The sequence below is a fragment of the Apium graveolens genome, chromosome 8 (genome assembly GCF_009905375.1).
Source record: "Apium graveolens cultivar Ventura chromosome 8, ASM990537v1, whole genome shotgun sequence".
NCBI classification, from domain to species: domain Eukaryota; kingdom Viridiplantae; phylum Streptophyta; class Magnoliopsida; order Apiales; family Apiaceae; genus Apium; species Apium graveolens.
In genome coordinates this window covers 27,551,490-27,839,847 of record NC_133654.1, presented here as the reverse complement: position 1 = coordinate 27,839,847, position 288,358 = coordinate 27,551,490, and the positions used below count along the sequence as shown (strand labels likewise).

Below are 288,358 nucleotides of genomic sequence, written 5' to 3'. Positions count from 1 at the left end.
GATAAGGAATCAGCTTCCTACTTCCTAGGACTCCTAAGTCTATCCTAATTCAGAGGCTTATCCACCAAGTCTCCTATACCAAGTCCAATTCAAGGACTCCCACATCTATATAAGGGGTCTCACCCCACAAATCAGAACTACGTTTTTTGACTTGATCCTTGGCAATCAGCAAGGTACGTAGGCATCTTGTTAAGGCAGATTGAGTCGCGAAACACAAGAGCAGTCAAATCGAGCCTCGAAGCTCACGTTCCTTAGTATTAAATACAGCAATTATATATAGTAGTTTTAATCCATAACACTTATGATACCTAGCAGAGTAAGCAAGGCATAAGAAAGGGAAGCAGGTGATCAGAAAATGGAATCGACATGTAGAAAATACAGCAAGTGATCAGAAAATAGAATCGAGGCATAGGAAAAGTAGACGAGTGGTTGTTGAAGATAATCATTTGACGAATACAAGTGAAATTGGAATCGATCGTGATAAGGCAAGTACTTTTAAACCTCTTCCAGGATATAATGCAAATGTTTCTAAATTCTCTCGTAAAATATTGTTAAGTATTCAAAATAGCCATGTCTTATATTGTAAGTACTTTGAATCCTTCAGCCTTAAACATGAGCCACAACATTTGATCTTTGAGCCGTAAGCCTTATTTTTTGTGAACCATTTCTTGTTGATTTACCAGATACTAAACCACACAAACATGATATTGCTCCACAAATATATATCCATCATATACCAAACACTGGAACAAAATTGTTTAGACATACAGACACTTTTATACTCAACTATATCTCGTGATATCAAAGTACTAAAACCTTGTAAAACATTATTCATCTAGATTATCCTACAGGCTGGAGGCCACTTCTTTTATATACTCTGACACCCTTTTTGGTACCCATGAATTTTCACCATGCTTTTATACAAATGTTTTATTGCTATTGATTATGATCCGGTTTTATTGAATTACATTGTTTATCATATTGAACTGCTTTAGAATTGGATAGTTTTCTTTATGTGGACCAGATTCGTGGTCAGACCATATCGATGGTCAAGTTAGGCCAATGTGTGCCTTGGATCCAGTAGCTAGAGCAGTGCTGTGTGCTTTGCTCGGGGTTAGTACGTGACTGATCAGCAACCTAACCTTGGTTTTAGAAACTTAAAAATGAATATCCAATTCTATTGGTTGTTTAACAAGAAACTTGATTCCTTTGAATCATCTCGTTTGATCACTGTTTAACCTCAGTTATTGTTATTGTGACTTGCTGAGCTAGTTGGCTCACTCTTGCGAATCTTTTTATGTATTCTATAGTTAAGAGGGATACGGTTGATAGCGAGGTTTCCCAGTTCAAAGTACGAGCTAGGATCCCAGAATGAGTTGGATCGAGCTAGCAGGAGCTTTCTACGGTAGCTAGATAGTAAGATTGTAAGAATAATTTCATTTTATCAGTTGTAAGTTAAACTAGTTGGGATTTGGTACGTTGTAATAAAAGTTAAGGTTATGGCTTGTTCTCATACTTTAACCTGTTACGATCAGTGGTTATATGAAGCAGGGTCATTGCAAATAATATTTCATATACAGGTTTATATATAGTGTATGTGTTGTGGATCCCAAACTTCTGACCCGGGTTTGGAGGGCGCCACATTTTTTCTATGTAAACATGGTGATATATAAACCAAGTGAAGCAAGTAGAACAACAACTAACTAGACTAAGAAAATACATTCTCAGAGAAACATTTGTAAGCTGTATCCTTTAGCATTTCTCTGCAAGTTTTAGTTGTTCATACTTGTAAGCATATGTGAGCTTATTTGAGCTACACAGAGTTCTCTCGATATATATATATATATATATATATATATATATATATATATATATATATATATCTGGTGGATACATTCAAATCCACCTGGAAGTTTTAAAGACTTGTGTTTTTATTACTTGTGTTTTGATTTACATAATCCTTTCATTCCGCACTTTGCAAATCAAACACATATATATTATTGAGTTAGAACCTGTTGGATTTTTAACGCAGGGGGGGCATGGAAAAACACTTTTACATATACAAAATCCAAATAAAAGCATACAGATCATGAATAAAAATTCGAGGGATCGAATCTAACCTTTTAAAATAATTCGGAGACAACGATCAGAGATCCTTAGCAGTTGCTCCTCAAGTGTGAAGCACTCCACCGGTATCCACCAAGAAAACGATGTTAAGGAGGAGGAAGGAGGTGGAGAGAATTGGGTTTTCCAAACTTTTTGGGTTTTTCGGGTTCGATGTGGGTTGGAATAAAATAGGGTCTATAATAGTGTATTTATAGGCAAAATTTTCAGCTGAAATTTTCCCATAAATAATATTATTATTATCCCATTTATTATTCTCATTAATAATTAAAACACCTTTTAATTATTAATCCTTTTTCTAAACACTTTAGAAATAATTCTCTATCTTGATTTAATTTCCAAAAAATTAAATCCTTTAATTAATAATATTAAGAACTTTTCTTAATTAATTTATAATCAATTAAATCTCATTTAATCAATTATTAAATTTGCCAATTAATTATTTATTTCACAAATAAATAATTATTTAGCCATTATTAATTAATTCCTCCACCATTAAATCATTCTCTTTTTATGGTGTGACCCTGTAGGTTCAATATTAAGCCGGTAGTAGAAATAAATAATAATAAAACTATTTTATCATTATTTATATAAATTCTCTAATTTATTAAATATGATTAATTAATTAATCACATTTATTCTACATCGTGAGGGATACTTCTCAGCATATCGCGACTATCCGGATAATATGAATTCACTGCTTAGAATACCAAGAACCTATTCAATGAATAGTTACCGTACAATAAACTCCTTCTACCCTATAATGTCCCGATTAAATACAAGGCATGGATCTCGTGTCAAGCCTATCTAATTCAATCACTTGCTTACCATTTACTATGCATAGTTCTATGCAAATTAGAAACTCCTTTCTAATTTCATTCACTCTGCCCAGAGATTCCTGAACTAGCATAAGTGGATCAGCCTTGAACATTCGCTTCCTTCACTGGAAGGGGTAGATCCTTTATTGATCATACACTATCTTCGTGTACAAATTCCTATACCCAGAAGAGCCCTAATAATTGTTCCTGGAGACTAAGAACTAAACCAAAGCATAATTCAGTGTACACAAGATGACTATGATGACCTCAAGTCTAAGGATACTTGTACAACTATCACTATGTGAACAACTGCTGACACGTGAGTGAACTCCATCAGTTGTTCAGCTGTGCGAGTCATGTTCAGTGAACATATTCTATAATAAGCACCTACATACTAGCTATAGTGTCACCACACAAATGTCTATGAGAATAGACATCCTTCATAATGATGCAAGCATAGTATGTACCGATCTTTGTGGATTATTAATTACCAGTTAGTAATCCTATGACTAGGAACTATTTAAGTTTAGAGTTATCATCTTTTTAGGTCTCACTATTATGATCTCATCATAATCCATAAAAAGCTTTACTCTAAACTATGGTATATCTTATTTAAACACTTAAATAGATAAAGCCCGTAATAAAAACAAAACAAGTCTTTTATTAATATCAATGAAATCAAAACAAATTATTGAAAAGTTATTCCTAAATCCTCATACATGATTGGACTTAGGACATATTCCTTTCAATCTCCCACTTGTACTAAAGCCAATCACTCTGGTATCTAATACCCATCTTGTCTTTATGACGATCAAAGTGACTTTCATAAAGTAGCTTTGTGAGTGGGTCTGCTATGTTGTTATGTGTGTCAACTCTAATTCAATACAATATAAGAAATGTTACCGCGCTCCCACTACCCTTTTGTAGACGCATGGTTCATCTACGTTTTTGATAAAATCAAACTCTTTGATTGTCTCATCAAAACGAATGTTCCATCTACGAGAAGCTTGCTTTAAACCACATATGGTTCGCAGTAGCTTACACACTAGGCTTTCATTTCCCTTGGAAAGAAAACCATCTGGCTATATGCCATATCTTATAGTCGTAGTAAGCAGCAATCACAAGCAAAATCCGAACTGATTTTAACAGGGCTACAGGTAAAAGGTTTCATCAAAGTCAATCCATTGCCTTTGTTTGAATCCTTTTGCCACAAGCCTGGCCTTATAGGTCTCCACCTGGCCATCTGCTATAATCTATCTTTTGTATACCGTATACATAGATTTCATTCTGGATTTCATGGCACTATGCCATTTCTCTGAGTCAACACTACTCATAGCCTCATTATAGGTCACAGGGTCGTCATCATCAATGATAGACAACTCATTGTCATTCTCAATGACAAGGCCATATTACCTCTCAGGTTGGCGAGACACTCTCCCTGATCTATGAATGGGCTGTTCCACAAAAGGTTGTTCAGTCAGAACAGGTGTTTCCACTCGATCTGTAGTAGTTTGTGCTTCTTGAACTTCATCAAGTTCAATTTTGCTCCCACTATTTCCTTCAAGGATAAACTCCTTTTCCAAGAAGGTAGCATGTCTGGTGACAAACACCCGATGATCGGTGTAAAAGTAATACCCTAAAGTCTCTTTAGGATATCCCACAAAACTACATTTTACGGATCGATATTCCAGCTTATCTGGGTCAACTTTCTTGACATAAGCTGGACATCCCCAAATCTTAACGTGTTTAAGACTCGGTTTCCTTTCTTTCCATATCTCATACGGAGTTTGAGGAACAGATTTTGGAAGGCACCATATTCAGTAAATATGCTGAGGTTCCAATGCATAACCCCATAGGAATACTGGAAGATTTGCATAGCTCATCATGGACCGAACTATGTCTAACAAAGTTCGATTTCTCCTTTCAGATACCAATCTGGAGGAGTCCATTGGGAGACTATACCATTTACTTTGAGATAATCTAGAAACACTCCATTAAAGTATTCACCACCTCGATCTAATCGAAGAATTATAATACTATGTTTGGTTTGTTTCTCCGCTTCATACTTATATTCTTTGAACTTTTCAAAGGCCTCAGACTTGTGTTTCATCAAACACATATCCGAATCCAGATCTATCATCTATGAAAGTAATGAAGTATGAAAATCCACCCATGGCTTGCGTAGACATTGGTCCACATACATCTGTGTGTACCATTCCTAGCAAATTTGCAGCCCTCTCTCCATGTCTACTAAATAGAGACTGCAGTGCCACTATAAAGTGAGATTTTCATCATCCCTTTTCTTTTATTAGTTTGTTCAATCTGAAGTAAATTATGTCACATTTATACAGACCATTATTTAAAGCACCACGTCCATAAAGAATATTATCTCTAAGAATAGAACATTCATTATTCTCAATAATAAATGAAAATCCAGCCAAGTCTAACATGGGAATAATATTCCTCACAATCGAGGGAACAAAATAACAATTATTTCAAACAATAGTCTTGCCCGTAGGCCTATGTAAATGAAATGATTCTACATCTACAGCAGCAACTCTTGCTCCATTTCCCATCAGTAGAACCACCTCCACTTCCTCAAGAGTCCTACTTCTCCTTGGTCCCTGCAACAATTGCAGATATGAGAACCACAGGCGGTATCGAATACCCAAGTAGAAATTTGATTTAATGACATATTCACTTCTATCATGAACATACCTGAGTCAGAAGCGGTAGTCTCACTACCCTTCTTCTTCTTCAATTCTGCAAAGTAAACCTTGCAGTTCCACTTCCAGTGCCCCACCTTGTTACAGTGAAAGCAAACAACTTTGCTCTTTGGGTCTTCAGCTTTTGGTGGAACCGGAATTTTCTCACCTACTTTCTTCTTCTTGGAAGAGTTACTCTTCCTTTTCTTAGGATTGGAACCTTCACCAATTAGAAGAACAGAACTCTTCTTAGGGGAAAAATTCGATTCCGCAGTCTTCAACATGTTGTGGAGTTCAGGCAGGCTGACATCCAACTTATTCATGTGAAAGTTCACAACAAACTGCGAGAACGAACTCGGAAGCGATTGAAAGACCAAGTCTTGGCTCAGCTCCCCATCCATGGCAAAACCAAGTTGTCCAAGACGTTCAATCAAATTGATCATCTTAAGTACATGGTCATTCACAGATGATCCCTCAGACATCCTACAACCGAATAACTCCTTCGATATCTCATATCGAGCTTTCCTCCCCGCCACTTCATACAACTCTTGTAGATGCATGAGGATAGTGTGAGCATCCATATGCTCATGTTGCTTCTGTAGCTCAATGTTCATGGAAGCTAGCATGATGCATTGAGCAACATTTGCATCATCTATCCACTTACGATACACAACATGTTCATCATTATGTGCATCACTAGCAGGTTCAGTAGGCTTAGGTGAGTCAATCACGTATTCCAGCTTCTCAATCCTGAGAACAATTCTCAAGTTTTGAAGCCAGTCTGCATAATTAGGACCAGTCAATTTGTGAGCATCCAGTATGCTCCTGAGCGATAGTGCAGAAGACATAACGTACAAAGTAAAATTGTAAATGATAAACACATAACAACACTTAGCAAATATTCGATTTCATTTTAAAACACTATATGAATCGGGTCTTTATTCATAAGTGGCTCCCACCAGTTTACCTAATTTATTCAACCCCCTAAGTGAAAAATTAAGCATTCATAATGCTAGTGGGAATAGGGATCCTACATTCCATTACACGACCCCGGCTGTAGCACGAACCGCCATGTAATGTTCAATAGGCAGACAACTCTTGTCAATTACATCTCATGTTATTCCCTAATCAAACTTTAGCCTCTTGAATAATTGAGTCTCGGCTGCAGCACGACAAACTCAATATTCTAAGTCAAGTCTAACCCAACATTCCGTACAGTTGAATCAGTCCCCAAAGGCCCACGGCTGTAGCACGTACCGACCTTTAGATTCTTATTCAATGTACACATCTCTATGTAATAGACACGTATTTCTTATTTCGAAATCAAAGCCCTCGGCTGTAGCACGAACCGATAATGATTCAAAAATAAGAACTACTTTTCTATCATGTTGGAAGGCTATGACCGACACAAGCCCGTTGTATCATTGGCCAATTACTACTTAATATTATTTAATTTTAGAGGGATTATATTACGTTACAATCATAATCATATTATAAAGAGATTCTTCCTTTTAAATTAAATATTCCAAATCAATAATCAATAATCAGATGATTCCCAGATCGGGTGGAGCATTATCAAGAGGCGTCACTTAATAACCCTTTCTTACAGATAGAAATCTGTTGTTGACAGAATCATCCTTTCTCTCATATCGAAAATTCATATTCAATTACGTGTTTCATAAACACAAGAATCTCATGATTGTATTCATAATATTATTCTTAAGGTTATGAAACAATTTCACTATACTAGGTTGTCTAACAAACGCCTTATGTTTCTTTAAGTTCACCTAAATCTATCATCGCATGATAAACTAAGCATATATCACATATATAAACATGAATAAACATCAAGGTAGGCATGTTACATTATCTAGCACATAGAACTAAGCATTATACATCTCTATGTATCATATGAAGCATTTAAAATCAATTCAAACGATCAAAAACAGCTTTAAAACACTTCATGGAATATAAACAGTTCAAAACTTTTATATAAACTAAAATTGATCACTCCATTAGATCCGTCTCAGAAAAATGAATCCAACGGTATATTGCACGCCCAAAACGGAGTTACGAAACTCCCAGAAAATCAATTTTAAAATCAACAGACGGGCTGTAACGCATTACAGGAACGCGTTACAAGCCCTGTAACGCATTCCGGTGATGCGTTACACCCCTTTTAAGCCATTAAAGTGTGTAACACATTCCGTGAATACGCCACAGGTGTGTAACGCATTCCCGGAATGCGTGACACCCCTATATTGTTTTTTATTTTCTGCAGCCGCCGCCGCCTACCTCGGAAAACGAGCCTGACAGTCCTGTTCCCTGTCTGCTTTTCTTTCCTTCCCGTGCCATCACACAGACGAGACATCAGCAGTACAAATAGATAACAGATATATACATACAAACAATTCATATAAATATATATATAAGATTTATTTAATTACGAATTTAATTGTAAGAACTTCAAAAATTCATAATAAAAAAATCTCTACATCCTAAAATTATGAAAAAAATACCCAAACGATCTACAACACTTGTAGAACCCAGATCAACATTCAAAATTATTCTGAGAAACGATTTCTCATCAGACAAAATTAATCCATGATATAACTTGTAAAAATCATAATTAATTCATACAAGTACATAAAATTCTGAAATTTTTATCACAGATCTATATGCATACAACCTATGCTCTGATACCATTGTTGGATTTTTAACGCAGCGGGGGCATGGAAAAACACTTTTACACATACAAAATCCAAATAAAAGCATACAGATCATGAATAAAAATTCGAGGGATCGAATCTAACCTTTTAAAATAATTCGGAGACAACGATCAGAGATCCTTAGCAGTTGCTCCTCAAGTGTGAAGCACTCCACCGGTATCCACCAAGAAAATGATGTTAAGGAGGAGGAAGGAGGTGGAGAGAATTGGGTTTTCCAAACTTTTTGGGTTTTTCGGGTTCGATGTGGGTTGGAATAAAATAGGGTCTATAATAGTGTATTTATAGGCAAACTTTTCAGCTGAAATTTACCATAAATAATATTATTATTATCCCATTTATTATTCTCATTAATAATTAAAACACCTTTTAATTATTAATCCTTTTTCTAAACACTTTAGAAATAATTCTCTCTCTTGATTTAATTTCCAAAAAATTAAATCCTTTAATTAATAATATTAAGAACTTTTTTTAATTAATTTATAATCAATTAAATATCATTTAATCAATTATTAAATTTGCCAATTAATTATTTATTTCACAAATAAATAATTATTTAGCCATTATTAATTAATTCCTCCACCATTAAATCATTCTCTTTTTATGGTGTGACCCTGTAGGTTCAATATTAAGCCGGTAGTAGAAATAAATAATAATAAAACTATTTTATCATTATTTATATAAATTCTCTAATTTATTAAATATGATTAATTAATTAATCACATTTATTCTACATCGTGAGGGATACTTCTCAGCATATCGCGACTATCCGGATAATATGAATTCACTGCTTAAAATACCAAGAACCTATTCAGTGAATAGTTACCGTACAATAAACTCCTTCTACTCTACAATGTCCCGATTAAATACAAGGCATGGATCTCGTGTCAAGCCTATCTAATTCAATCACTTGCTTACCATTTACTATGCGTAGTTCTATGCAAATTAGAAACTCCTTTCTAATTTCATTCACTCTGGCCAGAGATTCCTGAACTAGCATAAGTGGATCAGCCTTGCACATTTGCTTCCTTCACTGGAAAGGGTAGATCCTTTATTGATCATACACTATCTTCGTGTACAAATTCCTATACCCAGAAGAGCCCTAATAATTGTCCCTGGAGACTAAGAACTAAACCAAAGCATAGTTCAGTGTACACAAGATGACTATGATGACCTCAAGTCTAAGGATACTTGTACAACTATCACTATATGAACAACTGCTGACACGTGAGTGAACTCCATCAGTTGTTCAGCTGTGCGAGTCATGTTCAGTGAACTTATTCTATAATAAGCACCTACATACTAGCTATAGTGTCACCACACAAATGTCTATAAGAACAGACATCCTTCATAATGAAGCAAGCATAGTATGTACCGATCTTTGCGGATTATTAATTACCAGTTAGTAATCCTATGACCAGGAACTATTTAAGTTTAGAGTTATCATCTTTTTAGGCCTCACTATTATGATCTCATCATAATCCATAAAAAGCTTTACTCTAAACTATGTTATATCTTATTTAAACACTTAAATAGATAAAGCCCGTAATAAAAACAAAACAAGTCTTTTATTAATATCAATGAAATCAAAATAGATTATTGAAAAGTTATTCCTAAATCCTCATACATGATTGGACTTGGGACATATTCCTTTCAGAACCAATTTTTGAAAATCTTAAAAAGAAGCCAGAATTACATTCAACCCCCCTTCTGTAATTGTTGTTGTATTGTTAGGGAATAACAATTGGTATCAGAGCAAGCTCTTGAAGTACAAAGAGTTTAAAGATCATAACAAAATAGCAAGATGAACAAGAAAGATGTTGGAGTGAAGATTCAATTTCTGGACAAAGACAATTATCACCACTGGAAGGTGAAAATGCACCTACATCTTCTTTCTCAAGATGAGGCCTATGTGGATTGCATAGAAAGAGGTCCTCATGTACCAATGAGAGCTACAATAGGGAATGAGCCATCTGTTCCCAAGCCTAGGCATGAATTGTCAGATCCTGATATTTAGCAAGTCAGGAAAGATAAGAAGGTCATGAATATGTTGTTCAATGGAGTTGACGGTGATATGTTTGATAATATCATTAACTGCAAAACTGCCAAGGAGGTTTGGTATACATTTCAGAATATCTGTGATGGTACTGAGCAAGTAAGGGAAAATAAGATGCAACTACTAATTCAGCAATATGAGCACTTTTATTGTGAAGATAGTGAGTCTCTCAATGACATTTTTAGTAGGTTTCAGAATCTACTAAATGCTCTGAAGTTGCATGGAAGAGTCTATCAGACAAAAGACTCCAATCTCAAGTTCCTTAGTTCTCTTCCAAAGGAATGGAAACCAATGACAGTCTCACTGAGAAACTCAAAGGATTACAATGAGTTTACCTTGGAGAGACTGTATGGCATCCTGAAAACTTATAAGCTTGAAATAGAGCAAGATGAGAGGATGAAGAAAGGAAAGAAGAAAGGAGGGTCCATAGCACTGGTTGCTGAGTTGGAGAAAGAGAAAGAGGTGAAGGTAGAAACTATTGAGTCTACTTCAAAGGTCTGTGAAAACAAAGGCAAGGGGCTGGTAGCAGAAAATGAAGATTATTTGAGCCAAGATGATAGGGATGATATTGATGAACATATTGCATTCCTTTCCACAAGATTTTCCAAGCTCAAGTTCAAGAAGAACTTTGGAGCAGCCAAGTTAAATAGAAACATGGTGGATAAATCAAAATTCAAATGTTTCAAATGTGGCTTGGCAGGGCACTTTGCCAGTGAGTGTAGAAAGTCAGATTCCAGCAAGAAGAAGTTTGAGCCTGTGGACTATAAATAGAAGTATTTTGAGTTGCTCAAACAAAAGGAAATGGCTTTTATTACACAGGAAAATGATTGGGCAGCAGATGGTTTGGATGAGGATGAAGATGTCAGCTATGTCAATCTAGCCCTAATGGCCAAGTCTGATGAAACAGAGACACGTTCTTCAAGTAATTAGGTAATCACCACTAACCTTGCACATTTATCTAAAGCTGAGTGTAATGATGCAATTAATGACATGCCTACAGAATTATATCATTTGCGTGTTACACTTAAGTCTCTCACAAAGGAAAATGCTAAAATCAAAAGAAAACAATTTATTTTTGAGTGAGAGGAATAATGTGCTAGAGTCTCAGTTTATTGAATTTGAAAAATTGAGAATTGAATGTAAGATTGCTAAGGATGAATTAACCGAGTCCTTAAAAAAAGAAGAGATTTTTAAGAAGCATCTTGAATGAGAGCAGAAGGTGATTAAGGCATGGAAATCATCTAGAGATGTCCATGCTCAAATCACCAAAGTTCAAGAAATTGAGTCCTTCTGTGATGCAGCCTGGAAAAAGGGTAAAGAGAAGCTAGAATCCAATTTGGTTGAAGGATTGCTAACAGATGTAGACTCGACGGATGATGAGAGTCATCCATCGGATAATCAAAAAGATTATCCGTCGAATGACATAAATTCTCATCCGTCGGCTATGAGCAAACCTGTGAGTAAAGCCAAACTTGCCAAGTTAAATGAAAAATATGGATCAGTTTCCAAAAACTTTATTTCAGGAGAATCTAGTCAAGTGAAGAAGGAGAAGAAAGTGAATGTTGGTCATCTGTCCATCAAGCAATTGAATGACAGACTGAAAAGATTGAGGTTAAAACAGAGGCTAAAAAGAAAAACAATAGAATGGAAAGTAGGAATTAACAAACATAACCACTACACACCTGATAAGTATGCTCCAAGAAAAATCTGTGTTAAGTGTGGTAGTGCTAATCATTTATCTGTTAATTGCAAACTTGCCATGCCTATTCCCATATCTGTACCACCTTCTTTTCCCAACATGAGTGATATGCCTTCTATGCCTATAAATGCTATGTCTGCACAGAATATGAATGCATAATTTGCTAATATGTCATTTGCACATAATCCTTATTATGCTGCATTTAGTATGCCTCAAATTCCATTTAGCATGCCCTACTGGAATAACATGTTTGCAAATAGCATGCCATTTCCTGTTAACCAAAATGTGCATGATAATTCTGCTTTAATGACTGGTTTCAAAGGTCCAACTCAGATGACTAAGGATGAATCTGATATCCCCAAGTCAAATGAGATAAAACCTAAGAAACAAAAGAAGAAAGCTAACAAGGCCGGACCCAAGGAAACTTGGGTACCAAAATCAACTTGATTTGGTTTTGATGTATGCAGGGAAACAGAAAAAATCTGTGGTACTTGGATAGTGGTTGTTCAAAACACATGACTGGAGATTCTACCCTGCTCACAGAGTTCAAGGAGAGAGCTGGCCCAAGTATTACTTTTGGAGATGACAGCAAGGGTTATACTGTGGGATATGGATTGATTTCTAAAGACAATGTCATCATTGAGGAGGTTGCCCTAGTGGATGGTCTCAAGCATAATTTGCTGAGTATCTGCCAGCTTTGTGACAAGGGAAATTCAGTAACCTTCAATTCAGAAGCCTGTGTTGTGACAAACAAGAGGAGCAACAAAGTGGTTCTCACTGGAGTGAGAAAATGAAATGTGTACCTAGCTGACTTCAACTCATCAAATGCAGAATCTGTTACATGTCTTCTCAGTAAAGCAAGTCAAGATGAAAGTTGTCTATGGCACAAGAAGCTGTCCCATCTAAACTTCAAGACCATGAATGAGCTTGTCAAGAAAGAACTGGTTAGAGGTATTCCTCAAGTGAAGTTTTCTAAGGATGGACCGTGTGATGCTTGTGAGAAAGGGAAGCAGATCAAAGCATCATTCAGAAAGAAGCTTGATTCAACAACTGAAGAACCTCTGCAATTGCTACACATGGATTTTTTTGGAACAGTCAATGTGTTGTCCATCTCAAGGAAAAGATTTTGCCTAGTCATTGTAGATGATTTCTCAAAGTTCTCTTGGACATATTTCCTAAAGTCTAAAGATGAGGCTAGTGAAATCATCATCAATCACATAAGGAAAGTCAACAATCATCCTGATTTCAAAGTTAAAAGAATCAGGACTGACAATGGAACTGAGTTCAAGAATTTTATTATGAGAGCATTTTGTGAAGAGAATGGGATTATGCATGAGTTTTCAGCAGCAAGAACTCCACAATAAAATGGAGTAGTGGAAAGAAAGAATAGATCACTTATTGAAGCTGCAATGACAGTGCTTGAAGAATCAAAATTACCAACATACTTCTGGGCTGAAGCTATAAATACTGCATGCTACACTCAAAATATATCTTTGGTTAATCAAGCAAAATGTATGACACCCTACCAATTGTTCAAGAACAAGAAGCCAACCCTAAATTTTCTTCATGTCTTTGGCTGCGACTGTTATATCTTGAGAAATCAAACTGATCAAAATGGAAAGTTTGATGCTAAAGCAGATGAAGGGATTTTTGTTGGATATGTTATTAGTAAAGCATATAGAGTCTACAATCTAAGAACCAACATTGTTATGGAATCAATACATGTTGTGTTTGATGATAAGAAGATTGAAGGACTGCAAGATGGAGATTACCATGAGAGCCTCAAATTTGATAATATGGAGATGGTTAGTGATGATAGTGATGATGAAAGTGATCAGGAAACAATGACAAAGGATATTGCAGAAAAATCTACTACTAATGAAACACAAAATTCAACATCTGTTGAGTTACAAAATGCTTCATCCGTCGGAAGAAAATCTGCTTTATCCGTCGGGAGACAATCAGCTTCATCCGTCAGAACTTAAAATACACCATCCGTCGGGTCATCAAAAGAAGCTGAAAGTTAGAATAGATTACTCACATAAAGTTCCCCTTTCTCAAATCAAAGATCCATAAACTCAGGGGGAGTTTCTAATAATCAAAACTCAATCACACATCAAGATGACAATGAGGCCTCTTCATCTAGAGCTAATCTACCTCAACAAAGAAAATGGACAAAGGATCACCCCTTTGAGCTCATCATTGGTGATGTATCTTCTAGAGGTCAAACAAGGAGAGCAACTCAAGAAGAATGTCTATATAGTAGCTTCCTATCTAAGGAAGAACCAAAGAAGGTAGAAGAAGCTCTGTTGGATCCTGATTGGATTTTAGCTATGCAGGAGGAGCTAAACCAATTTGAAAGGAATAAAGTTTGGAAGCTGGTACCCAAGCCTAAAGGAAAGAATCCAATAAACACCAAATGGGTATTCAGAAACAAGATGGCTGAAAATGGCATAGTGGTCAGGAACAAAGCTAGATTGGTTGCTAAGGGCTATTGTCAGCAAGAAGGAATATATTTTGATGAAACCTTTGCTCCTGTTGCAAGACTTGAAGCCATCAGAATTTTCTTAGCCTATGCAGCCCATGCCAATTTCAAGGTCTATCAAATGGATGTCAAGAGTGCTTTTCTAAATGGAGATTTAAAGAAGGAAGTCTATGTCATTCAACCTCCTGGTTTTGAAGATCCAAATTTCCCAAATCATGTTTACTATCTTTTGAAAGCACTCTATGGACTGAAGCAGGCACCTAGAGCCTGGTATGATACTTTATCAAAGTTCCTTTTGGAAAATCACTTCACAAGAGGTACTGTGGATAAAACTTTATTCTTTAGAAATGTTAATGGCTCTAGTATACTTGTTCAAATTTATGTAGATGATATTATATTTGGCTTTAAAGATGAAAAACTTTACAAAACGTTTGCCAAATTGATGCAAAGTAAGTATAAAATGAGCATGATGGGAGAACTAACTTACTTTCTTGGTTTACAAGTTAAGCAAGTTAGTGATGGAATATTCATTAGTCAAACTAAATATATTCATGATCTTTTATAGAAGTTTGATCTAATGGATTGCACATATGCAAAAACTCCCATGACCACTACAACTAAGCTTGAATTAAACACTACTGAAAAGTCTGTGGATATTTCAAGTTATAGGGGCATGGTTGGTTCACTTCTGTACTTAACAACTAGTAGGCCATATATAATGTTTGCTACTTGTCTTTGTGCTAGATTTCAGGCTGATCCTAGAGAATCTCATTTAGTAGCTATTAAGAGAATTTTCAGATATCTCAAGGGAACACCAAAACTTGGCATTTGGTACCCTAGTGATTCTGGTTTTGATCTAACTGGTTATTCAGATGTAGATTATACAGGTTATAAAATAGACAGAAAAAGCACAACAGTAACCTGTCAGTTTCTTGGAAACAAGCTTGTGTCCTGGTTCAGTAAAAAGCAAAATTCAGTTTCTACTTTTACAGCTGAAGCTGAATATATTGCTGCTGGTAGTTGCCGTGCACAGATTCTATGAATGAAAAACCAATTGTTGGACTATGGTCTACAAGTGGATATGATTCTTATTTTCTGTGACAACACAAGTGTAATTGCCATCACTGAAAATCCAGTACAACATTCAAGAACAAAGTACATAGACATCAAGTACCACTTCATAAGAGAATATGTGATGATTGGTACTATGGAATTGCAGTTTTGTTCCAAGTGAAAAACAACTTACAGATATATTTACCAAGCCACTGGATGAATCCACCTTCTCAAGGTTGGTAAGTGAGTTAGGTATGCTTAATTATTCTTGAATCATTTCAGTTATTTTGCAAGTTGTAATGCAGCCAAAAATTGAATTGATTTTTCAGTTTTGGATGAAATTTTGGCTAAGTCAAAATTTACATCCTGACGGATGATCATTATCCATCGAGTTCGATCATCCGTCGGAATATAATTTATTAATAAAATCAATTATTTTTCTGGAATATTTTATAACTCGACGGATAACTTATTTATCCTCATCCGTCGAATTGTCTCAATTCTAGCCTTTAATTCTCTGAACATTATCCATCGAGTATAATTACAGTTTGTAAGCATAACACGACGAATAAGTAACTGATTTTTTATAGTTTATTATTTTTAAACGGCTATTTTGGGCAAATTTTATTGGTCACTTTATTTTACTTTAATATTTTTGACAGTTATTTTCTGAGATAGTATAAAATCAATTTCACTTTTATTCATTTCTTTTATCATTCTCAAGAATCAATTGCTCTAATTTCTTTCTTCTCAAAAGCAAACTCTCTCTCTGCAAATTCCAAATCTCTAACAATGACACCTGTAGTGAAAATCAGGTCCCAAACTGGTTACATCTATGAGAAAAACAACTTCTCAGCTTTGGTGAACAAGGAGATTCAACATTCTGGTGACTATCATAAAATGATGGATTTTGTGAAGAACTGCAAACTCAAATATGCCATGCTGGAATCACCCACCATTTACTGTGAGGTTGTTGAAGAGATGTGGATAACTGTAATGTACAACTCAACAGATAAAACCATCACATTCACTTTGAAAGGTAAGCAGTTTTGCATAAATAGTGATGTTATTAACGCATGCTTCAAGATTCCTGATAACACTGTAACTGCCTCACAAACAGACTCTGATATTGTTGATATTCTTAATTCTATGGGCTATGCACTCACTACTTCTAAATTAAGTGAAATTAGGAGGTTGGGTCTTAGGAAATAATGTAGTTATATGTGTGATGTAGTAACTAAGGTGTTTTCTGGTAAAGTGAGTAACTTTGATTCTATAAACATTTCTATGCTTAACATGCTTTACATGCTAGTTAATGATAAATACTTCAATTTAAGTGATTTAATTTTGTTTGAGTTAGGCTTGAAGTTAGGAGAGGTCAATAAGAGAGGTAGAAGTGTCTATTATGCTAGATTTTTCATGATGCTTGCTAACCATCTTGTTGAGGAAATTGTAATTAAGAACCCAACCAACAAGCTGAATTGTTGGGTTCAAGAAAGAAGGATAATTGTAGATTTAAATAGAGCAAACCATCACAAGGAGGTTCCCTTGTTTTACTTTCCAGTAATGGAGGGACCTCAGGTAAGTGAGGTAATTTCTTCTGTCTCCACTCTTCCAACCTCACAATTTTTTTTGCCTTCTAGTGTAGCTATGGAAACTGTGTCAATGACCCAACAGTTTCCTACCCAAGCTACCAAACCAACAAACGTTTCAAAATCCAAATCTAAGAAAGCCCGTTCTGATTTCTTTCAAAAGAAATCAGTTGTAAAAACCACCAAACCTAAAGAGGGGAGTGTGAAGGTGGGTAAGAAAGGTGAGGGACAGGGTGGAAATCAAAGAAGCCCTAAGAATAAGGATGGAGAGGTGAGAGATTCCCAGCCTAGCCCCACTGCAGTTTCTCAACAAACTGCAGTGCTAAATAAGGATTCTAGCTCATTACTGGTTTCATCCTCCCAAAAGGATGTTACCATTGAAACAAGCTCTCAACCAAGAGCACATGCCAAAAGGGTAAGGGACACAAGCTCACCCCAAACTTATACTAGAAAGAAGAAATCAAAAACCCCTTGGGATGCACAGGGTTCACACACAGTGCAAACTGGTGCTAAAGACACAGTCACTGCACATTCTCAAAGTCAGGTTGATGTGGCTCCAATAAATGTGGAGTCACAGCCAAAATCTCCAACAATTGAAGCACCTGATACACCAAACTCTCCCACACACTCTTTGGATGTTGACATGATAAACACATCACTTCCAAATTCTCCATCTTTAACTCTTTTGGAGAAGCCAAAAATCCATGCAAGTGAGCATCATCTTCTAGATGATTTGTTGGCTCACTTGCCATTTCTTTCTGAGACTTTTGAGACATCTGTGCCAAAATTTTCATCAATCTGCACAGAGTCCACAATAGTCTCCACTCCAAACTCAATTATTTCTTCTATCCCGATGGATATCTTTCATCCATCGAGTAGTGATTGTATCCTGACGGATAAGCTTAACAGTAGTCATCCGTCGGATAGTCAAACTGCTAACCCGATGGATATTCCTCATCTGTCGGGTGTCTCTGCACAACTTTAAATTTTATCAATTATTACAAGTATAGAAGAATTCGTAGTAGTGCAATCACTCCTAGGACTGAGGGAAGGGAGTGATATGAGTGAGAGTCTGGGTTGCTCCCAGGAAAAAGGAGAGGAAAAGAGTGAACCAATGTAGTCCATTTCTTCAGGACTGGCAAAAGCGAGTGAGAGGAGTCCCACCTTAGATGGTGAAGGTGAGGGTGTGAGGGTGGGGAGCCAAGGTGAGACCTTGATGTAGGGAATGAGAGATAATGAGAGAAATGCAGGTACAGGAGATATAAGGATGAATATCATTGCAAGTGAGTTAATGAATGTCCAGGATGCTAACAGGGAGGAACTATTTCAGCAAAGTCAAGCTGTTATAGATTCAACCTCCTTGGATGCTGAGGCATTTACTCACCCTGTTCCAGCATACCAACTTCTAGCTGGACAGAGCAATACTAATGCAGAAAGGATGCTAAATTTGGTGCACACCACACAATCTATGCAAAGAGCAAAGGATGCAATCACAGCTCTGCCCTCTACAGCTGGTGATATTGACTATGAGACTGGTGGTTTAGAAGATTTCTTCGGTGGTGAGGATGCATAAAGTGAAGAAGGGCCATTGGACATAGGGGGAGAAGTAGGCCCTAGTTCCAGATCAGGTATGCCATCTTGGGCATTTTCAAAGCAGTGTGATGAACACTATATCAAGACAACCCTGATTCAACTTATAAATCAGACATATTCTGCTCTTCAAACCACAACAAATGATAGCACCGATAAGCTCCTTCAAGCACACCTTGCTTCTCTGTAATTACAATAAATCCAAGGTTTTCAACATACTTAGGATGTCACTACTATCAAAGGTGAAATTGATAAAATAAAAAGGGACATTTTTGAAAGGTTGGATCATAAACTTGCAGAAGCTACAATGCTTGACATTAAGAGACAACTCAGGAAGAATTCTGATCTTGTCACAAAGATAGATGCCTTGGATACAAGAATGACAGCAATGGAAGCCTCTCTAACAATAATTCATCTCCACCAAGCACAACAAACAGACTTGCTTCAAAGGCTAGTGGTAGCACAAACCTCCTCTTCTACTCAACTTGCCGATAACAAAAAGAGGGAGAAAGAAATCTCTTCTAAGGGAGAAAGCTCAATTATTTTATTCAGTCAAGGGGAATCAAGAAGTGAGGGGGAGCAAAAAGTGCTCAATGTTTAAGTAAGTAAAGCAATTGTGCCCACAATTATTTTCACAAAGCCATCTGCTAAAGATAGCATAGATCTAATCAAAGAAGCAGCAGCCAGTTTGAGAGCAGCTGAAAAGAAGCAATTAAGTCCAATCAATTGGAAGAAAATTGATGAGAACATCTAGAAGATATTTGGCCCAACACAGAAGCCAAACAAAGTTTTCAATCATCACTCTAAAGTCATGAAAATTTCTGTGAATGATATCATTATGAACTATCTGGAAATGGGTCAAACTTCCTGTGTCAAGTCTCCAAATAAAGATCTTATCATGAAGGCCAAATGGAACTATCCTAAGGTTTCAGATAAGAATCCTATGGATACAGTGTTTAAGACACCAAATCCAGATGAAAAGAAACTGTTGTCAAGATCTATTACATTCTACAAGGATCCACCTGATTCAGCATTGAAAAGAAAAGTTGCCAAAATTTACAGAAATGGTAAGGAGATTTGTGTGGTGGTTGGACACCCACTATTTGTGGAAGCTAGGAAGGAAGAGAAAGAAAGAATCAGGCTAGAGAAGAAGCAAGCTACTTTGGATGCTAAGAAGTAAAAGCAAAAGAAAGAACAAGCTGCTATCTTGGCCAAGCTTCAAGCTGTATAAACCACAACAGAATCTCATGTACAACCAACTGTAATCACTGAACCTAAGGATCTGAAAATGCAAGAAAAATCACAGCAGAAAAGAAGGTTTAGATATAAACTTCATTCTAAGAGGAAATTGAACTTTGATGAAGAGGAATTGGAAAATCAGTGTTAGTCCCAAAGTATCGTAGAAGGGGGGGGGGTTGAATACGATACCTACAATCTTTTCGATTCGTTTTAAGTTCTTCGTTAAAAGTACAAAATCAAAAACAATACAAAACAATTCGAGGAATATATTATTTTATTAATATAAACCTTGAGGTTGCTACAATCTAATCAAAGTATTGATTAGCTACAATAAATTCAGCAACATAACATTGTGTTTACAAGGATAATAAATTGAAGCTTTAATGGAGCTCTCGTAAACTGTCTGTGTTTGCTGAAGAAGATAACTAACTGAATTGAATTACATTCACTTCAGTTTTGTAGTCTTACAAAATTAAATGAACAGCTGGACAATTCATGTCCACACAAATCATTTAACTTTGCTGCATTTAACTCAGTGAACAACACCTTCCGTGGAGACAAAGTTCCTCTGTATAGCCTCTATGGCGACAGCTCTGTGGCGACACAATCACCCTGTATGGCCTCTGTGGCAACAGATCTGTGGCGACAGTTTGTCTTATAACACTCCGTGGTGACAAGCTCTGTGGCGACACCTTCTCCTGTATAGCCTCTGTGGTGACACACTCTCCCTGTATTGCCTTAAGTAATTTGTTCTAACACCTTCTGTGGCGACAGGGGCTTCTGTGGCGACAGAGGTGCCTTAGAGCAAATCCTCCGTGGTTACTTCTCCTATGGAGACAGGGGTTCCTTAGTGTCTTTACTTAGAATATTTTTGGTTCTTTGTAAAGTCACTCTTCAGTGTATCAATCATTTTTCTTCTATTAATTGAATCAAAATACTTCCTTGAAATGCTGATATTTGGTGCACTGGTCTGGTTCACAAACAACTAGCCTTGAGAGGATCCTGACTCAATTTGTCTTATGATTCTGAGTTGATACATACTGATGTTTATCCACTGCTTCTTTCACTGAACCCTTGATTTGTAACACTTGAAGTCAATACATGCAGCTGATACTTAAAGCCTCTTGATGTCTTATTCTTCATGGCTGCTTGAACATAGTAATGAACTTCTTCCCATGATCTAGGAGAGCTTAATGAACCAATCACATCATTTGGTTCTTTGTGTTTATCCTGTCTTCATCTGAAGGGTTTCTGTGCTTCACATTTTAATAATGTTTATCTGTTTCTATTTTCATGTTGAGTTATAAATCCTCGATTACATGTTACATTACATTATGCTTTACAATCTCCCCCTATTTGATTGTTAGAGTTCGACATGCAAATCCTTAAGGATAACTCAACTGATAATAAGAAAAAGTACGAACTATAAAAACAGATAAAGATATTAAATACATTCTGGATTACATATTCATTTCTAGATTTCTTATAATACAAATTACAAAGAAGTGTTCCTCTAGCCTGAACATATACTCTATGTCTTCTTTGTCTTCTTCTGCTTCCTACTTTCTTCTTCTTCTTGAGGCTGAACGGATTTTCTCCTAGAGACTTTCTTCTGAGGACCTGAAGGTTTTGGATGAGACTCTTTTAGCTCATTCAATCTAGCTTGTACACAATCACGAGCTTCTGTTTCAAGTGCATTGACTGGAGGTGGATTGTTTAGCTCATGAAGCATTATCTCAAGATACTTGACTTTAGAGCATTTAGGAACCAGATCAAACAGTAGAGATGATTTTCTGGACATTACGAAGACTGTTATCCTTTTTGGATGTCCTCTTACTCTGCTGGTGTCATTGATCGATTCTTCTTCCATTACTTCGTCAAGAATCTTTATGATAGGGATCAAAGCAACCTTGTCATCTTTACAGGTAGATAGTTTGACATCCGTCAAGTCTTGCTGAATTAAGCTTGATTTACTTGTTCTGAAGTCTTTGATTCTGATTCTGCACTTGTTGATTCTAAAGACTAACTCTCCTTCACTGTCAATGCTGATTATGGGTTCAGTGTCTTTGAGAGGACCAATTTCTGCTTCTCCATTAATGAACACCATCTCATGATATTCTCTTCTGATTGCCCTCATATCCTTCTCTGTGTCTCTGATCATCTTGTCATTGAGCCTATAAGCGTATAGAACTTCAGCGGCTTTGACATCTGCTTCAGATCTCTAACACCTGGAGCTGTCAGTTTAGCTCTTTTGCTCCTTAGTTGACTTTCCAGAAAGGTAAGCTGTAGATAACGGATGGTTCTTATGTGTTGGCCAGACATGGTGATATTCTGCAATCTACCACCCGTAACAAGTTTGATCACAAATGGATACATAAATGCTTGAGGAGATACATCCATCATCATTCTCCAAAGTCTGTCTCTGAAGTATTCATTTTCATTCGATTTCAACCATGGGATCTTTGAGGCTAAGACAAACAGTTCAACAATATTCAACTTCTTCAGTACACTTATAGACACTTTCATCTGTAGACCATCTCTGTGATTGATAGTGATCTTCCATCCATTCTTCATAATGTTCACAGTAGTTCCAGTAATTACTTTGCTGAACTGATCATAGAACTCATGGATGTTTATATATGTCTCTCTGTAGTGCTCCACATTTCTCAACAGATTAGAGTTTCCAGGGTCTGAATAGTGATATATTTCTGGTTTGTCCATTTTCTTCTTTGTTTCTTCCCATTTACTTCCTTTCCTGTTAGCTTGAAGATATGCTTCTCTCTCCTCTCTGTTCCTTTTCCTTTGAATAGCTCTTTGAATTCTTGCTCTGGATCTTTCTATTTCTTCTTGAATTTCCAAATAAGAGCAATTTATTTTCTCTGTGATTCCATAAGATAGATAGTCATCCGAGAAAGCATCTTCATCTTCAAATTCTTCATCCTCTGTGATGATCATTCTTTCTTCCGTAGCCACTTTTTCAAATTTTGGCTCACACCCTATTAGAACATCACTTTCATCTATCTCACCTTCTTCTAATTCTTCTTCAGAAAATAAGGGTGTCAGAGCATATATCTGAGATAAAAGATTTCTCTGAGTTGTAATGATTCTGCTCAGATGCCCTGATTGCTCCCCCTGAGATGTTGCGCTTTCTTTAGAGAATCTTTCCTTTAGGAGCACCCTTTTATCAATTCTCTCCTCTAACTCTTCCTTCATCTCTTCTTCAAATACATCATACGTACCAGTGGTCTGAAAGGCATCTTGAAGTAGATTAATAGCAGTGTCCACTTTTTCTTGTTCTACTACCCTTTTCTCCCCCTCAGTTGGGTTATCCTTCAAAGCTGGTGTTGATTGAGCATGTAAGGTCGAGATAGGGATCTCAAGAGAAGCAGGCAGTTGCTTACTGACTGAGGTCTTTGGCCCAGTACTGGCAATAGCTGCTTCAGATGAGACCGGGATAGGCGCTTGCTTGCTAACTGAGATCTTTGGCTCAGTGTTGGCAGGTGCTTTTCCTTTCCCTGTATGAGATAGAGATCGCTCAATGAATTCTCGCAAAATAATGAATGCTGCTTGTTGATGTTCAAGTTGATTGGAAATACTGGCAATTTGATGATCTCGGAGAGATAGTTCTGTATGAAGGTGTTGATCTTTAAGAGCCAGCTGTTCCTTAAGATAGCTGTCTTTGAATGCTAGCTGCTCTTTGAGATAATCTTTAGTGATATAGTTGGATAGATCTATAGGTGTAGTTTGGATGGTAGGTGTCTCACAGGCTTCTCGCAGTGTATCGCTCAACACTCTATCACTCGGTTTTGGGTCATGTGTGTCACTCATTCTCATAAGTTTACTCCTCTCAAAGCTCCGAGTTCCAGGTGTACCTGCAGAAGACACTGGAGCCATCCTTAAGGAGGTCAGCAGTGGTGCAATGGGAGTTCGTAATTCCCCATCCTTGTCTGAGACAAGTTGCCTATCATCAGGAGATGATTCGTCCAGAGTTTGAATCTCCGGAGGGAGCACTGGGGCCTTCATATCTAGCATCTGATCCCCAGCTTCCCTTTGTATCTGTGAAGATATATTCCCCTTAGGCTCACCAGGTATATCTGGTTCATCGCCAATGGGTTTCCGATCCGCACCTACGTCGGATCCACTATCCGCAGATGCATCTAGGTTTATTAGTCCTGGGGAGGTAGGTGTTGTGCTAGATTTGGCAGCGATTACAGCACTTTCTCCTAACACCTGTAAAGGCAGTTGATCCATTGAAGGACCTTAAACATGATATTCTAACCGTAAAATGGTCGAGTTCCCTGTTACCGTCAATACATCCTCACCAAATAGTACTCTTCTAATTGACTCATTTAAAACTTCAAGAGCTTGGATATTGGATAAGGTGTTTGACTCATTACAGGATGCCGTGGCTGACGGGCGAATTTCAATAGATCTACCTTGTTGAGAAGATAGATCTAATAACTGTGTATGTGCCTTTTTAGCCAGAGAATCCTTTTGGGAAGATACTTGGAGGTTTGCAGATGTCTCAGGATGTTCACTACTTTGCTTCATAGGAGAAAGAGCTGCGGGTTCACTCACAGTACCTTCCTTATTTGCTGCATCTAGTGCAGTTTCTCCCTCTATTTACATAGGATCCTTATACTCCAGGGTTTGAGCTAGGAGAGATGATGGTGTTTGGTTTGGCTCTAGAGGGTGGCTATGAATTTGTGGCATACCAAATTCACTCCCTAACCTATCTACTTGTTCAACAAGTATTTGTGTGTGCTGAGAATCAAGGTGTAATTGATCTATGCTAATAAAATCAGAGCATGCTTCAAAAGTACGACTCATAGCAGAAGTACCCATACCTGAGAAGACTGGTCTATAGACAGAGGTATTAGAATGAGTAGATTCAGTAGCTTGATGTGGTGGACTAGCAGCTTCAGGTTGAGGTTGAGAGGATTCTTCAGATTCAGCTTCTTGTTCTTGCTCAACTTCAGCCTCTGCTTGGTCATCATGTTCAGAAATAGGTTGATCTGCTTCTACATCCTCATCTCCAACAGGCTCATTAGCAATGTTGTCCTCTGGGTCATTTTCAGCTAGGGGGACATCTTCAGCTTCAGGTGCTTCTTCAGCTTCCTATTCTGCTTCATATTGAGCATTGATAGTGGCAAAAACATCCATCATGTGATCTGTTAGGACAACAACCTCTGAGTTTGGATAGTTCCCTTTCTTGTGTAGCTTGGTTACTAACAGTTGAGACAACACAGGAGGATCTTGCATTAAGTCACTGTGAGTGGTTGTCTTTTGGGCTTCTGACAGTTTCCTATTGAGCACTATCTGAAGAAACCTAGCATATAGGATAAAGTTCTGACAATTGGATTGGTTCTCCAAGATGTGCTTCATGAATAACTTCCCAAAGTTGATGCGAAGATTATTCGCGACAGCAACCCCAACAACTTGATTGAAGATAGTGAGTCCATGAAATCCAGCTGTCTTGGGAGACAAGCAATGAGACAGTATACTGAAGAATAAATTCCATTCTTTCGGAAGATGACTTTTGTTGAAGTGCCTTGGTAAGTCATTATTTGCTGTCATTGTACTCTTAATTGCCCTGAAGAAGCTGAGTAGTTCCCAGTCCTCTGGAGTGTCATCAAAGTTATCACGAGGTAACTGGAGATATTCATTGAGATCATCCTCTGTAATTCTGATGGTATCATTTTCAATGTCAAAAGAGAAAGCTAATTTGTCATCTGCAAAAGAGTTGATAGCTGTTGTGTGTACATGCCTGAGAAGCTCAATATTCAATTTCACATTAGTCGTTAATGCGAAGCGCACAATTGAATGTTCGTTTAAAAAACGGATCCAAGTTTCAAAGTGTACCATTTTCACGGGATCACGTTCAATAACCGAAACAAAATTTGTTTTTGGAATCTGAATATTATTCGCCATTTGAATAAAATGAGAATAAAATTTAGATTTAAACAAATTAAATTGAGCACTTCGAATTAGTTAAAAGAAATAAATAGACTCTTAATTAAACACACTTTTAAATTTTAAGAAATCTCCAAACAAACCCTTGATTAATAAGTTTTAATTGATATTGAGACCCTTACTGGATTAACCAAACACAGCCTTAAATAGTCAAAGATAGGGTAATTCGATCTGCAAATTTAACCGATGAAACTGATTGATTTTGATATCAAATTACTCCTTGTGAACTGGGCAATCCAATACTGTAAAAATTAGAAATTTTGACAGTATTTTGTTAGGGTTTTAATCAATCAATTTTTTTTCCTCTCCTGCGATGGTGAAGCTGTGTGTATAACAAATCGACTGTGTATATATATATCACAAAAATAGTCAATTTTTGTTCAAGGGGCTGTGTTGCGACCCTCTCCGTGGCGACCACTCTCTGTGGCGACACAGAGTATAGGACTTAGAAATAATTCTAAGTTCATTCTCTGTGGCGACCACTCTCTGTGGCGACACAAAGTATAGGACTTAGAAAAATTTCTAAGTTCATTCTCTGTGGCGACACAGTTCTGTGGCGACACAGAGTACAGGACTTAGAAAAGTTTCTAAGTCACAACCCTTTGCTACTGATTTATTTCAAACATCAAAAATAATTTTGTGAAAAAGATGTTTTAAACAAATAAATATTCACAATTATATTTCACTATTTTTACAGATGTTATTATTTTATTAATAACACTATAATTTTGTGATGAATAATTATACTGCAATATATTTAATTTTACTTTCAATGAACCCTTTTAGATATTGATTATTTAAAGTCCACTGAGATCAAATTAAATAGTTTTATCACTATTAATGTGCTTAACCATATATATAATTTATATGTAAGCACAAAAATAATTGAATTGTGAAAAATAATAAATGGCATGTAAATTCAGATGTCCTTAAGATATAGAATTTAAACGATAAGTGAATTTAACCAGACCAAATTGCAAGTATTGTCTTCTAAAATTAATTAGAAATATTTAACATCCCAAGTTCACTAACTAACTTAGAGAAAGTGTTTTCATCAAGTGGTTTGGTAAAGATGTCTGCAATTTGATCCTCTGTGGGTACAAAGTATAACTCCACAGTGCCATTTGTGACATGCTCTCTGATAAAGTGATACCTGATATCAATGTGCTTTGTCCTTGAGTGCTGAACTGGATTGTTTGAGATTGCTATTGCACTTGTATTCTCACAGAATATTGGAATCTTTGATACCAATAAACCATAATCCCGGAGTTGGTTCCTCATCCACAAGATTTGAGCACAACAGCTTCCAGCAGCTATGTATTCAGCTTCAGCAGTTGATGTGGATACTGAGTGCTGCTTCTTGCTATGCCATGATACCAATCTTCTTCCAAGAAACTGACAGCTTCCTGATGTACTTTTACGGTCAATCTTACAACCTGCAAAATCTGAATGTGTATAGCCAACTAGGTCAAAAGCTGTACCTTTAGGGTACCAAATTCCAAGATTTGGAGTTCCCTTAAGGTACCTAAATATTCTTTTAACAGCTATTAAATGAGATTCTTTTGGTTCAGCTTGAAATCTAAGCACATAAGCATGTTGCAAACATAATGTCTGGTCTACTTGCTGTGAGATAGAGTAATGAGCCTATCATACCTCTATAGCTTGTGATGTCAACTTTCTTACCAGTTTTGTCCAGATCAAGCTTGGAGGCTGTTGGCATGGGAGTCTTTGCTGGAGCTGAATCTTCCAGATTATACTTCTTAAGAAGTTCTCTGATGTACTTAGATTGACAAATGAATATCCCATCTTTTCTTTGACTCACTTGTAATCCAAGAAAGTAGTTCAACTCTCCCATCATACTCATCTCGTACTTACTCTGCATTAGCTTAGAGAATCTCTTTCAAAGATCATCATTAGTGGAACTAAATATAATATCATCAACTAATATCATATCAGATTTATGCACTTTATGAAACAGAGTTTTATCTATGACACCTCTAGTAAAACCATTTTCATGTAAAAACTCAGAGAGAGTGTCATACCATGTCCTCGGAGCTTGCTTAAGACCGTAGAGAGCTTTGAATAGAAAGTATACAAAATCAGCCAAATTTGGATCTTCAAAACCAGGTGGTTGTTCCATATACACCTCTTCTTCTAGCTCTCCATTCAGGAATGCACTCTTCACGTCCATTTGATAAACTTTGAATTCTGAATGTGTTGCGAATGCCAGAAACATCCTGATTGCCTCAAGTCTAGCCACTGGTGCATAGGTTTCATCATAATCAATACCCTCTTCTTGAGAATAACCTTTAGCTACCATTCTGGCTTTGTTCCTCGTTACAATACCATCTTCATCTAGCTTGTTCCTGAATACCCATTTAGTGCCTATCACTGACTTGTTCTTTGGTCGGGGTACCAGCTTCTACACTTTCTGCCTCTCAAACTGATTGAGTTCTTCTTGCATCGCAATAACCCAATCTGGATCTTCTAGTGCCTCATCCACTTTCTTAGGTTCCATTTCTGAAAGAAATCCTGAGAAGTGGCATTCATTCTGAGTGGCATTTCTAGATCTTACTCCTGTGTCAGGATCACCAATGATCAATTCAAAGGGATGGTCTCTGTTCCAAACTCTTTGATGAGGTAGATAAGATCTTGATGTTTCCCCTCGTTTAGCCTGATGTTGAGTGTGAACTGTAGATCCTCTTCCTGCTCCCCCTGAGTTGCTGTCACCATGACTGGATGATTCTGATCTGTTTGTAATGGTTCTTGATGGAGTTTCTGTATGATTATCATGATCATTATTTCCACCATTATCATCACTTGATCCTGAATCAGCATTGCCCTGAACTACAGGCCCAGTTCTAGCAATCTCAGGTTTTATTATATCCAAAGGATCATCTGATAGATTCTCAAATTCCAGAGATTCAAAATCCTTTTCTCTCTGCAGGCTTGCCAACTTGGTGTTGTCAAATGTTACGTTAAGGCTTTCAATCACCTTCTGATCAGAAATCATATAAACCCTGTTAGCTTTAGATTCCAGAGAGTAGCTAAAAAATATACCTTCTTCTGCTTTAGCATCAAACTTCCCTAGATATTCATTTCCTTCCTTTAGCACAAAACATTTGGCACCAAATACGTGAAAGTATTTCAGAGTTGGTTTCTTGTCAGCCATAATCTCATAAGGAGTCTTGTCATGATCTTTGTTGATCAGGGTACGATTTTGAGTGTAACACGCTGTGTTGACAGCTTCAGCCCAGAAGTAGGTGGGAAGTCTTGATTCACTTAGCATAGTCCTTGCTGCTTCAACCAAGGTACGATTCTTCCTTTCTACTACCCCGTTTTGTTGAGGAGTCCTTGGGGCTGAATACTGTCTCGAAATACCTTTCTCCGTACAAAATTCATTTAGAAATGCATTCTTGAATTCTGTCCCATTATCTGATCTGATCTTTCTAAAAGGTAATTTCGCTTCCATCTCAATCTTCTTTATATGATCCACTATTAGCTGAGGTGCTTCATCCTTGGATTGTTAAAACAACACCCATGTGTACTTGGAGAAATCATCGACCGTTACTAAGACATATCTTTTCCTTGATAGTGACAATACGTTCACTGGACCAAATAAGTCCATATGAATCAACTGAAGAGGTTCAGTATACTTGTCATTTCATTGCTTCTGTGCGATGCTTTCTTTGATTTCCCTTTTTTACATGCTTCACAGAGTCCTTCTTGACAAAATTCCATCTATGGTAGTCCTCTCACTAGTTCTCTCTTGATTAGAGAGTTCATTGTCTTGAAGTTCAAGTGCGAGAGCTTCTTGTGCCATAATCAACTTAGATCTGGTGAAGCTTTGCTGTAGAAACATCTGCTTACTCCATCACAGGTAGACTTCAAGTCAGCTATATACAGATTACCTTTCCTTACTCCCTGTAAAGCAAGCTTCTCATCTTTCCTGTGGGATATCAAACATCTTTCTGTTCTGAAATCAATATTGTATCCCCTGCCACAGAATTGACTTATACTCAGGAGATTATGCTTTAATCCTTCCACAAGAGAGATATTCTCAATAATGACATTGCCAATTTTCAAATTGTCATATCCCTTAGTAAATCCTTTGTTGTCATCTCCAAAGGTAACTATAAGGCCAGCTTTCTCAACCACACCTGTAAGCTGGGACTTTTCTCCTGTCATGTGCCTAGAACACCCACTATCCAGAATCCACATGATCTTTTATTTTCTTACCTTACCCTGCAAACACAGATTGATTAAGAAGACTTTGGTACCCAAGCTTTCTTGGGTCCTGAAGGTTTAGGGGTAGAAACAAAATCAATAATTGAACCTTTAACATGCTTAGCTTTCACTTTGGCTGGCTCCTTCTCAGTGTCAGTCTCAACAGAGTTGTCAGACTTAGAGTTAGAAGTAACAGTCTTGTCTTGTGTGTGGTTATTACTCATGCTTGTCTTAGTGTCGATGCAAGTGCTAGCATTTGCATAAAAAGCTTTAAAATAATCAGACATGGTAACAAATACACATGGCATATATCCAACTATACCACAAGGTTCATGAAAACTAGGCATGTTAGGCATGGCAGGCATACTGGAAGTTGCAATAGATTCTACTTTACCTTTAGTGCATGTATGTGTAAGATGTACAGCAGAATTGTAATTATTACAAAGCTTCCTAGATGCAGATGAGGAAGATACAAAATCAGATTTCTTGTTAAAACCTACCTTGCCATTCCTGTTCTTTTTAGTCTTAACCTTAGCACTCTCACCAGTCTTAGGATTAACTATAGGTTCTGGTTTCTTAAGAGTTTCAGGTTCTTTTCTATCCACCTTAGTACCTAGGTCAGCTATGGATTTAGCTTTCGTAGCTGGAGCCTTAGGAGTCTTAGGGGATTCCTCTATCTTCTCTCTATCTTCAACAATCAATTCCTCATTAATCAGCAAACTTACTTCATCCAAAGGTTCTGAAACAGACTCAGTGAATAATGGAGATACAGCATCCTTAATAACATATGGAACCTTTTCTGAGACAAACATGTTAATCTCTGATGTGCCACTATGTTTCTTATTGTTCAGCTTAGAATAGTCAAGTCTTATTGAAGTCTTAGATTTAAATCTTTGACTATCTATTATCTCCTTCTGAGTCAGAGCTGCATTCTTAAACGCCTGTAATTTCTTTTCTAAGTCAGCAATTTGGGTTCTAAGAATTGCCTCTATGTCTGCATTGCACTTATCCTTATTCTCTAGATATTCATTCTTTTGCTTAAGGTCTTCTAGTCCAACTACAAGCAATTCTAGTTCTTCATTCCTAGAGGTTAAACTCTCAGATTTAAGAACAAACTTATCATTTTCCATTTTATATGCGAGCATGCTAGTATGAACATTATATAATTCTAAAGTAAGTTCATGCACAATAGATTTGTATTCAGATACAGACATTTCTATAGTGGTAAGTTCAGGAACCTGAGATGATCGTGGTGATTCCTCTGCAGAGTCTTCCATGAGAGCCAGATTTACATGCTCTTCCTCTTCATCCGAATCAGTATCATCCCAGCTTTTTCCTTCAGCGATGTAGGCTCTTCCTTTTTCCTTTACCACATAAGCATTCAACTTCTGTTTCAGCTTTTCATTCTTCCTTTTCAGATCTTCATAAGTTTCCTTCTTTTCATAGGAATCATTAGATTTTGCTGCCTTGGGCTTTCTACAATCAGATGCAAAGTGCCCTAACTCATTGCAGTTGTAGCATCTGGTTTTGCTCTTGTCAACCCAGCTTGACTTGTAGCCTCCTCTGGAGTTTGACCCTGACGAGTAACTTCCTTTCTGAAATCTCCCTGATGAACCCCTTGGTTTGTAGTTGGGCTTTCTGAATCTAACATGACTAAACTTTGTAGCCATGTAAGCCATAGATTTGTCCTCCAACTGTTCAAGTTCCTCTTGAGTATAGAACTCACTTTCATCTTTTGGTTCACCATGAGTAATTTCAGTTACAACAATTTATTTAATTGTTGAGGAGGGTGTAACCTTGTTTTCTTGAGATTCTAGTTCACGAACTACAAGTGTAGTGGTTTTTGCAAGTGCCGTACTCTTACTGTCAACATAACTAGGTCCATAGATAATGGCTCTTTGCTCTTGCTCCAGCTCATGTGTTCTTAACTTACCATAGATCACATCCAGAGACATAGTGATAAAATCTGATCTTTTCCTGATTGAAGTGTTCTTTTATTCCAGGTGAACTGGGAGCGTCAGCATAAACTTTCTGTTAGACTCTCGTATGGAATAGACTTTCCCTTGCAGCTTTAATTCAATTAACAGTCTTGTATATCTCTCAAAGAGTGAAGACAATGCTTCTCTGGGTTGAAGTTTGAATGCCTCATACTGAGTCATTAGAATATCCATCCTGTTTTCTTTGACTTCCTCTGTTCCTTCCATCAAAAGCTCAATGGTCTCCCACATATCTTTTGCACTGTTACTTCCTAGAAGCTGATGGCTCATATCATTATCGGACGATTCCACAATTATGAGTTGAAGACCTGTGTCCAGATTTATCAACTCCTTATCGGTTTCCGTGAATTTAGACGGATCCCTGGGAGAAGATGTGGAAGGAATTCTTATACCAGTTGCAGTTGTGGATTCAAAAATTTCTTTCATCGGAACATAAGGTCCATTCAGTAGTATCCCAATGTAAAGTGGATTCGAAGCTTTCATAAACAACATCATCTTTTTCTTCCATAGGTTGTAATTATCTCTGTCAAATGGAGGAACCTTTATGCTTCCAATTTTTTGGTTATTCATTTTCTTGGCGGAATTAAATTATTTAAAATTCAAAAAATTTCAAGAAATGAGAATTTTTGAAAATTAAAAAATTCAAGAATTTTTCAAAAACTTGTTTCTTTTTCCGGATCTTGATTTGTATGTCAATCAACAAGCTCTGATACCAATTGTTAGTCCCAAAGTATCGTAGAAGTGGGGGTTGAATACGATACCTACAATCTTTTTGATTCATTTTAAGTTCTTCGTTAAAAGTACGGAATAAAAAACAATACAAAATAATTCGAGGAATATATTGTTTTATTAATATAAACCTTGAGGTTGCTACAATCTAATCAAAGTATTGATTAGCTACAATAAATTCAGCAGCATAACATTCTGTTTACAAGGATAATAAATTGAAGCTTTAATGGAGCTCTCATAAACTGTCTGTGTTTGCTGAAGAAGATAACTAACTGAATTGAATTACATTCACTTCAGTTTTGTAGTCTTTCAAAATTAAATGAACAGCTGGCCAATTCATGTCCACACAAATCATTTAACTTTGCTGCATTTAACTCAGTGAACAACACCTTCTGTGGCGACAAAGTTCCTCTATATAGCCTCTGTGGTGACACAATCACCCTGTATGGCCTCTGTGGCGACAGATCTGTGGCGAAAATTTGTCTTATAACACTCTGTGGTGACAAGCTCTGTGGCGACACCTTCTCCTGTATAGCCTCTGTGGCGACACACTCTCCCTGTATTGCCTTAAGCAATTTGTTCTAACACCTTCTGTGGCGACAAGGGCTTCTGTGGCGACAGAGGTGCCTTAGAGCAAATTCTCTGTGGTTACTTCTCCTATGGCGATAGGGGTTCCTTAGTGTCTTTACTTAGAATATTTTTGGTTCTTTGTCAAGTCACTCTTCAGTGTATCAATCATTTTTCTTCTGTTAATTGAATCAAAATACTTTCTTAAAATGCTGATGTTTGGTGCACTGGTCTGGTTCACAAACAACTAGCCTTGAGAGGATCCTGACTCAATTTGTCTTATGATTCTGAGTTGATACATACTGATGTTTATCCACTGCTTCTTTCACTGAACCCTTGATTTGTAACACTTGAAGTCAATACATGCAACTGATACTTAAAGCCTCTTGATGTCTTATTCTTCATGGCTGCTTGAACATAGTAATGAACTTCTTCCCATGATCTGTAGGAGAGCTTAATGAACCAATCACATCATTTGGTTCTTTGTGTTTATCCTTTCTTCATCTGAAGGGTTCCTGTGCTTCACAGTTTAATAATGTTTATCTGTTACTGTTTTCGTGTTGAGTTATAAATCCTCGATTACATGTTACATTACATTATGCTTTACAATCAGCTTCCCAAAAAGCCTATAACTATAACTCAGACATCAAAACCCTCAGTGGTATTTGAAGAATTCAAAGTGGTTAATCCAACAAGAAATATTCATGGTGAACCAATTGTTCCCAAGGATGAGCCAGTAGACTGGGATAGTTTACCAATTCCTGAGCTAAATTTGCCCATTTTCAAGACAAAGAAGACAAAGACTAGAGCCAGCAAGAAAGTGAAGCCCGTATCTCTCAGATCTAAAGCTCTAACCAAATCCCAACCCACATTCAACAAGAGACTTCTCTTGTACATTTGTGATATCAAGGAATTTTCAGACTTGAATCTCTACATGAATGAATTGGAAGAAGTGAGAGGAATTGATGCTTACAGACATCTTCCTGAAAGACTGGTATTCAAATACAAGGGAGGGAAAGAGATGACATGGCCTCTTCACAGGATTCTCCAAGAAAGCCAATCTATTCTGATTAAAGTTTACTCATCCTTCAAGAAGAACTTTGGATACAATGTGTAACACCCCCAGATCCGGGGTCGGGGATCCGGGTTGTCACGAGTTCCATTTCCCCTAATAACACCCAATCTTAATAATAAATCAACTATTCTGTACTGTGACCCCACAATAAACACACACACCACACATTATAGTCTCAGAGATGAACATCCAAAAATAATCACAAGCCATTTTATTCCACAATTATCTGCCAACACACCTTAAAATGTTTTCTGAATAAATTTACATTTTCTTTGCCATTATTACAATTCATAAATATACATAAGTCTGGTACATCATAAGTTGAAAACCTAGCCTATTGGTAGTTCCTACCTCAGCTACAGCGACATCCACGCCTACAGGAAACTGCGGAATGTTTCCTATCCGCCTGCGAATTGGGAGCTTAGTCCTGTTCATCTTTTCTATCTGTTGTTGTGTGATGAAAGAAGAAATCAAGGGTGAGTAGCAAGCCCGCCAAAATAATATGTATAATGATTAATAGTATATGAGCCTTCTCATAGTACTCATGAAAGTCTTGGTCAAAAGAAATGAACCAAGTTGATATCTTAATGCGATGAAGTCGCAAAATATTTAGTATATATACATATATACTTTTCAAAATCTTGGAAGTCCTCTTCCATGCATAATACACACAGAGTTCCAGTGTATAACTGTATAAAAAATATCGTTGCAAGGTGATCTCATATATCTAACCTTGTCTCAACGTTTTTCTGAAAATCTTTGTCATTCATAAGACAATTATTAACTAGATATAAGTTTAAAAGATGAAGTTACCAAATACTTCACTACACTTATATCATTTATAAAGCTACTTGAACTACCATTGTTCAAAGTATAATGAGCTTTCAACAGTTCATCACATAGATGAGACTACAAGACAAGATTTGAATAGATTAAATCTTTAAAATATTATTAAAGGAAATGAAGTTATGATATACTTCATTAAGTTCTGATATATATATATCTATATATATATCCACATATACATCTTCCTTTATACATTTCCTGAAAACCTCTGTCATGTGAAGTATGAACAGAATTGCAATATCCAATAAATTTGGAAAGGAAAGAATTTTGGCATAAACCTGATATCTTGCTGATCAGGCAAAGATACCAATAAGTAACCTTTTCTACTAGTAGATGGACGAATTCCCCACTGGTCATCACCCTGGTCGCAATAGGACCTTATGCTGGACTGCCACTCAGCCATTTATGCATTTGATGGACTCCCACTGAGCCACTTACACTATCATGGATGCCCACTGAGCCCATGTTGCTTATGCCGACTCAATAGATGGACTTACTTCCCGAACCTTGGGTAAGTAATCAATTCATTAACCAAAACTGCAATCTTGTTGCGAATATAAAATACACCATAGAGCCGGATCCCTTAGATTTTTGAGCGAGTATTCAAGTCCCCTTAAAATGGAAGATCTTGAATTTGAAAACAAGTTTTGGGATCCGCTCTACCCTTTTTAAATTCATTTTGAAGACTCGAAAACATTTTTAAGAATGTTTGGAGTAATGCTGATTTATGAAATAAATCAGTCCCAATATGAAAGAAATATCTGAATATTATTATTTAAATAATATTCCCATAAAGAATAATGGAGGTAGAAGTTGGAAAACTTATACTCGAATGAATAGCAAATAATCAAAGATATACTTATACGAAAGTAATATCTTTATTTGAATAATCAAAAATAAGTTTGATTATCGACACCTTATTCTTTAATACAATAAAGAATATTATTAAGTAATAAGCGGAGTCATAATACCTCGAATGAATACTATAAATAATATTCATAAAATAAAGGAGTCATACATCCTCAAATGAATATCCAAGTAATATTAAATAATAATATAAACTGAGTCATAAGCCCTCGAATGAATATTCAAATAATATTCAAATAATAAAATGAACTGAGTCATAAGCCCTCGAATGAATACTCGAATTAATATACAATTAAGTAAAATAAAGGTATCGAATAAACCTTATTCGATCAATAGTTTTAAAAACTATAACCATATATATATATAAATATATGTATATATATATAATATACTCGGGAACATCGACTCCCGGTTTAGAAATATGTTCACCTTTTATCCCCTATACTAAGGGTATACGCAACTACTTGCTTATTTCTAGCATAGGTATAATGCAACTATAAGCATTGAAATCAACAGATAGATAACCAGATTACGAAACAGACATGCATATATACCATATCAGCATGCTCCAATATATCGCAAAATTTGCTAATAACAATCATGCACTATCACAAGATAATGCATATACACATATACATCACCACAACAGTATAACGGGTAGAAAACTTGTCTGAGCGACTGGGGGTTACGAATGGCTCGGGACGAGTCTGGTAACCTATAAACAACAAGTAATTTGGAATTAAACCAAAGTCACTTGTAAATCTATACTTTAACTAACTTAGACTCTAACGCTTGTTTTGCGCTTATTGATTCTATTAAGTCACTCGGGTACCCTCGGCTCCACCATTTTTAATAATTTAACCTTTACGAGTTTTAAGGCGATTCCTTCGCGAGTGTCTTACCAACTGCCTAAAACTCTTACCATAATTGTTTCATACATTAATTAACCCTTTTTGGTCTTTAACCTATGTTTCAAAGTAAGGCGAGGGGAAAAGTTTCGTTCGCGAAACGCCGTTACTTAAAACGGTCATTTCTCCTAAACCGTGCATCGGAATCGAACGAACCACATATCAAAACGAAGCTCGTAACACGAGCTATCTAGACATGGCAATGGTCATAATCTAGCAGGGGGTTCTCGGGTCCTAATGTTATGCACAAAAACAGTCTAAAGAAAATCGGACGTTACGACGGCTATGCTTACGTGATTTCCCAAATTTAAACCATTCAAAACCAACCACAATTCAACCCCAAATCAATCATACCACCAACATCCATCCAAAACACACTCCAACAGCCCCATCAAATCAATGTTACCAATTCATACTTATTTCTCAATTATGAACTAAGAGTTTTACTTAAGTTCATTGACTAATTAACCAAGATTTCCAACTCCAAAAATATCACAAAATCAACCAATCTCTAAACACACAATAATCATGCCTCTCACCAACTAAAATACTCATAACAAGCTTTAACATGATTACACACCCATTACCCTAACCCTTCATCTAAACATTAGGAAATCTAAATAACAAAACTTAAAGCTAAGATCATGAAGAGTTATACCTTCCTTGAAGCTTTTAATCCATGAAAGATCCTTGGAATGCCCATGAAAGCCTTAATCTAACCTCCTACAAGCTTGTTCTTTCAAAGAAATCAAGAACACACAAATTAATTTTAAGAAAGTACTATTCACCATCTTCTTTCTTGATTTATAGAAAAAGATTGGCTTGGAATTAGAAGCTTAAACTTATAGGAAGTATGTAACTTAACTAGGAGAAGCTAGGATAATTACCTTGCTAAATAGTAAGTGGAGGAGCTTGGACTTTCATTTTTTAAGAAAAGAGGCCGAGAGCTTGAAGAAGAAAATGGGGGTTTTGTGTTTTTTGATGAAAATGAAATGTTTTGGCTTGGTTGGTTGCTTTTTGTCTTGTTTTTGGTTAATTACTTTTCTAGCCTTGACTTTGTGTGGTTTTAAATCAACCACATCTCCTTCCCCTTATGTCATGCTTATGTCACATTGCTATGTCATCATCCCTTCTAATCTCTTTGATTAGCTTCTAATTGTTTGCCTAATGACCGCTGATCTGTTATACGGTTCGCTTAACTTTCGTTTTCGTTTATCGTTTGAGGGATCATACCCGGGATCTTATTACTTAGGTTCCCTTAACCTTTCTCAATACATTATATTCCTTTTTATGATCCTCTATTATAATCCTTTAATTTAAATCCTTTTTATCCTGTTACCTTATACTCAATTCTCTCCGTATCTAGTGTATTTCCGGGAAAAATCAAAGTTTTCGGAATTGGATTCTGACGATCTTTGCATACATTTATATACCATATAGAGTACTAATAAAACCTCAGAATATCCATATCAGAACCCCTACATAGTGTGGCATGAAAAATTTTCTCAATCAGCAAAAACACTATTAATAAGGGTTTCAAAAAAAAAATTCCCAAAAATTGGGGTTATTACACAATATGACTGCAAGAAGAATAGTTCTAAAGAGGATTGAGGAACTAAGGAGTAGTAGAGCCAAAGATGCACTTCCAAAAACTCTATCATTTCCCTTTACAGGAAAGACAGTGCATCTAAGGTTCTATTGGCTGATGGAGTTCATGGATGATAAAGGTGTCAGAATATTCTTCAGATTGGAGGACCAATTGAGTATCTCTAGCAATGAGACTCTTTTGGAAATGTAGGAAATGCTAAATCTCTCAGAAGCTGATGAACTAGAATTCCACAGACAACTTCGGAATCAAATTTAAGAAAACAACAGAAGGCTTGGGAAGAAATCCATACAATCAAGGAAATAGATCTATCTGCTCAGACTAGAGGAGCATCTTGATAACAATTATGAGCAATTTCTTTGTGTAGTTTGCATTGTTCAACTTTCAGCAATATTGTAGCACTTATCAGTTCTATCTACTATTTTTCAAACTGTATCTTTAGGATGTTTTTTTATCCTCAAGTTTCTCTTAATTTATGGCTACAATACCAATACACATAAATTGGGGGAGATTGTTAGGAATATGTTGTGTACTTGATGATAAGCTAAACAAAACACCTTAGTAGATTTAACTTAGTGAATTTTGTAGCACCCGACGGATGATCAATTATAGTCCCGACGAATGATTCAATATAGTCCCGACGGATGAGTAATTGATATCCATCAGGTAAGTATCTTATGTAACAATAAGTCATGTAGCACATTTCTGCAAACAACTTTGTATAGTTTTTGTAGTAGCTTGTGAGTCATGTAGAGAATAGGTTGATTAAATGTAAATATAAGATGTCTTATAATTCTGCACAAATGAAATGGAGTCAAGTGATAAATGGCTACCCGACGGATGATTAACAAAGCTACCCGACGGATGATCAACAAAGCAACCCGACAGATGATCAACAAGGCAACCCGACGGATGATCAACAAGGCAACCCGACGGATGACAAGCATGAATCGGACGAATGATCAATTCAAACATCCGTTGACAGTGACAACACAGTCACATGCGTCGATTGTTTGCAAAAGGAATGTGGCAACCTGTTTAGCAGGAAAATGAGAACAAAGAAGCATTACCATTTTCATGCAATCTATGAAGGTTTTCAAAGATGCTGGAATAGAGTAATGAAGTAGCATAGAGTTTGACTTGATAGTTTTGTTTTATTATCTTGTCTTTTTGCTATGTAAACTTGGTGATATATAAACCAAGTGAAGCAAGTAGAACAACTAACTAGACTAAGAAAATACATTCTCAGAGAAATATTTGTAAGCTGTATCCTTTAGCATTTCTCTGCAAGTTTTAGTTGTTCATACTTGTAAGCAGCTGTGAGATTATTTGAGCTACACATAGTTCTCTCGATATATATATATATATATATACATATACATTCAAATCCACCAGAAAGTTTTAAAGACTTGAGTTTTTATATTACTTGTGTTTTGATTTACATAATCCTTCCATTCCGCACTTTGCAAATCAAACACATATATATTATTGAGTTAGAACCAGTTTTCGAAAATCTTAAAAAGAAGCTAGAATTATATTCAACCCCCTTCTGTAATTCTTGTTGTATTGTTTGGGAATAACAATAACCCATATTTTAGTTACTGATTTTATAACATGACTAATCTGGTGATGCTTGTTTATTGATATAATTATAAATTGTTATTATAGTTCAAAACTTAAAAAATGTTTGTATATGAATAATAAGTTTTTTTTGGAAATTTATTTAATATTTGTCCCTTTTGTTAATTTTTGTATAAAATATTAAAAAATTAAGATATATATGTTTTCTAAATGTAAATTTACAATTTGTTAATGATATAATTACATTGTTTTTTTAATTATATGATCACATATCTTTGAATTTTATAGATTTTATTATTTTTATATACATTTTGAGCAAATTTTAACGAATTTTGTTGTGATACTTGGTTATCATATATTAATGGATATGTAAATGTGATATTTTTCACTATGATACTTTATATTTCTAACTAATGTACGTGTGACCGTAATTTGCTAATAATGATACAAAATAAATCGATAAAAAAAATAATGATACAATATAAAGTACGTGAATAAATAAACTGAAAAAAACAATTTACTTTCAAATATTAATTACAACTACACATTCAAAGTTAATCATAAATAAATAATTGACCTAACATTGAAATTTGTTTTGAGAGTACTGCTTTATACTATAGTAATATATATTCAATTAAAATATAATCTTATTAAACTATACAGTATATTTGTCCTAACACTAAAATAATAAAGTTACATACCCCGTTATATTGCCCCGTTTGGTTGTAACCCCGTTTTATCCCCAAATCCTTGCTTTCACACTACAAGCCAGATACCAAGAGCCTGTCACTGGTCATACTGATTCCATGGAAATGGAGGTAAGTCATGTACATGCATTACTAATCTCTATTATTTCCATACTTATATGGACATATCTGCGTTGTTATATTCGATCCAGTATTATATTGATGTTCTTAGATGACATCCAACTGTTAATTGCAAATTGATTATTATAGTTTTTTCTTAATCTATTGAGATATAACATCAATTGTTATATAGCAGTACGCACAATGTAAAAGAAATCAAAGTATTAGTAATCAATTTGAACATCATTTGTTATTATTGAATACATGTAATGTAGTTTAAAAGAAATCAATGTGTACCATTGTAGAATCAAGTACAGTGCAATCATAAGTGTTTGGTTGTTTTTGGTATTTATACAAAGATGTAGCTATAGATCATGTTACATATTTGACTTTAGGTTATAATTTAGTTATGTTATTTCGGAAGATTTTAAGCTGATATAAGTGAGTGGACCAATGCATAAAGTTGTCATTATAAGCTTTTCCAATTTTTAATTTTTTGTACATGGTCTTGCTGGATTGAGTATAAGTTATTGTTGAAACCCATTGCAATCTAACAAAAGGACTGTATTAAATTACAATGTACTTGATTGATTAACAAATATTGGCTTAAATCTCCAAAGATGGGTACCTTTGATTAAGTTACCTTTGTCATTGTTAACATATACTTTGTTAATTTGATAATTTAAATATCAACCGTCGTACTCTGTTTTCAGTTATTCCTGCTAAACTCATATATTGATAAGCTATGTTTTGCTTTTGTGTGACACTTAACATGTTCAGTTGTAAACTCTGAATATCAGGCACAAGCTCACCCTTCATTCTTCATTCGTTTATGTGGCAAAGATTTCGTAAAGACACACATGGTTAGTTTCTTTTAACATTTGTCAAAATTCTGTAATTATACAATTATTTTACTCTTTTAATTTTAGTAAGATATTTTTGTTTGTGCTTATTAAATACCTTAACAAAATTTTTTATGTAGAAATTACCCTCGCGTTTTGTGAAACGTTGTGGAGATCATGTGCCCGAATACATTACTGTGCAACTGTCAAATGGATACCACTACTACTGCCGTTTCAACAAGGAAGGAAAGAAGTTTGAAAATGTTGGTTTTTTTCCAAGATTTCAAAACAAATGAAGGAGTTTATGCACTGGTGTACTGTAGGGGTTCTGGGATATTCACCAATTTTATATTTGACCATAATGGTATGGAGATTGATTATCCATCCCAAAAAAAATTGCTTCTCCTGTTTATTTGGAAGGTATATTTCTAGGCTATATGCAATGTACCTATTACATTATCTTATAATGTTAAGATAATAAATATATGATCTAACATCTTACATTACAAAAACAGACAATAATGATGGAATCGGGAAGAAGTTTATGATTCATACTGATGAGAGAGTTTAACTTGCTGCTGAAATCGTAAGACTCAGGTTTTAGTTAATTAAATTCAATAATATGATAGATTATAAACTAAAGTTTCACTGGATAATTATATAACTTATTTTTTTATGTGCAACAGGAAGTTCCTTCAGAGTTTATTCATCAGTTTCGACATATGTTGAAAATGAAGAATTTTCTCACACTTCCTAACGGAAATAAGTATGAGTTTATTTTCTCAGCAACGAGAAAAAAATTTATAAATCTCAGAGCAGTCTTCAAGAAGAAATATTGGAAAGATGGTGATACTCTTCTCTTCCAACTGACTACCAAAAATGAGTTTGATGTTTCCATTTTCTCCAGAAAAAAGAGTCGAAAGGACCTTACCTATATCAACAGGAACTGATGGTTTTTTCACCACCTTTTTTCTAATTTGTTTTTTTCATATCAAGCATTCCAATTTGATATTTACATTGTATTAATATATTATGCAGACCCTGTCATTCGAACAATTCATCAGAATTATAACAATCAGGTATTCGGTGTTGTGCTCATACGATCAAATCTAGATCAGAATTCTCATGGAGTGGTACGAAATTACTTTACATTTTTTCACATATTGTTTGTTCAAACTATATCAGTTCAATTGATATGTTACTTTTCATGTTAAATAGTATATTCCACCATGGATAATTCCGGAGGATCAAGAATGTGTGAATGTGAACAACGTTAGTATGATAATGAATAGACGCAGTTGGAAGGTCAGAGTGGTTTGTATACATTCCAAGCCTCAATTTTCTGGTGGATGGGATAAGTTTGTGAACGAAAGAAAACTCTTAGTGCATGATAAACTCAGATTTGAAATGATCGAAGAAGATGACGTTGTTTCGTTCAACGTTTCTGTTATTTGAATGTAATATGTTTGTTTGACGATATTTCTCCTCATGAACTACTGTATTTTAATGTTTAAACATTATAACATCAACTTTGTTTAACATGAAAGATTCGTCTGTATGATCCTCTTTTGTTTGAATACTCCTTTATCATTGTTAAAAATAGTTATTGAAACATGTGATATGTGAGAACTACCGAACACAAAATGCTCTGTAATTCTCATATAATTTAGACTATTTATTATCTACGTTTCTAAAAGCCATTTAATGGATAGTATAATACTTATATTCCCTTTTAACAATATTTTAATTTCTGGAAAATTTGTTTTATAGACTATACAACAAATTTTGGACACCTTAGTAAACAACATTGTAATCTAAACTGTTCTAACAGTTTTAGTTATTTAAAACTCTACAGATATTTGCAATAGACACATCTCCTCAACTCTCTAATTTTATGTTTTAGTTCTTTAAAACTCTATAACTATTTGCAACAGACACATCTCTTGAATTATTTTCTTTATATACTACTTGCAAGAATCAGTTTATAATATCTGATATAATCAATTTACAATCACAAATAATTATCTGTTATTTTACACATTTAAGAAGAATGGAACATGTTGAGCGTGTATGACAATTTCCCCTAATGGTTGGGTGAAGATCAATGTGCATAATGAGTTTATTCAGAATGCTCTTGAAGGCGACAATAGAAATGGTATTGGTGTTATAGTATGAGACGCAGGAGGTCATCTTCTCAGACTGACTTATGGCACAATTCCAGGCCTTACAAACCTGAATAGTGCATTATGGGCTATTCTATTAGGCATCGTCATGCATTCCAGGCTTCTTACGAACATGTTATCATTGAAACCGATAATATACAAGCATATTGTGAATGCAAATATTACAAAGAAGAAGAAATTACACCACATACTAGACAGACTTGCAGGCTTATTCTTTCAAGGCTTAATGATAATAATATCCGTTATGAACTTAATTTAGTTCACCCTCATAGGAATGTAGTTGCACGTCGTTTGAAAATACTTGGTAGATTTGAATGACCTTCGCACATTTGATAGGCCTGTTGCAGATATACATAATTTCCTAAACATGGATTTAGGTACTGGGCCAGAGCAAGCAATATTTTAAGACGTTGAAATTAATGATCCCGAACCAGTAAATGATGGTCAGGTTATGCAAGTATAGAAATCTTTCAATCCATGTAATTCGATGTATACAGTTCATGTAAGGATAATATATGTGTAAATAGAATAAACTAGGAGATAGCACGGTTCGGTTCGGTTTTTGGATAAAACCGGAACCGAAACCGAAGATCTTCGGTTTTAAAAAACAAAAACCGCAACCGCATCCGTATTATCGGTTTTGGTTTCGGTTTTAAAAGTCTCGGTTCAGTTATAATTTTTTGGTTTCGGTTTTAAAAATCGGCAAAAAAATAATTACAACTTAAATATAAAAAAAGTTCGCTTAATTGAAAAAGCCAACCACATCATCTAATTTTTACACGAATTAAAATAGAGAGTGATATATTATGAAATGAACATCTAAAATCCAAAAAAGTGCAATTAAAATTTATTATCCATAGTCTATTTTCTGCATGTTCTTCCCTTCCCTCTCCGTCCTCTGCGTTCACTGTGAAGCACACAACTCGACAATATATCAGTTATTCAGTTGGATGCATAAGGTTAATTGGCGAATATTTACATTACAAGTTACCAAGTACTGAACCTGAGACTAAAGCTGCTCACAACAATTTCTAAATGAAATGACCAAAGATTAAAAATACTAAATGTGAGCATACTGCCATAACATTTGTGTACTCCCTGACCAAACAAATCAATTGCAAAAAAAACATTACAGAAGCTTGGCTACACTACAGAAGCATACTAAATTTTCATAAGCAACTACATGGTGAATATTTAAATTATATTTTTATATTTTTATATGATAAACACACACACACACATATATATATTTAATGTAATTTATATTTTTATTTATTAATATGATATAACAATCCGTTCGGTTCCGGTTTTTTGGGTTCGGTTTAACTCTAAAATCGGAACCGAATTATTAGTAACGGCTCGGTTTTTCGGTTTCTCGGTTTTAATTCGATTTGGTTTAAATCGGTCCAGTTTTAATCGGTTTTTACCGGTTTCGGTTCGGGTTCGGTTTCATTTTGGTTTTTATGCTCAGCCCTAGAATAAACTGCATAAATGGTTGTGTAATGTATATATATTATTTTATGTATCTACAGTAAACATAACACGATAGTAATCCAACATAAACAATCATTCATATTTAAATTTTTTGCATAAAAGCGTTTATTACACTTCTCCAACTTGAACTATTACAATATATCATCACAGAAAATCGACTGCAACATAATTTATATATTTCGAGCATAATCATTTAATAGTATGTGAAGCTTTCCACTTTCTTCAATCAACATATCAGCACGATCATTCAAATTATTAAAATGTTCTTTCCACCCATCTCCAAACTTTTGGAATGCACTTATCATTTCTTCTGTGTTCTGTTTGAAGTTCTTCTCATGACCAAGTAGAGACGTAGATGTATCACCTAGGAATCTGAGTAATTCCCCGTATAAGAATGTGGAATTTCAGTACTACTTTGTGAAGACTTTCCATATTTTTTCCTTGATCCATTCTTCAAAGTATCTTCTAATTCGCTGTAAAACATTGAAACTAATATTATAGGATTCGTATCATAAAGCAATGTAAATCATTAAATCAGATACACATTTACATCTTACTTGAATTGTTCCTCAAGGCCAACAGAACGAGCAAACAATTTAGACTGCCTATTTTCCATTGTAGCATACATCTCTGAATAGAAAACTTTTTCTTCTTCCATATCATTATTGGATTCTGCGCACTTTATAGCCAGATTATGCAAGTCTTGCTCCGCTACATTATTTATGCCTGACCATCTCTTCCTCTTTTCTCTTCATGAAGTCATTTTATAAGATTTAGAATATATCAAAATGTAAATAAACATCCAAAGATATATATATATATATATATTTATGAGTATGTCCAGCAGTTTTGGGGCAGTTTCCTTTAGTTTATAATAACTGTTTGACAGTTATTAAACAGTAACCAAAATTTGGAATAACTGATTGATAGTTATTAATTTCTTTTAATTTATCTGATTTCAACAATCATGTTACTCGAAGTTGTTGATCATCTCATCATGTTGAGAAGTTGTTTTAAAAAATGCTTACCAAACACAATGTTTAGAGTTGTAAAATATTCTGTTTTTATTCAATCAAATTACCCACATTAGGCCAAACTTAATATTTCTGTCAATTTAAAATCTTAAGGATATTTATGTCTACAATATTTTGTTCACCTTATTGTATTGCGTTAGTATAACTATATAAACATTAAACCAAATCGTGTCTCATTTGTACATAGAAATTATATAATGTTTATATTATTTTAGATTTTCTGGATTTTTTTAGTATATACTCATCTTGACATCACTGTACATGTTAACGAACTGGACTGAAATGCATACTTCTAAAATTGATTTTATATGATACATCTTGAATAGTATGAGCACACAATTGCGTACGAAGTTTTTTGTTTTTAATATTATATATTTCCATTTTTGGCAACAACATATTTCATTATTTTCGATGAACGTTTACTCCTCAAATTGGCGATCAAACAATTAAAGATATTACTCTTCAAGTGAGATTGTTGTATTAATGATTTATATTTAAAAATAGATATAAATATAAATTTTATATTTAATTTAAAAATACTATCTGCATCATGGTGTAAATATAAGGTTCAATTTAATATATATACTAATTTGAATAAACGTAAACCCTTAAACTTAAAACTTATTATGTTCATCTAAGTACGTCTAAATAACTAATAATTCAGTATTCATCTGATTGAATCTTCTTTTTTTTTTTACAAAATCCATGATTTATACGTAGAAATCTCAATGGACATAATATGGTAAGAAATATTAAAACGATATCACTCACACATATGACTGATATATTTGTAAGATAATGCATCTTAATTTTGTGGATCTCAAGATGAATAATTTGTGAAAAATAAGAAATGGTATAATCCCGAACACATAGTTAGCGGTTTTATCATAAGTTACCAATATCATGCATATTTGTCTAACTATCTATCATTAATATTTGAACAATTATTTAAGTTTCTGTTTTTTGGAATTTTTTAAGAATCGATGCATTAACATTTATCCGCAGAAATGCATGATCATACCACACAAATTACAGATTTGTAAAGCATTAATCTTGGTATAAATTAGAAATAACTAAATCAATGATTGTTGCACAATATCAATCCATATATCTGTTAGTTGTGATTGTGCATATCTTAACAAATAGAGAATATTAAGGAGTTTGATTGAACCTGTTCGCATTCTTCATTAGACTCAATATATATCGCTCCGTGTTGTAAAAAATTTCATCCTGTCAATACACAACACTACTGCTAATGGGTCAGTAATTTTGTTAAAGCACCATATCCATTTGTTTAATATAGGCATATTTTGATCACTTAAAATTCTTCATCTTTGTAAACAAATATCTTTCATTCATTGCGTACGGTCGATAATTCACCGACGGCTTGGAGAATTAGAGTTCGTGTCACTCGGATGTGGGCGTCAATGAGAGATGAAGGAAATAATTTTATGGGAATGAATCTGATTTTCCTAGATGATGATGTAAGTAACAATATACAACCTTTATATGATGCTATCGTTGAGTTTTAGTAGAGACCTTTTTCAAACTAATTCACGCTTGATTTTTTCTATACAGGATTATCATGTTCATGCCTTTGTTAACAGTTCTATTTGGCATTTGTGGAATGATGTCATTCATGAGGGAAGTGTTTATGATTTTACTGATATTATGACATTAGATGCTGCTGGAAAGATGAGGCCTGTTTCTTCTTCTATCCGAATTTTCTTCACACATGTAACAACAGACCATCAAATTATCAATCCTCATGTGAACATACCTATGCATAATTTTGAACTCAAAACAATTGAAAGTCTGTATAGTTCTTCCCTTTTTGACGTACAGGACGAAGTACCTACATTTTCAAGCGGTCAGTTAAATGTATTTTTTCAACAACATGCCCTATGTTTTAAAAAAATTGTGTAATGCCATAGTTAAATATTTTGCTAGATGTCGTTGATGTTGTGTCTAATATTCAGCCAGTAAGGAATATAGCCATAAAGTATGGTGAGAAAACATTGTTTCATTTTGACCTTGAAGACCAATAGTAAAATCTCTAATTTGTACCTTAACAAGTAATATATAAAATTCCAGTTTGTCTCATAGAATTGTAAGTGACGTTGAACAAGATTAATAATTTATATGTATTTCTAGGCATTCTGTCAAAGTGAATTTGTGGGATTCAATAAATGGCGATGTTCCACAGAAATTACAAAGTATTGTAAACGAGTCTGCTATCATCATTATTGCAAGTTACAAATCTGTGTTATCTCGCGGTTAGTATCTTACTACTATATTGTAAGAGTTATCAGTGATGGATACACTGACATGTAATTTGTTTAATCGTGTACACTTTAACAACAACATGCAATTTTAATTTCATGTTATATTTCAGGTAATATTGTGTTGTCATCTATCCCTTCCACCAAAATTTATATTAATCTTGCACATGACGCTGTTAACAATATGAGAGAGAGGTATAATTCATTTAAGAAATCATGAAGCATAATACACTGATATTTAAACGATACCAACTGACTTATTTTTACATGTCACTGTATTGCAGATTTGTCAATGAAGATGAAGTACCACCATAGCATATGGGTACATTAGAGCTAAAGCATGTATTGTTAAACACATCATATCATGTGAGTAGATTAGAGCTAAAGCATTTTATATATTGCATCTCCCAAGAAAAATACTATCTTGCAAAAGACTAATGTACTAAAGTGTAATTATTATGGCACATCTTACACACTAAGGTATGATAAGAATTCTTACATCATCAACTAGAAAATCTAAATGTGGGATCTTTTACTTAAAAACATAAATATAGAAGATGAAAAGTCTATTTGGCCTCATTGTTACACATGCATGGATTCAATTTGATGATAATTGCATTAACTATAATTATAACTATTAACACAACCTTTTTATTATCTCATCTACATACCTGTTCACACTATTCTTACTCTATCATATTTTCAATTTCATAGAACTCTAATTTCCGATAAGATTAATAACCAGAACAATGGAAAATCTTCAATCAGACATTATCAGTTTGATATTTTCTTACATTATCATCCAGAAAGATGATTTCAGCAGTTTTACAAGACTGTTAATGGCTTGGCTAAATAGGCAAACCTCTCTGAGAATCAAAGAAGTGTTGGACAAGATGGATTGGGAGGCACTGTATCAGTTTCATCAGAATACGTTCGAGGTTACACGTGATCGTTTTCATAGCTTTTGCAGTTCGTAACAATGTTGATCAAGTGATGTTCTATAACTCAGTTCAGAATCTATTTCTGAGGCAAAATGTTGATCACCATCTCGTAGTCTTGGCTCATATATCAGGTAATCATTTCCCATCTTTGTTTGGCTACGTTATCTTTAAAGCTATATTTAGAGGCCTTGAAAGAAGTCAGACATGCCAGGAGATGTTTGAATTGCTAAATAGAACTGACATGAGGTCGAAGCTGATAGAAATTTTTAGGTTGTTTGAAGAGATGTATGCTTACATTACAGACAAAGACTATCTTTTGCCTGTATATAAGTTTTGCCCAAATGCACGAAATTTAGGCCCAATGTACCAGCTAGATGGTCATCCTTATGGAGAAGAATTATGGCTATCCCTCTGCGATAGGACTGTTGAGCCTGACTTTCATGTTAATGGTGAATTATACATCAAAAGTTTGAACATGTCTCATCTTTGGAACACTAAGTGTGAGCATTATGCTACTCAACTCATCCTGTACAGGATTCTCCTAAGTAATTTCACTGATTAAGCTTTTTAAATATTCTCCTACATTGCATGTGTTTTAAAGTACAATGCAAGGACATGTTATGGTTTTTTGTCATTTTGAACTACTGTTGTGAATTTTCAAGGCCTATTGTAGGAGTATTGAACAACTGACTTATTGCATTTCAATTTACATGTTCTATTAGTTTTATTATTAATCATATCCTATAAGAGAAGTAGTTAACAAACAAGTATACCAATGTTAAAAGCACCTTATTCTTTCTTAGTAGCACCATATGATTAGAATTCATGAGGTAAACAATTTAATACCATCCCACTCTTCCTTCAATCTGCAAATGTCAAATATTTCCAAGACTAACTACATATTTTAGTACAACATATGGTTTGTAAAATTGTAATCATGTAACCTGCTTCAATTCTCCTCATATATCTTTGCATGATTGTCTTTATAGCAATCATTCATTTAGTTTATAGTTATTAATCTTAGGTCTCATGTTCCACATAATTTTTATTCCAAGCTGCTCAGAGTAATCATCAAGAACTTCCACCATCTCATACAATCATACTTATGTTTTACCTCCTCCGGAGTTGTGTTGTCCAATGTTGTTGAAAAGTTCCAATATACTGCAAATAGGTCTCCTTTTTTTGATAAATCCTAACATATCCCCCGTTGCCAGCCTTCTCCAGTCTCAAATGATTTGAAAAAATATTAACTTGATCAAGAATGCATGTGTTCATTACTCTGAAATGTCCACAAGGTGTAGTAAACCCTGAATCCAACCAATTCTTTAGTCCAAATTCATTATCAGTTTTGGAGCTCAAGTAGCTGAAATGGACCTTGAATGGTTGCATCGATATCACTTTTTGTATCAACATTACAACTGAGGCATGCCATCTTTTCATCATACAATTCCCATACATGCTTTGGTTGTATGCACTCTTATGATATATTCTTAGCAAAATCATGAGAGTCTGAGTTTAGGACTAATATTGGTACTGACTAAACTTTCTTGAACGTTTGCTGTTGAAGCGGCCTTTATTTGATTATATCGACCATTCCTTTAAGCAATAACTCATGATAGTTAATCATTCATTTTGTATATTTTGATTACTACACTTCATGTAGCACTTTATTAATCCTAAACTTGACCATCAATATCATGTTTTTGTCATTACGGTACAATTTTGGCATTGACATTATGCACTATTGGAGTTCTTATAATCGTCATTTGCTTAAGGCATAAATTCTATAAACGAAGCTAAGACTCGCATTGATTTCATGTTTTAATGAAAATAATATGTTCCTGTAGTTTTCTTTTAAAATGCCGATTAATCGTCACATTGATTTGAGATTTTCAATCCATCAATAGGTTCCTATAGGTTTCTTTGAAATGGACGATTTATGTTTTTTATTCCATTTTTAATATTATTTATATGTTCGTTAATATAATTAAGAGTACACTATATTTGAATCCGATATACCAATTAGTTTAATTTACATAACATTTGACGTTTAAAAAATTGTCGGATTACAAGTTTGCGTAGCGCGGGTAAAAATCCCTAATTCTTATAATATATTGAAAAAATGGTACAAACCATACGACCTAATTTTTTCTTTTTTTGTTAAATTACCATATGACCTAATTAATCAAGTTCGAATTTAAAAACTCCGTATTTGTTTTTATATATAAGTTATTCGCTAGCATTTTTGTTTTAGAAAAGTTTTCACTCGGATGATGGATATCTTACACTCAGGATCCGCACGGAAGTCAATCGTCCCATGAATGAACAGATCGAGTTGAATTACCTCATACCAAAAACACATGAACGGATCGCTACTATTCAGTGGTCTATAATATGTAAACGTGAAGTATTAAAGAAAAAGCCCCTTTTATTTAAAGACTGTGACGCGTTTGTTTCGCACCCACCATATGTTTTATATTTGCAACACACCATTACCTAATTAAAACTTCAACTGCCTTGCTCTCCATCTACTCCTCTCACAAAAACACATAAATCAACATATCTTTTCTCCACACACAAGCTAAATATCGAAAGCATGGAGAAAGTGATGAAAGGATCACAAAAAGCAACGGTTTGGGATTGCGGAAGTTCACTCTACGACTCATTCGAGCTCAAATCATTCGAACGTCAACTCGACTCGGCTATTTCTTCTGCACGAAGTTTGTCCATGCCTCATTTAACCGACACTCGTCGATTTCCAACATCACGGCCTCATCAAACTCATGATGATCCACCGCAAATCTTGTCCAAGAAAACGTCGAAAATCTCGCGGTCATTTAACAAACTTATGCGGACATTGTTTAGGACTAAACAAAGTCCGAGTACCTTGTTTCGTGTCCAAAGTCAACGTGGTCATGATCGAGTTTACGACAGATACGGTGCGCTGACTACCATTCCAGAGGTGTCGGAGAATGCGAATCCAGGGGATTATGAAGGCGGGTTTTCTCCGGAAATGAGAAGTACTGCGTCGTCTCTGGCGGAAAGATCAACTTCTGAGCGATTTGCCGCAACTTCCGTAGGTATTTCATGTGCATGACAATTATTATATGTGTTATTTAAGAATGTTCAACATTCGTATATAGTATGACAGATCATTATGTAATATATAATATTATTTTCTTAATTTCGTAGGAGTTATATGACATGCTTATCTTAATTAAGAACATAATTTCACATTATTGAGGACTAGTTAAGGAGTCTGCTATTTGTATACATGTAGAGTCTCTCTTGCAACTAATAGTTTACCAGCCTGATTGTATTAATCTTGCAAATAAATGATAGCAACAAACTAATTAATGGATATCCCATGTTCATTTTGTAACTGGTCTAAAGTACTCATGGCCTAGTGCATACATCTTTTCGCAGCCAGTGTTTAGAATCTCAACTGTCAAATGTGTACGGGTATTTAAATTTTTGTAATCAACCGGTATCAAAGAATACAATTCGGATTCATACCGACGGATCATTAAAAATCCGGGTCTTGTAAACTGTTGTATATCTTTGTTGCTTGTTTTTTCACCAAGTTGGCAATTTCTTATTAAGTTTTGAGTCGGTACAAATTCCCGGAAACAATTGATACTACTAAATAAATACAAGTCAAAAGTTTACATGCTACTATCTGCATGTTCCTGGTTCATACACACAACTCAAGCCTTAAGAACTAGTCATCACAGATAGAAATTAATGATAATAGATCTTATTATTATTATTATCTTATATGATCGAAACAAATTTTATAGAAATCGTTGTACGTATAAAATAATCTTGATTGAGAGAGACGGTTAGCCAGCAAATCAGAACAGCTATCTCACTAAGTCGGGAACGGCAGCGAGTTGACCCTACACCTATGCCGTGTCTTTCCATTATCTAATTAAAGATATAAATGCGATAATACGTGAGCCTCCTCTGGAGTCTGGTATATGACAAACCACACACAACCTTATTTATTGTCGTGGATAATAAACGCGATAAAATATGTTATCAATGGAAATCAGACGCATATACAAAATGATGCATGTGTATAAAGGGTATAAGCTGCACGCAAGTACAATGGATTTCAGTAAAGGTAGGCATCAACTATGGTTAAAATTAATGAAGAGAAGACTCGGTTTATCTACTGAAAAAAGTAGTTAAAGTATTTATTTACTGGTTGCTCAGTACTGGAGCCTGGAGGGTAACCCTTTGCCACTTTCTAATTCTGTTAGCTAGAGATTTCAGCCTTTTGTATCTGTCTTTCATCAATTCTTCAACAATATTACCAACATGTATGAGGTAGTTGGCATATTAATCCTCTCTCATTTTGAGTAACCTGTCCTCGAGGAAATCTGGTGGTTGCAGTATTAATAGTTACTTACAGCATCATTAATATATTACAAAGAAATATCAGTATTAACAAAAATGTATGTAACAAAAAATGTATATAAAGTGTCAGCTGTTAATACTTAATACGGCTAACCGGATTTGTTGCATCGGGCAAAAAAACAAATAATACTACTAGCGTGGTTAAAACAACTATACACTACAAGAAAATAGAGTAAAACCGACCGAACATAACCGACCGACGTCGATTTGGTCACCTTAAAACCGACCGACATCAGTGGTCGGTTATATGCCAATTAAACGACACCGTATCGATGACGTGGCACACCGTATCCGGTGGTCGGTTTTACTAAAAAAAACGACACCGTTTTGCTGATGTGTCACTTTAAAAACCGACCACCTACATGTGGTCGGTTATATGCACAAATTCTGCAGGTTAAAACCGACCATATCGGGTGGTCGGTTTTGTAGAATAATAAAAAATAAATTTAAAGTACAAAAAAAGTACCTGTTACAGAGAAAACAATGTCGTTTTATTTTTCTGCCTAAAACCGACGGTTTTGACCTATTTTTTTTTATTTTTTTTGTTATATCCCTCATTTCTTGATTTTGGACGAAAAATTAAAAAGACACAAGTGATTGAGGATTGAAGTGGAGGAGTTTTAGAAAATTGTAAGTTCTTTCCATATTTTGTAATTAGTGTGTGTGTTTATGTTGGTGTATGTATTAAATGTTGTTGTATGTATTTAATGTTTTTATTTTTTTATATAATGTTTATTGTGAGAATTGAAGTTTGGTAGTAGATAATTTGTAAGTTAGTTTCATTTATTGTAATTATAGTGTGTGTGTGTGTTTTATGAAATACATGAATAATTATGAGATTAATGATAAATTATTTGTTAAATATGTTTTTTTTAATTTTAAAAAATGTTATTGTAGATGGAAACCATTGATCGAAGTTGGATTGGTAATCAATTGCAAAGCGATAAAATTTCATTGACTCCGGAATATAGAATTGGTGTAGAAATTTTTTTAAAATTTGCTAGCGAAAATGGAATGGAAGATGGTACAATGAAGTGTCCGTGTAAACGTTGTAAAAATTTGAATTGGTTAAAGATTGATGATGTTAAAGGGGTGGTCGGTTTTAAGGTGGTCAGTTATAAGAATTAAATTTGCTTCTGAAATAAAACCGACCACTTTGCACATTTGATCTCGGTCGGCTTTAGCAGTCTTGGTCAAAGTACATTTTTAATACTTATTTTCAACGATCGAACTGTACGAATGTTAACTTCATGTCAAAATATGCTTATGCACAAAAAATTAGCACTTTTGAACGAGTATCATTACGTTTTTATAAGTAAATTAGCAAATTTAAGTAAAAACTAAAAAAATGAAAAATATAAAATACACATGATCGAACCGTATGGATGGACTGACGCGGTAAAAATGAACAAATGTACAAAAAATTAGGCTATTTAATAAATATTATAATCAAAATCATATGGAATATAATTATTTCAGTAAGTATGTCGGCATTCTGTAGACAGAATAAGTCGAACTTACCATTTGATACTATAAGTATAATTTAAAAATTTATTTTTAAAGATCGAACCGTACGGATGTTAACTTCATGTCAAAATATGTTAATGCACAAAAAATTAGCACATTTGAACGATTACAAATACGTTTTTATAAGAAAATTAGTAATTTTGATTAAAAAAGTGAAATAATTAATAAAAAATAAAAATTAAAAAAATACACATGATCGAACCGTATGGATGGACCGATGCGGTAAAAACGAGTAAATGTACCAAAAATTAGGCTATTTAAATAATAATAATCATGTTTTTATAAGATTTTTTTTAAAATTTAGGGGTTTTTAACCCCTAAACCCTAAACCCTAAAATTAAAAAATTTATTAGCATAAAACCGACCACTCTGTATTAAAACCGACCGACTGGGTGGTCGGTTTTAATCTATTACAAAAATGCGGTTTTTTGTGGTGAAAAATTAAAAACCCCGTCTTTTACAAAACGACGTCGTTTTGCATATTGCACAGGGTCCAAGGACAAAACCGACCGACTAGGCGGTCAATTTTAAGTCTGTTATAAATAAAAAAAATCCGTTCATTCTTTCTTCTTTCTTTATCTCTCTATTCTCTCTCTCTCTCTCTCTCTCTCAAATATACACTAAAATCATCCTCCAAACTCAAATCAATGGCGTTTAATCCACGAAATACCCGCAAATCATCTCTCTTTGCTTTCGGTTTCGCTCTCGATGTAAGATTTTCACTCGATTATGTACTTTTTTTTACTCAATTATATAAGTGTGTATGTGTATGTATTTTATGTGTGTGTATATATGATTCGAAGTTAGTAATTTGTTTTTTGTGTTTGTTAATGTATGATTCTCACTTAAATTGAATTTTTTCACTTCCAATTGAAGTTCATATGATTTTTCAGTTTTCATGTAAAATTTTGCATGTAAAAGATTCGTCGGTTTTGTCAATTTATTGAATATATGTACAAGTATAAATTTTAGGTTTTTTGTCGGTTAGTTTACGTTTAACTAGAAGTATAAATGTATTTTTAGGGTTAATTTGTAGGGGTTTGCTCTTGTAAACATGATCCGTACACGAAAATGGATAAATATTGCAATTTATATGTGAGTTTGGAAATTTAATTTGTTGTATATATAGATTAAGTTGATTTAATGATTTAATTTACGTAATTAAACAATGCTCTAATTAGTTGTGTTTATTTTTATCGTTAATTTGTGAAATGGATACGTTTATATGCATTTTATATGCAATTTATGTGATTATAAATGCTTTTTTATGTGATTTTAAAATCATTTTCATGTAATGTGATTTACTAGCATATGTTTTGTATGTAATGTGATTTAATATGCATTTTATGTGATTTTATATGCATTTTTTATGTGATTTTAAATGTATCGTTAATATGTAAATTTATATGTATTTTTAAGTGATTTTAAATGCATTTTTATGTAATGTGATTTACTAATGCAAGTCGTTTCATCGATTTGTTTGTTTTCATATTGGCTAATATATTTTTATTGCTTAGTTTAGGATCTTTTTTCTTGGATGTTGACATTGGTTATAATAAGTCTTGTGGTGTTGGCGATGGCGAAAAAAGGGAAGGGGAAAGACAAGGAGCAGAAAAAGATAAGGGGAAGGCAAAGGCCAAGGGAAAGGCCAAAGTCGCGAGTAAGAAGGGTGCAAAGGGAAAAGGAGGGAATTTGCATTTGTGGGATGAGCCGACGGATTCGGACCCGAATGATCCGACTCGGCACATGATTGTTGTGTATATGTTGTGTACTTAATGATTTCATGAACAAAACACCTTAGTAGATCTTATTTAGTGAAATAATGTAGCACTCGACGGATAAGATTTATAGTCCCGACGGATGACTCATTATAGTCCCGACGGATGATGACTTATTATCCATCTAGTGAGTAGCTTATGTAACAATAAGTCTGTAGCACATTTCTGCATTCACCATTGTATAGATTCTGTAAGTAGTATTCAAGTCATGTTGACTTTAACTAGATATGCAGAATATGTTGATTAATTGTACATAAATGATGTCTTGTAATTCTGCATAAATGAAATGAAGTCAAGTGTCAGTTTGCTACCCGACGGATAACCTACAATGAAGTCGACGGATGATCAAATAGACAACCCGACAGATGATCAATAACTCGACGGATGATCATGAACCCGACGGATAAAGAATTCAAATATCTGTTGACAGTGACAACACAGTCACATGCGTCGAGTGGATGCAAATGGAGTGTGGTAGCCTATTCAACTGGGTTTTCGAGAACAAAGAAGCATTGCCATTTCCATGCTATTATGAAGATATTCAAAGATGTTGGAATAGAGTAATGAAGTAGCATTGTAATAGACTAGATAGTTTTTGTTTTATTATCTTGTCTTATTACTTTGTAATCTTGGTGATATATATAAACCAAGTAGTAGCAACTAAGAAACTATCGATCTAAGCAAAAAAGCAGAGAAACATTTGTAAGCAGGATTCTTAGCATTTTTCTGTAGTCTTAGAAGTTCAATTGTTGTAAGCAGCTGTGAGCATTTTTGCACACAGGATTCTCTCGATATATAATATATATCTCTGGTGGAATCATTCAAATCCACAGAAAGTTTTTAAAGACTCTTGTTTTTAATTACTTGTGTTTTGATTCACTTAAGTTTTTATTTCGCATTGTGTTAATCAATACACTTATATTTATATTTGAGTTAGAACATTTTATTTCAAGAAAAAGTTTCAAGAATTCCATTCAACCCCCCTTCTGTAATTCTTGTCATATTGTTAAGGGACTAACAATTGGTATCAGAGCAAGCTCTTAACTTACAAAGAGTTTAAAGATCAAAACAAAATAGCAAGATGAACAAGAAGGATGTTGGAGTCAAGATCCCTTTTCTGGATAAACATAATTACCATCATTGGAAGGTAAAGATACATCTTCATTTGCTTTCTCAAGATGAGGCCTATGTTGACTGCATAGAAAGAGGCCCTCATGTTCCAATGAGAGCAGTAACAGGAAACGAGCCATCAGTCCCCAAGCCAAGGCATGAATGGTCTGATCCTGACATTGAACAAGTCAGGAAGGATAAAAAGGCCATGAACATCCTGTTTAATGGAGTTGATGGAGATATGTTTGACAACATTATCAACTGCAAAACTGCAAAGGATGTTTGGGATACAATACAGATAATCTGTGATGGCACTGAGCAAGTTAGAGAAAATAAGATGCGGCTCTTGATTCATCAATATGAGCATTTTCACAATGAAGAAAGTGAGTCTCTCACTGACATTTTTAGTAGGTTTCAAAAACTACTTAATGCTCTAAAGTTGCATGGAAGGGTCTATCAGACAAAAGACTCCAATCTGAAATTCCTTAGATCTCTTCCAAAAGAATGGAAACCAATGACAGTCTCATTAAGAAACTCACAAGATTATAAGGAGTTTACTTTGGAGAGACTGTATGGCATCCTGAAAACCTATGAGCTTGAAATAGAGCAGGATGAAAGGATGGAGAGAGGAAAGAAGAAAGGAGGATCCATTGCACTAGTTGCTGAGTTGGAAAAGGAGAAGGAAGTGAAGATGGAAGCTGTTGAATCAACTTCAAGGGTTTGTGAGAAAAGGGCGAGGGGCTTGCAGTAGAAAGTGAAGATTCTTTGAGCCAAGATGACATGGAGGACATTGATGAACACCTAGCATTTCTTTCCAGGAGATTTGCCAAGCTCAAGTTCAAGAAGAACTTTGGAGCAGCCAAGCCGAATAGAAACATGGTGGATAAATCCAAATTCAAATGTTTCAAATGTGGCTTGGCAGGGCATTTTGCCAATGAGTGTAGGAAGTCAGATTCCAGTAAGAAAAAGTTTGAGCCAGTGGATTATAAGCAAAAATACTTTGAGCTGCTCAAATAAAAGGAAAGGGATTTCATAACACAAGAAAATGACTGGGCAGCAGATGGTCTGGATGAAGATGAAGATGTCAGCTATGTCAATCTAGCCCTAATGGCCAAGTCTGATGAGACAGAAACAAGTTCTTCAAGTAATCAGGTAATTACTATAAACCTTGCACATTTATCTAAAGCTGAGTGTAATGATGCCATAAATGACATGTCTACAGAGTTATATCATTTGCGTGTTACACTTAAGTCTCTTACTAAAGAAAATGCTAAAATCAAAAAAAACAATTTGTTTTTGAGTGAGAGAAATAATGTGCTTGAGTCTCAGTTCATTGATTTTGAAAAATTAAAAATTGAGTGTAAAATTGCTAAGGAGGAATTAACTGAGTCCTTGAAGAAAGAGGAAATTCTAAAGAAGCAACGAGCGTGAACAAGAGGTGATTAAAGCTTGGAAAACATCTAGGGATGTCCATGCTCAAATCACCAAAGTTCAAGGAATTGAGTCTTTCTGTGATGAAGCCTGGAAAAAGAACAAAGAGAAACTAGAACCTAATTTGGTAGATGGAGTGCTAACAGATGTAGACTCGACGGATGATGAAGATCATCTGTCAGATAACAAAAAGTGTTATCCGTCGAATGATGAAAATCCTCATCCGTCGGCTGTGAGCAAGCCTATCAGTAAAGCCAAACTTGTTAAGCTGAATGAGAAGTATGGGTCTGTTTCCAAGAACTTTGTTTCAGGAGAATCGAGTCAGGTTAAGAAAGGGAAAAAGGCTAATGTTGGTCACATGACTATCAAACAGTTAAGTGACAGACTTGAAAAGATTGAGGTAAAAACATAGACTAAAAAGAAAAACAACAGGAGTAAAGTAGGGATTAACAAACACAATAACTACACACCTGATAAATATGCTCCTAGAAAAATCTGTATCAAGTGTGGTAGTGTAAATCATTTGTCTGTTAATTGCAAATCAGCCATGCCTACTTCCATGTCTGTGCAACCTCAATTTCCTAACATGAATGCCATGCCTCCCATGCCTATGAATGCTATGTCAGCACAGAATATGAATGCTCAGTTTGCTAACATGCCATTTGCACCTAATCCTTATTATGCTGCATTTAGTATGCCATAAATGCCATTTAGCATGCCATACTGGAATAATATGTTTACTAATAGCATGCCATTCCCTGTTAATAATAATATGCATGATAATTCTGTTGTAATGAATGGTTTCAAAGGCCAAACTCAAATGACCAAGGATGAATCTGATATCCCTAAGTCAAATGAGATAAAGCCTAAGAAACAGAAAAAGAAAGCTAACAAGGCAGGACCCAAGGAAACTTGGGTACCAAAATTAACTTGATTTTATTTTAATGTGTGCAGGGAAACAGAAAGAATCTTTGGTACTTGGATAGTGGTTGTTCAAGACACATGACTGGTGATTCTACCCTGCTCACAGAGTTTAAGGAGAGATTTGGCCCCAAATATTACTTTTGGAGATGACAACAAGGGTTATACTGTGGGATATGGCTTGATTTCAAAGGACAATGTCATCATTGAGGAGGTTGCCTTAGTGGATGGTCTCAAACACAACTTGTTGAGTATCAGCCAGCTTTGTGATAAAGGCAACTCAGTAACCTTCAATTCAGAAGCCTGTGTTGTGACTAATAAAAGAAGCAACAAAGTGGTTCTCACTGGTGTGAGAAAAGGAAATGTGTACCTAGCTGATTTCAACTCATCTAATGCAGAATCTATAACTTGTCTTCTCAGTAAAGCAAGTCAGGATGAAAGTTGGCTATGGCACAAGAAGCTATCCCATTTAAACTTCAAGACCATGAATGAGCTAGTAAAGAAAGATCTGGTTAGAGGCATTCCTCTAGTGGAGTTTTCTAGGGATGGACTGTGTGATGCCTGCCAAAAAGGGAAGCAGATTAAAGCATCATTCAGGAAGAAACTTGATTCAATAATTGAAGAGCCTTTGTAACTGCTTCACATGGATTTGTTTGGACCAGTCAATGTGTTGTCCATCTCAAGGAAAAGATTTTGCCTAGTAATTGTAGATGATTTCTCAAAGTTCTCTTGGACATATTTCCTAAAATCTAAAGATGAGGCTAGTGAAATCATCATCAATCACATAAGGCAAGTCAATAATTATCCTGATTTCAAGGTTAGAAGAATCAGGAGTGACAATGGAACTGAGTTCAAGAATTCTGTCATGAGAGCATTTTGGGAGGAAAAGGGATTCTGCATGAGTTTTCAGCAGCAAGGACTCCACAACAGAATGGAGTAGTGGAAAGGAAGAACATATCACTTATTGAAGCTGCAAGGACAATGCTTGAAGAATCTAAACTGCCAACCTATTTCTGGGCTGAAGCTATAAATACTGCATGCTACACTCAGAATATTTCTCTGATTAATCAAGTTAGATGCATGACTCCCTATCAATTGTTCAAGAACAAGAAACCAACTCTAAATTTTCTTCATGTCTTTGGCTGCAAGTGCTATATTCTGAGAAATCAAACTGATCAAAATGGGAAGTTTGATGCTAAAGCAGATGAAAGAATTTTTGTTGGGTATGCTGTTGGGAAAGCATATAGAGTCTACAATCTAAGAACCAACATTGTTGTGGAATCAATACATGTTGTGTTTGATGATAAAAAGATTGAAGGACTGAAAGATGGAGATTACCATGAGAGCCTCAAATTCGACAATGTGGAGATGGTTAGTGATGACAGTGATGATGAAAGTGATTAAGAAATAGTGTCTAAGGATAATGCAGATAAATCTACTACCAATGAAGCACAAAACTCAACATCTATCGAGTTACATAATATTTCATCCGCCGGGAGGCAATCTGCGTTATCCGTCGGGAGACAACCAGCTTCATCCGTCGGTACTCAAAATTCACCATCCGTCGGGTTATCAAAAGGAGCAGGAAGTCAAGATAGATCACCTATAAAAAGTTCCCCTTTCTCAAATCAAAGATCCACAAACTCTGGGGGAGTTTCTAATAATCAAAACTCAATCACACATCAAGACAACAATGAGGTTTCTTCATCTAGAGCTAATCTACCTCAAAAAAGGAAATGGACAAAAGATCACCCCTTTGAGCTTATCATTGGTGATGTTTCTTCTAGAGTTCAAACAAGGAGAGTAACTCAGGAAGAATGTCTATACAACAGCTTTCTTTCCAAGGAAGAACCAAAGAAGGTAGAAGAAGTTTTGTTGGATCCTGATTGGATTTTAGCTATGCAGGAGGAGCTAAACCAATTTGAAAGGAATAATGTATGGAAGCTGGTGCCCAAGCCTAAAGGAAAGAATCCAATAGATACCAAATGGGTATTCAGAAACAAGATGGATGAAAATGGCATAGTAGTTAGGAACAAAGCTAGATTGGTTGCTAAGGGCTATTGTTAGCAAGAAGGAATAAATTTTGATGAAACATTTGCTCCTGTTGCAAGACTTGGAGCCATCAGAATCTTCTTAGCCTATGCAGCCCATGCCAATTTCAAGGTCTATCAAATGGATGTCAAAAGTGCCTTTCTGAATGGAGAGTTGGAGGAAGAAGTCTATGTCAGTCAACCTCCTGGCTTTGAAGTTCCAAATTTTCCAGAACATGTCTATTATCTTTTGAAAGCACTTTATGGATTGAAGCAAGCACCTAGAGCCTGGTATGACAATTTATCAAAGTTCCTTTTGAAAATCACTTCACAAGAGGTACTGTAGATAAAACTTTATTTTTCAGAAATGTTAATGGCTCTAGTATACTTGTTCAAATTTATGTAGATGATATTATATTTGGCTCTACAGATGAAAAACTTTGCAAAAAGTTTGCCAAATTGATGCAAAGTAAGTATGAAATGAGTATGATGGGAGAACTAACTTACTTTCTTGGGTTACAAGTTAAGAAAATTAGTGATGGAATATTCATTAGTCAAACTAAATATATTTTTGATCTTTTAAAGAAGTTTGATCTAATGGATTGCACATCTGCAAAAACTCCCATGGCCACTGCAACTAAGCTTAAATTAAACACTACTGAAAAGTCTGTGGATATTTCAAGTTATAGAGACATGGTTGGCTTACTTCTGTACTTAACAGCTAGTAGGCCAGATATAATGTTTGCTACATGTTTATGTGCTAGATTTCAGGCTGATCCTAGAGAATCTTACTTAATAGCTATTAAGAGAATTTTTAGATATCTCAAGGGAACACCAAATCTTGGCATTTGGTACCCTAGAGATTCTGGTTTTGATCTAACTGGTTATTCAGATACAGATTATGCAGGTTGTAGAATTGATAGAAAAAGTACAACAGGAACCTGTCAATTTCTAGGAAACAAGCTTGTGTCCTGGTTCAGTAAAAAGCAAAATTCAGTTTCTACTTCTACAGCTAAAGCTGAATATATTGCTGCTGGTAGTTGCTGTGCACATATATTATGGATGAAAAATCAATTGCTAGACTATGGTTTGCAAGTTGAAAGGATTCCTATTTTCTGTGATAACACAAGTGCAATTTCCATCACTGAAAATCCAGTACAACATTCAAGGACAAAGCACATAGATATCAAGTACCATTTCATAAGGGAACATGTAATGAATGGTACTGTGGAACTACATTTTGTTCCAAGTGAGAAGCAACTTGCAGATATCTTTACCAAGCCACTGGATGAATCCACCTTCTCAAGGTTGGTAAGTGAGTTAGGTATGCTTAATTACTCTTAAATCTATCTGAGTTAATTTGCAAGTTGAAATGCAGCCAGAAACTTAATTGATTTTTCAGTCTTGGATGAAATTTTGGCTAAGTCAAAATTTACATCTCGACGGATGATCTTTATCCATCGAGTTTGATCATTCGTCGATATATTATTTGCTAACAATAATCAATTATGTTTTTGGAATATTTTATGTCTCGACGGATAACAACTTATCCTCATCCGTCGAATTGTCTTAATCTCAGCCGTCAATTCCCTGTACATTATCCATCGAGTATACTTACAGTTTGTAAGCATAACACGACGGATAATGGGTGAAATTTTTACAGTTTATTTTTAAACGGCCATTTTAGGCAATTTCTATTGGTTACTTTATTTTACTTTATTATTTTTATCAGTTATTTTTGAGATAGTATAAAAGCTTACAATTGCATTTCTTTTATCATTCTCAATTCAACTGCTTTAATTTCATTCTCTCTCAAAGCACTTACTCTCTTTCTCTTCAAGCTCTTATTCTCTAATAATGGCACCTGTTGTAAAGATTATGTCTCAAACTGGGTTCATTTATGAGAAGAACAATTTCACCGCACTAGTGAACAAGGGTATTCAACAATCTGGAGACTATCACAAGATGATGGACTTTGTGAAGAGTTGCAAGCTCAACTATGCCATGCTGGAATCACCCACAATCTTCTGTGAAGTTATTGAAGAGATGTGGACCACTGCTACCTACAACTCTACAGATAAGACCATCACTCTAACCATTAAAGGTAAAGAATTCTGTATCAATAGTGATGTGATAAAAGCATGTTTCAAAATTCCTGATAACAATGTGACTTCACCACACACTGACACTGATATAATCAATATGCTTAATTCCATGCACTATGCACTTCCTACTTCTAAACTGAGTGTTGTTAGGAGAATGGGTCTTAGGAAAGAGTGGAGTTTCTTGTGTGATGTAGTTACAAAGGTTTTCTCAGGAAAGATGAGTAATTTTGATTCAGTGAATATTTCCATTTTTAACATGCTCTACATGCTAGTTACAGATAAATTCTACAATTTCAGTGACCTTGTCTTGTTTGAATTAGGTTTTAAAGTAGGAGAGTTAAATAAAAGAGGTAAGAATGTGTATTATGCTAGATTTCTTATGTTATTAGCTAACCACCTCTGTGAAGAGATTGTGCTTGAGAACCCTAACAACAAACTAGATTGTTGGGTTCAAGAGAGAAGGCTCATTACAGATTTGAACAGGGCCAATCATCACAAGGATGTGCCAATGTTCTATTTTCCTGTAATGCAAGCACCTCAGGTGAGTGAGGTAAGTTCACCTATCCCTACAACTATTCCAACCTCCACAATTTCTTTGAGTTCAAGTGTGGTTATGGCAACTGTGTCAATGACCAAACAGTTGCCTACCAAAGCTGCCAAACCTACAATTATTTCAAAATCTAAATCAAAGAAAGCCCCCTCTGGTATCTCCCAAAGATGCCAGTTGAAAAATCCACTAAAGCCAAAGAGGGGAGTGTGAAGGAGGGTAAGTTAGGTGAGGGAAGGGGTGAACATAAAAGAAACCCCAAGAATAAGGTTGGAGAGTTGAGTGCGTCCCAGCCTAGCCACACTGCAGTTTCCCAACAAACTGCAGTGCTTAAAAAGGATAAAAGCTCATTTCTAGCTGCATCCTCCCAAAAGGATGTAGTTATTGAACAAAGCTCTCAACCAAGAGAACAGGCCAAGAGGGTTAGGGACACAAGTTCACCCCAAACTTATGCCAGAAAGAAGAAATCTAAAACCTTTGGGGATGCACAGGGTACACACACTGTGCAAACTGGTGCTAAAGACACAGTCACTACACCTTCACAAATTCAGTTTGATGTGGCTCCAATAAATATGGAGTCACAGCCAAAATCTCTAGTTATAGAAACACCTCAAACACCAAACTCACCAACAAATTCTCTGGATGTGGATATAATAAACACATCAATTCCTGATTCCCCTTCTTTAACTCTGTTGGGGAAGCCAAAATCTAGTGCAAGTGAGCATCATCTTTTAGATGATTTGTTGGCTCACTTGCCAATTCTTTCAGGAACTGTTGTATCATCTGTGCCTAAAATATCTTCAATCAGCACAGAGTCAACAATAGTTTCAATTCTCAGCTCATTCATTTCTACTCTCTCGATGGATATTGCTCATCCGTCGAGTAGTGATTGTATCCCGACGGATAAGCCTAACAGCAGTTATCCGTCGGATAGCAAAACCACTCACTCGATGGATATCACTCATCCGTTGAGTATCTCTGCACAACTTCAAACTTCAATTATTACCAGTACAGAAGATTTAGTGGTTGTACAGTCACTCTTAGAATTGAGAGAGAAAAGTGTTTTGAGTGAGAGTCTGGGTTGCTCCCAGAAAAAAGGAGAAAAAATGAGTGAAAATCTGCAATCCATTACTTCAGGATTGGCAAAAGAGAGTGAGAGGAGTCCCACCTTAGTAGGTGAAGGTAAGGATGTGAGGGTGGGGAGCCAGGGTGAGACCCTGATGCAACAAAAGAGAAAAAATGAGAGAAATGCAGGTACTGGAGCAATAAGGATGAATGTCATTTCTAGTGAGTCAATTAATGTCCAGGATGTAGACAGGGAATGACTATCTCAGCATCCTAAAGCTGTTATAGATTCCACTTCCCTTGATGCTGAGGCATTTACTCACCCTGTTCCAGCTTATCAACTTCTAGCTGAACAGGGAAATGACAATGTAGAAAGGATGCTGAATTTGGTGCATACCATACAGTCTATAATGAGAGCTAAAGATGCCATCACAGCTTTGCCTTCTATAGCTGGTGATGTGGACTATGAGACTGGTGGTTCAGCTGATTTCTTTGGAGATGAGAGTGGGGATAGTGAAGATGAAGTAATGGACATAGGGGGAAAAGTAGGCTCAAGTTCAAGGTCAGGTATGCCATCATGGGCATTCTCAAAGCACTGTGATGAGCATTACTTCAAAACAACCCTGATCCAGTTAATCAATTAGACAAATATTGCTCTTCAAACCACTACCAATGCTAGCACCAAGAAGCTCCTTCAGGCACATCTAGCCTCCCTGCAACTTTAACAAATCCAGGGCTTCCAGCATGCTAGGGATGTGAACACCATGAAGGGTGATATTGAGGAGATGAAGAAGGCCCTTTCAGACATGATAGATTCTAAACTTTCAGAAGCTACAATGCTTGACATCAAGAGGTAATTAAGGAAAAATTCTGATCTGTCAACCAAGATAGATGCCTTGGACACAAGAATGTCAGCCATGGAAGCATCTTTAACTGCCATTCATCTCCATCAAGCCCAACAGACTGATCTACTTTAAAAACTGGTGGCTGCTCAAGCCCCCTCCTCTACTCAACTTGATGATAACAAAAAGGGGGATAAATGATCAAGTGAGGGGGAGAGGCTTCAAATTCAAATCAGTAAAGTAATTGTACCTCTAATTACTATCTCAAAGCCATCAGTCACAGATAGTATAGATCTAATCAATGCAGCAGCAGCCAACTTAAGAGCAGCTGATAAGGAAAAGTTGAGTTTAGTCAACTGGGAGAAGATTGATGAGGAAATACAGAAGAAGTTTGAACTTTTCAAGTAGCCAGTTAAGTCAGCTGTAACGCCCTCCAAACTCGGGGTATAAGTCTGGGGGTTACGAGCTAATCATCAAACTTGTACAAGCTTATTAATAAATAATAAAGAAATGAAATTAAACCCCTTTAACACTAACCAGGACCTTTTTAGGTTGAAGTATGAAAACAAGAACCACTAACTACTTTTATTACAAACCAACATTTAAAATCTCACAACTCTATTTATTACAAACCATTGTCTAATTTATTTTTAAACTAAGTTCTGCGCGATTTACTGCAATTAAATCACTTTCGTCTATCCCCTACTTGACCTGCCTTGCTGGCTTAGCCTCTGTTAGCAAAATAGACTGATTAAGTCATCTTGTACCTCAATTTGCATCTCGAATCGACTTCATTTTGTTCCTATTATCTACCCATGCGCTTATGACTGACTCTTATATTACATATAAGCAAGTAAGACTCGATTAACCACATAATACACATAAGCACATAAGCACATAATCATTTCTATAGTTAAAATAATTTTTAGAATCAAAATCGACTCGCTGATTACTCCGTTGATCACCTTTTGCTTTATTTCCCATTTTTTCGGAATTTTTCGGACTCGTCTCAGCACGTATTTCGACTGATAATCAAGAAATTAATAAAGTCAACTAATTTCGAGAAGAAATTAAGTCTTTATATTATTTTTAATGAAAAGAATTCATTTTTTTGAGTCAACAGGCTTTCGTTTCACTCGAATCGGACTAACGGTTGAATTATTATCAATTAAATACTGATAATTAAATTTATTATTCAATATAAATAATTATTACAACCTTTTAAATCCTAAAATAATTTTTAAATAATTATTTAAGAAAAATCAAAGTCAAAAATAATTTTTTTATAATTTTTGGAGTTAAAATGAAGAAGTTATGAATTATTGAAAATTATGTGACTAATTATCGAAATAATTAATTACTTTTTAAATATTTAATAAATAAGTAACTAATAAATAATTAATAAATAATTAATTAATAATTTAAAATAATTAATCCCTAATTATTAGGATTAATCACAATTTATTACAAATATTTGCAACTTATCGTTATTTATTCGAATAGATCGATTATTTATAAATAAATAATCGATGTCATTAACTGGTACGTTAATTATTGAATAAATGAGTCTTTATTTGAATCATATTTCAACTCAACGATCCACTGCTCGTATTTCTACGAGTTATTCGCGTTTCTCGCATAATTATCGAAACATTACTGTTATTATTACAAGTATACGCTTTAAATTAATTATCTGTATTTAATTATTTATTACGAATAATTATTACGATATTATACGAATAATTCACTATCGTCTGAATAATAATAATAATAATAGCATTAATAAAACTTATCGTTCAATTACTCGTATAATTACGAGTTAATCGTTTTATTTCCCTAATTATCCAATAGTTTCTCGTAATATTCGATTAATATAACCCTTTATTATTAATTATTAACTATTAAATAATAAATAAGTAAATAGATAAATGATTAAATAAATAATTAAATACTTAATTAAATCACTAAATTCGAATTTATAATTTAAGAAAATAGTTTAGGAATTATTTACAAAATATTTCAGATTTTTAATCTGATTTTTATTTGATTTTTATAATTTACAAAAATTAAATTATGTATTATCAAAATAAAAGTAAATAAATAAATTTTAATTCCAGAAACAAAAATCAGATAAATGAATTGGGGGATTTTGGATCGAAACCGGGTCGAACACCGGGTTGAAACCGGGTCACCCGGGTCGTTCCAAGAACAGCCCCACCGGCGTCGTTACCGGTGGGTTTTCCGGTGAACGAAACCGGCGATTCGAACAACGAAACTACGAGTCCTGGCTTCGGTTTTTCTTCTGCAGCTTCACTCGACAACACGCCCAACATCATCCTCCTCCTCCTCCTTCGTTGACAACGATGTCGGAGAGTTCACGAACACGGCGGCGGCGACGTAACAATCCGGCGACGCGAAAATCAGAACCAAACTCGACGAAACCGGTGCCAAACAACTCAGAAATCGACGATCTTTAAGCTCGTAATCATCAAATCAACAAACAACAATCCAAAATAAAAACCCGAATTCAAAACGGGTTGAAACTCAAAAATACAATTCACTAATCCGGGAATAGAAAAATTAATTAAAAATATGTATCATCATCTACTCAACCTGGGCAATCGATTCATATCACTTTCATCAACCAAAACACAACGATTTGCAAATACCCAATTCGGCTATAAACCCTAAAAATACGAATTGAAAATCGAAGCAATAAAACTCAAAATTGATAACAGAATTAGAAAGTAGAGATCAAGAGCTTTGTAACGACTACTTACATGTCTGATTTGGAGGTCGGAATCACGATGAAATTGTTGGTTGAATCTCAAGAACACCAAACCCTAATTTCTGGAATTTGGGGATTTTTGCTAAATTTTTATGATTTTAATTAATTAAATTAATAATAATTAGGGTATTTATAGCTGAAAAATTAATACTCCTAAATAAAATTAAGGGGCTAATTATACATTTAATAAAAATATTTGGCCCTAATTTTCATAATCTTTGGGTATTAAAATTTAATTTATAAATATTTTATATATGCAATATATATACCAAAAATTCCCAAAAATTGTGAATAATTCAAAAATACAAAGAAATGGTATAAATAAAAGTCCTATAATTTTATAAAAATAAAAATGTGATTTTTGTGGGGGTTTTAACACCCAATGGGGCCCGGAAAAGTCATTTTTCGTAAAACGAGAAAATTTATAAAATATCTAGATGTTCAGAATAATGCGATTGTAAAAGCCGTTTGATGAAAAATAAGGCCCATTATTTTATTTGAAATACTGGCTTTAAAATCATTGTTTGAGTCGTAAAACGTTTGAAATGAAACCTATGAATATGAAATAAAACATCTGAAAAATACCGTAAAAATACAAAAATGGCACGGAATACACGTAACACATAGCAACTAGGGTTTAACAGATAATCACACATAATTGACATATTAATACACATAATTTATTATAATTATGATATAAAATAAACGTAAACTTCCCAGTCGTTACATCCTTCCCCCCTTAAAAGGATTCTGTCCTCAGAATCTTCTATGAAAACAAATGAGGGTATTTGTCTAACATTTCACTTTCAAGTTCCCAGGTTGATTCTTCAACCATAGGATTTCTCCACAACACTCGCACTAAATATACAGACTTATTTCTCAACACTTTCTCTCGACGATCTAAATTCTTACCGGCTGTTCTACAAAAGACAAATCAGGTTGGATTTCTATCGGCTCATACTCTATTACATGCCTAGAGTCAGGATTATATCGCTTACGCATGGACACGTGAAACACATTGTGAATATGCTGCATATGAGGCGGTAAAGCTAATTCATATGCAACTTTTCCCACTTTCTTCAAAATTTCAAACGGTCCAACGTATCGTGCTTTCAATTTACCCTTATTTCCAAATTTGGTCAATCCTTTCCATGGCAATATTTTGAGTAGTACATTTTCTCCTTCTTGATAGTCCATATCCTTCCTAGCTTGATCTGCATATTTGCGTTGCCTGTTTTGCGCTACATCGAGTCATTTTTGAATGAGTTCAATCTTTTCTTTCGTCTGTTGAATTAATTCTGGACCCAAAATTTTGCGTTCTCCAACTTCATCCCAATGTACTGGTGATCTGCATTTCCTCCCGTATAATGCTTCGTACGGTGGCATTCCAATGCTGGCATGACAGCTGTTATTATAAGAAAATTCCACCAGAGGTAGATGTTCATCCCAGCTGCCTTCAAAATCGATCGCGCAAACTCGTAACATGTCTTCAATCGTTTGGATAGTTCTTTCACTTTGCCCATCAGTTTGCGGATGATAAGCGGTACTCATGTTCAATTTAGTTCCAAGGCATTCTTGAAATTGTCTCCAAAATCTTGAGTTAAAACGAGGATCTCGATCGGACACGATAGATATTGGAACTCCATGTCGCATTACAATCTCTTTGAGATATAAGTGCACTAGTTTGTCGAGTGAAAATCTTTCGTTGATTGGTAGAAAATGTGCTGACTTGGTGAGTCTGTCAATGATTACCCATATCGCATCATGATTTGCCTTTGTCCTTGGTAGTCCTACTACAAAATCCATCGCTAAATGTTCCCATTTCCATTCTGGAATGTCTAACGGTTGTAATAATCCGCTCGGACGTTGATGTTCCGCTTTAACTCGCTGGCATGTGTAGCATTTACTCACCCATTCAGCTATTTCCTTCTTCATGTTCGGCCACCAAAAGTTCTCCTTTAGATCGCGATACATTTTTGTGCTTCCTGGATGAATGGAATACTTTGAATTGTGCGCATCTCGCATTATTTCTTCTTTTAATTCTACCACGTTAGGGATCCAGATTCTCGACGCAAAGCATAAAATTCCTTCATTATCTTTCTGAGTTGTGATCTCTTCTCCCGTTAAGTCGTCATCTTGACTCATTACTTCTTCCTGACAGCGGCGAATCTTCTCGAGCAATTCTGGTTGAAAAGTCATATCGTAGATAGTTTCTACAGATTCATTGGAAATGCGAATCTCAATTTCCAATTTGTCAAATTCCCTAGCTAATTCTTCATATGAAGTTAACCGATTCAATCTTTCTTTCCTACTCAACGCATCCGCTGCAACTTTTCTTTTCCTGGATGATAACTGATTGTGAAATCGTAATCTTTAATCAATTTCAGCCATTGACGTTGTCGCATGTTCAGTTCTTTTTGCGTAAAGATATACTTTAGACTTTTATGATCCGTATAGATTTCACATTTTTCACCGTAGAGATAATGTCTCCAAAGCTTCAATGCAAATACGATCGCTGCTAATTCCAGATCATGCGTAGGATATTTCTGCTCATGGGGTTTAAGTTGTCTCGAAGCATATGCGATAACGTTACCATGTTGCATCAATACACATCCTAGCCCGCGATACGAAGCGTCACTGTAAATGACGAAATTTCCTTGCTCATCTGATAATACAAGTACTGGTGCGGTCACTAACCGATTCTTCAACTCTTGGAAACTTTCTTCACATTTCTCATTCCATTCAAACTTTTCACTTTTTCGAGTTAACTTAGTCAGCGGCGTTGCTATTTTTGCAAAATCTTTGATAAATCTTCGATAATACCCTGTCAATCCCAAGAAACTTCGAACTTCTGTGGGTTTCTGGATTAACTTGGATGCCTTCTCTACTGATGATATGCCCTAGAAATTGTACTTCCCTTAACCAAAATTCACATTTCAAAAATTTTGCGTATAGCTGCTCTTTCCTCAGAATTTCCAAAGCTATCCTCAAGTGTTCTGCATGCGCTTCTTCCGTCTTGGAGTAAATCAAGATGTCATCAATGAATACAATCACGAATTTATCCAAATATTCTTGAATTCCCTGTTCATCAAATCCATGAATGCTGCTGGTGCGTTTGTCAAACCGAATGCCATTAGAAGGAATTCGTAATGTCCATATCTCGTACGAAACGCAGTCTTGGGAATATCTTCAGCTTTAATCTTTAATTGATGATAGCCTGATCGCAAATCTATCTTTGAAAACCATGCAGCTCCTTTTAGCTGATCGAACAAATCGTCGATTCTCGGTAAAGGATACTTGTTCTTAATAGTGAGCTTATTCAATTCCTGATAGTCAATGCACAATCGCATGCTGCCATCCTTCTTCTTCACAAATAACACTGGTGCACCCCATGGGGATATACTAGGTCGTATGATGCCTCGGTCTAGAAGATCTTGTAGTTGCGTTGACAATTCCTTCATCTCGACTGGAGCCATGCGATACGGAGCCTTAGAAACTGGTTCTGTGCCTGGTACTAGATCAACCGTGAACTCGATTTCTCGATCTGGCGGTAATCCTAGAAGCTCTTCTGGAAAGACGTCCGGAAATTCACAAACAACTGGAATGTCTTCTATTTTAGGACTTCCCTTTTCAGTATCTAACATGTAAGCTATATACGCTTCACACCCTTGGCGTAGTAATCGTTTAGTCTGCATCATGGTGAGAAATTTATTTCACTGTTTTTCGCCCTTGAATATTACCATTGCATTTTCTGCAGTTCGTAATTTAACTTTCTTATTCGCGCAATCTATCTGAGCCTTATGACATGCTAACCAATCCATTCCCAAAATAATATCGAATTCTCCTAGCTTAAAAGGAATTAAATCTATCGAAAAATGATGTGCAGTTATTTCTACATCACACACAGAACATACACGATCTACTGGAACTTGGTCGTCATTCGCTAATTTTATAATTAACGTCTCGCCCAACCATTCGATTTCATAATGTAACTAATCAAGAAATTCTTCAGAAATAAATGAACGGGTAGCTCCAGAATCAATTAATACTTTTGAATCTACGGAATTCACCAAAAGCGTACCTGTAATTACACTTGGACTCTGCACTGCTTCTTTCATGGTCATGTTAAAAGTCCTTGCTTTGGGTTGATTCGGCGGCGGTAGCGGAGGTAATGCCAATACTTTCGGAATACTGGCTGCCATTGCTGGTCCTTTACAATTCCTAGCGATATGCCCTTTCCTTCCGCATTGATAGCAAGTGATTTCTGCTGTTTTTCCTGTTAGACATTCGTTATAGTAGTGCCTTTTCTGCTTGCATTTGAAACATGTCACATCTGCTTTAATACATACGCCGGTATGCTTGCGTCCACAAGTTTTATAATATGGCACTGGAACCTTAACAATTCCCTGCTGTTTGGAGGCTTGGAAATGATTACCTGTTTTTTGTGTACCCTGCCCTATCCTTTTGAAATTCAAATTTTCCCGGGCTTGAAATCCCGGCTTTCTGCTGGCACGGTTTTGGAAACTTCCCTGTCCTCTATCTCGTTGAGATCTTTCACTTTCCCCTTCGATGATCAAAGCTTTCTGGACTACAACGGTATATGTTGTTGATTCAAAAACTGCAACCTGTCCGCGTATCCATGGTCGTAATCCCTCTTGAAATCTCTGAACTCGCTTCTCTTCAGTGTCTACCTGTTCCGGAACAAACCTAGCCAACTCATTAAATTTGGCTTCATACTCTGTTACAGACATACTTCCCTGCTTCAGCTCTAAAAACTTCATTTGCATCTGATTCTTCACATAGCGAGGAAAATGCTTTTCTAAAAATAATTCTTTAAACCTATCCCAAGCAATAACATCTTCACCCTCTAATGCCTTTTTAGATTCCCACCAATAATTTGCCTCTCCCTTCAATAAATAACTAGCAAAATCAGTCTTCTGGTCCTCACCTATCTTTACTAGTGTAAATGCTTTCTCTATTTCTTTTAACCAGGTGGTAGCTTTAATAGGATCAGTAGACCCATCAAATTCTGGAGGTTTAACTGACTGAAACTGCTTAAAAGTAACAACAGGTAATGCTGGTGGTAATTGAGGCTCAGGACGAGGTGGTTGTTGTAACATTTGTTGTTGTATCTGTTGTTGCTGATGCTGCATCTGCTGCTGCATCATTACCATCTGTTGTTGCATCAGATGGAACATTTGGTTCATGGTCTCATTAGTCTGACCTTCGGAATTGCTGTTAGAGGTCTCAGCCCTAGTCTTTCTTTTTGGTGCCATCATCTCTGATAATAAAACTAGTGATATTTATTTAACAGTTTAATAAACAATTGACAATATATAAGGAAAACAATTTATCCTGTATTAATAACATGGTTTATTTAAACAAAACAATTACTGAATGTAAAAACTGGAAATGTAAACAGTTAAATAAAATGTTTATTATTTTCTTTTCTGTTTCTTTCTTTCCCCTTTTTTTCAACAGGAATTATAATATAGAAAGCTATAAAACAATAAAATGAAAATAAATGCTGTAAACTGCAAAGACTGAAATTTAAATAAAAGAAATTTGAAAAGTTCAGTTTATATATATGACACCAGCCTCAGGTGTAAATGCTTGATACAAAAAGTCTCGATTTGCTGGTAATCACCGCTGCTACAAGTCATACTACCACTACAGGTCAAAAACCTACTATAGGTTAAACTACTAGTACACACATACATACTACTCACTAGGTTATACTATGCTGCCTCTATATACATCTATACTCTGAAGTCACTGTCTCAACTGTCCCTATCTCAGAACCCAGGCGGGATACGCCTAAGCTCCTCTCTAAGTGCCTGGACCAAAGTCTGTGCCAAGCGGAATATCCGATAGAACTCTGCAAAAGAAGGAGGTCCATCATGGGTCAAATCATCAAGCTCCCAAGTAGCGCTCATCAAAACTGACTGCAGTCGCTGCCTCATATAGTAATCTGGCTGTAGGGCCGCTAACGGTCCTCTGTCCCTCTGATCAAACAGAAGTATAATCTCTCGACACTGTGCCCACCAATACTCCATATCATCCCTCATAACTCTATACTCATGGTATGGTACCATATGCGGCTGAGCAACCTGACCTACTGACTCCTGGGAAGGAACCCTCGGAATACCTGCACCCTGCTGTGGTAAACCTAGCTGTAGATCCACATCATGCTCTCCCATTCCCTTGACTAGAATCATCTGAACTATGTCCGGCTCTGGGGCATGCACTGGTATAGGAGGTAACAATGGTGGTGGTAACTCCTGCTCAATACCCGGTATAAACTGATGCTCAATAGGTAAAGGAAATATCGGCTCGAAGAACTCAAAAGGATCAAAAATCTCTATGGGGTCATGAACTATCCCCGGAACTGGTGGTACCGGCTCCTGTGGCAATGGTGGTGGAGGTGGTAGAGGAGGAAACATATGCTCAGATACTGGAGGTATGACTGGTGCTGCTGGTCCAGTGACTGTACTCTCGGAAGACGCATAATAACCAGAAGATGCCATCTGGTAATATATCAAAGAAAAGAAAAGGTCACTAGACAATCCTAAGATTTTTATTTCCCGATTCTAACCTGACCTAAATCCTAATACTATTCTTCCTAATTTGACTATCCCTATCTTATGTGATCTCCCTATCCTATCTTAATCCTAATGTTCTTGTTTTCAGGGACCAAACCTACAGCTCTGATACCAAACTGTAACACCCTCCATGTTGGATTTTAGTCGCAGCGGGGCATGGCAAACCACTTTTTACACATATAAAATCCAAATAAAAGCATACAGATCATGAATAAAAATTCGAGGGATCGAATCTAACCTTTAAAATAATTCGGAGACAACGATCAGAGATCCTTAGCAGTTGCTCCTCAAGTGTGAAGCACTCCACCGGTATCCACCAAGAAAACGATGTTAAGGAGGAGGAAGGAGGTGGAGAGAATTGGGTTTTCCAAACTTTTTGGGTTTTTGGGGTTCTTTGGTTCGAATAAAAATAGGGTCTATAATAGTGTATTTATAGGCAAAATTTTCAGCTGAAATTTTCCCATAAATATTATTATTATTATCCCATTTATTATTCTCATTAATAATTAAAACACCTTTTAATTATTAATCCTTTTTCTAAATACTTTAGAAATAATTCTCTCTCTTGATTTAATTTCCAAAAATTAAATCCTTAATTAATAATATTAAGAACTTTTCTTAATTAATTTATAATCAATTAAATCTCATTTAATCAATTATTAAATTTTCCAATTAATTATTTATTTCGCAAATAAATAATTATTAGCCATTATTAATTAATTCCTCCACCATTAAATCATTCTCTTTTTATGGTTTGACCCTGTAGGTTCAATATTAAGCCGGTAGTAGAAATAAATAATAATAAAACTATTTTATCATTATTTATATAAATTCTCTAATTTATTAAATATGATTAATTAATTAATCACATTTATTCTACATCGTGAGGGATACTTCTCAGCATATCGCGACTATCCGGATAATATGAATTCACTGCTTAGAATACCAAGACCCTATTCAGTGAATAGTTACCGTACAAGGCATGGATCTTGTGTCAAGCCTATCTAATTCAATCACTTGCTTACCATTATCTATGCTTAGTTCTATGCAAATTAGAAACTCCTTTCTAATTTCATTTACTCTGGCCAGAGATTCCTGAACTAGCATAAGTGGATCAGCCTTGAACATTCGCTTCCTTCACTAGAAGGGGTAGATCCTTTATTGATCATACACTATCTTCGTGTACAAATTCCTATACCCAGTAGAGCCCTAATAATTGTCCCTGGAGACTAAGAACTAAACCAAAGCATAGTTCAGTGTACACAAGATGACTATGATGACCTCAAGTCTAAGGATACTTGTACAACTATCACTATGTGAAGAACTGCTGACACGTGAGTGAACTCCATCAGTTGTTCAGCTGGGCGAGTCATGTTCAATGAACTTATTCCATAATAAGCACCTACATACTAGCTATAGTGTCACCACACAAATGTCTATGAGAACAGACATCCTTCATAATGAAGCAATCATAGTATGTACCGATCTTTGCGGATTATTAATTACCAGTTAGTAATCCTATGACCAGGAACTATTTAAGTTTAGAGTTATCATCTTTTTAGGTCTCACTATTATGATCACATCATAATCCATAAAAAGCTTTACTCTAAACTATGGTATATCTTATTTAAACACTTAAATAGATAGAGCCCGTAATAAAAACAAAACAAGTCTTTTATTAAAATCAATGAAATCAAAACAGATTACATAAAGAGTTATTCCTAAATCCTAATACATGATTGGACTTAGGACATATTCCTTTCAATCTCCCACTTGTACTAAAGCCAATCACTCTGGTATCTAATACTCATCTTGTCTTTATGACGATCAAAGTGACTTTCATAAAGTAGCTTTGTGAGTGGGTCTGCTATGTTGTTATGTGTGTCAACTCTAATTCAATACAATACAAGAAATGTTACCGCGCTCCCACTAACCCTTTTGTAGACGCATGGTTCATCTGCGTTTTTGATAAAATCAAACTCTTTGATTGTCTCATCAAAACGGATATTCCATCTACGAGAAGCTTGATTTAAATCACATACGGTTCGCAGCAGCTTACACACTAGGTTTTCATTTCTCTTGGAAAGAAAACCATCTGGCTATTTGCCAGATCTCATAGTCGTAGTAAGCAGCAATCGCAAGCAAAATCCGAACTGATTATAACAGGGCTACAGGTAAAAGGTTTCATCAAAGTCAATCCATTGCCTTTGTTTGAATCCTTTTGCCACAAGCCTGGCCTTAAAGGTCTCCACCTGGCCATCTGCTATAATCTATCTTTTGTATACCGTATACATAGATTCCATTCTGGATTTCATGGCACTATGCCATTTCTCTGAGTCAACACTACTCATAGCCTCATTATAGGTCACAGGGTCGTCATCATCAATGATAGACAACTCATTGTCATTCTCAATGACAAGGCCATATTACCTCTCAGGTTGGCGAGACATTCTCCCTGATCTATGAATGGGCTGTTCCACAAAAGGTTGTTTAGTCAGAACAGGTGTTTCCACTTGATCCGTAGTAGTTTGTGCTTCTTGAACTTCATCAAGTTCAATTTTTCTCCCACTGTTTCCTTCAAGGATAAACTCCTTTTCCAAGAAGGTAGCATGTCTGGAGACAAACACCCGATGATCGGTGTAAAAGTAATACCCTAAAGTCTCTTTAGGATATGCCACAAAACTACATTTTATGGATCGATATTCCAGCTTATCTGGGTCAACTTTCTTGACATAAGCTGGACATCCCCAAATCTTAACGTGTTTAAGACTCGGTTTCCTTTCTTTCCATATCTCATACGGAGTTTGAGGAACAGATTTGGAAGGCACCATATTCAGTAAATATGCTGAGGTTTCCAATGCATAACCCCATAGGAATACTGGAAGATTTGCATAGCTCATCATGGACCGAACTATGTTTAACAAAGTTCGATTTCTCCTTTCAGATACCAATCCGGAGGAGTCCACTGGAAGACTATACCATTTACTTTGAAATAATCTAGAAACACTCCATTAAAGTATTCACCACCTCGATCTGATCGAAGAGTTATAATACTATGTTTGGTTGTTTCTCCACTTCATACTTATATTCTTTGAACTTTTCAAAGGCCTCAGACTTGTGTTTCATCAAACACATATCCAAATCTAGATCTATCATCTATGAAAGTAATGAAGTATGAAAATCCACCCATGGCTTGCTTAGACATTGGTCCACATACATCTGTGTGTACCATTCCTAGCAAATTTGCAGCCCTCTCTCCATGTCTACTAAATGGAGACTGCAGTGCCACAATGAAGTGAGATTTTCATCATCCCTTTTCTTTTATTAGTTTGTTCAATCTGAAGTAAATTATGTCACATTTATACAGACCATTATTTAAAGTACCACGTCCATAAAGAATATTATCTCTAAGAATAGAACATTCATTATTCTCAATAATAAATGAAAATCCATCCAAGTCTAACATGGGAATAATATTCCTCACAATCGAGGGAACAAAATAACAATTATTTAAAATAATAGTCTTGCCCGTAGGCATATGTAAATGAAATGATTCTACATCTTCAGCAGCAACTCTTGCTCCATTTCCCATCAGTAGAATCACCTCCTCTTCCTCAAGAGTCCTACTTCTCCTAGGTCCCTGCAACAAATTGCAAATTTGAGAACCACAGGCGGTATCTAATACCCAAGTAGAAATTTGATTTAATGACATATTCATTTCTATCATAAACATACCTGAATCAGAAGCGGTAGTCTCACTACCCTTCTTCTTCTTCAATTCTGCAAGGTAAACCTTGTAGTTCCTCTTCCAGTGCCCCACCTTGTTACAGTAAAAGCAAACAACTTTGCTCTTGGGGTCTTCAGCTTTTGGTGGAACCGGCGTTTTCTCACCTACTTTCTTCTTCTTGGAAGAGTTCCTCTCCCTTTTCTTAGGATTGGAACCTTCACCAATTAGAAGAACAGAACTCTTCTGAGGGGGAAAATTCGATTCCGCAGTCTTCAACATGTTATGGAGTTCAGGCAGGATGACATCCAACTTATTCATGTGAAAGTTCACAACAAACTGCGAGAACGAACTCGGAAGCGATTGCAAGACCAAGTCTTGGCTCAGCTCCCCATCCATGGCGAAACCAAGTTGTCCAAGACGTTCAATCAAATTGATCATCTTAAGTACATGGTCATTCACAGATGATCTCTCAGACATCCTACAACCGAACAGCTCCTTCGATATCTCATATCGAGCTGTCCTCCCTGCCACATCATACAACTCTTGTAGATGCATGAGGATAGTGTGAGCATCCATATGCTCATGTTGCTTCTGTAGCTCAATGTTCATGGAAGCTAGCATGATGCATTGAGCAACATTTGCATCATCTATCCACTTACGATACACAACATGTTCATCATTATGTGCATCACTAGCAGGTTCAGTAGGCTTAGGTGAGTCAATCACGTATTCCAACTTCTCAATCCTGAGAACAATTCTCAAGTTTCGAAGCCAGTCAGCATAATTAGGACCAGCCAATTTGTGAGCATCCAGTATGCTCCTTAGTGATAGTGCAGAAGACATAATGTATATTGTAAATATGTAAATGATAAACACATAACAACACTTAGCAAATATTCGATTTCATTTTAAAACACTATATGAATCGGGTCTTTATTCATAAGTGGCTCCCACTAGTTTACCTAATTTATTCAACCCCCTACGTGAAAAATTAAGCATTCATAATGCTAGTGGGAATAGGGATCCTACATTCCATTACACAACCCCGACTGTAGCACGAACCGCCTTGTAATGTTCAATAGGCAGACAACTCTTATCAATTACATCTTATGTTATTTCCTAATCAAACTTTAGCCTCTTGAATAATTGAGTCTCGGCTGTGGCACGACAAACTCAATATTCTAAGTCAAGTCTAACCCAACATTCCGTACAGTTGAATCAGTCCCCAAAGGCCCACGGCTGTAGCACGTACCGACCTTTAGATTCTTATTCAATGTACACATCTCTATGTAATAGACAAGTATTTCTTATTTCGAAATCAAAGCCCTCGGCTGTAGCACGAACCGACAATGATTCAAAAATAAGAACTACTTTTCTATCATGTTGGAAGGCTATGACCGACACAAGCCCGTTGTATCATTGGCCAATTACTACTTGATATTATTTAATTTTAGAGGGATTATATTACGTTACAATCATAATTATATTATAAAGAAATTCTTCCTTTTAAATTAAATATTTCAAATCAATAATCAATAATCAGATGATTCCCAGATCGGGTGGAGCATTGTCAAGAGGCGTCACTTAATAACCCTTTCTTACAGATAGAAATCTGTTGTTAACAGAATCATCCTTTCTCTCATATCGAAAATTCACATTCAATTACGTGTTTCATAAACACAAGAATCTCATGATTGTATTCATAATATTATTCTTAAGGTTATGAAACAATTTCACTATACTAGGTTGTCTAACAAACGCCTTATGTTCATTTAAGTTCACCTAAATCTATCATCGCATGATAAACTAAGCATCTATCACATATATCAACATGAATAAACATCAAGGTAGGCATGTTATATCATCTAGCACATTAGTCTAAGCATTATACATCTCTATGTATCACATGAAGCATTTAAAAGCAATTAAAAATAGTTAAAAACAACTTTAAAACACTTCCGGAAATATAAACAGTTCAAAACTTTTATATAAACTAAAATTGATCACTCCATTAGATCCGTCTCGGAAAAACGAATCCAACGGTATATTGCACGCCTAAAACGGAGTTACGAAACTCCCAGAAAATCAATTTTAATATGGACAGTCGGGCTGTAACGCATTACAAGAACGCGTTACAAGCCCTGTAACGCATTCCGGTGATGCGTTAAAATCCAACAATGGCATACAGATCATGAATAAAAATTCGAGGGATCAAATCTAACCTTTAAAATAATTCGGAGACAACGATCAGAGATCCTTAGCAGTTGCTCCTCAAGTGTGAAGCACTCCACCGGTATCCACCAAGAAAACGATGTTAAGGAGGAGGAAGGAGGTGGAGAGAATTGGGTTTTCCAAACTTTTTGGGTTTTTGGGGTTCTTTGGTTCGAATAAAAATAGGGTCTATAATAGTGTATTTATAGGCAAAATTTTCAGCTGAAATTTTCCCATAAATATTATTATTATTATCCCATTTATTATTCTCATTAATAATTAAAACACCTTTTAATTATTAATCCTTTTTCTAAATACTTTAGAAATAATTCTCTCTCTTGATTTAATTTCCAAAAATTAAATCCTTAATTAATAATATTAAGAACTTTTCTTAATTAATTTATAATCAATTAAATCTCATTTAATCAATTATTAAATTTGCCAATTAATTATTTATTTCGCAAATAAATAATTATTAGCCATTATTAATTAATTCCTCCACCATTAAATCATTCTCTTTTTATGGTTTGACCCTGTAGGTTCAATATTAAGCCGGTAGTAGAAATAAATAATAATAAAACTATTTTATCATTATTTATATAAATTCTCTAATTTATTAAATATGATTAATTAATTAATCACATTTATTCTACATCGTGAGGGATACTTCTCAGCATATCGCGACTATCCGGATAATATGAATTCACTGCTTAGAATACCAAGACCCTATTCAGTGAATAGTTACCGTACAATAAACTCCTTCTACCCTTCAATGTCCCGATTAAATACAAGGCATGGATCTTGTGTCAAGCCTATCTAATTCAATCACTTGATTACCATTTACTATGCTTAGTTCTATGCAAATTAGAAACTCCTTTCTAATTTCATTTACTCTGGCCAGAGATTCCTGAACTAGCATAAGTGGATCAGCCTTGAACATTCGCTTCCTTCACTGGAAGGGGTAGATCCTTTATTGATCATACACTATCTTCGTGTACAAACTCCTATACCCAGTAGAGCCCTAATAATTGTCCCTGGAGACTAAGAACTAAAGCAAAGCATAGTTCAGTGTACACAAGATGACTATGATGACCTCAAGTCTAAGGATACTTGTACAACTATCATTATGTGAACAACTGCTGACACGTGAGTGAACTCCATCAGTTGTTTAGCTGGGCGAGTCATGTTCAGTGAACTTATTCCATAATAAGCACCTACATACTAGCTATAGTGTCACCACACAAATGTCTATGAGAACAAACATCCTTCATAATGAAGCAAGCATAGTATGTACCGATCTTTGCGGATTATTAATTACCAGTTAGTAATCCTATGACCAGGAACTATTTAAGTTTAGAGTTATCATCTTTTTAGGTCTCACTATTATGATCTCATCATAATCCATAAAAAGCTTTACTCTAAACTATGGTATATCTTATTTAAACACTTAAATAGATAGAGCCCGTAATAAAAACAAAACAAGTCTTTTATTAAAATCAATGAAATCAAAACAGATTACATAAAGAGTTATTCCTAAATCCTAATACATGATTGGACTTAGGACATATTCCTTTCACTCCAAACCCGGGGTATTAGTCTGGGGGTTACGAGCTAATCATCAAACTTGTACAAGCTTATTAATAAATAATAAAGAAATGAAATTAAACCCCTTTAACACTAATCAGGACCTCTTTAGGTTGAAGTATGAAAACAAGAACCACTAACTACTTTTATTACAAACCAATATTTAAAATATCACAACTCTCTTTATTACAAACCATTGTCTAATTTATTTTTAAACTAAGTTCAGCTTTTATTCAAACACATATACTATCTATCAACACTCCACCTGCTCGGGCAACTCAAAGCTTTCTTCCTGAATTGGGATCAACACCTTGGGTATGAGAGGATCCCGAGGCTTGACCCGCTTCTTTACCACTCGTGTCCTGATGGGTCTCATATTCCTTCTTAACTGAAAACAATAAGGTGAATAACAACAAAAAGGGGTGAGCCAAAAATTGCTCAACAAGTCCACAAAATATAAAGAGTGTTAAAGTATTATAATTGAATCTGTAACCCAGGTGTATCTGCAAAGATATAACCTCATAAGAATAGAAAGAAGGCCATTACTGGCGAATACAAATGAACTAAACTGGACTCAAGTTCGCAGCTATACCCTGCTGATCAGCCAGGATATAATGCAGATCTATATCTCACTATATAGATCCCGTCGGGCACCCAGGCACTACGGCCCGTTTCAAGGATCCGGTTATGTCCCGGTCCTTAGGATTAAGTAGACTTAATCCCAAAAGTAGTATTATCCAGTCCCTGGAATAGCAACCGGAACAAATCGGTATGCTTTGATATATTGTAATCACCAGAATATATCAATAATTGTGAGTAACAATTGGAATATGAATAATAAATTCAAATGACTTACTACTTGACCTTCTCCGCGACTTACTGCAATTAAATCACTTCCGTCTATCCCCTACTTGACCTGCCTTGCTGGCTTAGCCTCTGTTAGCAAAATAGATTGATTAAGTCATCTTGTACCTCAATTTGCATCTCGAATCGACTTCATTTTGTTCCTATTATCTACCCATGCGCTTATGACTGACTCTTATATTACATATAAGCAAGTAAGACTCGATTAACCACATAATACACATAAGCACATAAGCACATAATCATTTCTATAGTTAAAATAATTTTTAGAATCAAAATCGACTCGCTGATTACTCCGTTGATCACCTTTTGCTTCATTTCCCATTTTTCCGGAATTTTTCGGACTCGTCTCAGCACGTATTTCGACTGATAATCAAGCAATTAATAAATTCAACTAATTTCTAGAAGAAATTAGGTCCTTATATTATTTTTAATGAAAAGAATTCATTTTTCTGAGTCAACAGGTTTTCGTTTCACTCGAATCGGACTAACGGTTGAATTATTATCAATTAAACACTGATAATTAAACTTATTATTCAATATAAATAATTATTACAACCTTTTAAATCCTAAAATAATTTTTAAATAATTATTTAAGAAAAATCAAAGTCAAAAATAAATTTTTTATAATTTTTGGAGTTAAAATGAAGAAGTTATGATTTATTGAAAATTATGTGACTAATTATCGAAATAATTAATCACTTTTTAAATATTTAATAAATAAGTAACTAATAAATAATTATTAATAATTATTTAATAATTTAAAATAATTAATCCGTAATTAGTAGAATTAATCACAATTTATTACAAATATTTACAACTTATCGTTATTTATTCGAATAGATCGATTATTTATAAATAAATAATCGATGTCATTAACTGGTACGTTAATTATTGAATAAATGAGTCTTTATTTGAATCATATTTCAACTCAACGATCCACTGCTCATATTTCTACGAGTTATTCGCGTTTCTCGCATAATTATCGAAACATTACTGTTATTATTACAAGTATACGCTTTAAATTAATTATCTGTATTTAATTATTCATTACGAATAACTATTACAATATTATACGAATAATTCACTATCGTCTGAATAATAATAATAATAATAATAGCAATAATCGAACTTATCGTTCAATTACTCGTATAATTACGAGTTAATCATTTTATTTCCCTAATTATCGTTCATTTCTCGTAATATTCGATTAATATAACCCTTAATTATTAATTATTAACTATTAAATAATAAATAAGTAAATAGATAAATGATTAAATAAATAATTAAATACTGAATTAAATCACTAAATTCGAATTTATAATTTAAGAAAATAATTTAGGAATTATTTACAAACTATTTCAGATTTTTAATCTGATTTTTATTTGATTTTTATAATTTACAAAAATTAAATTCTGTATTATCAAAATAAAAGTAAATAAATAAATTTTAATTCCAGAAACAGAAATCAGATAAATGAATTGGGGGATTTTGGATCGAAACCGGGTCGAACACCGGGTTGAAACCGGGTCACCCGGGTCGTTCCAAGAATAGCCCCACCGGCGTCGTTACCGGTGGGTTTTCCGGTGAACGAAACCGGCGATTCGAACAACGAAACTACGAGTCCTGGCTTCGGTTTTTCTTCTGCAGCTTCACTCGACAACACGCCCAACATCATCCTCCTCCTCCTTCGTCGACAACGATGTCGGAGAGTTCACGAACATGGCGGCGGCGACGTAACAATCCGGCGACGCGAAAATCAGAACCAAACTCGACGAAACCGGTGCCAAACAACTCAGAAATCGACGATCTTTAAGCTCGTAATCATCAAATCAACAAACAACAATCCAAAATAAAAACCCGAATTCAAAACGGGTTGAAACTCAAAAATACAATTCACTAATCCGGGAATAGAAAAATTAATTAAAAATATGTATCATCATCTACTCAACTTGGGCAATCAATTCATATCACTTTCATGAACCAAAACACAACGATTTGCAAATACCCAATTCGGCTATAAACCCTAAAAATACGAATTGAAAATCGAAGCAATAAAACTCAAAATTGATAACAGAATTAGAAAGTAGAGATCAAGAGCTTCACAACGACTACTTACATGTCTGATTTGGAGGTCGGAATCACGATGAAATCGTTGGTTGAATCTCAAGAACACCAAACCCTAATTTCTGGAATTTGGGGATTTTTGCTGAATTTTTCTGATTTTAATTAATTAAATTAATAATAATTAGGGTATTTATAGGTGAAAAATTAATACTCCTAAATAAAATTAAGGGGCTAATTATACATTTAATAAAAATATTTGGCCCTAATTTTCATAATTTTTGGGTATTAAAATTTAATTTATAAATATTTTATATATGCAATATATATACCAAAAATTCCCAAAAATTGTGAATAATTCAAAAATACAAAGAAATGGTATAAATACAAGTCCTATAATTTTATAAAAATAAAAATGTGATTTTTGTGGGGTTTTTAACACCTAACGGGGCCCGGAAAAGTCATTTTTCGTAAAATAAGAAAATTTATAAAATATCTAAATATTCAGAATAATGCGATCGTAAAAGCCGTTTGATGAAAAATAAGGCCCATTATTTTATTTGAAATACTGGCTTTAAAATCATTGTTTGGGTCGTAAAACGTTTGAAATGAAACCTATGAATATGAAATAAAACATCTGAAAAATACCGTAAAAATACAGAAATGACACGGAATACACGTAACACATAGCAACTAGGGTTTAACAGATAATCACACATAATTGACATATTAATACACATAATTTATTATAATTATGATATAAAATAAACGTAAACTTCCCAGTCGTTACATCAGCCATCCATCACTCTCAAGTCAAGCAAATTAGTGTGAATGAGATGAACATGAACTATCTGAAAAGAGGACAGTCTTCTTGCATCAAATCTCCAAAGGCTGAAATAATTCTTAAACCAAGGGTAAACTACTCAAAATCATCATTGAAGAACCCTTTGGACACTGTGTATGAGACACCTAAGCCTGATGAGAAGAAGCTTCTGTCAAGGTCAATTGCTTTATACAAAGATCCAGCTGATTCAGCTTCCAAAAGGAGAATTGCCAAGATTTTCAAAAATGGGAAAGAAATTTGTGTGGTGGCTGGACATCCTCAATTTGCTCAAGCAAAGAGAGAAGAAAAGGGTAGATTGAAGCAGGAAAAGAAGCAAGCTGCTCTGGATGCTAAAAAGACTAAACAAAAGAAAGAGCAGATTGCTATCTTGGCCAAGCTACATGCTGTAAATTCATCACAACAAATTCCTTCTCAACCATCTAAAGCTATTAAATCAAAGAAGCAAGTTGAACAACATAAGGAATCTCCCAGAAAGAAGGCTTTGGCTAAAAGAACTAAAAGGAAACTGGTTATTATTGATAAGGAATTGGAAGATCAATTTCCTAAGAAATCCACACCATCTACAACTCAAGCATCAAAGCCCTCTGTGGTATTTGAAGATATCAGGGTGGTGGATCCCTACAGGAATATTCATGGTGAACCTATTGTGCCCAAGGATGAGCCAATAGAATGGGAGAACATACCAATTCCTGACTTTAATCTACCAATCCTTAGCAAGCCAAAAAGAACAAAGTCAAGAGCAGTCAAGAAAGTGAAGTTGTCACCTCTCAAATCCAAATCTCAAGTCAAAGCTCAATCTAAAGTCAGTAAGGGAGACTATCTGTACTTGTGTGACATTAAAGAATTTTCTGATCTAAACCTCTATCTGGATGAACTAGATGAAGTGAGAGGAATTGATGCATACAGAAACCTACCTGAAAGGTTAGTGTTCAAGTACAAAGGAGGAAAGGAGATTCAGTGGCCTCTTCACAGGATCCTTCAAGAAAGCCAAGCTGTACTGATTAAAGTTTATTCATCCTTCAAGAAGAACTTTGGGTTTAACATTACTGCAAGAAGATTGGTATTTAAGAAGATTGAAGAATTAAGGAGTGTTAGAGCTAAATATGCACTCCCAAAGACTCTAATCATCCCTTACACAAGGAGAAGAGTGCATCTAAGGCCCTACTGGCTGATGGAGTTCATAGATGACAAAGGTGTGAGAAGATTCTTCAGATTAGAAGACCAATTGAGCATCTCTAGCAATGAGACTCTTTTGGAAATGCAAGGAAAGCTAAATCTCTCAGAATCTGATGAACTGGAATTCCACAGGCAGCTCCAAAATCAGATTGAGGAAAATAACAGAAAGCTTGGAAAGAGATCCAAACCTTCAAGAAACTAGACAAATCTGCTCAGGCTAGAGAAGCATCTTGAAAAATGACTGTGAGCAAAACTTTGTACATTTTTGTTAATTGAAGCACTTTTCAGTAATATCTACTTTCTCTTAAAGTTATATTTTTAGGGTGTTTTGTTATCATCAAGTATCTCTTAATTTATGGCTACGATTCCAGTAGACATAATTGGGGGAGATTGTTGTGTATATGTTGTGTACTTGATGATTTCATGAACAAAACACCTTAGTAGATCTTACTTAGTGAAATAATATAGCACTCAACGGATAAGATTTATAGTCCCGACGGATGACTCATTATAGTCCCGACGGATGATGACTTATTATCCATCGAGTGAGTAGCTTATGTAACAATAAGTCTGTAGCACATTTCTGCATTTACCATTGTATAGATTCTGTAAATAGTATTCAAGTCATGTTGACTTTAACTAGATATGCAGAATATGTTGATTAATTGTACATAAATGATATCTTGTCATTCTGCATAAATAAAATGAAGTCAAGTTCCAGTTTGCTACCCGACGGATAACCTACAATGAAGTCGACGGATGATCAAATAGACAATCTGACAGATGATCAATAACTCGATGGATGATCATGAACCCGACGGATAAAGAATTCAAATATCTGTTGACAATGACAACACAGTCACATGCGTCGAGTGGATGCAAATGGAGTGTGGTAGCCTATTCAACTGGGTTTTCGAGAACAAAGAAGCATTGCCATTTCCATGCTATTATGAAGATATTTAAAGATGCTGGAATAGAGTAATGAAGTAGCATTGTAATAGACTAGATAGTTTTTGTTTTATTATCTTGTCTTATTACTTTGTAATCTTGGTGATATATATAAACCAAGTAGTAGCAACTAAGAAATTATCGATCTAAGCAAAAAAGCAGAGAAACATTTGTAAGCAGGATTCTTAGCATTTCTCTGTAGTCTTAAAAGTTCAATTGTTGTAAGCAGCTGTGAGCATTTTTGCACACAGGGTTCTCTCGATATATAATATATATCTCTGGTGGAATCATTCAAATCCACCAGAAAGTTTTTAAAGACTCTTGTTTTTAATTACTTGTGCTTTGATTCACTAAGTTTTTATTCCGTATTGTGCTAATCAATACACTTATATTTATATTTTAGTTAGAACATTTTATTTCAATAAAAAGTTTCAAGAATTCCATTCAACCCCCCTTCTGTAATTCTTGTCATATTGTTAAGGGACCAACAATGACAAATGCGGAGGAGCAAGAATGGCGAGTAAGGCGACCTCGATCACATTCGAGTGGCATTTATGGAGAGAAACCGCCATTGAAGCCATATCGCATTAATATCTCCGATGGATAGTAAGTTAAAAAGTTTTAAATTACATTATTCCTATATGTTTATATTTTTGGTTCATTGTTCAATATTGTTATGTGAATTATTAATGTTTATTGTTTTCTTTTGTTTAAATATAGTATTGAAGATGATACGGCTAAGAAAACGCTTTTCGCTATGATTTGGGAGAAGTGGCCTCTTGGACGTTACACTTATACCGATATCGAAGAACGTCACCCGGGTTGGTTGAATGCAAGAGTTGAGGAGTTTCAAGTAAGTTAAAATTCAATTTTTTTGTAATTGTCATTTATTTCTTGATTTTATGATGCATTTATCTTTGTTTTCTTTTTTTTGCAATTTTTAGAAATATTACAGGCATCTTAAGGGGCAAAGCCGTTCAAAGGCCCGAAAAATTGTGGAAGATCACATTAAAGTGACGATAAAAAAGACTTTTGTAACACCCCCAAATCCGGGGTCGGGGATTCGGGTTATCACGAGTTCCATTTCCCTTATCAATACTTAATCTTAACAGTCAACCAACTACTGCGTACTGTGACCCCACAATATACACACACACACCACAAGTTATAGTCTCAGAGATGAATACCAAAAATAACACAAGTCATTTTATTCCACAATTATAAACCATTTCACCTTAAAAAGGGTTTCTGAATAATTTACATATTCCTTGCCATTATTACAATTCATAAATATACATAAGTCTGGTACATCAAAAGTTAAAAGCCTATCCTATTGGTAGATCATACCTCAGCTACAATGGCATCAACGCCTACAGGAAACTGCGGAACGTTTCCTATCCACTCCCGAATTGGGAGCTTGATCCTGTTCATCTTGTCTATCTGTTATTGTGTGATGAAAGAAGAAAGCAAGGGTGAGCAACAAGCCCACCGAAATAATATGTATAATAATTAACAATATATGAGCATTTTCATAGTACTCATGAAAGTCTTGGTCAAGAAGAAATGAACCAAGTTTGATATCTTAAAGCGACCAAGTCGCAAAATATTCAGTATATAAGTATATATACTTTTCAAAATCTTTGAAATCCTCTGCCATGCATAATATACACAGAGTTCCAGTTTATAACTATATAAAAATATCGTTGCAAGGTGATCTCATATATCTAACCTTGTCTCAACGTTTTTTTCTGAAAATCTTTGTCATGCATAAGATAATCATTTACTAGATATAAGTTGAAAAGGTGAAGTTACGAGATACTCCAATATACTTATATCTTTTCCGAATACTACTTGAACTACCACCGTTCAAGGTATAATCCGTTTCAAAAGTTCATCACATAGATGAGACTACACGATAAGATTTGAATAGATTCAATCTTTCAAATATTGTTATAAATAATGAAGTTATGAGATACTTCATTAAGTCCTGATATATATACACCTATATGGTCACTTATGGTCACTTCTACGCTTAATAAATTAACCATTAAAAATTTTAAGGCAATTCTTTCGCGAGTACCCTACCAACTGCCTAATCTACTTTACATAATTGTTTCATACTCCAATTAGTCATTTAAGGGCCTTAACCAAGGTTTTAAAGTAAGGCGAGGGGTAATGGTTCGTTCGCGAAACGCCGTTACTTAAAACGGTCGTTTCTCCTAAACCGTACATCGGATTCAAGCGAACCACATATAAAAACGAAGCTCGTAACATGAACTATCTAAATATGGCAATGATCAGAATCTAACAGTGAGTTCACGGGTCCTGAAGTTAAGAACAAAACAGTCTAAGGTAAATCGGGCATTACGATGGCTATGTTTACGCGATTTCCCAAATTTTACCATTCCAAATCATATCAATCCAACTACCAATCAACAACAATTCAAGATAAACATCAATGCTACTGATTTCAGTCATAATAAGCCCAAGAATCTCAATTTAATCCAATATCATACTATCTTCAAATTCAACCAAACTACTAAATCATACAAGGTTCAATTCATGCTTAAACATTTAAACTACTACTCCTCCATTAACAATCATCAACACCTCAATTAAAATCCAATCACTAAAAACCCAACCAAACTTTAAACACACAAGCATCATGCTTCTCATGAACTATATTAATCAAAACCACTCCTAAATATTCAAAGTAAAACTAGGGTTTGAAGTTTTATACCTTCCTTGAAGCTTTTAATCCATGAAAGATCCTTGGAATGCCCATGGAAGCCTTAATCTATGCTTAAGCTACCTTGACCTTACAAATAAAATCAAGAATCAAAAATTTGTTCTTCAAAGTTACTATTCACCCTAAACTAAAATGATTTATTTGAGCTAGCAAACCTTGGATTCAAGCACTCAAACTACTTGCTCTTCTTAGTTATGAAATATAGAATCCAAGGAAACAAACCTCTTGAATTATGATTGAGTGGAGCTTGGGTTTGGAAATTTTTCTTCTTGTTTTTCTTCAAAAAACCGTGAGCAAGGAGATGGGGGGAGAAATGAATGTGTTTGCTTGGTTGCTTCCTTTTGTTTGTTCAATTAAATTGTTACCATGGTAAAAATTGTGTGGCTTATAATCAACCAACAAATCCTTCCCATTTGGTCATGCTTATGTCATCCACTTATGTCATCTTCCCACACTTGTCTTCTTCTTGTCGGTGTGATGACAACATCATCATTAACCTCTTTGATTAACTCCTAATTACTTGGCTAATGATCGCTGATCTGTTGTACGGTTCGCTTAACTTTCGTTCTCGTTTATCGTTTGAGGGATCATACCCGGGATCTTATTACTTGGATTCCCTTAACCTTTCTCAATACATTATATTCCTTTTATGATCCCCTCTTATAATCCTTGAATTTAAATCCATTTTATCCTGTTACCTTATACTCAATTCTTTCGGGATCTGGTGGATTTTCTGGAAAAATCAAAGTGTTCGAATTTGGATTCTGACGATCTTTACATACACTTATATACCATATAGAGTACTAATAAGATCTCAGAATAACAATAAAAGAACCTCTACAAAGTGAGGCATGAAAAGTTTTCTTATTCAGCATAATCAGCAAAATCACTATTCATAAGGGTTACAAAAAGTTCAAAATTTTTGGGGTTATTACAGTCTCCCCTCTTAAAAGGATTCTGTAACATCCCCAGATCCGGGGTCGAGGATCCGGGTCGTCACGGTCTTTCATTCCACAATACCACTTCACTTACTTAATAAAAATAACCTTATGCTGTGACCCCACACTAACACACACCACAACCCGTTATAGTCTCAGAGATGAACATCAAAAAAATATAACCACAAGTAATTATATTCCACAATTATCTGCCAATACACCTTAAAAGGTTTTCTGAATAGATTTACATTTTATTTGCCATTATTACAATTCATATTATACATAAGTCTGGTACATCAAAAGTTGAAAGCCTAGCCTATTGGTAGTTCCTACCTCAGCTACAGCAGCATCAACGCTTCCAGAAGACTGCCGAACGTTTTCTAACCTCTTGCGAATCGGGAGCTTGGTCCGGTTCATCTTGTCTATCTGATATTGTGTGATGAAAGAAGAAAGCAAGGGTGAGCAGCAAGCCCACCAAAATAATATGCATAATTATTTACAGTATATGAGTCTACTCATAATACTCATGAAAGTCTTGGTCAAAAGAAATGAACCAAGTTGATAACTTAATGCGATGAAGTCGCAAAATATTCAGTATATATATATACATATATACTTTTCAAAATATTGGAAGTCCTCTTCCATGCATAATATACACAAAGTCCCAGTGTATAACTGTATAAAAAAATATCGTTGCAAGGTGATCTCATATATCTAACCTTGTCTCAACGTTTTTCTGAAAATCTTTGTCATTCATAAGACAAATATTAATTAGATATAAGTTTAAAAGATGAAGTTACCAAATACTTCGCTACACTTATATCATTCCCAAATACTACTTGAACTACCACCGTTCAAGTTATAATCAATTTCAAAAGTTCATCCCACTGATGAGACCACAAGATAAGACTTGAATAGATTCAATCTTTGAAATATTATTGAATGAAAAAGTTATGAGATACTTTATTTAGTCCCGATATATATATATCCACATATATATATCCCTTTAAACATTTCCTGGAACCTCTGTTATGCAAAGTATGAACAGAGTTTGAAACATCCAATGAATTTTGGAAAGGAAAAGAATTTTGGCATAAACCCGATATCTTGCTGATCAGGCAAAGATACCAATAAGTAACCTTTTCTACTGTAGATGGATGAATTCCTCACCGGTCATCACCCTGGCCGCATTAGGACCTCGCGCTAGACCGTACCCCGGCCCCTCACGCGTTGATGGACTGCCACCCAGCCACTTACACAATAATAGACCGTACCCCGGCCTGTCGCTTATGCCGACTCAATTAGATGGGCTTACTTCCCGAACGTTGGGCAAGTAATCAATTCATTTACCAAAACTGCAACCTCGTTGCGAATATAAAAATACACCACAGAGCCGGATTCCCCAGATTTTTGAGCGAGTATTTAAATCCCCTTAAAAAGGAAGATCTTAAATATAAAAAAAATTTTGGGATCCGCTCTGACTTTTAAAAATCATTTTGAAGACTCGAAAACACTTTAAAGAGTGTTTGGAGTAAGGCTGATTTAATGAAGTAAATCAGTCCCCAGAATATTTAGAAAATGACTGAATATTATTATTTAATATAATATTCCCATAAAGAATAATCTTTATAAAAATAATTGAAGTAGAAGTATTAAAACTTATACTTGAAATAAACATTAAATAACCAAAGATATACTTATATGAAAGTATTATCTTTATTTGAATAATCGAAAATAAGTTTGATTATTAACACCTTATTCTTTAATAGAATAAAGAATATAATTCAGCACATAATCGGAGTCATAGATCCTCAAATGAATATTCAAATAATATTCATAATAATATAAAAGAGTCATAAGTCCTCGAATGAATATTCAAATAATATTCAGATAAATAAATAAAAGAGTCATAAGCCCTCGAATAATATTCGAAATAATATTTATTAATAAAATAAACGGAGTCATACGCCTTCGAATAATATTCGAAATAATATTCAATAAATAATATAAAAGAGTCATAAGTCCTCGAATGAATATTCAATAATAAAATAAAGTTAAAGTTATCGAATAAACCTTATTCGATTAATAGTTTGGAAAAACTATAACCATATATATATATAAATATATATATATATATATCCATATCCATATATATACAAAATCTACTCGGGATCCTCGACTCCCGGTTTTAGAAAATATTTTCACCTTTGGGTCCCTATACTAAGGGTATATGCAAGATACCGCTATCCTCTAGCATAGGTATTATCAACTGAACCAACAGATATATATTTCAAGAATATGAAACAGGCATGCATATATACCATATCACATGCTGCAATATATCGCAAGAATTGCTAATAACAATCATGCACTTATCACAAGATAATGCATATACATATTTTTACATCACAACAACAGTATAACGGGTAGAAAACTTGCCTGAGCGACTGGGGGTTACGAATGGCTCGGGACGAGTCTGGTAACCTATAAGCAACAAGTAAGTTGGAATTAAACCAAAGTCACTTGTAAATCTATACTTTAACTAACTTAGACTCTAACGCTCGTTTTGCGCTCACTGATTCGCTTAAGTCACTCGGGTACCCTCGGCTCCACCATTTTTAATAATTTAACCTTTACGAGTTTTAAGGCGATTCCTTCGCGAGTGTCTTACCAACTGCCTAACACACTTACCATAAATGTTTCATACTTCAATTAGTCCTTTTTGGTCTTTAACCTATGTTTCAAAGTAAGGCGAGGGGAAATGTTTCGTTCGCGAAACGCCGTTACTTGAAACGGTCGTTTCTCCTAAACCGTGCATCGGAATCGAACGAACTACATATCAAAACGAAGCTCGTAACATGAGCTATCTAAACATGGCAGTGGTCATAATCTAGCAGGGGGTTCTCGGGTCATAATGCTATGCACAAAAACAGTCCAAAGAAAATCGGACGTTACGACGGCTATGTTTACGCGATTTCCCAATTTTAAACCATACAAAACCAACCACAAACCAACCTCAAATCCAACATACAACCAACATCCATCCTTATCACATCATAACAACCCCAACCAATTCAATTTAATCATTCATACTTATGCCTAAACTTAACTTTAATCATACTTAAGTTCCTTTAAATCAAAACCACAACAATTACCATTCCATTTCACTACCATTCCAAATCCCAAACTCTAAATCATAACAACAAACTACAATATCAACCCACTAATCAAAATCATCTTATAATATATAGGAATCTAGGGTTTGGAGATGGTATACCTTCCTTGAAGTGGTGGGTGGAGCTAGGAAGCCTTAAGAAGCTTTGAGAAGTCTTAAGAATGCTTGGATCTTCAAGAAAACCAAGAAAAGTTCAAGTTAAAAACTTGAAAACACTATTCATTGTCTTCTTCTTTGATTAAATGAAGAAGATTGAGAGGGAATTAATGGCTTAAACTCATGATATAGTCCTAACTAAGCATGAAGATGATTAGGGAATTATCTTACCAATTTAGGAAGCTTGGATCTTGGATTTTGAATTTCTCTTGCCTTTTGAATAGTGAAAAGCCGTGGGCAATGAAGAACAAAGCCTTGGTTGCTTTTGATTTTTGATGAAAATGATTTTACTTGGCTTGGTTGATTGGTTTTTGTGCTTGCTTTAGTCAATTACCTTCTTGCCCTTGGATTTGTGTGGTTACAAAGCCACCACACCTCCTTCCTTCCCATGTCATGCTTATGTCATCCTCATGATGTCATCCTCCCTTCCTTGTCCTCTTTCTATTGGTTGGATGACATCCTTGCCTCTAATCCCTTTGATTAACTTCCTAATCGTTTGCCTAATGACCGCTGATCTGTTATACGGTTCGCTTAACTTTCATTTTCGTTTATCGTTTGAGGGATCATACCCGGGATCTTATTACTTAGGTTCCCTTAACCTTTCTCAATATATTATATTCCTTTTATGATCCTCTCCTATAATCCTTTTATTTAAATCCTTTTTATCCTGTTACCTTTTTCTCAAATCTTTCCGTATCTTGTGGATTTCTGGGAAAAATCAAAGTGTTCGGAATTGGATTCTGACGATCTTTACATACACTTATATACCACATAGAGTACTAATAATATCCCATAAGATCAATAACAGAACCCCTACATAGCGTGGCATGAAAAGTTTTCTCGTTCAGCAAAAACACTATTCATAAGGGTTTCAAAATTTCTCAAAAATTGGGGTTATTACAGTCTCCCCTCCTTAAAAGGATTCCGTCCCGGAATCAGATAGAAAACAAATGGGGATACTTTCTTAGCATTACACTTTCTAACTCTCGAGTCAATTTTCCACATTGTGGTTCTACCACCAAACTCTGCCTAGTTTGATAATCCTTCTCCTAAGCACTTGTTCCTTTTCACTCTATAACCCTTCCTGGTTGCTCCATATAGGTTACGTCGGGTTGCATATCTATGCGCTCATATGCCTCTATTTATCTGGCATCTGAATTACACTTCCTTAACATTGATACGTGGAACACGTTATGAACTTGCTACATGTTCGGGGTTAGGGCTAGCTCATATGCTAACTTCCCAAACGTCTTAATATATCCAAGGGTCCAACTAATTGTAGACTTAGCTTTCCTTTCTTTCCGAACCTCATCAATCCTTTTCAAGGGATACCTATAACATTACTAGGTCCCCTATTTCATACTCTTTATCCTTTCGTGTCAAATCAACATACTTATCATGTCCATCTTGGGCTACTACCAGCCGTCCTCTGATTAGATCTATCATATCCTTGGTCCTTTGGACTACTGCAGGTCCGAGCATCTTGCGCTCTACAACTTCATCCTAACGTAAGGGAGATCGACATTGTCTTCCCTCAAGGATCTCATAAGGCGACATCTCGATAATGACATATGATCTATTGTCGTAAGATAACTCAATCCGAATTAAGTGATCATTCCAAATTCTTTCAAGTCTATTACACAGACTCTCATCATAGCTTCCAATCATTAGAGCTCTTGCTTCTCAATACCCATTCTTTTCCAGTTCGTAATCGCTACTACCTTCCGTTTCTAATATTATACGGGTTATACTTTTGCTCGCTAGCGTTCTATAACCTTTTAATAACCACGTCAACCTCAGTATCACGAATGTGTTCCCATTCCGCATACTACCACCACTTTATTACTCCTTTTTCAGTTGTTTCTATTTTCCAAAATTTGATCAATCAAATAGAAGTAAGGGAATTTGTTGAGAGATCACTATGATCATGAACACTTGTTATATCGCATAGTTAGTACAGAAGGTGGCCAGCCTTTAGTACTTGACAAGCAATTAAACAATAGATGGTATCCTACTAGGCTTCTATCACACAGATAGATAGTCATTCGGCAATACCTCCCCTTCTGGAAGGGTTGTCCTTCTCAGATTACATGAAATGAAAAGAAGAGAAAAGAACGAATTGAAGAGAATTGTATATTCATAAAAATTTTATTGCCATAAAATATCTGGCTTGGAATCTACCTCTGAACTATAGAGGTTTGTCATAGAAGAACAAAACATATATGTATTTATATCCGCATCAAGTATTATAGCATCGCATTTCACGTGCCTAAATATTTTCGCTATCCCGTCCATCATTCTATGGACCCATGCTCTTCCTCGAGCTTATACACAATTACCTTTGAAACTCCCTCGACATCGAAAATCGAATCTGGGATCTCATTCTAGACATCATCGTTACTAGAATTCTATGCTTGCACCGCAACCTTCCTCGTATAATAATACGACTCCCTATTGATAAGAAAGAATAATAATTCACTAGGTAGACACTCTACTTAATTAGTCTATCAATGATAACTTATACACTACCACGACCCGATTAGGGGTACTCAATCTCGACACCTATTCCAATACAACTCTCACGGTTGTAATCAGCTCGATACTCGTAGAATCATTGCTGCCTTACTATGGTCCACCACTGACCTACTGTAGTCATTCATTTTCCATGAAGTCTTAATATCTAACCATACGGAGTCCATACATGTCGTATCAAATACTTCTAAGGAGTTAACATAATCACCAATCATAATTCATGAAGAACACTCCAAACTCTGGCGTACTTTCATGACATGAAGTAGATAAAATTGCAGAAGAGTTTCAATCAAAGTAACGATAGCAGGTTAATACCATTCTTAATCATATGCCTTCGATAGAAGACTTAACTCAAAGGTTCGTTTAGTCCTTTTGAAACATGGTCCTGGCTTATCTCAAGATAGTATCTTCTGAGATAGATAGCCCGCTCATGGCGATTACACGAATTAAACCTTTACTAACTACTATTACGGTTGGGTATTGCACAGTCATCAGAAGGAATGTCAATCTTCCAAACCATAATACAACCTTCATAGTTTTAACCATCATCACTGTATTCCTTTGGCACACGTGCCTATAATTATCCTCTTACCTTTAAAGTGTCGGCCACCTCTTTGGCCTTTCCTGATAGTACAATTTCCTTACAGTCAATGTCATTTTAACCACCTTCAAATAAATTTTCTACCTTATTTCAATCACTGCTTATGTGAAGATGTTTTCCTTAAAATCTGGTGAGTAAAAAAAAATATCACCATTTTTCCATAAGTTATTGCCTCAGTCTTTAGAGGTTAATCACTGTCATGACTGACTCTCAATCATACTTAGAACATCTTCTATCTTAAGTCCTAATTGCCCTGAACAATTTCGACCATTACTGGTTCGATCCATACCTTCTCGTGGTTTAACACGTGCCTCACTTGGCATCATTATAATTACGTCATATTTCCTTTATCAACATTTCTATTCTTGAGAATTTTGAATATTACCTTTCTCATTGCAAAACCTCTAAGGTTATCCTTGAATCGTTCCTCCTGTATTCCCTAGATACAGGGCATATCAAAATACCATATACTAATACTAGAATCATTGTCTATATACTTTTGAAAAAAAAAAAATTCTCCACTGATTCTTAAAGGTTATTATTACCTTAATGCTTTCCAATTCATACTGTCAAAACTCATACTATCCCTATTAAGGGTGAAATGCCAACCTTTATGCATTCCCCTAGGACTCGTTTTAAGTTACCAATGTTCTATCCTTAATTCCACCTTTAAAAGGTACCTGCCTTCTTCCATGGATAAATCAAGTCATATCTCCCTGATAAGGGTGTCTTATTCAATCATTCCCACCTCGATAGTACATGTCTAATTTCACAATAACATCTGTATTCAAAATGGGGTCAATCAATATGGCCTCCAAAAGATAACAACGGTTATCTACTTGTCTTGCCTAATTTGGTAACGATAACAAGGATGTTCTGGAAGATATTGGTCGTGTTCAACGTGAACTTCTTCTTAATAATTCCTTATTTACTTTTGTTGTTTATCTCAACAGTCATCTCAATGTTGGGATATCGTTCATACCTGGCGTCTCCCTTCCTGGGTATCAAGCCACCGGTCTTACACTTCACATTCTTGAAGGTTACTTCCTTCATCCAATTTTCCTAATTTCTTACTTCCTTGTCTCCTCAGTCTATCCGCGTCTCATATTTAACCTTCGAACTATCTCAAGTTTTCCTCAAATCCTCCCAACTTAAAGGGGATAAAATATACATAACTCTTATGCCTTCAACCATCAATTTAACTCATGGTGAATCACCCTTATCCTGACGATCACATACTTTTCTATTTCTATTACTACGAGTTCTTAGGGTTTCCTCATACCCAACTCTCTTATCGTTCCTCAAACTCTATTGCTGTTATATTCTTTTCCACTTCAATTTCCTTTTATTTTCCTTTCTCTTATCATTATTTCATGAACCAACACAACATAAGCATTGATTTCAAACATCCCGTCATTCTGGATTCGTGTCCTCAGAACGAATCTTGATAACTTTTATAACTTAGATTTATAATTTATCATACTCATCCACTTTTGTTCTAGCTCCAAAGCTTTTACACTATCTCCATAACCTTGGGAATTACTTTCCCGAAAACAATTGACTGAACTTAAATCAGTTTATTCTATCCTCTGGCTCCGTGCCTTTCTTGGTCTTTCACCAGCAGGTGGCCTCTCTCTTAGGAGGGTAAGTGATAAAAATAGTCTTTTGTGATTCGTCAATCATTTAGAATCTCAACTGATTCCTCTATTTCCTTTAGCCAGGCTATTGCCTCGACTGGGTCAACCTGTTCCTTGGAACTCTGAGAGCTTAACGACTTAAAGGTCATGAAGAATTTCCTACCGCATTGTTTCCTCAAGGTGGTGGTTGGGGATAATAGTCTAAGTTCTTTTAAGACAGGTCCATGAATTTCCGTATAGGAGTACCGTCTTGGGTCTCCTTATCTCGCTCGACTTTTGTTTCCTCAGTCTAAATGTTTCTTCCTACTCCCCATACTTGGAGTCATCTTTTAATTTAAAATCTTCATTTTCCACTTTATTATTTTCCGGGTTCTTTATATCTTAATTGCGACCTCCCTGATTATCACGTTCAGGGTTTGCTCTAAATCTTATTCCTCAAACTAGCTTTCATCTAAGATTTCATCTTTAGGCTCTTGAACATTTGGAACCCAATTTCTATAGGAATGCCTCATTATTCCTTTATCATCTTTCTCGGTATTAATCTCATATCTATTTGTTGGCTCTCTGCCTTCATTCATCACTTTTACTGGCACAATATTTTCTTTTCCAATAATTCGGGCTGTATTGCAATCTCAAACAGCTTTTCGGTACCGGCTCCGGTTACCTTCACTTCTATTTCCATTTTCTCAAAATCTCTTATAAACTCCCCAAAAGACATTATCATCTTGATTCTCTCCTTTTTACTAAGGGCATCAGCCACCACATTGGCTTTCCCCCGAATGATAAAGAATCTCATAATCGTAATCCTTGATTAGCTCTAACCGCCTCCTCTGGCGTATGTTGAGCTCTTTCTACGCAAAAATGTACTAGAGCTCCTATGGTTTGTGTAAATCTTGCACTTCTCTCCATACAAGTAGTGCCTCCAATCTTTAGGGAAAAACTATTGCCACGAGCCCAAGCTCATGGGTGGGGATATCGAATTTTATACTTCCTTAATTGTCTTGACGCAGACGCGATTATCTTGTTGTGCTATATAAGAAGCACCCTAATTCCTTATGCGAAGCGTCACTTACAAATCACAAAATCTCATTTTTCATCCGGCAACGCCAACATATGGGCCGCCACCAACCTTTGCTTCAGTTGTTAAAATCTTTTCTCGTATTTCTCTGTCCATTCGAACTTCTCAGTCTTACGAGTAAGCCGCGTTAAAGGGGCTACTATCTTTACAACTTGAACGAACCTCCGGTAGTGACCGGCCAATCCTACCTCTGGTAGTTTCCCTAACCATGGTCATCAATTCCTCAGTGGTCCTTTATTCATTCTTGTCAGGATCCTCCATGGGATCCTCCTCAATAACTATCCCTTCTAGGACAACATCATCAACCGCTACATCCTCACTATCAACATCATCCGGTCCTGCATTAGGACACTCTATCGGATCCGCAATCCGATCTCCAATTAGTAATAAAATATCATCGCGATGTTGCTCCTCAACCTCAGGGTTCGGAGTCCCGCTACCATATACGATAACGAACTACGCTCCTATCACGATATTTATAAGGGTTCCCATAAGGGTTTTAACTGTCAGTGCTACGTTAGGTAGCCCGACTATGAACTTGGCAAGAGTTCTTATTATCTTAGTTAACTTATTATCTTAACGTCCCATCATCTCTGAGGTTTATAACGCTTAGCTCTGATACCATTTCTGTAACATCCCCAGATCCGGGGTCGAGGATCCGGGTCGTCACGGTCTTTCATTCCACAATACCACTTCACTTACTTAATAAAAATAACCTTATGCTGTGACCCCACACTAACACACACCACAACCCGTTATAGTCTCAGAGATGAACATCAAAAAAATATAACCACAAGTAATTATATTCCACAATTATCTGCCAATACACCTTAAAAGGTTTTCTGAATAGATTTACATTTTATTTGCCATTATTACAATTCATATTATACATAAGTCTGGTACATCAAAAGTTGAAAGCCTAGCCTATTGGTAGTTCCTACCTCAGCTACAGCAGCATCAACGCTTCCAGAAGACTGCCGAACGTTTTCTAACCTCTTGCGAATCGGGAGCTTGGTCCGGTTCATCTTGTCTATCTGATGTTGTGTGATGAAAGAAGAAAGCAAGGGTGAGCAGCAAGCCCACCAAAATAATATGCATAATTATTTACAGTATATGAGTCTACTCATAATACTCATGAAAGTCTTGGTCAAAAGAAATGAACCAAGTTGATAACTTAATGCGATGAAGTCGCAAAATATTCAGTATATATATATACATATATACTTTTCAAAATATTGGAAGTCCTCTTCCATGCATAATATACACAAAGTCCCAGTGTATAACTGTATAAAAAAATATCGTTGCAAGGTGATCTCATATATCTAACCTTGTCTCAACGTTTTTCTGAAAATCTTTGTCATTCATAAGACAAATATTAATTAGATATAAGTTTAAAAGATGAAGTTACCAAATACTTCGCTACACTTATATCATTCCCAAATACTACTTGAACTACCACCGTTCAAGTTATAATCAATTTCAAAAGTTCATCCCACTGATGAGACCACAAGATAAGACTTGAATAGATTCAATCTTTGAAATATTATTGAATGAAAAAGTTATGAGATACTTTATTTAGTCCCGATATATATATATCCACATATATATATCCCTTTAAACATTTCCTGGAACCTCTGTTATGCAAAGTATGAACAGAGTTTGAAACATCCAATGAATTTTGGAAAGGAAAAGAATTTTGGCATAAACCCGATATCTTGCTGATCAGGCAAAGATACCAATAAGTAACCTTTTCTACTGTAGATGGATGAATTCCTCACCGGTCATCACCCTGGCCGCATTAGGACCTCGCGCTAGACCGTACCCCGGCCCCTCACGCGTTGATGGACTGCCACCCAGCCACTTACACAATAATAGACCGTACCCCGGCCTGTCGCTTATGCCGACTCAATTAGATGGGCTTACTTCCCGAACGTTGGGCAAGTAATCAATTCATTTACCAAAACTGCAACCTCGTTGCGAATATAAAAATACACCACAGAGCCGGATTCCCCAGGTTTTTGAGCAAGTATTTAAATCCCCTTAAAAAGGAAGATCTTAAATATAAAAAAAAATTTGGGATCCGCTCTGACTTTTAAAAATCATTTTGAAGACTCGAAAACACTTTAAAGAGTGTTTGGAGTAAGGCTGATTTAATGAAGTAAATCAGTCCCCAGAATATTTAGAAAATGACTGAATATTATTATTTAATATAATATTCCCATAAAGAATAATCTTTATAAAAATAATTGAAGTAGAAGTATTAAAACTTATACTTGAAATAAACATTAAATAACCAAAGATATACTTATATGAAAGTATTATCTTTATTTGAATAATCGAAAATAAGTTTGATTATTAACACCTTATTCTTTAATAGAATAAAGAATATAATTCAGCACATAATCGGAGTCATAGATCCTCAAATGAATATTCAAATAATATTCATAATAATATAAAAGAGTCATAAGTCCTCGAATGAATATTCAAATAATATTCAGATAAATAAATAAAAGAGTCATAAGCCCTCGAATAATATTCGAAATAATATTTATTAATAAAATAAACGGAGTCATACGCCTTCGAATAATATTCGAAATAATATTCAATAAATAATATAAAAGAGTCATAAGTCCTCGAATGAATATTCAAAATAATATTCAATAATAAAATAAAGTTAAAGTTATCGAATAAACCTTATTCGATTAATAGTTTGGAAAAACTATAACCATATATATATATAAATATATATATATATATATATATCCATATCCATATATATACAAAATCTACTCGGGATCCTCGACTCCCGGTTTTAGAAAATATTTTCACCTTTGGGTCCCTATACTAAGGGTATATGCAAGATACCGCTATCCTCTAGCATAGGTATTATCAACTGAACCAACAGATATATATTTCAAGAATATGAAACAGGCATGCATATATACCATATCACATGCTGCAATATATCGCAAGAATTGCTAATAACAATCATGCACTTATCACAAGATAATGCATATACATATTTTTACATCACAACAACAGTATAACGGGTAGAAAACTTGCCTGAGCGACTGGGGGTTACGAATGGCTCGGGACGAGTCTGGTAACCTATAAGCAACAAGTAAGTTGGAATTAAACCAAAGTCACTTGTAAATCTATACTTTAACTAACTTAGACTCTAACGCTCGTTTTGCGCTCACTGATTCGCTTAAGTCACTCGGGTACCCTCGGCTCCACCATTTTTAATAATTTAACCTTTACGAGTTTTAAGGCGATTCCTTCGCGAGTGTCTTACCAACTGCCTAACACACTTACCATAAATGTTTCATACTTCAATTAGTCCTTTTTGGTCTTTAACCTATGTTTCAAAGTAAGGCGAGGGGAAATGTTTCGTTCGCGAAACGCCGTTACTTGAAACGGTCGTTTCTCCTAAACCGTGCATCGGAATCGAACGAACTACATATCAAAACGAAGCTCGTAACATGAGCTATCTAAACATGGCAGTGGTCATAATCTAGCAGGGGGTTCTCGGGTCATAATGCTATGCACAAAAACAGTCCAAAGAAAATCGGACGTTACGACGGCTATGTTTACGCGATTTCCCAATTTTAAACCATACAAAACCAACCACAAACCAACCTCAAATCCAACATACAACCAACATCCATCCTTATCACATCATAACAACCCCAACCAATTCAATTTAATCATTCATACTTATGCCTAAACTTAACTTTAATCATACTTAAGTTCCTTTAAATCAAAACCACAACAATTACCATTCCATTTCACTACCATTCCAAATCCCAAACTCTAAATCATAACAACAAACTACAATATCAACCCACTAATCAAAATCATCTTATAATATATAGGAATCTAGGGTTTGGAGATGGTATACCTTCCTTGAAGTGGTGGGTGGAGCTAGGAAGCCTTAAGAAGCTTTGAGAAGTCTTAAGAATGCTTGGATCTTCAAGAAAACCAAGAAAAGTTCAAGTTAAAAACTTGAAAACACTATTCATTGTCTTCTTCTTTGATTAAATGAAGAAGATTGAGAGGGAATTAATGGCTTAAACTCATGATATAGTCCTAACTAAGCATGAAGATGATTAGGGAATTATCTTACCAATTTAGGAAGCTTGGATCTTGGATTTTGAATTTCTCTTGCCTTTTGAATAGTGAAAAGCCGTGGGCAATGAAGAACAAAGCCTTGGTTGCTTTTGATTTTTGATGAAAATGATTTTACTTGGCTTGGTTGATTGGTTTTTGTGCTTGCTTTAGTCAATTACCTTCTTGCCCTTGGATTTGTGTGGTTACAAAGCCACCACACCTCCTTCCTTCCCATGTCATGCTTATGTCATCCTCATGATGTCATCCTCCCTTCCTTGTCCTCTTTCTATTGGTTGGATGACATCCTTGCCTCTAATCCCTTTGATTAACTTCCTAATCGTTTGCCTAATGACCGCTGATCTGTTATACGGTTCGCTTAACTTTCATTTTCGTTTATCGTTTGAGGGATCATACCCGGGATCTTATTACTTAGGTTCCCTTAACCTTTCTCAATATATTATATTCCTTTTATGATCCTCTCCTATAATCCTTTTATTTAAATCCTTTTTATCCTGTTACCTTTTTCTCAAATCTTTCCGTATCTTGTGGATTTCTGGGAAAAATCAAAGTGTTCGGAATTGGATTCTGACGATCTTTACATACACTTATATACCACATAGAGTACTAATAATATCCCATAAGATCAATAACAGAACCCCTACATAGCGTGGCATGAAAAGTTTTCTCGTTCAGCAAAAACACTATTCATAAGGGTTTCAAATTTCTCAAAAATTGGGGTTATTACAGATTCCGTCCCGGAATCAGATAGAAAACAATTGGGGGTACTTTTCTAGCATTGCGCTCTCTAGTTCCCAAGTTGATTCCTCCACATTATGATTCTCCCATAGCACTCTGACTAGCTTGATCACTTTGTTCCGAATTACCTATTCCTTCTTATCTATAATCTTTACTGGTTTATCCACGTAAGTCAGATCTGGTTGCATATCCACCTGCTCGTACTCCACAATATGTCTGGCATCCCGATGATACTTCCTTAGCATTGACACATGGAACACATTATGAACTTGCTACAGTTTCGGGGGTAGGGCTAGCTCATATGCTAACTTCCCAATAAGTCTTAATATATCCAAGGGTCCAACAAATCATGGACTTAGCTTTCCTTTCTTTCTGAACCTCATCAATCCTTTCCAAGGGAATACCTATAACAGCACTAGGTCCCCAACTTCCTATTCTTTGTCCTTTCGTGTCAATTTAAGATACTTCTTATGTCCATCTTGGGCTACTACCAGCCGTCCTCTGATTAGATCTATTATATCCCTGGTCCCTTGGACTACTGCGGGTCCGAGCATCTTGCGCTCTACAACTTCATCCTAACATAAGGGAGATCGATATTGTCTTCCCTCAAGGATCTTATAAGGCGACATCTCGATATTGACATACCATCTATCGTTGTAAGAAAACTCGATACGTGCTAAGTGATCATTCTAAATTCTTTCAAGTCTATCGCACAGACTCTCATCATAGCTTCTAGCGTTATAGCTTTTACTTCTCAATACCCACTTTTTTCCAGTTCGTAATCGTTACTATCTTACGTACATAATACTATACTGGTTACACCTTTGCTCGTTAGCATTCTATAACCTTTTAATACACGCGTCAACCTTAGTATCATGAATGTGTTTCCATTCCGAATACCACCATATTCATACTACTCCTTTTTTAACTACTTCTATCTTCGAAAGCTTGATCCATCATATAGAGGTAAAGGAATTTGTTGAGAGATCACTATGATCATGAACACTTGTTCTATTACATAATTAGTACAGAAGGTGGCCAGCCTTTAGTACTTGACAAGCAATTAAACAACATATGGTATCCTACTAGGCTTCTATCACACAGATAGATATTCATTCGGCAATACCTCCCCTTCTGGAAGGGTTGTTCTTCTCAGCTTATACAAAATGAAAAGGAGAGAAAAGAATGAATTGAAGAGAATTGTATATATATAAAATATACTGCCACAAAATATCTGGCTTGGAATCTACCTCTGAACTATAGAGGTTTATCATAGGAGAACAAAACATATACGTATATATATCAACATCAGGTATTATAGCATCGCATTTCACGTGCCAGAATATTTACTATTCTGTTTATCATTCCATGGACCCATGCTCTTGCTCGAGCTCATAAACACTGACTTTTTAAACTCCCTCGACATCGAAACTCGAATAAGGGATTTCGTTCTAGATATCATAGTTACTGGAATCCATTGCTATACCACAACCTTCTTCGTATAGTAATACTACTCTTTATCGATAAGAAGGATTAAATATTCATAGGTAAATAATTGACTTAATTAGTCTATCAATGATAACTTATACATCACCACGACCCGATTAGTGGTACTCAATCTCAACATCCATTCTAATACAACTCTTACAGTTGTAATCAACTAATTACTCGCAGAATCATTGCTGCATTACTATGGTCCATCGTTGACCTACTGTAGTCATTCGCTTTCCTCGGAACCTTAATATCTAATCATACAGAGTCTATATCTGCCGTATCAAAATCTTTTAAGGAGTTAACATAATCACCATTCATGATTCATGAAGAACACTCCAGATCCTGACGTACATTCATGACATGAAGCTGATAAAATTGCAGAAGAGTTTCAATCAAAGCAACGATAGCAGGTTAATACCATTCTTAATCATATGTCTTTATTAGGAGACATAAATATCAAAGGTTCATTTAAACCTTTCGTAACATGGTCCTGGATTATCTCAAGATATGACCTTATAAGATAGATAGCCCGCTCACGGCGATTACATAAATTAAATCTTTATCAAACTACTATCACGGTTGAGTATCGCACAATCATCAGAAGGAATGTCAATCTTCCAAACCATAATACAACCTTCACGGCTTCAACCATCATCACTGTATTCCTCTGGCACGAGCGCCTATAATTATTCTCTTACAGTTAAAGTGTCGGCCACCTCTTTGGCCTTTCCTGATAATAAAATTTCCTTACAATCAATGTCTTTTAAATGACCTTCAACTAAATTTTCTACCTCATTTCCAATCACTGCTTGTGTGAAAATGCTCTTCCTTACGCTTTGGTAAAAAAAATATATCACCATTTTTCCATAAGTTATTGCCTCGGTCTTTTAGAGGTTAACATTGTCACGACTGACTCTCGATCATACTTCAGACGTCTCTTATCTTGGGTCCTACTTGTTTTCACCAATCTCGACCCTCATTGGATCAATCTATAATTTCTTATGGTTCAACACGTGCCCCACCTGGCATTATTATAATTACATCATATTTCCTTTATCAAAATTTCTATGCTTGAGAACTTTGAATACTACCTTTCTCCTTGTAAAACCTCTAAGGTTATCCTTAAATCCTTCATCAGGTACACCCTAGGTACAGAGCATATCAAGATACCATTTACCAATACCAGAATCATTGTCTATATAGTTTTGAAAACTTTCTCCACTGATCTTTAAAGGTTGTTGTTGCCTTAGTCCTTCATTCCGTACTGCCCAACTCATAATGTCCCTACTAAGGGTGAAATGCCAACCTTTATACATTCCCCTAGGGTTCATCTCAAGTTATCGGGGTTTTATCCTTAATTTCACCTTTAAAAGATACTTACACTCTTCCATGGATAAATCAAGTCATATATCCTTGATAAATTATCTTATTCAATCATTCTCACCTCGATAGTCTATGCCTAATTTCATAATAATATCCTTATCTAAAATGAGGTCAATCCATATGGCCTCCAAAAGATAACAACGGTTATCCACTTTTCTTGCCTGATTTGGTAATGATAACAGGGATGTTCTGGAAGATATTGGTCGTGTTCAACGTGAACTTCTTTTTACTAAATCCTCATTTACTTTTGTTGTTTATCTCAACAGTCATCTCAATGTTGAGATATCTTCTATACTTGGTGTCTCCCTTTTTGGGTATTAATTGACATGCGTTACTTACATTTCACATTCTTGAAGGTCACTTCCTTCATCCAATTTTCCTAATTTCTTACTTTCTTGTCTCCTCAGTCTATCCGCGTCTCATTATTTATCCTTCGAACTATCTCAAGGTTTCCTCGAATCCTCCCAACTTACAGGGGATAAAATATATGTATCTCTTATGCCTTCAACCATCAACTTTAGCTTATGGTGAATCACCCTCATCCTGACGAATACATATTTTTCTATTTCTATTGCTACGAGTCTTTAGGATTTCCTCATACCCAACTCCCTTATCGTTCCTCAAACTCTATTGTCTTTATTTTCCTTTTCACTTCAGTTTCTTTTTATTTTCTTTTCAATTACAATCATTTCATGAACCCACTACTCATTGACTTCAAACATCACGTCGTTCTGGGATTATTGTCATCAGAACGAATCTTGACAACTTTTACAACTTAGCTTCATAATTCATCATACTCGTCCGCCTTTGTTCTGGCTCTAAAGCTTTTACACTATCTCCATAACCTTGGGAATTACTTTCCCGAAAACAATTGACTGAACTTTAATCAGTTTATTCTAACCTCTGGCTCCGTGCCTTTCTTGGTCTTTCACCAGCGGGTGGCCTCTCTCTTAGGAGGGTAAGTGACAAAAACAGTCTTTTGTGATTCGTCCATCATTTAGAATCTCAAATGATTCCTATATTTCCTTTTGCCAGGCTCTCGCCTCTACTGGGTTCGCTTGTTCCTTGGAACTCTAAGAGCTTAGCGACTTAAAGGTCCTAAAAGAATTTCCCACCGCACTGTCTCCTCAGGGTGGTGGTTGGGGATAATAGTCTAAGTTCTTTTTTAGACAGGTCCATGAATTTTCATATAGGAGCACCGTCTCGGGTCTCCTTATCTTGCTCGACTTCTGTTTTCTCAGTATGAAAAGTTTCATCCTTCTCCCATAATCAGGGTTATCTTATACGTTAAAATCCTTGTTTTTCATTTCATTATATTATGGGTTCTTTCTTTCTTGATGGCGACCTCCCTGACTATCACATTCATGGTTTGCCCTGAATCTTATTCCTCGAACTATGGCTTTCATCTAAGATCTCGTCCTTAAGCCCTTGAACGTTTGGAACCCAAATTCTGTAGGAATACCTCATTATTCCCTTATCATCTTTCTCAGTATTAATCTCTTCTCCAGTCATTGGCTTTCTGCCTCCATTCATCATTTTTTTTGGCACCATATGATCTTTTTCAATAATTCGGGCTGCATTACAATCTCAAACAGCTTTTCAGTACCAGCTCCAGTTACCTTCACTTCTATTTCCATTTTTTTTTCAAAATCTCTTATCAACTCTCCCAAAGACATTTTCATCTTGAGTCTCTCTTTTATACTAAGGGCATTAGCCACCATTTTGGCTTTCCCTGGATATTAAAGAATCTCTTAATCATAATCCTTGATTAGCTCTAACCACCTCCTCTGGCGTATGTTGAGCTCTTTCTGCGTGAAAATGCACTAGAGCACTTATGGCTTGTGTAAATCTCGCACTTCTCTCCATACAAGTAGTGCCTCCAATCTTTAGGGCAAAACTATTGCCACGAGCCCAAGCTCATGGGTGGGGATATCGAATTTTATATTCCCTTAATTGTCTTGACGCGTACACGATTACCTTGTTGTGCTGTATAAGAAGCACCCTAATTCCTTATGTGAAGCATCACTACACATCACAAAATCTCCTTTTCCATCCGGCAACACCATCATAGGGGCCGTCACCAACCTTTGCTTCAGTTCATAAAAGTTGTTCTCACATTTCTCTGTCCATTCGAACTTCTCAGTCTTACGAGTAAGCCGCGTTAAAGGGGCTACTATCTTTACAAACATGAACGAACCTCCGGTAGTGACCGGCCAATCCTACCTCTGGTAGTCGCTCTAACCATGGTTATCAATTCCTCAGCGACCATCTCTTCAGTCTTGTTAGGATCCTCCATGAGATCCTTCTCAGCAACAATCCCTTCTGGGACAACATCCTCAACCGCTATATCCTCAATATTAACATCATTCGGTCCCGCGTTAGGACGCTCTATCGGATCCACAATCCGATCTCCAATAAGTAATAAAACATCATCGTGTTGTTGCTCCTCAACCTCAGGGTTCGGAGTCCCGCTACCATATACGATAACGAACTACGCTTCTATCACGTTATTTATAAGGGTTCCCATAAGGGTTTTAACAGTTAGTACTACATTAGGTAGTCCGACTATGAACTTGGCACGAGGTCTTATTATCTTAGTGAACTTATTATTTTAACGTCACATCATCTCTGAGGTTTATAACGCTTAGCTCTGATACCATTTCTGTAACACCCCCAAATCCGGGGTCGGGGATTCGGGTTGTCACGAGTTCCATTTCCCTTATCAATACTTAATCTTAACAGTCAACCAACTACTGCGTACTGTGACCACACAATACACACACACACACCACAAGTTATAGTCTCAGAGATGAATACCAAAAATAACACAAGTCATTTTATTCCACAATTATAAACCATTTCACCTTAAAAAGGGTTTCTGAATAATTTACATATTCCTTGCCATTATTACAATTCATAAATATACATAAGTCTGGTACATCAAAAGTTGAAAGCCTAGCCTATTGGTAGATCCTACCTCAGCTACAACGACATCAACGCCTACAGGAAACTGCGGAACGTTTCCTATCCACTCGAGAATTGGGAACTTGATCTTGTTCATCTTGTCTATCTGTTGTTGTGTGATGAAAGAAGAAAGCAAGGGTGAGCAACAAGCCCACCGAAATAATATGTATAATAATTAACAATATATGAGAATTCTCATAGTACTCATGAAAGTCTTGGTCAAGAAGAAATGAACCAAGTTTGATATCTTAACGTGACCAAGTCGCAAAATATTCAGTATATAAGTATATATACTTTTCAAAATCTTTGAAATCCTCTGCCATGTATAATATACACAGAGTTCCAGTTTATAACTGTATAAAAATATCATTGCAAGGTGATCTCATATATCTAACCTTGTCTCAACGTTTTTTTCTGAAAATCTTTGTCATGCATAAGATAATCATTATTAGATACTCCAATATACTTATATCTTTTCCGAATACTACTTGAACTACCACCATTCAAGATATAATCCGTTTCAAAAGTTCATCACATAGATGAGACTACAAGATAAGATTTGAATAAATTCAATCTTTGAAATATCGTTATAAATAATGAAGTTACGAGATACTTCATTAAGTCCCGATATATATAAACCTATATATATATATATATACATTTCATACACTCCTTGAAAACCTCTGTTATGAAAATTATAAACAGAGTTGTAATATCCAATGAATTTGGAAAGGAGAAAACCTTGACATAAACCTGATATCTTGTTGATCAGGCAAAGATACCAATAAGTAACCTTTTCTACTAGTAGATGGACGAATTCCCCATTGGTCATCACCCTGGCCGCAATAGGACCTTATGCTGGACTACCACTCAACCACTTATGTATTTGATGGACTCCCACTGAGCCACTTACACTTTCATGGACGCCCGCTGAGCCCATGTTGCTTATGCCAACTCAAATAGATTAACTTATTTCCCGAACGATGGGCAAGTAATCAAGATGTTTTCTCAAAACAGCAACCTCGTTGCGAATGTAAAATACACCACTGAGCCGGATCCCTCAGGTTTTGAGCGAGTATTTAAATCCCCTTCGAAAGGAAGATCTTAAATATAAAAATGAGTTTTGAGATCCGCTCTAACTTTTAAAAATCATTTTGAAGACTCGAAAACATTTTTAAGAATGTTTGGAGTAATGCTGATTTAATGAAATAAATCAGTCCCGATATATTAGAAAATATCTGAATATTATTATTTAAATAATATTCCCAAAAGGATAATCCTTATAAAAATAATTGAAGTAGAAGTTTTAAAACTTATACTTGAAATGAATAATAAATAACCAAAGATATACGATCTTTATTTAAATAATCAAAAATAAGTTTGATTATCGAAACATTATTCTTTAATAAAATAAAGAATATTATTTAATAAAATAAACGGAATCATAAGTCCTCGAATGAATATTCAAACTAATATTCATTAATTAAAATAAAGTTATCGAATAAACCTTATTCGATTAATGGTTTTGAAAACTATTCATATATATATATATTTAAATATATATATATATATATATATATATATATTATACTCGGGAACATCGACTCCCGGTTTAGAAAAATGTTCACCTTTGGGTCCCCTATACTAAGGGTATACGCAACTACTGCTTATCTCTAGCATATGTATTATGCAACTTATAAGCAATTGAATCAACAATTAGATATCAAGATAACGAAACAGACATGCATATATACCATATCAGCATGCTCCAATATATCGCAAAATTTGCTAATAACAATCATGCACTTATCACAAGATAATGCATATACATATATTTAAATCACAACAACAGTTATACGCTTAAGAAACTAGACTTTAACCAATTGAACCCTAACGTTCGCTTATGGTCACTTCTACGCTTAACGAATCACATAAGTCATTCGAGTACCCTCGGCTCCACCGTTTTTAATAAATTAACCATTAAGAATTTTAAGGCGATTCTTTCGCGAGTACCCTACCAACTGCCTAATCCACTTTACATAATTGTTTAATACTCTAATTAGTCATTTAAGGGTCTTAACCAAGGTTTTAAAGTAAGGTGAGGGGTAATGGTTCGTTCGCGAAATGCCGTTACTTAAAACGGTCATTTCTCATAAACCGTACATCGGATTCAAGAGAACCACATATAAAAACGAAGCTCGTAACATGAACTATCTAAACATGGCAATGGTCAGAATTTAACATTGAGTTCACGGGTCCTAAAGTTAAGAACAAAACAGTCTAAGGTAAATCAGGCATTATGACGGCTATGTTTACGCGATTTCCCAAATTTTACCATTCCAAATCATATCAATCCAACTACCAATCAATAAAAATTCAAGATAAATATCAATGCTACTGATTTCAGTCATAATAAGCCCAAGAATCTCAATTTAATCCAATATCATACTATCTTCAACTTCAACCAAACTACTAAATCAAACAAGGTTCAATTCATGCTTAAACATTTAAACTACTACTCCTCCATTAACAATCATCAACACCTCAATTAAAATCCAATCACTACAAACCCAACTAAACTATAAACACACAAGCATCATGCTTCTCATGAACTATATTAATCAAAACCACTCCTAAATATTCAAAGTAAAACTAGGGTTTGAAGTTTTATACCTTCCTTGAAGCTTTTAATCCATGAAAGATCCTTGGAATGCCCATGGATGCCTTAATCTATGCTTAAGCTACCTTGACCTTAAAAATACAATCAAGAATCAAAAATTTGTTCTTGAAAGTTACTATTCACCCTAAACTAAAATGATTTATTTGAGCTAGCAAACCTTGGATTCAAGCATTCAAACTACTTGCTCTTCTTAGTTATGAAATATAGAATCCAAGGAAACAAACCTCTTGAATTATGATTGAGTGGAGCTTGGGTTTGGAAATTTTTCTTCTTGTTTTTCTTCAAAAAACCGTGAGCAAGGAGATGGGTGGGAGAAATGAATGTGTTTGCTTGGTTGCTTCCTTTTGTTTGTTTAATTAAATTGTTACCATGGTAAAAATTGTGTGGCTTATAAACAACCAACAAATCCTTCCCATTTGGTCATGCTTATGTCATCCACTTATGTCATCTTCCCACACTTGTCTTCTTCTTGTCGGTGTGATGACATTATCATCATTAACCTCTTTGATTAACTCCTAATTACTTGGCTATTGATCGCTGATCTGTTATACGGTTCGCTTAACTTTCGTTCTCGTTTATCGTTTGAGGGATCATACCCGGGATCTTATTACTTGGGGTTCCCTTAACCTTTCTCAATATATTATATTCCTTTTATGAGCCCCTCTTATAATCCTTGAATTTAAATCCTTTTTATCCTGTTACCTTATACTCAATTCTTTCGGTATCTGGTGGATTTTTGGGAAAAATCAAAGTGTTCGAATTTGGATTCTGACGATCTTTACATACACTTATATACCATATAGAGTACTAATAAGATCTCAGAATAACAATAAAAGAACCTCTACAAAGTGAGGCATGAAAAGTTTTCTTATTCAGCATAATCAGCAAAATCACTATTCATAAGGGTTACAAAAAGTTCAAAATTTTTGGGGTTATTACAACTTTGAACGAGCTTAAGAAGAGGGTGGACCGAAAAGCAAGGGAGGTGGGCGTGAGCAAGTTGTCTTTGAAGCCGCCTTATTGGCCCGTTCCTTTTTGGAAGGACCTTTTGGAGTATTGGGAGAAGAACGAAGGACACTTGCACTAGTCATCAGTTGGATCCGCCAATCGACAACAAGTTGAAAGATTGCATAGTGCCCGTGCAAGGTCATTCAATAAAGTTCGGGAGGTAATATTATTATATTCCATCACACACACATACATACATGTTCATCATATTTAATATAATCAACTAATTATTAGGACGTGCTAATATAAGTTGTTTAATATTTTGAAAGGTTTTGACGAACAAAAATAAGAAAAAGCCAACGAGACTCGAGGTGTGGGATAAATGTCATAGGAAAGTTGGATCCGATCCGGAAAATCCCGTCTACACTACACCGGCCGCCATGCGTATTGCGGTAATTTTTATGTAATTTTATGACCATTTTATGTGATTTTAAATGCATCTTTAATAAGTTAATTTATATGTATTTTCATGTGATTTTAAATGCATTTTTATGTGATTTTATATGCATTTTTATGTTATTTTAAATGCATCTTTAATATGTGATTTTATATATATTTATGTGATTTTAGATGCATTTTTATATGTGATTTTATATGCATTTTTATGCGATTTTAAATGCATCTTTAATAAGTGAATTTATATGTATTTTCATGTGATTTTAAATGCATTATTATGTGATTTTATATGCATTTCTATGTGATTTTAAATGCATCATTAATATGTGATTTTATATGTATTTATTTGATTTTAAATGCATTTTTATATGTGATTTTATATGCATTTTTATGTGATTTTAAATTCATCATTAATATGTGATTTTATATGTATTTTCATGTGATTTTAAATGCATTTTTATATGATTTTATATGCATTTTTATGTGATTTTAAATGCATCGTTAATATGTGATCTTATATGTATTTATGTGATTTTAAATGCATTTTTATATGTGATTTTATATGCATTTTTATGTGATTTTAAATGTATCGTTAATATGTGATTTTATATGTATTTTTGTGATTTTAAATGCATTTTTATATATGATTTTATATGCATTTTTATTTGATTTTAAATGCATCGTTAATTGTTTTAAATGAATTTGTAGGAACGATATGCCGCCATTCTCGAGCGCATGCCCGTGGAGGTTACACAAACGGGTGATCGGGATGAGCCATGGGATTGGTGGATGGAAGCCTTGGAGGTCCCCCAAGGTACAAGGCCGAAAAAGAATTATGTGGTGGGGTTCCCCAATGCTCGGGCCACCGATCTCTTACCTACACTTGCTACCCGGTACCGAGATTCCACACGGAATGAAGCCGGCTCATCCTCATCCGCTCCGAGACAACATGAAGCCATCCCCGACAATGTATATCTTTCCATCGTGCGGAATGTGCTTACGGAGATCCGTGTTAATCCAAATCGGTTTGCTCGCCAACTTTCTGATGCGGAGATAACTACATTCGCACGTACCACTCTCGAGGCCTCGGATCCAACATCCGATCCTAGCCAAAGGTTACAATGGAATAACCTTATCGGTGGCGAGATCGTGCATATCGTGGGCTCCTTGATTGAAGATATCGTTCAAAAGACGGAAGCTCGTGTTGCGGAGGTATAATTTTTGACCTTCTTCTTTATTTATTTGTTTCATTCACATGTAAATTTTGTTTCTTCTTTTTAACTAGTTTAATTAAACTTGTGTATCTAGGAAAACAATCGGCGTGCTATGGAACTCGATAAGGATTACACATCCGAGGATGAGACCTCCGATGACAAGGACTTTGATGGCGGAGGTGATGGCGGCGATGATGGCGGTGGATCGTCCGATGTTGATTTGTCAGATTAATTTATATTGATCGGTTTTAAGACTTAATTTGATGGTTATGGGATGGTTTTTAAGACTTAATTTGTCGGATATAATATAATACATTGTGATGGTTTGATACTTTGTCGGTTATTTAGGATTGATTATAATGATGTAATGATACGGTTTAATACTCCGATTATCGGAGTTTGTGAATGTTTGCGTTGGATTTAATTACTATGGTTTAATTGTTAAATTTACTAGTTTTTGCGAATGATTTTGAGTAGTATAGTTTAATGATTGTCATTGTTGTTTGGTTGTGATTGGATTGGATTTGTGATTGGTTTGTGTATTGATTTGGTTTGGTATACAGGGACTGCAGAAAAACCTGCATTTTTTTTAAAATCAGACCTTAAAACCGATCGAAAATAGGCATAACCGACCACTTTTGACCATTACAAAACCCAGAAAACCGACCGTCAAGGGACATAACCGACCACCTTCTTCATAAAACCGACCGTCTCCTTGAGAAAGTGGTCGGTTCTAGGATGGTCGGTTATGACATTTAAGTTAGCTTCTGAAATAAAACCGACCGATGTACACACTTTGACCACGGTCGGTTATGAGTTCCAGTCAACCTTTTAAAATAGACATAACCGACCACCTACGGTCGGTTATGACCACTTTTGCCCATTACAGATCCTAGAAAAACGACCGTCTAACCGACCACCTTCTTCATAAAACTGACCGTCTCCTTTAGAGGGTGGTCGGTTTTAGGACGGTCGGTTATGACATTTAAGTTAGCTTCTGAAATAAAACTGACCGATGTGCACACTTTGACCACGGTCGATTATGAGTTCCAGTCAACTTTTTAAAAATAGACATAACCGACCACCTTCGGTCGGTTATGACTCAGTTATGACTCAGTGACGTGGCAACACGTGTGCACACGTGTTGCCACGTGTACACAGTGACCCCACATCTGAATAAAATGTCCAGGCACTTAACCGACCACTATGTTGGTCGGTTATGAGGGTTAAACCCGACCAAAAGTCATAATCGACCATGCTAAAACCGACCATGTCCTGTGGTCGGTTATGACTGTTTTAACCGACCGTTTTGCCTTTTAACCGACCATTTTTTACGGTCGGTTTTGTCCTATTTTCTTGTAGTGATACCATTAAATTGGGTTAAAGCAAGATTAATATATATAAATAATATATATATATTTATATATTTATTCGGGTTAAAATAATATATTTTCATCTATTCGAGTTTAAACAAATTAAATTAAAACTGAATATTATTAGTTGAATTTGGTCGGTATGATGAGTTTTAAGCTAAAACAAAATAATAGATATGATTCATCGGTCTAAAACAAGACTAAAATCAAATTAAGAATAATTTGCACTATTGAACTAGACTAAAAATTATATTTTAATTAATACATAATTATTATCCGCATACACCTATAAATATCAATAAAATTATATATTAATTAAGTTGATATAGATTGTATATGTTTCGCGGCTCACTGTCCGTTTTAAAACTGACATTAAACCTAGAAGATATACTAAATCAAGATTAGCACTAACACGTGAACATTTTTAAGCTAAATCACTAATAAAAGATCACTTCAACCTCACGTAAATTCAGTTGTAGTTTGGTCACTTAAGTTCTAATCACTGATATGAACTATTTTAATCTGTTAAACAACTCTACAATTGTACACTAGTTCCCATTGTAGGATCTGAATTTTCGCAAACAACTACTGAATCAAGGCCTTTACCCCAAAATGCTAAGATTCCTGCCTGAAGGCCAAAGAAGAAAAAGGTTACAAAGAATGACATTTCTTTTGATCCCACAAAAATAAGTAATGTTTACACAGTTGTGAATTGTAATTATTGTAAAACAAGGGGCACAATGCTAGGACTTGTGTTGCAAAGGCAATCATCACTATTAATTTTCATTACAAATTATCTTGCAAGTTCAATACTAACTAATATTCAATAAAAATTTACTGAAAAATTATGCGATGACAAAGCAGTTGATGAGGGAACTGTCTAATATAACTAAGTCAACTTGTGTGTGCAAAACATGCACCAAACCTGGTCATAATTCAAGAATTTGTGCACTTAAGGTAAAAGTGTATAGACTATAATTTTTGTTTTTTTATTTTTAAGTTCTTAAGGTAATCATTAATGTTTCTTTTTATACATTCCATGAATTAATATAAACAAAAGGTACAAGTGGGAAATTTCTCTACGAATTCCAAAACAGAGCAAGACCAACTTGAGATAATGTAGCAGCATGAAGAGAGACAGAATTATAGAATCCAAGAAAGCTCAACATCTATCTCTGAAGAACATATTAGGAAAAACTGCTCAAAGAGGAAGAGATAAATATTTTGTGGTTGTGGTTGGGTTTAACTATAATAGGGGTTTAGTAGTAATGTAGGTCAACATATTTATGACTATCATCTTTTGTGGATGAGGCTGTTAGTTAACATTTGATATGGCTAAACTTTTGCAAGTCATTTTTTTGTGCCATTTTATTGTTGGTTATGTAATAACTGGTTTTAAAGGCTTCCGGATTTTGGTTACCAGGACATGCTATTTTGTGGTCAAAAATGTATTATGACAAATATGTTATGATATGAAATCAAATACTTTAATATGTGTATATTGTATTTTTCTACTACTAGATACCTTAATTTGTATCAACATATAATGATAAGAAAAAGACGCACTTGATTGATATACATATAAAATTTACTCTAGATACCATTACAAGCTTTAAAGATTTTTTACATCTTCAATGTACAGTACATTCCAAACAAAGAATGTAATAACCCCAATTTTTAGGAATTTTTGAAACCCTGATGAATAGTAACTTTTGCTGATTTTGCTAATAGAGTAAAATTATCAGACCACACTATATAGGAGTACTGTTAAGGAAATTCTGAGATCGTATTAGTATTCCATAAAGTAAATGAGTGTATGTAAAGGTTGTCAGAATTCGAATTCGAAGACTTTGTTTCTTAAGCGACCGTGGTCTAATTACGGATTATGCTGTTGTTCATAGGTTACCGGACCCACTCTAAGCTTAAGTCTATCTGGAACGCTAAGGCAAGTTTTCGACCCATTATACTGTTGTTATGATGTAAATTATCGATGCATTATCTTGAGATAAGTGCATTGTTGTTATTAGCAAATCTTGCGATATATTAGAGCATGTTGATATGGTATATATATGCATGTTGTGAAATCTTGATATTTTATCATCAATTCAAATGCTTATAAACTGCATAATACCTATGCTAGAGATAAACAATAGTTGCATATACCCTTAGTATAGGGGACCCAAAGGTGAACATTTTTCTAAACCGGGAGTCGATGTTCCCGGGTATAATATATGTATATATACATATATATATATAGTTTTCATAACTATTAATCAAATAAGGTATATTCGATAGTTTTGAATAAAATCAAACATTATTTTCGATTATTCAAATAAAGATTTTACTTTCGTATAAGTATATCTTTCGAAAATTATTATCCGTTTCAAGTATTATTTCCAAAAAAAATTAATGGATTTAATTTGATAAAAGCTATTCTTTATTGGAATATTATTTAAAGAATAATATTCAGATATTCTTCGATTATTTTATAACGGATTTATTCTATTAAATCATCCTTATTTCAAACATTTTCAAAAATGTTTTCGAGTGTTCAAAATGATTTTAAATACTCGCTCAAAATCTAAGGGATCCGGCTCCATGGTGAATTTTTGGCGCAACGAAGTTGCTAATTTGATAAAAGAATTTGATTACTTTCCCAATGTTCGGGAAGTAAGCCCAATCAAAATGCATCGGCATAGGCGACATGGGCTCAGTGGGAGTCCATAAAAGTGTAAGTGGCTCAGTGGGAGTCCATCAATACGTAAGTGGCTGAGTGGCAGTCCAGCATAAGGTCCTAATCTGGCTAGGGTGATGACTAGTGGGGGATTCATCCATCTACTAGTAGAAAATGTGACTTAATTGGTATATTTGTTTGATCAGCAAGATATCAGGTTTATGCCAAGGTTTTCTTGTTTCCAAATTAATTGGATATTGCAATTCTGTTTATAATTTTCATAACAGTGGTTTTGAAGGAGTGTATGAGATATATATATATATATGTGTATATATATCGGGACTTAATGAAGTATCTCGTAACTTCATTTCTTTCAAATGATATTTCAAATATTGAATCTATTCAAGTCTTATCTTGTAGTCTCATCTATGTGAGGAACTTTTGAAACTGATTATACGTTGAACGGTGATAGTTCAAGTAGTATTCAGAAAAGATATAAGTATATTGGAGTATCTTGTAACTTCATCTTTTTAACTTATATCTAGTAAATGATTATCTTATGCATGGCAAAGATTTTCAGAAAAACGTTGAGACAAGGTTAGATATATGAGATCACATTGCAATGATATTTTTATACAGTTATAAGCTGGAACTCTGTGTATATTATGCATGGAAGAGGATTTCCAAGATTTTGAAAAGTATATATACATATATACTGAATATTTTGCGTCTTGGTCGCGTTAAGATATCAAACTTGGCTCATTTCTGCTTGACCAAGACTTTCATGAGTACTATGAAAATGCCCATATATTGTTAATTATTATACATGTTATTTTGGTGGGCTTGTTGCTCACCCTTGCTTTATTCTTTCATCACACAACAACAGATAGACAAGTTGAACATGACCAAGCTCCCAATTCACGAGCGGATAGGAAATGTTTCACAGTTTCCTGTAGGCGTTTATGCCGCTGTAGCTAAGGTAGGAACTACCAATAGGATAGGCTTTTAACTTTTGATGTACCAGACTTATGTATATTTACGGATTGTAATAATGACAAAGAATATGTAAATTTATTCATAATCCCCTTTTGAGGTGTAATGGCTTATAATTGTGGAATCAAATGACTTGTGTTATTTTGGTATTCATCTTTGAGACTATAACTTGTGGTGTGTGTGTATATTATTGGGTCACAGTACGCAGTAGTTGGTTGTTTATTAAGATTAAGTGTTATTAAGGGAAATGGAACTCTTGACAACTCGGATCCCCGACCCCGGATTTGGGGGTGTTACAGAAATGGTATCAGAGCGAAGCGTTATAAACCTCAGAGATGATGTGACTTTAAAATAATAAGTTCACTAAGATAATAGGAACTCTTGCCAAGTTCATAGTTGGACTACCTAACGTAGTACTGACAGTTAAAACCCTTATGGGAAACCTTATGAATATCGTGATAGAAGCGTAGTTCGTTATCGTATATGGTAGCGGGACTCTGAACCCTAAAGTTCAAGAGCAATAATGCGATGATGTTTTACTACATATTGGGGATCAGATTGTGGATCCAATGGAGCACCTTAACGAGGGACCAGATGATGTTCATATTAAGGATGTACCGATTGAGGATGTTATCCCAGAAGGGATTGTTTCTAAGGAGGATCTCGTGATGGATCCTAACAAGACTGGAGAGATGATCGCTAAAGAATTAATGACCGTAGTCAGGGTGACTACCAGAGATAGGATTGGCCGGTTACTACCGTAGGTTCGTTCAAGTTTGCAAAGATAGAAGCCCCTTTAACGCGACTTACTCGTAAGACTAGGAAGTTCGAACGGATAGAGGAATGCGAGAACAGCTTCCAAGAACTGAAGAAAAGATTGGTGACAACCCCTATATTAGCGTTGCCGGATAGAAAAAAAGATTTTGTGATTTGTAGTGATGCTTCGCACAAGGAATAAGGGTGCGTTCTTATACAACGCGGAAAGATAATCGCGTAGGCGTCAAGACGATTTAGGGAATATGAAATTCGATATCCCACCCATGATCTTGGGCTCATGGCAATAGTTTTTCCCTAAATATTGGAGGCACTACTTGTATTGAGAGAAGTGTGAGATTTACACAAACCATAAGAGCTCAAGTATATTTTCACGCAGAAAGAGCTCAACATGCACCATAGGAGGTGGTTAGAGCTAATCAAGGATTACGATTATGAGATTCTTTATCATCCAGGGAAAGCCAATGTGGTGGCTGACGCCCTTAGTAGAAAGGAGAGACTCAAGATGATAATGTCTTCGGGAGAGTTTATAAGAGATTTTGAGAAAATTGAAATAGAAGTGAAGGTAACTGGAGCCGGTACCAAAAAAGTTGTTTGAGATTGCAATGCAACTCGAATAGTTAGAAAAGATCAGATTGTGCCAAGAAAAAGTGATGAATGAAGGCAGAGAGCCAATGACTGAAGGAGAGATTAATACCAAGAAAGATGATGAGGGAATAATGAGGTATTTCTACAGAATTTGGGTTCTAAATGTTCAAGAGCTTAAGGACGGGATCTTGGATGAAAGCCATAGTTAGAGGAATAAGATTTAGGGCAAACCCTGAATGTGATAATCAGGGAGGTCACCATCAAGATAGAAGGAACCCATCACATAATGAAGTGGAAAACAAGGATTTTAACGTATAAAATAACCCCAATTATGGGAGAAGGATGAAACATTTCATAATGAGAAAATAAAAGTCGATCAAGATAGGAAGAACTAGTATGGTACTCCTATTGGGCAATTCATGGACCTGCCTAAGCAAAACTTATACTTTTACCCCCAACCACCACCCTGAGGAAACAATGCGGTGGGAAATTCTTTCAGGACCTTTAAGTCGCTAAGCTCTCAGAGTTCTAAGGAACAAGTTGACCCAGTCGAGGCAAGAGCCTGGATAAAGGAAATAAAGGAATCATTTGAGATTCTAAATGATTGACGAAGCACAAAAGACTATTTTGCCACTTACCTTCTTAAGAGTGAGGCCACCCGTTGGTGAAAGGCTAAGGAAGATAAAGAGATAGTGTAGAAGTTTTAAAACCAGGCCAGAGGCAGACAAGTATGATGAATCATGAATCTAGGTTGTGAAAGTCGTCAAGGTTCATCTGAAGGACATAAATCCAGAATGACGGGATTTTTGAAATCAATGCTTATGTTGTGTTGGTTCATGAAATGGCTGTAATAGAAACGAAAATAACAGACTGAAAGGGGAAGGAGTACAAAAGGATATAAAGGAAATAGAGTTGAGAAACGATAAGGGAGTTAGGTATGTGAAACCCTAAGAAACCCTAGAAATAAATATAGAGAAGTGTGTCATCATCAGCGCGATAGTGACTGATCATAAGATAAAGTCAAGGTTTGAAGGCGTAAGCGATACGTATAATTAATCCCTTTTAAGTTGAGAGTATTCGATGAAACTTCGAGATAGACCGATGGATTAATAAGGAAACACGGATGGACTGAAGAGATAGGATAACAAGATATTAGGAAAATGGGATGAATGAAGTGACCTTCAAGAATGTGAAGTGTATGTAAGACCGATGGCTTGATACCCAGAAAGGGAGACGTCGGGTATAAAAGATATCCCAACATTGAGATGATGGTTGTGATAAATAATAGAGATAAATGAATAGTTAGAACTAAAAAGTTCACATTGAACACGACCAATATCTTCCAGAACATCCCTATTATCATTACCAAATCAGGAAAGAAAAGCGGATAACCATTGTTATCTTTTGGAGGCCATATGGATTGACCTCAACTTGAATAAGGATGTTATTGTGAAATTTGGTATAGATTATCGAGGTGGGAATGATTGAATAAGATAATCTATCAAGGATATATGACTTGATTTATCCATGGAAGGATGCAAGTACCTTTTTAAAGGTGGAATTAAGGATAGAACCTCGATAACTTGATATGAACCCTAGGGGAATACATAAAGGTTGGCATTTCACCCTTAATAGGGACAATATGAGTTTTGACAGTATGAATTGGAAAGGATTAAGGTAACAACAACCTTTAAGGATCAGTGGAGAAATTTTTCAGAAGTATATAGACAATGGTTCTAGTATTAGTAAATGGTATTTTGATATGCCCTGTATTTAGGGAATACAGGAGGAACGATTCAAGGATAACCTTAGAGGTTTTACAAGGAGAAAGGTAATATTCAAAGTTCTGAAGAATAGAAATTTTGATAAAGAAAATATGACGTGATTATAATAATGCTAGGTAGGGCACGTGTTGAACCATAAGAAAGTGTAGATCGATCCAATGAAGGTCGAGATTGGTGAAAATAAGAAGGAACCAAGATAAGAGACGTACTAAGTATGATCGAGAGTCAGTCGTGAAAATGTTCACATCTAAAGACTAAGGCAATAACTTATGGAAAAATGGTGATAATTTTTTTTTCTCACCAGAACTTAAGAAGAGAATTTTCACATAAGGAGTGATTGTAAATGAGGTAGAAAATTAGTTGAAGATCGTTCAAAAGACATTGATTGTAAGAAACTATTAATATCAGGAAAGGCCAATGAGGTGGCCGACACTCTAAGTGTAAGAGAGCAATTGTAGGCGCTCGTGCCAGAGGAATACAGTAATGATGGTTAAGTTCGTGAATGTTGTATTATGGTATGAATTATTGACATTCCTTTTGATGATTGTGTGATACTCAACCGTAATAGTAGTTTGGTAAAGATTTAAATCATGTAATCTCCATGAGCGGGCTATCTATCTTAGAAGGTCCTATCTTGAGATAAGCCAGGACCATGTTATGAAAGGACTAAATGAATCTTTGAGCTTCATGTCTCCCAATAAAGACATATGGTTAATAATGGTATTAACCTACTATCGTTGCTTTTATTGAAACTCTTCTACAATTCTATCTGCTTCATGTCATATATACGTCAAGTTCAGAAGTATTATTCATGAATCATGAATGGTGATTATGTTACCTCCTTAAAAGAATTCGATACGGTAGGTATGGACTCTGTATGGTTAGATATTAAGATTTCATGGAAAACGAATGACTATAGTAGGTCAGCGGTGGACCATAGTAATGCAACAATGATTCTGCGAGTAATGAGCCGATTACAACCGTGAAAGTTGTATTAGATTGGATGTTGAGATTGAGTACCACTAATCGGGTCGTGGTGATGTATAAGTTATTATTGATAGATCAACTAAGCCGAACATTTAAATATGATATATTTATTCCTTCTTATCGATAAAGAGTAGTATTACTATACAAATAAGGTTGTGGTATAACAATGGATTCTAGTAACGATGATGTCTAGAATGGAATCCCAGATTCGATTTTCGCTGTCGAGGGAGTTTAAACGGTGATTGTTTATAAGCTCGAGCAAGAGTATGGGTTCATAGAATGATGGACGGAATAGAAAAAGATTCGGGAACATGAATTGCGATGCTACAATACTTGATGTTAAGATATATACGTATATATGTTTTGTTCTCCTGTGATAAACCTCTAAGGTAGACTCCAAGACAGATTTTTTGTGGTAATATTTTTATATAGTTCTCTTAAATTCTTTTTTTTCTCTTCTTTTCATTTTCGTGTAAACTGAGAAGAACAACCCTTCCAAAAGGGGAGGTATAGCCGAATGACTATCTATCTGTGTGATAGAAGCCTAGTAGGATACCACATGTTGTTTAATTGATTGTCAAGTACTAAAGGCTGGCCACCTTCTGTACTAACTATGCAATAGAACAAGTGTTCATGATCATAGTGATCTCTCAATAAATTCTTTTACTCCTATATGATTAATCAAACTTTGGAAAATAGAATCAGCTAGAAAAGGAGTATTATAAATATGGTGGTATTTGGAATGGAAACATGTTCGTGATACTAAGGTTGACACGTTTATTAAAAGGTTATAAAAAAACTCTAGCAAGTAAAGGTATATCCAGAATAGTATTCTGTACGGAAGATGGTAACGATCGCAAACTGGAAAAGAATAAGTATTGAGAAGCGAAAGCTGTAGAGCTAGATGATATAATGATAGTCTGTGTGATACACTTGAAAGAAATTTGGAATGATCACTTAGCACAGATTGAGTTTTCTTACGACGATTAATGATATGACAGTGTCGGAATATCGCCTTACGAGGCCCTGTATGAAAAAAGATGCTGATCTCCCTTAAATTGGGATGAAGTTGGAGAACGCAAGATGTTCAGGTCCAAATTAGTCCAAATAACCAAGGACAGAGTAGATCTAATGAGAGGACAACTGGTAGCAGCCCAAGATCGACTAGTGAAGTATGTCGGTTTGGCCCAAAAGGACAAAAAGTATAAGTTAGGGAACCTAGTATTGTTAAAGGTGTTCCCTTGGAAAGGATTAATGAGGTTCGGAAAGAAAGGAAAGCTAAGTCCATGATTTATTGGACCCTTGGATATATTAAGACGTATTGGGAAGTTATCAAATGAACTAGCCCTACCCCCGAACCTGCAACAAGTTCGTAATGAGCTCCAAGTATCAATGTTAAGGAAGTATGATCCAGAGGCGAGACACATAGGGGAATATGAAAACGTAAACCTGTGACCAGACTTAGCCTATACGGAACAACCAGTGAGGGTTATGAATCAAAAAAGAACAAGTGTGTAAGAACATGGTTATCAAACTAGTCAGAGTTTGGTAATAGAATCACAATGTGGGAAAATTGACTTGAGTTAGAAAGTGCAAAAGTATCCCCAACTGTTTTCTATCTGATTCCGGGACGGAATCCTTTTAAGGAGGGGAGACTATAATAACCCCAATTTTTGGAAATTTTTGAAACCCTGATGAATAGTAACTTTTGATGATTTTGCTGATTGAGTAAAATTATCAGACCATACTATATAGGAGTACTTTTATGGAAATTCTGATATCGTATTAGTATTCCATAAAGTAAATGGATGTATGTAAAGGTTGTCAGAATTCGAATTCGAACTCGAACACTTTGTGTTTTTGCGAAAATCCACCAGATACCGAAAGAATTGAGTATAAGGTTACATGATTAAAAGGATTTAATTTTAAGGATTATAAGAGAAGATCATTAAAGGAGTATAAAATATTAAGAAAGGTTTATGGAAGCCCAAGTAGCAAGATCCCGGATATGATCCCTCAAACGATTAACGAGAACAAGAGTTAGGCGAACCATAAAACAAATAAGCGACCAAGAGACAAGCTTGTAAAAGAAGCAAGGGAGATTAATCAACTGGAGTAGAAACTAGATGACATCATCACTCCATAAGAATTAGACAAGTGGCTAGATGGTGAGGTAAGCATGGTGATGCAAGCATTAATCAAGATATTTATCCAAGATTAAACCTCCACCAAGTATTCTAATCACATTTTTTAACCAAGTAATCAACCAAGCAACTCCTTTCTTCTCTCCTCACCTTGTAGCTTCAACCTTTTCATGAAAAATGGAGGTTTAGAAATTCAAAGTCCAAGCTCCACACTTTCAAAAATTATAAGGTTTATTTCCTTAGCTTTCATAATTCATAACTTAGTTATGCTATAAGTTTGGATCCAAGATTCCAAGGTTTACCTAGTTAAACAATTCCTAAAAGTTTAGGGTGAACAGTAACTTCAATATCTAACTTTGTGTTTCTTGATTTTGATTAAAAGATCAAGGTTGTTTAAAGGTGGATCTAGTCTCCCAAAGACTTTCCAAGGATCTTTCATTGATTAAAAGCTTCAAGGAAAGTATAACTCTTCATGATCTTAGTATTAAGTTGTTTGGTATAAATGGTTATGATGATGGAATGATAGATCAAGTGTAGTAGTTGTTTTGTCATGTTGAGATCTTAGTTGTTAAGTGTTTTTGTTGATTTTAGGAGTTAAGAGTACCACTAGTTGTTCATTCTTGATGATTGTTGGTATGATTTGTGCTTATTTTAATGGTTTAATGTTGGTTGATGAGTGTTATTGTCATATGGTTGTATTGGGATTGATTGATGATGGCTTGGTGTTGAATTGGTTTGGAAACTTTTTGGGAAATCACGTAAACATAGCCGTCATAATGCCCGATTTACCTTAGACTGTTTTTGTTCTTAACTTTAGGAACCGTGAACTCACTTTAAGATTCTGACCTTTTCCATGTTTAGATAGTTCATGTTACGAGCTTCGTTTTGATATGCCGTTCTCCTAAATCCGAGTTACGAGCGATGAGAAACGACCATTTTAAGTAACGGCGTTTCGCGAGCGAACCCCGAAACCTCGAGTAACTTTGAGACCATAATTGAGACCCTTAAATGATTAATCGAAACACGAGAGAATTATGTCATGTGAATAAGGCAGTTAGTAAAGTTCTCTCAAAAGAGTCGCCTTAAAATTTGTAACGGTTAATTTATTAAAATTGGTGGAGCCGAGGGTACACGAGCGATTAACGCAAATCGTTAATTAGCAAATCTTGTGATATATTGGAGCATGTTGATGTGGTAAATATATGCATGTTGTGAAATCTTGATAATTTATCATCAATTCAAATGCTTATAAACTGCATAATACCTATGCTAGAGATAAGTAGTAGTTCATATACCCTTAGTATAGGGGACCCAAAGGTGAACATTTTTCTAAACCGGGAGTCGATGTTCCCGAGTATAATATATGTATATATATATATATAGTTTTCATAACTATTAATCGAATAAGGTATATTCGATAGTTTTGAATAATAATCAAACATTATTTTTGATTATTCAAATAAAGATTTTACTTTTGTATAAGTATATCTTTCGAAAATTATTATTCATTTCAAGTATTATTTCCAAAAACTTTTACTGGATTTATTTTGATAAAAACTATTTTTTATTTTAATATTATTTAAAGAATAATATTCAGATATTCTTCGATTATTTTAAAACGGATTTATTCTATTAAATCATCCTTACTTCAAATATTTTCAAAAATGTTTCGAGTCTTCAAAATGATTTTAAAAGTTAGAGCGGATCCCAAAACCCATTTTCAAATTTAAGATCTTCCTTTCGAAGGGGATTTAAATACTCGCTCAAAACCTAAGGGATCCGGCTCCATGGTGTATTTTTGGCGCAACGAAGTTGCTAATTTGATAAAAGAATTTGATTACTTGCCCAATGTTCGGGAAGTAAGACCAATCAAAATGCATCGACATAAGCAACATGGGCTCAGTGGTAGTCTATAAAACTGTAAGTGGCTCAGTGGGAGTCCAACAATGCGTAAGTGGCTGAGTGGTTGTCCAGCATAAGGTCCTAATAAGGCCAGGGTGATGACCAGTGGGGGATTCATCCATCTACTAGTAGAAAAGGTGACTTAATTGGTATTTTTGCCTGATCTGCAAGATATCAGGTTTATGCCAAGGTTTTCTTCTTTCCAAATTCATTGGATATTGCAACTCTGTTTATAATTTTTATAACAGAGGTTTTCAAGGAGTGTATGAGATATATATATATATATATAGGTGTATATATATATCAGGACTTAATGAAGTATCTCGTAACTTCATTTTTTTCAAATGATATTTCAAAGATTGAATCTATTCAAGTCTTATCTTGTAGTCTCATCTATGTGATGAACTTTTGAAACTTATTATACGTTGAACGGTGGTAATTCAAGTAGTATTCGAAAATGATATAAGTATATTGGAGTATCTTGTAACTTCATCTTTTCAACTTATATCTAGTAAATGATTATCTTATGCATGACAAAGATTTTCAGAAAAATGTTGAGACAAGGTTAGATATATGAGATCACCTTGCAACGATATTTTATACAGTTATAAACTGGAACTCTGAGTATATTATGCATGGAAGAGGATTTCCAAGATTTTGAAAAGTATATACACATATATACTGAATAATTTGCGACTTGGTCACGTTAAGATATCAAACTTGGCTCATTTCTGCTTGACCAAGACTTTCATGAGTACTACGAAAATGCTCCTATATTGTTAATTATTATACATGTTATTTCAGTGGGCTTGTTGCTCACCCTTGCTTTATTTTTTCATCATACAATAAGAGATAGACAAGATGAACATGACCAAGCTCCTAATTCACGAGCGGATAGGAATCGTTTCGCAGTTTCCTGTAGGCGTTGATGCCGCTGTAGCTGAGGTAGGCACTACAAATAGGTTAGGCTTTCAACTTTTGATGTACCAGACTTATGTATATTTATGAAATGTAATAATGGAAAAGAATATGTAAATTTATTGTGGAATGGCTTATAATTGTGGAATAAAATGACTTGTGTTATTTTTGGTATTCATCTCTGAGACTATAACTTGTGGTGTGTGGGAATATTGTGGGGTCATAATACGCAGTAGTTGGTTGTTTATTAAGACTAAGTGTTATTAAGGGAAATGGAACTCGTGACAACCCGGATCCCCGACCCTGAATTTGGGGGTGTTACAGAAATGGTATCAGAGTGAAGCGTTATAAACCTCAGAGATGATGTGACGTTAAAATAATAAGTTCACTAAGATAATAAGAACTCTTGCCAAGTTCATAGTTGGACTACCTAACTTAGTACTGACAGTTAAAACTCTTACGGGAAACCTTATGAATATCATGATAGAAGCGTAGTTCGTTATCGTATATGGTAGCGGGACTTCGAATCCTGAAGTTCAAGAGCAATAATGCGATGATGTTTTACTACATATTGGGGATCGGATTGTGGATCCAATGGAGCACCCGAACGAGGGACCAGATGATGTTCATATTAAAGATGTAGCGGTTGAGGATGTTATCCCAGAAGGGATTATTGCTAAGGAGGATCTAGTGATGGATCCTAACAAGATTGGAGAGATGATCACTAAGGAATTAATGATCGTAGTCAGGGTGACTACCAGAGATAGGATTGGTCGGTTACTACCGTAGGTACGTTCAAGTTTGCAAAGATAGCAGCCCCTTTAATGCGACGTACTCGTAAGACTGGGAAGTTCGAACGGACAGAGAAATGCGAGAACAGCTTTTAAGAATTGAAGAAAAGATTGGTGACGACCCCTATATTGGTATTTCTGGATATAAAAAGAGATTTTGTGATTTGTAGTGATGCTTCACACAAGGAATTAGGGTGCGTTCTTATACAGCATGGAAAGATAATCACGTTCGCGTCAAGACAATTTAGGGAATATGAAATTCGATATCCCCTGCACCTTTGGAAACCATCAACCGATCTGAAAAACCAACAACCTCGGCTACCAAGAACACAAACTAGGAAATTTTCGACCATCATTTGCCTCTATTCGAACAGTTCTCTCCACAACCCAACTTCCACAAAAAGCATTTTCATGCCATGGTGTATCGGTGTGTGTATGATTACCTTTTCCCCGATTGATTTTCAAGATGGAGTGTTAATTTTTGATGTTGTATGTGTTTATATACAGATATATCTCATTATATAGGAGATTAGTCGTTGGAATAAAGTTTTTCAAGTTTACCCTTCATTTTTAACGTTTGTTATATACAATTGATGGAATGCAATCACGTGTTAAAAAAATTAAAAGATAGTCATCTGGCTGCCTATTATTAAATCATAATCATTTTTGTGCAAAAAAATTATAACTGAGATCATATTCGTACAATTAAGTCTAGTTATTATATAAACTAGCTTTATTACACGTGCAAGGCACGGGCTAGCTCTATTTTGTAAAAAATATTACTGATTTTTTTATGCATATTTACGATATTTGTGTGTTATCGATACGATATTTTATGGTTCATGTTAGAAGGATTAATGTCACAACGAACATCCTTGAATTTATATTATTTCGCGAGTATTAAGTTTGGAGTACAATTTTACCAATTAAAATAATATTATCCTATCTTAATGATTTATTCGATTGGGGATATCAAAAGTACTATGTTCATAACATGATATAGTTAGATTAATAAATAATAATATAATAGTAATAAGTACTCGGTGATTAAAAAAATTATGATTTAACAGTAACTTATTATCAAAAACTTATTTAAATATTTTCCCCAAAAGTCATATAAATTAAAAAATAATTATAATAATGCTATTGTTAGGGGCTGTAAATTAGTCAAATTGTTCGTTAGCCACTAGAGTTCAGCCCGTAAAATATTTAAATTTGACTCGGTAATAATCGGCCGAGTTCGAGCCTGAGCTATTCGAATTCTTTACGGAGTCGAGCTCAAACTTCAAATCACTCGGCTAGGGTTCGCGAGCCTTATCGAGCATTTACTAATTTAATTTTTAATAAAAATAAATTTTATATAGAATTTTTTATTTTTAATATGTAAATTTAATAGAATCAAACTCGAGCCGAATGTGACAACCTCAATCTCGGGGTTAGGAAATGAGGACTCACACACCATTAAACTAATAATATCAACAGATATATTAAACTTCGATTAACTAATAACAGGATCTACACAAGATTAAGTTTGAGACAAGATTACAACTACCAACCAAAATAAATATATTACAACCCAAAATATTAATGAATTTAATTTCATTCGATTCCTAAATGGAACCGACAGATAACCCATTGTATCTAAACCAACTTAAAGAATCCTTCCATCTACTACACATGCTCACACTCACTGCTACCTGCTCTGGCATCTGAAATCCTATGACACGGTAGGGACTGCCAGGAACACTCATGCGAGCTGAACGCCTAAGTCTGACCATCTTCTTTCTTAACTGCCATGGTTAGAGCAAAGCAAATATAAATGAGCACAAAAGCTCAGCAAGTAACTACACAGCAGTTCTATAAAGCAATAATAATAGCAAAATATGAGGCATTCTACTTTTAAATCTCTAGGTGGCAGATTTCTATCTTTGGATATACAAATGTTATGAAGAAAGGTTTGGGCTTTCAAGAATCAAGGATCAAGATAGGGTGAAAGCCGACATTCATCGCAATTCAATAGCAGAAATCATATTAGAAAAGAATAATAATATCATGGAACAAGATATATGGTATCATGGCATCATTATTCAAATCAAAACTTTTTAACCAAATCATTGCTCAAAATCATTTATGACGCTACGAATTACAGCCGGTGATCAGCCTTGAAGTAATCCCGAACCTTGCTGGGTTCTAAACAATATTAGTGGGATCCCGAGTCAACTTTTAAGCCTCAAATAATAAGTATGGAAAGGACATGCATCTTAGTCCAGATCCACTATTCTCAAGAAATTTTTTTGCCCCTTTGGCAATTCTCAAGAAAACATTTTGCCCCTTTGGCAATTCAACTTTTAAAAACTTTGCTTTTTTTATAAGAATTAGATGCCAGAAAGAATAACATTTCAAAAGTTCTTAAGGCATGAAAGAATCATATCAATCTTTAAGGGATTCCAAACAATAAAACTACGATCAACAATTAGACGATTAGGATTACGAGATTCTTATCAAAAGAGGAACTATCCTCATACTATAGGGGTCGTCAAGGATGAATATCAATAATTCAACAACTAAGGAAGAAGTATTGAAAAAGAGTTATAACGATAATCAACAAAGGTAGGGGTGTCTGATATCAAGTGTAGTACATGGCGTACATCCAGTTACAAAGTTTGGATATGGAAATAAAGGATAGTTATCAAATAAATATAGTTCAAGGAATTCAAATTATAAGCAATGGTCAATATAGGGAATTATTGAAGCAATACTAGAAATCAAGTTCGAGGTATTTAAGAGAATTAATTATCAAGGCAAAGGTATTCAAGTTAATGAAGAATTCAGGTTACTCAAGACATTTCACAAGGGAATTCATAAAGGTTCTCTTAGGGTTTACGAGATCATAGGGTGACAAAGGAAATAGACAATGTAATCGGGTATGAATCAATCAAGTGGTTGTAAACGATCGAACAGGATTCAATAACAAGTTATCACAAGAATCAATATTAGGGTTTCTCAGAAATCAATAACAGGTTTATCACAAGTATAAAAAAATCACTACTTTATCATGGCATTAGCAATATCAATTCATAAGACAAGGCAGAGTTACTTGCCTTAAATCGCTTTCCTGCTTTACTAAAATTAAAACTGAACTACTGAAGCCGAACTACTGCCATCTAAGTTTCCTTTCCCTTTTCTAGCCTGAATGCCTCCACTGTTTGAGCCTACAATCCTGAACATAATCCCTAATTAGATACTTATTCGCACTCGACGTTCCCTGAACATCTAACGATTATCCCAACTCGCATTAAAGCTTAACTTATATACACGAGTATAATCACAGAATATTCACATAGCACTTAGTAGTATATACTTATATACTTAACTCGTATATTCAAGCATAATCATAGAGTACTCATATAACACATAGCGAGTATATACTGTTAGATATATTTGATAAAGTCATGTTTATTATGATTTGTGTTTAGTTTTCAGATCTTACTTAACAGGACAAATCCGTACTTAACTGGAAATCAGCACTTATACTGAAGACATAGCTTAAGATATCAGAACTTAAGTTATCAGAACTTAAGTGATCAGAAGATATTTATCAGGAGATAATATCAGGACTTAAGATGACTTTCAGATAAGACAGGCGGTTAATTGAAAGGAAAGAAGATCGAGACTAAGACAGAAAGAATTATGCATGAAGAAAGAATTCTGTGAAGAATAGAATACTTGGAAGAAAAGATAACTAGTTGATATATTTTAGGAAGCAGAATTATATTCTATATCAATTAGAATTTATCTTGTAACTGTGTAGTATATAAACACAGGCATAGGGTTTACACTATAAGTGTTATCATTATCGAAGTTATTATTCTTTGTAACCCTAGCAACTCTTGTGATAATTTGTTCATCACTGAGAAAGGACAGTTCCATATTGTAACAGAGTTTATTGTGTTGAATAAATCTGTTTTTTGTTACTTGAGTTCTTATATTCGATTTGATTGTGCTAAACACTGTATTCAACCCTCTTCTATAGTGTGTGTGTGACCTAACAAGGGGTATCAGAGCTTATCTGTTAACACACAAACAGTTTAAGATCCAAAAACAATCATTTTTGAAGAAGAAACTCCAACCAAGCCCACCAAAACTAAAGAACCTCCAAAAACCATAACCAATAGTCGATATGAGACTATAAGAGTTCCCATGTTGAAACCTTCTGAGTATTTCATATGGAAAGTGAAGATGGCTATATTTCTGGAAGCTACAGATCCAGAATATCTCGAGAGGATTAATGAAGGACCACATATGCCAACCAAACTCTCTGTGGAAGTTGCAGGTCAGCCAACAAAGTCTGTACCAAAGGAGAAAAGTGATTAAACTGCTGAAGATATCTCATCGATTGCAAAGGATACAAATATAAGACACTTGCTGCATAGTGCCATTGATAATGTCATGTCAAACGGGGTAATTCAATGCAGGACTGTAAAAGAGATATGGGATACTTTGGAAACAAGGTGTCAGGGAACTGATTCAATCAAGAAGAACATGAAGACTATACTCACTCAAGAATATGAGCACTTTGACTCAAAGCCTGATGAGTCATTAACTGATTTATATGACAGATTAGTAAAACTCTTGAATGATTTGTCACTAGTTGACAAAGAGTATGATATTGAAGATTCAAATCTTAACTTCCTGTTAGCACTTCCTGAAAGATGGGATTTGAAGGCCACAATAATAAGAGACAACTATAATCTTGACGAAATAACTCTTGATGAAATTTATGGGATGCTCAAGACTCATGAACTTGAGATGGAACAAAGAAGCAAGAGGATTGGAAGAAAGTCAAGGACAGTTGCTTTTGTGGATGAGGAGGAAAGTCCCAAAGTTGCTGCCTCAAAGAAAGGCAAAGGAAAAGCTCTTATCACAAACTCTGATACTGAGTCATCAAGTTTTGATAGTGATGATGACTCAGAAACTGAAAGTATATCTGAGATAGACCCTGATGAAGAGATGATGAAGCTGTGTGCTCTTATGGTAAAAGGAATCACAAAGATTGCATACAGGAAATTCAGAAGAGGAAAAAAGTTTTCCAGGAAAGGTGCAAGTTCTGAAAAGAAAGGTTTCAGAAAATATGAAGGCAAAGGAGGAAAGTCTGTCAGAGGAGATTACTCAAATGTTAAATGCTACAACTGTGGTGAGAAAGGCCACATATCTTTTGATTGTAGAAAAGGGAAGAGTGACAAAGGCAAGGCTCTTGTCACAAAGAAGAAAAGCTGGTCAGATGCTTCAGATTCTGAGGATGAGGATAACTATGCCTTGATGGCAAATATTGATAGCAGTTCTAATACTGCTGACTTAAAGGTACCTCAAACTACTTATGCCTTTCATACTGATGATATTACTGAGTTGAGAAGATATCTTAAAACCATGTTCATTAGTTATAAAGATCAAACTTTAACATGTGAAAGATTAACTTCTGAAAATCTTGCTTATAAAAAGAGGAATGATTATTTAGAAAAAGAGTTAGTCATGTTCCATCAAACTCAGAAAGATAGAGATAATGTCTTTTATGTTAGGGATGAAGTGTTAAAAATGAATGAATCTCTAAAAACTGAGTTAGAAAAGGAAAGAGAGATTATCAGGAAAGTAACTCAGGATATTCTTAGTAGTGGAAACTGAAAAGAGGGCTTAGGTTATGGAGATGATAAGAACAGTAAGAGAACTGTAGAAACTGAGCAAATCTGTGACAGAGGTTATTATGTGGATTTCTTTGAAGAACATTGTGAAGTTTTAAGCAAATCTGCAGGCAAAGTTGTTCTGAAAGGATACAGGCATGGTAACATTTATGAAGCCAAGCTTTCAACAAGTACTGATGGTTCTGCAATCTGTCTGTTGAGTAGAGCATCAATTGAAGAAAGCTGGGATTGGCATAAGAAACTCTCTCATTTAAATTTTAACAATATAAATGAACTTGTCAAGAAAGATCTTGTGAGAGGATTGCCAAAATCAGTATTTGCTCCTGATGGCCTTTGTGATTCATGTCAGAAGGCAAAACAAAGAAAATCTTCATTCAAGAGCAAGACTGAATCATCAATTCTTGAGCCTTATCACCTACTACATGTTGATCTATTTGGTCCAGTGAATGTCATGTCTATTGCAAAGAAGAAATATGCTATGGTCATAGTGGATGAGTTCACCAGATACACATGGGTGTATTTCTTGCACACAAAAAGTGAAACTGCATCTATCTTGATTGATCATGTCAAACAACTGGATAAATTGGTCAAAGATTCTGTGAAGATCATAAGAAGTGATAATGACACTGAGTTCAAGAACTTGATCATGGAAGAGTTCTGCAAAAACCATGGAATAAAGCAGGAATTTTCTGCTCCTGGAACTCCACAGCAAAATGGAGTTGTTGAAAGAAAGAATAGAACTATTATTGAAGCTGCACGAACTATGCTTGATGAAGCAAAGTTGCCAACCTACTTTTGGGCTGAAGCTGTGCAGACTGCTTGTTTTACTCAGAATTTAACACTTATCAACAAGCATGGAAAAACACCATATGAGATGGTGAAGAAAAAGAAGCTAAATATGAAGTATTTTCATGTATTTGGATGCAAGTGTTTTGTTCTTAAGACTCATCCTGAACAGCTATCTAAATTTGATCTAAAAGCTGATGGAGGAATTTTTGTTGGATATCCACTTTCTACAAAAGCCTTCAGAGTCTACAATTTAAGAACAAGGGTTGTCATGGAATCTATCAATGTCTCTTTTGATGATAAGAAGATTACTGGACTTGAAGATTTCAATGATCATGATCAGCTGAGATTTAAAAATGAAGCTTTAAATTCTGATTCTATAACTCCTGACAGTATAAAACCTCATACTGCAAACTCTGATGGATTAAACTCTGATGTCATTGAAAATGTGGTGACTACGCCAAAAGAAGATGCACCTGTACAGGGGGAGCATACTGAAGATACAACCGTATCTCAAGAAGCATCAGAACCCACAACAAGCTCTTCAAGTTCTGATTCGTCAAGTTCTGATGGGCCAAGTTCTGATAATTCTAGAAAGTCATGTTCTGATATTTCTGGAAACTCATATTCTGAAGGATCCAACTTAGAGAGCATAATTTCAGGGGGAGCATCATAAAATGTTGATGGAGACAGCATGGATCATGGGGGAGCATCCAATTCTAGAGAAAACCTTCCATCTGCAAGGAAGTGGACTAAAGCACATACACCTGACTTAATTATTGGAAATCCTGATGCAGGTGTCAGAACTAGAACAGCTACATCAAATGAATGCCTCTATCATTCTTTTCTTTCTCAGACTGAACCAAAGAAAGTGGAAGAAGCTCTTCAAGATGCTGATTGGGTGCAGGCAATGCAAGAAGAGTTAAATGAATTTGAAAGAAATTAAGTCTAGACCCTAGTGCCAAGACCAAAGAACAGGTCTGTTGTTGGTACAAAGTGGGTGTTCAGAAACAAAATTGGCAGTGTTGGCATAATTACAAGGAACAAAGTAAGGCTGGTTGCAAAAGGATACTCTCAACAGGAGGGAATTGATTATGATGAAACATTTGCACCAGTTGCTAGATTAGAAGCCATAAGAATATTTTTGGCTTATGCTGCTCACAAGAAGTTTAAAGTCTTTCAAATGGATGTGAAAAGTGCTTTTCTCAATGGAGAATTGGAAGAAAAGGTATATGTTGAACAACCTCCAGGTTTTGTAGACCCCAAATTTCCCAATCATGTCTACAAGCTTGATAAAGCACTTTATGGCCTTAAGCAAGCTCCAAGAGCATGGTATGAGACATTAGCTCAGTTTCTTTTGGAAAGTGGATTCAACAGAGGGACTATTGACAAAACATTGTTCTACCTCAACCATGGAAAGGACTTACTTTTGGTGCAAATATATATTGATGATATCATTTTTGGTTCTACAAATGACAAACTTTGTAAGAAGTTTGCCAAGCTGATGCAGTCAAGATATCAAATGAGTATGATGGGAGAACTTAACTATTTTCTGGGCCTTCAAGTCAAGCAGAATGAAGAAGGAACTTTTATTTGTCAATCTAAGTACACCAGAAATTTGTTGAAGAAATTTAGAATGCAGGATTGTACAAGTGCATCCACTCCTATGGCCACTGCAATAAAGTTGGATAAGGATACTGGTAAATCAGTAGATATTACTGATTACAGAGGTATGATTGGCTCTCTACTCTATCTAACTGCAAGTAGACCTGATATCATGTATGCTACCTGTCTTTGTGCAAGATTTCAAGCAGATCCAAGAGAACCTCACTTAATAGCTGTGAAAAGAATTTTTAAGTACCTTAAGGGTACAACCAATCTGGGATTATGGTATTCTAGAGAATCAGACTTTAAGCTAATAGGTTACTCAGATGCAGATTTTGTAGGATGCAAAATTGACAGGAAAAGCATAAGTGGAAGTTGCCAATTTCTTAGAGGCAGATTGGTTTCTTGGTTTAGCAAGAAACAGAAGTCAATTTCCACATCAACTGCAGAAGCAGAATACATTGCTGCAGAAAGCTGTTGTGCATAGATTCTTTGGATGAAGAATCAATTACTGGATTATGGGTTAGAATTTTCTAAAATCCCTATTTACTGTGATAATCAAAGTGCTATTGCTATGAAAGGTAATCTAGTTCAACACTCAATGAAAAAGCACATCAGCATTAGGTACCACTTCATAAGGGAACATGTGGATGAAGGTATAGTGGAATTGCATTTTGTTCCCACAGATCAACAACTAGCAGATATCTTCACAAAACCATTGTGTGAAGCTACTTTTACAAGATTGGTAAATGAACTTGGAATGGTTTCAGGTTCTTTCTCTAAATCTGCTTAGTTTATGTTCTGATACATCAGACTTTATGATCAGTATTTACAGATATTACCATCTTTGTGTATTTTGTGCTTAAATTGAAAAATTGCTTAATTGTTGATTGTTGTCTGATGTGAATTTCTAAACTCTGATAGTGATATGAATGTTTCTGTGACTATTCAATCCAATGAGGATAATTATGCTAGATGCTGAACTAGTAGTCTTTAATATACTAAAGATCCCATGTTTGAAGTAATTGTTTATGTGGAAAACTTTTAACACAAGCAAATTCTGATATTGAGCTTAGTTAAGTTTACTTTGTGTATCTTATTACTTAGTCAAAAACTAGAATAATGCTTCTTATCTGTTAAGTTCTGATGTTAGTAAATCTGGTGGATGTACTAAGTGCTGATAAGCCTCACTTATCAAAAGAAAAAGAAAAGAAATAAAAATCAGGTACTCCTTTGAGATCTAGAGTAAAAATGTGGAAGGGAAGACCCAAGTGCATTGCTGGTATTAAGTAATATACATTAGAAAAGCAAAATAAAATTTTCATGGTGACTTTTCACACTCTATGATTACTGGAGAAATACTCTGATAGCAGCATAAATTCTGATAAGCAGTCGTGACTCACTTACACTGAGAAGCCACTGTAAAATGGAATTTCAAAAGATGTATAAAATGAGCACAAAACAGTTGAGGTGAACTCATGCATGAACTCATTCTAAAGTAGACTTCAGAATAATGACAAATTTTGAGTAAAGTTCTTAGTTATGCCTTATTTCTAAGATGTACTGAATTGAATCAGACTTTACTCTTTGTCTGATATTTAGCTTAATGCACACACATACACTCCATATGAATGATGAAAATTACTGTGGTAATAAATGTTGTTTTAGATGAACAATTTATGTGTCAGATTGCATAAATTTTGAGGACAAGTTCTGATGGAAGTTCTGATGATTAAGTTCTTATGAAACCATATCAGTATTTGTGTGAAGAATTACAGGAATACACATTCACTTTTCGAGTTAAGGAGCCATATTCTGATGACTTTTAAATCCTGATAATAATCAAGTTCTGATGCTGATGTGGCAGTATTTATTTACTTGGTTTATTTTTGGTCATTACTTGAACGATAATATATTACAAAATATTGGTTAATGTAAGATAAAACAGTCATAATCATTATGGGTTAGTGGTTAGCGTGTATGTCCTGAAAAATTGCATGTGCAGGGTAATTATTGCTTATTTTACGTGCTCGTTAACTCTTTTTCTAACCGTTTATTGACTGTTCACATGGTTCCAGGTATAAAGTGTATCCTATGCTTCAAAAATACAACTTTTGGGTGGAGAGCGTATATATATGAGAGATAAAAGATTTTCTAATCTTTTACTTACTTCTCTATTCTAAATCTCTTTTTTTTTCTCTCTCTCTCTCTCTCTCTTTTATTTTCTGAAGTTGTTTTTCTCTCAGGACGTTTTACAAACACTTTGCAAACATTCTCTTATTCACTTAATTTATTACAGAGATGGCACCAAAAGACGTAATTTTTGATGGAGCTAAGTTTGTTCCTAATAACTTCTCCGCTATTCTTAGCAAGTCAGAAGCCCCATCAGAACTTCACTTCATTCAGGACTTTCTTGCTAGTTCTGATATTGGGTACGCTTGACTGAACCTGATGCAGTCTCTGGTACTCAAGTACTGGAGTTCTGGAGAAGCGGAGTATATGATGATGGTGGTGCTCAAGGGTCCCCAAGTATTATTTTTTCATCAGGGGAGGATGAGCATATTGTGACATTGGCTATAGTTCGACAAACATTGCAGCTGCCTGAGAACTGTGTTTATTCTACTGTTGACGAACCAGTTCTTCAAAACATGATGGCCAGTCTGGGGTATGAGAGGTCATTGGCCAAGCTAGATCAGTTGAAGAGATCCTACATAAGGAGGGAATGGAGTTTCTTCTTTAACTGCATAACCAAGGCTTTTGCAAACAAATATTCTAATTTCGATGCAATTCCCATATTCAGCCAACAAATCGGGTATGCTCTCATAAATCAAACTGATTTTGATTATGCAAGTAATGTCTTAGGTTTTATTGGGGATAGAATGACAGAAGATAGAAATACTGTTTATTTTTCTAGATTCTGTCAGCTTATCAATAGTTATTGTTGTGATGATAAGCCCCAATCGGCTAGTGAATTAATTTCATCATTCAGACTAGCTAAAAGAGCTTTTAATGACTTATTATCTACTGATAATAAGAAGGTTGTGTTAAGACCCCTCCTAGTTCCTTTATCTGTCAAACAAGCCTTACTAACCTACGATCCAGTTAAATACACTGAACTATATCCTGATGTTCAACCATTCGAACCTCATCCATCATCACCTACCACCTCTACACAAACACCTCAAACTTCTCAACCTCAACCTTCAGATCCTACAGTGCAGCCTTCATCTTCCGAACCCAGGAGGACTAAGAAAGTACCTCAGACTCAACAGAAGAGAAGGAGAATTATTCTGCGAGATGAATCAGATACTGAGGAACAGGTTCCCATATCAGAACCTGTTGTTGTAGAAGCTGAGAAGGTTTCTTCTCAGAAAGATACTGCAACCGGGAGTTCTAGGCCCCTCAAAAGGCTTGGAAAGTTAAAATCTGATGATAAAGCTCCTACAGTGTCTCCACTTTTGAAGAAATTAAGGAAACAGAGAGCTCATAGGAACATAGTTGAGTCAGATTCATATGTAATGGAAGCAGCTAAGGAAGGGGATCAGGAATCTCTGATCTCAACAGAACCAATTATTATCGAATCACTTCCTTTTGCACAATATGAAACTGCTCAAGACAAAATTCCTACACCTAATATGTCACCTATAGTTGATCCAGTTGATACTGAAGAACCAGGTACAAGTGCTGAAATTGATATTCATAACTTGATTGTGCCTGAAGTTTTGTACTTGGAAGCTCCACCAATTCAACTCACTCCACCAACAACATCAATTTTGGATGTTGATCAGAACCTGGATGCAGATCAGAATTTAGAGGATGATGATGAAGCCTCTATAGCCTCTCATACTGCTGTTTTATCCTAGGATGCTGATACTGCAGGCACTACAAGTTCTGATGCTGCTAATGAAGAAATTACTGGTGAAGCTGCTGTTAATTTAGATGCTGATGCAGCTGGTCCATCAGGACATGCACCTCAACAAACAATTACTAAAGCTGAATTAGTTAAGAAGTTTGTTATAGCGGAAGCACCGGTACCTTGGAGTGAAACTCCTAGAGGAAAGGAGTGGACTAAGGAATGGAACACAGTTAGTTTTGTTCCTTCTGAAAAGATTCTTGCTGAGCATCTGGCAAAAGCTGATGAAATGCTGATAAATGATGATTTCAAGGCACAGCTGAGAGTTACTGCATTGAGTACTAGGCACCTTCAGGGTCAACACTCAACAACTCATACCAAGGTGAATAAAATTCAAGAAACTTTGATCCAGCAAGATATGAATGTGAAACTTGAAAATAACAGATTTTTCAAGCCAGCCTTTGATAGAATTGCCTACATTGAGAAAAATCAGGAGACGCAACAAACTCAAATTGAAGAAATTCTGACGAATCAAGCTTCTCACCAAAATCAACTGAATGAGATCCAATCCTCAGTGGAATTACTTGTCTCTCTTCTTGTACCTGCTGATGCCAAAAGGGGGGAGAAAGTGAATAAGTCCAAATGCAAATCTATTCAGACACTAAAAGGAAAAGATGATGGAAATGATGACCAGGGAAACTCTAACAAGGGTAGAGGTCAAGGTCAAGGCAAAGGATTTTCATCAAGTAAAGCTAGAATTACAAGTCAAGGAACAAGTTCTGATACTGGGAGAAGAATAAGTTCTGATACTGGTAAAAGGATAAGTTCTGGTGAACATTTGGAACTTGATGAAGAAATTTCAAAACAGTTATTTCTTAAAGAAAATTTAGGAATGGACTTTGAGAGTCTAAAGGAAGAAGAAGCTAGACTCAAAGCAAAAGGTGTCAAGACAAAATCTAAAACTTCTGTTGTTGAAAAGAAATTTCTAAAGCCTAAAGGTATTGTGATAAAGGAAAGAACAAGTTCTGAGGCAACCAAAGCCAAATCAAAAGTGGAAATTGATCCAAGGTCCAAGGGCAAAGAAAAAGTTGATGAACCTGTAAAGGTTTATATGCCAGTCATGGATGAAGAAATAATTGATGATGAAGAAGATGCTAATCTTACTCTGATGCAAAAGAAGATTTTTCAAACAACCTCTGACATGGCTCATGTTGTTCAGAGTCAAGATATAGTAAGTTCTGATATGACAGTGAAGCAAGCAACCTCTGACATAGCTCAAGTTGGCTTGATATCAGAAGATAAGGAAAAGGAAACCTCTGACATTGCTCATGTTAAACCTTCAAAGATACTCCTACCAGGATTCACCAAAGCTAAACAGACTCAACCTTTGAAGACTGTAACAAGTGGTTTTGAAGCAAGAGTTGTTACAGGAAAGGAAGCAAGAGATAAATCTGGGTTGGGTAGTTCTGATGAAAGAAGAGTACATAACACTACCAATGATCCGACTTTCTTAATTGAACCAGGTGTTGGAGCAACTCTTGAAAGATTGAATCGACTTGAATATGTACGAATGGTTTACCATACCTTTTTGAAAGAACATATCTTGTTATATTTTATGATAGATGGAAGGGTATACCAGATTAAGTAGAATGCTATACCACTGAAGTATTTTGAGGAACTGGAACATGTTCTATACCTAGTTCAAATGAAAGACAGATTAATAGATAGTGATGTAGGGTATTTAAAGTCTCAAATTCAAAGATAGAAGAAGCTTTATTCTGTAAAGTCTGACAGCACATACTGTCCCAAGTACAGAGATCACAAATGTGATATTGTCGAAATGAAGCCTAACTCTGCTAAGATTATAACTACTTTTCTGGGTTATAAAGCTGTGGAATTCAATCTAGAGTCTGACAAGGCATATCTGATCAGACTAGATCAGGCGATAAGAAAATCTAAGATAAATGATCTCAGAGCAGCTATTTTTCAGACTGGAGAAGATACAGCTGAATTTATAAATGCTAAAAGGAGGATGGTTAATGAACTTGAATATGCTGAGAGATGTTTGTTGAAGAACTATCTCAGAACAACTCCTGATATCAAAGAGATCAGAAATTGAAGCCAAGTCAAAGATCTACAACTGCTTAAATTCTGAAGTGTATACAGACTGAAGCTGTTATCAGAAGTTTAAGATGGTAAAACTGAAAGGACTGTAAGTTGTAGTTATCTAGTCAAATTCTCATGCATTAGTACTTAATGTTTTTGACATCATCAAATATCTGTTGAACTTGTATATTATGCTAATTTACAAGTTGGGGGAGATTGTTAGATATATTTAATAATGTCATGTGTAATATGATTTGTGTTTAGTTTTCAGATCTTACTTAACAAGACAAATCAGTACTTAACTGGAAATCAGCACTTATACTGAAGACAGAGCTTAATATATCAGAACTTAAGTTATCAGAACTTAAGTGATCAGAAAATATTTATCAGGAGATAATATCAGGAGTTAAGATGACTTTCAGATAAGACATGCGGCTGATTGAAAGGAAAGAAGATCGAGACTAAGACAGAAAGTATTATGCATGAAGAAAGAATTTTATGAAGAATAGAATACTTGGAAGAAAGATAATTAGTTGATATATTTTAGGAAGCAGAATTATATTCCATATCAATTAAAATTTATCTTGTAATTGTGTAGTATATAAACACAGGCATAGGGTTTACACTATAAGTGTTATCATTATCGAAGTTATTATTCTTTGTAACCCTAGCAGCTCTCGTGATAATTTGTTCATCACTGAGAGAGGACAGTTCCATATTGTAACAAACTTTATTGTGTTGAATAAAATCTGTTTTCTGTTACTTGAGTTCTTATATTCGATTTGATTGTGCTGAACACTGAATTCAACCCCCTTCTACAGTGTGTGTGACCTAACATATACTTATATAATTAAATCTATATCTTAACAAAACACTCACGATCTAAATAACTCGACAACCAAACAATTATTCCTTCATTTTTAACTATAAAATTCAAACCAAAACAAATGGTACTGTAACACCCCCAAATCCGGGGTCGGGGATCCGGGTTGTCACGAGTTCCATTTCCCTTAATAACACCCAATCTTAATAATTAATCAACTACTCTGTACTGTGACCCCACAATAAACACACACACCACACGTTATAGTCTCAGAGATGAACATCCAAAAATAATCACAAGTCATTTTATTCCACAATTATCTGCCAATACGCCTTAAAAGGTTTTCTGAATAAATTTACATTTTCTTTGCCATTATTACAATTCATAAATATACATAATCTGATACATCAAAAGTTGAAAGCCTAGCCTATTGGTAGTTCCTACCTCAGCTACAGCGACATCAACGCCTATAGGAAACTGCGGAACGTTTCCTATCCGCTCGCGAATTGGGAGCTTGGTCCTGTTCATCTTGCCTATCTGATGTTGTATGATGAAAGAAGAAAGCAAGGGTGAGCAGCAAGCCCACCAAAATAATATTTATAACAACTTACAATATATGAGCATTCTCATAGTACTCAAGAAAGTCTTGGTTAAGAAGAAATGAACCAAGTTGATATCTTAATGCGATGAAGTCGCAAAATATTCAGTATATATATATATATACTTTTCAAAATATTGGAAGTCCTCTTCCATGCATAATACACACAGAGTTCCAGTGTATAACTGTATAAAAATACCGTTGCAAGGTGATCTCATATATCTAACCTTGTCTCAACATTTTTCTGAAAATCTTTGTCATGCATAAGATAATCATTTACTAGATATAAGTTTAAAAGATGAAGTTACAAGATACTCCAATATACTTATATCTTTTCCAAATACTACTTGAACTACCACCGTTCAAGTTATAATTAGTTCAAAAGTTCATCACATAGATGAGACTACAAGATAATACTTGAATAGATTCAATCTTTGAAATATCATTGAATGAAATGAAGTTACGAGATACTTCATTAAGTCCCGATATATATATACACCTATATATATCTCTCATACATTTCCTGAAAACCTTTGTCATGTAAAATATGAACAGAGTTGCAATATCCAATGAATTTTGGAAAGAAAAGAATTTTGGCATAAACCCGATATCTTGCTGATCAGGCAAAGATACCAATAAGTAACCTTTTCTACTAGTAGATGGATGAATCCCCCACCGGTCATCACCCTGGCCACATAAGGACCTTGTGCTGGACCGCCACCCAGCCTCTTACGCGTTGATGGACTGCCACCCAGCCACTTACACTTTGATAGACCGTACCCCGGCCTGTCGCTTATGCCGACTCAATTAGATGGGCTTACTTCCCGAACGTTGGGTAAGTAATCAATTCATTTGTTTTCTCAAAACAGCAATCACGTTGCGAATGTAAAATGCACCACAGAGCTGGATCCCCCAGGTTTTGAGCGAGTATTTAAATCCCCTTTGAAAGGAAGATCTTAAATATAAAAAAAATGAGTTTTGGGGTCCACTCTAACTTTAAAAATCATTTTGAAGACTCGAAAACATTTTTAAGAATGTTTGGAGTACTGCTGATTTATTAAAATAAATCAGTCCCGATATATTAGAAAATATCTGAATATTATTATTTAAATAATATTCTCATAAAGATAATCCTTATAAAAATAATCGAAGTAGCAGTTTTAAAACTTATACTTGAAATGGATATTAAATAACCAAAGATATACTTATATGAAAGTACTATCTTTATTTGAATAATCGAAAATAAGTTTGATTATCGAAACATTATTCTTTAATAAAATAAAGAATATTATTAAATAATAAGCGGAGTCATAATACCTCGAATGAATATTATAAATAATATTCATTAAATAAAATAAACGGAGTCATACATCCTCCAATGAATAACCAATTAATAATCATTAAATATAATAAACAGAGTCATAAGTCCTCGAATGAATATTCAAATAATATTCATTAAATAAAATAAAGTTATCGAATAAACCTTATTCGATTAATAGTTTGGAAAACTATAACCATATATATATAAATATATATATATAAAATCTACTCGGGATCTCCGACTCCCGGTTTTAGAAAATATTTTCACCTTTGGGTCCCTATACTAAGGGTATATGCAAGTTACCGCTATTCTCTAGCATATGTATTATCAACTGAACCAACAGATATATATGGCAAGAATACGAAACAGGCATGCATATATATACCATATCAGCATGCTTCAATATATCGCAACATTTGCTAATTAACCAACATGCATCTATCACAAGATAATGCATATACATAAATACATCACAACAACAGTATAACGGGTAGAAAACTTGCCTGAGCGACTGGGGGTTACGAATGGCTCGGGACGAGTCTGGTAACCTATAAGCAACAAGTAAGTTGGAATTAAACCAAAGTCACTTGTAAATCTATACTCTAACCAACTCAGACTCTAACGCTCGTTTTGCGCTTACTGATTCTCTTAAGTCACTCGAGTACCCTCGGCTCCACCATTTTTAATAATTTAACCATTACGAGTTTTAAGGCGATTCCTCCGCGAGTGTCTTACCAACTGCCTATTACACCTTACATAATTGTTTCATACTCCAATTAGTCCTTTAAGGTCTTTAACCAAGGTTTCAAAGTAAGGCGAGGGGTAATGGTTCGGTCGCGAAACGCCGTTACTTAAAACAGTCGTTTCTCCTAAACCGTACATCGGAATCAAACGAACTACATATCAAAACGAAGCTCGTAACATGAACTATCTAATCATAGCAATGGTCAAAACCTAGCAGTGAGTTCAAGGGTTCTGATGTTAAGAACAAAAACAGTCTATGGTAAATCGGGCATTACGACGGCTATGTTTACGCGATTTCCCAAATTTAAACCATTCCAAAACAACCACCAATCAACCCCAAATCAATCATACAACCAACATCCATCCAAAACACACTCCAACAGCCCCAACAACTCAATATTATCAACTTTATACTACCCTCAAACATGAACTAAAAGCTATACTTAAGTTCATTAACCAATAATCAAGATTTACAACTTCAAACTCATTACAAATCCAACCACACTCTAAGTATACCAGGATCATGTTCCTCATGAACTATAACAATCAAAACCATTCCTAATACTCAAAAGTAAAGCTAGGGTTTGAAGTTTTATACCTTCTTGAAGCTTTTAATCAATGAAAGATCCTTGGAATGCCCATGGAAGCCTTGATCTATGCTTAAGCTACCTTGTCCTTATAATTTTTGAAGGTGTGTAGCTTGAGTTTTTGAAAAACTCCTCCTTGTTTTTCTTTCAAAAGCCGAGAGCAAGATGAAGAAGATGAATTTTTTTTTGTGTTTTGCTTTGATTTGTTTTGGTTGGTTGTTTTTAGCTTGCTTTTGGTTAATTACCTTTTTAACCATCAACTTTGTGTGGTTCTAAATCAACCACACCTCCTTCCCCCTCATGTCATGCTTATGTCACATTTGTTATGTCATCATCCCTTACTTGCCCTCTTCTCATTGGTTGGGTGACATCATCCCCTCTAATCTCTTTGATTAGCTTTCTAATTGTTTGCCTAATGACCGCTGATCTGTTATACGGTTTGCTTAACTTTCGTTCTCGTTTCTCGTTTGAGGGATCATACACGGGATCTTATTACTTGGGTTCCCTTAACCTTTCTCAATACATTATATTCCTTTTATGATCCTCTCTTATAATCCTTGAATTTAAATCCTTTTAATCATGTTACCTTATACTCAATTCTTTCCGTATCTAGTGGATTTCCGAGAAAAATCAAAGTGTTCGGAATTGGATTCTGACGATCTTTACATACACTTATATACCATATAGAGTGCCAATAAAATCTCAGAATATCCATAAAAGAAACCCTACCTAGTATGGCATGAAAAATTTTCTCATTCAGCAAAAACACTATTCATAAGGGTTTCAAAAATTTTCCAAAAATTGGGGTTATTACAGGTACCAAGCCAAGAAATCAACATGCAACCACTTAACTTGACATGCAACTAACCAAACATCTTTTAAACACCAAATAAATCTTACACAAACCATATAATTAGACTCTAAAATCAAATTGGCCAAATAACTTGAATTAACCCTTTTTAATACCATATACCATTCGGCTTTTTCAATAAAACACAAATAATTTATCAAATATCGACATGAAAGGTTCCATTTACAATTTAAACCTATTTTAATCCATTCCAAACTAGAACACTTCTTGAAATCATTTATTTTAAATCAAAAACCGAACCAAAACATTATTTTTGAATAAAATCTTAACATGCATAAATCCAATCATTTATTCCTTTGAAAACCGAATGAAATCCATGCTTTTAATAATCAAAACTTAACTTATTCATACTTATCTACTCACATATCCAATATAAACCAAATTCTATTTCCAAATAAACAATAACTCAATTAACAACAAAACAACTTGTAGAATCGACATGCAATCAATCAACTCAACATGCAATACTCTAAATCACAAATCCAACTTAATTAAACCCATGATCTAATCATTTAACCCATATTCTTTCCAAACCAAACAAAATATAACTTGATTACACTTAGGACTTTTCATGCATGCAAGGAAACCAACTCAAAAACAAAGGTTTATATATATATATATCATCAAAACCAATCGAATATCAAAACCCTTTTGAAAAACTCATTCATTCGAACCAAAAACCAAATCTTTGAACCAAAACCCTTTGTAAAATTTGAATCAAAATCAAAACCCACCTTTTAATAGCAAAAGTCGAACCTATCTCCAAAACAAAACCAAGAAAATCACACAACTTATGTACTATAATCTCTCTTAAGATCATACACTAAGAAATTATATTTTCTTAGATATAACCAAGAGATGTTGATGCAAAAACTCCCTTAGGCCCTGTTGGGCCTTGGTTAGAGGGAGTGTCAGAGGAATTCCAACCATAGTTCATAGGATTTGAGTTAGAACCATGTGTCGCAAGTTAGTTCAAGTCAGGGCGTTTTCTGCCCAGAAAAACAGGGGAACCATGGACTTTAAGCTTAGGCCCAAGGAGGCCCAAGATAGGCCCTTGAGCCACATCAAGTTTGGGAGATGCCTTATGGTCAGAAGAGTCTAGTGTAGAAGTTTTGGAGGTAAACTTGTAGTTTAAGAGTGTCTAATGCACTCAAGAAACCATAGATGTCATTCTAAAATTTACTCCAGTGAGCACTTTCACTTACCACATAGTTTTAGAGCACTTATGAGTGAGACCTAGGTTGACCACTATGGTTGCAAGATAGTATAAAGCCATTAGAGTTAAAGGCCCAAGTGAGGGTCAATAGGTTTTGGATAGTTTAGTAAAGGCACATCGAGTTAGGAAGCCAAAATTTGGAGACTTTGTCTAGTTTAGCGACCATGTGACTTAAGTTGTGGGTCGAGATCATCCAAGCCTAGTGTTGCATTATGATGTGTGTGATATTATTTGATATTAAAATATGACATGTGAGTATATGTGGCTATGTGGACTATGGTATTAATAAGGTGATTATAATTGAGTGCATATAGGCCTAAGTGCCATTTGTGTTTAATTCTGGGTTGTAAATAGGTTGAGTTGGTGAGAATATATTATAATGAGGTTATTATTATTTATGTAGGATCTCGAGATGAGGGTAAACTTTCCATAAAGGTCGAGTAAAGCTTCCAGTTGCTCCTACCATCCAGACCAGACTACCCTTTCTCAAGGCAAGTGATTCAACCTGTCTTTCGTATTCACTGCAAATGTGTAATAATTAGATCATATATATTGATGCGATTATCCTGAGTTATCTTGATATACTTGAACCAAGCGATTCTTAAATCTATCTTTATATAATATAGGAATGCCGTGAACCCTCAAGTACATATTGCAAGTAGATCAAAAGTCGTATCACGCTAGTATATCAAAGTAAATGGAATGCCATGATAAAATAAAGATTCTTTATAATATATGATTGATCCTCTTGATTAACATGCTATTGATTCCTACAATATTGACATCTCACCCTGATGCTTGAACCCCAATAGAAATTATACTTTGATACCTAAAAGCCAAATATTCTTCAAAGTTGTTCTTAATTGATTGATAACCCTTTTTCTTGCCCTAAAGTTCGACAATCCTGAATTATCTTGAGCTAAAGATCATTTCTTCATACCTTAACACCCCTAGTATTCATGAAGCTTATCTTGTTGATGTTCTAGTACTTGTACCTTGTCAAAAACATTTGCTTTAAGCCTAGTTTGGCATTATTCTTGCATATTATCCAATAGCCTTGCTAAATCTCCTTGTCAAAGTTCTTGTTTATGGAAACCTCTCAATTACCCTAATATAGTAAAGTCTAGTGGATCATGGCCCTGAGATTTAGTGTCATATTTCCAATGTTTCAAGTTGATCTATAATCCCTTGATAAAAATGTTTTCTACTTAAGAGATTTTATCATAAATCGGCATCAGTTTTTGAAATAATTAAAATATGGATTTTCAGTCCCAAATGGGGATAAATGTTTTCTTTGAATAGTGGATCTGGACTGAGACGCGAGTCTTTTCCACACTTATATTGTAGGCTTAAAAGTTGCCTAGGGATCCCATTAATGTTTTAGAACCCAGCGAGGTTCGGGATTACTTCGTGGCTGATCACCGGCTATAATCCGTAGCGTCATAAAATGATTTTGTTTAAGTTATGATTTTGAAAATGTTTTGATTCATGCAAATGATGCCATCACTCATAGTTTTATCTCTTGTTAACATTGGTTATGCCTCCGCATTGTCATTCTTTTATATATATCTCGATTTATATTTTGTACCATATAGTTTAGCACTTGTTGAGTATTTGGCTCACTCCTTGCTTTACCTTGATATTACAGCTAGCAGCTATGGTTAGATTCAAGTAGACAGCACGTAAGACCTATGACGCCGATGCGTATGTCCGAGCTCAGGTAGAATAAGAGATAGTTTTGTGTGAGGACTCGATATTAAAATCAGTTGTAATAGATGGTAGTGTTGGGCTGTTTTAAACCCTAAACTGTAAGATCTTGGATTCAGTTATGTTTACTTTCTTTTAAATATTGTAATAGTTATATTTATTTTGTTTGTTAAGTTGGGGGTGTGACATGTTTTGGCATCAGAGCTACGGTTTAGAGTCCCTGGACAACCCAAATAGGTTATAGGATATATGTTTAGGCTATAGATAATATGCGAGAGAGTAGGTAAGTAGATTTAATATTATTAATACTCCTCTTATTGGTTTGTCAGCAAAGGGCGCATTCCTCGTCATCCTCTGGGTCGGACGACACTATTGCTTTTTCCGTGTATGCTGAGTTGAGGCGCGAGTTTGACATGCTTCAGGGAAAGTACGACCGACTGATAGACTGACTGAAGAACGTGTACCCGAACAGCCGAAACTATGAAGGGAAACCTAAGGAGCAGATGACTGCGAGACTTAAGACTTTGGTTCAGTACATCAACACTAAGCTTGAGGAGATGCCATCACACCGAGATCGCACCAGCCAGTATATCATCCAGATGGTGGCGGATGAGCTCTAGAGCATTGTGAAGACGCTTCGAGAGGAGAAGACTACCAAACCCCGTTCTGATGGAGTGGAGCCTTAGTTCTTTCCATTATTTACCTTTCATGTTGTTGTATTATCAGACTTCGTAGAATTCCCAGTTGTTTCCTTTAAATAAGCATGTTGTTCCTAGAATCAAACTTCGTCCTAATCCCAATGTATTGTGACCTTAAAATTTCAATTATTATGCACTATCGTTCCACTTGCTCTCAACTGTTATTTTACGCCTTTGTATGCATCACCATATCTGTTTAATTCGAAACTTGACCCCATATATAAATAAGAATGCCATGCGATACCCTCGAATTATTTCATTATTCATACCTGTTTTAATATAACTCTTATTTCAGGATCATGCCACCCAAAAAGAAGAACCCAACAACCACATCTACCACAGATCCAAATATTCTTCGATTACTGGAAACTTTGCAACAACAAACCGATGTTATAGCTCAACAACAACTAACTCTTCAACAACGAATTGAAAACCAAGATAACCATGAACCACACCAACCACCTGATCCACTAGTACCACCTTGACAAGTTGTCACTTTCAAGGCTTTTCAGAATGTGAATCCACCTGCATTTCATGATACCACTGATCCAATAATAGCTAACACATGGATTAAGGAAATGGAAAGGGCTTTTGAGTTGGTACAGTTAGGAGACGATCAGAAGACGCCATATGCTACTTACTTCTTGAAGGGCGAAGTCATCTATTGGTGGGAATCAGTAAAAGCTATGGAAGCAACTCAGCAGGTTTCTTGGGAAAGATTTATGAAGTTATTTCTGGAAAAGTATTACCCTAAGTACATGCAGAATCAGATGGAGCTTAAATTTCTTGAGTTGAAGCAAGGGAATATGTTTGTACTGGAGTATGAGAAGAAGTTCACTGAGTTGTCAAGGTTTGTGACAAAGTATACCAGCACTGAGGAGGAAAAAGCAAAGAGATTTCAACAAGGATTGGAGCCTTGGATCAGAGATAGAGTGGCTATATTTCAACTTGATACTTATGTGGGAGTAGTACAGAAAGTTGCTCTGATTGAGAATAATGGGATGCAGTCCAGAAAGGAAAGGGATAACAAGAAGAGAAAGGTTCAATATTATGGGGAAAAGTCTGAAGCCGAAAATTCACAAGATCAGAATGTAAAGAGGATTAGATTCCATAAGGGCGTAAATTTTCAAAAGAAGGGAAATTTGGGAAAAAGACAAGAATCGAAGGGGAACAACCAGGCAAGCCAAGGACAAGTTGGAGAAAATAGATTCCAGAAATCGGAATGCAAGCATTGTGGAAGGAGGCACCCCGGAGTGTGTAATAAGCTGAGCATGACATGCTATAGGTGCAACCAGAAGGGACATTTGGCAAATGAGTGTAAGATGCCGAAGCCAGGTGTTACATGTTACAAGTTTGGAAAGACTGGACACATAGCTAGGGAGTGCAAGTCAACCGGACCAGTCAAAGCTCTAATGAATGTGGTAAGTACCAGTGCAAGCGTGCCAGCCGAGGTATTGGCATTACCTCCACCACCTACAACAACTCCGCAAGAAACAACAAGGACATTCGATTTGAAAATGAAGGATGCTGTTCAGAACTCTGAGGTGATAGCAGGTACACTTTTACTCAATAATGTCAAAGCTAAAGTATTGATTGATTCGGGAGCAACAAGATCTTTCATATCAGAAACTTTTGTTGATAAACTTCAATGTGATAAAATGATTATGAGCGAGGTAGTAAATGTGGTAATTGCGAACCAAGAGAAGATTCCTGTGAATCATTTATGTCTGAAGTGTGAGATTGATATTTCGGGGCATAAGTTTTCGGCCGACTTGATACTCTTCAAGTTGGGAGAGTGCGATATAATTTTAGGAATGGATTGGTTAGAGAAGAATAACGCCCAGATTAATTGTAAGACCAAGAAAGTGTATTTAAAGACGAAGAGAGGAGAGAAGGTAGTATTTAAGGGACAGAGGCAAGAGCAACTATTTCTTACAATCGTTCAGGCTAAGAAGTTACTTAGGAAAGGTTGTGAGTCGTTCCTAGCTTATGTAGTGGATTCAGAAAAAGGCAGTCCCAGCATAGAAGATATCCCCGTAGTTAACGAGTTCCCAGATGTGTTTTCAGACGAACTACCAGGCTTACCACCAGATCGACAAATCGAATTCGAGATCAACCTTGCTCCGGGCACATAATCAGTTTCAAAGACCCCATATAAGATGGCACCAGCAGAAATGAAAGAGTTAGCGAGCCAGCTACAAGAATTATTGGATAAAGGAGTGATTCGGCCAAGTACGTCACCATGGGGAACACCTGTTCTGTTTGTAAAGAAGAAAGATGGAAGTATGCGGCTATGTATAGATTATCGAGAGTTGAATAAGGTAACGATCAAGAACCGCTACCCGCTACCAAGAATAGATGACCTATTTGATCAGCTGAAGGGAGCAAAGTGCTTTTCAAAGATTGACTTGAGATCAGGATACCATCAACTAAAGATCAAGGAAGAAGATATTCCCAAGACAGCATTCAGGACCAGATACGGACATTATGAATTCTTAGTAATGCCGTTTGGATTGACTAATGCCCCGGCCGCATTTATGGATCTGATGAATCGTGTATTTAAAAAGTATTTAGACAAGTTCGTAGTGGTATTCATTGATGACATCCTTATTTATTCTAAGTCGGAAGAAGAACATAAGCAGCACCTATGGATAGCATTGGAGATACTCCGACAAGAGAAGTTGTATGCCAAGTTTTCCAAATGTGAGTTTTGGTTAAAGGAAGTTCAATTTTTGGGGCATGTCATTGGAAATGAAGGAGTTAAAGTAGATCCGGCAAAGATTGAGGCGATTATGAGTTGGGAGAGGCCAAAGACACCTACAGAAGTGCGAAGTTTTCTAGGATTGGCAGGGTATTATAGAAGGTTTGTCAAGGATTTTTCGAAAATCGCCACGCCATTGAGTAAGTTAACCAGGAAGAATCAGAAGTTCAAATGGAGTGCAGAATGTGAGGATAGCTTTCAAGAGTTGAAACAGAGATTGGTAACAGCTCCCGTGTTAGTACTACCTACCAGATGACCAAGGAAACTTTGTGATTTTCAGCGACGCTTCACATAAAGGATTGGGCTGTGTGCTAATGCAACACAATAAGGTGATCGCGTATGCGTCAAGACAGTTAAAACCGCATGAATTAAAGTACCCGAAACATGATTTGGAACTAGCCGCCATAGTGTTCGCACTTAAAATTTGGAGACATTACCTCTACGGAGAAAAGTGTGAAATCTACACGGATCACAAGAGTTTAAAGTACATTTTCACTCAGAAGGAGCTCAATATGAGGCAAAGGAGATGGTTGGAATTGATCAAGGACTACGATTGTTCGATAAATTATCATCTTGGAAAGGTGAATGTTGTAGCCGATGCTTTAAGTAGGAAGGCGAGATTGAATATGATGGCAACACCAAAGGAATTGTCTGAAGAGATTAAGAAATTTGGATTAGAACTTTGTGATTATGGAATAGTTGAAGAAGTTTATCATGCAATGACTTTTCAGCCAACACTAGTGGAAAGGATAAGGAAATGTCAGGAAAAAGTAATGGAGAGAGAGAAGAATCAGCTGACTGGAGAAGAGATTGGCACTCAAAGGGATGAGCAAGGTATACTAAGGTTTTCCTCAAGAATTTGGATTCCTCATGCACCTGAATTGAAGAATGAGATCCTACAAGAAGCCCACAATTCAAGATTTTCAATCCACCCGGGAAGCACCAAGATGTATCGGGACTTAAAGCAGAACTTTTGGTGGCCAAATATGAAGCGAGATGTGGCAGAATGGGTTGCAAAGTATTATACTTGTCAGAAAGTGAATGCAGAACATCAACGACCAAGCGGATTAATTCAGCCCCTAAAGATTTCAGAATGAAAATGGGAAAATATTGCTATGGACTTTATAGTGGGACTACCGCGAACGAAATCCAGACATGATGTTATATGGGTTATAGTTGATCGCCTTACGAAGTCGGCGCATTTTCTTCCAATTAATGAGAAGTCATCATTGGACAAATTGGTTCATGTGTACGTGCGTGAAATCGTACTAAGACATGGAGTACCCATATCGATAGTTTCAGACTGAGATCCCCGATTTAACTCGAGATTCTAGAAGCAGTTTCAAGAAAGTCTTGGCACGAAGTTGAACATGAGTACGGCATACCACCCGCAGACTGATGGTCAGAGTGAAAGGACAATTCAAATAATCGAAGACATGTTGCGCAGTTATGCAATCGATTTTGCAGGAAGTTGGGACGACCACTTGCCATTGATTGAATTCTCTTACAACAACATCTATCACTCTAGTATTGGCATGCCACCATACGAAGCTTTGTACGGACGAAAATGTAGATCACCGACAAGTTGGGATGAAGTAGGAGAAGGAAGGATTCTAGGCTCGGAATTGGTACAACAGTTGCATGACACAATCAAGATAATTCAGAGAAGGTTTCTTGCTGCTCAAGATAGACAGAGGAAGTATGCGGATCCAGCACGTAAGAATGTTCAATTCCAAGTAGGCGAAGCCGTTTTGTTGAAGGTGTCACCAAGAAAAGGGTTGTCTAGATTTGGAAAGAAGGGGAAGTTAGCACCTAGATATCTAGGTCCTTTTGAGATTTTGAGTCAAGTGAGGAAGGTAGCCTACGAGTTAGCCTTACCGCCTCAGTTTCAACATGTGCATAATGTGTTCCATGTGTCGTTGCTTAAAAAGTACAATCCTGACGTCAGCCATGTGATACAATATGAACCTGTAGAAATTCAGGCAGACCTGTCATTTGTGGAGCAACCTGTCAAATTACTCGACTGGAAAGTAAAGAATCTTAGGAATAAGTCGGTAAAGTTAGTGAAAGTACTTTGGAGGAACCCCAAGGTCGAAGAATCAACTTGGGAGTTAGAGTCTGATATGCGTTCCCGGTATCCTCATCTGTTCTCTTAGATTCTGGGGACAGAATCCCTTAAGGGGGAGAGGATGTTACGACCGGTATTTTTGTGTAATATTATTTATGGATTTGGTATAATATTAGAGCCGAATGAAAATATATTCAATGATTGTACGTTTGTGTGAATGAAAATTTCTGTATTATAAATTTTCTTTATGTAGTATATGATTTTTCAAAGCAAAAGTTTATTTATTTCCTTTATTTTTGATTTATAAGGAATATTTTAAACCTTGGAGAAATTTTCTTTTAGAAGTTATTTTGTTTACAAATTTCGAAAGTGATTTTATAAAAATTTCTGAAAATCCAAGTTATTTTATGGTATAAATTTTATAATTTTTGAACTTGTATTTTATTTTCTAAAAATAAATCTTTACAAATTTTAGTTGTAATAATTAGCAAATTACCAGAAAGCCCTTGCATGCAAACCACCTTTCTATACTCTTCAAGGACAAAGAAGACATTTCTAAACCCACTAACTCATGATTTATTAGCTAAATTACCTCCTTGACCTTGCATGCAAGATAGCCTAACTCTAGCTAGAAGGTTACTCTTGTCATTACCCAAACCCACTCACATTATAGTCGAATCAAGACATAAAAATAAATCAAGGAAGTGATCACCACTCCACTTTCACTCCACCACTTCACTCTCCTCTTCTTCTCCTCCTCCCTCTCGGCTTTCTCCCCTCCCTCTCGGCAATTTCCAAAACCGAAGCCCCCATCCCCTTCTTTCTTCATTTTTTCACTCAAATAATCATCCTATAATCAAGTAATCTTACTCCCTACATGTTGTTCATATGTATCTCAAGAATTTAGAGTAGAAAACTTATGTGTTGACTTTGTATGGTGATGTTTTTTTTGAACTCAAAGTGAATATCCTTGATTCTTGTGAATTCAAGGCTTTCACCATGAGTTATAGTATCATAGGGCTGAGAATGGCTAAACATGAGTGTGTTGTACTTATGCAAATGTTGTTTTCACCCTAATCCATTCGGCCATGACTTGATAGGAGCCGAATGGATGGTGCTTTGGTTGTTTTGTTCATGTTGTGTGTTTTTGTGATTATAACATGAAAATCTTAGTAAAATCTTGGTAAAAACCTTTGCATGCTAGGTGGTCATTTAGATATAATCCATGATAGGCTTGCATGTTGATTTATAATGAAAATTTATTTGGAAATCATGTTGTTTTGGTTTGAAAGACTCGAAGTCATGCATGCATGTAGATTTCTCTTGAATTTTGGAAGTTATTGATCATTCGAAGTGATATCTTGATAGTAAACCTTAATTGTAGTTAAGTTAAGATAATAACTAAGAATTGTGCTTCTTAAAATGTGATGTTATTTCATTTATATTTATCATAAAGGTTAAAGTTGTTGTCCTTGAAAACTTGATGACTTGTAATTTGTATAATGTGATTTCCTTTGTTTTGCTATGTTACACCTTAGGTAAGGATGATCTCCACTAAGTCAATTTTGAGTGTAAGGGGGGGGGGTTAGTTCAGTAGATCACCATAGTTAAGTTATGGTTTGGGTATTTTGGTTGTTGGTGGTTGGGTTGTTAAGTGAGAACCTTGAAGAAAGGAGAGTCTTAGTTTCTGCAGAAAATCAGTTTGGTACCCTGAGGTTTAGAGTGAGTTTTGACCATGTCATTGTTGTGCACTTTGGGGCCCAAGCCACCAGAAGCTAGAATTAGGAGTATATAAAAGTTTTTAGGTGTTTGTTGGAGATTTACAAGTCGTTTGGATAGGTGCACGAGTGGAATCACAAAATCTGTCCAGCAGGGGACAGTTTTGTTGCAACATAGAAATAGGAAGTTTTGACCATGTCATGGTATGGGTAGGCCCTCGTTAGGCCATGTTGGGCCTTAGTTAGAGGGAGTGTCAGAGGAGTTTTTCCAACCATAGTTCATAGGATTTGAGTTAGAACCATGTGTCGCAAGTTAGTTCAAGTCAGGGCATTTTCTGCCCAGAAAAACAGGGGAACCATGGACTTTAAGCTTAGGCCCAAGGAGGCCCAAGCTAGGCCCTTGAGCCACATCAAGTTTTGGAGATGCCTTATGGTCAGAAGAGTCTAGTGTAGAAGTTTTGGAGGTAAACTTGTAGTTTAAGAGTGTCTAATGCACTCAAGAAACCATAGATGTCATTCTGAAATTTACTCCAGTGAGCACTTTCACTTACCACATAGTTTTAGAGCACTTATGAGTGAGACCTAGGTTGACCACTATGGTTGCAAGATAGTATAAAGCCATTAGAGTTAAAGGCCCAGGTGAGGGTCAATAGGTTTTGGATAGTTTAGTAAAGGCACATCGAGTTAGGAAGCCAAAATTTGGAGACTTTGTCTAGTTTAGCGACCAAGTGACTTAAGTTGTGGGTCGAGATCATCCAAGTCTAGTGTTGCATTATGATGTGTGTGATATTATTTGATATTAAAATATGATATGTGAGTATATGTGGCTATATAGACTATGGTATTAATAAGGTGATTATAAATTGAGTGCATATAGGCCTAAATGACATTTGTGTTTAATTCCGGGTTGTAAATAGGTTGAGTTGATGAGAATATATTATAATGAGGTTATTATTATTTATGTAGGATCTCGAGACGAGGGTAAACTTGCCATAAAGGTCGAGTAAAGCTTCCAGTTGCTCCTACCAGCCAGATCAGACTAGCCTTTCTCAAGGCAAGTGATTCAACCTGTCTTTCGTATTCACTTCAAATGTGTAATAATTAGATCATATATATTGATGCGATTATCCTGAGTTATCTTGATATACTTGAACCAAGCGATTCTTAAATCTATCATTATATAATATAGAAATGCCATGAACCCTCAAGTACATATTTCAAATAGATCAAAAGTTGTATCACGCTAGTATATCAAAGTAATTGGAATGCCATGATAAAATAAAGATTCGTTATAATATATGATTGATCCTCTTGATTAACATGCTATTGATTCCTACAATATTGACATCTCACCCTGATGCTTGAACCCCAATAGAAACTGTACTTTGATACCTAAAAGCCAGATATTCTTCAAAGTTGTTCTTAATTGATTGATAACCCTTTTTCTTGCCCTAAAGTTCGACAATCCTGAAATATCTTGAGCTAAAGATCATTTCTTCATACCTTAACACCCCTAGTATTCATGAAGCTTATCTTCTTGATGTTCTAGTACTTGTACCTTGTCGAAAACATTTGCTTTAAGCCTAGTTTGGCATTATTCTTTCATATTATCCAATAGCCTTATTAAATCTCCTTGTCAAAGTTCTTGTTTATGGAAACCTCTCAATTACCCTAATATAGTAAAGTCTAGTGGATCATGGCCCTGAGATTTAGTGTCATATTTCCAGTGTTTCAAGTTGATCTATAATCCCTTGATAAAAATGTTTACTACTTAAAAGATTTTATCATAAATCGGCATCAGTTTTTGAAATAATTAAAATATGGATTTTCAGTCCCAAAGGGGGATAAATGTTTTCTTTGAATAGTGGATCTGGACTGAGACGCGAGTCTTTTCCACACTTATATTGTAGGCTTAAAAGTTGCCTAGGGATCCCATTAATGTTTTAGAACCCAGCGAGGTTCGAGATTACTTCGTGGCTGATCACCGGCTGTAATCCGTAGCGTAATAAAATAATTTTGTTTAAGTTATGATTTTGAAAATGTTTTGATTCAAGCAAATGATGCCATCACTCATAGTTTTATCTCTTGTTAACATTGGTTATGCCTCCGTATTGTCATTCTTTTATATATATCTCGATTTATGTTTTGTGACGCCGATGCGTATGTCCGAGCTCAGGTAGAGTAAGAGATAGTTTTGTGTGAGGACTCGATATTAAAATCAGTTGTAATAGATGGTAGTGTTGGGCTGTTCTAAACCCTAAACTGTAAGATCTTGGATTCAGTTATGTTTACTTTCTTTTAAATATTGTAATAGTTATATTTATTTTGTTTGTTAAGTTGGGGGTGTGACAATATTCAATATAATAAATGCTGTTACAATAAAAAAGTTGTTCTCTCTCAGTGATGAATAATATCACTAAGAGCTGCTAGGTTACAATGTATAATCTTTCTCATGAATGATAACACATATAGTGTAAACCCTAAGCTGTGTTTATATAGTACACAGTTACAAGATATCTTCTAATTAATAAGGAATATAATTCTATCTCCTAAAATATATCAATCAGATATCTTCTACAAGTCTTCTAGTCTTCTAACTCTTCATGCATATCTTCTATTGTTTTAGTCACGATCATTTCCTGTAAATCAGCTACTTTCCTTATCTGAAGTATCCGCACTTAAGTCCTGATATAAATCCTGACGGCCTTAAGTTCTGATATAAGTTCTGACTTCAGTAAGTTCTGATTTCCAGTAAGTCCTGATATTAAGTTCTGAAACTAAACACAATAGATTAGACATGACATCTCAAATATATCTAACAATCTCCCTCAACTTGTAAATTATGAAATATATACAAATTAATAGATTTGATGATGTCAAAAACATTTAAGTACAAATACAATAAGAGTTTAATTAGACAACTAACTACAACTTACAGTCCTTGTAGCTTTTACCAAATTTACTGAGTCAATCTGAATCCAAAGTGATTCTTGACAAAGTTTGATATAAGCTCTTCTTCTGCATTCCTCAGGACTTGAGATAGTGTAGCTTTGACTTGCTTCAATTCTTCACCTTGACTTCCAATCTAGTAGATTGCAGTCCTTAGTGCTGAGATATGATTTCTTTCCAAACCATCACCAAGTCTGATCACTCTTGGATGAGATGAGTCTTCATTATAGCACGAACATTTCTCTTTCAAAATGACTTCAAGTTTAGCAGAATCCTTCTTCATTGGAATTTTACTTCCATCATCTTCAACTATATTTGGAATGAATTTTGTAACCCTTGATCCAGAAATTCTTGCTTTATCCCTTATGGTCTTCATTATGAAATTTGACCATCTCCTAGTAATCTCAGACTTTATCTCCAAAAGATAATGAAAGAATTGAAGTTCTTTCAGAGATTTTTCAGTACATCTGATTCTGATATCCGGTATGTTCTTCCATCTTCAAGAAACAAAATCAACTTTTCTTTGATATTACTCTTATCATGAGCATCCAGTACCACTTGAACAGATATAACCTTATCAAGGTGTTTTTGTGTAACTTCTTCAAGAGGTTTGTCAGTCAATAAAAATGGATCACTTGTAAGTACTTCAACTCCTGTCTTGATCTTGGCTTCTTCGGAACCTAATCCAGCTTCGTCTCTTGCTTCTCTGGCTTTCAATCCAACAGTCATGAAATCAGATATCAGCTGGCTTTTCTTAGGACCAGATGGATTAACATTCTTCCATAGGAGTTTTCTCTTATCAGTAACTGTCAATTTGTTCAAATCAATTTGAGCACTGTCAGAGGTTGATGTTTTGATGACTTGATCAAAATTTGATGTTTCTCCTGTAGCTTGTTGTTCTTCATTCTGAACAACTTGAGCTGTGTCAGAGGTTGTCTTAGATTCTTCAGTTATCTTCCTTCTCTTCAGAGTTTGAACAGTTTTATCTATTACAGCAGCATCATCAAATACTTGAACCAGTTTGCACACAGATTTCATCAGGATTTGAGAAATCTTCATCTCCTGTGGCTTTGTTGGTTCATCATCTTTCCTTTCCCTTTACCTTTGGGATCAATCTCAACTTGTGATCTTGTCTTGGGTTTTGAAGCCTCAGAGCTTTCCTTGATCAAAATGCCTTTTACCTTAGGCCTTGGAGGTTTCTTAGCATTAGAAGCTTTAGACTTGAGATTTGTCTTCTCAGCTGCAAATCTAGCTTCTTCCTCCTTTAGATTCTCTAAATCCATTCCAGGATTATCCTTGAAAAATAGTCTTCTAGCAATCTCTTCATCAATTTTCTGAATGTTAGGATCTTTGTAGTAGACACTAGTCTGCTTTCCCTTTAGTTTCAGAGTTTGTAAAAACTTCTAAGAGTCTTTAGATCCCGACTGAATTAGGATATCAGAACTTGACATCAGATTTTTAGCATGCACAACATCAGAACTTGACTTCTTCTGTGTAGAAGATTGGCTAACATCAAAAATTACTTCTGGTGAAGATTTTCCTTGACCTTGACTCTGACCTCTACTCTTATCAGAGTTTCCCTGGTCATCACCTTTATCATCCTTTTTCTTCAGTATTTGACTAGTTGAGCATTTGGACTTACTACTTTCTCCCCTTTTTTGGCATCATCTGGTAGTAGGAGAGAGAGAAGAAGTTCTACTGAAGATTGAATTTCATTCAATTGAGCTTGTTGAGAGGTTTGATTATTCAGGACCTCAGTAAGTTGGGCCTGTTGCTTTTCTTGAACCTTCTCAATAGCTTCAAATTTCTCATGAATAGGTGTGATAAACCTCTTTTTGTCTAGCTTGATCTCCATATCCAGCTTATCAGCTCTTTCCAGAAGTTTATCAACTTTTTCATGAGTAATGGAGTGTTGAACTTGAAGGTTTTTAGTACTTAGAGCTGTGACTTTGAGTTGTTGCTTGAAATCAGAGTTTGTCAACAACTCATCAGCTTTTGTAATATGCTCTGTCAGAATTTTAGAGCTTGGAATGAAATCAGATTCATTCCACTTCTTGGTCCACTCAGCTCCTCTGTGAGTTTCTTCCCAAGGAACAGGAGCATCTTGTTCAACAAACTTTGTAAGCAGTTCCTCCTTTCCAAGAATGGGAGCATTAACTGGAGCACTATCTCCAGAACTTGATAACATCTCCTCATCTCCTGATAACACAAGAATGTGTGTAACTGAAGGAGATTCTGTAGCAGCTTCATCTAAATTCTGATCTTCAGGTTCTAGATCCAGAATTGGTGTAGATGGTAACTCAGCCTGTAAGATTGGAGAAGTAACAGTAGATGGCTGAGCTATAATTGGAGCTTCCAGACAGAAAATAGTTAGAATGTTCAGCCTGTGGATGTCAATTTTAGGACTTAATCCTGAATCTTCAACTGTTGTTTCTTTAATAGGAGAGACAGGAGGTGTGATCACTGTGTCTGGAACAGTGTCTTTAGCTTGAGGAAGGGCTTCAATGACAATAGGTTCATATGAGATCAGAGATTCCTGATCCCCTTTCTCAGCTTCATTAGTATCCTAAGATGGAGGTTGTGCCAGATGCCTTCCTGCTCTCTGTTTCTTAGATCTCCTGGATGGTGGAGAAACATGATCTGTATCAGAATTTGCAGATCTTTTCCTTTTCTAAATTTTAGACCCTTCAACTTCTATTTCCTGTTGAGAAATATCTTTTTCAGCTGCTACTGTCACATGTTCTGATGCATGAACCTGGACTTGCTCCTCTTCTTCATCAGACTCATCCCTTAGTATCATCCTTCTTCTCCTTAGTGGAGATTTAGGAACATATTTTGCTTTTGAAGGTTTGGGTCTTGATGTTGTAGCAGATGGTTATTGGTGAGAGGATTGTGCTGGTTTGAAATATGTTCTGATGGTAGGTTGTGGTTGTGAAGTGGTAGGTTATGTAGGTGTTGATGGAGGTTGAACTGGTGCTACATCAGGATATATTGCAGTATAGGTGTTTGGGTCAGAGTTTAATAAGACTTGTTTGACTGATTGAGGAATTTGGAGGGGTCTTAGTACAGTCTTCATATTATTAGTAGATAATAAGTCAGTGAAAGCCCTTTTGGCAAGTTTAAATGGTGGAATTGACTCACTAAAATTCTGAGGTGCATCAGGACAACAGAAAATGTATATAAGCTGACAGAATCTAGCAAAATAAACAGTGTTTCTATCTTCTATCATCCTATCACCTATGAAACCTATCACAGCACTGGCATAATCAAAATGAGTTTGATGAATTAGAGCATACCCAATTTGTTGACTAAGGATTGGAATTGCATCAAAATTGGAGCATTTTTTGGCAAAAGCTGTGGTGATACAGTCAAAGAAGAAACTCCACTCCCTCTTGATGTGGGGTCTCTTCAATTGTCCCAGCTTTTCCAAAGGCTTTTCATAGCCTAGATTTGCCATCATTTGTTGAAGAGCTGGCTCCTCAACTGTTGAATTGAAAATATAATCTTCTGACAGATGTAGAGCTTGGCGAACAGTAGACATAGTCACCACATGTTCATCATCCCCTGTTGTAAAGATAATACTTGGGGACCCAGCTTGTCCACCATCATCATAAATACCTGACCTCCAAAATTCCAGTATTTGTGTTCCTGAAAGAGCCCGGGGTTGGGTCAGTGCATAACCTATTTCACTTCGAGCAAGAAAGTCTTGGACGAAATGAAGTTCTGAAGGAGCCTCTTCCTTAGAAAGAATAGCCATGTAGTTATTAGGAACAAACTTGGCTCCATTTAAAAATAATGTGTACACAAGGTGTTTGATAAAATTCCTGAAAGAAAATAGCTTCAGAGAATATTAGAGAGTGAGAGAGAATAAGAAAGATTAGAGAATAAGAAAAGTAGGTAAAAGATTGTAAAATCTTTTAACTCTCTTATTTATACACCCACTAATTACAACGGTTATATTCTGAAGCAGAACCGACATTAGACGCCTGTCACGCAGTAAATAGTCAAAACAATGGTTAGTGGGCACGGGAAATGTGCAGTAATTATTGCTCACATGCTATTTTGCAAAACAAACACGCAACCCATAAACCAAATGATTATCACTATTTTTCTCTCACTTAATTATTTTCTGATAAATATGACCGTTACAGTAAATACCACAAATAAGTCAAGTAAATAAATAATGCCATGTAAGCATCAGAGTTTCCATCAGGATTTGCATCAGAACTTGACTATTATCAGAATTTAACGGTCATCAGAACATGGCTTCTATACTCAAAAAGTGAAGGTCTGTTTTTGTGATTCTTCATACAAATACTGACTGGTTTCTTCAGAGTTTAATCATCAGAACTTTCATCAGAATTTTTCCTCAGAATTTATGCAAATAATACTTAATTGTTTATTTGAAATAACTTAATCACCACAGTAATTTTCATCATTCATATGAAGTGAGAGTGTGTGCATTTGCAAATGATCAGATGAAGATTAAAGTCTGATAGACTTCAGTATATCTTAGAAATAAGGCATAACTAAGAAAAGTGCTTAAAATCTGTCTTTAATTTTGAAGTCTACTATAGAATAAATTTATGCAAGAGTTCACCTCAACTGTTTGTGCTCATTTTATGCATCTTTTGACATTCTTTTTACAGTGGCTTCTCAGTGTAAATGAGTCACAACTGCTATCAGAATTTATGCTATTATCAGAGTATTTCTCCAGTAATCAGAGAATGTGAAAGTCACCAAGAAAAATTTATTTGCTTTTCTAAGGCATATAACTTAATACCAGCAATGCACTTGGGTCTTCCCTTTCACATATTTACTCTAGATCTCAAAGGAGTACCTGACTTCAATTTTCTTTTCTTTTCTTTTCTTCAGATAAGTGAGGCTTATCAAGCATGTAGTTCATTCTTAAGATTTACTGACATCAGAATTTGACAGATAAGAAGCAAGAATCTAGTTTGTGACTTAGTAATAAGATACACAAAGTAAATTTGACTAAGCTCAAAATCAGAATTTGCTTGTGTTAATGAATTTCCATATAAACAACTAATTCAAATATGGGATAACAGTTTGTTAAAGACTACTAAGTCAGCATCTAACAATTAATCCTTATTGGAGTGAATAGTCACAGAACATTCAAAACACTTTCAGAGTATATAGAATCATATCAGATAATAATCAGTATTTAATATATTATAGTTTAAGCACATATTACATGGAGATAAGACAATCTGTAAACACTGATCATAAATTCTGATGCATGAGAACAAAAACTAAGCATTTTTTGAGAAAGAACCTGAAACCATTCCAAGTTCATTTACTAGTCTTGTAAAAGTAGCTTCATATAGTGGTTTTGTGAAGATATCTGCTAGTTATTGATCAGTTGGAACAAAATGCAATTCCACTGTACCTTCCATCACATGTTCCCTTATGAAATGGTACCTAATGCTGATGTGCTTTGTCATTGAGTGTTGAACTGGATTACCTGTCATAGCAATAGCACTTTGATTATCACAGTAAATAGGTATTTTAGAAAATTCTAACCCATAGTCCAGTAACTGATTCTTCATCCAAAGAATCTGTGCACAACAGCTTCCTGTAGTAATATATTCTGCTTCTACAGTTGATGTGGAAATTGATTTCTGTTTTTGCTAAACCAAGAAACCAATCTGCCTCCAAGAAATTGGCAGCTTCCACTAGTGCTTTTCCTGTCTATTTTACATCCTGCAAAATATGCATCTGAGTAACCTATTAGCTTAAAATCTGATTCTCTAGGATACCACAATCCTAGATCAGCTGTACCCTTGAGGTACTTGAAAATTCTTTTCACAGCTATTAGATGAGGTTCTCTTGGATCAGCCTGAAATCTTGCACAAAGACAGGTAGCATAAATGATATCAGGTCTACTTGCAGTTAAATAGAGTAAAGAGCCAATCATACCTCTGTAGTTAGTAATATATACTGATGCTCCAGTATCTTTATCTAACTTGGTTGCAGTGGCCATGGGAGTGGATGCAGTTGAACTGTCTTGCATTCCAAATTTCTTGAGTAAATTTCTAGTGTACTTGGATTGATTTATGAAAGTACCTTTTTAATTTTGCTTGACTTGAAGTCCCAGAAAATAGCTAAGTTCTCCCATCATACTCATTTGATATCTTGACTGCATTAGCTTTACAAACCTTTCACAGAGTTTGGCATTTGTAGAACCAAAAATTATATCATCAACATATATTTGTACCAAAAGTAAGTCCTTTCCATGGTTGAGATAGAACAGTGTTTTATCAATTATGCCTCTGTTAAATCTACTTTCCAGAAGGAATTGAGCTAAAGTCTCATACCATGCTCTAGGAGCTTGTTTAAGGCCATAAAGTGCTTTGTCAAGCCTGTAGACATAATTTGGAAATTTTGGATCTACAAAGCCTAGAGGTTGTTCAACATATACCTCTTCTCCCAATTCTCCATTGAGAAAAGCACTTTTCACATCCATTTGAAAGACTTTAAACTTCTTGTGAGCAGCATAAACCAAAAAGATTCTTATGGCTTCCAATCTAGCAACTGGAGCAAATATTTCATCATAGTCAATACCCTCCTGTTGAGAGTAACCTTTAGCAACCAGCCTTGCTTTATTTCTTGTAATTATGCCATCACTGTCAGTTTTGTTTCTAAACACCCATTTTGTGCCAACAATTGATATGTTCTTTGGTCTTGGCACTAGGGTCCAGACTTTATTTCTTTCAAATTCATTTAACTCTTCCTGCATTGCTTGCACCCAATCAGCATCTTGAAGAGCTTTTTCCACTTTGTTTGGTTCAGTCTAATATAGAAAGAAATGATAGAGACATTCATTTGATGTTGTTGTTCTAGTTTTGACACCTGCTTCAGGATCTCCAATTATTAAGTCAGGTGTATATGCTTTAGTCTACTTCCTTGCAGATGGAAGTTGATCTCTAGAACTGGATCCTCCCCCATGATCCATGCTGTCTCCATCAGCATTTTTTGATGCTCCCCCTGAAGTTATGCTCTCTGAAATTTCAAAATTTGAGTTGAATCCTTCAGGAATTAAAGAATCAGAGTTTCCAGAATTATCAGAATTTGTCTCATCAGAACTTGATGAATCATAACTTGAAGAACCAGTGACAGGTTCTGATGCTTTTTGAGAGTCTTGATATGTGGTAGGATCATTAACTTGCTCCCCCTAAACAGGTGCTTTTTCCTTTGGAGTAATTACCACAGTTTCAATGACATCAGAGTTTAACCCGTCACAACTTACAGGATCAGGATTTAGGTCATTAGAATTTACAGAATCAGAATTTAAATCTTCATTTTCAAATCTCGGCTGATCATGATCATTGAAATCTTCAAGTACAATAATCTTTTTATGATCAAAAGATACATTGATAGATTCCATGACAACAATTATTCTTAAATTGTAGACTCTGAAGGATTTTGTTGAAAGTGGATATCCAACAAAAATTCCTTCATCAGCTTTTAGATCAAATTTTGACAGTTGTTCAGGATGAGTCTTAAGAACAAAACACTTACATCCAAATACATGAAAATATTTCAGATTTGGCTTCTTTTTCTTCACCATCTCATATGGTGTTTTTCCATGCTTGTTTATGAGTGTAGCATTCTGTGTAAAACAAGCATTCTGCACAGCTTCAGCTCAAAAGTAGGTTGGTAGCTTTGCTTCATCAAGCATAGTTCGTGCAGCTTCAATGAGAGTCTTGTTCTTTCTTTCTACAACTCCATTTTGCTGTGGAGTTCCAGGTGCAGAAAATTTATGCTTTATTCCATGCTCTTTGCAGAACTCTTCCATGATTGAATTCTTGAACTCAATGCCATTATCACTTCTTATTATTTTAACAAAATCTTTGACCAACTTATCCAGCTGTCTGACATGATCAGTTAGAGTAGATGTAGTTTCATTCTTCTTGTGCAAGAAATATACCCAAGTGTATCTTGTGAACTCATCCACTATAACCATAACATATTTCTTCTTTGCAATTGACATGACATTGAATGGACCAAATAGATCAACATGCAGTAAGTGATAAAGCCCAAGAATTGAGGATTCAGTTTTGCTCTTGAATGAAGATTTTCTTTATTTTGCCTTTTGACATGAATCACAAAGACCATCAGGAGAAAATACTGATTTTGGAAGTCCTCTCACAAGATCTTTCTTTATTAGCTCATTTATGTTGTTGAAATTTAAATGAGAGAGTCTCTTGTGCCAATTCCAGCTTTCTTCAATTGATGCTCTACTTAACAGACAAATTGCAGAACCATCAGAGTTTGTTGAAAGTCTGGCTTTATATATGTTACCATGTCTGTAACCTTTCAGAACCACTTTGTCTGTAGAATTACTTACAACTTCACAGTGTTCTTCAAAGAAATCCACATGATAACCTCTGTCACAGATTTGACTCACACTTAGCAGATTGTGTTTAAGTCCTGAGACAAGAGCTACTGTTTCAATGATGACATTCCCAAGATTGATATTGCCATATCCCATAATATTTCCCATGTTGCCATCTCCATAAGAAACTCATGGGCCAGCTTTCTCCACAAAGTTTGATAGCAGGGCTTTATTTCCAGTCATATGTTCTGAACATCCACTGTCTAGAACTAAGATATTTTTCAAGTTGCCCTGCACTCACAAAGACCACTATTGGTTAGTTTTAAGGACCCATACTTGCTTGGATCCTTTGGCCTTTTTAAGTTTGTTAGCATTTGCAGCGGATTTAGTTTCAGAGTTTATGCTAACATGCTGTTTGTCAGACTTCATATCAGACTATGCATCAGACTTTACACTAGAAGGAATTACACTAACTTTCTTTAAAGAAGGTTTTATTTGATAATAACCATAGTACAAACTATGATATTCCTTACAAGTATAAATGGAATGCCATAAACTACCACAATAAAAAACAAGAATTTTATGGTTTAAACCTAACAGACTGACTCTTAACTCTTGATCTAGGAGGTAAAGAGTTTATATCTTTTTTTTTCCTGCAAAAAGAAGCAAGATGGTTAGAGTTTCCATAATTATAGCATTTCTTTCTAGGAGCATTAGGAACAGGCATATAATTATTTCTTTTATTCACACCTTCCTTTCCATTCCTATTTTTCCTAGCTTTCTTGAACTTATTCACATTTCTAATCTCTTTCAGCATATGCTTAAGCTGCTTCTTAGTCATTAAACCTTTATTTACTGAAGCTGGTTTGTCCTGTTTTAATTTATCAGAAGTTGACTTTTATTTGACTTTTGTCCTAGAATCTATCATCTTTTCAGAATCAGACATTACAGTTTTTGCTACAAACTTAACAGGATTAACTTTAGGCTTTTCAGCTTTCTTGGTAAAGTTTAGTTTAGATGACACAGTTTCCTTTTCTTCTTTATCATCTTCATAACCTAAGCCCTCTTTCCAGTTTCCACTACTTAGTATATTCTGAGTTGTTCTGCTAGAGTTAGTCCAAGTTTTGATGATTTCTCTTTCCTTTTCTAATTTAGATTTAAGAGATTTATTCAGTTTTAGCACGTCATTTCTAACATACAAAGAATCATCTCTTTCTTTCTGAGTTTGATGGAACATAACCAACTCTTTCTCAAAGTAGTCATTTCTGTTTTTAAGAGCAAGACTTTCAGATGTTAATCTTTCATTTGTTAAAGTCTGATCTCTAAAACTAATGAACATGGTTTTAAGATATAATCTCAACTCAGTAAAATCATCAGTATGAAAAGCAAAAGTTGTTTGAGGTATCTTCAATTCAGCAGTGTCAGTACTGCTATCAGCATTTGCCGTCAAGGCATAGTTCACCTCATTTTCAGAATCTGACGTATCTGTCCAGCTGTAACGTCTGGGAAATATTACGTAATTAGTTTTATCAATAAATAATTATTATGTGATTTTTATGTGAATTTTGGTGAATTATTTGATGATGGATAATAATATTTGAATGTTTATTTCTGATAAAATCTAGATATTTTAATCTTTAATTATCCAGAATAAAATATAGATAATTTTGCTATTTTTCTGGGAATTTTTTTGGATTGTTATGTGAATTTATAAGAATTTATAGAATTAATAATGATTATTCTTACATAATTATAAAATTTCTTTTTAGAATCAGAAATCGTCCCACTTCAACTGTTTTTGTGTTTTTACAACCCGGAACTCTTCTGAAAACTCCTTCCTAACCTAATCTGATAATTCTGAACACTTTCCGTGTTTTGACTTTCTCGATCCGGGGTACGGTTTGACTCGTACGAGTCCCGGCGTGAAATTTTCGATACGCTAATCATTTTATAGATCAATAAAAAAATTCGTATTCTCAAAAGGCGAGATATTATTATCTCATTTTCATATAAAATATTTTATAAGAGTCTCTGTTTTAATAATTATCCAAATCTGGTATTAAAATTGTATCATCTTTATAGTTACTTAGCGGCTAAGTAACCTATTTTTGGATTCGATCTGTGAATATAATTATCGAATTATTAAATAAATAAAATACTTAATGAGTCTGTCAGTTGTGCTTTGCTTTATTACAAATTGTGTGTGATATGTTGGGTACAAAGATTAATTGTATAGTTAATTATTGAGTTGTACGATGTTTTGCTTTTAAAATGATTTTATTGAATATTTATTCTTATAAATGCTAAAATTATCTCTAAAATTATTTTTGTTGTTTTATAATCTTATTTATTATTTTTTAAAGTTTATAAAATTTAGAAATCAATATTTTACAGATTATTGATCTTTAAATGATTTTTTGATTTTATTTAATTATTAAATCAGTATTAAATTCAGAAATGCTTCAAAAATCATGAAAAATTAATTTATTAACTTTTAATTATCTCGAAAATTTTAAAATTATTTCGGAACTTTTTGGATTAAATCCACGCGCAAGTTCATTCGTTAAATCATTAATTTTTGACATATTACGTATCTCAGTAATATCTTAAAAATTACGAAATTGATGTTTTATTTGATTCAGAATATTTGTAAATTTAAAAACTATTTTAAACGATAATTTGAGTTATCGCTACTCACAAATTATACCGTAATATCGTTAAATAGGGAATAAATCAGAAAAGAAAAAAAAACAAAAACAAAACCCTAAATTTACCCCTGCACCCCCACCTCCTTTCCCTCGACCTCATCCTCAATCTCTCATATCTCTCCCCAGTTTATCTCTCTCTGCGATTTCTCTCCCAAATCATTCCATCTCTCTCGTTTTTCCAATTAACTTATCCTCTATTCCTTTTCCTTTTGCTGCTCTCTCCTGGTTGCCCCTGTTCTCGGCCTTGCCGCCGCGTTTTTGATTTCTCCGGCGAGTAGTCGCCGCCTGCCTCCTGCTTCCTCAATATATATATATATGAACGTATGTATATGTTTGGATGTGGTATTCTTGTTTTACTACCTGTTGCCGCCGCCCCTCGCCGTTTCCAGTGAGGACGGTGGCGCGTGGCTATCACTGCTGCGTCTTTTTGTTTCCGGTTGCTTGTGTTTTCGGTACACGCGCGTGAGTGTATCGTTTTTACTGGTTGATTCTTTATGGTTTCCTGATTTTCTGATGAATTGAAAATGGTGGAATTTGAGTAATTATTTTGGGTGGTTTATTCGATTAATTTTACTTATTCGAAGTAAATATTTACAGTATTTATTCGAATTATTTGCTATAATATTTCGAATAAATTTACATAATTATTCGAATTATATTTTAAAGGTTACAACAATTAATCGGTGAAATTCGTGTCGGATGTCCGTTATAAACGGGAACCCGCGAATTTTATCGCCGTCGGCGATGAGCCTCGGCGAGCCGATGGTGGGCGATGATGCTTTTTATCTGAGTCCTGCATTTATTAATTATATAAAATTAGTTCTGTAAAAATTAATTACGAACGAAAAATGCAAACAAAAACATAAAAGTACGGATAATAATAATAATAAATAATTGAAGTTGTACTGGTGGTTGGGATTGCAAATTGGATTGAATGTTGTTGTTGTTGATTGTGATTGACGTCGAATTGTTCGACGGGTAGACCGATAAACAAAGGAGACGCTGCCCGATTTTTGGGAAATTAATTCCGAAAATACGGGAACGTAACCTATAATTATCGGAGACGTCAAATAACCATATATAATTATATTATATGAACTTAATTGCGGTTGAGACAAAATAAGTTATAAATAATCGATTACCTTGTTTTTCAAAACGACAAGTATACGTATTTTCTGAAAATAAATACTGAACCGAGTTTTGAAGGTGTATGTGTATTTCAATAATACCTATAAATACGAGACGAGATACGAAACCGTATGGGTAGAAGTGATAGCGATTTGATATCTGAATTAGGGTATTTCAACCCTGTAGGTCCTAGACGGAAAACCTGAGTATCGACATCGGACTGGGAATGATCTAGTAATTAGACATCGAGATCAACGAAGTTCCAATTGAAGGACATGAAGGATAGGATTTTATCCAGAATAGGATAGTGGTTTGACGATAAAGCCAAACGTTCAAGGCAATTTAAAAGTCAACCGATAATAGTGGTTAAAGCTTTTCGAGGCAAGTATTCCTGAACTTTCTTTTAAAATACTGCAATTATTTCTTCGATCATATTCTAAGTTCAGAATAGTTAAATATTTTACATTTCGCTGCAATTACTCTTATTATGCATGTTCTTTTCGTTATTGTTCCTATAATTCGATTGCTCTCTTGAGCAAATACCCATTCTTTCGGGTAATTTACGAACCCTGAATTGGGATGTTTTGAATTCAAAATGATTTGACATCAAAATACTCCACGGGATGGATAATGATGATGTGTGGAATTAAGTTTTACTTAATCCTAAGGACCGGGACATGACCGGTGCCTTGAGATGGGCCGTAGTGCCTGGGGACCCGACTGGATCTATACATGTAAGTATAGGTCTGCACTGTATCCTGACTGATCAGCAGGATATAGATGTGAACTAGTGTCCAGTCTAATATGTTGTTGATCGCCATTAACGGCATTCTCTCTCGAAAGTTTTATGATTCCAAAACCGGACAAAATCCTGATTCAGGAGATGAATCTGGGAATCGCTTGTCACTTTTGGACTTATAATTAAAGGCTGGTAACAGCCAATGTTTATTCGCTCAACTCCCTCAAATAAGTGGAACTGTTTAAAGATTTTGTCCAGAAATTTTCCTTTGTTATTAATATTTGAAACTCAAATTATATACTTGTTGGACATTTTTGGCTCACTCTTGCTTTGCAATTCTTATTTCTTCCAGAAGCAGATAATGATAGAAGTGAATAGCTTTTGATAGACAGCAGAAGTTAGAGAGATCTCCGCTGTGAGAGGACGAAGATGTTAGAAAAATAAGTCAAGAGCATTAGCATAAAGGTATTTACACTTGTATTGTAATTGATGTGAATTGTAGAATGTTAGATTCTTGTTTCATACCATAACCTGTAAACGATCCGGATTCAAGGGGGTTAATTGAATATTCTTTTATTTTATGTAAGGTTTGTTTAGTGACACCAAATCTAGATCCCGGATTTGGGTTGTTACAAGTTGGCATCAGAGCTACAGGTTATTGGTCACTGAAATAAGAATAGGTGAGAGTAAGGTAGGAATGATAGGTTGTACAAGATAGGAAAGACCCTAGGCATACTCAGGTTAAGTTGAGTTGAGTGCGAATTAGGGTTAGCATATCCGATATGGAGTTGGTAAGATAGGATTGTTGAGAAAGTGTAAGGCAAATATCGCAACGCTATAGGTATATTGATCCTACAATAATGAGAAATCGACGGATCGACGGAGACTAGGTACGATACCCTATTTTTCATGTGGTTTTTAAAGAAAATGCGATTGATTCTTGGGAAAACTTTGTGTAAGGGAAGCTAGGTGCGTATTAGTATGATTTAACTTAGAATTATGTAATAGGACGAGCTCCACGTCGGAGGCCACGAGTTGATGGAAGCTGATGAAGGGCCAAAGTTGTAAGCTGAGTTGCGAGAAGACTCTTATCACATACCGGGCGCTGCGCGAGGAATGATATTTACCTTACCAGATATAGGTAAGACTAGCAAGAATGTGCGACCCTATCTACAGACAGAACGTCGAATCGCATGCGTGGTTGTAAGCATAACGTCAAGGACGACGACAAGAATATGAAAGGCAATGGCAGGCGTCAACATTGGGTTCGAGTTAGGAATAAAATGGTATACAACGGTAAATGAAGTTTCGTCGACTAATGAGTGCAAGCAGAATCCAAGGAAAAGTAGAAGATGTACCATAATGGAGAGACCCTTATATGGGCATTCCTTTAATTAGATATCTCATTAATGGATCATAAGAATAGCAAGTGACTTACATAGTAATGACGACCAAACATTTGATTTTCAAAATTTTAAAATGAGATTTTCAAAAAAGATTTCCTTAATAAACTTTTAGAAGATCTTTTGCATAAAATGAGTTTTATAATTTGGTTGTCGAGTTACTACTTAAGTTCTTGCTATTATAAACAGAAAATGACCTAAAAAGAAGAATAGATATAGACTCGGTGTTGTTAGTTCGAAGAACCAAGTAGACCCACCAACAGTAAGAAAAGTTTTCCATGAAAGATGAAAATAAACTTTGTCTAATAATATCCATAATTGAATTAACACGTTAAAACATTATTTACCTAATTCATAAAATTATTAAAATTTAACGAGATTCGTGATTCGAACGGACAGAGCATATTTGGAAAAGAATCGTATTTCTATCGACGAAATTGAGGCGTTGCGTGAGCGAGGGTTATTCTACGCGACATAGAAAGCAGTGAATATGAATTCTTAAGGATGCGATTATGATCAAATCATTAAAGCATTTAATATGGAGGTATTTCCAGACGACATTCCGAAATTATAATATGATCGAAACTGTGAATCTCGCATTCGAACGATTCCTGAAGGCATACGTACGTGAAGCGTGGAAGGTGATCAACACTCATATTTTTTCTTTTAATACGATAACATATGTTCTTTTTGATTCTTGAATATGTATGAGTTTCTTCTGTTGATAAATCATATGAGGCGAACATGAAAGAAAATTTATTGTATTCTTTCTGAATTATTTCTCTTCTCAAATTATTAATTCCTGATTGAGATAAACAGTGTTGTGGTATGACGCTTTGTCGAAATGACGAAGAGTCGGGTGGGACACCACCTAATCATGTGATGTATGCCATATAGTATGAAAGACTGGCCATCTTGAGTACGAATATGGTTGTCTCATTCATATCCACATCTTCACTCCTTCTTCCTTCAATTTATTGACTTACAGATCCTCCCAATTGTTTGTTGTGTTACTAATCCTTATTCAGTTTTTCAATCAAAATCATATTCACAAACTCTCCTCTTGCGTAGAATCGGTTCTCTGACAATTTCAAAAGAAATGGAATAGTGTAGCACGTGGAATCACATAACGAACATAGATACGACTGTAACCTGATAAATGGTGGACATCTGCGAGCAGGGAAGAATGGATGCATCGATAATATGGTCGTGGCAAAGATATCAAGTCAGAAAATTATTCTTGTTATGAGGATCTCACCCGTACGGTAGATTGTAGTAATGATGCACATTAAATCAGGAGAATTTGACATTTCACTTTAAGGCAGGAGAATTTGACGTGAAATGAATGGTTAGCGAACCGTAACAAATAAATTAATTATAAAATAAGGAAGTAAGGCTGTATGCATTAGACGAAGCGAACGAGTGTTGGGACGATAATTAAAGATCAAGAGAATTATGAACAATGACTCAGACAGATAATTAATACGTGAAGCATCCCTTCATCGCGGGAAGATATTGGTCGTGAAGATTCAAGATAGAAGAAATCTTAATGGCAACCAAATTTCGAACGTGTTCTTCAAGAAATTGTGAGGTTCTCTAATCTGAGTAAAAGAGTTATGATAAATTTAGCACCATAGCCGAGCCAGTGATGAAAGTTTGATGCGGGAATATAAGTGAAGATGAAGCAAGGGAGACTCGACTGTAAAACCTTTTAAGAAATAATGATATAATGATTAAGTTTCCACCAGATTGCGACGATAATAATGAAGACCATGGGCATTTATTAAAATAATAATAATAATAATATACTGATTAATAATGGTCAGAATTAAATTAAAAGAATCGTGAAATCAAATTTTAAGTTCAATAATAACAATTCGTAATACTCTGAAAGAACTGAGAAAGGTATGGTTATATTAATCATTGTTGGTTTAAGACCCACTTCCAATTAAAAAGATATAAGTTATCCCAGTCAGCTGCTGATCAAAATGATATACTGTGAATTGTGGTGAATTGATGATTTGGTTGATGGAAGTGGGTGACTATAATTGTGGATGATTTGGTTGATTGATGGTGTCGGCCTGAGTCCGACTGGTAGTCGATGGTATAGGGGAAGTGCTGGTCAAATTTTCAAAAATTACTTTACTTTTAAGGATAAAGAAAAATATTTTCATTCCTATTGGTACTCCAAATGATTGTAATCTCAGTTTTTGGAAAAGGTTGTCATGACCAAACCGAATTTATATAATTGGTCCTTGATTCCAGTTAGCTAGTCAACACTTGGTTTAATTGATCAGTTAAAAGATTTATTTGATTAACTTTACCAACAAATGGTTAATTAAAGGGAATTTGATTCCAATTAGATTAAGTCAAATTTTGACATGATTTTCAGTTCCAAAATTAAATCAATTAGGAATTTGGAGGAAGTAATGGCATTAACAGAAATCGGAAGTTTAGTATAATGAGCGCGACGTTACCGCAAGTTGGTGCAATGTTGTATCTTGATGAATATGACCTTTGTAATAAATAAGAAAAAAATAGGAAGTTATGGGTACATGCTAGTGGAAAGAACATTTGCAAGAACTGAAGATCCAAGATAGAGCAAAGAAATGTCACTATCTATAATAATACTCCACGAAAGAGGTGAATGTACACCCATGTCGAATTACGATTTAATGGGAAATACTGTGAAATACTGGGAAATTCGAAAATCCAAGTATCCGATGTAAGACAGAGACCGACGAAGTCCGCATATGAATTCAGGAAAAAGAGATGTTAATCAAATGGGGAAAGCCTAGTAAGCAATCAGCAATGATATAAACGAGACTAAGAAAAAATAGCTACTAATGAATTTTGATAATTCTGCTAGTAAGAATTTAAATATTATAAATAAAAGCCTTCATTCCAATGTTAACTCCAGAAGTGACCTATCTAATAATGAACAAATTAGTACTATCAAGAAAAAAAAGAAATTCCTTATGTTTAAGAAAGATAATGAATAATGAGAATGAAGAACTAATGAAGAAAAGAAGTGGAATAAAAAGGATGATAAAGTAATTTTATAAAATAATCCAGGATATATGTAAGTTGTAAACGTCGGTTGTGCCAGAACTGATAGGAGAATGAGGTGAAATGCCGATAATTTGAGATAGGAATTCGTTCCAAGAATGCGTGTAAACAGGGAAGGTTAAACAGAGGTATTAGTGGCGAACAGTTAGAAAAGAATTTACAATGAATCTCATGTCATAATTCTTTAGAATTAAAGTGAAGTCCCGGAGGTTCGAACGAATGATTTACCAAGGCTACCTCAAGGAATGAAGTAAGAATTTCTCGTCGATTACTGCACAGAGTCGAGCTGGTATCAAAAGCCATGTATCGTATGACCCAGTAGGCATGAAGTAATGAGTGAAGGAAACTTCAAGAATATGAAATGAAAGAATAATGAGAGAAAGGATATTTCACGTTATGCACGAATGTGGTTATAGAAAAGACGAATGGAAGTATGAAATCACGCATTGTTCATCAGAAGTTGTAAGCTGGAAGTCACAATGAAGACTGTGTTTGGAGTAAGGTATGAGTATTATGGGTTCTAATGATATTATGTACCCGCCATTTCTGAGGACTAAATGAACATAGTGTATAAGGAGTATTTGGATAGTGTAATTGTATTTATTGATAACATCCTCGCCCATTCATATACTAAGGATGACCAAGCTGAACACCTGGAGATATTCATGCGAAAGGTTGAAAAGTAGCAACTGCATTTCCAGCTTCAAAAGTATGAATTCTGGTTATAATTGATTATGAGCTCCAGTTGTGTGGTTAACTACCAAATATGAAAGGTCCATCTAAGGACATGTGGCTGGAGTAGGAAAGAAAGAGTGAATACCATTAAGATTGCTGGGAAATGGTTAAAGGAATTGGAAAAGTTGGAGATTGAAAATCAAGTTTTGACTCAGTTTCTAGTTTATACTTACTTTGTTGTTAGATATCAAAGGTGGTATTAATATAGATGATTGATGTTGACTTCAATATAGAATGTTGTGAGCATCAAAGTTCATATTAATATCTAATTTGATATGACAACAAAATGAGTATTAGTACTAAGAGACCGGGTTTTGAATAAAGTTATGATTCATTCCGTTCCAAATTAATATTTCCTTTCAGATAGTAAAAGATTCTCGCTCGATGAATATACTTGATAGTGATTGAAAAGAAATTGAAGTATACCACAAAGTGGTGAGTTGAATGCAATTGCCAAGATTTTCCTTTAATTTTTAGTTTTTGAATAGATTTAGAATATTTTGAAACATCAGACGCCATGAGCTCAGTATATGGGCGCAGACGGATGGAAAGTGCAAGAGACCGATTAAAGATTCTCGAATTTGATCAGAAATGATCATAGGGCAGACTAACCGAATAGAAGGAGACATGAAAAGTAAAGTAGAACAGTCAGTAAAAATAGGAATTTCTTGAACACGATCTATTAGAATTGGAAAGAAAAGAAGGTTAGTGTAAATTAAGTTAGTCCTTTGAAACAGTAAGATAGATAGAACGATTGTGAATGAGTTGGTCTTGTTGTCACAGGTATAACGAGTTCATAAGACGTTCATAGGTGTGTGACCAGAAAGAGTAATTTGGCTCCGTAAGTATGGAATAGAAATTTGAATTGGATTGCATGAGCAACTGATAGATGTTGATATTGGCAAAAGACTGTTGAGTGGTGGTTAAATGATGATTTTGAAAAAATTTAAGTAAGATATTCGAAAAATATCATGGCATGTTCCTTAGCATGATTCTGAGGACAGAATCCTTTTAAGGGGGGAAGGATGTAACATCTGGAAAATATTACGTAATTATTTTTATCAATAAATAATTTTTATGTGATTTTTATGTGAATTTTGGTGAATTATTTGATGATAGATAATAATATTTGGATGTTTATTTCTGATAAAATCTAGATATTTTAATCTTTAATTATCCAGAATAAAATATAAATAATTTTGGTATTTTTCTGGGAATTGTTTTTGAATTGTTATGTGAATTTATAAGAATTTATAGAATTAATAATGATTATTCTTTCATAATTATAAAATTTCTTTTTAGAAACAGAAATCATCCTACTTCAACTGTTTTTGCGTTTTTACAACCCGGAACTCTTCCGAAAACTCCTTCCTAATCTGATAATTCTGAACACTTTCCATGTTTTGACTTTCTCGATCTGGGGTACGGTTTGACCCGTACGAGTCCCGACGTGAAATTTTCGATACGCTAATCATTTATAGATCAATAAAAAAAATGTGTATTCTCAAAAGGAGAGATATTATTATCTCATTTTCGTATAAAATGTTTTATAAGAGTCTCTGTTTTAATAATTATCCAAATCTGGTATTAAAATTGTATCATCTTTATAGTTACTTAGCGGCTAAGTAACCTATTTTTGGATCTGATCTGTAAATATAATTATTGAATTATTAAATAAATAAAATACTTGATGAGTCTGTCAGCTGTGTTTTGCTTTATTACAAATTGTGTGTGATCTGTTGGGTACAAAGATTAATTGTATAGTTAATTATTGAGTTGTACGAAATTTTTTGCTTCTAAAATGATTTTATTGAATATTTATTCTTATAAATGCTAAAATTATCTCTAAAATTATTTTTGTTATTTTATAATCTTATTTATTATTTTTGGGAGTTTATAAAATTTAGAAATCAATATTTTACTAATTATTTATCTTTAAATAATTTTCTGATTTTATTTAATTATAAAATCAGTATTAAATTCAGAAATGCTTCAAAAATCATAAAAATTTTATTTTATTAACTTTTAATTATCTCAAAAATTTTAAAATTATTTCGGAAACTTTTGGATTAAATCCACCCGCAAGTTCATTCATTAAATCATTAATTTTTGACATATTACGTATCTCAATAATATCTTAAAAATTACGAAATTGATGTTTTATTTGATTCGGAATATTTGTAAATTTAAAAACTATTTTAAACGATAATTTGACTTATCGCTACTCATAAATTATACCGTAATATCTTAAATAGGAATAAATCAGAAAAGAAAACAAAAACAAAACCCTAAATTTACCCCTGCACCCCTCATCTCCTTTCCCACGACCCCATCCCCAATCTCTCATCTCTCTCCCTGGTTTATCTCTCTCTACGATTTCTCTCCCAAATCATTCCATCTCTCTCGTTTTTCCAATTAACGTATCATCTATTCCTTTTCCTTTTGCTACTTTCTCTCCTGGTTGCCCCTGTTCTCGGCCTTGCCGCCACGTTTTTGATTTCTCCGGCGAGAAGTCGCCGCCTGACTCCTGCTTCCTCGATATATATATGAAAGTATGTATATGTTTGGATGTGGTATTCTTGTTTTACTACCTGTTGTCGCCGCCCCTCGCCGTTTCCGTTGAGGACGGTGGCACCTGGCTATCACTGCTGCGTCTTTTTGTTTCCGGTTGCTTGTGTTTTCGGTACACGCGCGTGTGTGTATCGTTTTTACATGTTGATTCTTTATGGTTTCTTGATTTTCTGATGAATTGAAAATGGTGGAATTTGAGTAATTATTTTGGGTGGTTTATTCGATTAATTTTACTGATTCGAAGTAAATATTTACAGTATTTATTCGAATTATTTGCTATAATATTTTGAATAAATTTTCATAATTATTCGAATTATATTTTAAAGGTTACAACAATTAATCGGTGAAATTCGTGTCGGATGTCCGTTATAAACGGGAACCCGCGAATTTTATCTTCATCGCCGTCGGCGAGCCGACGGTGGGCGATGATGATTTTTATCTGAGTCCTACATTTATTAGTTAAATAAAATTAGTTCGGTAAAAATTAATTCCGAACAAAAAATACAAACAAAAACATAAAAGTACGGATAATAATAATAATAATAATAATAATAAATAATTGAAGTTGTACTGGTGGTTGGGATTGCAAATTGGATTGAATGTTGTTGTTGTTGATTGTGATTGACGTCGAATTGTTCGACGGGTAGGCCGATAAATAAAGGAGACGCTGCCCGATTTTTGGGAAATTAATTCCGAAAATACGGGAACGTAACATATAATTATCGGAGATGTCGAATAACCATATATAATTATATTATATGAACTTAATTGCGGTTGAGACAAAATAAGTTATAAATAATCGATTATCTTATTTTTCAAAACGACAAGTATACGTATTTTCTGAAAATAAATACCGAACCGAGTTTTGAAGGTGCAAACCATAATTGCTATGTGTATTTCAGTAATACCTATAAATACGAGACGTGATATGAAACCGTATGGGTAGAAGTGATAGCGATTTGATTTTCTAAATTAGGGTATTTCAACCCTGTAGGTCCTAGACGGAAAACCCGAGTATCGACATCGGACTGGGAATGATCTAGTAATTAGACGTCGAGATCAACGAAGTTCCAATCGAAGGACATGAAGGATAGGATTGTATCCGGAAAAGGATAGTGGTTTGACGATAAAGCCAAACGTTCAAGGCAATTCAAAAGTCAACCGATAATAGTGGTTAAAGCTTATCGAGGCAAGTATTCCTGAACTTTCTTTTAAAATACTGAAATTCTTTCTTCGATCCTAATCTAAGTTTAGAATAGTTAAATGTTTTATATTTCGCTACAATTACTCTTATTATGCATGTTATTTTCATTATTGTTCCTATAATTCGATTGCTCTCTTGAGCAAATACCCATTCTTTCGGGTTATTTGCGAACCCTGAATTGGGATATTTAAATTCAAAATAATTTGACATCAAAATACTCCACAGGCTGGATAATGATGATGTGTGGGATTAAGTTTTACTTAATCCTAAGGACCGGGACATGATCGGTGCCTTGAGATGGGCCGTAGTACATGGGGACCCGACTGGATCTATACATGTAAGTATAGATCTGCACTGTATCCTGACTGATCAGCAGGATATAGATGCGAACTAGTGTCCAGTCTAATTTGTTGTTGATCGCCATTAACGGCATTCTCTCTCGAAAGTTTTATGATTCCAAAACCGGACAAACCCCTGATTCAGGAGATGAATCTGGGAATCGTTTGTCACTTTTGGACTAATAATTAAAGGCTGGTAACGGCCAATGTTTATTTGCTCAACTCCCTCAAATAAGTAGAACTGTTTAAATATTTTGTCCGAAAATTTTCCTTTATTACTAATATTTGAAACTCAAATTATATACTTGCTGGGCATTTTTGGCTCACTCTTGCTTTGCAATTCTTATTTCTTCCAGAAGCAGATAATGATAGAAGTGAATAGCTTTTGATAGACAGCAGAAGTTAAAGAGATCTCCGCTGCGAGAGGACAAAGATGTTAGAAAATAAGTCAAGAGCATTAGCATAAAGGTATTTACACTTGTATTGTAATTGATGTGAATTATAGAAGGTTAGATTCTTGGTTCATACCATAACCTGTAAACGATCCGGATTCAAGGGGTTAATTGAATATTCTTTTATTTTATGTAAAGATTGTTTAGTGACACCAAATATTGACCCCGGAGTTGGGTTGTTACACCAGCTTTTCTTATTTGTGATAAGTGCCTTGCCTTTATCACTTTTTCCTTTCTTGCAGTCAGGAGATATGTGGCCTCTTTCACCACAATTGTAGCATTTGACATTTGAGTTGTCTCCCCTGTCAGACTTTCCTCCTTTGCCTTCAGACTTTCTGAACCCTTTCTTATAAGAACTTCCACCTTTCCTGGAAAACTTCTTGCCCTTTCTGAATTTCTTGTAGGCTATCTTTGTAATACCCTTCACCATAAGAGCACACATATGTATCATCTCTGCATCAACATCCACTTCAGTTAAACTTTCAGTTTCTGAATCATCATCATCAGAATCTGATGATTCTGAATCAGACTTTATGATGAGAGCCTTTCTTTTGCCCCTTTTTGAGACAACAACTTTAGGAGATTTCTCCTCAGTTTTAAGAGCAAATGTCCTTGACTTTCTTCCATGCCTCTTGCTCCTTTGATCCATCTCAAGTTCATGAGTCTTAAGCATACCATAAATTTCATCAAGAGTAGTTTCAGTAAGGTCATAGTTGTCTCTTATGGTAGTAGACTTCAAATCCCAATTTTTAGGAAGAGCCAAAAGGAATTTTAGATTTAAATCTTCAAGATCATATTCCTTGTACACCTGTGACAGATAATTCAAGAGTTTGGAAAACCTGTCATATAAATCAGTTAATGACTCGTCAACTTTTAAGTCAAAGTACTCATACTCTTGAGTGTGTATAGTCTTCCTATTCTTTTTGATTGCATCAGTTCCCTGGCATCTTGTCTCTAAAGCATCCCATATCTCCTTTGCAGTCTTGCATCTAGTTACCTTGTTTGACATGACATTATCAATTGCACTATGCAGTAAATGCCTTACCCTTGCATCCTTGGCAATAGATGAGATATCTTTAGGTGTGTATTCACCTTTCTCCTTTGGCATGGTCTTTGCTGGTTGATCAGCAACTGCAACAGAGAGCTTGGTAGGCTTATATGGTCCTTTATTAATTCTATCAAGGTATTCTGGATCTGTAGCTTCCAGAAATATAGCCATCTTCACTTTCCATATAGGATACTTAGATGGTCTCAGTATGGGAACCCTAATAGTCTCATATCGATTGTGGGTTTGAGTGTTTTGAGTACCTTGAGTTTTGGTGGGCTTAGTTGGAGTTTGTGTTTCTTCAGACATGATTGATTGTTTGGATCTTACTGTATATGTGTTAACAGAAAGGCTGTGATACCACTTGTCAGGTCACACAACACTATAGAAGGGGGTTGAATATAGTGTTTATACAATCAAATTAATTTCGAACACAAGTATGTAACAGTAATCAAATATATTCAATATAATAAACTATGTTACAATAGAACAGTTGTTCTCTCTCAGTGATGAACAATATCATTAAGAGCTGCTAGGTTACAATGTATAATCATTCTCGTGAATGATAACACATATAGTGTAAACCCTAAGTTGTGTTTATATGGTACATAGTTACAAGGTATCTTCTAATTGATATGGAATATAATTCTATCTCCTAAAATATATCAATTAGATATCTTCTACAAGTCTTATAGTCTTCTAACTCTTCATGCATATCTTCTATTGTTTTAGTCATGATCATTTCCTATAAATCAGTTGTTTTCCTTATCTGAAGTATCCGCACTTAAGCCCTGATATAAATCCTGACGGCCTTAAGTTCTGATATAAGTTCTGACTTCAGTAAGTTCCGATTTCCAGTAAGTCCTGATATTAAGTTCCGAAACTAAACACAATATATTAGACATGACATCTCAAATATATCTAACACATTCTTCGCGTAACGGGTCGCATCCTGACTGACAGCCCGACGCTGAGTGTTTTCAACAATGCTTCACAATCATTCTCTTTATACCAGCTGACACGTCAAACTGGAATATAATATTTATTTAAATATTTTCATTCTCGCATAGTAACACATAATTCATATAATTACACTTTACTCGCATAATTAATTCGCGAAAATTCTCAGTCGTTACACCGAACTTATCATATTTCGAGTTTTTATCAATATTTGGTAAAATTGATTCGAGCTTTCAAGCCGAAATTGAGCCCATCTAACTTTTTATGACCCGAGATTTGAGATTGAATAAGCCTTGGATGAACTCGAGCTCTTGCTCGAGTCCGAACATTTTTAATCGAGCCTAATAATACCCTAACTCTTGTGCACCAGCATAAAGTTAGTATATCGAAGTTAGTTAATTTCTCAGTCTGGATAATTAATAAATTATTATTATATGGTAATATATTATCAATAATTTTTATTTAATGTATGGAATTTTTTTATAAATTAAAAAAAATCTCGATGTTGCACATGAGTATGAAGTTAGTATATTGTAATGAGTTAATTATCCAAGTCTTGAATGATTTTATTCTATACGAATATTAAATTATACAGGTTTAGCCACCCAATATAAAGAAACAGACATGGAGCTCAATACTTGATGTTACCAATATATTAGCAACTCGGTCTCTAGCTCAATTGGTTAAAGACTTATGTTTGCACAAAGAGGGTCATGAGTTCAATTCTCCATGCCAATAATAAGTTTTCATATTTATCAAAATACGGGGGTAAAAAGTAATTTTGAATTAAAGGTTTCCCCAGAAAAGTCATGTTGGAGTATTATATATATAACTAGCATAATAACCCGTGCGAGGGACGGGTCATTTTCTAGATTTTTTTAATGCATCATTCAATAATAATGTTCTTAATTGTTTAATTATTTGTAAATATTGTACAATATCTAACGTGTATCAAATACAAGTTGATTGTTTATCAATGTGTATTATTTTCATATAAGACATTACCAAATTACACAACGTTTCTAATATAGCTCATTAATTAAAATATATATATATATATTGTCGTTTGTGTTGTATAATTTGTATATAATGAATCAATATAAACAGGGTAGTCAATGTACGTTTAAAATGAAACGATTAAACCTAATCTATAGAATGCCGTTATATGTTTACAAAGAAAAGTTAAATATTAACATATATGTTGAATACAAAGTTGACCAAAAATTTTAAATTTTATTTAATAAACTATATGTACGGGTCTATATTATTACTGAGTTCACTAATAACTTACAATTAACTTAATTAATTTAAAAAGATAAAAAATGTATAACTGAAATCAGAATAACTTGCAATTATAATATACAATAATGTAAAATTTACACTACTGTTAATATAATAGTTGATTTGTTAGTTTTTGAAATTCGAAAAATGTTAGTTTTTTATTTACACTAGTGTTAACAAAGTAAGATTAAGTTGTATGTGTGTGTGTGTCAGCATGTAAATTATCGTATATTACATTTTTTAGTAAATTACGATGGTTTCAATTATTTATATGTTAAATATCTTATTTATGTACATGTATAATTATTATTAACATCTAGTGAGACAATTGATTACTTAAATAACATGCATATATAATTATTCAAAATTAAAACTATGTAATAAATAAATTATGATAATTTATATATGGTATTCACATTATCATTGACAAACAATCCATATCTATTTTTTACGCAACCGAGTATCAATCATGGTTGTAACATAAAAATAAATTATATATTGTAAAGACTTATTATTGATATTCATGATTTTTTTAAGAATTCGAAGAAAAATTATAATTATATCATTATTTAAACCGCTTGCAAATTTCTTTCGTTACGACTCTAATATTTCTTCATATAATAATTTGCTAACATTGTATATTATTCTCCTAAAATAAATATTTTTCAATTCGATAAAGTTTTATAAATATCGGTTGAACTGGATATTTCCTTCAAATTATTGAACAATATATATTTTTTCAAATAATATAAAATGCATTGAATCAAATTCTACAATATAGTATAGATATAACATTTATTTGAATAATTCAAAATATTTGTACAATATTATCTTGATCAATGAATATTGCTTATCTAACAGAATTCTATTTAAAACGTTAGTTTTTAAAAGTGAAAAATAAAAAATAAATTGATTTAATATATCATCGTAGTTTTAACAAATCTCGTGAGATCTCATCAAATTTTGAATATTTTTAAAATCGGGAGAAGTCTCAAAAACAATAATGCACTACCAGTGAAGTTAGTAATGTTACAACTGGTATTTCTAAATCTTATATATATATAATTGTGTGTTTATAATTGAGATTTAAATTGTGTGGAATTATAAATGTGACGCCCTCCAAACCCGGGGTCTAGATTTGGGGGTCACTTGCCACTAAATTATAATAAAATAATCACAGCAGAATAATATAATAAATACGACCCCTTTACCTGCACTGGATCGATCACAGGTTATAGTATGGAACAGGCACTACTACAAATCAAGTGTTATTACAAACCATAAGTCTAATTAGTTTTACAGATTATTCAAATTTTATTACAAACCTCTAGACTATCCAAGTGTCCCAAAACAGTCTACCTGGAATACACACCACTATTTACAAACACTCGACTGCTGACCAAACCTGGATCTCAAGCTTGCTCTGGCTTAGCTGAAAGATTAGATTGATAAACAAGTATGAGCGAAAGAAATGCTCAGCAAGCAATATAAAATGTACTTGTAATGATAAACCACATTCCAATAATAACTGAACAAAAAAATAAAAGCAGTAATATTTGATCATTAATAAAAGCTTCACAAACTATCAACAATAAACGATAACTTTTAGATTGGAATCTAACTCCGACGGACGTACTATCACATGCTGATCAGCCCGTGTGATAGCACAAGGTTATGATTCATAGAAACATGTCCCCAAAATACGAGTACTCAATTAAAAAGGCAATATACCTGCCTGTGGCAAAATGGTGTCATAGTATTTCATATAACACATAGAAATAGCCCTCCGCTGGACCGTCCGTCCCGGTCACTTACGCATTCATCCAATCCATAAAACATTTTGATCAAAGGAGCCGAATCAAAGGACATCCTTAACCATATAACTCCCCATTTCTCATGGTCCCGAGTTATTTCAACAATCGATGGCGAAATAACTAGAATAATTTAGTTATTCTCTAATCTCAATTCAATGTTCCACTGTATAGAGTGATTTATAGCGAAATATATAAAACGTTTAACTATTCTGAACTTAGAATAGTATGGAAATCGAAAGAATAAAGTTCAGAGTCAATATCAATTGAATGATAAATGAAGATAGAGGTACTTGCATAATATAATTCAAAATAAACGTCACTTGAACAATAAGTGAAGTTAGGGGTACTTGCCTGGTATGCTTGATAACCTCTTCACTAAAACCCTGGCTTATAACTGCTGGCTATCAACTTCGTCTAGCACTTTACCACACTCTTTGCTACTCGATTCTATAAACAAAAGAACTATCTTAATTGACAGAACCAAACTCAATCGACGTAACTCTACGTCTTGACATCTACCCGACCGTTTATAACTAGCATGGCATTTTAAAACTGTAACAGATAGCATGTATATCACGTATCACGTAATCATGGTATTCGTATAGCACGTACTCACATATTTCATCTAATACATAAGTCAGATCATTAAGAGATACGTCTCAGTGCGTTCAGAATGAAAATTAGGTCAATATTAGCATTTACCGATCAAATACCGACTTAAACTGATACACAATTCAAATGACATTGCAATATAAAATAAATTAGGTCTCAAAAGTATTTTTATTGGAAGCGCAATATTTTTCTGAGTCTGTACGCGTTCGTTTCGTATTAAACGGACGAACGGTTTAATTATTATGAATAAAATAAGAATTAAATAGAATTAAATAATTAATAATAATATTAATTGACTTTTAAATACCAAAATATAATTTTTAAAAGCCTAAAAATAATTTTTAGAAATTATTTGAATTAATTATAAATAATTTACATTTATTTAACTCTTTATAAATAAAATTAAATGATTAAATAATTTTAATCAATTAACTAAATTCATAAATAATTAACAAAAATAAATTATAAATAATTAAATCAAATTAAATTTTTTTGAAAATAATAAAAGAAAATAATTTTAGGAATTTAAAATAATTAAGAAATTAATTTTTAGTATTTAAAATATTTATTAAATGATTTTTAGAAATAAATAAAATGATTTTTTGAAAATAGGAAAAAGGATTTTTTGAAATATTTTTAAAATCAGAAACTGGGAAACAGAAATGGGGGATTGGGGTTTGGGTTTCGGGGATCAAACCCGGGTTTTTAAAACGGGTTACGAAGAACACGGCCGGGTCCGGGTTGAACACCGGCCGGTTTCTGGAATCAGCCCAGATTCCGGCTGGTTCTTGCCGGACTCCGGCGAATCCCAAACTTGCCCGAAACACTCCCCTTTCCTCCTGTTTTCAGTCCAACCTTCCTCTACTCCCTCCCAGAAATCATCATGCTCACTGAACAACCACAGGCCACCCCCAGATTGTATTCTCCGACGAAAAACACAAAAATCCGGCTAAGCTTGATGAACAATCCGGCAAAAACTCGGAATCAGCGAATATTCAACCAAAATCAACGTATTTCATATCAAAATAAAGCTCAGGATATCTATAATCCACCACAACCATCAAAACAATCAGAAACAACACATATAAACCAGAAAATCAAATTAAAAATTCGGTGAACCAAAAACTCGGTTATAACATTCTGGGACTAGAACAATTCAACCAAATACTCAAATCGATTCTAAAGATCATTCTAAAACTACTGGTAACATCCAAATCAACCAAAAATCATCACAAATAAAAAAACGATTTCAAGAACAAAAATATAAAAATCGATTTTAATCATCAGCTCACCTCAGTTTATGATTTTGGTACCAAAAGATCCGTCTCTTCGAGAGGATTGGAGTGATTACAAGAGCGTTAACAGAGGTTCAGTAAATCTCTCAAAATCAAGGGATTTGTGTCAAGAACAAGATTATACCCCCAAACTTTGTTCTTGCCTAATTCTATTTTCTGAATTTTTAATAAAATAAAATGAATAATTTAATTATGTTCAGCTATTTATATTAATTCTGAAATTATATCCCCAAAATAAATTAAGGGTGTTTTTATCCCTAAATTACAATAATTAGGGCCCCAAAATAATAATTACGGGGAATAATTTTAAAAATGAAAAAATATAAAATTAATGTCAAAATCCCCCAAAAATTGCGAATAATTCGAAAATACAAAAATAATGGGTATTTGAAATACAATTAATTTTATAAAAATGAAAACGCGGATTTTGTGGGGTTTGACGTCCCGGCGGGGTCTCGGTTCGTTGATTTTTGAAAAACGGAAACGATCCCTAAATTACCAGAAAATCCCGAAAACACGTAAAATACAATCAAACACGTATAAAATCAAATAAAACAGGTATCCTAATAAAGATGCTGATAATTACGCGTCCCGATTGCAGATAAGTTCTTATAATTGCAATTTAAACATATTTTAATCAACCGAAAAATTTTCTGGCCCGTACAGAAACATACATAACAGTTATAACATCTCATATCATAGCAACAATTACTTTAAATTTATAAAACACACAATATTTATTTATTTAACATATAATATTCATATAATTTTCCCGGATATTACATCATTCCCCCCTTAACAGGATTCTGTCCTCAGAATCAGCCTAGGAAAATAAATGAGGATACTTGGATCGCATTTCGCTTTCCAACTCCCAGGTCGACTCTTCAACCTTGGGATTCCTCCACAAGACTCGCACTAAAGATACAGATTTATTCCTAAGCACTCTTTCTTTCTTATCTAGAATTTGCACTGGTTGCTCTACAAAAGACAAATCTGGCTGGATCTCTATTGGCTCGTATTCTATCACATGATTCGAATCAGGCAAATAACGCTTCAACATTGACACGTGGAACACGTTGTGAATATGCTGCATGTGAGGTGGTAACGCTAATTCGTAAGCAACCTTTCCCACACGCTTCAAAATCTCAAAAGGGCCAACATAACGCGGACTCAGCTTTCCTTTCTTTCCAAATCTTGATAAACCTTTCCAAGGAGAAACTTTTAATAATACTGCCTCTCCAACTTCAAATTCCATATCTTTTCTGGTAGGATCAGCATATTTGCGTTGACGATCTTGAGCTGCTGTTAATCTTTTCCGAATGAGTTCTATTTTCTCCTTCGTCTGTTGAATCAATTCTGGACCCAAAATCTTTCTTTCACCAACTTCTTCCCAACATATTGGAGATCTGCATCTTCTACCATACAAAGCTTCGTAAGGCGGCATTCCAATACTGGCATGATAGCTGTTGTTGTAGGAGAATTCAACTAATGGCAAATGCTCGTCCCAACTACCTTCAAAATCTAGTGTACATACCCTTAGCATATCTTCAATAGTCTGAATCGTTCTTTCACTTTGACCGTCTGTCTGCGGATGATACGCGGTACTCATGTTCAGCTTCGTTCCGAGACAATCTTGAAAACTTCTCCAAAATCTTGAGTTAAATCGAGGATCTCTGTCTGAAACTATGGATACTGGAACTCCGTGTCTTGTCACAATTTCTTTAAGATATAACCGTACCAATTTATCCATTGAGAATCTCTCGTTGATAGGAAGAAAATGCGCTGACTTCGTCAATCTGTCGATAATAACCCAAATAGCATCATGATTCGCCCTGGTCCTCGGTAATCCAACTACGAAATCCATCGCTATATGCTCCCATTTCCATTCTGGAATGTCCAATGGTTGTATCAGTCCACTGGGCCTTTGATGTTCCGCTTTGACTCGCTGACAAGTGTAACATTTACTTACCCATTCTGCAATTTCTTTCTTCATACTTGGCCACCAAAAGTTTTCTCTTAAGTCTCTATACATCTTCGTACTCCCGGGATGAATTGAATATCTAGAGTTGTGAGCATCTCGAAGAATTTCATCTTTCAGCTCGGCTATGTTGGGTATCCATATTCTGGAAGAAAATCTTAATATCCCTTTATCCTCCTTTTGACTCCCTATTTCTTCTCCTGTCAAACTGTCTCGTTCATGGCTCATCACTTCTTCCTGACATCTTCTTATTTTTTCTAATAATTCTGGTTGAAAAGACATTGCACACAATACCTCTGTAGACATACTTGGAATATTAACCTCTATTTCCAGCTTCTCAAATTCCCTGATTAATTCCTCAGATGAAGTTATCATGTTCAACCTTTCTTTTCTGCTCAGCGCATCGGCCACCACATTTGCTTTGCCTGGATGATAGTTAATAGTACAGTCGTAATCCTTGATTAGTTCTAGCCATCTCCTCTGCCTCATGTTCAATTCCTTCTGGGTAAAGATATATTTCAAACTCTTGTGGTCTGTGTAGATCTCGCACTTTTCCCCATAAAGATAATGCCTCCAAATCTTCAATGCAAATACTATAGCTGCCAATTCCAGATCATGCATTGGATACTTCTCTTCGTGTGGTTTCAACTGTCTTGAAGCGTAAGCTATTACCTTGTCATGCTGCATCAAAACACATCCTAATCCTTTGTACGACGCGTCACTGTAGATCACAAAATTTCCTTGTTCATCTGGCAAGACTAGCACTGGAGAAGATACTAATCTATTCTTTAATTCCTGGAAACTTTCTTCGCACTTCTCATCCCATTCAAATTTCTGATTCTTCCTGGTAAGCTTTGTCAATGGCGTAGCTATCTTTGCAAAATCTTGCACAAATCTTCTGTAGTAACCTGCCAATCCCATGAAACTTCTTACTTCCGTTGGTGTTTTTGGCCTCTCCCAGTTGATTACGGCTTCAATCTTTGTTGGATCCACTTTCACTCCTTTATTGCTAATCACGTGCCCAAGAAATCGTACTTCTTTTAACCAAAATTCACACTTGGAAAACTTTGCGTATAACTTCTCCTGTCGCAGTATCTCCAGAACTATCCTCAAATGCTCTACATGCTCCTCTTCTGTTTTGGAATAGATCAAAATGTCGTCTATAAACACGATCACGAATTTATCCAAATACTTTTTAAATACTCGATTCATCAGATCCATGAAAGCTGCTGGTGCGTTAGTTAATCCAAATGCCATCACTAGAAACTCATAATGCCCATATCTGGTTCTAAATGCGGTCTTCGGAATGTCTTCAGGCTTGATCTTTAGTTGATGATATCCGGATCTTAAATCAATCTTAGAAAACCATACAGCGCCTCGCAATTGGTCAAACAAATCATCGATCCTTGGTAACGGATACTTGTTTTTAATGGTTAGCTTATTCAGTTCTCGATAGTCGATACACAGTCGCATACTTCCGTCCTTCTTCTTGACAAACAGTACTGGTGCGCCCCATGGGGATACACTGGGTCTTATCACTCCTTTCTCTAAAAGATCTTGCAGCTGAGATGCCAATTCTTTCATTTCCACTGGTGCCATCCGGTACGGGGCTTTAGAAACTGGTTCTGTTCCGGGTGCTAGATCAATCGCAAATTCAATTTCTCTGTCGGGAGGTAATCCTGGTAGATCGTCTGGAAAGACATCTGAAAATTCGTTGACAATTGGAATCGCTTCTAGTGTTGGAACTTCCTTGCTGGTGTCTATTACATGGGCTAAATATGCTTCGCAATTCTGACGCAATAACTTCTTCACTTGAGCGATCGTTAAGAACTTCTTCTCTTGCTTATTTCCTCGGAATATCACCTTCTTCTTAATATCCAAGGTCTGAAGTCTCACTTTCCTATTCTTACAATCAATCTGGGCGTTATTTTCTGATAACCAATCCATTCCTAAAATAACATCAAATTCTCCCAACTTAAAAGGTATCAAGTTGGCATAGAAATAATGTCCTCCTATCTCAACATCGCACCTTGGGCACACTCGGTCGACTAAAATTTGATTCTTATTAGCTAGCTCTATCATTAATGCTTGTTCTAACAATTTAACTTCACAATGCAGTTTATCGACAAAACTTTGAGAAATAAATGACCTTGTAGCTCCAGAGTCAAATAGAACTTTAGCATCTACGGAATTGACTGGAAGCGTACCTGCAACCACGTCTGAACTCTGAACAACATCCTTCATAGTCATGTTAAATGTCCTGGCTTTTGGTTGGTCCTTTGCTGGTGGTCCTTCAATTCTTGGCAGATTCTGAGATGGAGCACCTGTAAGCCTTGGGGTGTTGCTCGTCATACCTTGTGTTGGGCAATTCCTGGAAATATGCCCTGGCTTTCCACACTTATAACATCCAGTTCCCACATTCTGACCTTGAGTCGGGTTCTGACACACATTAGCAAAGTGTCCCTTCCTGCCGCACTTGAAACATGTCACATTAGCATTATAATTCCCAAAGTGCTTCCTACCACAAAACTGACAATCTGGTATTGGTGGACGATTGGGCCTCTGCTGATTTGAATTCTGAAAACGGTTGCCTTGTCCTCCATTTCCTGATTGTGGTCTTCTGAATCCCATATTCCTATTACCCTGAAAATCTGGCCTTTTGTTGAAACGACTCTGAAAATTACTTGACTGCTGACCTCCCTCTGAGGTTTCCATTTTCCTTTTCTTCCCATCTTTTCCTTTCTGAGACATATCACTCCTACTCTCAATCACCATTGCCTTCTGAACCACTGCCACATATGAAGTTAACTCAAACATGGCCACTCTGTTCTGAATCCAAAATTTCAATCCATGTTCAAACCTTCTGGCTTTCTTTTCATCCGTATCAACCTGGTCTGGCACGAACCTTGCTAAATCAGTAAACTTAGCTTCGTATTCCGCCACGGTAAGATCACCTTGGGTCAGATTCAAAAACTTAATCTCCATTTGATTCTTCATATACCTCGGGAAATACTTCTCCAGGAACAACTCTGTGAATCTCTCCCAAGTTATAAACTCACCTCCTTCCAATGCTCGCGTGGATTCCCACCAATAGTTCGCCTCGCCCTTCAAAAAGTAACTTGCAAACTTGGTCTTCTGCTCAGTTCCTGCTCTGACTAATTCAAAAGCCTTTTCCATTTCCTTGAGCCATGCATTGGCTTCCACAGGATCAGCACTTCCCTTGAACTCAGGTGGCTTCACTGCTTGAAACTGCTTAAAAGTCACTGTAGGTGGTGCTGCTGCTTGCTGCTGTTGTTGATGTTGTTGCTGTTGTTGCTGCTGCGTAAGATGTAACATCTGCTGCTGCATCAGTCCCAACATCTGGATAATCACTGGATCTGTACGACTCTCGGTATGATCCTCTCCTGAATTATTCCTTTTCTTTGGAGCCATTATTCTGGTAAGAGAACAAGCAACATATATAATAAGCTGTCAAGCATTGTGTCAAATATGTAGCAATTCCTTAGCATATTAAAGTTGGCAAACAATATCTCTTCCTTGAATATCATAAACTTGCTACCATATTAACACAAGCGACATGATTATCACATAATCCTGCTTATTATCTCGAGAATAATAACATAAAGAAAATTTACTCCGAATTATCCAAACCTTTTAAATCCTTGCTCGAAATCTTAACTAACCCAACAAAATAGAAGGGCAATGACACAAGGCCTAAAGCTAACCGCAAAGCAAGAAACCTAAACAACTTAACTATAACCCAGCCCAATATCCTAAATTTAATCCTATAAAAGCTAAATTACACGCGCCTATCTTATGTGATCTTCCTATGACTCATCTATGACAATCCTACGCCTGTTTCAGTGACCAAAACCTGTAGCTCTGATACCAACCTGTGACGCCCTCCAAACCCGGGGTCTAGATTTGGGGGTCACTTGCCACTAAATTATAATAAAATAATCACAGCGGAATAATATAATAAATACGACCCCTTTACCTGCACTGGATCGATCACAGGTTATAGTATGGAACAGGCACTACTACAAATCAAGTGTTATTACAAACCATAAGTCTAATTAGTTTTACAGATTATTCAAATTTTATTACAAACCTCTAGACTATCCAAGTGTCCCAAAACAGTCTACCTGGAATACACACCACTATTTACAAACACTCGACTGCTGACCAAACCTGGATCTCAAGCTTGCTCTGGCTTAGCTGAAAGATTAGATTGATAAACAAGTATGAGCGAAAGAAATGCTCAGCAAGCAATATAAAATGTACTTGTAATGATAAACCACATTCCAATAATAACTGAACAAAAAAATAAAAGCAGTAATATTTGATCATTAATAAAAGCTTCACAAACTATCAACAATAAACGATAACTTTTAGATTGGAATCTAACTCCGACGGACGTACTATCACATGCTGATCAGCCCGTGTGATAGCACAAGGTCATGATTCATAGAAACATGTCCCCAAAATACGAGTACTCAATTAAAAAGGCAATATACCTGCCTGTGGCAAAATGGTGTCATAGTATTTCATATAACACATAGAAATAGCCCTCCGCTGGACCGTCCGTCCCGGTCACTTACGCATTCATCCAATCCATAAAACATTTTGATCAAAGGAGCCGAATCAAAGGACATCCTTAACCATATAACTCCCCATTTCTCATGGTCCCGAGTTATTTCAACAATCGATGGCGAAATAACTAGAATAATTAGTTATTCGCTAATCTCAATTCAATGTTCCACTGTATAGAGTGATTTATAGCGAAATATATAAAACGTTTAACTATTCTGAACTTAGAATAGTATGGAAATCGAAAGAATAAAGTTCAGAGTCAATATCAATTGAATGATAAATGAAGATAGAGGTACTTGCATAATATAATTCAAAATAAACGTCACTTGAACAATAAGTGAAGTTAGGGGTACTTGCCTGGTATGCTTGATAACCTCTTCACTAAAACCCTGGCTTATAACTGCTGGCTATCAACTTCGTCTAGCACTTTACCACACTCTTTGCTACTCGATTCTATAAACAAAAGAACTATCTTAATTGACAGAACCAAACTCAATCGACGTAACTCTACGTCTTGACATCTACCCGACCGTTTATAACTAGCATGGCATTTTAAAACTGTAACAGATAGCATGTATATCACGTATCACGTAATCATGGTATTCGTATAGCACGTACTCACATATTTCATCTAATACATAAGTCAGATCATTAAGAGATACGTCTCAGTGCGTTCAGAATGAAAATTAGGTCAATATTAGCATTTACCGATCAAATACCGACTTAAACTGATACACAATTCAAATGACATTGCAATATAAAATAAATTAGGTCTCAAAAGTATTTTTATTGGAAGCGCAATATTTTTCTGAGTCTGTACGCGTTCGTTTCGTATTAAACGGACGAACGGTTTAATTATTATGAATAAAATAAGAATTAAATAGAATTAAATAATTAATAATAATATTAATTGACTTTTAAATACCAAAATATAATTTTTAAAAGCCTAAAAATAATTTTTAGAAATTATTTGAATTAATTATAAATAATTTACATTTATTTAACTCTTTATAAATAAAATTAAATGATTAAATAATTTTAATCAATTAACTAAATTCATAAATAATTAACAAAAATAAATTATAAATAATTAAATCAAATTAAATTTTTTTGAAAATAATAAAAGAAAATAATTTTAGGAATTTAAAATAATTAAGAAATTAATTTTTAGTATTTAAAATATTTATTAAATGATTTTTAGAAATAAATAAAATGATTTTTTGAAAATAGGAAAAAGGATTTTTTGAAATATTTTTAAAATCAGAAACTGGGAAACAGAAATGGGGGATTGGGGTTTGGGTTTCGGGGATCAAACCCGGGTTTTTAAAACGGGTTACGAAGAACACGGCCGGGTCCGGGTTGAACACCGGCCGGTTTCTGGAATCAGCCCAGATTCCGGCTGGTTCTTGCCGGACTCCGGCGAATCCCAAACTTGCCCGAAACACTCCCCTTTCCTCCTGTTTTCAGTCCAACCTTCCTCTACTCCCTCCCAGAAATCATCATGCTCACTGAACAACCACAGGCCACCCCCAGATTGTATTCTCCGACGAAAAACACAAAAATCCGGCTAAGCTTGATGAACAATCCGGCAAAAACTCGGAATCAGCGAATATTCAACCAAAATCAACGTATTTCATATCAAAATAAAGCTCAGGATATCTATAATCCACCACAACCATCAAAACAATCAGAAACAACACATATAAACCAGAAAATCAAATTAAAAATTCGGTGAACCAAAAACTCGGTTATAACATTCTGGGACTAGAACAATTCAACCAAATACTCAAATCGATTCTAAAGATCATTCTAAAACTACTGGTAACATCCAAATCAACCAAAAATCATCACAAATAAAAAAACGATTTCAAGAACAAAAATATAAAAATCGATTTTAATCATCAGCTCACCTCAGTTTATGATTTTGGTACCAAAAGATCCGTCTCTTCGAGAGGATTGGAGTGATTACAAGAGCGTTAACAGAGGTTCAGTAAATCTCTCAAAATCAAGGGATTTGTGTCAAGAACAAGATTATACCCCCAAACTTTGTTCTTGCCTAATTCTATTTTCTGAATTTTTAATAAAATAAAATGAATAATTTAATTATGTTCAGCTATTTATATTAATTCTGAAATTATATCCCCAAAATAAATTAAGGGTGTTTTTATCCCTAAATTACAATAATTAGGGCCCCAAAATAATAATTACGGGGAATAATTTTAAAAATGATAAAATATAAAATTAATGTCAAAATCCCCCAAAAATTGCGAATAATTCGAAAATACAAAAATAATGGGTATTTGAAATACAATTAATTTTATAAAAATGAAAACGCGGATTTTGTGGGGTTTGACGTCCCGGTGGGGTCTCGGTTCGTTATTTTTGAAAAACGGAAACGATCCCTAAATTACCAGAAAATCCCGAAAACACGTAAAATACAATCAAACACGTATAAAATCAAATAAAACAGGTATCCTAATAAAGATGCTGATAATTACGCGTCCCGATTGCAGATAAGTTCTTATAATTGCAATTTAAACATATTTTAATCAACCGAAAAATTTTCTGGCCCGTACAGAAACATACATAACAGTTATAACATCTCATATCATAGCAACAATTACTTTAAATTTATAAAACACACAATATTTATTTATTTAACATATAATATTCATATAATTTTCCCGGATATTACAATAAATGTCGGTGATTATTGTGTTGAGTGCCTACAAATTAAGTGTTTAATGTATTAGTATATATATAAAAAAATTTGAAAGGAGAATCTTATTATTTAGTATTTTTAAATGATAATCAAAAGTACTTCATTTTATATGCAAAAACGATTTTAAAAATCTTTTAACAACAAATTTTCAAATCTTATATCATTAAATTTCTAAAATCATAAGCTATTTTATGATATATATTTTGTGATTTATGGAAGTGCATTTATATTTATATAAATTATTTTACATAAATTAGTTGAATTTTAATTTAAAATTTACTTAGTTGCCCATGCATTCAATTTGATCCCAATACAAGTTAAGGGCAAACTTGGAAATTCCAACCCCACTAACTACTACTTTACTAACCAAATTACTACCTTATCCTTGCATGCAAAATAACACAAGCTTTGCTTGAGGTTTACTCTTATCAATTCTCACTTCCACTCACTTTCTAATCAAATCAAAACCATAAAAATCAAGTACAAGTTGTCATAATCACACTCACTTCACTCCACTCCACCTTCACCTCTTTTCTCCCTCACCCTCTCTCGGCCCTCACTCTCTCTCGGCCTTCACTCTCGGCCGAAGCCACCTCCCCCCTCCCCCCGCTTTTGCTTCATTTTTCATTCAAACATCCATCTTCCATTTAATTAATCTTACTCCCCATATCTTGTTCTTTAATAATCCAAAGAGCTTAGGGTGAAAAGTCTATGTTATAGTCTTGCATGGTAGTGTTTTGTTAAACTCAAAGTGAACACCCTTGATTCTTGTGAATTTAAGGTTTTCACCATGAGACATATTATCGTAGGGTTGAGAATGGCTAGACATTAGTGTGTCACACTCATGCAAATGTTTTTTCACCCTAATCCATTCGGCCATGACTTGTTAGGAGCCGAATGGATGGTATTTTTGTTTCCTTGTTGATTTTTGTGTGTTTATGTGATAATAGCTTGGTTATGGAAATAAAAACTTGATAAAACTCTTTTCATGCTAAGTGATCATATAGTTATGGTTAATTCTAGGCTTGCATGTTGATGCTATGATGAAATTTATATGGAAATCATACTGTTTTTGGCTTGTAAGTTCGAAAGCATGCACGCATAGGTCCAACTCATGATTTTCGAAAGTTCTTGATCATTTGGATTGATTTTTTTTAGTCTCTAATTTCAGTTGAGTTAAGATATTAATTATGATTTGTGCTCCTTCTTAAGTGATTCTAATTCGTATATATATGGAGGATTTAAGTTGTTATTTTTTAAAGTGTGATGACTTGTAATTAGTGTATTGTGTTAACTCTTGTTTTGCTATATTGCACCTTAGGTAAGGATGATCTCCACTAAGCCAATATTTTCTGTGTGGGAGTGTTAGTTTAGTAGGTTACCTTGGTTGAGGATTAGTTTGGGTTTTGTTTGATGTTTGGTTTGGTTTGTCAAGTGGGAAACATGGTGGAAAGGGGTACAATAGATTTTGTAGACTTTCAGTTTGGTATCATAAGGTTTAGAATGAGATTTGACCATATCATTGTAATGCACTTTGAGGCCCAAGTCATCAGAAGCTAGTACAAGGGGTATACTTTAGACTTCAGGTGTTTGTTAGAGGTTTGTAGGTTGTTTGGTTAGGTGCATGAGTGAAAACACCAAATCTGTCTGGCAGGGGACAGTTTTGCTACAACTTAAAAATGAGGAGTTTTGACCATGTCATGGGTAGGCCCTCACTAGGCCTTGGTTGGCCTTAGTTAGAGGGAGTGTCAGAGGTGTTTTTCCAGCCATAGTTCATAGGAATAGAGTTAGAATCATGTATCACAAGTTAGGGCAAAACATGACACTTTTCCTGTCTAGAAAACAGGGGAACCATGGATTTAAGCTTGGGCCTAGGGAGGCCCAAGCTAGGCCCTTGAGCCACACCTAGTTTGGGAGTTTCCTTATGATCATAAGAGTCTAGTGTAAAAGTTTGGGAGGTAAACTTGAAGTGTAAGGGTGTTAATTGTACTCAAAAACCCATTGGTGTCATCCTGAAATAACTATAATGAGCACATTCACTTCACATTTAGTTTTAGAGCACTTACGAGTGAGGCCTATGTTGATCACCATAGTTTTAAGATAGTATAAGCTCATTAGAGTGTAAGGCCTAAGTCAGGGTCAATAAGAACTTGATGGTTTAGAAAAAGCACTTCGAATTATGAGGTCAATATTAAGAGTTTTGGCTAGTTTAGCATAACTAAGTGACTTGAGTAAGTGGCATGAGATCATCCAAGCTTAGTGACGCAATATAGTGTGTTGATATATTATTATGTACTTAAATGTGTTATATGAGCATATGTGGCTATGTGAACTATTATGCTTATAAGATACTTACAAGCATATATGTGTATATAGGCCTAAGTGCCAAAGTGGTTAATTTCGGTTTATAATTAGGTTGAGTTGGTGAGAATATATTACAATGGGGTTATTATTATTTTGTGTAGGCTCACGAGACGAGGGTAAACTTTCCATTAAAGTCGAGTAAAGCTCCCAGTTGCTCCCACCTGCCAGTCAAGTCAAGCCTTTCTCAAGGCAAGTGTTTCAACCTACCTTTTTGTTTATACTGCAAGTGTGTGTAAGCCCAGCTTTTATGTATGATGCGAGTATTCTAATTCACCTTGATATATATGTATACATGATCCAAGTGGTTTCAAATCTATCTTTCGTATTATATGCAAATGCCATGAACCCTCAAGTATCTATTGCAAGTAGTTTAACTTTACTTGGAGATTGCTATGCAAGTAAATCAAAAGTCATACCATGCAGGTATACCAAAATAATTGTGATTCTGAACCCTGTATAAGTTGTATTTGGTAACCTTATCTTGACACTTAATAGTCAGTTATTCCTCAAAGATTGTTCATATATGCTTGATAACTCTATTCTTATCCTTAAACCATGATACCCTGTTATGCTTTGAACTGATGCTCACCTCCTTTATATTTTAAATACCTATATTTTATCTGGAACCACTACATTGAACCTAGTTTGACTTAGTTCCTTTATACCATTCAATAACCCTGTTAAACCCCATTACCCAATCCCTTGTGAATAGAAACTTTGCAATTTCCTTTGATAAGGTAGCAGTCTAGTTGATCACGGCCTTAAAATTTATTGAACCTATTCCGCGTGCTTCGAAGTTGATCTAGAACCCTTGATAAAGATGATCACTGTTTAAACAATTTACCGTCACTTGGCAACAGTTTTTAAAATGAAAAGTTAAAAGTGGATTTTCAGTCCCAAAGGGGGACGAATGTTTTCTTGAAATAATGGATCTAGACTGAGACGCAAGTCCTTTCCGCTCTTAATTTATAGGCTTAAAAGTTGCCTAGGGATCCCCTTATTGTTCCAGAACCCAACGAGGTTCGGGATTATTTCGCGGCTGATCACCGTCTGTAATCCGTAGCGTCATAAAATAGTTTTTGATAAAGAAATGGTTTTGAATTGTTTTATTACAAGAAAAAGATGCCATCACCCTGAAATTTTATCTCTTAATACTATATTATTGAATCTTTCATTTCCATTGTTATTCTTTTATTCTTGTTTATGTATATTATAGCACTTGTTGAGCATTTGGCTCACTACTTGCTTTACCCTGATATTACAGCTAACAGATATGGTTAGATTCAAGCAGACAACGCGTAAGACTTGTGATGCCGATTCGTATGTTCGAGCTCAGGTAGATTAGTGATCGTTTTATGTGAGGACTCGAAATTAGAATTAGGTTGTAATAGTTAATAGTGTTGGGCTGTTCCAAACCCTAAACTGTAAGATCTTGGATTCAGATGTATTTATTTCCTTTTGTTAACTATTATAATAATTCATATAGTGTCTTTTGTTAAATTTGGGGTGTGACAGGTTTTGGTATCAGAGCTACGGTTTAGAGTCCCTGGACAGCCCAAATATGTTATATATATATATATAGGTTTATAGAATATTATACGAGAGTCTAGGTATAGGTTATTCGAGTCACCCGCTAATAATTCTCTTATATATATATAGATTGTTTGGCAGCAAAGGGTGCATTCATCATCATCCTCTGAACCGTCCAACATAATTGCTTTCTCCGTGTATGCTGAGTAAGGCGTGAGTTCGACAGGTTTCAAGGCAAGTATGATCGACTGTTAGAGCGATTGAAGAACGTGTATCCGGACAGCCGAAATTATGGAGGAAAGCCTAAGGAGCAGATGACTACGAGACTTGAGACCTTGGTTCAGTATGTTAACACTAAGCTTGATGAGATGCCATCACATCGGGACCGTACCATCCAGTATACTATCCAGATGATTGCGGATGAGCTCCAGAGTATTGTGAAGACGCTTCATGAAGAGAAGACTACCGGACCCCGTTCTGATGGAGTGGAGCCTTAGTTCTTTCTATTATCTACTTCTCATGCCGTTATATTGTTGGACTTTGTAAAATTCCCTGTTGTTTCCTTTAAATAAGCATGTTATCCCTAGATTCAGACTCTATTCCGATCTTGATGTACCTTTACCTTAATTTCGATAATTATGCATTATTGTTCTATTTGCTTTCAATTGTTCTTATGCCTTTATATGCATCACCCTTATTGTTTAATTTGAAACCCGATCGTATATATGAATATAATGACTTGTGACACCCTAACCTTGAAATTATCTGTATTGTTCATACCTGTTTTGATATAACTTTTATTTCAGGATCATGCCACCTAAAAAGAAGAACCTGACAACAACTTCTACCACAGATCCTAATATTCTTTGATTTCTGGAAACCTTACAACAGCAAACAAATGTTATAGCTCAACAACAAAGAACTTTTCAACAACAACTCGAAAACTAAGATAACCGTGAACCACACCAACCACCAGTACCACCTCGACAAATTGTCACTTTCAAAGCTTTTCAGAATGTGAATCTACCTGCATTTCATGATACCACTGATCCGGTAATAGCTAACACATGGATTAGGGAAATGGAAAGAGCTTTTGAATTGGTTCAGTTAGGAGAAGATCAGAAGACGCCATATGCTACTTATTTTCTGAAAGGGGAAGACATCTATTGATGGGATTCAGTGAGAGCTATGGAGGCAAATCAGCCGGTTTCTTGGGAAAGGTTTAAGAGGTTATTCCAGGAAAAGTATTACCCTAAGTACATGCAGAATCAGATGGAGCTTAAATTTCTTGAATTGAAGCAAGGAAGTATGTCTGTATTAGAGTATGAGAAGAAGTTTACGGAGCTTTCAAGGTTTGTGACGAAGTATACCAACACTGAGGAAGAGAAAGCAAAGAGATTCTAGCAAGGATTAGAACCTTGGATCAGAGATAGAGTGGCTATGTTCGAGCTTGATACTTATGTTGAAGTAGTACAGAAAGCTGCTCTGATTGAGAGTAATGGGATACAGTCAAGGAAATAAAAGGATAACAAGAAGAGAAAGGTTCCATTTTATGGAGAGAAGTCTGAAGCTGGAAGCTCACAAGACAGGAGTGTGAAAAGGATTGGATTCCACAAAGGTGGAAATTTTCGGAAGAAGGGAAATTTGAATAATAGACAAGATCCTAAGGGGAACAACCAGCCAAGCCAATGACAAGTTGGAGAAAATAGATTTCAGAGACCAGAATGCAAGCATTATGGAAAAAGACATCCAGGAGTGTGTAATAAGCTGAACATGACATGCTACAGATGCAACCAGAAGGGGGCACCTTGCTAACGAGTGTAAGATACCGAATCCGGGAGTTACATGCTATAAGTGTGGAAAGATTGGACACATAGCTAGGGAATACAAGTCAACTAGACTAGTCAAGGTTTTGATGAACGTGGCAAGTACTAGTGCAAGCATGCCAACAGCAAGGACATTTGATTTAAAGATGAAGGACGCTGTTCAGAATTCTGAGGTGATAGCAGGTACACTTTTAATGAATAATGTTGAAGCTAAGGTATTGATTGATTCTGGAGCTACTAGATCTTTTATATCAGAAACTTTTGTTGATAAACTTAAATGTGATAAAATGACTTTGAATGAGGTAATAGATGTAGTAATTGCGAAACAAGAGAAGATTCATGTGAGTCAATTATGTCCTAAGTGTGAGATTGATATTTCGGGACATAAATTTTCAGCAGACTTGATACTTTTCAAGTTAGGGGAGTTTGACATAATCTTAGGCATGGATTGGTTAGGAGAGAATAACGCTCAGATAAATTGTAAATCCAAGAAAGTGTATTTAAAGACGGAGAATGGAGAGAAAGTAGTATTTAAGGGTCAGAGGCAAGAGTGACCGTTTTGTAACGACCGAGACATTACGCTTGTATTATATTATAATAAAGATAAATTATGTGTATTATTATGTGATTAAATGTGTTGAGTCATTAAACCCTAATTGCTATGTGCTACGTGTTGTCTGTTTTGATCTGAACTTGTTTTGAATATTTATTGAGTGTTTTATCGTAAGTTACATATTTTATATTAAAACCCGTACAGCTCAAACAGTGTTTTAAAAGCCCGTATTTCAAACAAAATCATTGGCCCTATTTTGCCAAAAATGACCTATACCATATCGCTATTCTAAACCCCTAGACGTTTTACGAATTTACCTTTTTCACGAAAAACGACTTTTCCGGACCCCTTCGGGTACCAAAACCCCCACAAAAATCACATTTTTATTTTATATGATCATGAAATTATCATACATCATTTTTCTTTGCATTTCTGTAATATTCACAATTTTTGGGAATTTTTGACATCTATTTTGTATTTATTGGATATTTAAAAATTCATTATTAATACCCAAACATTATAAAAATTGGGGCCAAATATTTTTATTAGATGTGTAATTAGACCCTTAATTTTATTTGGGGGTATTATTTTGCATAAATATAAATAGCTAATTATTAGTAATTAATTAGTTAATTAATCATAAAAAAATCAGAAAAATCAAGAAAATCCCCAATTCTCTAAAATTAGGGTTTGGAGTTCTTGGAATCAAACCGAAGTTTGAACGTGATTCTGTGCACCGTTTTGATCATATGAGTACTCGTTGTGAAGCTATTTCAATCCTCTATTGATTTATGTTATCAATTTCATCTGTTGATTACTCGATTTTTATTTTGTAATTTTGGATTTAATTCTTGAATTCGGGTTGTTCGATTCATTATTTGTTAGATGATTATGATGATATAGATGAATAGATCGTGTAATTCTGAGTCGATTCGTGCCGGTTTCGTCGATGTTGGCTTCGATTTCGTGTTTGCCGAATAACGCTGCCGCCGCCATGTTCTTCATTTTTCCGGCGTCGTTACCAACGAAGGAGGGAGGAGGAAGGAGGCAACGTTGTTGTGGTGTTGTTATTGACTGGAAACGTGAAGAAACGAAGGGATTATCGTGGTTTTGCAGCCGGAATCGTTGCCGGAACCTGGGTTCGTCGCCGGGTTTTAGAACCGGCCGGCGACCCGGTTCGTTCTTGAAGACCCAGGTCGAAACCGGATTGGAACCGGCCGGCGACCCGGTTCGTTCTTGAAGACCCGGATTCGACCCGGTTTCCAACCCAGTTTCGACCCGGGGTTTGATCCAAAAACCCTAAACCTGAATTCTGATTTGTGTTTCTGGATTAATAATTATTTAATTATATTTTGTAAAATCAAAATTAGTTTTCATAAATTCTAAAAATCAATTAAAAATTAGATTTAAATTCTGAAAAATATTATAATTAATTTCTAAATTATTTTATTAATTTAGAAATTTGAATTTAATTATTTATTTAATTATTTATCTAATTATTTATTAGTTATTTAATTAATTAATAATTAGGTAATTAATTAATAATTAGGTAATTAATTAATTAATAAGGATTAAAAATAATCGAATAATATGAATAATAATTCGATAATTAGTTGAATATTGCGAGTAATGATTCGATAAGTTGGAATTAGTATTCGAGCGTTAATTATTCAAAGAGTGTTGTAATAATTATTCGTATCGAATAATTAAATACAGATAATTAATTAATTAATTAATCGTATAAGATATAATAATAATAATAACAATAGTTCGATAATTATTCGAGAAATGTGAGTAGCTCGTATTTATACGAGTAGTTGATCGTTGAGTTAGATTATGGTGCGAGTAATAATTATTTATTCGATAAATAACGTATCAGTTAATTGTAATGATTGATTATTTATAAATAATCGATCTAATCGAGTAAGTGATAATAATTTATAAATAATTGTAATAAATTGTAATTAATCCTAATAATTAGGGATTAATTATTTTAAAATACAATAATTATTAATTAATTATTTAAAAATATAATTAATTAAATCTTGTTTAATTCATAATAATTAAACCGTTAGTCTGATTTGAGCGAAACGAAGACCCCTGGACTCAGAAAAATGAAACGAAACCAATAAAAATAATTGTAGGTCATAATTTCTTCCGGAAGAGAGTGGTCTTGTGTTAGTTAATTGTTTATATTCCCTAATAGGGGTAGAATCGAGTGAAATAAATTCCGAAAAAATATAATAAAATCAAATAGGGTTAGTTAATATGGGTATGAGTCTAGTATCGATTCTAAAAAATATTTATAAGTCCAAAAAGCAATTATGTGCTTTATGTGCTATGTGCTCTACGTGGTTATGTGAACCTTACGTGCTATATATTTATATGTGTATATGCGAGTCAGATAGAAACGCATGGGTAGATTGATAGGGTTGCGTAGTATCAATTCGAGATACGCGTATGTAGTAAGTTATCTAAACGACTATCTTTCTATGATTGGTTCAGTGTTAGCAAGGCAGATCAAGCTAGAGACCGAAGGCGGTGAGTTGAACCAGGTTAAGCACGTGCAAGGCAAGTTTTTCCCCTATTCTAAATCCAGAATAGTGAATTATACTCCATTTTTCATATCAGTTACACTTTGATAATTCTTGTTCATATACACTGTTACGCAATTATTGATTCTTGTTTCTATTTCATTTCGATTATTGGTTTCTCTCAATTTATTGAATCCCTATTCATATCCCAATACTTTTACCCATGTTACATATACTCTGATATATCCTGATGTTGGGATACATAAAAAGCATTCTGATTGTTCCGGATGCTAAACCTTGGACTGGATGGTTATGGTACGGGCTAGGTTTTACCCAGACCTTTAATTAATAGGCCATAGTTGCCTGAGTACTCCTTATGTTGGTTGGGTCTATGCAGTTGAGTATAGATCCGCACTGTATCCTGACTGATCAGCAGGTTATAGTGCATAGGTTGGTTCTTATTTCTAGTCTTGTTCATTTGGCACTCGCCAGTGTTGGCAAAGTATTATCCTATCCGGATACAGATGGTTGTTCAAACCAGCAACTTATTGGTTCATTTATTCTTCTCTCTTTATACTATATATATATATATATTGTTGCAGGTTTGTTGAGCAATTTTGGCTCATTCCCTTTTATTATTATTCTTATTATTTTATAGTTAAGGTAGAGAATGAAACCCATCAGAACCCGCGTAGTCAAGAAGCGAGTCAAGCAGCGAGACCCTCTTATACCAAGAGTGTTCATTCCTATCCCCGAAGAGAGCTTTGAGTTACCAGATCAGGTTTAATAGGATAAGTAGTAATGTTGGTTTGAATAAAAGTTGTGTGGTGAGAATGTAGATAGAATAAAGTTTTGTAATAAAGGGAGTTCTTGGGACAAATTGTTTTTATTTGGGTTTGTAATAAAGTTAGTGTGTCGTTCTTGTTTTCAACTCTTAACCTTAAAAGATCCTGAATAGCAGTAGTACGGGGTAATTATTATATTTATATTCCGCTTGTGCAGGTTTAGTTTGTAGTTGTTATTAATAATGCCCCAAATCTATACCCCGGATTTGGAGGGTGTAATATGTTTCTTATAATCGTCCAGGCTAAGAAATTGCTTAGGAAAGGTTGCGAATCGTTCCTATCCTATGTAGTAGATTCAGAAAGAGAGAGCCTCAGCATGGAAGATATTCCCGTAGTCAGCGAATTTCCAGATGTGTTTCCAGATGAACTACCAGGTTTACCGCTCGATCGATAAATTGAGTTTGAGATCAACCTTGCTCCAGGCACGGAACCAGTTTCGAAGGCACCATATAGAATGGCACCAGCAGAAATGAAAGAGTTGGTGAACCAGCTACAGGAATTGTTGGACAAAGGAGTGATACGGCCAAGTACGTCACCATGGGGGGCACATGTTCTGTTTGTAAAGAAGAAGGATGGAAGCATGAGGTTATGTATAGACTATCGGGAGTTGAATAAGATGACAATTAAGAACCGTTACCCGCTACCAAGGATAAATGATTTATTTGATCAGCTGAAAAGAGCTAAGTGTTTTTCCAAGATTGATTTAAGATCAGGATACCATCAATTGAAGATCAAAGCAGACGACATCCTGAAGACACCATGCAGGACAAGATACGGACATTATGAATTCTTAATAATGCCTTTTGGGATGACTAATGCTCTTGCGGCATTTATGGATTTGATGAACCGGGTATTTAAAAAGTATTTGGACAAGTTGTAGTGGTATTCATTGATGATATTCTTATATATTCAAAGTCAGAAGAAGAACACATACAGCATCTATGGATAGCATTGGAGATACTCCGATAAGAGAAGTTGTATGCCAAGTTTTTAAATGTGAGTTCTGGTTAAAGGAAGTTCAATTTTTGGGACATGTTATTGGAAGTGAAGGAGTCAAAGTGGATCCGGCAAAGATTGAGGCAATTATAAGTTGGGAGAGACCAAAGACACTTACGGAAGTGCGAAGTTTTCTAGGATGGGCGGGATATTATAGAAGGTTTGTTAAAGATTTCTCGAAAATCGCCATGCCATTGACTAAGTTGACTAGGAAGAATCATAAATTTGAATGAAATGCAGAATATGAAGATAGTTTTCAAGAATTGAAGCAGAGGTTGGTTACAGCTCCGGTGTTAATATTACCAGACAATCAAGGAGACTTTGTGATTTTCAGTGATGCCTCACATAAAGGTCTGGGTTGTGTACTAATGCAATACAGAAAGGTTATTGTGTATGCGTCAAGATAACTAAAACCACATGAATTGAAGTATCCTACACATGACTTGGAATTAGCAGCTATAGTATTTGTACTTAAAATTTGGAGATATTACCTTTACGGAGAAAGATGTGAGATCTACACGGATCACAAGAGTTTGAAGTATATTTTCACTCAGAAGGAGCTCAATATGAGGCAAAGGAGATGGTTGGAATTAATTAAGGACTATGATTGCTCGATAAATTATCATCCGGGAAAAGCGAACGTGGTAGCTGATGCTTTGAGTAGGAAGGAGAGGTTGAATATGGTAGCAATACCAAAGGAATTATCTGAATAAATTAAGAGATTTGAATTAGAACTTTGTGATTGTGTAAAAGTTGAAGAGATTTGTCATACTATGACTTTTCAGCTAACATTGTTGGAAACGATAAAGAAATGTCAGGAAGAAGTGATGAAACATGAGAATAATCAACTGACCGGAGAAGAGATTTGTACTCAAAAGGATGAACAAGGTATATTAAGGTTTTCCTCAATAATTTGGATTCCTCATGTGACTAAATTAAAGAATGAGATATTGCAAGAAGCTCACAACTCTAGATTTTCAATCCATTCGGGAAGCACCAAGATGTACCAGGACTTGAAGCAGAACTTTTGGTGGCCAAATATGAAGCAAGAAGTAGCAGAATGGGTTGCAAAGTGTTATACTTGTCAGAAAGTGAAGGCAGAACATCAAAGACCATGCGGATTAATTCAGCCCTTAAAGATTCCAGAATGGAAGTGGGAAAACATTGCCATGGACTTTATAGTAAGATTACCACGAACGAAATCCGACATGACGCTATATGGGTTATAGTTGATCGCCTTACGAAGTCGGCACATTTTCTTCCAATTAATGAGAAGTCTTCATTGGACAGATTGGTCCATCTGTATATGCATGAAATTGTATTACGACATGACGTGCCTGTATCGATAGTTTCGGATAGAGATCGACAATTTAACTCGAGATTCTGGAAGCAATTTTAAGAAAGTCTTGGCACAAAGTTGAACATGAGTACGGCATATCATCCGCAGACTGATGGTCAAAGCGAACGGACAATTCAAACAATTGAAGACATGTTGCGTAGTTGTGCGATTGATTTTGTAGAAAGTTGGGATGACCACCTGCCATTGGTAGAATTCTCCTATAACAACAACTATCACACCAGTATTGGCATGCCACCATACGAAGCTTTATAAGGACGAAAGTGCAGATCACCAACCAGTTGGGATGAAGTGGGAGAAGGAAAGATTCTAGGCTCGGAATTGGTGCAACAAATGCATGAGACAGTCAAATATATTCAGAAGAGATTACTTGATGCTCAAGATAGGCAAAGAAAGTATACAGACCCGACACGTAAGGATATCAGATTCCAAGTAGGTGAAGCCGTATTACTGAAAGTATCACCAGGGAAAGGATTGTCTAGATTTGGCAAGAAATGGAAGTTAGCACCTAGATATATTGGTCCTTTTAAAGTTTTGAGTCAAGTGGGAAAGGTGGCCTATGAATTAGCTTTTCTGCTTCAGTATCAGCATGTGCATAATGTGTTTTATGTGTCATTGCTTAAGAAGTATAATCCTGATACCAACCATGTGATAGAGTATGAACCTATAAAGATTCAGGCAGACCTATCATTTATGGAGAAACCTGTCAAAATACTCGACTGGCAAGAGAAGAGTCTTAGAAATAAGTTGGTCAAGTTGGTAAGAGTACTTTGGAGAAATCCCAGGGTTGAAGAGTCAACGTGGGAACTAGAGTCGGAAATGCATAGCCGGTATCCTCACTTATTCTCCTAGATTCTGAGGACAGAATCCTTTAAGGGGGAGAGGATGTTACAACCGGTATTTCTAAATCTTATATATATATAATTGTGTGTTTATAATTGAGATTTAAATTGTGTGAAATTATAAATGTGGGTGATTATTGTGTTGAGTGCCTATAAATTAAGTGTTTAATGTATTAGTATATATATAAAAATTTTGAAAGGAGAATCTTATTATTTAGTATTTTTAAATGATAATCAAAAGTACTTCATTTTATATGAAAAATCGATTTTAAAAATCTTTAACAACAAATTTTCAAATCTTATATCATTAAATTTCTAAAATCATAAGCTATTTTATGATATATATTTTGTGATTTATGGAAGTGCATTTATATTTCTATAAATTGTTTTACATAAATTAGTTGAATTTTAATTTGCAATTTACTTAGTTGCCCATGCATGCATTTTGATCCCAATACAAGTTAAGGGCAAACTTGGAAATTCCAACCCCACTAACTACTACTCCCTCCGTCCCTTTCAATTGTTTACATTTTTTAGAGAGTGTTCGACACACATTTTAAGGTGCATATAAAGTATAGTTCTGTAATTGTTTTTTACAATTTTGTTTTTTTGAATAAAAATTAAAACATTCAACTTTTATTCAGAAAAAGAAATTGTAAAAATTAGTTACCTAACTACACTTTTTATGCACCTTAAAATGCGTGTCGGGCACTTACTCGGAAATATAAATAATTGGAAGGGACTGAGGAAGTACATTACTAGCCAAATTACTACATTATCCTTGCATGTAAAATAACACAAGCTTGCTTGAGGGTTACTCTTGTCAATTCTCACTTCCACTCACTTTTTAATCAAATAAAAACCATAAAAATCAAGTACAAGTTGTCATAATCACACTCACTTCACTCCACTCCACCTTCACCTTTCTTCTCCCTCACCCTCTCTCGGACCTCACTCTCTCTCGGCCTTCACTCTCGGCTGAAGCCCCCTCCCCCCTCTTTTGCTTCATTTTTCATTCAAACATCCATCTTCCATTTAAGTAATCTTACTCCCCATATCTTGTTCTTTAATAATCCAAAGAGTTTAGGGTGAAAAGTCTATGTTTTAGTCTTGTATGGTAGTGTTTTGTTAAACTCAAAGTGAACACCCTTGATTCTTGTGAATTTAAGGTTTTCACCATGAGATATATTATCATAGGGTTGAGAATGGCTATATATGAGTGTGTCACACTCATGCAAATGTTTTTTTCACCCTAATCCATTCGGCCATGACTTGTTAGGAGCCGAATGGATGGTGTTTTTGTTGCCTTGATTTTTGTGTGTTTATGTGATAATAGCTTGGTTTTGGAAATAAAAACTTGATAAAACTCTTTGCATGCTAAGTGATCATATAGTTATGGTTAATTCTAGGCTTGCATGTTGATGCTATGATTAAATTTATATGGAAACCATATTGTTTTTGGCTTGTAGGTTCGAAAGCATGCATGCATAGGTCCAACTCATGATTTTCGAAAGTTCTTGATCATTTGGATTGATTTTTGTTGATAATCTCTAATTTTAGTTGAGTTAAGATATTAATTATGATTTTTGCTCCTTGTTATGTAATTTTAATTCGTATATATATGGAGGATTTAAGTTGTTATTTTTCAAAGTGTGATGACTTGTAATTAGTGTATTGTGTTAACTCTTGTTTTGCTATATTGCACCTTGGGTAAGGATGATCTCCACTAAGATAATATTTTGTGTGGGAGTGTTAGTTCAGTAGGTTTCCTTGGTTGAGGATTTTTTTGGGTTTTGGTTGATGTTTGGTTTGGTTTGTCAAGTGGGAAACATGGTGGAAAGGGGTACAATAGATTCTGCATATTTTCAGTTTGGTATCAAGAGTTTAGAGTGATATTTGACCATGTCATTGTAATGAAATTTGAAGCCCAAGTCACCAGAATCTATTACAAGGGGTATAATTTAGATTTCAGGTGTTTGTTAGAGGTTTGTAGGTTGTTTGGTTAGGTACACAAGTGAAAACACCAAATCTGTCCAGCAGGGGACAGTTTTGCTACAACTTAGAAATGAGGAGTTTTGACCATGCCATTGGTAGGCCCTCACTAGTAATTTGTTGGCCTTAGTTAGAGGTAGTGTCAGAGGTGTTTTTCCAGCCATAATTCATAGGAATTGAGTAAGAATCATGTGTTACAAGTTAGGGCAAAACATGACACTTTCCTGTCTAGAAAACAGGGGAACCATGGACTTTAAGCTTAGGCCTAGGGAGGCCCAAGCAAGGCCTTGAGCCACACTGAGTTTGGGAGTTGCCTTATGATCAGAAGAGTCTAGTGTAAAAGTTTGGGAGGTAAACTTGAAGTTTAAGGGTGTTAATTGTACTCAAAAACCCATTGGTGTCATCCTGAAATCACTATAATTAGCACATTCACTTCACATTTAGTTTTAGAGCACTTACGAGTGAGGCCTAGGTTGATCACCATAATTGTAAGATAGTATAAGGTTAGTAGAGTGTAAGGCCTAATTCAGGGTAAATAAGAACTTGATGGTTTAGAAAAAGGCACTTCGAGTTATGAGGTCAAAATTAAGAGTTTTGGCTAGTTTAGCATAACTAAGTGACTTGAGTAAGTGGAGTGAGATCATCCAAGCTTATTGGTGCAATATAGTGTGTTGATATATTATTATGTATTGAAATGTGTTATGTGAGCATATGTGGCTATGTGAACTATTGTTGAATATTTCATTTCCATTGTTATTCTTTTATTCTTGTTTATGTATATTATAGCACTTGTTGAGGATTTGGCTCACTACTAGTACTTGCTTTACCCTGATATTACAGCTAGCAGATATAGTTAGATTCAAGCAGACAGCACGTAAGACTTGTGATGTCGATTCGTATATTCGAGCTTAGGTAGATTAGTGATCGTTTTGTGTGAGGACTCGAAATTAGAATCAGGTTGTAATTGTTAATAGTGTTGGGCTGTTCCAAACCCTAAAGTGTAAGTTCTTGGATTCGGATGTATTTTTTTCCTTTTGTTAACTATTGTAATAATTCGTATAGTGTCTTTTGTTAAATTTGGGGCGCGACAAGTAATTTTAATACAAATAATCAATTGACTTGATCCTATAAAGACCTCAAACACATTAATTTATATTAACATAAGATATTAAAAAAAATTCACATTATTGGTAAGATGTTCTCGCCGAGCTTTTAGTTTAAATTTACTAAACGTAGAATGTGACGAAGTTTTTCGAGTTTTTTTTGAATAATAGGCCAAGTTGCAGTTCAAATTTAAAATAAACTAAAATGAATTGACTTGTTATAATTCAAACTTATCTAAATATGTAATACCAATATAGATTATTTATATATAAGCGATTCAGTTTTCAATATTTTCTTTAAAAATTATATATGTACATTTTAATTATTTTTTATAATAAAAAATATGTTAAAAATATATGAGATATATTTTCAAACTAAAAATTATTAATAAATAAGATAATAATCCATTTATGTACTATGCCTAACTTCATATGACGAAGTTTTTCGAGTTTTTTTTGAATAATAGGCCAAGTTGCAGTTCAAATTTAAAATAAACTAAAATGAATTGACTTGTTATAATTCAAACTTATCTAAATATGTAATACCAATATAGATTATTTATATATAAGCGATTCAGTTTTCAATATTTTCTTTAAAAATTATATATGTACATTTTAATTATTTTTTATAATAAAAAATATGTTAAAAATATATGAGATATATTTTCAAACTAAAAATTATTAATAAATAAGATAATAATCCATTTATGTACTATGCCTAACTTCATATCTCGAATTCAATTGTATAAATATTGAAGTAACTATCTTTTTTTGCGGAATTCAAGTAACTATCTTTAAAATTAATTAAAATATTCATTTAGCACACTTACATATTATGTGTATGATAAAACGCACATGTGACAATATGGTATTGTGGGTATGAGGTTTTATAGGTGAATGAAATATCTCAGATTAGATTTCCACAAACCACCTGTTTTATATAAATATTAAAAACAGGGGTAGTTTTGTCTTTTCAATGAGACTTTTTAATCTCGGGAATTTTATCCCCTTGTCGTGCGAGGCACGGGTCATTTTCTAGAGTTTTTTTATAAATCATGTAATTATAATGTTTTTAAAGCAATTCCAACTATATCCTTATATAGGCTCTTGAGTCAAATTTTGAAAAAATGGAGATAAAATTTCTCTCCAACAAGCTTCATGTCCCCCTCTTTAACATTGGGAGTTTCGAATGCTTCCTCACTTTTAGGAGTAAATATCCCCTCAAATATTATTATATTATATTTTTCGTACCCGTTATTCAATATTTAATGAATGAATATAAACAGGATAGTAAGTGTACGTTTAAAACGAAATGATTAAACTTAATATGTAGATAGTCGTTAGTATGTTTACAAATAAAAAAGCTAAAAATTAACATACATGTTGAATACAAAGTTGACCAAAATCTTGAATTTTATTTAAGTTGTTAGATATATTTGAGATGTCATGTCTAATGTGTTTCATGTTTAGTTTACAGATCTTAACAAACAGGAAATATCAGTACTTACTGAAATCAGCACTTACTGGAAGTCAGAACTTAAGGATATCAGTACTTAAATTATCAGGAGATAATTATCAGAAGATGGATATCAGAACTTAAGTGCGGGAGGATGAACAGTTAAGGAAAGGCTGATTGAAAGGAAAGAAGATCAAGACTAAATAAAGAAGAGATATGCATAGAGAAGATTTCTATGGAAGATAGAAGACTTGGAAAAGAAGATATCTAATTGATATATTTTAGGATACAGAATCATATACAATATCAATTAGCAATTATCTTGTAACTATGTAGTATATAAACACAGACATAGGGTTTATACTATATGTGTTATCATAATCGAAGTTATTATTTATTGTAACCCTCGCAGCTCTCGTGATAATCTGTTCATCACTGAGAGAGCACAGTTCTATATTGTAACAGAGTTTAATAAAGTTTGTTTTCTATTACTTGAGTTCTTTAATTCGATTTGATTGTGATAAACACTATATTCAACCCCCTTCTACAGTGTGTGTGACCTAACAAGTGGTATCAGTGCAGATATGTCAACACACAAACAGTTTAAGATCCGGAAACAATCATGTCTAAAGAAGAACAAACTCCAACCAAGCCCACCAAAACTGAAGAACCTCCAAAGACTCAAATCCATAGTCGATATGAGACTATTAGAGTTCCCATACTGAAACCATCTGAATATTCCATATGGAAGGTGAGGATGTCTATGTTTCTGGAAGCTACTAATCCAGAATACCTTGACAGAATCAATGAAGGACCACACAAGCCAACCAAACTCTCTGTTGTAGTTGCAGGTGAACCAGCAAAGTCTGTACCAAAGGAGAAGAGTGATTACACTGCTGAAGATATCTCATCAATTGCTAAGGATGCTAAGGTACGACACTTGCTGCATAGTGCCATTGATAATGTAATGTCAAATAGGGTAATTAACAGCAAGACTGCAAAGGAGATATGGGATGCTTTGGAAACAAGATGTTAGGGAACTGATTCAATTAAGAAGAATAGGAAGACTATACTCACTCAAGAGTATGAGCACTTTGACTCAAAGCCTGATGAGTCATTAACTGGTTTATATAACAGATTTGTCAAACTCTTGAATGATTTGTCACTAGTTGACAAGGAATATGATCTTGAGGATTCAAATCTTAAATTCATGTTAGCTCTTCCTGAATGTTTGGATTTGAAGGCCACCACTATAAGAGACAACTATAATCTTAAAGAAACAACTCTTTATGAAATTTATGGGATACTTAAGACTCATGAACTTGAGATGGAACAAAGAAACAAGAGAAAAGGAAGAAAGTCGAAGAAAGTTTCTCTTAAGGCTGAGGAGGAATCCCCCAAAGCAGCTGCCTCAAGGAAAGGCAAGGGAAAAGCTCTCATCACAAAGTCTGATACTGAATCATCAAGTTCTGATACTAATGATGACTCAGAAACTGAAAGCTTACCTGAGATGGATCCTGATGAAGAGATGATGAAGCTATGTGCTCTTATGGTAAAAGGAATCACAAGGATTGCATACAGGAAATTCAGAAAGGGAAATAAATTTTCCAGGAAAGGTGCAAGTTCTGATAAGAAGGGTTTCAGAAAATCTGAAGGCAAAGGAGGAAAGTCTGACAGAGGAGATTACTCAAATGTCAAGTGCTACAACTGTGGTGAGAAAGGCCACATATCTCCTGATTGCAAGAAAGTGAAGAGTGACAAAGGCAAGGCTCTTGTCACAAAGGAGAAAAGCTGGACAGACACTTCAGATTCTGAAAGTGAGGTGAACTATACCTTGATGGCAAATGTTGATAGCAGTTCTGATGCTTCTGAGTTAAAGGTACCTCAAACTACTTATGCCTTTCATACTGATGATATTAATGAGTTGAGAAGATATCTTAAAACCATGTTCATTAGTTAGAGAGATCAAACTTTAACATGTGAAAGATTAACTTCTGAAAATCTTGCTTATAAGAAGAGGAATGATTATTTAGAAAAAGAGTTAGTCATGTTCCATAAAACTGAGAAAGATAGAGATGATGCCTTTTATGTGAGGGATGAAATACTTAAAATAAATGAATCTCTAAAAACTGAGTTATAAAAGGAAAAAGAGATTATCATGACTTGGACTAACTCTGAAAGAACAACTCATAATTTGTTAAGTAGTGGAAACTGGAAAAAGGGCTTAGGTTATGGAGATGATAAGAATGATAAGGGAACTGTAGAAATTGAGCCTATAGTTGTTAAACAAAAGCCAAAGGTAAATCCTGTTAAGTTTGTAGCTGTAAAGTCTGATATTGATAAATCAGAAGTTAAAGAGAAATTAACTTCTGACAAACCAAAACAGGGTAAGCCAACTGAAGTAAACATAGGCTTAATGACAAAGAAGCAGCTTAAGCATAAGCTGAAAGATGTTAAAAATGTAAACAAGGTAAAGCCACCTAGGAAAAATAGGAATGGAAAGGAAGGTGTGAATAAAAGTAATGATTATAAGCCTGTTCCTAATGCTCCTAGAAAGAAATGTTATAACTGTGGAATTTCTAACCATCTGGCTTCTTTTTGCAGGAAAAATAAGAACATAAACTCCTTACCTTCAAAGTCGGGAGTTAAGAGTCAGTCTGTTAGATATAGGACACAAAATCCTTGTTTTCATTGTGGTAGTTTATGGTATTCCATTTATACTTGTAAGGAATATCATAGTTTGTACTATGATTATTATCAAATAAAACCTTCTTTAAAGAAAGTTAGCATTGTTCCTTCTAGTGTAAGTTCTGATGCAAAGTCTGATAGTGTAAATGCTGATAAAAAAAATGTTAACATAAACTCTGATGCTAAATCCGCTGCAAATGTTAACAAACATAATAAGGCCAAAGGATCCAAGCAAGTCTGGGTCCTTAAAACTAATCATTAGTGGTCTTTGTGATTGCAGGGCAACAGGAAAAACATCCTAGTTCTGGACAGTGGATGTTCAGGATATATGACTGGAAATAAAGCCCTGCTATCAGACTTTATGGAGAAATCCGGCCCAAGTGTTTCTTATGGAGATGGCAACATGGGAAAAACTTTGGGATATGGCAATATCAATCTGGGGAATGTCATCATTGAAAAAGTAACTTTGGTCTCAGGACTTAAACACAATCTGCTCAGTGTTAGTCAAATCTGTGACAGAGGTTATCATGTGGATTTCTTTGAAGAACACTGTGAAGTTGTAAGCAAATCTACAGGCAAAGTTGTTCTGAAAGGATACAGGCATGGTAACATTTATGAAGCCAAGCTTTCAACAAGTACTGATGGTTCTGCAATCTGTCTGTTAAGTAGAGCATCAATTGAAGAAAGCTGGAATTGGCACAAGAAACTCTCTCATTTAAATTTCAACAATATAAATGAACTTGTCAAGAAAGATCTTGTGAGAGGTTTTCCAAAATCAGTATTTGCTCCTGATGGCCTTTGTGATTCCTGTAAAAAGGCAAAACAAAGAAAATCTTCATTCAAGAGCAAGACTGAATCTTCAATTCTTGAGCCTTATCACCTACTACATATTGATCTATTTGGTCCAGTGAATGTCATGTCTATTGTAAAGAAGAAATATGTTATGGTCATAGTGGATGAGTTCACCAGATACACATGGGTGTATTTCTTGCACACAAAAAATGAAACTGCATCTATTTTGATTGATCATGTCAAGCACCTGGATAAATTGGTGAAAGATTCTGTGAAGATCATAAGAAGTGATAATGGCACTGAGTTCAAGAATTTGATTATGGAAGAGTTCTGCAAAGACCATGGAATAAACCAGGAATTTTCTGCTCCTGGAACTCCACAGCAAAATGGAGTTGTTGAAAGAAAGAATAGAACTCTTATTGAAGCTGCACGAACTATGCTTGATGAAACAAAGTTGCCAACTTACTTTTGGGCTGAAACTGTGTAGACTGCTTGTTTTACTCAGAATGCAACACTCATTAACAAGCATGGCAAAACACCATATGAGATGGTGAAGAAAAAGAAGCCAAATCTGAAGTATTTTCATGTATTTGGATGCAAGTGTTTTGTTCTTAAGACTCATCCTGAACAACTATCCAAATTTGATCTAAAAGCTGATGAAGGAATTTTTGTTGGATATCCACTTTCCACAAAAGGCTTCAGAGTCTACAATTTAAGAACAAGGGTTGTCATGGAATCTATCAATGTCTCTTTTGATGATAAGAAGATAACAGGACTTGAAGATTTCAATGATCATTTTCAGCTGAGATTTGAGAATGAAGTTTTAAATTCTGATACTATAAATCCTGACAGTCTAAATCCTGATACTGCAAACTCTGATGGATTAAACTCTGATGTTATTGAAACTGTGGTGACTACGCCAAAGGAAGATGCTCCCGTGCAGGGGGAGTATACTGAAGATACAACCACATTTCAAGAAGCATCAGAACCTACAACAGGCTCTTCAAGTTCTGATTCATCAAGTTCTGATGGGCCAAGTTCTGATAATTCTGGAAACTCAATTGCTGATATTTCTGGAAACTCAAATTCTGAAGGATCCAACTTAGAGAGCATAGTTTCAGGGGGAGAATTAGAAAATGTTGATGAAGACAGGATGGATCATGGGGGAGCATCCAGTTCTAGAGAAAATCTTCCATCTGCAAGGAAGTGGACTAAAGCACATATACCTGACTTAATTATTGGAAATCTAGATGCAGGTGTCAGAACTAGAACAGCTACATCAAATGAATGTCTTTATCACTCTTTTCTCTCTCAGACTGAACCAAAGAAAGTGGAAGAAGCTCTTCAAGATGCTGATTGGGTGCAAGCAATGCAGGAAAAGTTAATGAATTTGAAAGAAACAAAGTCTGGACCCTAGTGCCAAGACCAAAGAACAGATACGTTGTTGGTACAAAGTGGGTGTTCAGAAACAAAACTGATAGTGATGGCATAATTACAAGGAACAAAGCAAGGCTGGTTGCAAAAGGATATTCTCAACATGAGGGAATTGATTATGATGAAACATTTGCACCAGTTGCTAGATTGGAAGCCATAAGGATATTTTTGGCTTATGCTGCTCACAAAAAGTTTACAGTCTTTCAAATGGATGTGAAAATGCTTTTCTCAATGGAGAATTGGAAGAGGAAGTATATATCGAACAACCTCCAGGTTTTGTAGATTCAAAATTTCCTAATCAAGTCTACAGACTAGATAAAGCACTTGATGGCCTTAAGCAAGCTCCAAGAGCATGGTATGAGACACTAGCTCAGTTTCTTCTGGAAAGTGGATTTAATAGAGGGACTATTGACAAAACATTGTTTTATCTCAACCATGGAAAGGACTTACTTTTGGTGCAGATATATGTTGATGATATCATTTTTGGTTCTACAAATGACAGACTTTGTAAAAAGTTTGCCAAGCTGATGAAGTCAAGATATCAAATGAGTATGATGGGGGAACTTAACTATTTTATGGGCCTTCAAGTCAAGCAGAATGAAGAAGGCACTTTTATTTTTCAATCCAAGTACACCAGAAATTTGCTGAAGAAATTTGGAATGCAAGATTGTTCAAGTGCATCCACTCCCATGGCCACTGCAACAAAATTGGATAAGGATACTGGTACATCAGTAGATATTACTGATTACATAGGTATGATTGGCTCACTACTCTATCTTACTGTAGTAGACCTGATATCATGTATGCTACCTGTTTATGTGCAAGATTTCAAGCAGATCCAAGAGAACCTCACTTAACAGCTGTGAAAAGAATTTTCAAGTACCTTAAGGGTACAGCTGACCTGGGATTGTGGTATCCTAGAGAATCAGACTTTAATCTAATAGGTTACTCAGATGCAGATTTTGCAGGATGCAAAATTGACAGGAAAAGCACAAGTGGAAGCTGCCAATTTCCTGGAGGCAGATTGGTTTCTTAGTTTAGCAAGAAACAGAAGTCAATTTCCACATCAACTGTAGAAGCAGAATACATTGCTGCAGGAAGCTGTTGTACACAGATTCTTTGGATAAAGAATCAGTTACTGGATTATGGGTTAGAATTTTCTAAAATTCCTATTTACTGTGATAATCAAAGTGTTATTGCTATGACAGGTAATCCAGTTCAGCGCTCAATGACAAAGCACATTAGCATTAGGTACCACTTCATAAGGGAACATGTGGATGAAGGTATAGTGGAATTGCATTTTGTTCCAACAGATCAACAACTAACAGATATCTTCACAAAACCACTATGTGAAGCTACTTTTACAAGATTGGTAAATGAACTTGGAATAATTTCAGGTTCTTTCTCTAAATCTGCTTAGTTTATGTTCTGATACATCAGACTTTATGATCAGTATTTACAGATATTACTATCTTTGTGTATTCTGTGCTTAAATTGAAAATTGCTAAAGTGCTGATTGTTGTCTGATGTGAATTTCTAAACTCTAATAGTGATATGAATGTTTCTGTGACTATTCAATCCAATGAGGATAACTGTGCTAGATACTGATCTAGTAATCTTTAATATACTAAAGATCCCATGTATGAAGTAATTGTTTATGTGGAAATCTTTTAACACAAGCAAATTCTGATATTGAGCTTAGTTAAAATTTACTTTGTGTATCTTGTTACTAAGTCAAAAAACTGGAATAGTGCTTCTTATCTGTTAAGTTCTGATGTTGGTAAATCTAATGGATGTACTAAGTGCTGATAAGCCTCACTTATCAAAAGAAAAAGAAAAGAAAATAAAATAAAAATCAGGTACTCCTTTGAGATCTAGAGTAAAGATGTGGAAGGGACGACCCAAGTGCATTGCTGGTATTAAGTTATATGCATTAGAAAAGAAAAATAAAATTTTCTTGGTGACTTTTCACATTCTCTGATTAATGGAGAAATACTCTGACAATAGCATAAATTATGATAAGCAGTCGTGACTCACTTACACTGAGAAGCCACTATAAAATGGAATTTTAAAAGATGCATAAAATGAGCACAAAACAGTTGAGGTGGACTCATGCATGAACTCATTCTATAGTAGACTTCACAATAATGACAGATTTTGAGCAAAGTTCTTAGTTATGCCTTATTTCTAAGATGTACTGAAGTGAATCAGACTTTAATCTTTATCTGATATTTAGCTTACTGCACACACATATACTCCATATGAATGATGACAATTACTGTGGTGATAAATGTTATTTTAAATGAACAGTTTATGTGTCAGTTGCATAATTTCTGAGGACAAGTTCTGATGGAAGTTCTGATGATTAAGTTCTGATGAAACCATATCAGTACTTGTGTGAAGAATTACAGGAATATAACATTCACTTTTCGAGTTAAGGAGCCATGTTTAGATAACTGTTAAGTACTGATATAAGTCTAAGTTCTGGTATTAAATCCTGATTATTTACTTGACTTACTTGTGGTTAAATCTGACACAGTCATATTTAAAATCATAATATGTTTGGGTGAGATATAAACAGTCAAAATATTTTGGGTTAGTGGTACTCGTGTATGCACAGTAATTTTTACTTGTTTCGTGTGCTCATTAACTCCTGTTTTAAGCTTCTAATGGCTTTCATAATTACTCATCGGTCTAGGAAGACGACGTTTTACTTCTTTTCATTTCACACCCCCTGCATCCCTTGGTCTTCCCTTGTCTATATAACTGATCGATAATCCTTCAGTAACAACCAATTCTTTCTTCTCTCACACAATGACTCAGTTTGGTTGGTTTTACTGCTATGGCTCAAACAAGGTGATTATTTGGAACAATGGAGTTCCAACTCGTTATCCTATCAACAACATTCCTTCTAATCTGTGGATTCAATTTTTGGAAATCATTAAAAATGATTTGTTGACTGTTCAAAGAGATCTTCATCTCCGTTCTCTTCGTCAGCAGGAGAGAATCATTCGTCTTGCTATTCTTTTTATTAAAGATAGGAAGAAGAATTAATTTCTATCCTCCTTTTCTCTTCACTGTCAGCTGTGTCAGTCTTTTAGACTAGGAATAAGGCTGTCAATGTTAGGGATTCTAGACTAGGGCAATCTTGTAATTTTCTGTATGTAATTTAAGTTTCATGAAATGTATTCGTTTGATATATTAATGAAATTTTACTTTATTGCAAGATTTTGTCTCTAAGTCATTTCATATTCTGATGACCCTTTACACTCTGATAATAATCAAGTTGTGCTGCTCACGTGGTAGTGTTTATTTGCTTGGTTTATTTTTGGTCATTCATAAATGGGATTATTTTATCAGAATAATTGTTTAAATGGGATTACTTGATTAATGGGATTACTTGGTTAGTGGGACGGTTTTTCTCCTTGAAAAACTGCATGTGATAAGTAATGATTACTGAATACCCGTGCCCATTAATTATTTTTTTTACTGATGCATGCCTGACAGGTGTCCAAAGACGGTTCATATTCGTCTCAACGGTTATCTTTTACCATGTATAAGTAAAAGAGAGAAAATATTATAAAATCTTTTATTCACTTTTATACTCTATCTCTCTCCTTTTACTCTTATACTCTCACTATTTTCTGACGATTTATCATACAGGCATTTTCTCGAACATCTTTCAGACACTCAAATTTTTCACTTATTTCTGATGGCACCCAATGATTTAATTGTTGATGGAGCCAAGTTTGTACCAAACAACTATGCTGCAATCTTGAATAAGGCTGAAGCTCCATCATATTTGCACTTTGTGCAAGATTTCTTAGCAAATAGTGAGATTGGTTATGCTTTGACCCAACCTCAAGCTATTTCAAGCCAACAATTGCTGACGTTTTGGCGGACTGGGCATTTTGATGATGGTGGTGCTACTGGTACTCCAAGCATCGTATTTGAAGTAAATGATGTTGAACATGTGGTCACTCCTGGAGCCGTTCTTACCAGAAGGCTTTATATTGTCAACAGTGGAGGACCCTGTTCTACAGCAGCTCATGGCCAGTTTGGGCTGTGAGAGCAGTTTGGGAAAGCTTGGACAATTGAAAAGAGCAAATATCAGGAAGAAATGGAGCTTTTTCTTTGATTGTATCACTAAGGCATTCGCCAATAAGTGCTCCAACTTTGATGCCATTCCAATCATGAGTCAACAAATCGGGTATGCTCTTATTCATCAAACTCACTTTGATTTTGCAAGTGTTGTGTTAGGTTTCATAGGGGATAGGATGACAGAGGATAGGAATGTAGTATACTTTGCTAGATTCTGTCAGCTTATATATTCTTTTTGTTGTGCTGATGAGCCCCAACCTACCACTAATTTAATTCCACCCTTTAAGCTTGTAAAAAGGGCTTTTAATGACTTGCTAAATGCTGACATAAAGAAACAAGTTGTTAGACCCTTACATATACCTCGTTTAGTGAAACAGATACTGGTAAATGATGATCCTCAAACCTACGTATCTGTTTACCCTGATGTTCAACCCACCAACACATCCCAGCCACCACAACAGCCATCAGAACATACCACATCTACACAAACACCTCAAACTTCTCAACCTCAACCTGCTCAACCCACCATCAGGACATATTTCAAACCATCACAGTCATCTCAACCTTCAGCACATCCAGTGCAGCCTTCTTCTGCTAGAGCAACAACATCAAGATCTAAGAAAGTTTCACAGCACAAAAGAAGGAGGATCATCTTGAGAGATGAATCAGATGATGAGGCACAGGTTCAACCTACAGAGCCTGTTGTTTCTACAGCTGAGAAAGTCTCTTCTCAGAAAGCTACAGAGACTGGGAGTTCTAGGTCCCTGAAAAGGCCTAGAACAATTAATTCTGATGATGCAGCTCCTATAGTCTCTTCAAAAGCAAAAAGATTTAAAACATTAGCAAAAAGGCCTGCAGATTCTGGTAAAGGAATGGAAGCAGCAGCTAAGGAAGGGGGTCAGGAATCTCTGATCTCACAAGACCCTGTTGAAGCTCACAATTCTCCAAGTGTTGATCCAGACCTTCATGCAACTCATCACTCTCCACGAGGCAGAAACAACTGATATTCCCACACCTCCAGTATCTCCAGTACATGCTGATAACCAGGGGCCAAGTGATGAAATTGACATCCATAACTTGCAAGTGCCTCAGGTTTTGTATCTGGAAGCTCCACCAACTACACAACTTTCTCAGTACACTCCTCCAGCCACTCCAGTGCTAAATTCTGATGATCTTGGAGATGAATCTCAAATAGCTTCTCATACAGTCATTTTATCAGAAGATGATGATAGTGAAGATTCTGCCACTTCTGTTGCACTGCCTGCTGCAAACTCTGATGAAGCTGATGTTAATGTAGATGCTGATGCAGCTGGTCCTTCTGGACATGCTCCTCTACCACCAGCTTCTAAGGCTGCTTTTATCGAGAAATTTGTAGAAAGGGCTCCTCCAGTTCCTTGGAGTGAGACTAAAAGAGGGCAAGAGTGGATCCAAGACTGGAATAATGTTGAATTTGTCCCTAATGCAGCTGTTCTTGTAATAACCCCAAAAATTTTGGAATTTTTGAAACCCTGATGAATAGTAACTTTTGTTGATGATGTTGATTAAGGAAAATTATCAGAGCACACTATATAGGAGTACTATTATGGAAATTCTAAGATCGTATTAGTATTCCATAAAGTAAATAAGTGTATGTAAAGATCGTCAGAATCCAAATTCGAACACTTTGATTTTTCCCGAAAATCCACCAGATACCGAAAGAATTGAGTATAAGGTAACATGATTAAAAGGATTTAAATTCAAGGATTATAAGAGAGGATCATAAAAGGAATATAAAATATTGAGAAAGGTTTAGGGGGACCTAGGTAATAAGATCCCGGATATGATCCCTCGAACGATAAACGCGAAGGAAAGTTAAGCGAACCGTATAACAGATAAGCGGTCATTAGCCAAGTAGTTAAGGGTTAATCAAAGAGGTTAGTGGATGATAATGTCATCACACCAACAAGAAGAAGACAAGTGTAACAAGATGACCTAAGTTTGATGACATAAGCATGATAAGTGGGAAGGATTGGTTGGTTGATTGTGAGCCACACATTTTTTACCATGGTAAATTCCATGTAACCAAGCTAAACACCACACAAATCATCAAAACACAAATCAAGAAGCTATTTCTTCTTCTTCTCCTCCATTGCCTCGGCTTTTCTTCTTTAAACAAGAAGGAAAATTTCAAAACTCAAGCTTCACTCCATCATAAATCAAGAGGTTAGTCTCTATAGCTCCTATATTTCATAACTAAGAAGAGCAAGTAGTTTGAGTGCTTGAATCCAAGGTTTTCTAGCTCAAATAAATCATTTTAGTTTAGGGTGAATAGTAACTTTCAAGAACAAACTTTTGATTCTTGATTTTATTTGTAAGGTCAAGGTAGCTTAAGCATAGATCAAGGCTTCCATGGACATTCCAAGGATCTTTCATTGATTAAAAGCTTCAAGAAGGTATAAAAAACTTCAAACCCTAAGCTTTACTTTGAATTTTTAGGAGTGGTTTTGATTGTTATAGTATATGAGAAGCATGATGCTTGTGTCTTTCAAGTTTGGTTGGGTTTGTAGTGATTTCGATGATTGAATCTTGTTTATAGTTAATGAAACTGAAGTATAGTTAGTAGTTCATGTTTAGGGTTGAATGAATTGGAAAATCTTGAGATGTTGGGACTGATGTGGTAAGGTTTGTATGAGGGTTGGTTGTCTTGTTGATTGTGAGTTGGATTGTGGTTGTTTGGACTGGTTTAAAACTTTGGTAATCGCGTAAACATAGCCATCGTAATGCCCGATTTACCTTAGACTGTTTTAGTTCTTAACTTCACGACCCATGAACTCACTCTAATATTCTGACCATTACCATGTTTAGATAGTTCATGGTACGAGCTTCATTTTGATATGTGGTTCCCTTGAATCCGATGTACGGTTTAGGAGAAACGACCGTTTTAAGTAACGGCATTTCGCGAACGAACCATTACCCCTCGCCTTACTTTGAAATCTTGGTTAAGGCCCTTAAATGACTAATTGGAGTATGAAACAATTATGTAAAGTGGATTAGGCAGTTGGTAGAGTACTCACAAAAGAATCGCCTTAAAATTCTTAATGGTTAATTTATTAAAAATGGTGGAGCCGAGGGTACTCGAACGACTTATGTGATTCGTTAAGCGTAGAGGTGACCATAAGCGAACATTAGGGTTCAATTGGTTAAAGTCTAGTTTCTTAAGCGACCGGGGTTTAATTCCGACTTATGTTGTTGTTCATAGGTTATCGGACCCACTCTAAGCTTAAGTCTATCCGGGAACACTCAGGCAAGTTTTCTACCCGTTATACTGTTGTTGTGATGTAAATATATGTATATGCATTATCTTGTGATAAGTGCATGATTGTTATTAGCAAATTTTGCTATATATTGGAGCATGCTAATATGGTATATATGCATATCCGTTTCGTAATCTTGATATCTAATTGTTGATTCAAATGCTTATAAGTTGCATAATACCTATGCTAGAGATAAGCAGTAGTTGTGTATACCCTTAGTATAGGGGACCCAAAGATGAACATTTTCTAAACCGGGAGTCGATGTTCCCGAGTATAATATATATATATATATATATATATATATATATATATTGATATAGTTTTCAAAACTATTAATCGAATAAGGTTTATTCGATAACTTTATTTTATTTAATGAATATTATTTTGAATATTCATTCGAGGACTTATTGAAAGAGATATTTCCTAAGTCCAATCATGTATGAGGATTTAGGAATAACTTTTATGTAATCTGTTTTGATTTCATTGATATTAATAAAAGACTTGTTTTATTTTTATTGTGGAATCTATCTATTTAAATGTTTAAATAAGATATACCACAGTTTAGAGTAAAGCTTTTTATGGATTGTGATGAGATCATAATAATGAGACCTAAAAGATGATAACTCTAAACTTAAATAGTTCCTGGTCGTAGGATTACTAACTGGTAATTAATAATCCGTAAAGATCGGTACATACTATGCTTGCTTCATTATGAAGATATCTGTTCTCATAGACATTTGTGTGGTGACACTATAGCTAGTATGTAGGTGCTTATTATAGAATAAGTTCACTGAACACGACTCACACAGCTGAACAACTGATGGAGTTCACTCACGTGTCAGCAGTTGTTCACATAGTGATAGTTGTACAAGTATCCTGAGACTTGAGGTCATCATAGTCATCTTGTGTACATTGAACTATGCTTTGGTTTAGTTCTTAGTCTCAAGGGACAATTATAAGGGCTCTACTGGGTATAGGAATTTGTACACGAAGATAGTGTATGATCAATAAAGGATCTACCCCTTCCAGTGTAGGAAGAGAATGTTCAATGCTGATCCACTTATGTTAGTTCAGGAATCTCTGGCCAGAGTGAATGAAACTAGAAAGGAGTTTCTAATTTACATTAAATAGAACTAAGCATAGTGAATGGGAAAGCAAGTGATTAAATAAGATAGGCTTGACACAAGTTCCATGCCTTATATTTAATCGTGACATTGCAGGGTAGAATGAATTAATTGTACGGTAACTACTCACTGAATAGGTTCTTGGTATTCTAAGCAGTGAATTCATATTATCCGGATAGTCGCGATATGCTGAGAAGTATCCCTCACGATGTAGAATAAATATGATTAATTAATTAATCATATTTAATGAATTAGAGAATTTATATAAATAATGATAAAATAGTTTTATTATTATTTATTTCTACTACTGGCTTAATATTGAATCTACAGGGTCACACCATAAAAGAGAATGATTTAATGGTGGAGGAATTAATAATGGCTGATAATTATTTATTTAAGAAATAAATAATTAATTGGCAAATTTAATAATTGATTAAATGAGATTTAATTGATTATAAATTAATTAAGAAAAGGTTCTTAATATTATTAATTAAGAATTTAATTTTTGGAAATTAAATCAAGTGAGAGAATTATTTCTAAAGAGTTTAGAAAAAGGATTAATAATTAAAAGGTGTTTTAATTATTAGTGAGAATAATAAAGGGTTAATAATAATAATATTTTATGGGAAAATTTTCAGCTGAAAATTTTGCCTATAAATATACTATTATAGACCCTATTTTTGCCTCAACCAAAAAGATTTACAAAACCCTAATTCTCTCCATCTCCTCCTCCTTCATTACATCGTTTTCTTTGTGGATACCGGTGGAGTGCTTCACACTTGAGGAGCAGCTGCTAAGGATCTCCGTTCATCATTTTTGGATCGCCATTAAACACCTCCATCTTTTCATTAACGTAAAGCTTCTTAAGGTAAACATACTGAACTACGAATTAAATATTATTTTTCGCATGGATCCTGCGGAGGGTTTCGTTTTTTTTTAAGATTTAAATTTATGTTTTCGCTGCGTTTATGTGCTAAAAACCCTTCAATGGCATTAGAGCTACTTGCGAAAAGTTTTTAATTTGTTTATGTGTTTAACTGTTTTCGATATATGAGCATGTACGTGATTCGCCATGATTTGATGTTGATATAATATGCTTATATATGGATCGTTTTGAATATATGATATTCATGTGAGTTGTACAATCATAAGATGATTATGTAATCTGTATATATACTGATATATACATGATTTATGTTTGTTCTAATTATGAGAATCATATTAGATACGGATTCTGAATTGGCTACTGCAGATTTGCTGAAATCTGGGTGTGGTGTCCGATTTACGCAAAAGAATACCCTATTCCATAGGTAAACGAGCGTCTGAACAAAACTGATAGCAATAGCTATCAACGACTCGTCTGTAAGGCGTTTGACGTCATTTACTGCCCGTAAACAGTGATTCTTGTTTTTTTGATTTGATTCTGATTTTTCTGATTTTTGTCATATTTTCTTTTTATGATTTGATCATGGATAATATGATATGTTAAGATCAGATTATGTGTTTTAACATGCTTTTATGTGTTGTATGAGCATGGTGGATGGTTATGGCCTTTCGACCTTAGTGTAATGGTTTTGGTTGTGGTTTTAAATACGACTTGCATGTCGTCAATCTTTGTAATCATAAATCTCGAATGTAACTCGAGTTATTCTTGTAAGTTCATTAGATTAGTTTTACTTTCAATCATGTAATGTAATTGAAGACTCAAGAAGGCTATCCAATGGAGGTGATACAAAGAAGAAGACGGGGCATACAAGAAGACTTATGTAATAAGTAGTTGTATTTATTTCCATCACCATATTAGATTGACCTTGATCTTTATCATGAGCTTGATAAAGATCAGATAGGATGGGGCCATAACCAAATATATTTACTTTATTGCACTTTACATTTACTTATTTATTTGAAGATATGTCCTAAGTCCAATCATGTATTAGGATTTAGGAATAACTTTTATGTAATCTGTTTTGATTTCATTGATATTAATAAAAGACTTGTTTTGTTTTTTATTGCGGGCTCTATCTATTTAAATGTTTAAATAAGATATACCACAGTTTAGAGTAAAGCTTTTTATGGATTGTGATGAGATCATAATAATGAGACCTAAAAGATGATAACTCTAAACTTAAATAGTTCCTGGTCGTACGATTACTAACTGGTAATTAATAATCCGCAAAGATCGGTACATACTATGCTTGCTTCATTATGAAGGATGTCTGTTCTCATAGACATTTGTGTGGTGACACTATAGCTAGTATGTAGGTGCTTATTATAGAATAAGTTCACTGAACATGACTCGCACAGCTGAACAACTGATGGAGTTCACTCACGTGTCAGCAGTTGTTCATATAGTGATAGTTGTACAAGTATCCTTAGACTTGAGATCATCATAGTCATCATAGTCATCTTGTGTACACTGAACTATGCTTTGGTTTAGTTCATAGTCTCCAGGGACAATTATAAGGGCTCTACTGGGTATAGGAATTTGTACACGAAGATAGTGTATGATCAATAAAGGATCTACCCCTTCCAGTGAAGGAAGCGAATATTCAAGGCTGATCCACTTATGCTAGTTCAGGAATCTCTGGCCAGAGTGAATGAAATTAGAAAGGAGTTTCTAATTTGTATAGAACTAAGCATAGTAAATGGTAAGCAAGTGATTAAATTAGATAGACTTGACACGAGATTCATGCCTTGTATTTAATCAGGACATTGTCGGGTAGAAGGAGTTTATTGTACGGTAACTATTCACTGAATAGGTTCTTGGTATTCTAAGCAGTGAATTCATATTATCCGGATAGTCGCGATATGCTGAGAAGTATCCCTCACGATGTAAAATAAATATGATTAATTAATTAATCATATTTAATAAATTAGAGAATTTATATAAATAATGATAAAATAGTTTTATTATTATTTATTTCTACTACCGGCTTAATATTGAACCTACAGGGTGACACCATAAAAAGAGAATGATTTAATGGTGGAGGAATTAATTAATAATGGCTGATAATTATTTATTTATGAAATAAATAATTAATTGGCAAATTTAATAATTGATTAAATGAGATTTAATTGATTAATTAAGAAAAGTTCTTAATATTATTAATTAAGAATTTAATTTTTGGAAATTAAATCAAGAGAGAGAATTATTTCTAAAGTGTTTAGAAAAAGGATTAATAATTAAAAGGTGTTTTAATTATTAATGAGAATAATAAATGGGTTAATAATAATAATATTTTATGGGAAAATTTCAGCTGAAAATTTTGCCTATAAATATACTATCATAAACCCTATTTTTATTCTAACCCAAAAACCCAAAAGTTTTAGAAAAACTTAATTCTCTCCACCTCCTCCTCCTCCTCCTTAACGTCGTTTTCTTGGTGGATACCGGTGGAGTGCTTCACGTTTGAGGAGCAGCTGCTAAGGATCTCCGATCGTTGCTTTTGGATCGCTATTAAAGGTTAGTAATCGATTCATATGTTTTTACCACGATTTATATGCTTTTACATGCTTCCGCTGCGATTAAAATCCAACATTGGTATCAGAGCATAGGTTGTATGCATATAGATCTGTGGTAAAAATTTCAGAATTTTATGTGTTCGTATGAATTAATTATGATTTTTACAAGTTATATCATGGATTAATTTTGTCTAATGAGAAATCGTTTCTCAGAATAATTTTGAATGTTGATCTGGGTTCTACAAGTGTTGTAGATTGTCTGGGTATTTTTTTCATAATTTTAGGATGTATAGATTTTTTATTATGAATTTTTGAAGTTCTTGAAATTAAAATTCGTAATTAAATAAGTAAATATATGTATATAAAGTATATATATATATATATATGTTTGTATCGGCTGCTGTATCTGCATCTGTTGTGATATGACTGCTGCTGTGTTGAATGCTGATGGCACGGAAAGAAGAGGACGGCGGCACGGCGTTCGAGAATTGTCAGGCGGCTGTTCTGACAGGGGAGAAACGCTGGAAAAAGGGTGTCACACATTCCGGGAATGCGTTACACCTTGTGGCGCATTCACGGAATGCGTTACACCTTTTAATGGCTTAAAAGGATTGTAACGCATCACCGGAATGCGTTACAAGGCTTGTAACGCGTTCCTGTAATGCGTTACAGCCCGACTATCCACATTAAATTTGATTTTTTGGGAGTTTCGTAACTCCGTGTTGGGCGTGCAATATATCGTTGGATTCGTTTTTCCGAGACAGATCTAATGGAGTGATCAAATTTTAGTTTATATAAAAGTTTTGAACTGTTTATATTTCCGAAAGTGTTTTAAAGTTGTTTTTAACTGTTTTAACTGCTTTTAAATGCTTCATGTGATACATAGAGATGTATAATACTTAGACTAATATGCTAGATGATGTAAAATGTCTACCTTGATGTTTATTCATGTTTATATATGTGATATATGCTTAGTTTATCATGCGATGATAGATTTAGGTGAACTTAAATGAACATAAGGCGTTTGTTAGACAACCTGGTATAGTGAAATTGTTTCATAACCTTAATAATAATATTATGAATATAATCATGAGATTCTTGTGTTTATGAAACACGTAATTGAATATGAATTTTCGATATGAGAGAAAGGATGATTCTGTCAACAACAGATTTTTATCTGTAAGAAAGTGTTATTAAGTGACGTCTCTTGACAATGCTCCACCCGATCTGGGAATCATCTGATTATTGATTATTGATTTGAAATATTTAATTTAAAAGGAAGAATCTCTTTATAATATGATTATGATTGTAACGTAATATAATCCCTCTAAAATTAAATAATATCAAGTAGTAATTGGCCAATGACACAACGGGCTTGTGTCGGTCATAGCCTTCCAACATGATAGAAAGTAGTTCTTATTTTTAAATCATTGTCGTTTCGTGCCACAGCTGTGGGCCTTTGGGGACTGATTCAATTGTACGGAATGTTGGGTTAGACTTGACTTAGAATATTGAGTTTGTCGTGCCACAGCCGTGACTCAATTATTCAAGAGGCTAAAGTTTGATTAGGGAATAACATTAGATGTAATTGACAAGAGTTGTCTGCCTATTGAACATTACATGGCGTTTCGTGCCACAGCCGGGGTTGTGTAATGAAATGTAGGATCCCTATTCCCACTAGCATTATGAATGCTTAATTTTTCACGTAGGGGGTTGAATAAATTAGGTAAACTAGTGGGAGCCACTTATGAATAAAGACCCGATTCATATAGTGTTTTAAAATGAAATCGAATATTTGCTAAGTGTTGTTATGTGTTTATCATTTACAGATTTATAATATACATTATGTCTTCTGCACTATCACTCAGGAGCATACTGGATGCTCACAAATTGACTGGTCCTAATTATGCTGACTGGCTTCGAAACTTGAGAATTGTTCTCAGGATTGAGAAGCTGGAATACGTGATTGACTCACCTAAGCCTACTGAAGCTGCTAGCGATGCGCATAATGATGAACATGTTGTGTATCGTAAGTGGTTAGATGATGCAAATGTTGCTCAATGCATCATGCTAGCTTCCATGAACATTGAGCTACAGAAGCAACATAAGCATATGGATGCTCACACTATCCTCATGCACCTACAAGAGTTGTATGATGTGGCGGGGAGGACAGCTCGATATGAGATATCGAAGGAGTTGTTCGGTTGTAGGATGTCTGAGGGATCATCTGTGAATGACTATGTACTTAAGATGATCAATTTGATTGAACGTCTTGGACAACTTGGTTTTGCCATAAATGGGGAGCTGAGCCAAGACTTGGTCTTGCAATCGCTTCCGAGTTCGTTCTCGCAGTTTGTTGTGAACTTTCACATGAATAAGTTGGATGTCAGCCTGCCTGAACTCCACAACATATTGAAGACTGCGGAATCGAATTTTCCCCCTAAGAAGAGTTATGTTCTTCTAATTGGTGAAGGTTCCAATCCTAAGAAAAGGAAGAGGAACCCTTCCAAGAAGAAGAAAGTAGGTGAGAAAATGCCGGTTCCACCAAAAGCTGAAGACCCCAAGAGCAAAGTTGTTTGCTTTCACTGTAACAAGGTGGGGCACTGGAAGAGGAACTGCAAGGTTTACCTTGCAGAATTGAAGAAGAAGAAGGGTAGTGAGACTACCGCTTCTGATTCAGGTATGTTCATGATAGAAGTGAATATGTCATTAAATCAAATTTCTGCTTGGGTATTAGATACCGCCTGTGGTTCTCATATCTGCAATTTGTTGCAGGGACTAAGGAGAAGTAAGACTCTTGAGGAAGAGGAGGTGATTCTACTGATGGGAAATAGAGCAAGAGTTGTTGCTGAAGATGTAGAATCATTTCATTTACATATGCCTACGAGTAAGAATATTATTTTAAATAATTGTTATTTTGTTCCCTCGATTGTGAGGAATATTATTCCCATGTTAGACTTGGCTGGATTTTCATTTATTATTGAGAATAATGAATGTTCTATCCTTAGAGATAATGTTCTTTATGGATGTGGAATTTTAAATAATGGTATGTATGTATGTGACGTAGAGCATGATTTACTTCAGATTGAACAAACTAATAAAAGAAAAGGGATGATGAAAATCTCACTTCATTGTGGCACTGCAGTCTCCATTTAGTAGACATGGAGAGAGGGCTGCAAATTTGCTAGGAATGGTACACACAGATGTATGTGGACCAATGTCTACGCAAGCCATGGGTGGATTTTCATACTTCATTACTTTCATAGATAATAGATCTAGATTCGGATATGTGTTTGATGAAACACAAGTCTGAAGCCTTTGAAAAGTTTAAAGAGTATAAGTATGAAGTGGAGAAACAAACCAAACATAGTATTATAATTCTTCGATTAGATCGAGGTGGTGAATACTTGAATGGAGAGTTTCTGGATTATCTCAAAGTAAATGGTATAGTCTCCTAGTGGACGCCTCCAGATTGGTATCTGAAAGGAGAAATCGAACTTTGTTAGACATAGTTCGGTCCATGATGAGCTATGCAAATCTTCCAGTATTCCTATGGGGTTATGCATTGGAAACCTCAGCATATTTACTGAATAAGGTGCCTTCCAAATCTGTTCCTCAAACTCCGTATGAGATATGGAAAGAAAGGAAACTGAGTCTTAAACACGTTAAGATTTGGGGATGTCCAGCTTATGTCAAGTAAGTTGACCCAGATAAGCTGGAATATCGATCCGTAAAATGTAGTTTTGTGGGATATCCTAAAGAGACTTTAGGGTATTACTCTTACACCGATCATCGGGTATTTGTCTCCAGACATGCTACCTTCTTGGAAAAGGAGTTTATCCTTGAAGGAAATAGTGGGAGCAAAATTGAACTTGATGAAGTTCAAGAAGAACAAACTACTACGGATCAAGTGGAAACACCTGTTCTGACTGAACAACCTTCTGTGGAACAGCCCATTCGTAGGTCAGGGAGAGTGTCTCACCAACCTGAGAGATAATATGGCCTTGTCATTGAGAATGACAATGAGTTGTCGATCATTGATGATGACGACCCTGTGACCTATAATGTGGCTATGAGTAGTGTTGACTCAGAGAAATGGCATAGTGCCATGAAATCCTGAATGGAATCTATGTATACGGTATACGAAAGAATGATTAGAGCAGATGGCCAGGTGGAGACCTTTAAGGCCAGGCTTGTGGCAAAAGGATTCAAACAAAGGCAATGGATTGACTTTGATGAAACCTTTTACCTGTAGCCCTGTTAAAATCAGTTCGGATTTTGCTTGCGATTGCTGCTTACTACGACTATGAGATCTGGCAATTAGCCAGATGGTTTTCTTTCCAAGGGAAATAAAAACCTAGTGTGTAAGCTGCTGCGAACCATATGTGGTTTAAAGCAAGCTTCTCGTAGATGGAACATCCGTTTTGATGAGACAATCAAAGAGTTTGGTTTTATGAAAAACATAGATGAACCATGTGTCTACAAAAGGGTTAGTGGGAGCGCGATAACATTTCTTGTGTTGTATTGAAATAGAGTTGACACACATAACAACATAGCAGACCCACTCACAAAGCCACTTTCTCAGAGTCACTTTGATCGTCATAAAGACAAGATGGGTATTAGATACCAGGGTGATTGGCTTTAGTACAAGTGGGAGATTGAAAGGAATATGTCCTAAGTCCAATCATGTATTAGGATTTAGGAATAACTTTTTATGTAATCTGTTTTGATTTCATTGATATTAATAAAAGACTTGTTTTGTTTTTATTACGGGCTCTATCTATTTAATTGTTTAAATAAGATATACCATAGTTTAAAGTAAAGCTTTTTATGGATTATGATGAGATCATAATAGTGAGACCTAAAAGATGATAACTCTAAACTTAAATAGTTCCTGGTCATAGGATTACTAACTGGTAATTAATAATCCGCAAAGATCGGTACATACTATGCTTGCTTCATTATGAAGGATGTCTGTTCTCATAGACATTTGTGTGGTGACACTATAGCTAGTATGTAGGTGCTTATTATAGAATAAGTTCACTGAACATGACTCGCACAGCTGAACAACTGATGGAGTTCACTCACGTGTCAGCAGTTGTTCACATAGTAATAGTTGTACAAGTATCCTTAGACTTGAGGTCATCATAATCATCTTGTGTACACTGAACTATACTTTGGTTTAGTTCTTAGTCTCCAGGGACAATTATTAAGGCTCTACTGGGTATAGGAATTTGTACACGAAGATAGTGTATGATCAATAAAGGATCTACCCCTTCCAGTGAAGGAAGCGAATGTTCAAGGCTGATCCACTTATGCTAGTTCAGGAATCTCTGGCTAGAGTGAATGAAATTAGAAAGGAGTTTCTAATTTGCATAGAACTAAGCATAGTAAATGGTAAGCAAGTGATTAAATTAGATAGGCTTGACACGAGATCCATGCCTTGTATTTAATCGGGACATTGTCGGGTAGAATGAGTTTATTGTACGGTAACTATTCACTGAATAGGTTCTTGGTATTCTAAGCAGTGAATTCATATTATCCGGATAATCGCGATATGCTGAGAAGTATCCCTCACGATGTAGAATAAATATGATTAATTAATTAATCATATTTAATAAATTAGAGAATTTATATAAATAATGATAAAATAGTTTTATTATTATTTATTTCTACTACCGGCTTAATATTGAACCTACAGGGTCACACCATAAAAAGAGAATGATTTAATGGTGGAAGAATTAATTAATAATGGCTGATAATTATTTATTTATGAAATAAATAATTAATTGGAAATTTTAATAATTGATTAAATGAGATTTAATTGATTAATTAAGAAAAGTTCTTAATGTTATTAATTAAGAATTTAATTTTTGGAAATTAAATCAAGAGAGAGAATTATTTCTAAAGTGTTTAGAAAAAGGATTAATAATTAAAAGGTGTTTTAATTATTAATGAGAATAATAAATGGGTTAATAATAATAATATTTTATGGGAAAATTTCAGCTGAAAATTTTGCCTATAAATATACTATCATAAACCCTATTTTTATTATAACCCAAAAACCCAAAAGTTTTAGAAAAACTTAATTCTCTCCACCTCCTCCTCCTCCTCCTTAACGTCGTTTTCTTGGTGGATACCGGTGGATTGTTTCACGTTTGAGGAGCAGCTGCTAAGGATCTTCGATCGTTGCTTTTGGATCGCTATTAAAGGTTAGTAATCGATTCATATGTTTTTACCACGATTTATATGCTTTTACATGCTTCCGCTGCGATTAAAATCCAACACTCTGGCGCATGTTGAGCTCTTTCTGCGTGAAAATATACTAGAGAACTTATGGTTTATGTAAATCTCGTACTTTTCTCCATACAAGTAGTGCCTCCAACCTTTAGGGAAAAACTATTGCCACGAGCCCAAGCTCATGGGTGGGGATATCGAATTTTATATTCCCTTAGTTGTCTTGACGCGTACGCGATTACCTTGCTGTGCTGTATAAGAAGCACCCTAATTCCTTATGCGAAGCGTCACTACAAATCAAAAAAAATGTCTCATTTTCCATTCGGCAACGCCAACATAGGGGCCGTCACCAACCTTTCCTTCAGTTCTTAGGAGCTGTTCTCGCATTTCTCTTTCCATTCGAACTTCTCAGTCTTACGAGTAAGTCGCGTTAAAGGGGCTACTATCTTTACAAACATGAACGAACCTCCGGTAGTGACCGACCAATCCTACCTCTGGTAGTCGCCCTAACCATGGTCATCAATTCCTCAGTGGTCCTTTATTCATTCTTGCCAGGTCCTTCACGGCATCCTTCTCAACAATAATCCCTTCTAGGACAACATCCTCAACCGCTATATCCTCAATATGAACATCATCCGGTCCCGTGTTAGGACGCTCTATCGGATTCACAATCTGATCTCCAATACCTAATAAAATATCATCGCGTTGTTGCTCCTTAACCTCAGGGTTCAGAGTCCCGCTACCATATACGATAACGAACTACGCCTCTATCACGATATTTATAAGGGTTCCCCTAAGGGTTTTAACTGTCAATACTACGTTAGGTAGTCCGACTATGAACTTGGCAAGAGTTCTTATTTATCTTAGTGAACTTATTATTTTAACGTTACTTCATCTCTGAGGTTTATAACGCTTAGCTCTGATACCATTTCTGTAACACCCCCAAATCCGGGGTCGGGGATCCGGGTTGTCACGAGTTCCATTTCCCTTAATAACACATAATTCTTAATAAACAATCATCTACTGCGTACTGTGACCCCACAATATACACACACACCACAAGTTATAGTCTCAGATATGAATACCAAAAATAACAGAAGTCATTTTATTCCACAATTATAAGTCATTACACCTCAAAAGGGTTTCTGAATAAATTTACATATTATTTGCATAAGTCTGGTACAACAAAAGTTGAAAGCCTAGCCTATTGGTAGTTCCTACCTCAGCTACAACGGCATCAACGCCTACAGGAAACTGTGGAACGTTTCCTATCCGCTCACGAATTGGGAGCTTGGTCATGTTCATCATGTCTATCTATTATTGTTTGATGAAAGAAGAAAGCAAGGGTGAGCAACAAGCCCACCGAAATAATATGTATAATAATTAACAATATATGAGCATTCTCATAGTACTCATGAAAGTCTAGGTCAAGAAGAAATGAACCAAGTTTGATATCTTAACGCGACGAAGTCGCAAAATATTCAGTATATATACTTATATACTTTTCAAAATCTTTGAAATCCTCTGCCATGTATAATATACACAGAGTTCCAGTTTATAACTATATAAAAATATCGTTGCAAGGTGATCTTATATATCTAACCTTGTCTCAACATTTTTCTGAAAATCTTTGTCATGCATAAGATAATCATTAACCAGATATAAGTTAAAAAGATGAAGTTACAAGATACCCCAATATACTTATATCTTTTCCAAATACTACTTAAACTACCACCATTCAAGTTATAACCAGTTTCAAAAGTTCATCACATAGATGAGACTACAAGATAAGACTTGTATAGATTCGATCTTTGAAATATTATTGAATGAAATGAATTTACGAGATACTTCATTAAGTCCCGATATATATATATATCCATATATATCTCTCATACATTTCCTGAAAACCTCTGTCATGTAAAGTATGAACAGAGTTGCAATATCCAATGAATTTTGGAAAGAAAAGAATTATAGCATAAACCTGATATCTTGCAGATCAGGCAAAGATACCAATAAGTATCCTTTTCTACTAGTAGATGGATGAATCCCCCACCGGTCATCACCCTGGCCTTATTAGGACCTTGTGCTGGACCGCCACCCGACCTCTTACGTGTTGATGGGCTACCACCCAGCCACTTACACTTTCATGGATGCCCGCTGAGCCATGTTGCTTATGCCGACTCAAATAGATGAACTTACTTCCCGAACGAAGGGCAAGTAATCAATATATTTTCTCAAAACAGCAACCTCGTTGCGAATGTAAAATACACCACTGAGCTGGATCCCTCAGGCTTTGAGGGAGTATTTAAATCCCCTTCGAAAGGAAGATCTTAAATATAAAAATGAGTTTTGGGATCCGCTCTAACTTTTAAAAATCATTTTGAAGACTCGAAAACATTTTTAAGAATGTTTGGAGTAATGCTGATTTAATGAAATAAATCAGTCCCGATACATTAGAAAATATTTGAATATTATTATTTAAATAATATTCCCAAAAGGATAATCCTTATAAAAATAATTGAAGTAGAAGTTTGAAAACTTATACTTGAAATGAATAATAAATAACCAAAGATATACGATCTTTATTTAAATAATCAAAAATAAGTTTGTTTATCGAAACATTATTCTTTAATAAAATAAAGAATATTATTTAATAAAATAAGCGGAGTCATAAGTCCTCGAATGAATATTTAAAATAATATTTATTAAATAAAATAAACGGAGTCATAAGTCCTCGAATGAATATTCAAACAAATATTCATTAAATAAAATAAAGCGGAGTCATAAGTCCTTGAATGAATATTCAAAATAATATTCATTAAATAAAATAAAGTTATCGAATAAACCTTATTCGATTAATAGTTTTGAAAACTATATCTATATATATATTATACTCGGGAACATCGACTCCCGGTTTAGAAAATGTTCACCTTTGGGTCCCCTATACTAAGGGTATACGCAACTACTGCTTATCTCTAGCATAGGTATTATGCAACTTATAAGCATTTGAATCAACAAAGAGATATCAAGATTACGAAACAGACATGCATATATACCATATCAGCATGCTCCAATATATCGCAAGATTTGCTAATTAACCATCATGCACTTATCACAAGATAATGCATATACATATATTTAGATCACAACAACAGTATAACGGGTAGAAAACTTGCCTGAGCGAATGGGGGTGGTAAAAGTCCTGGGATGAGTCTGGTAACCTATAAACAACATATAAGTTGGAATTAAACCAAAGTCGCTTAAGAATCTATACTTTAACCAATTAGACCCTAACGTTCGTTTTCGCGCTTAACGATTCACTTAAGTCGCTCGAGTACCCTCGACTCCACCATTTTTAATAAATTAACCATTAGGAATTTTAAGGCGATTCTTTCGCGAGTACCCTACCAACTGAATAATCCACTTTCCATAATTGTTTTATATTCCAATTAGTCATTTAAGGGCCTTAACCAAGGTTTCAAAGTAAGGCGAGGGGTAATGGTTCGGTCGTGAAATGCCGTTACTTAAAACAGTTGTTTCTCCTAAACCGTACATCGGATTTAAGCGAACCACATATCAAAACGAAGCTCGTAACATGAACTATCTAATAATGGAAATGGTCAAAACCTAACGGTGAGTTCACGGGTCCTGATGTTAAGAACAAAAGCAGTCTAAGGTAAATCGGGCATTACGACGGCTATGTTTACGCGATTACCAAATTTGTACAACTCCAAATCAATCCACAATCAATCCCACAATCATTACTACAACCAAACTCCATCCATACTCTACTACAACAGCCCCAACATCTCAAGATTTCCAATTTATACTACTCTCAATCATGACCTAAAAGCTTATACTTAAGTTTCATTAACTATAAACAAGATTCAATCATCCAAATCGCTACAAACCCAACCAAACTTTAAACACACAAGCATCATGCTTCTCATGAACTATATTAATCAAAACTACTCCTAAATATTCAAAGTAAAACTAGGGTTTGAAGTTTTATACCTTCCTTGAAGCTTTTAATCCATGAAAGATCCTTGGAATGCCCATGGAAGCCTTTATCTATGCTTAAGCTACCTTGACCTTACAAATAAAATCAAGAATCAAAAATTTGTTCTTGAAATTTACTATTCACCCTAAACTAAAATGATTTGTTTGAGATAGAAAACCTTTGATTCAAGCACTCAAACTACTTGCTCTTCTTAGTTATGAAATATAGGATCCAAAGAAACAAACCTCTTGAATTATGATTGAGTGGAGCTTGGGTTTGGAAATTTTTCTTCTTGTTTTTCTTCAAAAAACCGTGAGCAAGGAGATGGGGGGAAGAGAAATGAATGTGTTTGCTTGGTTGCTTTGTTTTTTTTTGTTAATTAACCTTTTACCATGGTAAAATTTATGTGGCTTATAATCTTGATATGCCCTGTACCTAGGGAGTACCGGATGAAGAATTTAAGGATAACCTTAGAGGTTTTACAAGGAAAAAGGTAATATTCAAAGTTCTCAAGAATAGAAATTTTGATAAAGAAAATATGACATAATTATAATAATGCCAGGTGGGCACGTGTTGAACCATAAGAAAGTATAGATCGACCCAATGAAGGTCAAGATTGGTGAAAACGAGAAGGACCCAAGATAAGAGACGTCCTAAGTATGATCGAGAGTCAGTCGTGACAATGTTCACATCTAAAGACTTAGGCAATGACTTATGGAAAAATGGTGATTTTTTTTCTCACCAGGATTTAAGAAAAGCATTTTCACATAAGCAGTGATTGAAATGAGGTAGAAAATTTAGTTGGAGGTGGTTAAAATGACATTGATTATAAGGAAATTTTACTATCAGGAAAGGCCAAAGAGGTGGCCGACACTTTAAGTGTAAGAGGACAATTATAGGCGCTCGTGCCAGAGGAATACAGTGAGGATGGTTAAAGCCGTGAAGGTTGTATTATGGTTTGAAAGATTGACATTCCTTCTGATGATTGTGCGATACTCAACCGTAATAGTAGTTTGGTAAAGATTTAATTCATGTAATCGCCGTGAGCGGGCTATCTATCTTAGAAGGTCATATCTTGAGAATAAGCCAGGACCATGTTTCAAAAAGGACTAAACGAACCTTTGAGTTAAGTCTTCTTTTGAAGGCATATGTTTAAGAATGGTATTAACCTGCTATCGTTGCTTTGATTGATATTCTTCTGCAATTTTATCTACTTCATGTCATATATACATCAAGTTCAGGAGATGTCCTTAATGGATCACAAACGGTGATATGTTACCTACTTAGAAGGTTTTGATACGGTAAGTATGGACTCCGTATGATTAACTATTAAGATTTCGAGGAAAACGAATGACTACAGTAGGTCAGTGGTGGATCATAGTAATGCTACAATGAGTCTATGAATAATGAGACGATGACAACTGTGAGAGTTGTATTGTACTGAATGTTGAGATTGAGTACTACTAATCGGGTCGTGGTGATGTATAAGTTATTATTGATAGACTATTTAAGTCGATTATCTACCTATTGAATATTTATTCCTTCTTATCAATAGAGGGTCGTATTACTATACGAGGAAGATTGAGATACAAGCATAGAATTCTAATAACGATGATGTCTAGAATGAAATCCCAGATTCGATTTCGATGTCGAGGGAGTTTCAAAGGTGATTGTTTATAAGCTCGGGCAAGAGCATGGGACCATAGAACGATGGACGGAATAGTAGATATTCAGGAGCGTGAAATGCAATGCTATAATACTTGATGTTGATATATATACACATATGTTTTGTTCTCCTATGACAAACCTCTATAGTTCAGAGGTAGATTCCAAGCCAGATATTTTGTGGTAGTATTCTTTTCATATACAATTCCCTTCAATTCGTTCTTTTCTCTCCTTTTCATTTTGTATAAGCTGAGAAGAACAACCCATCCAGAAGGGGAGGTATTGCCGAATAACTATTTATCTGTGTGATAGAAGCCTAGTAGGATACCACATGTTGTTTAATTGCTTGTCAAGTACTAAAGGTTGCCCACCTTCTGTACTAACTATGCAATAGAACAAGTGTTCATGATCATAGTGATCTCTCAATAAATTCTTTTACTTCTATACGAAGGACCAAGCTTTCGAAGATGGTGGCAGCTAGAGATGAAATGGTACCAAATACGGTGTTATTCTGATTTTAACGCATTCATGATACTAAGATTGACGCGATTATTAAAAGGTTATAAAACTCTAGCGAGTAAAGGTATATCTAGAATAGTATTTCGAACGGAAGATAGTAACGATTACGAACTGGAAAAGAATGGGTATTGAGAAGCAAAAGCTATAATGCCAGAAGCTATGATGAGAGTCTGTGCAATAGACTTGAAAGAATTTTGAATGATCATTTAACGCGAATTGAGTTTTCTTACGATAGTAGATCGTATGTCAGTATCGAGATATCGCCTTATGAGATCCTTGAGGGAACACAATGTCGATCTCCCTTATGTTAGGATGATGTTGCAGAGCGCAAGGATATAATAGATCTAATCAGAGGACGGCTGGTAGTAGCCCAAGATGGACATAAGAAGTATGTTGATTTGACACGAAAGGACAAAGAATAGGAAGTAGGGGACCTAGTGCTGTTATAGGTATTCCCTTGGAAAGGATGGATGAGGTTCGGAAAGAAAGGAAAGCTAAGCCCACGAATTGTTGGACCCTTGGATATATTAAGACGTATTGGGAAGTTAGCATATGAGCTAGCCCTACCCCCGAACCTGTAGCAAGTTCATAACGTGTTCCACGTATCAATGTTAAGGAAGTGTAATCCGGATGCCAGACAAATAGGGGCATATGAGCGCATAGGCATGCAACCAAACGTAACCTATATGGAGCAACCAGGAAGGGTTATAGATCGAAAAGGAACAAGTGCTTAGGAGAAAGGTTATTGTGCTAGTCAGGGTTTTGTGGCAGAACCACAATGTGGGAAAATTGACTTGAGAGTTAGAAGGCACAATGCTAGAAAAATACCCCCATTTGTTTTCTATCTGATTCCGGAACGGAATCCTTTTAAGGAGGGGAGACTGTAATAATCCCAAAAAATTTGGACTTTTTGAAACCCTGATGAATAGTAACTTTTGCTGATGATGCTGATTAAGGAAAATTATCAGACCACACTATATAGGAGTACTGTTATGGAAATTCTAAGATCGTATTAGTATTCCATAAAGTAAATAATTGTATGTAAAGATCGTCAGAATCCAAATTCGAACACTTTGATTTTTCCCGAAAATCCACCAGATACCGAAAGAATTGAGTATAAGGTAACATGATTAAAAGGATTTAAATTCAAGAATTATAAGAGAGGATCATAAAAGGAATATAAAATATTGAGAAATATTTTGGGGGACCCAAGTAATAAGATCCCGGATATGATCCCTCGAACGATAAACGCGAACAAAAGTTAAGCGAACCGTATAACAAATAAGCGGTCATTAGCCAAGTATTTAAGGGTTAATCAAAGAGGTTAGTGGATGATGATGTCATCACACCAACAAGAAGAAGACAAGTGTAACAAGATGACCTAAGTTTGATGACATAAGCATGATAAGTGGGAAGGATTGGTTGGTTGATTGTGAGCCACACATTTTTCACCATGGTAAATTCCATGTAACCTAGCTAAACACCACACAAATCATCAAAACACAAATCAAGAAGCTATTTCTTCTTCTTCTCCTCCATTGCCTCGGCTTTTCTTCTTTAAACAAGAAGGAAAATTTCAAACCTCAAGCTTCACTCCATCATAAATCAAGAGGTTAGTCTCTATAGCTCCTATATTTCATAACTAAGACGAGCAAGTAGTTTGAGTGCTTGAATCCAAGGTTTTCTAGATCAAATAAATCATTTTAGTTTAGGGTGAATAGTAACTTTCAAGAACAAACATTTGATTCTTGATTTTATTTGTAAGGTCAAGGTAGCTTAAGCATAGATCAAGGCTTCCATGGACATTCCAAGGATCTTTCATTGATTAAAAGCTTCAAGAAGGTATAAAAAACTTCAAACCCTAAGCTTTACTTTGAATTTTTAGGAGTGGTTTTGATTGTTATAGTATATGAGAAGCATGATGCTTGTGTGTTCCAAGTTTGGTTGGGTTTGTAGTGATTTGGATGATTGAATCTTGTTTATAGTTAATGAAACTGACATACCATGTCTGTCAAGATTACGAAACAGACATGCATATATACCATATCAGCATGCTCCAATATATCACAAGATTTTCTAATTAACCATCATGCACTTATCATAAGATAATGCATATACATATATTTACATCACAACAATAGTATAACGGGTAGAAAACTTGCCTGAGCGACTGGGGGTGGTAAAAGTCCTGGGATGAGTCTGGTAACCTATAAACAACATATAAGTTGGAATTAAACCAAAGTCGCTTAAGAATCTATACTTTAACCAATTAGACCGTAACGTTCGCTTTCGCGCTTAACGATTCACTTAAGTCGCTCGAGTACCCTCGGCTCCACCATTTTTAATAAATTAACCATTAGGAATTTTAAGGCGATTCTTTCGCGAGTACCCTACCAACTGCCTAATCCACTTTACATAATTGTTTCATATTCCAATTAGTCATTTAAGGGCCTTAACCAAGGTTTCAAAGTAAGGCGAGGGGTAATGGTTCGGTCGCGAAATGTCGTTACTTAAAAGGGTCGTTTCTCCTAAACCGTACATCGGATTTAAGCGAACCACATATCAAAACGAAGCTCATAACATGAACTATCTAATCATGGCAATGGTAAATACCTAACAGTGAGTTCACGGGTCCTGATTTTAAGAACAAAAGCAGTCTAAGGTTAATCGGGCATTACGACGGCTATGTTTACGCGATTACCAAATTTGTACAACTCCAAATCAATCCACAATCAATCCCACAATCATTACTACAACCAAACTCCATCCATACTCTACTACAACAGCCCTAACATCTCAAGATTTCCAATTTATACTACTCTCAATCATGAACTATAAGCTTATACTTAAGTTTCATTAACTATAAACAAGATTCAATCATCCAAATCGCTACAAACCCAACCAAACTTTAAACACACAAGCATCATGCTTCTCATGAACTATATTAATCAAAACCACTCCTAAATATTCAAAGTAAGACTAGGGTTTGAAGTTTTATACCTTTCTTGAAGCTTTTAATCCATGAAAGATCCTTGGAATGCCCATGGAAGCCTTTATCTATGCTTAAGCTACCTTGACCTTACAAATAAAATCAAGAATCAAAAATTTGTTCTTGAAATTTACTATTCACCCTAAACTAAAATGATTTGTTTGAGATAGAAAACCTTTGATTCAAGCACTCAAACTACTTGCTCTTCTTAGTTATGAAATATAGGATCCAAAGAAACAAACCTCTTGAATTATGATTGAGTGGAGCTGGGGTTTGGAAATTTTTCTTCTTGTTTTCTTCAAAAAACCGTGAGCAAGGAGATGGGGGGAAGAGAAATGAATGTGTTTGCTTGGTTGCTTTGTTTTTGTTGTTAATTAACCTTTTACCATGGTAAAATTTGTGTGGCTTATAATCAACCAATAATTCCTTCCCAATGTGTCATGCTTATGTAATCCTCTTATGTCATCTTCCCACACTTGTCTTCTTCTTGTTGGTGTGATGACATCATCATCACTAACCTCTTTGATTAACTCTTAATTACTTGGCTAATGATCGTTGATCTGTTATACGGTTCGCTTAACTTTCGTTTTCATTTATCGTTTGAGGGATCATACTCGGGATCTTATTACTTGGGTTCCCTTAACATTTCTCAATACATTATATTCCTTTTATGATCCTCTCTTATAATCCTTGAATTTAAATACTTTTTATCCTGTTACCTTATACTCAATTCTTTCGGTTCTGGTGGATTTTCGGGAAAAATCAAAGTGTTCGAATTTGGATTCTGACGATCTTTAAATAAACTTATATACCATATAGAGTACTAATAAGATCTCAGAATAATAATAAAAGAACCCCTACAAAGTGTGGTATTAAAAGTTTTCTTATTCAGCATAATCAGCAAAATAACTATTCATAAGGGTTACAAAAAGTCCAAAATTTTGGGGTTATTACAGTCTCCCCTCCTTATAAGAATTCCGTCCCAAAATCAAATAGAAAACAAATGGGGGTACTTTTCTAGCATTGCGCTCTCTATTTCCCAAGTTGATTCTTCCACATTATGATTCTGCCATAGCACTCTGACTAGCTTGATCACTTTGTTCCGAAGCACCTGCTCCTTCTTATCCATAATCTTTACCGGTTTCTCCACGTAAGTCAGATCTTGTTGCATATCCACCTGCTCGTACTCCACTATGTGTCTGGCATCCCGATGATACTTCCTTAGTATTGACACATGGAACACATTATAAACTTGTTGTAGGTTCGGGGGTAAGGCTAGCTCGTAAGCCAACTTCCCAATCCGTCTTAGTATCTCAAAAGGTCCAATGTATCTTGGGCTTAGTTTCCCTTTCTTTCCGAACCTCATTAATCCCTTCCAAGGGAATACCTATAACAACACTAGGTCCCCTACTTCCTATTCTTTGTCCTTTCGTAATCAACATACTTCTTATGTCCATCTTGGGCTACTACCAGCCATCCTCTGATTAGATCTATTATATCCTTGGTCCTATGGACTACTGCAGGTCCGAGCATCTTGCGCTCTACAACTTCATCCTAACATAAGGGAGATCGACATTGTCTTCCCTCAAGGATCTCATAAGGCGATATCTCGATACTGACATACGATCTATTATCGTAAGAAAACTCAATCTGTATTAAGTGATCATTCCAAATTCTTTCAAGTCTATTGCACAGACCCTCATCAAAGCTTTTGCTTCTCAATACCCATTCTTTTCCCGTTCATAATATTATACTGGTTATACTTTTGCTGGTTAGTGTTCTATAACCTTTTAATAACCACGTCAACCTTAGTATCACGAACGCGTTAGATTCGGAATACCACCGCACTAATACTATTTCCTTTTGCTGCTTCCATCTTCGAAAGCTTGATCTATCGTATAGAAGTAAAAGATTTTATTGAGAGATAACTATGATCATGAACACTTGTTCTATTGCATAGTTAGTACAGAAGGTGACCAGCCTTTAGTACTTGACAAGCAATTAAACAACATGTGGTATCCTACTAGGCTTCTATCACACAGATAGATAGTCATTCGGCAATACCTCCCCTTCTGGAAGGGTTGTTCTTCTCAGCTTATAAAAATGAAAAGGAGAGAAAAGAATGAATTGAAGAGAATTGTATATATATAAAATATACTGCCACAAAATATCTGGCTTGGAATCTACCTCTGAACTATAGAGGTTTGTCATAGGAGAAAAAACATATATGTATATATATATCAACATCAGGTATTATGGCATCGTATTTCACATGCCTAAATATTTTTGATATTCTGTCCATCATTTTATGGACCCATGCTCTTGCTCGAGCTTATACACAATCACCTTTGAAACTCCCTCGACATCGAAAATCGAATCTGGGATCTCATTCTAGACATCATCGTTACTAGAATTCTATGCTTGCACCGCAACCTTCCTCGTAAAGTAATAAGACTCTCTATTGATAAGAAGGAATAAGTATTCGATAGGTAAATAATCGACTTAATTAGTCTATTAATGATAACTTATACATCACCACAACCCGATTAGTGGTACCCAATCTCAACATCCATTACACTACAACTCTCACGGTTGTAATCGGCTCATTATTCAAAGAATCATTGTTGCATTACTAGGGTCCACCACTGACCTACTGTCATCATTCATTTTCCTTGGAATATTAATAGCTAACCATACGGATTCCATACCTGTCGTATCAAATTCTTCTAAGGAGTTAACATAATCACCATTCATAATTCATGAAGAACACTCTAGATCCTGACGTACTTTCATGACATGAAGTAGATAAAATTGCTTAACAGTTTCAATAAAAGCAACGATAGCAGGTCAATACCATTCTTAATCATATGTCTTTATCAGGAGACATGAAGCTCAAAGGTTCATTTAGTCCGTTCGTAACATGGTCCTGGCTTATCTCAAGATATGTCCTTATAAGATAGATAGCCCGCTCACGGCGATTACATAAATTAAATCTTTACCAAACTACTATCACGGTTGAGTATTGCACAGTCATCAGAAGGAATGTCAATCTTCCAAACCATAATACAACCTTCACGGCTTCAACCATTATCACTGTATTCCTCTGGCATGAGCGCCTATAATTATCCTCTTACATTTAAAGTGTCGGCCACCTAATGTCCTTTCCTGATAGTAAAATTTCCTTACAATCAATGTCATTTTAACCACCTCCAACTAAATTTTCTACCTCATTTCAATCACTGCTTATGTGAAAATGCTTTTCTTAAATCCTGGTGAGAAAAAAATCACCATTTTTCCATAAGTCATTGCCTTAGTCTTTAGATGTGAACATTGTCACGACTGACTCTCGATCATACTTAGGACGTCTCTTATCTTGGGTCCTTCTCGTTTTCACCAATCTCGACCTTCATTGGGTTGATCTATACTTTCTTATGGTTCAACACGTGCCCACCTGGCATTATTATAATTATGTCATATTTTCTTTATCAAAATTTCTATTCTTGAGAACTTTGAATATTACCTTTTTCCTTGTAAAATCTCTAAGGTTATCCTTAAATTCTTCATCCGGTACTCCCTAGGTACAGGGCATATCAAGATACCATTTACTAATACTAGAACCATTGTTTAAGTACTTCTGAAAAATTTCTCTACTGATCTTTAAAGGTTGTTGTTACCTTAGTTCTTCGTTCCATACTACCCAACTCATAATGTCCCTATTAAGGGTAAAATGCCAGCCTTTATGCATTCCTCTATGGTTCATCTCAAGTTATCGAGGTTCCATCCTTAATTCCACCTTTTTTAAAAAGGTACTTGCTTCCTTCCATAGATAAATCAAGTCATGTATCCCTGATAAGGGTGTCTTATTCAATCATTCCCATCTCGATAGTATATTCCTAATTTCACAATAACATTTGTATTCAAAATGAGGTCAATCAATATGGCCTCCAAAAGATAATAATGGTTATCTACTTTTCTTTCCTAATTTGGTAATGATCACATGGATGTTCTGGAAGATATTGGTCGTGTTCAACGTGAACTTCTTCTTAATAAATCCTTATTTACTTTTGTTGTTTATCTCAACAGTCATCTCAATGTTGGGATATCTTTTGTACTTGGTGTCTCCCTTTTGGGTATCAAGTCACAGGTGTTACATACACTTTCCATTTTTGAAGGTTACTTCCTTCATCCAATTTCCTAATTTCTTACTTTCTTGTCTCTTCCGTCTATCCGCGTCTCATTATTTATCCTTCGAACTATCTCAAGGTTTCCTCGAATCCTCCCAACTTAAAGGGGGTAAAATATATGTATCTCTTATTCCTTCAATCATCAACTTTAACTCATGGTGAATCACCCTCATCCTGATGATTACATACTTTTCTATTTCTATTGCTACGAGTCTTTAGGGTTTCCTCATACCCAACTCCCTTATCATTCCTCAAACTCTATTGCCTTTATATTCCTTTCCACTTCAGTTTCTTTTTATTTACCTCTCTCTTACAATCATTTCACGAACCCACTAATCATTGACTTCAAACATCATGTTGTTCTGGGATTCTTGTCATCAGAACGAATCTTGACAACTTTTACAATCTTATATTCATAATTTATCATACTCGTCCGCCTTTGTTCTGGCTCTAAAGCTTTTACACTATCTCTATAACCTTGGGAAGTACTTTCCCAAAAATAATTGACTGAACTTTAATCGGTTTATTATAACCTCTAGCCCCGTGTCTTTCTTGGCCTTTCACCAGCGGGTTGCCTCTCTCTTAGGAAGGTAAGTGACAAAAACAGTCGTTTGCGCTTTGTCAATTATTTACAATCTCAAATAATTCCTATATTTCCTTTAGCCAAGCTCTTGCCTCGACTGGGTCAACCTGTTCCTTGGAACTCTAAGAGCTTAGCGACTTAAAGGTCATGAAAGGATTTCCTACCGCATTGTTTCCTCAAGGTGGTGGTTGGGAATAAGAGTAGAAGTTCTCTTTAGACAGGTCCATGAATTTCTGTATAGGAGTACCGTCCTGGTTCTCCCTATCTTGCTCGACTTCTGTTTTCTCAGTATGAAATGTTTTCTCATCCTCCCCATAATCGGGGTCATCCTATATGTTTTAAATCTCATTTTCCACTTCATTATGTTGTGGGTTCCTTCTATCTTGATGGCGTCCTCCCTGACTATCACATTCAGGGTTTGCCCTAAATCTTATTCCTCGAACTATGACTTTCATCTAAGATCCAGTCCTTAAGCTCTTGAACATTTGGAACCTAAATTCTGTAGGGATACCTCATTATTCCCTCATCATCTTTCTAGGTATTAATCTCTTCTCCAGTCATTGGTTCTCTGCCTCTATTCATCACTTTTTTCTTGGTACAATATGATCTTCTCCAATAATTCGGGCTGTATTGCAATCTCAAATAGCTTTTCGGTACCGGCTCCGGTTACCTTCACTTCTATTTCCATTTTCTCAAAATCTCTTGTCAACTCTCCTAAAGACATTTTCATCTTGAGTCTCTCTTTTATACTAAGGGCATTAGCCACCATTTTGGCTTTCCCTGGATGACAAAAAATCTCATAATCGTAATCCTTGATTAGCTCTAACCACCTCCTCTGGCGCATGTTGAGCTCTTTCTGCGTGAAAATGTACTAGAGAACTTATGGTATATGTAAATCTCGTACTTTTCTCCATACAAGTAGTGCCTCCAACCTTTAGGGCAAAACTATTGCCACGAGCCCAAGCTCATGGCTGGGGATATCGAATTTTATATTCCCTTAGTTGTCTTGATGCGTATGCGATTACCTTGTTGTGCTGTATAAGAAGCACCCCAATTTCTTATGTGAAGCGTCACTATAAATCAAAAAAATATCTCCTTTTCCATCCGGCAACGCCAACATAGGAGCCGTCACCAACCTTTGCTTCAGTTCTTAGGAGCTATTCTCGCATTTCTCTTTCCATTCGAACTTCTCAGTCTTACGAGTAAGCCGCGTTAAAGGGGCTACTATCTTTACAAACTTGAACGAACCTCCGGTAGTGACCGACCAATCCCACCTCTGGTAGTCACCCTAACCATGGTCATCAATTCCTCAGTGGTCCTTTATTCATTCTTGTCAGGTCCTTCACGGCATCCTTCTCAGCAATAATCCCTTCTAGGACAACATCCTCAACCGCTACATCCTCAATATGAACATCATCTGGTCCCGTGTTAGGACGCTCTATCGGATCCACAATCTGATCTCCAATACCTAATAAAATATCATCGCGTTATTGCTCCTCAACCTCAGGGTTCGGAGTCCCGCTATCATATACGATAAGGAACTACGCCTCTATCACGATACTTATAAGGGTTCCCCTAAGGGTTTTAACTGTCAGTACTAGGTTTGGTAGTCTGACTATGAACTTGGCAAGAGTTCTTATTTATCTTAGTGAACTTATTATTTTAACGTTACTTCATCTCTGAGGTTTATAACGCTTAGCTCTGATACCATTTCTGTAACACCCCCAAATCCGGGGTCGGGGATCCGGGTTGTCACGAGTTCCATTTCCCTTAATAACACCTAATTCTTAATAAACAATCATCTACTGCGTATTGTGACCCCACAATATACACACACACCACAAGTTACAGTCTCAGAGATGAATACAAAAAATAACACAAGTCATTTTATTCCACAATTATAAGTCATTACACCTCAAAAGGGTTTTTGAATAAATTTACATATTATTTGCCATTATTACAATTCATAAATGTACATAAGTCTGGTACAACAAAAGTTGAAAGCCTAGCCTATTGGTAGTTCCTACCTCAGCTACAACGGCATCAACGCCTACAGGAAACTGCGGAACGTTTCCTATCTGATCATGAATTGGGAGCTTGGTCATGTTCATCATGTCTATCTGTTGTTGTTTGATGAAAGAAGAAAGCAAGGGTGAGAAACAAGCCCACCGAAATAATATGTATAATAATTAACAATATATGAGCATTCTCATAGTACTCATGAAAGTCTTGGTCAAAAAGAAATGAATCAAGTTTGATATCTTAACGCGACGAAGTCGCAAAATATTCAGTATATATACTTATATACTTTTCAAAATCTTTGAAATCCTCTTCCATGTATAATATACACAGAGTTCCAGTTTATAACTATATAAAAATATCGTTGCAAGGTGATCTTATATATCTAACCTTGTCTCAACGTTTTTCTGAAAATCTTTGTCATGCATAAGATAATCATTAACCAGATATAAGTTGAAAAGATGAATTTACAAGATACCCCAATATACTTATATCTTTTCCAAATACTACTTAAACTACCACCGTTCAAGTTATAACCAGTTTCAAAAGTTCATCACATAGATGAGACTACAAGATAAGACTTGTGTAGATTCGATCTTTGAAATATTATTGAATGAAATGAAGTTACAAGATACTTCATTAAGTCCCGATATATATATATATCCATATATATCTCTCATACATTTCCTGAAAACCTCTGTCATGTAAAGTATGAACAGAGTTACAATATCCAATGAATTTTGGAAAGAAAAGAATTTTGGCATAAACCTGATATCTTGCTGATCAGGCAAAGATACCAATAAGTAACCTTTTCTACTAGTAGATGGATGAATCCCCCACCGGTCATCACCCTGGCCTCATTAGGACCTTGTGCTGGACCGTCACCCGGCCTCTTACTCGTTGATGGGCTGCCACCGAGCCACTTACACTTTCATGGACGCCCGCTGAGCCCATGTTGCTTATGCCGACTCAAATAGATGAACTTACTTCCCGAACGATGGGCAAGTAATCAAGATGTTTTCTCAAAACAGCAACCTCGTTGTGAATGTAAAATACACTACTGAGCTGGATCCCTCAGGCTTTGTGTGAGTATTTAAATCCCCTTCGAAAGGAAGATCTTAAATATAAAAATGAGTTTTGGGATCCGCTCTAACTTTTAAAAATCATTTTGAAGACTCGAAAACATTTTTAAGAATGTTTGGAGTAATGCTGATTTAATGAAATAAATCAGTCCCGATGCATTAGAAAATATCTGAATATTATTATTTAAATAATATTCCCAAAAGGATAATCCTTATAAAAATAATTGAAGTAGAAGTTTGAAAACTTATACTTTAAATGAATAATAAATAACCACAGATATACGATCTTTATTTAAATAATCAAAAATAAGTTTGATTATCGAAACATTATTCTTTAATAAAATAAAGAATATTATTTAATAAAATAAGCGAAGTCATAAGTCCTCGAATGAATATTCAAAATAATATTCATTAAATAAAATAAACGGAGTCATAAGTCCTCGAATGAATATTCAAACAAATATTCATTAAATAAAATAAAGCGGAGTCATAAGTCCTTGAATGAATATTCCAAATAATATTCAAAATAAATTTCATTAAATAAAATAAAGTTATCGAATAAACCTTATTCGATTAATAGTTTTGAAAATTAAATCTATATATATATATATATATTATACTCGGGAACATCGACTCCCGGTTTAGAAAATGTTCACTTTTGGGTCCCGTATACCAAGGATTACGCAACTACTGCTTATCTCTAGCATAGGTATTATGCAACTTATAAGCAATATCAAGATTACGAAACAGACATGCATATATACCATATCAGCATGCTCCAATATATCGCAAGATTTGCTAATTAACCATCATGCACTTATCACAAGATAATACATATACATATATTTACATCACAACAACAGTATAACGGGTAGAAAACTTGCCTGAGCGGATGGGGGTGGTAAAAGTCATGGGATGAGTCTGGTAACCTATAAACAACATATAAGTTGGAATTAAACCAAAGTCGCTTAAAAATCTATACTTTAACCAATTAGACCCTAACGTTCGCTTTCGCGCTTAACGATTCACTTAAGTCGCTCGAGTACCCTCGGCTCCACCATTTTTAATAAATTAATCATTAGGAATTTTAAGGCGATTCTTTCGCGAGTACCCTACCAACTGTCTAATCCACTTTACATAATTGTTTCATATTCCAATTAGTCATTTAAGGGCGTTAACCAAGGTTTTAAAGTAAGGCGAGGGGTAATGGTTCGGTCGCGAAATGCCGTTACTTAAAACGGCCGTTTCTCCTAAACCGTACATCGGATTTAAGCGAACCACATATCAAAATGAAGCTCGTAACATGAACTATCTAATCATGGCAATGGTCAAAACCTAACAGTGAGTTCACGGGTCCTGATGTTAAGAACAAAAGCAGTCTAAGGTAAATCTAGCATTACGACAGTTATGTTTACGCGATTACCAAATTTGTACAACTCCTAATCAATCCACAATCAATCCCACAATCATTACTACAACCAAACTCCATCCATACTCTACTACAACAGCCCCAACATCTCAATATTTCCAATTTATACTACTCTCAATCATGAACTAAAAGCTTATACTTAAGTTTCATTAACTATAAACAAGATTCAATCATCCAAATCGCTACAAACCCAACCAAACTTTAAACACACAAGCATCATGCTTCTCATGAACTATATTAATCAAAACCACTCCTAAATATTCAAAGTAAAACTAGGGTTTGAAGTTTTATACCTTCCTTGAAGCTTTTAATCCATGAAAGATCCTTGGAATGCCCATGGAAGCCTTTATCTATGCTTAAGCTACCTTGACCTTACAAATAAAATCAAGAATAAAAAATTTGTTCTTGAAATTTACTATTCACCCTAAACTAAAATGATTTGTTTGAGCTAGAAAACCTTTTATTCAAGCACTCAAACTACTTGCTCTTCTTAGTTATGAAATATAGGATCCAAAGAAACAAACCTCTTGAATTATGATTGAGTGGAGCTTGGGTTTGGAAATTTTTCTTCTTGTTTTTCTTCAAAAAACCGTGAACAAAGAGATGGGGGGAAGAGAAATGAATGTGTTTGCTTGGTTGCTTTGTTTTTGTTGTTAATTAACCTTTTACCATGGTTAAATTTATGTGGCTTATAATCAACCAACAATTCCTTCCCATTGTGTCATGCTTATGTCATCCTCTCATGTCATCTTCCCACACTTGTCTTCTTCTTGTTGGTGTGATGACATCATCATCACTAACCACTTTGATTAACTCCTAATTACTTGGCTAATGATCGCTGATCTGTTATACGGTTCGCTTAACTTTCATTTTCGTTTATCGTTTGAGGGATCATTCCTGGGATCTTATTACTTGGGTTCCCTTAACCTTTCTCAATACATTATATTCCTTTTATGATCCTCTTTTATAATCCTTGAATTTAAATCCTTTTTATCCTGTTACCTTATACTCAATTCTTTCGGTATCTAGTAGATTTTCGGGAAAAATCAAAGTGTTCGAATTTGGATTCTAATGATCTTTACATACACTTATATACCATATAGAGTACTAATAAGATCTCAGAATAACAATAAAAGAACCCCTACAAAGTGTGGTATGAAAAGTTTTCTTATTCGGCATAATCAGCAAAATCACTATTCATAATGTCACACCCCCAACTTAAACAGCAAAGTAAATGTAACTATTACATCATTTAAAAAATAAATAAACATAACCAAATACAAGATCTTACAGTTTAGGGTTTGGAACAGCCCAACACTACCATCTATTACAACTGATTTTAAATATCGAGTCCTCACACAAAACTACTATCTCTTATTCTACCTGAGCTCGAACATAAGCATCAGCATCACAGGTCTTACGGGCGGTCTGCTTGAATCTAACCATAGCTGCTAGCTGTAATATCAGGGTACAGCAAGGAGTGAGCCAAATGCTCAACAAGTGCTAATCAATACGATACAAAACATAAGTCGAGATATATATTAAAGAATGTCAATGAGAGGACATAACCAATGATAATGAGAGATAAAACTTTTGGGTGGTGGCATCATTTTGTTTGTATCAAAACAACTTCAAAATCATACTTTTAATCAAAATCATTCTATGACGCTACGGATTACAGCCGGTGATCAGCCGCGAAGTAATCCCGAACCTCGCTGGGTTCTACAACATTAATGGGAATCCCTAGGCAACTTTTAAGCCTAATATATATGTGGAAAGGACTCGCGTCTCAGTCCAGATCCACTATTCAAGAAAACGTTTATCCCCCTTTGGGACTGAAAACCCACGTTTTATTTATTTCAAAAACTGATGCCGAATTATAACAAAATCTCTTTTAACAGAAACATTTTATCAAGGAATTATAGATCTACTCGAAACACGAGAAATATGGTACTAAATTTCAGGGCCATGATCCACAAAATTATACTCTATTAGGGTAACTGAATGGTTTTCATATATCAAAGTTTGGACAAGGGAATTTAGCGAGGCTATTGGATATTATGAAGGGTAATGCCAAATTGGGCTTAAAGCAATGGTTTCTCATCAAGGTTCAAGTGCTGGATCATCAAGAAGGTAAGCTTCATGAATACTAAGGGTGTTAAGGTATGAAGAAATGATCTTTAGCTCAGGATTTATCAGAATTGTCAAGCTTTAGGATAAGAAAGAGGGGTAATCAATGAGGAATCACTTTGATAAATATCTGGCTTTCAGGGTTCAAGGTAAGGTTCTATAGGGGTTCAAGTATCAGGATGAGATATCAATACTTAGGAATCATTAGCATGTTAATCAAGAGAATCAACCAAGAGTTGTAACTACCCTTTCTTTTATCATGGCATTCAAATTACTTTAAATTACTATCATGATAAGACTTTTGAACTACTTGCAATACGTACTCAAGGGTTCATGGCATTTCAAGGATAAACATAAGATACGCTTGACTTAAATATATATATCAAAATGACTCAGGATAGTTGCATCGATATAAATGAACTATTTACAGTGAATACGAAAGACAGGTTGAATCACTTGCCTTGAAAAAAGGCTGGTCTGGTCTGACTGGTAGGAGAAACTAGAAGCTTCACTCGACCTTTATGGCAAGTTTTCCCTCGTTTCGAGATCCTACATAAATAATAATAATCCTCATTATAATATATCCTCACCAACTTATCCTATTTACAACCCGAATTCAAACACGGATGTCACTTAGGCCTATATGCACTTAATTTATATTCACCTTTAAATTATAATTGCACACACATATCCACATAATCACATATCATATATTAATACCAAATAACACCATATACACCATAATGCAACACTTAGCTTGGATGATCTCGACTCACAACTTAAGTCACTTGGTCGCTAAACTAGACAAAGTCTTCTAATTTTTGGCTTCCTAACTCGATGTGCCTTTACTAAACTATCCAAGACCTATTGACCCTCACTTGGGCCTTTTTCTCTAATGACCTTATACTATCTTAAAACTATGGTGGTCAACCTAAATCTCACTCCTAAGTGTTCTAAAACTATGTGATAAGTGTAAGTGCTCACTGGTGCAAATTTCAGAATGATATCTATGGTTTCTTGAGTGTATTAGACACTCTTAAACTACAAGTTTTCCTTCAAAACTTTTACACAAGACTCTCCTGACCTAAGGGCATCTCCCAAACTTAATGTGGCTCAAGGGCCTGGCTTGGGCCTTCTTGGGCCTAAGCTCAAAGTCTATGGTTCCCATGTTTTTCTGGGCAGAAAACGCCCTGACTTGAATTAACTTGTGACACATGGTTCTAACTCATATCCTATGATCTATGGTTGGCAAAACTTCTCTGACACTCCCTATAACTAAGGCCCAACAGGGACTAATGAGGGCCTACCCATGACATGGTCAAATCTTCCTATTTCTAAGTTGCAACAAAACTGTCCCCTGCTGGACAGATTTTGTTATTCTACTTGTGCACCTAACCAAATGACATGCAAACCTCCAACCAACACCTAAAACCTTTTATATACTCCCAATAATAACTTCTGGTGGCTTGGGCCTCAAAGTGCACATCAATGACATGGTCAAAACTCACTATAAACCTCAGGGTACTAAACTGATTTTTCTGCAGTAACTATGACTATCCTTTCTCTAAGGTTTTTACTTGACAAACTCAACCACCAACAACCCAATACCCAAACCAAGACTTAGACATGGTGATCTACTGAACTAATTCCCTTATACTCAAAATAATCTTGGTGGAGATCATCCTTACCTAAGGGGCAATCATGGCAAAACAAAAGAAACCACATTTCACAACTCACAAATCATCAAGTTTTTGAAACAACAAGTTATGCATTTTTATAAAAGATATACACAAATTATTACCATGTATCAAGAAGCATTAATTAATATTAACTCCTTAGTCCTACTGAAATTAAAGCTTACTAATAAAATCCTTCCTAATGATCAAAATCTTCCAACATTTCAAGAGAAATCCACATGCATGCATAACTTCGAGTTTTGTAAACCAAAACAACATATTTTCTAAATATATTCTATCATAAAATTGACATGCAAGCCTAGCATAATATATACCTAGATTATCACTTAGCATGAAAAGAGTTTTATCAAATTTTCACTACAAGTTTCATGTCATTATCACATAAACATACAAAAATTGAACCAAGCAACAAGAATGATCTCTAGGACCATTCATTCGGCTCCCTTAAGGTCATGGCCGAATGAAATGGAAGGGAATGGCCATTTAACATCAAGAGTTTCTTTCTCAAGACTTGGAACTTCACCATTCCTTGTAGTCCTCTCAAAAATAACCTTAAATCCACAAAAATCAAGGTTGTACTTTGACTTTCAACTAAAACCTTAACATGCAACTTTAAAACTTAAACTTTTTACTCAAAACTCCTTGGAATATATGTGATCATGGTATGGGAAGTAACATTTACTTGTGTAGAAGGTGTAAACTTGGTGGAGGAATGAAGAAAATGGGGAGGGGGTTGGTTTCGGCTGAAAAATCGAGAGAAGGAGGGGGAGGGCCGAGAGTGAGGGAGTGAGGAGGGTGGGAGGAGAAAGTGTGATGGTGAGTGGAGTGGATGATCATATCAATTGCTTGATTTATAGTTTTTTATTTGGAAAATGTGAGTGGGAATGAGAATTGACAAGACTATCCTTCCACTTATACTTGGTTCATTTTGCATGCAAGGGTAAAGAAGGAATTTGGCTAGAAAAATAAGAGTTAGTGGGGTTGGAATTGTCTCTTTAGCCCTTTGAATTGAATAGATAAGGATTTGCATGCAAGGACAACCATGTAATTTGATAATTATGACAACTAACATTTATAAAGATTTATTTTTATAAAATAAAATACAAGTTCAAAAATTATAAAATTTATACCATAAAATAACTTGGATTTTTAGAAATTTTATAAAACCACTTTTGAATTTTGTGAATAAAATAACTTTTAAAAAGATATTTATTCAAGGTTTAAAATATTCCTTATAAATCAAAAATAAAAGAAATAAATAAACTTTTGCTTCGAAAAAAAATCATATACCACATAACGAAAATTTAAGACGCAAAAATTCTCATTCACACACACATACAATAGTTGAATATATTGGCATTCGGCTTTAAAATTACACCAAATTTACAATTAATATTACACAAAAATGCCGGTTGTAACATCCTCTCCCCCTTAAGGGATTCTGTCCCCAGAATCTAGGAGAACAGATGAGGATACCGGGAACGCATATCAGACTCTAACTCCCAAGTCGATTCTTCGACCTTAGGGTTCCTCCAAAGTACTTTTACTAACTTTACTGACTTATTTCTAAGATTCTTTTTTTGCCAGTCGAGTATTTTGACCGGTTGCTCCACAAATGACAGGTCTGCCTGAATTTCTACTAGTTCATATTCTATCACATGGCTAGAGTCAGGATTGTACTTCTTAAGCAACGACACATGGAACACATTATGCACATGCTGATACTGAGGTGGTAAGGCCAACTCGTAGGCCACCTTCCCCACTTGACTCAAAATTTCAAAAGGACCTATATATCTAGGTGCTAACTTCCCTTTCTTGCCAAATCTAGACAACCCTTTTCTAGGTGACACCTTCAACAAAACAGTTTCGCCAATTTGGAATCGAACATCCTTACGCGCTGGATCCGCATACTTCCTCTGTCTATCTTGAGCAGCAAGCAACCTTTTCTGAATTAACTTGACTGTGTCATGCAACTGTTGTACCAATTCCGAGCCGAGAATTCTTCCTTCTCCTACTTCATCCCAACTTGTTGGTGATCTACATTTTCGCCCGTATAAAGCTTCGTATGGTGGCATGTCAATACTGGAATGATAGCTATTGTTGTAAGAGAATTCAATCAACGGCAAGTGGTCGTCCCAACTTCCTACAAAATCGATTACACAACTGCGCAACATGTCTTCGATTGTTTGAATTGTCCTTTCGCTCTGACCATCAGTCTGCGGGTGGTACGCCGTGCTCATATTCAACTTCGTGCCAAGACATTCTTGAAATTACTTCCAGAATCTCGAGTTAAATCGGGGATCTCTGTCTGAAACTATTGATACGGGTACTCCATGCCTTAGTACGATTTCGCGCACATACAGATGAACCAATTTATCTAATGACGACTTCTCGTTAATTGGAAGGAAATGCGCTGACTTCGTAAGATGATCAACTATAACCCATATAGCGTCATGACCGGATTTCGTTCGCGGTAATCCTACTATAAAGTCCATAGCGATATTTTCCCATTTCCATTCCGGAATCTTTAGGGGCTGAATTAATCCGCTTGGTCGTTGATGTTCTGCCTTCACTTTCTGACAAGTATAACACTTCGCAACCCATTCCGCTACGTCTCGCTTCATATTTGGCCACCAAAAGTTTTTCTTTAAGTCCCGATACATCTTGGTACTCCCAGGGTGGATTGAAAATTTCGAATTGTGGGCTTCGTGTAGGATCTCATTCTTTAATTCAGGTACATGAGGAATCCAAATTCTGGAAGAAAATCTTAGTATCCCTTGCTCATCACTTTGAGTATTAATCTCCTCTCAAGATAACTGATTCTTCTCTTTCTCCGGTACTTCTTCTTGACACTTATTTATCTTTTCCACTAGTTTTGGCTGAAAGGTCATTGCACGACAAACTTCCTCAACTTTTCCGCAATCACAAAGTTCCAGTTCAAATCTCTTGATTTCTTCAGATAATTCCTTTGATGTTGTCATCATATTCAGTCTCTCCTTCCTACTTAGAGCATCGACCATAACATTCGCCTTTCCAGGATGGTAATTTATCAAGCAGTCATAGTCCTTGATCAATTCCAGCCATCTCCTCTGCCTCATATTGAGCTCCTTCTCAGTGAAAATGTACTTTAAACTCTTATGATCTGTGTAGATTTCACACTTTTCTCCGTAGAGGTAATGTCTCCAAATCTTAAGTGCGAGCACTATGGTGGCTAGTTCCAAGTCATGCGTCGGGTACTTCAACTCATGCGGTTTCAACTGTCTTGACGCATATGCAATCACCTTACTATGTTGCATTAACACACAGCCCAATCCCTTATGTGAAGCGTCGCTGAATATCACAAAGTTTCCTTGGTCATCTGGAAGCACTAACACCGGAGCTGTTACCAATCTCTGCTTCAACTCTTGAAAGCTATCCTCATATTCTGCACTCCATTCAAACTTTTGATTCTTTCTAGTTAACTTGGTCAATGGCGTGGTGATTTTCGAAAAATCCTTGACGAACCTTCTATAGTATCCTGCCAATCCTAGAAAACTTCGCACTTCCGTAGGAGTCTTTGGCCTCTCCCAACTCATAACTGCTTCAATCTTTGCCGGATCCACTTTAACTCCTTCATTTCCAATGACATACCCCAAAAATTGAACTTCCATTAACCAAAACTCACATTTGGTAAACTTGGCATACAACTTCTCTTGCCGAAGTATCTCCAATGTTATCCAGAGGTGCTATTTATGCTCTTCTTCCGACTTAGAATAAATAAGGATGTCATCAATGAATACCACGACAAACTTGTCCAAATACTTCTTAAATACTCGATTCATCAGATCCATAAATGCGGTCGGGGCGTTGGTCAATCCAAACGGCATTACTAGGAATTCATAATGCCCATATCTGGTCCTAAATGCTGTCTTGGGAATATCTTCTTCTTTGATCTTTAATTGGTGGTATCCCGATCTCAAGTCGATCTTTGAAAAGCATTTTGCTCCCTTCAACTGATCAAAAAGGTCATCTATTCTTGGTAGCGGGTAGCGGTTCTTGATCGTCACCTTATTCAACTCCCGATAATCTATGCATAGTCGCATACTCCCATCTTTCTTCTTGACAAACAGAACAGGTGCTCCCCATGGCGACGTACTTGGCCATATCACTCTTTTATCTAACAATTCTTGTAGCTGGCTCGCCAACTCTTTCATTTCTGCTGGTGCCATCCTATATGGGGCCTTTGAAACTGGTTCCGTGCCTGGAGCAAGGTTGATCTCGAACTCGATTTGTCGATCTGGTGGTAAGCCTGGTAGTTCGTCTGGAAACACGTTGGGAAACTCGTTAACTACGGGGATATCTTCTATGCTGGGATTGCCTTTTTCTGAATCCACTACATACGCTAGGAATGACTCACAACCTTTTCTAAGTAGCTTCTTAGCCTGAATGATTGTAAGAAATAGTTGTTCTTGCCTCTGCCCCTTAAATACTACCTTCTCTCCACTCTTCGTCTTTAAATACACGTTCTTGGTCTTACAATTAATCTGAGCATTATTCTCTCCTAACCAATCTATACCTAGAATTATATCAAACTCCCCCAACTTGAAGAGTATCACGTCGGCTGAAAACTTATATCCTGAAATATCGATCTCACACTTCGGACAGAATTGATTCACAGGAATCTTCTCTTGGTTCGCAATTACCACATTTACTACCTCACTCATAATCATTTTATCACATTGAAGCTTATCAACAAAAGATTCTGATATGAAAGATCTTGTTGCTCCTGAATCAATCAATACTTTAGCTTTGAAATTATTGAGTAAAAGTGTACCTGCTATCACCTCAGAATTCTGAACAGCATCCTTCATTTTCAGATCAAATGTCCTTGTTGTTGCTTGCGGGGTTGGTGCGGGTAGTGTAGGTAATGCCAATACCTCAGCTGGCACGCTCGCACTGGTACTTGCCACATTCATTAGAGCTTTGACTGGTCCGATTGCCTTACACTCCCTAGCCATGTGTCCGGTCTTCCCACACTTGTAGCACGTAACTCCTGGCTTCGGCATCTTGCACTCATTTGCCAAATGTCCCTTCTGACTGCACCTATAGTATGTCATGCTCAACTTATTACGCACTCCGGGGTGCCTTCTTCCACAGTGCTTGCATTCGGGTCTCTGGAACCTATTTTCTCCAACTTTTCCTTGGCTTGCCTGGTTGTTCCCTTTTGATTCTTGCCTTTTGCCCAAATTTCCCTTCTTTTAAAAATTTCCGCCCTTATGGAATCTGATCCTCTTTGCATTCCGATCTTGTGAACTTCCGGCTTCAGACTTTTCTCCATAAAATGGAACCTTCCTCTTCTTGTTATCCCTTTCCTTCCTTGATTGCGTCCCATTATTCTCAATCAGAGCAGCTTTCTGTACTACTCCCGCATAAGTTTCAAGCTCAAACATAGCCACTCTATCTCTGATCCAAGGCTCCAATCCTTGCTGAAATTTCTTCGCTTTTTCCTCCTCGGTGCTGGTATACTTTGTTACAAACCTTGACAACTCAGTGAACTTCTTATCATATTCCAATACAGTCATGCTCCCTTGCTTCAACTCAAGAAATTTAAGCTCCATCTGATTCTGCATGTACTTAGGGTAATACTTGTCCAAAAATAACTTCTTAAATCTCTCCCAAGAAACTTGTTGAATTGCTTCCATAGCTTTTACTGATTCCCACCAATAGATGACTTCACCCTTCAAGAAGTAAGTAGCATATGGCATCTTCTGATCGTCTCCTAACTGTACCAACTCAAAAGCCCTTTCCATTTCCTTAATCCATGTGTTAGCTATTACTGGATCAGTGGTATCATGGAATGCAGGTGGATTCACATTCTGAAAAGCTTTGAAAGTGACAACTTGTCTAGGCAGTACTGGTGGTTCAGGTGGTTGGTGTGGTTCACGGTTATCTTGGTTTTCAATTCGCTGTTGAAGGGTTAGTTGTTGTTGCAAAGCTTCCAGTAATCGAAAAATATTTGGGTCTGTGGTGGATGTGGTTGTAGGGTTCTTCTTTTTGGGAGGCATAATCCTGAAATAAGAGTTATGTCAAAACAGATATGAATGATTAAATTATTTTGAGGGTATTGCATGGCATTCTTATTTACTTATGAGGTCAAGTTTCAAATTAAGCAGATATGGCGATGCATATAAAAGCGTAAAATAACAGTTGAGAGCAAATGGAACAATAGAGCATGATTATTGAAATTTAAAGGTCACAATACATAGGATTAGGATAAAGTATGATTCTAGGAACAACAGGCTTAGTTAAAGGAAATAACAGAAATAACTGGGAATTCTACGGAGTCTGATAATACAACAACATGAAAAGGTAAATGGAAAGAACTAAGGCTCAACTCCATCTGAACGGGGCTTGGTAGTCTTTTCCTCTCGAAGCGTCTTCACAATGCTCTGGAGCTCATCCGCCACCATCTGAATAACATACTGGCTGGTGCGGTCTCGGTGCGCTGGCATCTCCTCAAGCTTAGTGTTGACGTACTGAACCAATGTCTCAAGTCTCGCAGTCATTTGCTCCTTGGGCTTCCCTTCATAGTTTCGGCTGTCGGGGTACACGTTCTTTAGTCGGTCTATCAGTCGGTCGTACTTACCCTGAAGCATGTCGAAGTCGCGCCTCAACTCAGCATACACGGAGAAAGCAATGGTGTCGTCCATCCCAGAGGATGACGAGGAATGCGCCCTTTGCTGACAAACTAAAAAAAGGAGTATTAATAATAAACTTACTTAACCTACTCTCTCGCATATTATCTATAACCTATACATATACCCTATAACCTATTTGGGCTATCCAGGGACTCTAAACCGTAGCTCTGATACCAAAACCTGTCACACCCCCAACTTAAACAGCAAAGTAAATGTAACTATTACATCATTTAAAAAATAAATAAACATAACTAAATCCAAGAACTTATATTTTAGGGTTTGGAACAGCCCAACACTACCATCTATTACAACTGATTTTAAATATCGAGTACTCACACAAAACTACTATCTCTTATTCTACCTGAGCTCGAACATAAGCATCAGCATCACAGGTCTTACGGGCGGTCTGCTTGAATCTAACCATAGCTGCTAGCTGTAATATCAGGGTAAAGTAAGGAGTGAGCCAAATGCTCAACAAGTGCTAATCAATACGATACAAAACATAAGTCGAGATATATATTAAAGAATGTCAATGAGAGGACATAACCAATGATATCGAGAGATAAAACTTTTGGGTGGTGGCATCATTTTGTTTGTATCAAAACAACTTCAAAATCATACTTTTAATCAAAATCATTTTATGACGCTACGGATTACAGCCGGTGATCAGCCGCGAAATAATCCCGAACCTCGATGGGTTCTACAACATTAATGGGAATCCCTAGGCAACTTTTAAGCCTAATATAAGTGTGGAAAGGACTCGCATCTCAGTCCAGATCCACTATTCAAGAAAACTTTTACCCCCCTTTGGGACTGAAAACCCACGTTTTATTTATTTCAAAAAATGATGCCGAATTATAACAAAATCTCTTTTAACAGAAACATTTTATCAAGGAATTATAGATCTACTCGAAACACGGGAAATATGGTACTAAATTTCAGGGCCATGATCCACAAAACTATACTCTATTAGGGTAACTGAATGGTTTTCATATATCAAAGTTTGGACAAGGGAATTTAGCGAGGCTATTGGATATTATGAAGGGTAACGCCAAACTGGGCTTAAAGCAATGGTTTCTCATCAAGGTTCAAGTGCTGGATCATCAAGAAGGTAAGCTTCATGAATACTAAGGGTGTTAAGGTATGAAGAAATGATCTTTAGCTCAGGATTTATCAGAATTGTCAAGCTTTAGGATAAGAAAGAGGGGTAATCAATGAGGAATCACTTTGATAAATATCTGGCTTTCAGGGTTCAAGGTAAGGTTCTATAGGGGTTCAAGTATCAGGATGAGATATCAATACTTAGGAATCATTAGCATGTTAATCAAGAGAATCAACCAAGAGTTGTAACTACCCTTTCTTTTATCATGGCATTCAAATTACTTTAAATTACTATCATGATAAGACTTTTGAACTACTTGCAATACGTACTCAAGGGTTCATGGCATTTCAAGGATAAACATAAGATACGCTTGACTTAAATATATATATATATATCAAAATGACTCAGGATAGTTGCATCGATATAAATGAACTATTTACAGTGAATACAAAAGACAGGTTGAATCACTTGCCTTGAGAAAGGCTGGTCTGGTCTGACTGGTAGGAGAAACTGGAAGCTTCACTCGACCTTTATGGAAAGTTTTCCCTCATCTCGAGATCCTACATAAATAATAATAATCCTCATTATAATATATCCTCACCAACTTAACCTATTTACAACCCGAATTCAAACACGGATGGCACTTAGGCCTATATGCACTTAATTTATATTCACCTTTAAATTATAATTGCACACACATAGACACATAATCACATATCATATATTAATACCAAATAACACCATATACACCATAATGCAACACTTGGCTTGGATGATCTCCACTCACAACTTAAGTCACTTGGTCGCTAAACTAGACAAAGTCTTCTAATTTTTGGCTTCCTAACTCGTTGTGCCTTTACTAAACTATCCAAGACCTATTGACCCTCACTTGGGCCTTTTGCTCTACTGACCTTATACTATCTTACAACTATGGTGGTCAACCTAAATCTCATTCCTAAGTGTTCTAAAACTATGTGATAAGTGTAAGTGCTCACTGGTGCAAATTTGAGAATGATATCTATGGTTTCTTGAGTGTATTAGACACTCTTAAACTACAAGTTTTCCTTCAAAACTTTTACACAAGACTCTCCTGACCTAAGGGCATCTCCCAAACTTAATGTGGCTCAAGGTCCTGGCTTGGGCCTTCTTGGGCCTAAGCTCAAAGTCCATGGTTCCCCTATTTTTTGGGCAGAAAACGCCCTGACTTGAATTAACTTGTGACACATGGTTCTAACTCATATCCTATGATCTATGGTTGGAAAAACTTCTCTGACACTCCCTCTAACTAAGGCCCAACAGGGCCTAATGAGGGCCTACCTATGACATGGTCAAATCTCCCTATTTCTAAGTTACAACAAAACTGTCCCCTGCTCGACAGATTTTCTTATTCTACTTGTGCACCTAACCAAATGACATGCAAACCTCCAACCAACACCTAAAACCTTTTATATACTCCCAATACTAACCTCTGGTGTCTTGGGCCTCAAAGTTCACATCAATGACATGGTCAAAACTCACTTTAAACCTCAGGGTACTGAACTGATTTTTCTGCAGAAACTATGACTCTCCTTTCTCTAAGGTTTTTACTTGACAAACTCAACCACCAACAACCCAATATCCAAAACAAGACTTAGACATGGTGATCTACTTAACTAACTCCCTTATACTCAAAATAATCTTGGTGGAGATCATCCTTGTCTAAGGTGCAATCATGGCAAAACAAAAAAACCACATTTCACAACTCACAAATCATCAAGTTTTTGAAACAACAAGTTATGCATTTTTATAAAAGATATACACGAATTATTACCATGTATCAAAAAGCAATAATTAATATTAACTCCTTATTCCTACTGAAATTAAAGCTTACTAATAAAATCCTTCCTAATGATCAAAATCTTTCAATATTTCAAGAGAAATCCACATGCATGCATAACTTCGAGTTTTGCAAACCAAAACAACATATTTTCTAAATATATTCTATCATAAAATTGACATGCAAGCCTAGCATAAGCTATACCTAGATGATCACTTAGCATGCAAAGAGTTTTATCAAATTTGCACTACAAGTTTCATGCCATTATCACATAAACATACAAAAATTGAACCAAGCAACAAGAATGATCTCTAGGACCATTCATTCGGCTCCCTTAAGGTCATGGCCGAATAAAATGGAAGGGAATGGCCATTTAACATCAAGAGTTTCTTTATCAAGACTTGGCACTTCACCATTCCTTGTAGTCCTCTCAAAAACAACCTTAAATTCACAAAAATCAAGGTTGTACTTTGAGTTTCAACTAAAACCTTAACATGCAACTTTAAAACTTAAACTTTTTACTCAAAACTCCTTGGAATATATGTGATCATGGTATGGGAAGTAACATTTACTTGTGTAGAAGGTGGAAACTTGGTGGAGGAATGAAGAAAATGGGGTGGGGGTTGGTTTCGGCTGAAAAACCGAGAGAAGGAGGGGGAGGGCCGAGAGTGATGGAGTGAGGAGGGTGGGAGGAGAAAGTGTGATGGTGAGTGGAGTGGATGATCATATCAATTGCTTGCTTTATGATTTTTGATTTGGCAAATGTGAGTGGGAATGAGAATTGACAAGACTATCCTTCCACTTATACTTGGTTCATTTTGCATGCAAGGGTAAAGAAGGAATTTGGCTAGAAAAATAAGAGTTAGTGGGGTTGAAATTGTCTCTTTAGCCCTTTGAATTTGAATAGAGAAGGATTTGCATGCAAGGACAACCATGTAATTTGCTAATTATGACAACTAACATTTATAAAGATTTATTTTTATAAAATAAAATACAAGTTCAAAAATTATAAAATTTATACCATAAAATAACTTGGATTTTTAGATATTTTATAAAACCACTTTTGAATTTTGTGAACAAAATAACTTTTAAAATGATATTTATTCAAGGTTTAAAATATTCCTTATAAATCAAAAATAAAAGAAATAAATAAACTTTTGCTTTGAAAAAAAATCATATACCACATAACGAAAATTTAAGACGCAGAAATTCTCATTCACACAAACATACAATAGTTGAATATATTGGCATTCGGCTTTAAAATTACACCAAATTTACAATTAATATTACACGAAAATGCCGGTTGTAACACATAAGGGTTACAAAAAGTCCAAAATTTTGGGGTTATTACAGAATAGGTTCTTGGTATTCTAAGCAGTGAATTCATATTATCCGGATAGTCGCGATATGCTGAGAAGTATCCCTCACGATGTAGAATAAATATGATTAATTAATTAATCATATTTAATGAATTAGAGAATTTATATAAATAATGATAAAATAGTTTTGTTATTATTTATTTCTACTACCGTCTTAATATTGAACCTACAGGGTCACACCATAAAAGAGAATGATTTAATGGTGGAGGAATTAATAATGGCTGATAATTATTTATTTATGAAATAAATAATTAATTGGTAAATTTAATAATTGATTAAATGAGATTTAATTGATTATAAATTAATTAAGAAAAGGTTCTTAATATTATTAATTAAGAATTTAATTTTTGGAAATTAAATCAAGTGAGAGAATTATTTCTAAAGAGTTTAGAAAAAGGATTAATAATTAAAAGGTGTTTTAATTATTAGTGAGAATAATAAAGGGTTAATAATAATAATATTTTATGGGAAAATTTTCAGCTGGAAATTTTGCCTATAAATATACTATTATAGACCCTATTTTTGCCTCAACCAAAAAGATTTAAAAAACCCTAATTCTCTCCATCTCCTCCTCCTTCATTACATCATTTTCTTGGTGGATACCGGTGGAGTGCTTCACACTTGAGGAGCAGCTGCTAAGGATCTCCGTTCATCGTTTTTAGATCGCCATTAAAGACCTCCATCTTTCCATTAACGTAAAGCTTCTTAAGGTAAACATACTGAACTACGAATTAAATATTATTTTTCGCATGGATCCTGCGGAGGGTTTCGGTTTTTTTTAAGATTTAAATTTACGTTTTCGCTGCGTTTATGTGCTAAAAACCCTTCACTTATGACTCCGCTTACTTTATTTAATGAATATTATTTTGAATATTTTATTCGAGGACTTATGAATCCGCTTATTTTATTAAATAATATTCTTTATTTTATTAAAGAATAATGTTTCGATAATCAAACTTATTTTCGATTATTCAAATAAAGATCGTGTTTTCGTATAAGTATATCTTTGGTTATTTATTATTCATTTCAAGTATGAGTTGTAAAACTTCTACTTCAATTATTTTTATAAAGATTATCCTTTATGGGAATATTATTTAAATAATAATATTCAGATATCCTCCAACATATCTGGACTGATTTATTTTATTAAATCAACATTACTCCAAACATTCTCAAAAATGTTTTCGAATCTTCAAAATGATTTTAAAAAGTTAGAGCGGATCCTAAAACTCGTTTTTAAATTTAAGATCTTCCTTTCGAAGGGGACTTGAATACTTGCTCAAAAATCTTAGGGATCCGGCTCTATGGTGTATTTTATATTCGCAACGTGGTTGCTGTTTTGAGAAAACAATTTGATTACTTGCCCAATTTTCGGGAAGTAAGTCCATCTAATTGAGTCGGCATAAGCGACATGCCGGGGTACGGTCTATGAAGGTGTAAGAGGCTGGGTGACAGTCCATCCACGCGTGAGTGGCCGTGTAACGGTCTAGCGCGAGGTCCTAATGCGGCCAGGGTGATGACCGGCGAGGAATTCATCCATCTACATTAGAAAAGGTTACTTATTGGTATCTTTGCCTGATCAGCAAGATATCAGGTTTATGCCAAGGTTTTCTTCTTTCAAAATTCATTGGATATTGCAACTGTTTATAATTTTCATAATAGAGGTTTTCAAGGAGTGTATGAAATGTATATATATAGGTGTATATATATATCGGGACTTAATGAAGTATCTCATAACTTCATTATTTATAATGATATTTCAAAGATTGAATCTATTCAAGTCTTTTCTTGTAGTCTCATATATGTGATGAACTTTTGAAACTGATTATACCTTGAACGGTGGTAGTTCAAGTAGTATTCGGAAAAGATATAAGTATATTGGAGTATCTTGTAACTTCATCTTTTCAACTTATATCTGGTTAATGATTATCTTATGCATGACAAATATTTTCACAAAAATGTCGAGACAAGGTTAGATATATGAGATCACCATGCAATGATATTTTTATACAGTTATAAACTGGAACTCTTTGTATATTATACATGGAAGAGGACTTCCAAGATTTTGAAAAGTATATGTACATATATACTAAATATTTTGCGACTTGGTCGCGTTAAGATATCAAACTTGGTTCATATCTGCTTGACCAAGACTTTCATGAGTATTATGATGAGAATGCTCATATATTGTTAATCATTATACATATTATATTGGTGGGCTTGTTGCTCACCCTTGCTTTCTTCTTTCATCACATAACAACAGATAGAAAAAATGAACATGACTAAGCTCCCAATTCGCAAGCGGATAGGAAATGTTCCGCAGTTTCCTGTAGGCGTTGATGACGCTGTAGCTGAGGTAGGAACTACCAATAGGCCAGGCTTTCAACTTTTGATGTACCAGACTTATGTATATTATGAATTGTAATAATGGCAAGGAATATGTAAATTATTCAGAAACCCTTTTAAGGTGTAATGGTTTATAATTGTGGAATAAAATGACTTGTGTTATTTTTGGTATTCATCTCTGAGACTATAACTTGTGGTGTGTGTGTATATTGTAGGGTCACAGTACGCAGTAGTTGGTTGTTTATAAAGATTGAGTGTTATTAAGGGAAATGGAACTCGTGACAACCCGGATCCCCGACCCCGGATTTGGGGGTGTTACAGTTCTTTCTGAGCATCTAACAAAGGCTGGTGAGATGTTTGCCAATGATGATTTCAAGACACATCTTAGAGTTACAGCACTGAGTACAAGGCACCTTCAAGGTCAACACTCAGCAACTCACGCCCAGCTGGACAAAATTTTAAATACATTGCTAGAGGATGCAGAGAAGATCAAAGTAGAGAAGCAGAGGTTTTTCAACCCTAACTTTGACCGTTTAGCAAATATTGAAAAGTCTCAAGACAAGCACCAAGCTCAAATTTCTCAAATTTTACAAAATCAAGCTGCTCAACAAGTTCAGCTTAATGAACTTCAAAATTCTGTGGAATTGCTTGTCTCCCTGCTTCTTCCTGATGATTCCAAAAAGGGGCAGAAAGTAATTAAGTCCAAATGCAAGTCTACTACATCACAGAAAGAAAAAGATGATGAAAATGAAGATCAGGGAAACTCTGAAACGGGTGGAGGTCAAAAAAAAAGCAAAGGCTCCTCATTATAGAAAGACAAAACTACAAGTCAGAGGCTAAGTTCTGATGCTGGCAAGAAATCAAGCTCAGGTAAACAAGTTCTAGTCAATCCTAAAGATCTTGATGAAGAGATCTCAAAGAAGCTATTTCTTAAAGAAAATCCAGGGATGGATCTTGAAATGCTGGAAGAAGAAGAAGCTAGACTGAAAGCTGCAATTGATAAGTCACAATCTAAGTCTAAAATCTCTGCAACAGCAAAGAAACCTCCACAAGCTAAAGGCATTGTGATTAAAGAAAGAACAAGTGATGAGGCATCTAAAGCCAAATCACAAGTGGAGTATGATCCAAAGTTTAAGGGCAAAGGTAAAGTTGATGAACCTGTAAGGGTTTACATGCCAACTATAGATGAACAAATAGATGTTGATGAAGATACTGATATGATTTTGAAGAACAAGAAAGATTCTCAAACAACCTCTGATAGAGCTCAAGTTGTTCAAATTCAGGAGTTAGTAAATTCAGATGCTACAAGGAAGCAAGCAACCTCTGACACAGCTCAAGTTAGCTTGACATCAGAAGATAAGGGAATAACCTCTAACATTGCTCATGTTAAACCTTCAACTACTCTAACAGGATTCACCCAAGCTAAACAATCTGCTCAAACTCTGAAGAGTACATCAAGAGGTTTTCAGAGTAGATTGCTTCTAGGAAAGGAGGCAAGAGATAAAACTGGTTTGGGAAATGCTGATGAAAGAAGAGTAAGCAATACAATTCTAGATCCTACATCTTTGTCTGAACCAGGAATAGGCACAACTCCTGAAAGATTAGATCAATTGGAGTCTGTACAGATGGTTTACCACTCTGCACTGAAAGAACAGGTTATGTTATATTTCATGATAGATGGGAGGGTATTCCAGATTAGGAAGGATGCTATTAACTTGAAGTACTATGAAGAATTGGAACATGTGTTATATTTGCTTCAAGTAAAGAACAAGTCCACAGATGATGCTACCAAATTCTTAAGGTCTAATATTGAGAGACAGAAGAAACTTTACAGGATAAAGTCTGATAGCTCATACTATCCTAAGTACAGAGCTCATGATGGAAAAATTGTTGAAATGAAGCCTAACACTGCAAAGATTGTTACTACCTTTCTGGGTTATAGGGCTGTTGAATTCAACATAGAATCAGACAAAGCCAATTATATCAGACTTAATGGGGATATAAGAAAGGCAAAGATCAATGATCTCAGAGCTGTTATCTTTCAGACAAGTGAAGATACAGCTGAACTAAAAGAAGCCAAAAGGAGGATGTTGAATGAACTTGCATATGTTGAGAGATGTCTTTTGAAGAATTATCTCAGGACAACTCCTGATGTTAAAGAGATCACATAATGAAGCCAAGTCAGGGACTGTAACTGCTAAATTCTGAAGAACATACAGGCTAAAGCTGATATCAGACTGTAAGGGTGGTAAAAGCTACAAGTATTGTAAGTTGTAGTTTCTTAGTCAAATTCTCATGTGCATTTGTACTTAATGTTTTTGACATCATCAAATATATATTAAACTTGTATATTATGCTAATTTACAAGTTGGGGGAGATTGTTAGATATATTTGAGATGTCATGTCTAATGTGTTTCATGTTTAGTTTACAGATCTTAACAAACAGGAAATATCAGTACTTACTGAAATCAGCACTTACTGGAAGTCAGAACTTAAGGATATCAGTACTTAAATTATCAGGAGATAATTATCAGAAGATGGATATCAGAACTTAAGTGCGGGAGGATGAACAGTTAAGGAAAGGCTGATTGAAAGGAAAGAATATCAAGACTAAATAAAGAAGAGATATGCATAGAGAAGATTTCTATGGAAGATAGAAGACTTGGAAAAGAAGATATCTAATTGATATATTTTAGGATACAGAATCATATTCAATATCAATTAGTGATTATCTTGTAACTGTGTAGTATATAAACACAGACATAGGGTTTACACTATATGTGTTATCATAATCGAAGTTATTATTTATTGTAACCGTAGCAGCTCTCGTGATAATCTGTTCATCACTGAGAGAGGACAGTTCTATATTGTAACAGAGTTTAATAAAGTTTGTTTTCTGTTACTTGAGTTCTTTAATTCGATTTGATTGTGATAAACACTATATTCAACCTCTATCTATAGTGTGTGTGACCTAACATAAATAAACTATATGTATTGCTCTATATTATTACTGAGTTCACTATTAACTTACAATTAACTTACTCAATTTAAAAAGATAAAAAATGCATAATTGAAGTCAGAATGACTTGCAACCATAATATACAATAATGTAAAATTTACATTATAATTAATATTAAAGTTGATTTTAATGAAAAATATTAGTTTTTGAAATTCAAAGTATGTATGGGAAAATGTTAGTTTTTTATTTACACTGCTATTAAGAAAGTAAGATTAAGTTATATGTATATGTGTGTGTTAGCATGTAAATTATTGTATGTTATATCTCTTAGTAAATGATGATGGTTTCAATTATTTATATGCTAAATATCTGATTTGTGTACATGTATTATCATTATTAACATCTAGCGAGACAATTGATTACTTAAATAACATGCATTTATAATTATTCAAAATTTAAAATTGTGTAATAAATAAATTGCTATAATTTATATATGGTATTCATATTATCACTAACAAACAATTCATATCTATTTTTTACGCAACCGGGTATCAATCATGGTTGTAACATAAAAATGAATTATATATTTTTAAGACTTATTATTGATATTCATGATTTTTTCAAGAATTCAAAAGAAAAATTGTAATTATATCGTTATTTAAACCATTTTTAACTTTCTTTCATTACGACTCTAATATTTCTTCATACAATAATTTGATAACATTTTATACTATTCTCCTAAAATTAAAAAAATTCAGCTCGATAAATTTTTATAAATATCAGTTGAACTGGTTAATTCCTTCAAATTATTGAACAATATATGTTTTTTTCCTTAAATTATTTATAAAATGCATTGAATCAAATGCTACAATACAGTATAGATATAACTTTTATTTGAATAATTCAAAATATTAAAATAATTCAAAATATTTGTATAATATTATCTTGATCAATAAATATTGCTGATAAAAAAGAATTCTTTTTTAAAAGCTAGTTGTTTTAAAGTGAAAAATAAAAAATAAATCGATTTAATATATCATCGTAGTTTTAACAAATCTCATGAGATCTCATTTCAAATTTCAAATATTCTTAAAATCGGGACAAATCCCAAAAATAATAAGACGTTATCAGTGAAGTTAGTAATTTTAATATAAATAATCAATTGACTTGATACTATAAAGATCTCAAACACAATAATTTATGTTAACATAAGATATTAAAAAATTTCACATTATTGGTAAGATAGTTTCGCCGAACTTGTAATTTAAATTTACTAAACGTAGAATGTGACGATGTTTTTCGGCCGGGTCATGTAGTCAAATTTCGAGTATTTTTTGAATAATGGGCCAAGTTCTAAAATGCATTGACTCATTATAATTCGAACTTATCTAAATATGTAATATCAATATTGATTATTTATATATAAGCTATTCTATTTTTAATGTTTTTTCTAAAATTATATATGTACATTTTAATTACTTTTTATAATAAAAAATATGTTAAAAATATAAGAGATATATTTTCAAACTAAAAATGATTAATAAATAAGATAATAATCAATTTATGTACTATGCCTAATTTTATATCTGGAATTCAATTTTTTAAAACTAACTGTACAAATATTCAACTAACTATCCTTTTTTTGCGGAATTCAAGTAAGTATCTTTAAAGTTAAATAAAATATTCATTTAGAACACTTACATATTATGTGTATGATAAAAAGCACATGTGACAATATGGTGTAGTGGTAAGAGGTTGTTTAGTTGAATGAAATAACTTAAGTTTGATTCCCACGAACCACATCTTTTATATATATATTAAAAACATGGGTAATTTAGTCTTTTTAATGAGACTTTTTAATCTCATGAAATTATACTCTTGTTCTCCTATTATATATAGAAGAGGAGAGATAGATAATTGATAGATTAGTTCAAAATTTGAATCTTATCAACAATCGAAGTAATTCTAATTTAAAATATTCTAACTAAAACACAATACCTATTTTATTGGGCCGTGTATATATTTTTCAGGACCTATTTAATGGATTATTTTATGAAGTTATTTATTTTAAAACCTATTTATTATAATAGCTATTATAATATAGTGAAATATATATTCGGTTATACTTATTATGACATACTTACTCTTTTAACAAATATATGATTGATAAAATAATAAAATAACTATTATCTTAAATAAACGTGGCTTGTGACTTCCATTGCACTTTGGAAGGGCATCGGTCTAAGGTCACCCAAGTGGTGGAGCCTACGTCATAATTTGTGCCATGTGGAGCTTGCGTCGAACTTAGCAAAAAAAAATGTGCATCGCACGGGTTTTAGACAAGTAAATTATAATAATCGGAATGGGGTTGTTATTCCCTAACAATACAACAATAGAATTACAGAAGGGGGAGGTTGAATGAAATTCTGGTTACTTTTTACTTTTCTGAAAAATTCTTTCTGGAATATACAACTGTGTTTGTGAATATGCAAAAATGCAAACAAGAATTTAAAAGTATTCAACTAACACAAAGTAAATAAAGACAAGTTTAAAAACTTTCTGGTGAATTTGTCTTTCCACCATAGATGTATATATTGAAGAAATCTCTGTGATGCAAAATGCACACAACTGCTTACAAGTGAATCATACAACTTAGAACTTGAGAGTATTTCTAGAGATACATCTTGCTTTCTACTTATTGTTCTAGTTGGCTAAGTTCTAAGATACTTGCTACACTTGGTTTATATATCACCAAGATTACATGTATAATAGGATATAAACAATATTCCTATCATCTAGGTTCAATCACATATTTCTTCATTTCTCTGTCCAATGCAATCCAAGTAAGATACAACATCTTTAAATGAGCTTGTCTTGCAAGGAGATGGAAATGCTTCATTTTCTTCTAAAACCTGCAATCAGGCTGCCACATTCTTTTTGTGCACTATCAACTCATGTGACTCTGTCAGAATCTGTCAAGTCACTATCAACTGCTATCTTTGTTGATTATCCGTTGACGCTTCATTGGTGTTATCCGTTGACACTATATTGGTGTCATGCATTGAAACTTTCTTGATAGAATTCTTTGACAACTTTAACTGATATTCGTTGAAGGCTTGACTTATCCGTTGAAGGCATATTGAGTTATCCGTTGAAGCTTGTAGAGTTATCTGTTTAAGCTTTCTACATTAGCAGTTGAAGTTGTTTCCATAGCAGTTGATACTCTTTCACTTATACAAAATTACAAGGTATTTTATATTTACAATTAACCCACCTATTTTGTATATCTTGCTAGTAGTCAACATGACTTAGAAACTACTAAAACTCTCAAACCCCTTAGTTATTATAGGGTACAGAATGTGCTACATACTTACTTACATAAGTTACTCCTTCAACGGATAAATAACTATGGTTATCCATTGAAGCTACAAAGAAATACTAAATAAATCTACTTAAGGTATTTTGGTGAATTATCATCAAGACTACAACATATTTATAACAATCTCCCCCATTTATGTCTAATGGAATTATAGGCATAAATTCATGTTGACTTGATGATAACAAAATACCCTACAAAGATAATACAATAAAAAGTACATAAATTGCAAAGTGTTGCATTAAAATTGAACTGTACAAGGTAAGTTGAAAGAAGTTTACATGCCATTTTCAAGGTGCTCCTCTAGACCGAGCAGATGATTTCCTTTTCCTTG

At 35.1% G+C, this 288,358-nt stretch overlaps 1 protein-coding gene across 1 annotated transcript; it reads left to right on the top strand.

Annotated features, from left to right (window-relative positions):
- The first annotated feature begins 52,641 nt into the window (after positions 1-52,641).
- Positions 52,642-53,142, top strand: LOC141679435 (uncharacterized). The gene has a single exon (XM_074485939.1). It carries the CDS (start codon positions 52,642-52,644, stop codon positions 53,140-53,142), a length of 501 nt encoding a protein of 166 aa, XP_074342040.1.
- The last annotated feature ends 235,216 nt before the right edge of the window (positions 53,143-288,358 follow it).

What these genes read in the sequence shown, in the direction of transcription:
- LOC141679435 (XM_074485939.1), top strand. Translation starts at nt 52,642, where the DNA reads ATGGAGAAAGTGATGAAAGGATCACAAAAAGCAACGGTTTGGGATTGC.